At 41.5% G+C, this 288,358-nt stretch overlaps 4 protein-coding genes and 1 long non-coding RNA gene across 11 annotated transcripts in view; 1 reads left to right on the plus strand and 4 right to left on the minus strand.

Annotated features, from left to right (window-relative positions):
- Positions 1–3,048: 3,048 nt before the first annotated feature.
- Positions 3,049–140,916, minus strand: SLC23A2 (solute carrier family 23 member 2). 3 transcript variants are annotated; one of them, XM_061208764.1, is made up of 16 exons: positions 140,828–140,916; positions 87,178–87,431; positions 61,605–61,703; positions 47,853–47,969; positions 45,640–45,797; positions 34,142–34,230; positions 33,056–33,126; positions 31,955–32,136; positions 22,056–22,176; positions 21,378–21,534; positions 17,686–17,833; positions 16,450–16,555; positions 10,939–11,068; positions 10,118–10,255; positions 9,161–9,256; positions 3,049–7,582 (listed from the first exon to the last, which is right to left on the minus strand). In XM_061208764.1, exons 2-16 carry the CDS (start codon positions 87,283–87,285, stop codon positions 7,350–7,352), a joined length of 1,953 nt encoding a protein of 650 aa, XP_061064747.1. In that variant the 5' UTR covers positions 87,286–87,431; positions 140,828–140,916; the 3' UTR covers positions 3,049–7,349. The 3 variants fall into 3 exon arrangements, with proteins under 3 accessions (XP_061064747.1, XP_061064746.1, XP_061064748.1); XM_061208763.1 differs by lacking the exon at positions 140,828–140,916 and adding an exon at positions 116,897–116,946; XM_061208765.1 differs by lacking the exons at positions 61,605–61,703; positions 140,828–140,916 and adding an exon at positions 116,897–116,946.
- Positions 140,917–200,159: 59,243 nt separating this feature from the next.
- Positions 200,160–218,500, minus strand: LOC133103482 (uncharacterized). The gene is made up of 5 exons (XR_009703296.1): positions 217,235–218,500; positions 215,752–215,829; positions 214,122–214,204; positions 207,066–207,211; positions 200,160–200,901 (listed from the first exon to the last, which is right to left on the minus strand). It is a non-coding gene; the product is annotated as an uncharacterized LOC133103482 (long non-coding RNA).
- Positions 218,501–221,895: 3,395 nt separating this feature from the next.
- On the minus strand, positions 221,896–229,269 carry TMEM230 (transmembrane protein 230). 4 transcript variants are annotated; one of them, XM_061208234.1, is made up of 5 exons: positions 229,162–229,269; positions 228,653–228,750; positions 227,093–227,213; positions 225,631–225,753; positions 221,896–222,987 (listed from the first exon to the last, which is right to left on the minus strand). In XM_061208234.1, the coding sequence occupies exons 3-5, from the start codon at positions 227,189–227,191 to the stop codon at positions 222,847–222,849; spliced, it is 363 nt and encodes a 120-aa protein (XP_061064217.1). In that variant the 5' UTR covers positions 227,192–227,213; positions 228,653–228,750; positions 229,162–229,269; the 3' UTR covers positions 221,896–222,846. The 4 variants fall into 4 exon arrangements, with proteins under 4 accessions (XP_061064217.1, XP_061064218.1, XP_061064216.1 ...); XM_061208235.1 differs by lacking the exon at positions 229,162–229,269 and adding an exon at positions 228,985–229,149; XM_061208233.1 differs by lacking the exon at positions 228,653–228,750.
- Positions 229,270–229,799: 530 nt separating this feature from the next.
- On the minus strand, positions 229,800–235,575 carry PCNA (proliferating cell nuclear antigen). The gene is made up of 6 exons (XM_061208358.1): positions 235,152–235,575; positions 234,190–234,287; positions 233,960–234,027; positions 232,649–232,843; positions 231,197–231,320; positions 229,800–231,109 (listed from the first exon to the last, which is right to left on the minus strand). The coding sequence occupies exons 1-6, from the start codon at positions 235,370–235,372 to the stop codon at positions 231,030–231,032; spliced, it is 786 nt and encodes a 261-aa protein (XP_061064341.1). The 5' UTR covers positions 235,373–235,575; the 3' UTR covers positions 229,800–231,029.
- A 7,659-nt stretch (positions 235,576–243,234) lies between these two features.
- The window catches only part of CDS2 (CDP-diacylglycerol synthase 2), a 62,727-nt gene continuing 17,603 nt past the window's right edge, over positions 243,235–288,358 (plus strand). The window contains exons 1-4 of one of the 2 annotated variants that reach the window (XM_061208767.1): positions 243,235–243,586; positions 285,292–285,428; positions 286,716–286,812; positions 287,567–287,664. In XM_061208767.1, coding sequence (XP_061064750.1) covers positions 243,530–243,586; positions 285,292–285,428; positions 286,716–286,812; positions 287,567–287,664 — 389 coding nt within the window. In that variant the 5' untranslated portion in view covers positions 243,235–243,529. Of the gene's footprint in view, positions 243,587–284,698; positions 284,823–285,291; positions 285,429–286,715; positions 286,813–287,566; positions 287,665–288,358 lie in introns of those variants that run through there. The other variant, XM_061208766.1, reaches the window with a different exon arrangement.

Raw genomic sequence — 288,358 nt, forward strand, 5'->3', positions numbered from 1 at the left:
TCAAAGGGAAGTATTGGGGGCTTCCCTGGTGGCGCAGTGGTTGAGAATCTGCCTGCTAATGCAGGGCACATGGGTTCGAGCCCTGGTCTGGGAAGATCCCACATGCCGCGGAGCAACTAGGCCCGTGAGCCACAACTACTGAGCCTGCGCGTCTGGAGCCTGTGCTCTGCAGCAAGAGAGGCCACGATAGTGAGAGGCCCGCGCACCACGATGAAGAGTGGCCCCCCGCTTGCCGCAACTAGAGAAAGCCCTAGCACAGAAACGAAGACCCAACATAGCAATCAATCAATCAATCAATCAATCTTAAAAAAAAAAAAAAAAGGGAAGTATTGGAACCTCCCACTGGCAGGTGGACTTACCAATTTCTTCCTGTAGTTCTATCCATTTATACTGCATAAATTTTGAGGCTATCTGATTAGGTGCATGTGCTTAATATTGACTCCTCTTTGTAAATTGAACCTTCCTATCCTTCTTTTTTTTTCCCTTTTGGTTATGTTGTGCAGCTTGCAGGATTTTACTTCCCCAACGAGGGCTTGAACCCGGGCACACGGCAGTGAAAGCACTGAGTCCTAACCACCAGGTAACTCCCAGAACCTCCCTATCCTTAACAATTTTTTTTTTTGTCTTAGGATTTGTCTGAAAATAATATAATAGATGGTTAGTATTTGCCCCATGTGATTTTTCCCCCATTCTTTTACTTGCAATTTTGCACATCCTTATGTAAACCAGTCTCGTGTAAGCAGTGCTTCTAAACATATCTGTGGTGAAGGAGCAATTGCTTTTTGTTTTTCCCAATCCATTATAGGTTAAGACTTCTGTAAAATATACCAAAAAATAAATTTCTAGAATTAAAGACATGCAAACTACAAGCCAGATATTTTAGTATTAGATTCAACACACATAAAATGACAGTCAAATTGCTTAGAAACTTTTATAGTTTCCAAGTCACTATCAACTTCTGAACATAAGTTGCTTCAGCCTTCAACAATCACAGCCACACTTTTGAGCCCAGTGTTGTAAATAGCATATAATCAGGATTTTGTTCTGTTATCTGGACTAACAATCTATCTTTTAATTGGCAAGTTTAGTCTGTTTATAGTTGGGCTTGTTATAGTTGGTACATTTGGGCTTGTTTCTCTCATCTCTGTAAGTCTCCTCTCTTCTCCCATCACCAAGTTGATACGGTCTGGAATTATAATTTGAGCACATTATGGATATTTTGTCTTTCCTTTGGCCTTCACTACATTTTAATGACTGGGTGCTATAGACTGTGTCCACCCAAATTCATCTGTTGAAACCTAATCCCCAGTGTGTTGGTATTAGGAGGTGGGGCCTTTGGGAGGTGATTAGGTCATGAGGTTGAAGCCCTCTCGAATGGGAGTAGTGCCCTCATAAAAGAGCCTCAAAGAGCTTGATCTTTTGCCCATTCCACCACGTAAAGACACAGAGAGAAGATGGCTATCTCCGAATCAGGAAGCAGGTCCTCACCAGATAACGAATCTGCCATGCCAAGATTTCTAGCCTCCAAAACTGTGAGAAGTGTTTTTGTTTCTAAGCCACCCAGTCTATGGTTTTCTGAGAGCAGCCATAAAGGACCAAGACAGCAAGTTTACCCAGATCTTTACTGCTCACCTTTCCCTCAGTTATCTCATACAGTACTTCCTAGGTTTGCTTTTCCTCATAGTTAAGTACTTCATCCAAAGTACTTAAATGGGGGCCTTTGAGTGGCTAGACATAAAATTCTAAGTTCAAAGTTCTTTTTCTTCAGTCCTTAAAAATGTAACTCCACAAACAGCGCTGCTGTTGGAAAATCTGGTGTCCATGGGTTCCCAGCTTTAAAGGGCTTCGTTTTTGCTCATTCTCTCTGGAAGCTTTCAGCAGTATTTTTGTCTTTGTCACTCTTAAGTTTTACTATCCAGCAGCGAAGATGAATGAACTACATGTTATGTACCAACATGAAAGAATCTCACAATAATGAGTAAAATGTGACAACACATACACCTTTTACATAATGTCCAAAAACATGCAAAACTAAAACGGTAAATTGTTTAGGGATGCATATATATGGCAAAATTGTGAAGAAAAGCAAGAAAAGGATAAACCCAAATGGGGATGTACCAGGAGAGAGGCCCATGGGGTGGGGGGTGGCAGGGCCTTTAGTACTGAAATGTGTTATTGTCCCAACTGGGGGTGAGAACATGGGTATTCTTTTTTAAATACCTGACACATACTTTCTGCATGTATATAGTGTAAGGTAAGACATTATCACCTTGTAACTGGATGCCTAGCAGTGGCTCATAGGTCAGGATACTGGGAACAGGAAGCAGCAGGTTGAACACCCTATGGGTGTGGCTGTGGTGGTCACTATGGCTGAAACTGCCAGAGACAAACCAGGGATAGAGATGGGGATGGAGGAGCTCTAAGTTTGTTCTAAATTAAGAAACACACCAATAACACACTTCTGGACTTGTCTTCATACCCCACCAGGAGCCACGCCTCTGACTGAATGAGCTGTCACCAGCTGCTCTCAGGCTTGGCTCTGAGCTTTTTCTGGCACCCACACCTCAGCATTTCCTGTCCCAGCCTAAACAGTTGGCCTGAAGGGGCCAAGACTGCTCTGGGAGCCTTTCTGGTCCCTAAGAGGTCTCCAGCCTCCAGATGTCACTAACTTACTAAGAGACTCATAATTTCATGCCAAAGTCCAGCATGAGTGCATCCTCTAACCAAGGTCTCCCTTCCCCCTTGGGCATCCTCCCAAGAAGCCTACCATGGTTCTCTAGCTGTGGGGGCCAATGATACTTCAGCAACTGCTTTCCTCCTCTGAGTCTTCGATGTATCTAACAAAGGTGAACTTGTTGAACTAAAATTTTTACTAGTCGAGTTCCCTCCCCTAAGTGATGACTTTTAAATAATGACAGGTTTCTTTAAAGACCAGCCAAAGAAGGTACGTGAACAGCAGAACGGTGTCCAGGAGAGCTTTTATTTGTACGGAACAGTTTTAAAAATACAGAATAAAATAGCTTTATCTCTACTATTATTCACAACATCTGGTCCAAATATTACATATTTTTAAAATACTTAAACGTTTAATGAAGCCATGTTAGAAAAACAATATGAAAATTCTTTTTAAAAACTCCATAAAAGAATTAAGACATCTCAAAAAACAACCCCACCCCAAATACCCTCAGTATGCAAAATAAAAAACAAACAAAATCCCAGAAAGGTATATAGCCAAAGTCAGTCACAAAAACTTAAGGAAAATATAGGCATCCCCACTGTTTTAAGAACAGTCAGAAATTTATTAACATGTCAAACAAAGGTTGTTACGAACGAACAAAAAGGGTATTAACTTGACTGTCAGTAAGACGGCACCACTGGGAAGGGTGTCCTAAGTGTTGGGAAACACACACAGAGCAATTCTAAGGAGGCTGGATGTTACTAGTGTAGAGTGAAGACGAGGCACAGTCAAGAACAGACTTAAAGGACAGGAATGTGTGGAGGCTGCTGAAAAGGGATCCTCTGCGCTAACGTGCTTCACAGGTCCACGGGCAAATGCTGAACGCTGGCAAAAACGGGCAATCTTCTTGCACTACTCCAGTTGTGACTGCGGGAGGGGTGGAGGGTGGGGGAGATCCTATTCTCTGTGTCAAAATCATAAGGGGACAGAGCACAACACGCATGGCATGTGAGGCCCCAGGTGTTTCCCTAAAGCCAACAGTGGCTCCCTGGAGAAGTGGGCCCTGTGAGAGCTCAGGCTGCCACGGTGTCCAGGGGGCACAGCTGGGTGAGCACTCCAGGGGGCAGCAACAGTCACACCAGGCCTGCTGCCTGCAGCTGAGCATCCACCCCAAGCCGTGGGGGTGAGTGTGCAGGATGCTGCCTTTCTTTGTGCCAGACAGGTTCTGGGATGAGGCTTCCGCCACAGCTCCTTGTTCGTCTCCTATCTGGCCTGACCACTCTTGTGGCATCGATATTATGGAAGATTATAGTTGCCAACTTCAAGTCTAAGTTGCTAGTACCAATATTTCAGCAGAGACATGAATTAAAGAAATAACAACTTAGCTCATGGTCATAAAATATATGCATGGGTAAATAAAGTATACACACATACGAAAGATTCATCAATGGAGAAATTCTATCATCACATGACATTGTCATGAAAATTATCATTCCCTCCCTGGAAAACTGTGACTATTATCCTGGGTAGAAATGTTATTTTACTATAGGGAAATACTGTAATATTCATGCATAAACCAGGTTGTCATCATGAAAGCCAGTATTCTACAGTATGAAGCAAATCCTGTGTGTGAATTTGTTACCATGAAAACGGGAAACCATAAGGACCCATGGTTAAGCCACTTCCCTTGCCTTGATCAATCACAAGAAACTTACTACAATCTAACATTTGAAATCATCTTAAGAAAGAGTCTGTATCAATGAATCTATGTTTAATTCCCTAGTGAGAATGAGAATGAAAATTGCCTACAAAGACTGGAGCCACTTCCCATTGTGAACCATTTAGATATTTTATCAAAACCAGTGGTGGGTTCGCCCTTGCCGCCAAAGTGACATTGCAGCATCTACTGTCCTATTTATAAGTTTCTACTTTCCACATCAGGATCACCAATGTAAATGTGAAAACGGTGGGTAGGTGTTCACGTGGGAATTGGAGGGTGAATGCCCTGCCCAAGGACATTCACATCCAAAATATCCTAAAACATTCTATTGGCCAATGCATAGTGGGTATGTGGCCCCAGCAATGCAAGTGGGAGGTGCACAGGCACAGACCGTGCATGGCCACTGTGTCCCCCAAAACCTCCCCTTCAGGTGTGTGCTTAAACACAAGAAGCAGATGAATATATTTTTCTTTCAACTACAGACTCATTCTGTAGCATATCTGCTGGCCAGGGGACACTTCTTAATCTCCTGTCCCCTTCCCCCACCTTGGACAGAGAATCTAAGTTGGCCCCAATGGAACAAGAAGGGCGAAAACCCTCTTTTTCCAATAGGAGGTGTGGGCACAGGGCTTCTTTGCACATTTGAAGGCTTACGGAAAATATTCCCCCAGACCAGCAGATCTGAAACCTCTCAATAAGCCCAGCCCAGGAGAGTTTTCAGAAGGGAGAGGGTTCCTAGACCTCTGAAGCACGTGCCCTGAGTGTTACCCACTGGGAGGGAAGATACCTGGGTCAAGTTAGGCTGAAAGGAATTACCTTTGGTTCCTGAATTGTTCCTGAATTACCAATGGTTCAGAGGCTTTCATTTGGATATCTGGTCCTTCTGCTCATCTAGAGAGCTAGAACACTGCAATCTCTGGGATGCTTTACAATCTTCCCCATTGTTCAGAGGAGAGAAATTGGAGATGCTGAGCAAAATACAAATAGAAGGAACTAAGCAACTAAGGGGACAACTAGGGCTGTCAGCCTCGAGGGCTTACCAAGTCAAACAGATGAAAATCATTTAACCAGTGTGCTTCTAAAGTAAATATGCACCAAATACACTTCAAAAAAACATACCATACAAATTTAAATTTAGAATCTAAGTTCTTTACTTAATCTGCAATAAGGTCTTGGCAAAACAATGCCGTGGCTCTGAAGTGTTCTTGCCAGAATAGGCCTTAAAGCCCCAAACTTTACAGGGGTCAAGGAGGCTGTAGTGACACAATAATGCTGCCAAAGACATCCCAGTGTGGTGAGCTGAGCCAGTTGCGGGGGCAGGAAGTTCACCATGTGGACACAAGGCTGCCAAGAGCCATGTGCTCACTGCCTGGTAAACAACCAGGTAAATACTGAAGAAGCACTACCTCAAGAAACGAGGTCACTCAGGATTTTCCTTTGATTGCAAATTTCAAGCCAAATTCAATAAAAGTTATTTTTGTCAGAAACAATTTAATATTATTAATTAGAATTCAACAGAGGGGGCCTGCCAGCTGCTCTTCTTACTACCTTCAGCAATAACTTAAACAGGAAAAGCAGCATTTGGCCAGGGGATCTAATCTTCCCCTCTGCAAAATCAAAATCCAGTGGACATTCAACATGGCAACTCACAGAAAGTCTCCTTAAGCCTTAACTGCCAGATATGAATGACAACAGAACTGCAGTGATTAATTTACCAGGAGGCCGCACCATTCAATATGGCGGCTGTTTGTCACCTGCCCCAGCTTCCCTTCTTCACAAAACAAATTCACGTATAACTTAACCCATGGTTTCTGGGCTCTGGTCCAGTAGTCAGTTTTGATAAATAGATTAAGCATTATGTATTTACACTTTCATGGTATCAAGCAATACAAAACACAACCACAATAATGGTTACTGGCCTTTAAGAGCCAGGACAACAAGCTTCCCTGATGGTGTCAACAGCTTTACAAATGCTGGTTCCTTTCTCAATGGGGGATAGGAGGTGAGGGACAAGTAATAGGTATGTAAGGTAAGAGGGTCACATGGAAAAACACTGATTTCAAAAATCTATAGTCAATAACATTAAATAGGAATAAAATCTTGTAATAATAGATACACACAACAATAACTGACATCCACATGTCAGCAGAACCAAGACCCCCATAAACACCTGCTTGGTGCCCTCATGGGCACTCTATACCCGTCACACCAGCCAGGAGTGATAAATGCCAGATAGAGTGTCTCAGCTACTAGTAAAAAAAAAAAGAGGCCAATATGAGATGTGCTGGCCCAGCTTGGGCCAGGGTGGCACCAAGAAAGTGTAGTTGAGAATCAGATACTGATTTCAAGGTACCTTCCCTTCCCGACCAATCCCCCAATTTCCATTTTAATTATATCTGTACAGACTTTACCCATGCACAGATTTGGGCATAGGGTAAGCATGTCACTGTTTTCAACTGGCCAGCAGCCACCTCCTACAGTATCAGGGAACACAGAATCTCATTTGACAATGCAAGGATACTGGTGCCCCTTGACCAGAGAAGGTCTTTGCAGGTGAAGGTCCTGGTGCTTCCAAGCACAGAAAGCCCCTGGACCCTGGAGGTGGCCTGTAAGAAAGCTAGCACAGGGTGTTAGAAGGGGACTGAAAACAAGGAATCGCTGTGGGCTTCAGGCATCCCCTCCCACGGGAGGACAGGAACTTCAAATTCAGTGACCATGGCCAGCAATGGATGCTCTCAAGGGCAAAGGGTCAAGGGCTTAAATAAAAAGATAGGTGAGACACCATATTAGACAGGATCACAACCCACAACAAAAAAGCTACTTGTAATCTGTCTTAGCTCTGGGGTGGACAATGTAACTGCAGATCTACAGACATATATGTCACTGTTTGTTACTCAGCAAGGAACTACAGGTTCATGCCTCACTGCGGCTGGGCCACAGGGCGAGCTACGGCTATACTGTGGCCTGCGAGTCTTCATCTGAACTCCGGCTGTTAGCGCTCTTCCTGAGGCCTTTCCATGTGTAGCCTGCAAAGGTTGGGCTGATGGGTAAGTAGCTGAAACATCTGTATTTTTTAATAGTGTTCATGCCAAATGGCAAGTCGTAGGATTCCATGCCATCAAGAGACTTGCTCCCTTTGCCCACGCCCTTCTTCCATTTCCTGATTCCCCTTTCCTCTGGAGTACCTGTGGAACACACACACACAACAAAACAAAAACAGAACAATGGAATGTTTAGTTAAATAGTTCTACCAAGAATTGAGATTCTCCACTGCTGCTGTCTCAGATTGAAAGGAATGGGATGACAGAAAAGAACACTTGAGGAGTAGCCGATGCCCAATCCAGAAATCTAAGAATCACTAATCCCTCAAAACAACCACTTCTCTCTAAAACGCCAATCTGATCTTGCAAAATGGGGCCCAGAGTCATTATTACAACTCACAATGCCTTCACCACTTGGTCATTGCACACCCACCCACCACTCATCCAGACATATCACTTTTTATACTGTTTTGCTCCATTTCAGTGGGTGGGGGGTGTATTTGTCACATATTCCCCACTTGTTGTGCTCCTCTGAGGATGAACTGCCACTGGCATAACACTCCTGGCAATTCTGTACCCTGACAGATGAGTCAGGGACAAAGATCTGGACCGACAGGTTCAGCAACTCCTGGACTCCTTTTCAAAAATCTTTCCAGTGCAGAGAGGAGCACTGGCACCTGCTTTTAGCTACATGGGAGCCCTAACAATGTACTTCTCTGCCTGAGCCTGGGTGGTGAGCTTGACTCTATGGTGCAGGGCTTAGGAACCTCTCACATATAAGCTATGCCTCCCACGGGCATTTCATTAATAAAACTGACTTTAATTTCCATCTGCCTGACTCCTTTGTCTCTCTCTCACTTAGTGCTGACTTAGGAGAGAAAGAAGATGTTACTGGCCTCCCACAAATCTAACACCTTCCACCTATTCATGTGTGTGATTCCTTCTGCCAGATGTGTTCACCCCTCGCTCCCCTAGTAACCTCTTCTTGATTGAGGCTTTTTGGAGGTAGGTTACGGGCAAAATCTCAATAAAACCTTCAAGCTCAAGAATAAACATCATCCTTCCTTGACAGTGGATGAATCTACCAGTGCATCCATGGCAGCACTTTACAACGATACAAAGCAGCCTCCTCTAGGAAGCTGGGAAGGCCCCAAGGCAGGGCCCACATCATATCCTAGTCCATCACCCGGCACTTGGCATAGAATGCACCAGCTGTGAAACAAGGGCTATGGGTGTTGGAGAGAGAGCTGCCTCCATACATCTCTCAGGCACTGGTCCTGGCAGTGGTCTGCCTCTGGAATGACTCATTTAAAGGACAGGCTCCACAAGGAGGAGAAGTGCTGCCCACTGGTAGCAGTTGGCTCAGGAGTGTCTGAACAAGTCAACAAAAGCCAAACTGCAGAGCTCCAGGCAAGGCTGAGCAGAAGGGCAGGCAGCTGGAGCATGCTTAAGGCATCCCGCTGCCACTTCACCATATGCAAGGAATTCATCTGCTTTTTCTTAAATGTAATTCAGCAAGAAGGAAAAAAAAAACTAAGTTTATTAGCAAAAAAGTGATTCATGAAAGGTGGCTGAAAGTGTCATCTTAACCACTTTAGAAAAGACAGTTTTAACCAGTGATTGCTTTGAACTGATTCACTCTTCCTGCTTCCCATATTTATTTGGCAAAAAAAAAGTATGTAATTACATATGTAATAAGCATGTTTGATATATACCACATACCTGGGATGGTGTTATCCAAAATAAAAGCCACACAGCCTCCTACAAACATAGCAGTTGTGAGAAGAACATTCAACACTTGATCGATTCCTGTTATCCCTGAAAATGACATAGCAACTGGTCACTGCCAGTCAGAATAGGCCTGCCCTTGACTTAGAAAGGAACACTGGGGTGGACACTAATTGCCAGTCCGTCAATACAGTGCATTAAAGTGTAAATTTCTGCTATGCATGTGTAGATAAATTTTTGCCAGTAACATGTTAAACTACTATGAATGCTTTCAACAATAATCAAAAGTTATCTCCATAAGGAAAATTCCTAACAATGGTTCACAGAAGATAAATCTAATAGAGTGAAGTTCAACCTGTAATGAACTATGAAGACTTTGGGGGTGGAGGGGGGTGTTGTTTGCAGATTAAAAAAAAATCAATATAAAAGATGGCTGTTGTAAGGCTGAAAATTTTACAAAGTGAATAACAAGACAACAAAAATATTTGTGGAGTCAGCAATCAAATGAAGGGCTTCAGAATTCTGGGTTACTAATTAGTGCTTAGCTTCTTTTAATTAGGAGCAACTTTATTTCTAAAGATGTTATCACATGAATGAGATATATTAAGACAGAAGTTCACACACTTTCTATATTTAAAAATATAATGATCCCCAACAGAAAAATAACATGTGTTTGGTTTGGTGAGAATATGGAGAAATAGAAATCACTGTGTCCCACATACCTGGTGGGAATGTAAAATGGTTCACCTGCTATGGAAAACAGGTGGTTAGGAGTGCAAAGGGCTTCCAGATAAGCTTCGGCCAAGTGGGATTTAAATGAAAAACATAGATGAACATTCATCAGAATGATTCCTGAAGTTCCAAAGTCCCCTCCAACTGGTGGTGAGCTGTTTGTGACCTGCTGGCTGTGGTTCCAACTTCCCCACAAGATTCAAGGCCTGTTTTTCCTACCTGTGACGAGAGGGTTCTGTCTGAGGTAACTTGGAAGGACAAGCCCAAAGAAGATTGAAAATCCAAGCACAAAGAGGTTCCGGGAAGAATTTAAATCAATGAACTGCAGGTTAGAGAGTCCAACAGCTGTGATCATTCCTGGAGAGAAAAACATTAGACCACAAATTCCATTATCTCACCTATGGCATGGATGACAGATACACTGTCGAAGACAGACTCCCTACAATGTCCTTTCTCGGTCCCATCAGAAACAGGTTGGGAGACCTGTGTAGTGACAGGACAGGGACCAAAATGTGACAACCTGGGTCTCTGATCCAAATGACCCTCGGCCTAGGCACTATTTGGGCCTAAATAAGGGGCATAAACATCCCACTATGCTTTTTTTAGACCAGGCAGAAAACTAAGGACATTGGTTCTCCCTCAAAAACTTAATTCAAACAATTTCAATTACATTGGGAAATGCACCCAAATATCAAGTCCCTGATTACTACAGCTGAATGGCACAGAGATCGAGTCCCATCATAAAAATGGTCAGTTTTAAATGGCCCAGCGGGGAAGATATCTGAGTTTAAATAAATTAGAAATGGCAACTAGAGGGAATAAAATTTAATTTGATTTTTCCTAGCTCAATTATTCTACCTTTAACATCAATTCAACTCAGAAAGTGATATGTGTTTATATGTTTTTAAGGTATATCCTTTTGTATTTTAAAAAAGAAATTTATCGTTACCTTCAATCTCACTGAAGGAATTCCTTAGCAAATGTGAAGAAAGAAAAGGAGCCTGAGAAGGAAGCCGGCTATCAAGGAAATGGAATTTTACCAAAGAGAGTACAGAAGAGGGCGCCAAGCACAGGATCCGGGAGCGAGGCGAAGAGGGCACTGAACTTTCCAATCATGCCTAATGCGAGCATGAGTGCTGCGCCGTACTGTATCACCCGACGACTGCCAACCTGTGGGACACACAGAGGGCAGAGAAAGGCGTTCACCTCGAGGCCCTCCAGCAGCACACACAACTACTCAGGCCCCGTGGGAAAATGTGACAAAACCCACAGACAAAATCTGGATTACTCTTAAAACTTTTAGTTAAGAGGGTTCAGTCTCATTTCACAATGAGGATTGATCTCAATACTCTAAACACATAAATATTACTATAAACACAACTAGAGTAAAAAGATTACCACCACCTTTCCTTGTTTCCATCCCATCCGGTTCTTGCCAGAAGCTGACTGTTCTGCTCTCCTTGACTACGGGGATCCTGGGGCTCAGCCTTTGCATCTCCGAGCCCTGGGCAATGTCACCTCAGTGTGCACCTGCTCCTGCACTCTGGTCCTGGGTTTCTAATGCCCCCAGTCACTGGCCAGGATGATCTTCTAGTGTCTCAAATGCAAAATGCAAAAACTACACTTGGCCCCTGCTTCTCTTCTGGGTTCTGGCAAATCAGACAAAACCCCCAAACATTTCTGGAACTACTTTTCCTCCTGGTGTATTACTCATTAGAGGTGGCACAGCCTGGAGACCAAAGAGTGCAGGAGCTGCCTGGCTCCTGTCTCTGCTCCACCTCTAACTATGAGACAGGCATTAGCCTCTCTGGGTGGCAGGATCCTCATCTCTGTAACAATGAACGGTGTGCTTCTGCTTTGAGGATTAAATGAGATGCATGTAAAATAGTCTGAACAGCACCTGGGAAGCATTAGGTTGACAGCCTCCCACCTTAACTTGCTGCCTCTGGCCTTTCCTCTGCCCACATGTCCTCCCCACTACGATGGAGTGACCTCTTTAACATTGTGATTTGGGAGGTCAGTCCCCTGCCTAAGTCTTCGGGTTCTCATCCCCCTTCTGGCCAGTTCTCAGACACATCTTTCAAAATACTACCCCAATGCTACCTCTTCTGCAAAGCCTTCTTTGATTCCGAGGCTTGGCTTCCCCAACTCTGGCCTTCTGCGGCACCATGTAAAGCATTTCCCATGTGGTCCCAACTTTATTGGTTAAGCTTGATCTCTGCCTTCTAGAAGCGTCCATCTAGTCCACTGTCACCCAGGTAGTGAGAGATGGAGCTAGCACTGGGCTCAAGAATCCTGCACTGTTGGCCCCTACTCTGTGTTGCCTCTCCCAGGAAAACATCCTGAGGACATAAACTGGATAAAAGAGGTTCCAGAAATGGAATAGTGTCCACAGGGCTTTATGTATGACTTACAGTGAATAGAAGATGGCTACTTAAATTTTAAGTAACCAAAATGAAATGAAATGTAAAAGTCAGTCCGTCAGTTGTACTAGCCACATTTCAAGTGCTCAGTAGGCATGTGTGGCTGGGGGCTCCCACAGGGGATAGTGCAGGTACAGAACATTTCCACTACTGCACTGTTCTCCTGGATGATGCTGGGCTGGACCTTCCAACAGCTTCTCAATGTGCCCAAGGGTCAAGTTCAGAATAAGAATTGAATCTTTCACTGAGCTGTCCAGCTAGAATCAGTCACAGCTGACACTGGAGCCTAGCGTCCATTACTCCAACTTACAGTTCCTCCCATTATACCACCACTATGTGCAGGGGAGCAGTGAAAAGGTCATGCAAACTGGCAAACGGAGCAAAAATTACTTACGCTTGGCTGTAATACATGATTAGGAAGGCTTTCATTTACAAATAGCTTGTTTTTCAGCATTTTCAAGGACCTACTACGTGACCAGCACTTGGGAAACTGGGATGGGGGGTGGTGATGGATACAAAGATGAGTAAGTCACAAGCTTATGATCAAATAATTGTACTGTTGCAATTGTTATGTTGCGTGGGAGTCCAGTGGGAAGAGAAAACTCTGAAAAGTTGGGGAGGGTTCCCTGGAGATGGTCTTGAGGCATGAGTAAGAGAAAGAGCAACCAGACAGAGGGATCCACCTCCCAGCAGGGTCAGCCCTGTTAGGTGTGCAGGGGGGAGGGCTGAGCTGGCCCTAGGGATGCCTGAAACAATAAATCTCTTATGAAAACCATTCAAGGAAGGCTGATCTGCCTTAGATGCTGTCCAAAAAACACAGCAAGTTAGCCATTCTTCTGTTCAACAAACATTAACTGAGTGCCTATTATACATTTCTGTTCCAAACACCAGAGACACAGCCTTAAAATCCCTGCCCTGCTGGTGCTTACATGGAGCCTTCACATCTCCTTTCTCCACTCCCTGGAATCACCTCCCAGACTCCCTTCTGATCTCCTTCCTGAACTGTGGCTTTGCCTAGGGCCATTGAAAAATCGACACTGCATTTCTGACTTTCCAAAGTGTTCAACAGGGTGGTATGCTGCAGAGGAGAAATGACCTCCCTCTGGATACCATCAAAGAGACAGTTCAGCCAGGGAAGATGGTGTTTACTCTTCCTAGAAATAAACTTAGGGCTAAATATCATATAACAGTATCTCTATTTTGCTTATTTAACCCATGCTAGGTGCTTTACGTCAAGTTATTAATTCCAAAACCTTGCAAGCTATCTTTATAGACAAGGGTATAGAAACTCAGAGAGGCGACGTAACTTGCCCGTGGTCACTTTAGGAGAATGTGATGGAGCCAGGGCTGGATCCAAAGCAGCCACCTCCCTACCAGGTCATGCTGCCCTTCTCTGTGGGACAGACACTGGAACACACTCAGCAGAGAAGTCCTGCACATGGAATCCAACCCATCCAACCCTCAGAACTTCAGAAAACACAATGGGGTAGGCAGCCTCAACTCTGATCAAATAGTTAGAATGTCCATGTCTGTACATGGAACGCCATAACTGGATAAAGGATAGCAAACAGTGGAGTTGCCAGGAAATGGAGGTAGATTCTCCGCAAGAGCCACAGATGACCCTCTTTCTATTTGTTCTGGAAGTCTAAGACAATGGTCCAGACAGTGCTGTCTGGAAGAATTTCATACAGTGATGGAAACGTTCTGTATCTGTGCTTTCCTTTGGCAGCCACCAGCCACATGTGGCTACTGACTACCACATTAGACAACACAGATCTAGATCTAGAATTGTCAGATTTCAGATCTCAGTTCTAATCAGAAAAATGACTGTCCCAAGTCCTTCAGCTGGACAAGAGGCAGAATACTGCCTATAACCTTGTGCTTCCTTTTTCCTGGGCAGGAATCTTCCATCAGCCACATGGCTCAGGCCACAGAGAAGTTTCTGGTGCAAGTCCTACTTCCCCACCCCAAGGCATCTGTGTAGATGGCTCAATTATACCCCCTTGTGAGCCAGGGCAACGGAAACCAATTCCAGGGCTGATACTGCTCTCAAATGGATAAGACCTTCACCTAGGGTAAGTGGGTCCAAAGGGATTCCGAGGTAAGATCAATTGGCTCAATTACAAAATGCGGGCAGGGTGCCTTTTCAGAATAAGCTAGCACCATCCAAATTATAATAAAGATAATTATTCCTCAAACCAGCTCAGTCAAGTTTTAGAAGGAACCTTAGTGACAGCACTACTTACTCCCTACAGTGACCTTGGTTAAATTATGTGATGATGTGTTTTAAAAAGGTGCAGAAAGGGAGCTGGCTTGTTAAACTGTTTCCCCAAGAGTCCCTCCATCTATAATAATTTTACTACTCCGTTATTTTGGATTAGTTATATGTCTACAGGTTCATGGCAGCAAACTGGCTAAAGAGTGAGTGGCTTATGCCCCATTTGGTGCCCATTTGACCCTTCCCTTAGCTCTGTGTGCTCAGCATCTGCTCTCACCATGGGCAGCAATAGAACCCAGGCATCCTGGAGGAAGTGCCCATCAGGCAGCCCTCACATGTCATGTGCCAGGAGCAACAGGCAGCAGGTGGGGCCACCAGCACACCTGAGGCTGAGCTCTGTGATGGCCTGGCCAACTTACAGGAAACCAACCAGCATGTCAGGCTTGCACAATGCATGCCCTGCTCCCTCTCACTTGGATTTGCAGTTATAATTAACCAAACTAAGCATTTGGTTTCTTTTTATCTGGTTATATAATCTTGCAGAGGGCTGGAGAAGGATTTCTAATTTTAAAGAGGTCAAACAGTTCTAGAAGGCTCCAGCCCACCCCCAAGTTCTCAAGTTCAGGAGGAAGACCTCTGACCCATGCAGCCCACCCTAGACGGTGAACCAGTTCTAACGGTGTCTAGCTGCGCAACATACAATGGCCAGGGCCGAGCTGCATTCCTCAACACCCTGGGCAAACAGCAAGCTTTGGCCCAAAGCAACTGGGATATAAAATTTATTTGCTAGTAAATTTGAAAGGCCGAGAAGCAGCCTCCTTTTTACTGAAGCTGGATTGTGGTGTCTGTGTTTGGAGTGGGGTGGGGAGGAGAGACAAGTGGGGAGGACTTCAGACCCAGGCACTGCTTCAACCTGAGTGACTCGCTGTGGTTTGTTCTGCCACTAACTCCACAACAGATTTCATCTGAAAGAGAAGAATGATGCTGCTGCAGTTTGAAAACTGTGTTACTGTAAGATTGATTTATTTGTAATGAGTAACATAATTTCTCATCTAGAACTAGTGCCATCTCCTAACTGGTCTCCTGTTTCTACCCTCTCTCCCGCCCACCATGTTCTACTTTCATCATAGCAGCCATAGTGATTCTTTAAAAAAAAAAAAAAATCAGATGGAGCCACACCCTGCGGCCCCCACTTCCACTCGGCCCCTGGCAGCCTGTAGGGCTGCAGCACCTGGCCCTCAGCTACCCCAAGAACCTCACCTGCTCCTACCAGGCCGACGCCCACTCCCCTCTCTGCTTCCTGCCCCACTGGCCTCCTTGCTCATCTGCAGCGTGCCAGCCTGCTCCTGTGATAGGCTTTGCACTGGCGGTTGCCCTGCCGGAATGAATGCCCCTCCCCAGGTACCTGCACAGTTCCCTCCCTCAGCTTCGTCAGGTCTTTGCTCAAAGACATCTTCTCAACGCGGCTTAGCCTGACTACCCGATTTAACACTTACCCTCCTGATCCCCCACCCTGCCCCATATTTCTGTCATACTTATTATGCTTACTATTTATTGCTTGTCTTCCTCTGTTAGAATCTAAACTCCATAGACGATGGGGATATTTCTCTTTTTTATTCACTGATGTATCCCAAGTGCCTAGAACAGTAGCCTGGCAAAGGGTCAGTGCTTAATAAAAATTTGTGGAATGTATGAAGGAATAGCACCTGATGCCTGCCTACCCAGGTCAGTCAAGGCGAAAGAGACCTCTATCAGCATTCCAAAAACCCATCAATGAAAAAATAAGAGATGGGGAAGAAGATGATCTCGGAATTGGAGGCCATCCTTTTGGAACTCACAGTGGCCAGACCAATCAATGAAATGGATCAACATTTAGAGGCCCAACCATTTAATTAGAAAAATATTTGTACCTTAGTAATTCCCAAAACTCCAATGTTGGGACTGGATGAAGTAGAGCCATTCCCAGTACCAAATATGCCATCGAGAACACAGGAGAGACCCTCCACGAAAATCCCCCTAAAACGTAAAGGAATGGAGGAAAGAAAAACATTCATTCCATGGGAGAAATACTCTGAAATACACTCTAAATGGTTGTGGCCCAAAGGCAGGGCCCACAGACCTGTAGCCTCCACACTCCCCAGGAGGGGTTAGCAATGCAGACTCTCAGGCCCCACCCCAGATCTGAAGACCTGCATTTTAACAGGATTCTCCATGCTCATTCAACTTTGAGAAGCACATCTCTGAACCACACATCAGACACAAATGTTTAAAAATTATTCCAAATTAAAAGATTTTAGCCAGAAATATAAAGTCATTTGTTGGAATCTAAGACAAACATGGGTCATCCATTGATTTGATTCCTCTCCTATTACTATATAGTTTTATCAGAAAGGAAATGCTTTGTAATTTTGTAAACATTAGAACTTTTAAAAGAATCAGTATATAAGTAATTTACTCATATGCAATAACTCCATTAGAGAAAAACAGAAAAACCAGGACTCTAAACCCCAACAGAACCAATGCAAGAGATGCTAAGACACCAGCCCTTTGGATCTCATCACACACAATCCCTTCTGGAAGGGCGGCAGCTGGCTGGGAAAGGCGGAATGATCTGGGCTATTTTCTCTTCTCTGCAGCTTCCATAGGGCCCAATTTGCCCCCAGCATCCAGAAACTAAAGACCAGATGTGCTGAGAATATAAACTCCACAGCTCATAAACCTCTAGATTCTACAGACTTCATTTATTCCTGCTCTTGTCTCTCTCTATATGAATTGTAACTGTGAATAGAACAGCTGGGAAAACAAGAAATCAAAGGGGACAATATATCCATGACCCAAACCAAGCAAAGAACAATGGCAGTACATGGTACTTGTTTTGGTGAGTTTAAGGTCTAAGGTCTGGAGTGATCTCACAGAGAATGTCTTATACGATTGTTACCATGAGGAAGAAGGGTGGGAATTCTGTTCCATATTATGGATGAGGAAAATCAGGGCAAAATGGAGGCAGTGACTTGTCCAAAACAAACAGCCAATAAAGAGCCCTGGTGCTTGGCTACTTCATGTTGAAACTCTTGGTTATCCAAACCAAAGAGCAAAGTATGAAGTGCTGGGCCCGATGAAGAGCTCGTTTTTTCTCAGGAACGCACCTGTTTATTGCATGGATGGGGGGCGGTGGGGCACAGGACAGCCTTGCACAGGCGTAGTAGTCCCCGATAGACTCGATAATACTGGCAACGACCGCACTGAGCATGCCGATGACACCAGCCGCAGAGATGGTGGGCAGTCCCCATTGAACTAAGGAAGGAAAACAAGCATGAAAGCCTCATGAACTTTCTTAGAGAGGCAGGCAAAAGTTTTCAGGACATTGAGTCATTCAGTATGTCAGAGGACTCTACAAGATCCACTCAGGTTTTTGAAACTCATGGAAACTATTTGTTTATTTTTACACCTAAGTCATCAGTGCACTAGATGCCTGGGAATAGTTTCTGAGTTGGATGAAGACAGCCATAACCAGGATTGGTCTGCTTTATTTAAAAGAAGAAATTGTTTGGCTGGAAGAGGCGGGTGCTACTCTTCCTGCTTCAAAGCCACACTCAGTGTCTGTTAAATTACAGTTCAACACAGCCTGCTTTGTTGGCATAGGAATTTGTATGAAGAGGATTTTTAGCCCTGCTGTGCAAAGCATGACACAAAATAGTGCTCCTGCCCAGGGGGTGGCATCAAATGAAAAGTCACCAGCTAAATTTAAATCCCAAGAGTAAAGCATGGCACAAAGTATAGACAACCCTTCTCTAGTATAATTCCAGCACTTATTTTTGTTTAAGTAAACCATGTTATGGAAAATTAAAGAGTTTTCTTTAAGAAAGCAAAGTCCCAGGTAGCTTCATTTTGAGTATACTATCCAGATTTAATTTTTAGTAGCGTTTTTTTTTTCTTTAAAAGTATATCTATTTGGATACCGAAAACCATTGATCTTATTTAATAAAAATGGCATGAGGAACCTTCACTGTTAGAACAAATAGACTTCTTTGTAAAGTACCTAGACCTTCTTTCCCTGAACCGTTAGTTATAATAGAGCTACTAAATAGAAAGGACAGTGAAAAAAGAAATGTATAGAATGTTCTCTTGTGCAGGGGCCAACAGTGTACTGAGGGATCAGGACACTAAAAGATCTTGGAACCAGTGCAATGATTAGACTTCAGATGAAGGCAACCCAAACCAGGTCACAATGAGTACCAGTTAGGAAGTCAGGAAGTAGCATAGTCCCTGTCCAAGAAGGGCCTGGAGAGCAGGAGACAGGTGGAGAGGGCGTTCTGGGTAGGCAGCAGCCTGAGCATCAGTGGATGGACACAGCCGGGCAGGAATAGGCTACTGCTCAGCAGAGGGGGGTGTGCAGCATGGGGCAGGTAGGTTGGGAAGGCCTTGACCAGCCCCCTGGAGGGGCTTGGCCTCTGTCTCATAGGTAATGGGAGCAACCACAAGTTTGGGAAGAAAAAGATGACACGTAAAGTAAGATGTGCAGAATATGCCTGGAGTGTGTGTGTAGACAGAACTTTTCCTGCCTGGAGCTCACTTTACCCTGTGGGAGCTGACCAGGGGGTGCAGAGGCAGCCTGTGGTCAGGGGTTCAAGGTGCAGACCCACCAGCAACTGGCTTGGTCAACATCTCGTCTCTGCATTGGTTTGGAATGGATTCTTCTCATGCAAATGATTTCTTTATCAAGCAACATTTTGTGTTTTCTAAATAACCTTTTATATGGTTACCTTTGCTGATGTACCACTGTGGTTTCATTTTAGTATCTTGATTTTGGGGGTTGGATTCTTGTTTTATTTTGCCATTTATTATTTTTCAGAAATTGCCTTTTATTTTCTGTCTTTTTACTGCTTTCTTATTTTTTTCCCCTTTGCCTGAAATCGTTATTTTTAAAATCTTTATTCCATTTACTTCAACATTTAAAATTTGTAATCTTAATTTTTGATCCCTTTTCCTTCAGATTATTTATTTATTTAAATTTTAAACCTGTGGGCTTCCAGCCTTCTATTTAAGTCTGTTATTTCATCTTTCCTCTTATCTAGAAGCTTTAATTTATTTTGTTACTTTATAGCAGAGTTTCTCAACTCGGCACTGTTGACATTTTGGACCAGAAATCTGTATTTTAACAACCAATCCAGGTAATTCTTAGCATATTAAAGACTAAGAACCACTGCTCTAGATATATGAAAACTTGTCTCCGGATTAAGCCAAATCATTAGAGAGTACTAAGACTACATCCTCTGGCTCTGGAAGTAGCTCTTTATCTAGGGGAGCTCTGGCAATAGAGAAGCTGGTGGCAGTCAAGGGCTGTTGTCAAGAGGAGCCAGACAGCACTCTCTGCAGTCATGACATTAAGACCCTGTCCAACTCAGTTATGCCTCCTTGTGCATGGGCCCTGTGGTACCTGAGCAAAATCTCTCTGGTCTCTCAACACACGCACAGCTGCTTCTCCTGGACAGCCCACTCTGTGTTTCTATTTGTGCTCATCTTGGGAGCCGCATGCACAGGCAGCGAGGACCACCCCGAATGTGCCGTGGGGGCTTCCTCCTACCTGCCCTCCCATGCCTCCTCCTGACTCCCTCACCAATCGACTTTTAAACTCACTTTATCTCAGATTACGTGTATGTTTATGAACCATGTACTGGGGGGGAATAGGGGGAACGAACTTGTGTATACATAAATACATACTTATACCATATAATCTGATGAGAATGTTTTTTAGAAAGACTAAGCTTTTTACAGTGTTTGTAAATGTGTCAAGACCAGAAGGAACAACTGCCAGCATCCCTATCATTTAACATGCTTAGAACAGTTATCTTTTCTTTTTTTTCGGCCATGTCGCAGCATGTGGGATCTTAGTTCCCTGACCAGGAATTGAACCCGTGCCCGCTGCAGTGGAAGCACAAGAGTCCCAGCCACTGGACCGCCAGGGAAGTCCTTAGAACAGTTATCTCTAACCCAGTCTTAATATCCTTGGCTCTTCCTCCTTGTCATAAAATATGAAAATGTGACTGCTGGACAGGGGCATAAATTGGCACAACCCAACTAAGTTCAGGTTTCCATTCTAATAAAAACCTTAAATGCCAGGAACAGACTCTTCACAATACAACAACAAGCATGTAATCATCACTGGGTTCACACCAATCACTTTCGGGGCTGGGGTCTAGAAAACGCTACACATGAATCCAAGTGATACCTCACAGATGGGGATTGTACATCTCTGCCACCTGGCCAAGAGTTACCCAACACTGAAATTATAACTTAAGATCCATCATCCAACCATTTGTGAATGAATATTAGTTTACCTGACAGCTGTGACCAAATTAAAAAAAAAAAATTATAGCTACCCATTAAAAGATTATACAAACTCCATCATGTTTGAGCCGTCTGCTAATCTTCAGGCCCCTCCCACTCAAGTCTGTTCATTTCACTGGCTTGGGTACTGTGCAGCTCTGTACTTGCCTTTCTAAGCAGCTGCCCTCAAATCCTGGCCACCAGAGCTCAAATCTGGCAAGAGACCCCTTTATGTCTGGGATTTTGTCCTAGTGGAACCAAAAGAAACAACCAGTATACCTGAGAAGGGAGCTGGTTAGTCTCTGTGTGTTAACTATGGCCCTCTGGGGACAAAGCCTCCTGCCTCCCTTTTCTGCTGTCTAATCCTCTAAGGGCCAGAATGGTAAGACTTCCAGGGCATGCTCTGGGACAAAGAAGGCCTTTCGTGTTGCAGAGCCTCCTGCCAACTTCCAACTCCTCTAGGTTGGGCCCTTGTGGGCTTCTGACCCCTCTTGGCCACCAGAATACTTACATGGGTATGGGACCTTAAACCACGGGGCTACCAGAAGCACACCCTGCCTGGCATCAGTTCGAGCATAGAAGCCATACTTCGTGCTATCAGGAGGGAAGACATCTGTTACTGTGAAGATGAAGCAGAGCAGCCAGGACACAAGGATGGCCAGGATGATCTGAAGTGGTTAAAGGAAAAAGCTCTGTCAGGCCAACAGAAGTGGTGGTTGTTGGCAAAAGACGCCTTCTTGCAGTCGGAATATCATACCCCAGAGCCCATCATCATCAGTACTTTGCAGAAAAAACACATAAGGGATCTGCTTAGAACCTATTCCTTGAATGGAATCACATTTAGAGAGACTAGTTTTATGCAGTGAAGTTATTTAGCCCGAATCTGGCTAGTAAAATAAGAATAATGGACAATGGGCCTGAAAAGGCCACTTGGAGTCAGCCCTCCCTCAATTCCAAGGACAATCAATGTCCTCTCACATACTGCTAAAAGGACTCCAGAATTGGAAACTTCCACTGCTTTTAAATTTTAGGTCCGTGGTGATTTGGATGGTCATTAGTACCCTGGTATCATCACACAGACATGGTCCCCCCAGGACGACCTGCTTAAAACCCCTCTTCTCATACAAACATTTTACATATGAACCAAAGGCAATATTACCAAAAAAAAAAAAAAAAGGTGACTACTCACAGGGAACATTTTGAAAAGCTGTAACTTGTATGCAGTCCATCCTTTCTTGGATTTGTAAATTGGGAGAGGAAATTTAACATTTCTGGCATATTGAGAAAACAGTAATACTAGGAAAATTGTCCTGAGGAGAGAAAGAAAATGATCTAGGTTAAAGGCTGTTATGTCTGTGTTAAAAATAATACTCAAAGCTTCAATGGCAAAATTGACCACATGTGTTCAACTCATTTCTCTACAAAGCTGCTAGTCCTCTATTATTTGGGAAATCATATATTTTGGAAATGATTTTTGGATCTTAACATTTCTAGATATGGAAATGAAATTGCCATGTAAATGCTTTGGCTAAATATTCCTTAATAGAATAAGAAAACTCAAAGAATGTACACACTGATAGGAAAAGCTCACACTATGTAAGGGAACAAGACAAGATGCCAGATACAACATACTGCACAGTATAATTACAACTATAAATTAACTAAAAAGCAGCTACCACACAAGAGTGCATGTACACACACACATGCATGCAAACAGGTAAGAAGGACAGGATCCAAAATGCTCACAAGGATTGGCTTCAGGTGGCAATGTGATTTGTGACCTTTTTTTCCCCACTTTTCTGTATTTTCTGATTTACTTGTAAGGAACATAAATTACTTTTTAAAAGCAAAAAGTAAAACTTCAATATTTAAGAAAGTTATATACAGTAGAATTCAATATTAATAATAATATTCCTGAGAGGTTTCTGTGTCAGACATTACACATAGGTCTTCCTGCCCATCATCCTAGCCTTCTACAGCGGCTTCTATAACCATCCACTTTACAGAGAAACAAAGCCAGCAGTCCAAGATCATGCAGCTACGTGGGCCAGAGGTCTAGATCTACAGCCTGGGCTCTGAACTACTTTGCCACACTGTTTGTGAGGGCAGGGATGCCTGGGTTGACTCAAAAGTTTCTCTCTACCGAGTCCCACACTCTTGACCCAGGTACACTGAATGCTGCAGGAGGCAGGTCGGCTGGTGACCCCCCTGCAGCAGGACTCAACACAACCTCATCCACCTGGTGCCCCATGTGTGGCAGGTGTGGGATGGCTTCCCACCGCTGAAATGATGAAGGCGTACAACAATATGTCTCATCACCCATAGGGACTCATTCTTTCCCTTACAACCTGAGGTAGAGTTGGCAGGAAGAGTCGATTCTCAGTCAAAGTTAAGCTTAATTGTTCCTGGGCACAGTTCTAATTGCTGAGATGGAATTATCAGTTTCATTGAGAGCGCTGGTCAACTGCAGCTTCATGGTCACATTCCACCTGAGGTGTTGACTGCAGCCGGCCGCCACTCTACCATCTCCCCACCTATGCAGGCACTTTGCTGACCTGGTACCACCACAAAGTCATCAGACCAGTACCAGTTCGAGGATGAAAACATAAATGGTGCCCAAGTTATTCCAACTCCCCCAGGAAGGTGAAGTTTAACAAAAACCAATACGACAATGAGGGATACTAAAACAGGTGTATTTTAAACTTAGACCAACGTAAAATTTTCACGTCTTAAAAAAGTTATTGGTTTTCTTCCAAAGTATATACTAAGATCCAAAAAAGCCTGGTATCTATTACTACTGTTATCATTATTGCAGGCAACATCCCACCTGACAGTTACACCTGCATTATGGTGTTCACTTTTCAAAGCACGTTTAAAAATGGAAAGGAAACATATAACAGAATCCAAGGAAGGTCACCCAGATCTCAGGCTCAAATCTGGCAACTGAAATTGAGTAAGTGAACTGGGCAGGTTAACACTACTCTTCTATTTTTATCCTCAAATACACCTGTGGGGCAGGTAGGGCAGGCAGCCCCACTGCAGAGAGGCAGAAGCAGAGGCTCAGCGGTGGGTGACGTGTCTGAGTTCACAAGACTTGGTCTAGCACATAAGGGACAGGAGCTGAGCCCTGATCCTCAGGCCAGGGTTCGTGTTCACCACACCAGGTGTTTTCCATCTCATGTTACATTTTGCTTGCTTGTCTACCTTTGTTTTAACCTTACGTATATTATGCAAGCAATGCATACTAAGATTTAGAAAAATTACAAAAGGCAGATAAGCAAAAAGAGACAAAATCTTGAAGACTGCTCATCATCTCACATTGGGCGATAAGCATGCAGCATTCTGGTCTATCAATTCCCAGGGCTTTTCAGAGCAGCGGTCCCCAACCTTTTTGGCACCAGGGACCAGTTTTGTGGAAGACAATTTTTCCACGGACGGGGGGCGGGGGGGATGGTTCAGGTGGTAATGTGAGCAATGGGGAACGGCAGGTGAAGCTTCGCTCACTCGCCCGCCACTCACCTCCTGTTGTGCGGCCCAGTACCTAACAGACTGTGGACCAGTACCGGTCCGCGGCCTGGGGGTTGGGGACCCCTGTTTTAGAGCATGTCATTGGGTCCCAGGCACTGGGATAGAGAGGGAGACAGGACTATCTGATGTCATCCTTGCCCCTGGAGCACAAACAGGTCATCATTTGGCCCAAACTCAAATCATACTTTACATGCTGCTTCCCAACTAGCTTGCAGCCCCAGTTAACGCCCTGACCTCAAGAGATGGCAACCTGCATCAGCACCTTAGTGGCTGCTTAGCATTCCATCTAGTGGATGTACCACAACTTATTTAAACAAGTCCCCTAAGGTATGACACTGGGAGCAACGAAACAACTGCAATGAATCATCCTTCCCTGGCACCAGTCTGAATGTCTCCTTATGACAAGTTCCTAGGACTAGAACAGATCTGTCAAACAGTGAACACCTTATTAAAAAGTGTTTAATACAAACTGCTAAATACATACAGAAAGGTTGGGTGAATTTACAATCCCACCCAGAGACCAATGTCGATCTGCTGATGTGACCAACAAGGGCTTAATTTCCAAAATATACAAACAGCTCATAAAACTCAATAACAAAAAACCAAACAACCCAATCGAAAAATGGGCAGAAGACCTAAATAGACATTTCTCCAAAGAAGACACACAGATGGCCAACAGGCACATGAAAAGATGCTCAACATCACTAATTATTAGAGAAATGCAAATCAAAACTACAATGAGGTATCACCTCACACTAGTCAGAATGGCCATTATTCGCAGTGGTTAAGAATTCGCCTGCCAATGCAGGGGACACAGGTTTGAGCCCTGGTCTGGGAAGATCCCACATGCCGTGGAGCAACTAAGCCCGTGTGTCACCACTACTGAGCCCGTATGCTGCAACTACTGAAGCCTGAGCACCTAGAGCCCATGCTCCGCAACAAGAGAAGCCCCTGCTCACCACAACTAGAGAAAGCCCATGCACAGCAACGAAGACCCAATGCAGACAAAAATAAATAAATAAATAAATAAATAATTTTTTAAAAAAAGAATGGCCATCATTAAAAAGTCTATAAAAAACGAATGCTGGAGAGGGTGTGGAGAAAAGGGAGCCCTCCTGCACTGCTGGTGGGAATGCAAATTGGCACAGCCACTATGGAGGTTCCTCAAAAAACTAAAAACAGAGTTGCCATATGATCCTGCAATCCCACTCCTGGGGATATATCTGGAGAAAACTCTAATTCTAAAAGATACATGCACCCCAATGTTCACTGCAGCACTATTTACAATAGCCAAGACATGGAAATAACTTAAATGTCCATAGATAGATGAATGGATAAAGAAGATGTGGTACAGAAACTAACACGATATTGTAAATCAACTATACTTCAATTAAAAAAAAAAACCTACACTTAAAAAAAAAAAAGATGTGGTACATATATGCAATGGAATACTACTTAGCCATAAAAAAGAATGAAATAATGCCATTCGCAGCAACATGGATGGACGTAGAGATTATCATACTAAGTGAAGTAAGACAGAAGGAGAAAGACAAATACCATATGATATCACTTATATGTGGAATTTAAAATATGACACAAATGAATTTATCTATAAAATAGAAACAGACTCACAGACACAGAAAACAGACTTGTGGTTGTGAAGGGGGAGGGGGGAGGGGAGGGATGGACTGGGAGTTTGGGATTAGCAGATGCAAACTATTGTATATAGAATGGATAAACAAGAAGATCCTGGGACTTCCCTGGTGGTCCAGTGGTTAAGACTCCATGCTTCCACTGCAGGGGGCACAGGTTTGACCCCTGGTCGGGGAACTAAGATTCCGCATGCCATGTGGCGCAGCCAAAAAATAATCAAAAACAAACAAACAAACAAAAAAATAAAAAAACAAGCTCCTACTGTATAGCACAGGGAACTATATTTAATACCTTGTGATAAACCATAATGAAAAAGAATGTGTATATATATGTATAACTGAATCACCTTGCTGTACAGTAGAAATTAACATAACATTGTAAATCAACTATACTTCAATGAAATAAATTTTTTAAAAAAAGAGGGTCCATTTGCTACTCACTGCAACACAGGGTCTTATACTTTTAAATCCCTACCAATTTCATCAATTTAAAAAGCTGTATCATCATTTATTTTAATATTCATTCTTTACACATGAGAATAGGTATTTCAGCATTGTTTGCAACAGCAAATATTTTAAACAACATGCTTGAGTATCAACTGGGGAATGGTTTAATATAGACTATTTCATACTACTTAACATTGTGCAGTTGTACAAAGAATGAAACAGACCTAAACACATTGTCTTGGAAAGGTGACCCCGACAAATTATTGGGATGAAAAACAAATTATAAAATAATGGTAAAGCTGTATATGTGCACATGTTTGTATTTCTGCATCAATAATATAAAATATGGAAGGATAAATACTACATTTTTGTTAGTTATTCATGAGAAGATTTTTTAGAGGGATGGGGGTGTGTGGGAGGGACTATTATTTTACTTTAGATTTCTCTGTTTAATTAGTATTAAACCTCAAAATCCTAGAATTTCAATGAATTCGGGGGTACAGACAAAATGAGACTTTTCTTGAGCATTTGGTGATGGTACATGGCAATTTATTACACTATTCTACTTTTGAATAGGCTCTAAGTTATCCACAAGAAAAGTAAACAGAAAATAAATACTCTCAGGAAAAACATGGGACTTATGCATTGTGTTAGAAATGGCAGGTACTGGTTCACCACATTTCCTCTTCCCTGAGAGTCTGTCTCTAAATGTCACATCTATTGGCTGACTCAGGAGCCCATGTTGACCCACCACCAATACCCCCACTGCTAAAGCGTTCCATGTGAATATGCAATTTGATAACCAGGGAGGGCAACCCTTTTTAAACACTAATTGGTTTATTTGTACTTCTTTTTTTCTGTTAAGTGGTTGTTAGTACCATATCCTTCATTCATTACTCCACCAGGACTTTCTCTCCTTTAAATTAATTGCTGAAACTCTATGAATTGGGAACATTAGCCTTTCTTGTGGAGTTTGTTATAAATATTTTCCCAGATTCATTTAAAATTTAGTTTCATTGGTTTTTGATATGAGTTTTAAATTCATCAGTAGTAAAATCAATCTTTCTCTTTTCATATCTGCTTTATCTAACCTGTTTTTTATGATTAAACACTTAAGTAGGTTTCCTTGTAGCATTTTCATGGTTTTATTTTCTATATGTAAGTAATTGAAATGTATTTCTGATATAAACCAGAAATCTAGCTTTTTTCCAAATAATTATCTTTCCTACACAGTTCTCCCATTACCCACTGATTTCGAATATGACCTGCCATCATATACTAAATATTAATTTTTTTATTGGTTATGTTTCTAGCCTTCCTATTCTGCTCTCCCAATGTCTACCCTGTCTCAGGTCACAGTATTGTTATTAAATTCTGGAATGTGTTTTAATTATTATTAAGGGCAAGTCATCATTCCCTTCTCCCTGACTTTCTCTGTATTGATCCATATTATTTTATTTTCTTGTCTTATGCATTGGCTACACATCCAGAACAACTTTAAATGATACTGATAATAAACATGCTTATCGCAGTTTCTGATTTCAATAGGCAGGCCTAATTTAAGTCTTTCACCATTAATGTATGGGGCATTTAAAAATCTTATTTATCACTGCTTGCAGTAGGGACATAGGCTGAACTTGATCAATTTTAAAAAATTTGTCACCATGGTTTTTATTAATAAAACCCACCAGAGACCTACAATGAATTTTATTAATAAATTTTCTAATATTTAATCATCCTTGGGTTCCTGAAATGATAAATACATTGTCCTTTTATTATATTATCTATAGTGGCATTTTCCCAAACCATGTTCCAAGGAACATTCTTTTCAGATGTTTATAGATGTAGCACTTCAAAAATTAAGTATGTGCGGAGCTGTATACTACGGCCCTTTCCTGAAAGTTTTCTATACACTTGCATCTTAGAGATTGCACGGAGCCTTACAGTAGACAAAAATGCTGAGCTTTAGATGCTACTACCTGAATATATTTGCTCAGGGTTTTACACAACCCCAGGAAGGAAAAAGTTGGTCCAGGATCTCCCTTTTGCATTAGCTCTGTCAGGATTTGCCATTAGGATAGAACTGTGAAGTTTCCCTTCTTTCTCAAAGCTCCAGGAACAGTTTAAACAGTGCAGGAATTCTCTGTTCCTTGAAGATGTAATACACTCACTGTCTAACCAATGGAGCACATCCTTTAGGAATGAAAGTCCTTCCACAACATCTTTGACTTTTCTTCCCATGGTCAAGGGTATGCTCATACCTCCCAACCCTCCCCCTTCACTTATTCACAATGTTCTCACTGAATGCCTGCCCTGGGACAGATGGTGAACCAGGTGCTGGCGGTGCCATGGTGACTAGCATAGAGCTAAGGCCCTGCCCTCATAGAGCTGACATCCCAAGCACAAAAGAAGAGCTCCGGAAACTAAAAAACAGGAGAGCAGAAATAAAAACCTCGACGGAAGGAGTCATAAAGCTGAGGAAAATTCCTATGAATAGAGAAAAAAGATGAAGAGATGGAAGACAGGAGAGGAAAGTAAGAGGACAACTTTGGGAGGACCAACATTCTAGAAGTTCCAGAAAGAGAGAGACAAGCAGGGATGGAGGGGAGGAGGGCATCTGTGAAATAATTCAAGATCATTTCCCATGAACACCTGAGATTCCAAAGAGAAGAGGCCCAGAGTGCCAAGCCCGAGATGTAAACAGACCACCAAGGGGCGGCATGTGAGGTTTCAGACACTGTGATGACAAGACCTAAAAGCTTCTAGAATTCCAGCAAAAGGAGGAGACAGAAGAGGAGGCCTTGAAGAGATAATGGCCAAGCATTTTACAGGACTGAGAACGGACAGGAAGGGAACAAAAAACTGGAGACCAGTTTGGAAGTGATGGCTGGGGGTGGTGGTAATGACAGTCCAGAGGACAGACTGGGGATTTGTTTGTTCTGGAGGTAGGACAGAATGATGGGCTGTAGGTGGGGAATGAGAAAAAGTGAAGAAAGAAGGATGACTGCAGGGCGTCTGGCTTAAGCACCTGGGTGTGTGGCTGTGCCACTGAGAGGATGACAGAAGGAACTGGTTTGGGGGCAAGGAGGGAATGAAAAGTTTGGTGCTTTCTTCCTTTGAAGTTTGAGATGTCTTGTGTAACAGCAAATGGAGAGGACAAGTCAGGGGTTTGATCTGTAAGTCTGAGTTCAGAGGCCTGGGCTTCAGGTTCCTGTGGAAGCCACCAGCATAATGCATGTCTGTTGATGCCACGAACTGGATATGTCCCAGGGGAAGAGCATGTGGACAGGAGGCGGCCCAGGACCAAGTTCTGAGGAGCCCTAACATCCAGATGTCAGGGGGAGAAGGAGTCAATTTTGATTATTTATCAAATGAAACAGCTGGGAAACCACCTATTTTATTATTTTTTTTTTTAAGTTTCGGGGCAGGAACACAGATTCAACACATCTTCCCTGGAGCTGCAGTTTTATCCCTCTCTTTGTGTGTGCATTCCTTTCTCACCTTAATTAGCCCTGCCAGAAGCCTATCTATAGTATATGTTTGCCATTCTCCAAAGAACCACCTTTGGGATGTATCACTTCTGTTTGTTTCATGTTTTTTGTATCTTTACTAATTCTTTCCCCTGTTTTCACTGTGTTCATTTTTTATCATGTTTTTCTAGTTTCTGGAGATAAGCTCTTCATGTACTTTATTTTTATTTGACTTTTCTTGAGAACAACTGACTGCTCTGTGTGACCAGTGCTGTTATCGTCATCATTTGCTAAATTGTCAGCAATTGTGAAGTTTTGAGTTCCTCTCTGAGTTATTTACAATGGTGTTCTTTTGCTTCTAAGTCGTTTGGGGGTTTTGTTCACTCTTTTACTATTGGTTCCTAAAGTTTACTGCATGACGGTAAATACAATTTCTCCTTTTTTGGAACTTACTGCATTTCACTGAGTGAACATTCTTACATGCCTTCTACTCACCCATCCTGGTATGGAAATATTGACAACCTTTGGTGAAATGAGAAAATTAAGAGCAACACTGGATATTTTCCTATACCTTAATTTATAATGATACATGGATTACAATTATGCAAGGATTCACTTTATTTGTAAACCATGTTCTAACACAGAGAGGCAGAATTAAGTGTTATGGGTTAAGTTCTAGTCAGACTATTTGGGTTTTGAAAACCATCGTGGCCACTTACTAGCTGTGTGACCCTAGGCAGCTAACTCTGCATCTTTGTCCCTCGATTTCTTTAGCTGTTAAACAGGGATAACACTGGTACCTACCTTAATTTATAATATATACAACCAGTGGTATGTAACACTGATGCATAGGCTCAACAAGTACTGCTTGTTATTGAATAATTACAGAACATTTTACAAAGCAAAACAAAAACAATTAGAAATCCTCTTGTATTGTTATTAAATTTTTTAAGAAATTTTACTGATCGGTAAAATTCTAGAGTCTTGGAACCATTTCCCTATGATATGGTCAACTCTTACATATGCTCTACAGATACACACAGAGAATGTGGGTTCTATTTGTGATATATAGAATTCTGTGGCTCTAATAATCAATCTTATAAAGTCCTGGATGTCTTTACTGACGTTACTTAAAAGGGGTAAGTGACATCTTTAATCAACTTCAAGTACTGTGCAAAAGGACTGGCACTGACGAGCAGGACTCTGGCAGGAATAACAGCTTCCTGACAGGTGTACAGAGCTGTCTGACCTGGGAGCCACATCACCTTTGATGCCAACACACCTCCTGCAGCATCTCTGTCTCCTGTCATTCTGGAAGTATTTTTGAGTCTCATCTAAAGGATTCAGCTTCTTGGTATTCCAACTCATGTGTATGAGACTTGGCATGACCTCAAAAGTCAAGAGCTGGGCTTCCCTGGTGGCGCAGTGGTTGGGAGTCTGCCTGCCAATGCAGGGGACACGGGTTCGAGCCCTGGTCTGGGAGGATCCCACATGCCACGGAGCAACTGGGCCCGTGAGCCACAATTGCTGAGCCTACGCGTCTGGAGCCTGTGCTCCACAACGGGAGAGGCCGCGATGGTGAGAGGCCCGCGCACCGAGATGAAGAGTGGCCCCCGCTTGCCGCAGCTGGAGAAAGCCCTCGCACAGAAACGAAGACCCAACACAGCCATAAATAAAATAAATTAAAAAAAAAAAAAAAAAAAGTCAAGAGCTAATGGTGCCACCATCTTACTCCCATCCCAAAGTTTAAAACCTTACAACCCTCCCTCTACACATCACTGCCAAATCTGTCTTTGGAATACCTTGGCTGCATGTTACTTCAATAACTCCCTGGCATGAAGCAAATAAAGTTTAAACTACCAGACTAATCTTAATTTAAGTGTCTCCTAAAGTTCGTATAAATGTTCACAACATTCAAAGAGGCTGTCCCTTAGTGTTGGGAAGAGGGGAGATTTTTACTGTTCACTTTTGAGTGGTCTTGGAACACTTACAGCATGGCGATGCCCCAGTGCTTCCCTGCTCTCTCTCCTGCTGCCTGGAAACCAGAGAGGCCAATGAGGGCCACCGTGGGTGTGATGGTCAGGGGCCCGATGTATTTCAGCAGAGCCCCAGGCAGGCCTAGGAGGCCGATAACCACTTCTATCAATGAGGACATGATGATGGCTCCCTGGATCTGGAGCAAGAGAGGACACAGACATAAGAGCAAGCTGCTTATACATCACACACTCTAAATGTCACCTGCAACGACAACTGAAAATTCTGTAAGGCACCAAGTTATTATATAACAGGCATAACATAGCTGGAAAATTCCTGGCAAACCCCAAAAGAAACCAGTGGGGGTTACTGGGATCTAGTAAACTTAAGTATAACCTGACTGATGTAAGAGTATTACAGAAATGGGCACTGGACACAAAGTCAGCTTGCCTATTCCACTGAGTGAGACAGACATAATTTATAATTCTCATTTAAGACACAACATTCATAACCAGCCTCAGAGGAACAATGCAGTACAAAGATTCTTGACTTAAGATAGTGTTATTGACAAAAATTCTAAAGGAATGTTTCTATTGTGCAGAATGGCCATATCTGTGTTAATTCTGAACTAATGGTGAATGATCTTATAGGTTTTGGAAAATCTGGATAAACTGTCAGCTGTTCTTCATATCTAAGGACTCCCACGCCCTGTTCTATTCAAGTGCACTGAAGCAGACAAGTGTCTTTAATTCCTTCCACCAATACAGGCAAACACTGAGGCCAGAATAAATAGTTTTGCAATCTATCGACTCTGTGGCTCCTTCCAAAGGGAGCTGTTATGCTGGAGGGTGTAAGTGGACAGGTCTGTGGGTACATAGGAGGAGAGGAGGAGAAAGGAGGATGGAAAAGAGAGTTAAGAAACAATACTGTCTGGTCACACAAAGCATTTCTGCATGCTTTATTTTACAGTGATGCCATCTAAATTTAGTTTAACAACAGAAATGAACATGTCAGTACCTGAAACAGAAAAAGAGCAACTGCAATTTATTGGTCACAACCAACACTGAAAATGAGTAGAAACACAAAGAAGCCATAAGCAGATAATGTTTATCTTTTACCTCACGTATCCGAGGATACCAGATGTGTTCTGTATGTAACAGCTCCGTTGTTCCATTGGCAACCGAAACATCTTGAAAACAAAAACAAAGACAAAATTTTTCTTGGAGTGACACTGATGTTTCACGGGACATATTCATTTTACTCTTTTTAAGAAGAATTTCCTCGCTGTTCTAAGTATATTTGTATAAATACCCATCCCTAAAATTCAAGTTACAACACTATGGCATATCATACTGAAAGGTGGATTCCCCGTTGCTAATTTAACCAAATTTAATCATCAACAAGAGCTCCCGGCTTCTCAAAAGCTGACTGAACTAGTGATATACATTGCTAGTCCCAGCCTAATACAAAGACCAACCTTTGCAAGCAGCTCTTTGACATGCCCAATAGCAAGGTTGCCTGATTGAGGTTTTAAAAACCTAGATAAAAGAGGCCCTTTTCCTGTTCCTAAATCAAATCAGTGGTCACAAAGTAACTCCTAGGAGCAAGGAAGGAAATGAGGGCTAGAAAACTTTGCTCCTAGAACCTAAAAATTTAACAATATTTTGAGAGTACAACAGGTCTATGTGATTTCCTCAAATCCCCTATCTGATCTCTTCCTGACCTTACTGGGTTATTTAAGGATCTTTGCAATCACTACGATGAGGATGGGAGGGGGAATGAAAGTCACTTGCAGAAAACCAAAGCAGCCAGATCCTTAAAAAGCAGAGATGTTTCAGAGAAGGGATGCTATTGCAGCAAAGAGAGTGTTTACTGGTGGTTCAAAAAATCCACTGAAAGAAAGAGGCAGAAAAATAGCACAAATATTTTTCTATTCTTTCCCCATATTTATCAATTTCATTAGCACAGAGAAATGAGGTCCTTTTCTGGTCCTTACTTGCTTTGGGGTTAGGGATGAACAAGTGGATAGAGAGAGACAGAAACACGATCCACAGATTGGAGCGTTCTAAGCTGTTTGTTGGTTGTGTGTTCTGTGCCTGATTCCAGAAAGGATTTAACACTGCTGTGGGCAGCACGCCCAGGCCTCCCTTCTATCACCTGCATTAAAGGACCCCAATGACATATGTGGAAATAACTGCAATTACCTGTGGTGTTACATTTCCATTTATCTAAAGACAGGATGGCTCGAGCAGGGGCCAGAAATGCAAAAGCACTGGCCTGAAACAGGGGTAACCTAAAAGAAACGAGACCAAAACCATGATCACGGCATCAGGAACTACCGAGGTAGTTCACTATTTGACAGCTTAACAGTCTTTTCCATAGACAAACAGCACATGAGTAAATGCAGGCACACCTGGAAGAAAGAGCCCCAGTCTGCAAAGATCTCCTCGGCCACACAGCCAGGGATGCTGGCTTCTCCGTCCTCCCCTCCTGTTGCTCTCCCCAAAGACAGCCCCAGGGTGGGCCCCGGGGGAGCTCTGTGGTCAGTGCCAGCACCCCAACACCAGCCCCTGCCATCACCACCTTTCCCCTTGGGGGTGGGGGATGCGGGCATTTGGATGTCTCTGTCCTGCTGAGCTTGTGAGCTCCTTATTAAACATCAGTGTACATCTTCTATTTTACCATCCTCCTCCTCTTCTTCCTCCTCCTTTTCAAATTCTTATTGGTTATCATGGAAAAAAATCTATCTCCCCCTGTCGTTCCATTTTGTAAGTCAAAAACTGCCCTAAATCACTGAGGATAAGCATTAAAATCACGTGAGCTATCTATCTATTGAGGAAAAGGAAAACTGTAAGTTACAAATCAACAGTAGATATAATATTCTGCTTAATCATAAAAAATACTCAAAAGTGCTCGAACCCTTATTTTTAAAGGACCCAGAAAGCTTGCAGACTCTGTTAAATTTCCTGCCTCCATTGTCAAACTAAATGCAGAGATCCTCAGATGCCATCATTCAATTACATTTTAGATACTTCATATTGACTTTATGAGCACTGGTACTACTCAAATTCAAAAGATTTTGTCATTTATTATTAGAGATGTATAATGGGCTAACATGGGAACTCAATCACTATCTTTAACATTACTTTGGGGGTAAAATATGAAACTAGCTCCTTTGGTTTGCAGGGTTAGGAACTCCTAGATGTCCAGATCATTCTTAAATACTCCTAAGCAGCCTTGAATCAGTGTCCTGGCCAGCAGGATAGGAACCCAGCATGCTCTCCTCTGAGCTGACAGCATATTCTGCCCTGAGTGATACAGTAACTGGACTGAGAAACAGTGGCTCTGGCTGAAGGACACGTAGCCGCTTTACAAGTCCAGAGCTGGTACACACTATTCTGAGCTATATGAGGGTTAAGATTCTTTTGTTCTCCTGGCCATTTTAATCCTGCAATGAAATCAATTGAGAGATGCTGGCTTTAAGACACAGAGGCAGGCTGCACAGTACAAACCAGATGCAATGCTAGTGGCCACTCCCATGGGCATGCCCTCCACAACCATCCATTAATAATTACCTGTTGGAGGGGCCTGGCGCATAGTACCATCAAAAGTGGAAGTGAAGGTCCCCTGAAGTGGGAATGTATAGCAAAGGGAAAATGCTGCTTGATTTACAAAAATTCCTTAAGCACAATTTTTCAGAAATGTACTGAAAGGGTAAAGGGAGGTCAGCATCTAATCAGGAATGGATGCTACTTCAAATGGTCCAAACAGCATCTGTTTTACTATCATTTCATATTTCAAGCAATGTAATATGGATTGCATTTAGAAATCTCATCCTTAGGACCACTGCAATCAACCCTGCATTGGTGACTCACTGGATGTGGGAAAGTGAAGACTGGCTCTGGGTTCCACTCCCGGTGACATGAGCCTCAGTTTGAACCTGACTGTTGCCTGGGCACCTTTCAGGGCATGCATTTTATGACTTTCACCATGACCAAAGGCCTTGAGAGCACTGCTGCAAAGAAGCTCACTCATTTTCACACAACCAGGACCCTGGGTTCCTTTGAAAGTGGGTGCTAACAGAAAATTCTCACATGTGCTGCCCCAGACAAAGTCTCCCAAGATGACCTGGTAAAAGATGCACATGCCGGCTTATGTGTTCACTCTGCAGCTACGCACATTGCCTGCCACAAGCAGTCCTGGCTAAAGATAAGCAGCAGCCTTACAGTAAGTATCCCAGCAGTGAAGTGTGGTCTCCATAACTGGCAGCATAAATCAGTGGCTTGATTGAAATATTCTTAGGGAAAGTTGCAGCGAGAGCACACTACTTCATTAAACAAGAGCTCCCCTAAATCAAAATCAACAAAGCCAATTTTCCAAGAAAGAGATTTGAAGATGATAAAGCACTTGATATTCTCATCTGATAAAGTGGCTTTTCAGGCACTTCTCCAGCATGAAGCTGGTCAATTCCTGGGGCTCTTCACTCACACAATCACCTAAACCTCAGATCCCTGGGCTCTGCAAGCAGACACGACTGTCTGCTATTTTATTCTCTACTGATGACTGGAAAGGAAACAAATTAAACTGTGCTTTTCTTTACATAAGAAGTTAGCAAACTGGCCAGTGAAACAAATCTGGCAAACTACCGGTTTTCATTGAGTAGAGTTTCACTGGGACACAGCCACCCTCACTCATTCACGAGTTGTCTGCACCTGCTTTCATGCTTCAGTGGTAGAGCTGAATAGTCAAAACAGAGAACACAGAGCCTAAAATATTCACAGCTTATCACTCTATGGAAAAAATTTTGCCGACCTTGACTACAGGGAAAGTGTATCTTAAATATGTGAAGATACCCCAAAAATGGATTTTTGCAGATGGAAGTTTTTAAAGTTAATAGTGTTGCTGGATGTCATTAAGAAAAAATCCCTGAGCAGACAGTCACCTTTGTAGTGACACATTCCCATGTCAGGCTCTAGCCCCAGGACAGCAAAAGAACCTAACCAGCCCCAGACAAGTTCTTACTGTGTTCAAAACCCTGCTGGAGGTGCCTCATTTCCTCCTCGGTGTCCAGGTGACCTGAACCCATTCCCCAGTCTAGTCTCTCAACGGCCACTTTACATGCCTGCACTCCAGGCAAGCGGTCTACGTTCTTGCCTCTGAGCCTTTGCTCATCTCTTATGTCATCAATTCATTTCTAATGCTCCATTTCTACTCAACATTGAAGGCACAGAGAAAATACCACTTCCTCTAGGAATTATTCTCAGCTCCCTTTTTGTCCAATTTTTATCTCCCTCTTTTTTTTGAATATCACCATAGACACATGGATTCACTTTCTATTCAGTTTAATAATACACTTCCATGACTATTCCTTTTAATAATTAAATTGTCTCAAACTTGCCCAAAGCAGCACAGTTCCAGAATTATACCAATATCACTACTAACAAGACTACTAAGTTTAAGATTTCTCTGTATTTTTTTTTTCTTAGAATATATCCCATTCAGAGCGTGCAAAGTACTATGTTCTAAAGTCTGTGAATTAATTCTTTTCTCCATGTGGCCAGCAATTTGACATAAAGTTAGGTTCACTTGTTTCTGTTTGTATTCAATTTTAGGGTTTGTGTTTCTTCATCCTTTTAGATTTTATGTTTTGGATATGTTGAACATTTTACGGTTAAAAAAAAATCAAACCATATAGAGATATACCAGGAAAATGTCACTCCCATTCCTATCCCCTCCAACCCCCAAATCTGACTTATCGATCATTAACCATTTTTATTAATTTCTAACTTATTCTTGTTTCTTCAAACATATACACACTCTTTTGCAACTTGTTTTTTCAATATATCCCAGAACTTACTGTATACCAGTTCATGGAAATCTTTCTTATTCTTTCTCAGGGTTGCATAGTAATTCACTGTGTGATGTATGATAGTCTCCTACAGATGGGCATTTAAGTTGTGTTAACTATTTTCCCATTACAAATTACACAGCAATAAAAAAAAACTTTTTGCATTTATTTTGCATTTGTGGGAGTATATATCCAGGGTAAATTTCTAGAAGTAGGTTGCTGGATCAAATGATAAATGCATATGTACTCTAGATATTGTAACATTCCTCTTCACAGGGACTGAATTATTTTCACTCCTGACAGCAATGTGTAACAATGCCTGTTCTCCCACAGCTTTGCCATCAGAGTGGCTTGTCAAAATCATTTTTTGTCAATCTGACAAAGGAGACAAATGGTATCTCAGGGTAGCTTTAGTTTGTATTTCTCTTATTATAAAGTCAATTTGATCTTTTCATATGGTGAAGGGCCATTATATAGCTTTTTATATAGCTATTCATGTCTTCTGTCCTTCCTTTCTATACCATTTTTGGTAATTTTTAACTTTGATTTTTCAGAGTTCTTCCTATATTAGGGATATTAGAACTTATCTATATTATGAATATTTTCTCCAGTTTGTCATTTTTGTTTGTTTATGGTATATTTTTACAATGCAAAGCTTAAAAATTGTAAAACATTTAATGGCATCAAATTTATCATCCTTTTATTGTTTCTGGAGTTTGAGTCCTAGTTTAAAAGTCTTTTCCAACTTCTAGTTATAAAGGAATTCGCCCTCGTTTTATTCTAATGGTTATATAGTATCATATTTCTTATGTTTGGATCTCTAATCCATTTTGAGTTGATTCAAAGAAAACTCTTAACTAAAGGCAAATCTAACCTTTATCTTCAAGTCCATGATATTCTGGTCTTATATGTAAACATCAAAATTATATGAACTATCTCAGTCAACACTTCCAATTAGACACTCCTAGGGAACCTCAGTAGGAAGCAGCCGACTGGCTCCTCTCCCAGCTCCCAGCAGAAGGCTTCGTCCAGACAGAGCACAGAAATTTAGGAGGGTTGGCTGGGTACAATATTGATAACCTTTTCAAGCATGATAGTATCAACTATCTCAGGTCAAAAGTTTGTTTTATTATGTAAAGATCTAGCCAGTCACAGAAAAGCATAAGGGAATTCTTTGGGGAATTCCAAAGAATTGGAATGTGTTGGTTGTGGTGGTGATTAAGTGACTGTACACACGGGTAAAAACTCATCTAACTATGCAAGTGAAAAACGGCAAATTTTACTATATGTCAATTACCCCTCAATAGATATGACTTAAAAAAATTATGTCTATAAAGTGTCTTCCTGGGAGGAGAAATGGGGGAGGATGATAACATAGTCCTTAGAATACTAGAGTGAGGTCAAATAGTTACAAAAAACACAAAATTTAAAAAAAAAGAAAAGAGTTTCCCCTCTGGGTATTTGACAAGAAGCTCTATCCTCTGCTCCTGTGTAGTGCTGCTCTATCCCTGTACAGCTTTTGCCAGGCAGTCACCTGCCTGAAAAGGAATGATAAAAGGGAGAATCAGTGGGCCATGAGGAAGAAGATGAGCATTTTAGAACAAGTGGGAACATACGGGGCAAGTGAGATGTGACAGTCAAAGAAAAAAGATTGTGGGGAACTAAATTCATTAACCCCACATATACTAAGAGGACTTAGTCAGTCTCCTAGTCTCCTGGAGCATCAGAAACATTAGCAAACAGACAAACAGCATGTTCACTGAAGGGGGAGACCACCCAGAAAAGCTAGAGTTGAAGGAGTTCACCTATGGCCATGTGGCCAAGGAGCACACCCAACCCCTGCCATGTCATCAAGGACAAGCTGTTCCATTTGGCATACCAGCCTTGCCCACTGCACCCCCATCTGCCTCACCTACACCCACCCTTCCGGAGGGTCCACTAAAATAATGAGCACCAACAGGCAAGTGTGGGCGAGTGCCCGGCATTATCTTATTTGAGGCTCACTAACAATTTTATTATTATCATCATTTTACGGAGGAGCAAAGGGGACTTTGAGACTAGGCAACTTGCCCAAAGCCACACAGCTGGTAAACAGTAGAATGGGAGTGACGCCACCTCTGAAGCCAGAGCCCCTCAACACAGCTGGTGAGGGCAAACCTTCCTCCAAGGTCACTACCTCCAGGTTCTCACTGGCCCCCATGTTTTTAATGTATTACCTATAATTCTTTGAGTTAAATAAACAGTAATTTTTTTTTTTTACATGGGGGCAGGAAAAACCTACAACTTGCTATAAAGAGCCTGCTTAACATCACAGGCTCACTATCATCTACAAAGTAATTTTAATGTTCACCCTGAATCAACTATGCCTTTGGCCCCATCTCCCAGTTACAACAAATGGGGGGATTGTGGAACAAATCAAATACCACCACAAGGACACAATCGGACATATTCAGACCACGGGATGCTCAACGAGACAATTGGCCTGGACTCTTTAAGAAGAGGATGATGTGGAAGAAAAATGTAGGGACTGTTTATTACCAGACCAAAGAAACACAACAAACAAATGCACCACACGAACTTGATTGGATCCTGGTTCAGAGAGGTGGAGGGAATAGCCATAAAAGATATTTTAGGGACAACTAGGGAAATTAAATATAGACTGCATATTAGATGATATAACTCAGCTTTCTCAGGTGTGGTAAATGGTTACACAGGAGACCCTCATTCCTAGGAGAGTATCTGGGGGTGAGCCATCATCATGCTGCCTGAAATTCTCAAGTAATTCAAAAAACTGCACATACACCCCCACACAAACACATATACAGGAAAAGAATGTGGGGGAAAATCCCAGTCTCCCCTACCCCAATCCAAGCACTGCATCTCTCCATTCTTCTAAATTTTATCAACAGTTAAGAGTTCAAAGCCTCAGACTTGAGACCTTAAAGTATCCTGGAGCCACCCCCTATACTGTACAGGCCCCAGAACCCAAGGAGATGGAAGACAGGGTAGCTCTCTCCTCAGGGCAGACAACTCTGTTAGAGACCAGGCTGCTGCACCAGCTACAATGACTCTCTTAGCCAAAACCCTACCTTTTCTCAGCAAAGGAATGTTCTGTGTGTCTACAGCAGGCCTGTTATGGCCAGGAGAGGCTCTCAAGGGGTCACTCTACCTGCAATTTTTTCTTTTGCTGGAGAGCTGAGAGAAAGGCCTCCAAGAGGCACCTGGAACAAAAGGCTGGATGTGGTCCCCAAACACAGCACCTGCACACCTCAGGGAAAGCTGGAGGTCAGCATGGTGTGCAAGGGGGCAGGGTCCGTCCCAGAGGGCCCTCCTTCACCCCCAGCTATGCATAACACCCGAGGACAAGGGCTCTGGGAAGCTCAGAGCTGCTACCAAGGCTTGGTCTCTGATGGAAAAGACAATGGCAGCCTAGGTGATGCATGAACTGAGTCCTCCCCAAAGCCAGGGAGGCATAGCTGCTGCTGGCTGGCTAACATCCGAGTTAGGGGACTCTGAACCCTACCCCTGCTCTTGGGATTTTAAAGGCTTTTTACTAATTCCTGGAAAAAGCCCAAGGGGTAGGTTGGATTGAAATCAACCAGAATGAGGTTTGATTTCAGCAGTCTGAAACCTCACCCAAGGGCACTCGACAATAAAGACCTCGTTGAAAGCAAACTGCAGGGGATCAAAGTCAAAGTAAAGAAGGAAAAGGCTGGATGGAACAAGGGGGATGGAAGAAGCAGCTGTCACAGAAACTGCCCATCCCCGACAGGTGGAGGCCCTGGGAAGCACTAAAGCCACAGAAGTCACACAACTGGGGCAGAGACATATGACCTCCATTTCAAAACAAGTCATGATCTCTGGAGGAAAGGAAAGCATGTTCAAGCCAGGCGAGATGTGTAGTGAAGGAAGGAGGGTCTGCAGCACACGCTGCATCAGACACATTTTCTGTGTCCTTAGCCAGCCCAGCCCATGGAAAACGTGCCCCCAAAGGAGTATTTACAACACAGCACCTTAAAGCCGGCATTCTGAGCTTGTGTTCAGGTTTGCAAAGGCACACATCTGTTTCACCTTCACTTTTTCCATATCAATTTTGGTTATTTTTATGGAATGAAACAACTTTCCAGGAACAGCATGCCACTCTTCACCAGAGTGCCCATGTGAAACATGGAACAGGGATGACCTGGCCACAGCCCAGAGGATGGGAATGCTTATACTTCCTTCCTCTGTTCTAGACCTGCAATCATGGTCTTAGCTTCCTCACAATACAGGCCCCACCCTTCAGAGGCATGGACCATGGCTGGTCTCTAGGTCCCATGTACCCACTACATCCAGTGCAAGGGAGTACTGGGTACTCAACAGGTGTTAGGCAAACACACGAAGAAATGGACAGAACTTAGACACACATGGCAAACGACTCAGAGTTGGAAAAGTCTGAAAATCTGTCCTAGAAATCATGAAAGCTGAACATGATTTTCCTTCTGCAGCTCTCTGCCTAAGGAAATGAGTGTGAACTGCAAACAAACACCAACAAACACGTACAGGCCATCTGCAATCCTTACGGCTGTGATACTGGGAATAAACCCCACTCTTGGCCACATCAGCCTTTCTTTCCCACTGTCCCACCTTGATATTCCCTCTGCCCCAACTGCTTTATCTGTTTGTTTGATCCTGTTGTGATCAGGAAGTAAATGCACAAGTCTGTTAAGATGATAATTCACAGTCTACGATGAGGGTCTATGTTAGCAAGCAGCAGAATTAAAAGGCTTTTCACATTATTCATACTCTGTAACTTCCCAAATGTATTTTAGGAAGAGCTTATAATAATCTACAAAAACACAGTGATGGCAAGCGTCATCCACAGGACATCTTAGGAAGAGCCTCCTGTCATTTTCACAGAAGGAAACTGGGAGCAGGAGAGGTCTTCTGTCCAGAGTCATAACGCTGCATAGGTCCCTCTAACTTCTCATACTCACTCATTTCACTCCCCCGTGTGCGAATGGGGAAGAAACCATCATTTGCCATGTGGCATAAGCTAATGCTTTACTGGAAACTGTAGATTCTGACTGCCCATGGGATTACAGTTTATCATTACAATATTCAACAACTTGATTTTAACTAACACTGGCAATGTTCCTGCTCTGGCTTTGGTGGGTCCCCTGGAATAGGCCCAGGGATGCTCAACCCTGCCCCCGTTCTGAGTAAGTACTGGGTGTCTGAGTACCAGAGGTGGGTCCCCACTCTACTGAGGTCTGAGTGCCAACTTTGGTCTGCTGGAAATACTAGAGGAGTGGGATATTTGGCCACTCTTGAGATCTCTGCTCTTCTTTTACGAAACCCACAGGAAACCCGGGGGCAAGGGTGTGAGAGGTGATTCAGCTAGAAGGGGTAGCCCTGCCTCTTTGGGCACCATGGAAGGAAGGGAAGATGGGTAAAGAGGAGTTAAGAGTTTTAACAGAAAAGGGTGAAGGACAGGGAGATGCAGAGGATGGGGGAGATGGGACACATGAATAAACAGATACAGCAAACAAACCCCAGAGGTGGTGACCAAGCAGGCAGGGAAGGAAATGTCTCTCACCCACCTCATCATCTGGGTTCACCTTCACACAGCAGGCCCTCAAATATATGCTGGATAAAACTAAAAAGAATGTATCAACAACAGCTTGAGGCTTTGTGGAGCTGGAAACCACAGCGCTGAGTGCCTTCTCACTGTTTCCCTACTAGATGGGAGCTGGAGGCAAGGATCCCAGGCAAGAAAAAGGTGCTGCAGCACAAAGAAGGGAGTAGAGCAAAAGTTAACTGACTCCTCTTTCCCCATTTTCCCCTCCTTCCACTGTGCTCCTTCGGGGGAGGGGAGGGGGTAAACTGCACTGACCCAGGCTGCTCTGTTAAGGTCTCTTGTGCCCCAACGATGGGCAAGAGGGTCCTGAACGGGTGCCCTCCCATAACTGAAGGCACACACCAAAAGTTACCCCAAACTCTCCCTACTATGTCACCATTAGGCAACTGTGCCCAGCACAGCCAGGCTCAACTGTCAGTCAGGACCAGCCTCCCTGATATGAGACCAAGGCACAGCTGCACCTGGTACCTGCTGTACCACAGTAAACACGTCTTTCATTCCCTCTTCAAGTCAACCAACAATTCTCAACTAGAGGCACTGCCCAAATTTACAGATGGTTTGTGCTACAAGTTCCCTGATGAGCTAGCTGTTTAGAAAAAGAATATTTCCCCAGAAAACCAGTGTCTTGTGTACACTTGAGTCGGTCAATAAAAGTTTTCTAATCCTTTCTGGCTTTGAAATACAGAACCTTGAATGCTGTATCAAAAGAATGAAAGATGCTGCCAGCCAAATTTAACTACCTGGGCTCTAAGAAAATGAATCAAGTCCTCTTTGGAATGCCTGAACGCATCTCCTTCCCCTAACAGGTCAATAACACCCTGACTTTCCCTCAGGGGTCCCCTAAGAAGACCCTCCCTTCTGAGGTAAGGGATCTGCTCAGCATGGTGGCTGCAGGCAGTCCTGCAGGGGCTGGGGTTTTGGAACCCCAAGAGCTAGCCAGCCCTCACAGCCTTCCTTCCATCAGCAGAACTGCTAGGGAGCTGCCGTATCCCTCCTGAGCACATTGCTTATGCCGCCAACCAGGATGCCCTAACACTGTTCTTCCCATATTCTCCTGCCCCGCCCCCCCTCAAGTAAAGGTCACCCTGAGGATTCTGACTCACTGGAATACAGTTCATGATTCCCAAGCTGCCTTCTTTTCCCTCTGCCTTTGCTCCCACCTCCCTAGCAGGGAAGGCAGACTGTCTGTAATGGAGTGAGAGACAGAACTCGCACGTTTACTCTGCTGTCCTTCCCCTGAGGACAGTCCTGTCCCCACAGGCTCCACCCCTTGAGCAGCACCCTGGGGTAAAGGAAAAGGCTGCATGTGAAGACGGTGGAAGAAGGGGACAGGAGGGGACAAAGCAAGCCTGCAGGAGGAGGTAAGACAGGACAGTTCTTTTCCTACCTATGCCAGCTCCATACCCATTTAAGCTGGGGACTGGGGATGCAAAGTGCAGCTCTGGCATCAAGGAAGGAAACACGAATCAGCAAGAAAAGACACAAACAAAAAAGAACAAAGTGGAATAACAGCCACATTAGAAGAACATACACAAGATGCATGTGTGGGAATTCAGAGAGAAAGGAGGCTTTGGGAAGTCAGGGATGCTTCACAGAGAGGAGAGGGGCAAGCCAGGACTGGAAGGCTGCAGGGGAGCACAAGCACATGATGGCAAGACAGCAGGGTGGGCTCGGGGAGGAACTCACCCCTGGGTGAGTGCAGGGAAGGGGACTGCAGGGCGCAGGGACACGGCTGGAAGGGTGGTGGGACAGAGAACAAGGGAGAAGTCTACAGGGTGGGCACATCTGTTTTTTTAAACAGGGAGTAGGGCTGTAGCCTGGCAACACCCAGGAAGATGCAAACACTGAAAGACGGCACTGGAGTGGCACACAGAGCAGGGCAGAGGAGAGTAGCCCTGGAGGCAGGGAAACCAACTAGGAACCTAGTAGAACAGTCTAGGCGTGAACTTCAGGAATGGGGGCAGGGAGGGGGTACTGGAGAGAAAACTTGCCCTGCCAGCTGGTGGGATGGAAGGAGCTGAGAGTGAGTCTGTTTCCAGCCTGCACAACTAGGTGGGAAGCAGTGCCACCCACCTAGAGAAGAAACACAGTAGGGTTGGGGGGAGGCAGGGCAAATGCCACTAGGACACACCTCTCTATACTCCAGTCAGTCCTTCCAAGCAGCCCTAGGTGAATGGCAGTGCTTAATGCTTCATGGGTGCTTCAGCATCCCCAATTTTGCGCCCCAATCTCACCTGCATCCAAAAGTTGTCTGCAGCAAAGTTGTGATTCCCACACAGAAGAAAATGGTCCCGATGAGCTGGCTGGTGGCCCACTGGTCATATCCCACACACATGGCATCGGCCAGCAGAAAGGGCACCGCGATGGTGCCACTGAAGCACGTCAGGTAATGCTACAGGTGACAGGGAGACAGAGGGGAAAAGAATAAACCCTTCTTTGTATTTTTTCTGATTTTACCCTAACTTTGCCCACCCCCGTCGTTTTTAAAAAGTTACACACATGAAGAATTTGTTTTTTTAGGTACACACTCTTATCATATGCCAAATCATCTGTTTTTTGGCATTTCTCCTTTCCATTATTTTCTTGTCTTATCACTAACTTGTATTATTAATTATTACTTGCATGAATCCAGACCAGCACAAAGGAAGTACTCAATACAAACACTGGTAGTGTTTTATTTATATAATTCTTACTGGGAATATTTGCTTTTTTAAAATGCTTTTCAGCATCAATTGCTAAAACCATAGGTCTTTCTCCTCTAATCTGTTAACATGAATTGTGTGGCACTGAACCATTCTAGTTAGTCATGCTAGATTTTTCTTCTGGCATTTGATTTGCCAATATTTTATGTAGAATTTTACATCTATGTTCTTGAGATAATTCGTCCATTTTTTTTTTTTTAATTCTTTTAGGTCTGGGGATTAAAGTTACAAGCTTCATTGCACAAGGCATTTTCCATCTTTTTCTATGGTCCGGCATTGTTTAACAGCAATCAGGGAAGGGCTAGGGTCACACAGTAGCTGTGGGAATCCTCCAGAAAGAGCCCATCCCACTCTTCCTTTAGGGCCCCTCCCCCATTCCTTGGGGCCCTGGCAGGACATTCCAGCCCTCACTGCTCACTTCCCTTCCTCCCAGAGGCCTGCCTGTTTGGTTCCTACTTCTGTTCTTCAAACTTCCTACGTTTCTTCCCAATAGTTTCCCATCTCTGCTCATGTTTGCCAAAATGTGCTGCTTGCAGCCCATAAAGCCCAACTGTGTAACACTAACAGGTGTTTGGTGAGAGGAAGAGAACATTCTCATCCAGGACTTCCCAGAGCTGCTCACAAGTTTAAGAGTGCTGTGCACTGTCAAGAAGGGCATGATGCACACAGGGTTTCCCAAGCCTATCTGAACAGGGAAGACTACTTCTAGAAACATCTATAATATAAACATATCAAAAAATGAGTTTCTTGAATCTGATTCCAGATACTCAGCCCTAGGGAAATTATTTGCCAAGACCAGTCAGCTCCTTTGGTTATGTCTTCTTTATTAGACGCCTTTCTGTCCAGGTTACCAAATGCTTTGATACCTAAGGGAAGGGGCCTGGAAACTGGACCAAAGCATCAGCTCTCAGCAGGTACAGTTCACCTCCAAGTGAATAAACCTCTCTGGATAACGGGACTGATTTTCTCAGCATGAACTGATCATTCAAACTTAAAGAATGGAAAGTGAAACCTCAAAACCAAGGCAAACACAGTCCAGGGGTATGTGTCTGGACAAAGAGCCTTCCATGTCATCCCCTTTCTCCTAAAGCCCCACTTCAATCGTAAGTGGGAAAAGGGAGTGGTGGTGGTGGTGGTGGGGGGGGGAGTGGGTACCAAACATTCAGGAGTCCTGCATCAGCTTGTGTCACCTCTCGCCCCATCCCCCCACCCCTCCCCTGGCAGCTTCCCTGCTCTGCTCCCACTGGAAATTGCAGCAGACAAAGCAGACACCACCAAGGCGAAGTTTGCCTTCCTTTAAAAGTAAGATTGAAGCCTCCACATTTATGTCCTGACCAACATAGCACATCTCAGTGTCACCCATATTTCATGGCAGAACTGACGGTGACTGTGGTTGGTTAACTAGGAATGAGAGATGAACACTAACCCTTCTTTTCTCTATTCTTCTACCTTTCTCTTCCCTCCACTCTCCCCTTTCTACACATCTACGATCTTTTTTCCTTACTTCCATGTCATTTCTCTTGCTTATTCCCTGAACATTTTCCTTTCATTCCATGATTAACCTACTCCTCCTGTTTTCTTCCTTTCACTGTTATGAAGTTCATGTTAACAATTCCCATTCATCATTCTTAAAAGAGTAATTTATATTAAAGTTGTCAATAAATAAAAAATAAAAATTGAATTTTAAATAATCCAGACAGATTCAAGCATCTGCTGGTGGTTACATTCCAAAGGAATCATCTTACCTGCAACCCCAGAAATATGCACAGGTACCAGGGAGGAACATCTTCTATGGTGTAAATCATGTCCGATCTCTGGGGGTCAAGACTGCCCGTGCTATCCAAGGTCTCAGCGAGAGAGCTCTGTGAACGAGAGGGAGAAAACAAGTTGTTTAATGAAAGCAAGGACTAAAGTTAACTCAGCACAGGCTACTGTTACTGAAAAACAACTTTATAAAGTGTCTGTTGCTCTCCTGTAAAATTAAGCCTTGGTCATCTCTGACACAGTGTCAAGCACACTCACTCGGTGGGACAGTCTGCCCTCAGGATTTGGGGCTTCAGCATTCCTTCCATCAACTCACACCCAAGAGCACCCAACTTGCTCAGAGCTCCTCCCCAAGACTGGGCACCTACTGCGTGGAGAGGGATGCTCTCAAGGTTGAGACCACAAAGTAATACCTTGGCATGAGCTGTCCTTGGGTGGTAACCCTAATGAAGCAGTGTTACAAAACGTTAACCACTTTCAAACAGAGAGCACTAATCTGTCCCTCCTACCCCATTCCATCCCTGCAAGGAAAAAGACTTCTGTACCTAAACACCCTTCTTTTAAAACACTGCTGCTCAGACATAATGGTGAGTGAAGAGAGCAAAGGTATACAGATATGATGATTCAAATTTTGTTTAAAAAAACAGACTAAAAATGTATTTATACTTTAGGGGACTTTTTTTCTTTTCTTTTCCCCTCACGATTACTAAAGATTTTTTAAAATGTTAAGCCTTGCATCCTTTATAAGCCAGAATCTTTACAAAGACCAGACACTTTAGGTTATAGTCTAGACATTTCCAGTCAGCTTCAGCTTCAGCATCTCTTCTGAACTCATCCAGTATCTGAGCCAAACTGAAAACTCGGGGGTTCCCCCATATACCCTCAATACTGCTCTAGTTTCTAAAACCCTACAGACAATTTCTTGGAATCCAAGATGTGCATTTTTTAAAGTTTTTTAATAACATAAAGTGCTTAAGAGGAAATAAAATTAAAAGATGTGCCACAGAAAAGATAAAGATGATAACATTCTGATCCTTGGCCACACCTAGCCCAATTTGTACCCCCTTTCCAATGGATTTGATCCACAGAAAGAAGCTGACTCCTTATGTTTATCACTCCATTTTTCATGCACAGGGATTTGGGGGCCAAATACTCTTGAACGAAAGAAGTGACACAATTCAGCCTTACCTTCTAAAGCCTAAAGGTAAATATCTGATGTAAATTGACATTTTATCTAATCCAAATGTGAATTGAATATGAACTTTCGGAAAGAACTTTTTCTTCCATTCAAACAATGGATACTGGCAGATCTGCATTATTAAATGGTTTTAAACATATTATATGTGTCATTTAAAATTTGTTTGTAGAGGTGGTAGAGAAAGTACACATGGTGAGGAACTTGATATGTGGTGATGTACAGTAAAGGATTAACTCAGCAGGTCTGGGTTGTCCAAACCCTGCACATTTCAAAGAGAAGTTTGGCCCTTGCCTGCCACCTGGAAGATAACCTCTGTGCTCTTGGAATATCCTGCCTCTTAAGAGTGTATCTGTTTACCTGAATGAAGCCTTGAGCTGCCCTTCATAGATTATGCAAACAATGCAACTGATGATGGGGCCTTGGGCCACATGGTATCAGTTTGACTCCAGAGGGTCTGGCAACACTCCTTGAGTGTTGTCACACTTTGTTTCGGGGGAAATTAAGCACTGCTCACGTGACTCCACTAGGAAGAGGACAACCGAAAGCTTGTTCTGTCTCTCCTAGACCTTGCCCTACATGTTTTTTTCCATTGATCTTAATCTGAATCCTTTCTCTCAAATAAGCTGTAACCAGGAGTGTAATAGTTTTTCTGAATTCTGAGTCCTCCTAGCAAATTACTGAACCTGATTTGGGACTCCCAAATCAGTCTTGGAAATCCCTGAACTAAGTTGACCATTTGCTGACATGATGCAACTATGGATACTGGACTCACTATACAAAGGACAATTCAACACTATCATATTACCTACAGGTGGGGAATGTTACTGCTCACAAAGTAACAAAAAGAAATGTCTGAAAACAGAGTATAGTAACACTACAATTACTAGATTAGTACAATCTGTTACAATAATATTATATGCATTATTATTCTAATGATTCCGAAATGACTAGTTTTAACTATAAAACAGATGAACAGAAATGAAAAGACTGCATCTGTCCTCTTTCAGGCCTGGAAGGCTAAGATTAAGATTTGTACACAAACATATACATATACTGTACACACACAATTTTTCTTAGTAATGAGGGTGGTTCTACAACTCAGAAATGGAACTAATGTAAAATGTCCACAAATGGTATTAAGAAAAAGTAGGGAATTGTGTGGTCAAGGGGATCAGTGAACCCTGTCAGAAAAATGCTGCACCACCCTTCCCAGAGACAGAAGGAGCGTGTTTGGTCACTGTGGACCATGGTACCACATTGTGTTATCACTGCATGAACAATATGAACTCTCTTAAAACTGCAAAACAAAAAGCTCCAACAGCGAGATTTCTTTAAAAGATGACTACATTAATAATTTGATGATGTCATCTTGAATAGGCTTTTCCATATTATTCTATGGTCTAAGATAATCTAAAGAAAAAGGAAATTACCTGTTCTTCAAAGATTAGTGAACTCAGAATTCAGTTCTCCTGTTGGAGACTTCTTAAGAGATCGTTAATAACCTTTCCAATCTCTCCTATGGTTATTTATCTAGTCTAGCACTTTTAAGTCACTTGTAATCTTTTTCTCTAGGAAATAATTTCCTCTACAGCAGGAGTCAGCAAACTCTTTCTATAAAGGGCTATGTAGTAAATATTTTAGGCTTTGTGGGCCATATGGTTCTGTCACAAATACTCAACTCTGCTATTATAGTGTAAAAGAACATTAGACAGTATGTAAACAAATGAGTTATAGCTGTGTTCCAATAAAACTTTATTTACAGAAACAAGTGTTGGGCCAGATTTGGTTTGCAGGATGTAGCTTGCCAACCCTGCTATAGGGTTTCAAATTGATTATCATAAAGTTGTAGTTAATATTCTCTTATACACATTTCTTATATTTCCTTTCACATTCCTAACATGCATTAGTGCTTCCTCATCTTTTACCTTAATCAGGTCCACCAAAGATCAATGTCACTGGTCTTTTCAAATAACCAGTTTCTGAGTTCTAGTAAAACATGGTTGATTGACCACATCTGTCATTTCCCCTAACTCCTAAAAACACTGAGAAAGAATAAATATGACACAAATCTACAAGGACAAAGAAAACAGTAGAAAGAGAAATGAGAATAACATATTTTGGAATATGCAAAGCATTTGTATGAGCTGTGACCCATTTAGGAGAGGGAAGGAACCTAAAACATTGGTGCCTGGAGAGGGAAGGTATAAAGAAGCAAGTTGGTTGACCAACAGAAGCCCAGAAAGGTTCTATGCTTGGAGGCACAAGACAGAGTAGGGATGGAAAGAAGATGGGATTTAACTCTGCGAACCAATCAGACACCCTGTTTCCTACTGCTATCCTCATCCTACAAGACACAAAAATGTATTGTTTGAAGAATACAAATCAGAAACACCTCAGACTGAGGAATACTATGTGGGGTTAAATGCAAGCATGAACAGCGGGATCCTCATCTGCTTCCAAATGCCAGAAGCCAGGTTATACACCCACAGGAAGAGACTAGAGGATTTCTTTCTAGAGGAACTGATCAGCCTCAGAGACAAGACACTGCCATCTATAGACCCTACAGTGACAAGACAGCTTTCCCTATTCAGTGGAAAGGCCCACCAGTAGACAAACTTCATCCACACATAATGACCCTACAGTCATATTTTTTATTGTCTCACATTCCTCCAAAAATAAGAGCCAAATAAACAGAGGAAATAGGGTCCATGTAGTAGAGAGAAAACATATTGGGGGTGGGGGGGAAGAAACCTGTGTCTTCACAAAAATAAAAGTATTTTGAACCTGGGAGGAGAGCGTTGCCGTTTTAAAAGCTTTAATCAGCAAATAAAAACAAACAAACAAAAAAAACAGGAAAAGAGATCTTAGAAACTAAAAACAAAATAGGAAAAAACAAATTCAACAAAAGGGTTGAAAGTCAAATATATGTGCTCAAAATAACAAAAAGACAAATACGGGGACTTCCCCGGTGGTCCAGTGGTAAAGAATCTGCCTTCCAATGCAGGGAACGTGAGTTCAATCCCTGGTCGGGGAACTAAGATCCCACATGCAGCAGGGCAACCAAGCCTGCGTACCACAACTACAGAGCCCACGCACTCTGGAGCCTGCACGCCACAACTACAGAGCCCATGCACTCTGGAGCCTGTGCACCACAACTAGGGAGAGAAAACCCACACACCACAACTGGAGAGAAGCCCGCGCACTGCAATGAAGAGCCCGTGTGCCACAACGAAAGATCCTACATGCCGCAACTAAGACCTGATGCGGCCAAAAGTAAAATAAATAAATAAAAATAAATAAATATTTAGGGGAGGGGGAGGGGAAAAAAGTCATGCCAGCATGACAGAAGCAACCAGCCCCATGATGCCCCATCCCAAATCTTTGAGCATAATAAAAAGGTTGTTTAAAAAAAAAAAAAAAAAGACAAGAAATAATAACATTTTTTATGGAAGAAAACAGAATATAGGAATCAAAGAAATAAGAAAATTTCCAAGAACTAAAGGATATGCCTACAAATTAGAAAGATGCACTAAGTACTCAATAAATTAATGAAAAAGGATTCAGATATTTTGAAAACTCAATAAAACAATCAATTGTATTAAAAAATTTAAGGACAAAGGGAAATAAAACGTGAGTTGAAAGAATCTGGACAGAAGGGGGGAAAAAAAATGAAAGTGGTAGGAGCACAAGAGGGAAGAGACAACATGAAAAAAATGTAAGAGAAAAAAAGATTAGAGAGAAATGATAACGAAGGCAGACAAAGGAGAGCCAAAATATGCATAATTGGAGCCCCCAAATAAGAAAACCAAAAGAAGAGACTGGAACAAAAAATAAAGATATAATTCAAGACAACATTCCTGAAGTAACAGGAGCCTTGAAGCTACATATTGAAAGTGCCAGGAAAAACTGACCCAGGTCAGCATCAAAACTTATGATATGATTATTATCATATGATAGTCATTAAAGTTACTGATTATCAAAGATAAATAAAGAATTCATAGGACAGGCAAAAAGATCAAGATACTGACTTAAAAAAAAAAAACAGCCTGAGTTCTTCATAGCCACATTCAACACCAGAAAATGGGAAAACAGCAAACCATAAGATATGATTCAATTATTTTCTTAACTTTGTATTATAGAATTTTTCAAACATATACAAAGGTAGAAGGAATATGAAATGCCTGCCCTATATCTATCCCCAGCTCCAGCTTCAAAATTTATTAGCCCCGTGTTCTTGTTTAATCGATTCCCCATACCATTCCAACTTTACTGGGGTAAGGGGATGGATTATTTTAAACTGAATCCTCAAAATACATAAATTTGCCCATAAACACATATGTATGTCTCTTCAGCAGATAAGGACTTTTAAAAAGAACCAAAATACCATTACATACTAATCAAATTAACAATTTCTTCATATCATCTAATACCCAATGCTTTAAAAATTTTTTTCATATTGTATCAAAACTTTGTTACAGCTGATTTATTTGAGTCAGGATCCAAACAATGTCCCAAGGATTTTACATCCAGCCGAACTCTCCTTCAAGGCTAAATGCTATAGATAAATTCTCATCCAAAACTATTCCCATGATCCAGCTCTTCTCTTGGAAACTACTACTATAGTGTTACTTCTCTAATTTCAGTGAACATATCAAATCACATAGGAATTGTATGAAAATGCAAATTCTGATTCAGCAGGTCTTGGTTGGGGCAGAGATTCTACGTTTCTGACATGTAGGTAATGATGTCAACGATGCTGGTGCATGGACTACACTTTGAATATCAAGGGCCTAGAGGATGAACTTCGGTCAACCCAGAAATTATTAGGGAAACCAGCAGAAGGCTTGTCTCAAATTAACTGTAGGAATAAAACTAAAAATAGGGATTAGATGTATAAAATAGATAACTAATAAGAACCTGCTGTACAAAAAGTAAATAAAAAATAAATAAATAAAAAAAATTCAAAAATTCCAAAAAAAATAAATAAAACTAAAAATAGGGATTAGATTGCCAGAATATATAAATTTCACGTGCACCAAAAAGATACAATCGTTACAATTAACAAAATGTGAGAGTGAAAAGGAAAAAGGCAAGCAGTAGAGTAAATTAATTGTCATCTAATATAGCTGGAAGTCAAAGGATGATACTTGAAGCTAACAAATCAATTATAATGATGGGCAAAAGTAATATTTCTGACCAAAATCAGATAGTAGAAGAGAGAAAGAGCAAATGGAAGGAAGGAAAAACACTAATTTTGTTACTGTTCATGGTAGGAAACTAGAAGACAATGAAATAAAGGGTTAAGTATATAGTTCTATAGTTATGATTATATAGGTGTCCACTAGAATAAAGTACAGAAGTTTTTAAATATCACAACTACACACACAAATAAAACAAAATATACTTGTCATTATCACTAAATGTAAATAGGCTAAACTCAACTATTGAAAGAACAAGATTTTAAGACCTTCTCAAAGCAAAATTCAATTCTATGCTGTATATAAGAGATACATCTAAGAATGAGCAAAGCTAAAGAAAAATGCAAATAAAGTCTTAATTATCTTCAAACAAGGTAGTATTCTAGCTAAAGAGCAATAACCAAGACAAATATGAGTATGTTTTAAATGATAAAAGGTACAATTCACCATAAACATGTTATAAATATCTATGTACAAATAAGAGAGAGTCGATAATTATAAAGCAAAATATCTCAGAAATAATATGAGAAATCTAAAAATACCAATAATGGGAAATTAATCTCTCAATTTATGGCAGACCAAATGGCAGGCAAAAGAAAAGATGTAATAACTAATAAAATATAACCTAAATATTTAACTCTTTTCAATTATCTAGAACACAAAAATTCACAAAAAATATTTGCAAAAATTCAACCATAAGGAACACTTCAATACATTCCAAAAAATAATACAAGTAACATTTTCTGACCACAATACAATAAAACTGGAAATTAAAAAAACAGACAATCAAAAACCCTCCTCCAGGGACTTCCCTGGTGGTCCAGTGGTTAAGAATCGGCCTTGCAATGCAGGGGATGCCAGTTCAATCCCTGGTGCAGGAACTACACATGCCACATGCCACAGGGCAACTAAGCCCGCACACCACAACTACTGAGCCCATGCGCTCTGGAGCCCATGTGTCACAACTACAGAGAAGCCTGCACACTGCCATGAGGAGCCTGCATGCCACAACAAAAGATCCCACGTGCCGCAACTAAGACCCGACTCAGCCAAAAATAAAAAAGAAAAACCCTTCTCCATCTGGAAATTTTTAAATGCCTCCTTAAAGGGCAAAGGGGAAGAAATATGATCCAAAATAGCAAACTATTTAGAAAATAGAAAATTTATTAGAATTAAACATGAAAATCCACTGGATATAGCTAAAGCAGTGCTTAGTGGAAAATTCATAGTCTTTGCACTTAAAACAAAAAGACAAACTAAGCATATGCCTCAGAAAATAATAGAAAATAACAGGAAAACCAATAAAGGAATAAAAAACGGATACATTAGAAAACAGAAAAGCATTTGCACTAAGTAAATCTAAAATTTAGTTCTTTTAAATTAAAAAAAAACCAACTAGCTAATCCAGGGAAATAAAAATGGAGCAATGTGGAAGGAGAAAGGACAAGCATAAAAAATCAGAAAAAAAGTGGAAATAATCACAGAATAAAGGAATTAAAAAACATAAAAATCCATTTTGCTCAGTTCTATGTATATAACTTGAAAATTAGAATGAGTCAAATTTTTAGAAAAAAATACTTTACCAAAACTGACTCCAGCATAAAATAAGTCCCAAACTGACTGATTCCCAAAGTAGAAATAGAAATTCTCAAAGGTATGTCAAAACAAAATACTAGACTCAGATGATTTTATAGGGAATGCTAACAAACTTTTAAATACACACACACTCAACATATTACATGTAATATTTATGTTTCATACACAGACACAAATTCCCATGTTTTTTAAGGAAAAGAACACTCCCCAGAATCTTTTTTTTTTTTTTGCCAAGCCGCGTGGCATGTGGGATCTTAGTACCCCAACCAGGGATTGAACCCGCGCCCCCTGCAGTGGAAGTGCAAAGTGTTAACTGGACTGCCAGGTAAGTCCCTCACCAAAATCTTTTGTGAAGCAAATATAATACCGATATCAAAACCTCACAAAGATGACACTACCACCCCCCCAAAAAAACTTCAGATCAACCCCACTCATGAATATTAATGCTCAAATCCTAAAGAAATATTTATTAACAAAATCCAGCAACACATTAAAAAATAATAATATATTGTGATCATACACATCAAGAATGCATTGATGGTTCAACACTGACAGCCTCAGTTGTTGATCTATCTCTCAATAGATCATATTGAGAGATATTAGGAGGAAAATCAAATGATCATCTCTATAATACACAGAAAGCATGTGCTCAAAATTCAAAAGTTATACTTGATTTTGAAAGATTCAATAGATTAAGAATAAGGATATTTCCTTCACATAGTGAAATGTATCTATTTAGGCCAAAACCACTATCATAATAGAGAAACTATAACCACCAAAGTCAAGGATGTCCACTATCACCCCCATTACTTTTACTGAAGGTACTAGCCAATGCTAGATACCTCTAGTAAGGAAAGTTCGTTTTCTTATTCTAGATAAGAAAGTGAAATTACAAGAATAAAAATTAGATAAGGCAAGGTAAACTTATCACTATTTGCAAATGACATGAATGTATACTTGGAAAATCTCAGTAATCAAATGAAAACAAGATATTCAGTAAAGTAATGGAATATAAAACCAATACATAGTCATCAACAGTTACAAGGTTTGTAGATATAATGGACAAACAAGTTTGATTACCAACAGACATTAGAAAGATAAACTACCTATCAATAAACTTGTGAAATATGAAAGACATAAATGAAGAAAACTTCAAAACCCCTCCTAAAAGATACAAAAGAAGAACAGAACAAACAGAAAGACTTATCACAGTCTTAAACATGAAGACTAAGCATCATATAGATGCCAATTTTCTCTAAGTGAATTACTAAATCTATGCAATCCCAATAAAAACACCAATAGGTATTTTTGGGGTTGTTGGGGGATGATGAGGGTGATTAGACAAGCTGATTCTACAGCTCATAAATATGATTAGAAAAATTCTAAAAAAGAGCAACATGGAGAAACTAGCCCTAAAAGATATAAAACACCATTAGCCTACAATAAAAATATGGTACTGGTGCCTGAATAGACAGAACATCTAAACAGAATATAAAGCCCTGAAATAGGCCTAATTACATTGGGGATTTGGTATATGACAAAAGTATTTCGTATCAGTTGAGGAAAAGATGAGATTATTCAATAAATGGGGTCGGGGTACTGGGTAGCCATCTGGGAAACAAAGCTGGAGCCATATCTTAAGAGTAATTCCAAATAGATCAAGTATTTATTAAACATAAATAACCATGAAAGTACTAGCAGAAAACAAGAAGAGAATTCCCTTATAAATTTAGAATAAAAAATGGCCTTTCTAACCATGGCTCAAAATCCAGAATCCATAAAAGATTGACTAATTTAACTACATAATTTTTTATCAGCTCTACATGGCAAAAACCATAAGCAAAATGGTGACATCTGTAACTCCTATCAAAAAGGGCAACACTCTGCTAGAAATTAGTAAAAAGACCAAGAACCAACACTTAAAACTGCAAGAAAGATATGAAAGAAAGTACACAGAAAAGGATATACAAGTGGCTCTTAAGCATGTGAAAAAGAGATGCAACCTCACTAATGAAAAATACAAGATAAAATTATAGTATGACGACCAAATTGAGAGACATACTACAAAGTAAATTGGCCCATACTATTCAGAAATGTCAAGGTAATGAAAGACAAACAACACTATGGAACTGTTCCAGATCAAAGGAGACTAAAGATACACACTAACGGGACTTCCCTGGTGGCGCAGTGGTTAAGAATCCACCTGTCAATGCAGGGGACACGGGTTCGAGCCCTGGTCCAGGAAGATCCCACGTGCCGCGGAGCAGCTAAGCCCATGCGTCACAACTACTGAGCCCACATGCCACAACTACTGAAGCCCGCGCACCTAGAGCCCGTGCTCCGCAACAAGAGAAACCATTGCAATGAGAAGCCCGCGCACCGCAACAAAGAGTAGCCCCTGCTCGCCGCAACTAGAGAAAGACCGCGCGCAGCAACAAAGACCCAATGCAGCCAAAAATAAATTAATTAATTAATTAATAAAAAAAAGATACACATTAACAATTAGATGCATTAAGTGATACTGATTTGGATCCTGGAACTAAGCTTTATCTATTTAACTCATTATTTAGCTGTAAGAGACATTACTGGAACTGAGGAAATTCAAATGAAAATTATTAAGCTTTATTTTAAAATTGAAATTAATGAAATCAACCAATTATCAATAATAATTGTATCAATGTGAATATCCTAATGTTTTTGTTTTTAGGAAATACACACTGAAGTTATTTAGGAATAAAGGAGCATTGTGCCTGTAACTTACTTTCAAACAGTTCAGAAATAATAGGTATATATAGAGAGAATGATTTTTAAAACCATGAGATTATCTATTCAAGATATTAAAATTAATTTTAAAAATAAAAAAATTCCATATACATTTACTAACCTGGTGAGGTATACATTATGTAGGTGGGGTGGGACTAGTAGTAGCTCACTGTCCATGGTACAACACTCTCGGATATGTGTGTGGGCAGGAGTGGAAAAGAATGTGGAATATACACACCAGACTGCCAGCTGCCAGTTATGTGGGGTAGACCAAGAATGGAGGCAGCACATTTTAAACTGTTTAATACAATTTTGAACTGTTTATGTTAAACAAGTATGCTCAAGAGAACTTTGTTTTTCAAGACCAGCTAGTACCGGGATAAAAGGTAACTTAAAGAGAATCTGCAGGAATCATAAGTCAAAAAAGGTAAAAACTAAAAACAACTTAAAAAAAAAATACCCTCATTATGAAGTTCAAGTCCCTCAACATCCCTAATCTAAGAGTCCCAGTGATACTGAGGTCCATCCTATGGACTCATGATTGATGATTTGAGGCATTATCCTTCTCATCCTTTCAGGAAAAAAAATCCCTTTAATCAAATTCCAAGATGAGTATCTTATAGCTAATACCATATTAGCCAGCATTTATCATAAGAACTTCAAGAGTTTTAATGGACATCAGAAAAGTCAAGTTTTTAATAAAATAAGTGAATACATTACAATGAATTAAGAAACCCTGTGAATATGGGGAACACAAAGGACAGGCTCTCTTGCTCTCAGTTCTCTTGTCTCTTCGTGAATGGTCCATCCTTATTTCACAGTCAGGTGTTCAGAGAGCCTTTAAATGCCATCTGAAAAGCAAGTTCCCAGAGGGCAGCATCCTCTGGTGTGAAGTTTTCTTTACACAAATTTAAGACAGCAAAGGACCTAAACATTTCATTTTCTTCACCTTTAAAATAGGGATAGTGACAGCACCATTCTAACAGGGTTGCCATGAGGACTAAATGTGACAGGTTGCTTAAAGCATTCAGCCAAGGGTCTGGATTCTTAGCACTATTCAACACACGATAACTCTCACTATCCTTGTCATTTCATAAGACAAGAAAAAAACCCCAGTAAAATAGGAAGATATTCTATTTCACTAGTATTCAAGGAAATACACACCTATCAAAGTTTAGATGATGAAAAAAATGTTCACCCAAACAATAAATGTCTAGCAGAAATGTGCTAACTTTAGTGTACTAGACATTTTTCCTGCCAACAGATCAGTAAAAGGTACAGCTACATATGTTTAAAAACCTGAAGAATTAATGCTCCCTACTATTCATTTCAAAAGACAGCCATCACAGTATAAACTACATATATACAAAGGAATATTACTCAGCCATAAAAAGGAATGAAATTGGGTCATTTGTAGAGACACGGATGGACCTAGAGACTGTCATACAGAGTGAAGTAAGTCAGAAAGAGAAAAACAAATATCGTATATTAAAAGACAGCTATCAACTCCTGGATAATGAACATCCAAACTCATGACAGCCTACAGCCTGGAAATTCTGGTGACTCTCTGATTAAGGCCCAAATAACTGAGGATTGGATGCAGCCCAACAAGTCTGTAAAAACAGAAGCACTTTGCTACAAGATGTGCCTCTTGAATGTTGAGACCCAAGCCAGACAGGCAGTGGGCCCCTCCCAGATCCTGCCCTGTGGAATGAGTCTCTGCTGCAGACCACAGCCACAACCATGGCTGCTCCAATCTGTGCTCTGAGGAGCAACTTGGAAACCAACACTGCAGGAATTTCAACATCTCAGCATGAATCTAGCCTCCACAAAACTTAGAATAGCTTGACCAAATAACAGCCATATTGGTCAAGATAGCCAAAAATGAAATTTCCATCTCCCAAACTGGAAAAGAAAGAAAAAGAAAAAGGGAGAAAGAGAAAAAGAAAGAAATCACAGACACAAAAATTTGATTATTTAAGAATTTCAATATAATTTCTTTTGTTCTTTATCATTTTCATGATTACACTGTAAACTTACTGCACTAATACCCAAGTTGGGTATTATAATTGTACATATCAACTTCCTAGTGGTCTGTTACTAGAATACACAGTATACACTGTTTACAGTGCAGTACAGTGGTTCTAGAATATAATGCATCATTATATAAGTTGATGATAGTAAAAATAAAATGTTTTAAAAGTCTGTCAAGTGAAACTCAAATGAAATTGAGAAGTCTTAGGGCTGCAATGCAGTCTGGAAATGCCATGTTATCATACTTTTCATATGTGTTAGGCACAGTGGCAGATACAAAGAGAAAAAGAAATCAAGGCATGTGGACCCTCTCCAGGCAGCTCTCTCCTGGCCTCTATGAACATGGTCACACATTCTATGGTCACACAGACTGACCTGTCAAGCAGAGGGGATGAGGTGGAAAAAAAGATTCTCCCACTTCAGCATGATTTTCAAAGATCTTTGTCCAAGGCACTTTCACAGTCTACATAACCTATCTACTGGTGTCTCCTATTTACTGTACACATGGTATGTACCAGGCACAATGCTAATAACTTTATTATTTCATTTAATACTCACAACAATTTTAAGACAGATGCTAATATTTTTATACCCATTTTAGAGATGAGGCAACTAATGCCCAGAAAGCTTTCGACCCCCTCAGGGTCTGAGTCATATTAGCACCCAGACATAACACTTCCCTCTGGCACCCTGGCTGAGGTTTTAAAAATATCTAGATAAAGACCTCTACATGGTTCTCACTTTAATGTTGCCATTAAAACAATTAAAAATTAGTAACTTCTATTCCTCATCACTCCTTCTATTTCCATTGTAAAGAGAACACACACACACACACACATACACTCAGGAGGGTACAGACAAAACTCCAGATGGATATCCGCTTCCTTGTAGGGGATCTGGGACAGCAGTGGTGGGTGAGTGGCTGGGGCTGATGCAAGGGGTACCTTTTCTGCGATGCCATTTTCTGTCGTGTATATTGCCATGAGCTCGGTGTCTTCATTGTCCTGTTCACCGCTGGACGTGGCACCTCCATTGATCACCACCTGAAGGGAAACACTTCATTTAGAGGCTTTTTTCACCCTATACACTCTGTTGTATGAAAACATTTTCCCCCAAAGAAAAAAACTGCATTTTCACTTATCAGATTAGCCAAGTTTTAAGTTTTCTTAAATGAAACTCCTGACAAGTGAGCACTGCACCAGTGATCACATGTGTTTTTGATGGAGAAACGTACCATGTGTCCTACAGAGTGAGGCTGGATGAATGGGGGTCAGCTGAAGGAGACCAGAAATGGAACACCCAAAGGAACTACAAGGAGTAGGACCCCCAACAGCCTCCAGGGACAAGGGAGGCTTGGCGGAGAGGACAAAGCTGCAGTTTCTGAGCGGGTGAGAGGCATCCTGAGATGCCTTGGTTAAGATCCTTTCCCAGGTAATGCCTGATAACAACTTACTTCTATGTCCCTACAGGGAAGAAATGTGCCAGTTAGAGCAATTCATGCACTGCTGTTACCCTAACTTACTAACTTATATTTCTCACTGCAATTAAATAAACTAGCCCACTGGTGTGTGCCTTTCCTTGTGGCATTGGAGGGATGTGGATGGGGAGGGGATGTCTACACCAACAAAATTGAGTTTCTGGGCCCTAAAGGTATGGACTAGAAGTTATCCTGAGAATCAAAAGAAAACACCTGGGTACCCAGCAGGTCATGACCCCTCTTCATGCCTACCCTTGGTGAGATAAAGCACAGTCTCCTTAGGTCCTGACTGACTGCAGCAAGAAACTTAAAATATTTTTAGTCTTTAGCCTAATGATTCCATTTTTAAGAATCTATCTTGAAAAAAATAATAATGAATATAATTATATGTATGAATAACACAACTACATTTTTTAAATACAGAGGAAAAAAAGAAAAACTACACAAAAGTTTAAATTCTGGTGTTATAAAATACACTAAGGAGAAGTAAAAGATGAGTAATGGTGTAAGAGAAAACACAGTGCAACACGTAACAATGATCGGTATTAGTAATTCAAAAAGAACACCTGCAAATCCGTAATACAAATAACCCAAAGGACAGGAGTCTATGATCCACAGGGAAAAAAAATTAAAATATCCAATGAGACACAAAAAAAGCTGTTCAACCTTACGTAAAATTATAGAAGTGACAAAATATAATTTCATTTTTTAACATAAATTAGGGGAAAATTTTAAAAGATGAATCTGGTGTTGACCAGGGTGTAGGGAGATTATGTTCTTGGTGGAATGACCTTTGTGGTGGGGAACTTAGCACTGGGATTCAAAACAGGCATTTTCTTGGAGCCAGCAATCACACTCACGGAAACTTATCCTCCAGAAATATCTATGCAATATCTATGTTCAAGGTTGATGACTGCAGCATTATTTACAATGCTGAACACTTAGAAAACCTTAAATGTTTATCAAAAAGACAGACACTGTTAAATTATCATATATCCGTTTCAAGAATAATATTCAGCCATTTTTTTTTTTTAAGTTTTTAATTTTTTGGCCCTGCTACATGGCTTGCAGGTTCCCCGACCAGGGATCAAATCTGGACCCATGTCAGTGAAAGTGCCGACTTCTAACCACTGAACCACCAGGGAATTCCCAATATTCAGCCATTTAAAAGAATAAAACTGGGCTTCCCTGGTGGCGCAGTGGTTAAGAATCCTCCTGTCAATGCAGGGGACACAGGTTCAATCCCTCACATGCTGCGGAGCAACTAAGCCCGTGAGCCACAACTACTGAAGCCCGTGCGCCTACAGCCCGTGCTCCGCAACAAGAGAAGTCACCGCAATGAGAAGCCCACGCACCGCAATGAAGAGTGGCCCCCACTCTACGCAACTAGAGAAAGCTTGCGCGCAGCAACGAAGACCCAACACAGCCAAAAATAAATAAATTTTTTTTAAAAAAGGGCACTTTATGTAGATTGACCTATTTAATAAAAAAAAAACTTTTTAAAGAATAAAACTGATGTACTGACAAGGAAACAAGTCCAAGAAATACTGTTTTTTTTTTAAAAGCCACAAAACAGTAAGCCTCGAATTATCCCAATTATGCTAAATAAAATAAAATTTTAATATCCTCTCTACCTGTCCAAATGTTTGGTTAAGGATCCAGAAAAGTCACAAACTACTATGAAGATTGCCCTAGGTGCAAGGATTAGTGATGGGCAACTTTCATTTTTCATTCCCAACCCTTCTTTAGTATTTGGATCTTTTATAATCAGTATATTCGTGTGTTATTTGATACTGCTTTTTAAAATGGCTAATAAAAAGATGTACAACAGGGACTTCCATGCTGGTCCAATGGGTAAGACTCCGCGCTCCCAATGCAGAGGGCCCGTGTTCAATCCTTGGTCAGGGAACTAGATTCTGCATGCGTGCCACAACTAAGAGTTCGCATGCCACAACTAAGATCCCGAGTGCTGCAACTAAGACTTGGCGCAGATTAGATAGATAGATAGATATTTCAAAAAAAAAAAAAAAAAAGACGTACACCAGTACACCAAAATAGTAACAGTGATTGCCTTTAATCAGTGGGGCCATTTTCACCCTCTTTTTCCCTTTATATATTTTGATAATTTTCTCTAATGAGGACAATTTATTTTTATAACAGGGAAGAAATTAAAAAGACTAAAGATTCAAGCAGCATGGCTTGGACTAACTAAGGCAGTCCAGAGAGATTTCAATCCACCTATTTTTGCACTTGAGGAAATCAGGCCAGAGAACATTTTAATTTCTTATTCAAGGTCATATAGATTATATAACCCAAGTCTAAGGCTAGTTTTAAAGTATTCCAAAAATCTCAATTAACTAGTACATAATTCTTACAGGATAAAATATTTTTATTTCAAATAAAGAGTTGCTTTTAAAACTCTAAGTCATGCTATAGCTTTTTACACAGCCGACTGGGTTTGTGGCATTTGTTTGCCTATAAAACTAGCTGCCAGCAGGATACATGCTCCTAGCCAAGTTCAAATCCACAACATAAAACTCTAACTCACTATTACAACCATGCTCCAAGTCATATCACAGCAGCACTCAACCCACTTAGAAGCCAAGAGGTACACACACTCAGGATGAACTGTCTTAAAACAACAACATTTAATTACTTAGTCATCCGAAAAACCCAGGTCTGATTTAAAGTCCTATCCCAGCTAAAACTAACCATCTACATTCATCAATGGTTGCCGCAGAGAGCAAAACTGCTTCATGGGTATGGGGTTTTCTTTTGGGGTGATGAAAATGTTTTGGAACTAGGCAGAGGTGATGGTTGCACAATACTGTGACTGTGTTAAAGGTCACTGAATTGTTCCCTTTTAAATTATTAATTTTGTTGTGTGAATTTCACCTCAATATTTTTTTTTTTTAATCTGTATATGTGTCACCAAAGAGTAGATTCTGGCAGGAGTTAGCAACTCTCACTCCTCCCCTGACTTACTCCATTCTCGCACACACACAATTAAATAAATAGGTACTATAAAATGCAGATGGTCCCCAGCCTAGGAAAAGGCTCACATATTCATTCAACAAACCCTGTTTGAGAATCTACTCTGCCCAGGCAATGAGGATGCAGTCCTGACACCCCCCAGGAATGGATGTCAGGTTACAGAATTGCGACTGAACAAAGGATGCAGCAGGGAGTCACGACGTGGTGCCCAGGACAGGTGTGCCATGATCCAGTGTGCCACATCTGGCTTTGGATGACCATGCTGACTGCAGCGGGAGAGTGGAAGGGTGGGGTGAAGTAAAGGGGATGATGATGGGAACAGAGGTAGGCAGACCCTTTATGAGGCAACTGCCGGACAAGAAGGGACAGTGGCCTGAGCCAAGGTTTTTTTTTTTTTTTTGAGCCAAGGTTTTAACAGTGCTCTGGGAAAGGTAGTCTGGTTCAAGAGAGAGTTAGGACATGGCCTTAATACTGCCTGGGGACTGCCCAAACAGGAGCCTAGCACCACAGCACCGCAGCTCTGCAGGGCGAGTGCAGGGGGAGACACCACCACAGTACGACGGGCAACACCCCAGGCCTGGACTGGATTTTGGGGGCAGAGGGGTAAAGCATCTGGGCTGCTGTCCAGTTCACTCACCCAGGTGGCCGGTGGATGGAGGTGCTGGTCCCAAAAAGATTTGTGTAGGGAGAGACAGAGTGACAAACTGGTACAACAGAAGTTTGTAAGTCAATTCAAAATGTGTTTGATCCATAGAAATCATCCCATAAAGAAGCTTACTTTCCCAGGCCAGTGTGGGAAGTTTATTCAACTGAAATATTATTGACCTACGATTTCTAACATATTTCCACAGGTAAAGCCATCCCTGGGGACCTCAGAGCCCACCTTCCATCCTGGAAGTCTCATGTTCCAGAGCTGAGCCACTGCCTCTCTCCAAGCCATCCTCACCCCTAAGAGAGGAAAATGCGCCCCTTCTTCCCAGGCCCCTGCTCCATCAGCGCTCCAATTGAGAATGGGAACAAACCTAGAAGGTAGGAGGTTCTGGAGCAAATGGGAGATGAAAGAGGTTTTCACTCAAGGGAAAGTGGAATTCAGCACCAGAGGGAGGCCAAGGCTATAGAAGAAAGGGACCACTGACCTGCTGTGTCTCCTGTGTCTATGTGCAGGGAGTGACTAAACATCACTGAAAGTAAAACACTAGTTGTTTCACTAATATTTTCCCTTTGGCGTATTAAATTAGCCACTCTAATGGTCCATTTTTTTAAAAACATGAAATCTAATTTTAAAAATCAAATCAGTTCTTCAGGAAAGGCATAGAGTTTTTTTGTTTTTTTTTTAAGAGAAAAAGATTAAAATGTTGCTGATACTATGAAAGTTCCACATTTTTGAACCTCTAAATATTATTTCAACTGGGAAATAAAACATGTCTTGGAAAGCTTTTTAAACTTAATAAAAATGGATTTTCTTTTGTGTTATTAATAGCATCACAGATAACAGAGGGAAATCTTGGCATCTTTCATCTCAGGGAACTGATCATGCTTTTCTTTAAAATATATATATATCAGCAGATTATTTTAAAATTTTTTGGGAACCATGTCCTTTCTCCCCCCAGAACTATTTGAAATCAAACTTGTGGCTTTAAATTTTTTTCGCCTAGACTAATATTATACAACCACTCCATCAGTTTAGGAAAGCAGGGTCTCTCTGCCTAAATTTGTCCAGTTGGTTTTGTCTCCAACAAAAAAAGGCTATGCTGCCTTTGGTGGGGGTATGTGTCTACTGCTCAGTAAATATGTCTTTCTTGCTTATGTGTTTTATTTCCACTAAGACAGTAACGTTAAAGTATTTGTTTCTGAACAGTAATCCTGAGACGGTCAAATTGTATAGGAAGCAGGAGTGACAGGAGTGATAGCCCAGGAGTCCCACACTGAGCATCATTATGACAGCAATGCCAATTTAAACTGACAGCTGGATAAGCCTGTGTTACTCATACAGAAGGTAAAGGATGCAGGTACCAGGGAAACCCAGTACCTCTGATCAGAACATTCAGAACTCAATTTATCACCTACTGCAGATCTGGTAAAATCTACCCACCACTGACCGTCATGTGTCTGGTAGTCAAGTAAGCCATTTTCTACTAAAACAATCACTTTCAGAGTAGTAATAAAGGTCCCCAAATTAAGTGCTTTCTATTCTTTTAATAAAAAGGTGGGAATTCCCTGGCGGTGCAGTGGTTAAGACTCGACGCTCTCACTGCCCGGGGCTTGGGTTCGATCCCTGGTTGGGGAACTAAGATCCCGCAAGCAATGTGGTATGGAGGTAACACACCTTATTCTTACCCCCCTACACACACCATTATTTCCTCTGAAATGTGTATCTATACTACAATTAAAATGTGTTTTAAATAAAGATGATACCAAGACTACTGTTTCACAGCCTTAACCCAAGCCTCCTTTTAATGAACATAAAAATCTCCCACCTACCTTCAAATTATTTGAAACTTCAAGATTAACTGCCATGAAAAATAAATCAAAGTGAGTATAATACAACATATGCTAAACCTCCAGAGCTTGTCAATCTTAGGTTATGACACCCCAAAAGATCTAGCTGGTAGATCTAATTTAATGCTACTGACCCTAAAGTTGGCAGAGGCAGCAAAGCCCCTAATCTTATTTCCATTGCTTCTTCAAATACAGCAGCTCCCTGTGACACACCCAGTGGCTACGTGCAAGCAAAACCATCAGAAGCAACCAATAATACTGCAGCCAAAAGCCCAGCCAACCCTACAAAGCACAGCCTCCTTCCCTTGCACTGCCCAGCCCAGCCCAGGTCTTCTTAGGGCAGCTCTGAATTTCTTCAGCCTTCTCCAGAAAGCTCCTGGGGCCACAGCAGCCAGAGAATCCCTCAGGGTTCCAGGTGTGTCCTACCTGCCCCCCCCAGCATGATTTGTCCTTCAAGAGGAACAGAAGGTACCTCACCTCTCTCTAAAGCCGGCCCCTACCCCAAAGGGCTGGATGGGTTGATGTGCCATCACTGGCTCATACTGCAAACATTGTTTGTGCTCCTCCTGCTCCCACACATATCTCACAACCGCAGTGATGGTGAAAGCTAATGTTGCTGGGCACAGATTCATGCTGAGCACTGGGCTGGGCACTTTACCAGGTATCTTCCCTTCAAGGCAATATTTGCAAGAGCTTAACTAGGTATGTCCCTTGGACCCCCCCCCACCCCCCATCCTCAAACTGACTCCAGTAAAAATCCCAAGGGCACCCAGCAGCTTACGGCACACCACCCAAAAGGGGGCCATTGTCTTCCATTCTTTCCAGGCGCTAACACTTTATAGATAACAAAGCTAAATTCTCTGACATGCAAATATGTAAGGGCTACAAACCAGCAAGAAAAAGGTGAACATTCCAACAGGAAAATAAGGAAATATAAATGGCTCCTGAATATTTGAAAAGATGTTCAACCTCACTCATGAGATGCAAATTAAAACTAAACTTTTTCACCTATTAAACTGGCCAGGGCTTCCCTGGTGGCGCAGCGGTTGGGAATCTGCCTGCCAATGCAGGTGACACGGGTTCGGGCCCTGGTCTGGGAAGATCCCACATGCCGCGGAGCAACTAAGCCCGTGAGCCACAACTACTGAGCCTGCGTGTCTGGAGCCTGTGCTCCGCAACGGGAGAGGCTGCGACAGTGAGAGGCCCACGCCCCGCGATGAAGAGTGGCCCCGCTCGCCACAACTGGAGAAAGCCCTCGCACAGAAACGAAGACCCAACACAGCCAAAAATAAATAAATAAATAAATAAATAAATTTAAACTGGCCAAAGGCCCAGTCTGACCCACGTTCCACTGGCAAGCCTGCAGGAAAACAGGCACTCACCCTGCAAATGGAGACGAAATGACCTCAACAGAGGTCACTGAGTTGTACCCCTCAAATTACCAAGGCACACACCCTCTACCTCAACAATCCCACTCTTAGAAATTTATCCTTCTATTACATCTGAGTGAACTGTCATGTGCATGGTTATTCACTGCAGTGCAAATTGTAACAACAAAATATTAGAAACAATCTAGATGTCTATCCAGAAATAGTTAAATAAATTACGATACATCCATACCACAGAATGTTCTGGAGTTACCAAAAGAATGAGAATGTGCTTTATATTCTGACATAGGTACATACAGAACATCATCCATGATATATAAGTGGCTAAAGCAAGAGCAGAGCTATAGACAGATATTTAGATGCACACACGTGTGTAAAAGGGGATTTGCTTACATATGCACAAACTATTTCTTGAAAGGTAGTGTGTAGGGAGAATTGGTGCATGCAAGACCAAGCAAGGGGCTTTTCACTCAATACCCTTTGAACTCTTAAATTTTGAATTATATAAATATATTATCTAATGTTTAAAAAATAAATACTAATTTAAAACTAGAACTTCCTTTCAGGACCAATTAAAATTATGGTACATCTTCTAAGATAAATACCTTGTTGTTGCTAACGAGGACGAGGCAAATCCATTTGAACTTTCTGGGAAAGAGGTCCAGGGCACCTTGTTAAACACAGTAAAGCTGGTTACAGACGGTCTGCAAAAGTACCAGCCCATTTGCGCATACACACACGATGACAGGAGAATTACGCACCCTGCTTCACAACCATGTATTAATGTGGAACCTTTTCCTGACCCTCACCACCGGTTCCAACATGAGAGCAGGACTCCTTCCATCTGGACTTCTTTCTTTCCTGGTTTCTATGAATATGGCCATAAGGATGAGCCTTCAAAAGGAGATGGAATAGGGCAAAAAAGATTCTCCCCCATCTTAGTGCGACTTCCAACATTTTGGTCGAAAAACTCTGTCAAAGTATTTTGACATTTTAGCTAAACTAACCACTAGTTTCTCCTTATTCTCTTATTTATTGCACATTTCACAAATGCCAGGTACCATGTTAATAAGTTTACATATATTTTCTCATTTTATCCCTGTGACAACTCTGAGACAGATGCTATTTACATTCCCATTTTAGGAAACTGATACCTAGAGAATTTAAGTAATTCCCTCAGGGTCTGAGTCACATTTGCAATGCAGACCTTACTCCAGACCTCAAGCTCTTTCCTTCAGGATCCTGGCTGAGGCTTTAAATAATATCTAGATAATCATTCTGCAGGTGCCCACCCTCCTTTGGTCCACATACTTGTGCAGGCCTTTGAAGAAGCCTATCAGAGAAAAATTGTTTCCCAAAGCCAGTTAACATTTGTAAAAGAGTCAATGGCTTGAGTCCCCCTTCTGATCCTCCCATCTGCCTGGGCTCTGTGGTTTAAGAGGCACAGCAGAAGTGGAGAAGGGGAGTGGAACAAACATGTATTCACTGCATACTGTGTATATGATCTGATGTTGCTACGTGTAATCTCATTTACTTTTCAAACACCCCAGGTGGCTGTGGCTTCAAGGATGAGTGAACGCACAGTTTCTCATGGGTATCAAGGGGTAAACTGAGACTTACAGTTAAGGCCCCAAAGCCACATCTTTCCACACACCAAGCTGCTCCTCCATAGATGGAACCAAATGTGATCTCCCCCTCCTACCCTGGGGCTATTGGTTGATGACAGGCACAGCTCTGGCCAGCAGTGCTACAGGTTCTCCCTCAAACCGCTATGTGATCCAGGAATTTTCTCTGCAACTGTAACTTCTAATAGCCCTGTGTGCCACTCTAAGACAGCTGAGGTATTTCGGATCATCACTATAGCTCAACAGAGATAAAAGGGGAGGGGTGATGAAGAGAGACATTCACAAAAAATATAAATGGCCAGGAACATGGAGGGAAAGTTTTCCACCTCATTAAAATTCAAAACTAAAGCAATTAGATTTCACTTATCGACTTGTTGATTTTTAAATTTAACATCTAGCATTGGCCTGTGTGCACAGTGGTGGGGTAGGGGGTGGGTGGGGTTCTCTCACATAGCTGCTAAGAGTATAAACTGCTACAATAAGGTTAACATACACTAGTCTGTCATTTATAATAGCAAAGAATTAGAAACAACCCAAGGTCCCAATGAAGTTATGTTAGGTCCACGACTTGCTAACATGTCACCACTACAAATTATGTATTTCAATGACACTGATAAGCCAGTATATAATATGAAGTTAAAGGGCTTTATAAAGCAGATTGTGTCTGTGTGTGTTTCTTTGTGTGTGTGTGTGTGTGTGTGTGTGTGTGTGTGTGTGAGAGAGAGAGAGAGAGAATTTTATAGAATACCCAAATATTTGTTTCAAGTCTCTGGAAAGGAATACACCAAAATATTAGCATGTTGTTTTTCTGGCTGATGGGACTTTAACTGATTTGGTTTCTTCCTCATTACACTGTTTTATGTTTTCTAAATTTTCTGCAGTGAACGTATTTCTTTTCTAAATGAGTTAAGTTATACAAATAACAAAACTGACAGAAAATAAACATATACAAGCTAGAAAAAAGGTACAGTGAAAGAACACGTTGGTTTTCTTATTACTTCCATTTCATTGTGACAACAAGCCTGGGGAGAAATACAGATACTTTAAAACATGTAAAATGTAAAAGGGGGAGGGAGAATGACCAGGTAATTACTACCATGCAACTTCCCACAGCCTATTTTCCTCCTCAACTACTTTATTAAATCCTAACAGGAAATAAGCTTTTTCTCCAACAGAATTTTGGGCTTAGATTGTGGTAAAGAAATCAATCTGAAATATCTTACCTCTAATCATTAAAGCTCAGGAGACTGCCTACCTAGCTTGGGTAAATACAGGTAATGAAGGAATGGAGAATTCAAAGCTGGGGGGTTCAGCAGGTGTAAATGCCTAGAAGAAAAAGAACTCTTAACTAGTCTAGGAAATGCAAAAGACAGGTAGGAATGACAATGAGGGGTGGGAAAGGAAACAGACTAGGAGGCCGGGAGGCTGTCCTGGTGATCCTGGCAAGAAATAATGAGGACCCAAAGAAAGCAGTGGCAGCAGGGATGGTGCTGATGGTGGGTGGCCTTATAGGGTAGGGAAGGCAGGAAGCTTAGGCTACTATGTCTGTTGCATTCTCCTCACGTCTGGTATAGCTTGGAGCACAAAGCAAGCACTGAATAAGAGCAGATGGGACAAGATGTCCTTCAAGGCCCAAATTCTATGGATCTGGCCTCACACAACACAAGTAAGAGATAATCAGCCAAAATGCCAATCAACTTTGTAAACCTGCTCTAGGAGGTGACTGCAGCAACTCTTATTTTAAGATAGTTCATGCCAAACTGTATGTGTCCCAATTATTAGATGGGCATTTTGTATTACTAACATCTCTCATTTCATTTAAAACTACCAAAACTCCATTCAAATGAAAAGCTGCAATATAAGAAACTATCTGAAACTCAAAACCAGAGCAGAAAAATTTATTTTTAAAATATCAAAAACTCTAGAAGGAAGGAAGAGGTAAGGAAAAGAATCTCTTAACATACATAAAACCTTCATTTGCATCCTATCTTTTCAGTATTTTTATTTCAAAGCATATATTGGCATATCCCCTTTCTAAAATAAAAAAATTTCCCCACACATACATTTTTAAATAGAAAAGGCTGCTCATTTTGGCTGTTAAATTTTGACCTATCAACATTCCCTCCCCTAAATCATGGCCATTATGCAGTAGTTTCAAACTCTTATCTTACAGAAAGAGGGGAACTAAACCAATTCTCTGGGCAGGCTCCAGGAAATATACTCTCTCTTCATCCTCTTCTTAGAATGACACAATCTCAATCCCAGTTTCTAATTATAATTACAGAAAGAGAACATTTTCCAAAACAACTATTATTATCATCCAGCTAAAACTTTCAATTTTAAGATCTAACAACTCTGAACTCTCTATTTAGGAAGTGTACAAGAAGGAACTCCACAGCACCTGGTATTAAAGTCATATGAACAAGGACATGTTCCAGGCTTCCTTATTCACTCTTTTTAAAAGGACTATTTACACCAAAAAAAAATCTTGTGCCTTCTTTTCACTGCTGAGAATGAGCATGTTCAAATCTGCCATCACAGAGTCAGGGGTCCAGGGGAATCAAAGATGAGGTCATCAAGAGGACGTGACCACCAGCTGACCCTAGAACTGGACCTGGGCAACTGGAGGCTCCCCACCCCCGTCCTTGGAATGTACATTCTGCCCACTTCCCAGAGTGTGAGCTGTTCCAAGGACACAGCTTTGAGAGAGCACATCCAACAGGGGCCATCTGGATGGGATACATGACTGAACCCTGTTGAGGTCTCTGTATAAACTTTAAGATTCTGGAGGGGAGGTGTGGAGATCTACTCCTCTTGAGGCCACCCAAGACAAGCCTTGCATGTAAGTTCCCTTGCTTGTTAAACCTGCCACCTACCAATCTGGAGTGTCTGCCTCTTTCTTTGGTCTCTCCCTGTCCTGCATGTTTGTGAACTAACACCATTATATGGTTTCTTCACCCACCCCTCCCCATGTCTGCTAAAGTCACTTCTCTTACAAGAAGAAAAGACAAGAGAAGCGAAGGGAAAGAAAGGGAAGAAAGGAGAGGGAAGGAAAGGAGAGGAAGTAGAGGGACGTGACAGGAAAAAGGAAAGGAAGGAGAGGACCATCTGTCTCCCTGGCTGCATCCTTACGTGGGCACAGCTCTGAGCTGCTCACCACCCCCTATAGCACACCCATCCGGCCACTGCCCTGGGGTCTCAGATCTCTTCCAGGAAGACGTCTCACCTCTTCTTTATAAAGCTGTTGGCCACCCCTCCCCAACCTTGGTGCCACCCAAACCTCTCCCTCCTGGGTTAGTTGTTCTTCATATACTTTCTTATGCCTGGACCAGGCCTCTTTCTCTGACTTCCTTCCAATCGGGCACAAGTGTAAATTTACAGGAAGAAGAAAACCCATCTGTAGTAATACAAAATGGGGGAGGGAGGGGAACCAACTGTTTTCTGATCAATTCCATAACCATCCAATGCAAAAATAACCTTTATCTTCTAAATACTTTTCTGTATTTTCTAAATTTCCTAATGTGAGCATGGATTACTTTTATAATCAGAGAAGGGCTTTTTTGTGTATGTCTAATAAAACATATGACTTTTTGAAAAGTTTCTCAAGAGCCAAAAATGTTTTCAGCTATTCATATGCTTACATTTGTTTATAATTAAGCTGACCACATATCAGCCAAACCAGGACTCTTGTGAGCATAAAGGGGAATCATAACAACAAGTATGGACAACAGGCGTAAACCAGGACTGCCCAGCAAACCCAAATGTTATAATGCCTGTGTGTGTGTGTGTGCGTGCGTGTGTGTGTGTGTGTGTGTGTGTGTGTGTGTGTGAGAGAGAGAGAGATCTCTTTACAATCCTCTTCCTAACTGTGAATCAGAAAGCTGTTTTCTGTGCTAGAAGATGCCAATATAAATCGTGTTCAGATCTCATTTCAGATGGTCATTCTCAGCAAGAGAAGGAAGACCTGCTTCCTGGCTGCTAGAAGACAAAAGGGAAAAGACCTCAGATGCAAAGGAATCATGACTTTCCTGACTGTAAATGAACACAAAGCATCATGGAAGAATACAGAATTAAAGATTCTGTTCTATCAGTTCATTACTTCCCCAAACCAACTTAAAAACAAAGAAAAAAAGTACCCTGTGTTCTGTTTGTGTGTCTCTTTTTTCATGGACGGGTGCCATCATATACCCAGGTGCCCTACCCCAACCTCTTCAGGTCATTCCTGACTTCCTGTTGTACCCACATCCAACCCAGCACCAAATCTGGTCACATCTACCTCTTTAGCACCTCTCAAAGCTGCCTTTTCCTCATCCACCTATCTTTCCTCTTAGATGCCCCAAGGACCCCAATTCCCAGTTTCTTGACCTCAGCAGGACTGCCAAACCCTTTACCCAAATGCCTTTTCAACATCTTGAGCCCCAGAGCCCCTGCATCAGCCTTAATTCCCTCCTCACACTACCTAGGGACCATGGCACATCACTACAAGCCCTCACTGTCCTCTCTGGTGCTCACCTGGCTAAATCGAGCAATCCATCCTTACTCCTCATCCAGCTGGCTTTCACAATGCTTTCCTCACTGACTGCAAACACACGCAAGAAGGATGCCATTCTCCTGCTCAAACAATGACCTCTCTTGAGGTCTCCCTCCCACCTCAGCCACCACTCCTTACCTGTCCCTCTTGCTGGCCCTCCTCAGCCTCCATACCTCCAAACACTGCATCTCCTCAGTGCAGGGCCCTCAGACCCCCTTTCTCTCTTAGGGGCATCTACCCCCAGGAGATGCCATCTAATTCCTTGGCTTTAAATACCATCTCGACACTGCTAACCTCCAGTGAATAGCTCCAGCCCACACTGCTTCCCTTACCAGCTTTCTATCCAGTGTCTCCACGGCCAACACCAAACTCATGACGACTCCCTCCGCCTTGCTCCATGTCAGTACTTGACCAGTTCATCTCCCAGATGCTCGGGGGAAACCTGAAACCATCCTTGCCTTCTCTCTCTTGCCCCTACCCTCATCTAGTCCATCAGCATCCAGGTCAGCTCTCCTCCAGTGCCTGACCACTGGTCACCACCCCCACACGGCTGGCACCCTGGCTGGAGCCCTGTCAGCTCACCTGCTCTATGGCAGTCACCTCCTGAATGCTCTTCTGCTCCCCTCCTTCAGTTGGCTTCCCACTCAGCAGCCAGAGGGATCCTTTAAAACTAGGCAGAGCACGTCACGCCTCTGCTCAAAGGCCACCAACAGCTTTTCATCTAACTCAAGAAAAGCCAAAATCTTTACCAGGGCCAATGAGGCCTACACAGTCTGTTGACCCCGCCCTACCCTCTGTCCAGCAGCACCACCTACTCGGGGTTCCTCAGATATACCAAGTGCCTCTTGCCTCAGTGCCTTTGCACTTGGTGCTCACACTACCATGACGGGCTTCCCTCAACTCCTTCAGGCCTTTACTCAAATGCCATCTTCTAGTGCAGCCTTTCCTGGCCACCTGAAAGTTCAACACACCACCCCTAGCAGTTTCTATCCCTCTTCCTGGTTTTATTTTTTCCTTGGTACTTATCAATATCTAACACCTACACATTTGACTTATTTTTAGTGTACATTACCTGTCTCCCCTGCCAGAAGGAAAGCTCTGTGAAGTCAGGGTTTTTTGCTGTTTAATTCACTGCTGTACCCTAGACCCCTGAACCTGAGGGAAATACTGAGTGCATTTTTTTAAGGGATAAATTAATCAATAGTCTGCAAGTCCTGAATCACCCCTATCTGACTTTATGTTCTATTCCTCACTATCCCCCTTCCTTGATTTATTTTCTTCGCAGAATTTGTCACCAGCCACTACATGATGCCTCTGCTTAGTTGTTTATTTTTTGTCTCCTCTCACCACCACCAGGAGATCAATTTCACGGCAGTAGGAACCTGTGTTCCCAGAGCCTCACATGGAGCAGCTAGGAAGGAAAGAATTCCTTTCCTTCCTACTCTCCCAGATCAGGTCACGATCAGTTCCCACCTGAACTGCTCTAATACCCGAACTCTCCTTCCAATCTCCAGACCCTTCCACTCCCAGCGCCCACGGCAGGAATTCTCTACCCTAAAACTTGAGTGCAATTGATTTTGCAACAACTGTTCATGAGCACCCCCATTGCCCAACCCAACTCTGCTGTACTGTTTACACTGAACTTGTGCCCAGAGTGAACATGGTTCCACTGTTCCCCCAGCCGAAAGGCCCTCGTTCTCCCTACCCTGGACCTGCTACACCCAGACATTTTCAGGACTCTGATGTCATCTCCTCTGTGGCTGGGCAGGGGTCCCTCGTGGGCACTCTCACAGCACCCTTACTGAATTCAAACCCTAACACTATGGTTTGTTTGTCAACTTGCCATACCTCCTGCTATATTAGAAAAACCCAGTTTGGTCTACCTCCTGCATCTTTCTTTCCTGTGTATCTCCTTTACTACTCACACAGAATACTTCACTTCTGACACTCCTGCTACCAAATGTGTAGGGATTTTTCTCCATAGCAAGCAATTCTCGGTGACACCAGCTACGTGTTCTATTGGGTTGGCCAAAAAGTGCCTTTGGTTTTTAACTAAAAATAAAAGACACATTTTTCATTTTCACTAAGAACTTTATTAAACAATGTATTCAAACTTTTGTTCCACTACCTTCTGCCACTTTTCAGGCAACTTCATAATTCCATCTTCCCAAAACTTTTTATCTTTTTGAGCAAAGAACTGTTCCAGGTGCCTTTTACAGTCTTCCAGGGAATTGAAATTTTTTCCATTAAGAGAATTTTGTAAAGATCTAAATAAATGGAAATCCGAAGGTGCAATGTCTGGTGAATATGGTGGATGAATCAGAACTTTCCAGCCAAGCTGTAATAGTTTTTGCCTGGTTGTCAAAGAAACATGCAGTCTTGCGTTATCCTGATGGAAGATTATGCATTTTCTGTTGACTAATTCTGGACGCTTTTCGTCGAGTGCTGCTTTCAGTTGGTCTAATTGGGAACAGCACTTGTTGGAATTAATTGTTTGGTTTTCCGGAAGGAGCTCATAATAGAGGACTCCCTTCCAATCCCACCATATACACAACATCACCTTCTTTGGATGAAGACTGGCCTCTGGTGTGGTTGGTGGTGGTTCATTTCGCTTGTCCCACGATCTCTTCCATTCCACATTATTGTCCTGGCTGTGCTTCCCCGGCCAGTGTCCTTAGGGTATGGCAGTTCTTCAAGACTCTTTTTGTTTTTCTGGTTCTAATTTCTTGCCAGGCTGCATTCACCCCTTACACATTTCCTAGCTGCCTTTAAAAGCACACAAACTTGCCTAACAAGATTCCCATGGGATAAGGAGAAGATCTTTTGCTATTCTTCTATTTAATATCAACACTGATCATATGATCTAATTTCTATCAACCTTGGGGCTTTGCATGTCTCTTGTTCTTAATGTGATCTATTCATTATTCTTCCTCTATGTATGAACTTATACTTTTTCTCTTTATTTTCATGGGTCTTTCTTTTATTTTGTTTAAAGACATTGTGATTTCCTCCCATAGGAGTTTTTTAAAAATCAGCACTTGTAACATTTGAGGAAGCAGTTATCTAACACAGGATGCCCAAGTGAGACCCTGAACACACACCCCACCAGCAACCCACTCCAGAGACCTTCCCCAAACCTAGTTCTGAGGAATAGCCAGCTTTGGTTCCCACTGCCCCACCTCCCTGCACTCCAGCACACCAGTCTCTAAATATCAATAATAATATTGTCCATTTCAGCTGCCCCTGCGTACAGGGCCCAACACAGCCAGGGTCCTCTCCCCACCTCAACACCTCCTGCCTCTTACCCACACCTCTCTTTGTCTAACACAATCATATTTTCCATGAGAGATGTGTTTTAAAGTCAGCCAAAAAATCACCTATATTTGAAACTACCCTAGAGATTCTCTTAGGAGGACTAACCCTATAATCCAAAATACCATTTCTCAAATGCACTGAGGGGCCACATTATAGGGAAAAGAAAACAAAAACACAACCAGAACCATGAAGTCAGTCAGATGCTCACACGGACAGGTAGCTGGAAGAAACAAGACTAAGCCTCATTTTTCACCACTGCTCCCACTGGAGCATCAACTACAGCAGTTAAATCACCACCACTCCCAACTCTTTATTTACAAGACCGTCCCCAAGAACATCTGTGAAACTCAGAAGATCAATGCACTGTACCTGTTGTTAGTGTTGCTAATGTGCAGCTCCTGCCTTGCTCACTGGCTGTGAACTCCTTGGGGACAAGAGCCTATGTGATCCAACTGATATAAACTTTACTTAATTAACACATCATGTGAGCTAGATGCTTTGGGCAAACCCCTACATTTCACCTTCCTAAAGAACCACTTGGAAAGTTCTAAAGCTACTTTCACCTCTAAGGCTATCAGAGTCTATGAAATTAGTGTGTAGACCTGTGGTCCCTGAATGAGGAACAGGGAGAGACAGACACACTTCCTAAGAGCAGAGAGGCAGCGACCAAAATAATCCTACCAGTTGGGCAGCAAAAAGGGACCAGCTCTAACCTAGCCTCCTACCTCTGTCCTATCAACAAGCAAATCATTCAAAATGGTCTTCTATCTTATGTTCTAAGTTTTCTTCGGGTAGCAATTTCACTAGTGATTAAATATGGGCACTACTGTTCCTCTTTTTATTGTATTAGAAAATATTTTCTAACAAAACTTTCTACAACCCCAAATTCCAACAAATGAACTATTGCTTTATAAAAATTTTTGGATAGGCTTTTGTTTTCATCTGTTTTCCTTCTTTTATTTCACCTTCCATTTTCTCATAAGCTTGAGTGAGCCCATGTTAACACACTTCTTGGCATCCCTGTTCTAAGTCATCCTGATGGTTCATGTGCTGACCTTAACAGGTTCTCCCCTTGATATTTCGCTCTCCTCCCAGTAGCTCAATCCCATGATTCCAACTCTATTACTCCTCTTTTTCTTCTCCCTTTTTAATGCCTACTTTTATAGCCCAAGACTAGAGTAAAAATTCCATAACATCCCTATATGAAACTGCTCTAGTGTTAAATTAACTTTATATTCACATTATATTTATGTCTAACTACATATTATATCCACATTCCCAGCTCCCATGTACTTGTAATCCTGGTGAAGATGGATCTGGAAATTAATGCTTTGAGGAATACTCCTTCCCAACCCCACCCCTAAATAACAATGGAGTTGGGAAAGCCCCAAAATAGGCAAGGCTAAAAACAGACAAGCCTTTTAGAATACAACAAACATAAAGCAATGAATGGGCGGACACTGGGACCCACGAGGCTCTGAGCCTGGAAGACCTCAGTCAGGAAGCTCCCATGGGAAAACAGGGACTTAAGAGTCCCCACACAAGGGGAGGACCAGAACCAGGTTCAGTGCTCAGGGGCCAGCAGGTCTCCTCACTCCTTCATGTTATGGTCTGCACCACTGGGGGAAGACAGGAAGGCCTCCACTGTAACACCAGGTTCTGGACTGGATCCAGGAAAGGAAAAGGCAAAACTATAGAGAAAAAAGTGGGGAGTGGCAGAGAGAGAGAAGAAAATCTCAAAAGAAACAAGGATTTCACACCAGATGAAAGTAGAACAATTGGAAAAATACTTTAGTACTTTAGGGTCCTCAATAATTTAAATGTATAAACATTTTAAAACAAATACATACATACAAGAAATTAAGAACCAAAAATAGGTGGATATAAACCAAATAGTAATTTTAGAAATAAGAAAATAGTCACTATTTTCTTATAGTAATAAAACTAGCAAAAAATAAATAAAACTAGCAAAAAATAGCAATAAAACTTCAACATAAACACACGACTGTACACAAAGAATTAATAAATTATAAAATAATCCAGCCAAAAGGAAGCACTAGAAAAAGATATACAAACCATGAGAAAGCAGTTAAAGAGAAATGGAGACAGAACGGGAGGCTCTAGTGTATAATTAATAGAAGTTCATTCAAGAATTGAGAGCAAAACACAGTTATTTTCAGATGTGCAAAGACAAAGGCAGTGACCATTCACAGTCCCTTGGTGTAGTTTAAAAGAAAAGTGAACAAAGAGAGAAGGAGAGTGCTACAAGAAACAACAGTGAACATGAAAACTGATAACATATGTTGGTGAATTTAACTGCTAACTGTGCAATATCACAATGTGAATGCTAAAATAAGCCTAAAACTCTAGGCCATAATGACAAGGCAAGTGGGTGGCTAAGGTGTACTCAAGTTTTTGTCTCTCAAGTGGAGAAGGGTGAGGGTGAATGGTCTGCTGGGCAAATGCCGCAGGAGAGACAAGTCAATACCCAAGCATGAACTTTCCTCTTCACTTTTCAAAGATGCTCTAATTTAAACTTGGAAACCTGACTTATCTTTTCCTCTAGATAATCTGTGTCGACCTTAAGTCTTCAGTATAACAGAAAATCTAGTTTCAAAATTTCACGTTACACAAAGAAGGAAAACAAGTAACACCAGTTGTAAAATCAGTGGAACATCTCTCTGAATTCACAGAGTAAAAATCAAAATATAACTGTAAATCAGGGCAACCAATGTACTTAAAGATGCTGTGTTCACGTCTTTCTTACTGGGTAATGCTTCAGTGAGGCAAATTCTAGGACCATGTTTTAAGGAATCCTAGAATGGTATTCTTGACATTAACCTCATTTCCTATATTAAGCGAAAGACACCTGAAGCAAGTTCCCTCTAAAGAGCTTTTTTCTTTCTTAAACCAACACTTTAGGTAACTTTACACACATCAAGTCATAATCCTACATCTGAAAAAATATTAGCATTGAATATAATGAATGTGTGTAAATCAACCTTATCTGACTGGCATAGCTTGTCCAGGTAAAGTACCTCTATCTTGGACGCTACTGCCATAATACAAGTCATGGACATTTGGGTTCCAAACAATGAATGTCATTCATTCATTCTCCCACCTTGAAATACAAGTCTGAAGGTGGGTCACAGGTTATTTCACAAAAACACATTTCTGGAGATAAAATTAAGCCTTCAACATCCTCCAGTACACAGTAAGCACTGGGCCAGTTTTACAATATTCACAACAAGGCATGCTTCCTTCTTGGAGTTAATCACATCAGGTGACTCTAGGCAGAGCCAAAACCACTGTCAGCCAACAGGGTTCCCAAAGCCTATCTCGCATGAAAAGCATTTGGTTTTCAAATGCCTTAACCTTCGCTGAAAACAGGAGTATTAAAGCTAATCCTAGACTGAGCTCTGCCCACCAGAGCAACAGTCAGCTCTACCCACCACCAGTCCCTCCCATCAGGAAACTTACACAAGCCTCTTAGATAGCCTCATCCACCAGAGGACAGACAGCAGAAGTAAGAAGAACTACAATCCTGCAGCCTGTGGAACAAAAACCTCATTCACAGAAAGACAGACAAGATGAAAAGGCAGAGGGCTATGTACCAGATAAAAGAACAAGATTAAATCCCAGAAAAACAACTAAATGAAGTGGAGATAAGCAACCTTCCAGAAAAAGAATTCAGAATAATGATAGTGAAGATGATCCAGAACCTCGGAAAAAGAATGGAGGTAAAGCTCGAGAAGATGCAAGAAATGTTTAACAAAAACCTAGAAGAATGAAAGAACAAACAAACAGAGATGAACAATACAATAACTGAAATGAAAACTACACTAGAAGGAATCAATAGCAGAATAACTGAGGCAGAAGAACGGATAAGTGACCTGGAAGACAGAATGGTGGAATTCACTGCTGCAGAACAGAATAAAGAAAAAAGAATGAAAAGAAATGAAGACAGCCTAAGAGACCTCTGGGACAACATTAAACGCAACAACATTCGCATTATAGGGGTCCCAGAAGGAGAAGAGAGAGAGAAAGGACCAGAGAAAATATCTGAAGAGATTACAGTCGAAAACGTCCCTAACATGGGAAAGGAAATAGCCACCCAAGTCCAGGAAGCGCAGAGAGTCCCATACAGGATAAACCCAAGGAGAAACACGCCGAGACACATAGTAATCAAATTGGCAAAAATTAAAGACAAAGAAAAATTATTAAAAGCAGCAAGGGAAAAACGACAAATAACATACAAGGGAACTCCCATAAGGTTAACAGCTGATTTCTCAGCAGAAACTCTACAAGCCAGAAGGGAGTGGCATGATATACTTAAAGCGATGAAAGGGAAGAACCTACAACCAAGATTACTCTACCCAGCAAGGATCTCATTCAGATTCAATGGAGAAATCAAAAGCTTTACAAACAAGCAAAACCTAAGAGAATTCAGCACCACCAAGCCAGCTCTACAACAAATGCTAAAGGAACTTCTCTAAGTGGGAAACACAAGAGAAGAAAAGGACATACAAAAACAAACCCAAAACAATTAAGAAAATGGTCATAGGAACATACATATCGATAATTACCTTAAACATGAATGGATTAAATGCTCTAACCAAAAGACACAGGCTTGCTGAATGGATACAAAAACAACACTCATCTATATGCTGTCTACAAGAGACCCACTTCAGACCTAGGGACACATACAGACTGAAAGTGAGGGGATGAAAAAAGATATTCCATGCAAATGGAAATCAAAAGAAAGCTGGAGTAGCTATACTCATATCAGATAAAATAGACTTTAAAATAAAGAATGTTACAAGAGACAAGGAAGGACACTACATAATGATCAAGGGATCAATCCAAGAAGAAGATATAACAATTATAAATATATATGCACCCAACATAGGAGCACCTCAATACATAAGGCAACTGTTAACAGCTATAAGAGGAAATCGACAGTAACACAATAATAGTGCGGGACTTTAACACCTCACTTACACCAATGGACAGATCATCCAAAATGAAAATAAATAAGGAAACAGAAGCTTTAAATGACACAATAGACCACATAGATTTAATTGATATTTATAGGACATTCCATCCCAAAACAGCAGATTACACTTTCTTCTCAAGTGCGCACGGAACATTCTCCAGGATAGATCACATCTTGGGTCACAAATCAAGCCTCAGTAAATTTAAGAAAATTGAAATCATATCAAGTATCTTTTCTGACCACAATGCTATGAGATTAGAAATGAATTACAGGGAAAAAAACATAAAAAACACAAACACATGGAGGCTAAACAATACGTTACTAAATAACCAAGAGATCACGGAAGAAATCAAAGAGGAAATTAAAAAAATACCTAGAGACAAATGACAAGGAAAACACAACAATCCAAAACCTATGGGATGCAGCAAAAGCAGTTCTAAGAGGGAAGTTTATAGCTATACAAGCCTACCTCAAGAAACAAGAAAAATCTCAAATAAACAATCTAACCTTACACCTAAAGGAACTAGAGAAAGAAGAACAAACAAAACCCAAAGTTAGCAGAAAAAAAGAAATCATAAAGATCATAGCAGAAATTAATGAAATAGAAACAAAGAAAACAATAGCGAAGGTCAATAAAACTAAAAGCTGGTTCTTTGAGAAGATAAACAAAATTGATAAACCATTAGCCAGACTCATCAAGAAAAAGAGGGAGAGGACTCAAATCAATAAAATTAGAAATGAAAAACAAGAAGTTACAACAGACACCGCAGAAATACAAAGCATCCTAAGAGACGACTACAAGCAACTCTATGCCAATAAAATGGACAACCTGGAAGAAATAGACAAATTCCTAGAAAGGTATAACCTTCCAAGACTGAACCAGGAAGAAATAGAAAATATGAACAGACCAATCACAAGTAATGAAATTGAAACTGTAATTAAAAATATTCCAACAAACAAAAGTCCAGGTCCAGATGGCTTCACAGGTGAATTCTATCAAACATTTAGAGAAGAGCTAACACCCATCTTTCTCAAACTCTTCCAAAGAATTGCGGAGGAAGGAACACTCCCAAACTCATTCTATGAGGCCACCATCACCCTGATACCAAAACCAGACAAAGATACTACAAAGAAAGAAAATTACAGACCAATATCACTGATGAATACAGATGCAAAAATCCTCCACAAAATACTAGCAAACAGACTCCAACAACACATTAAAAGGATCATACACCATGATCAAGTGGGATTTATCCCAGGAATGCAAGGATTCTTCAATATACGCAAATCTATTAATGTGATACACTATATTAACAAATTAAAGGATAAAAACCATATGATCATCTCAATAGAGGCAGAAAAATCTTTTGACAAAATTCAACACCCATTTATGATTAAAACTCTCCAGAAAGTGGGCATGGAGGGAACCTACCTCAACATAATAAAGGCCATATATGACAAACCCACAGCAAGCATCATACTCAGTGGTGAAAAACTGAAAGCATTTCCACTAAGATCAGGAAGAAGACAGGATGCCCACTCTCACCACTATTATTCAACATAGTTTTGGAAGTCCTAGCCACAGCAATCAGAGAAGAAAAAGAAAAAGGAATACAAATCGGAAAAGAAGAAGTAAAACTGTCACTGTTTGCAGATGACATGATACTATACATAGAGAATCCTAAAATGCCACCAGAAAACTACTAGAGCTAATCAATGAATTTGGTAAAGTTGCAAGATACAAAATTAATGCACAGAAATCTCTTGCATTCCTATACACTAATGATGAAAAATCTGAAAGAGAACTTAAGGAAACACTCCCGTTTACCACTGCAACAAAAAGAATAAAATACCTAGGAATAAACCTACCTAGGGAGACAAAAGACCTGTATACAGAAAACTATAAGACACTGATGAAAGAAATTAAAGATGATAAAAACAGATGGAGAGATATACTATGTTCTTGGATTGGAATCAATATTGTGAAAATGACTATACTATCCAAAGCAATCTACAGATTCAATGCAATCCTTATCAAATTACCAATGGCATTTTTTACAGAACTAGAACAAATCATCTTAAATTTGTATGGCGACACAAAAGACCCCAAATAGCCAAAGCAGTCTTGAGGGCAAAAAACGGAGCTGGAGGAATCAGACTCCCTGACTTCAGACTATACTACAAAGCTACAGTAATCAAGACAATATGGTACTGGCACAAAAACAGAAACATAGATCAATGGAACAAGATAGAAAGCCCAGAGATAAACGCACGCACCTATGGTCAACTAATCTATGACAAAGGAGGCAAAGATATACAATGGAGAAAAGACAGTCTCTTCAATAAGTGGTGCTGGGAAAACTGGACAGCTACATGTAAAAGAATGAAATTAGAACACTCCCTAACACCATACACAAAAATAAACTCAAAATGGATTCGAGACCTAAATGTAAGACCGGACACTATAAAACTCTTAGAGGAAAACATAGGAAGAACACTCTTTGACATAAATCACAGCAAGATCTTTTTTGATCCACCTCCTAGAGTAATGGAAATAAAAAGAAAAATAAACATATGGGACCTAATGAAACTTCAAAGCTTTTGTACAGGAAAGGAAACCATAAACAAGACAAAAAGACAACCCTCAGAATGGGAGAAAATATTTGCAAACGAATCAACAGACAAAGGATTAATCTCCAAAATATATAAACAGCTCATTCAGCTCAATATTAAAGAAACAAACAACCCAATCCAAAAATGGGCAGAAGACCTAAATAGACATTTCTCCAAAGAAGACATACAGATGGCCAAGAAGCACATGAAAAACTGCTCAACATCACTAATTATTAGAGAAATGCAAATCAAAACTACAATGAGGTATCACCTCACACCAGTTAGAATGGGCATCATCAGAAAATCTACAAACAACAAATGCTGGAGAGGGTGTGGAGAAAAGGGAACCCTCTTGCACTGTTGGTGGGAATGTAAATTGATACAGCCACTATGGAGAACAGTATGGAGGTTCCTTAAAACACTAAAAATAGAATTACCATATGATCCAGCAATCCCACTACTGGGCATATACCCAGAGAAAACCGTAAGTCAAAAAGACACATGCACCCCAATGTTCATTGCAGCACTATTTACAATAGCCAGATCATGGAAGCAACCTAAATGCCCATCAACAGACGAATGGATAAAGAAATTGTGGTACATATATACAATGGAATATTCCTCAGCCATAAAGAGGAATGAAATTGAGTCATTTGTTGAGACGTGGATGGATCTAGAGACTGTCATACAGAGGGAAGTAAGTCAGAAAGAGAAAAACAAATATCGTATATTAACGCATGTATGTGGCACCTAGAAAAATGGTACAGATGAGCCGGTTTGCAGGGCAGAAGTGGAGACACAGATGTAGAGAACAAACGTATGGACACCAAGGGGGGAAAACCGCAGGGGGGTGGGGATGGTGGTGTGCTGAATTGGGCGAGTGGGATTGACATGTATACACTGATGTGAATAAAACTGATGACTAATAAGAACCTGCTGTATAAAACAAAACAAAACAAAAAAGAAAACTAATACTAAACTTTCTTTGGGTTAAAAAAAAAAAAAAAAGCTAATCCTAGTCAATGCAGAAACTACTTTAGAGTGACTTAAGAAGAAAGGAAGACAGGAAATGCTGTTACCGGAAGAGTAAAGAAAGCCGGGTGCTTCGCTTCATCTTCATATTTGCCTTCAGTTGAACTTCCAGCCTCCATGGATTTGGATGTAGTGTTCTTACCAATACCCATCATTAAGAGAAAACGAGTAGCTTGGCCTTTGGACTGAAGTGGCTGGAACTTAAGGCTTGTTCACGCAAGGAGCCCAGGATCAGAGTCAGCTCTTCCAGTGCCGATTCTCAGGCAGAGATGAGCCCCACAAGTGCCATCTCTCAGCAAACCTAGAAAAAGAGAAAGCAGCCAAATCACATCAAGCACACAAACAGCACAGGACACACAGACACTGTGTTTCCTGCATGGGAAAGTTGAAGTACAGATTATATCCAAACACCAAAAAAACTTATTACACTTTTCAAGTCCCCATCCACCTTCATTTATAGTTACTCAGATTATGAATCACCTTTTGGAGGCGGGGGGGGGGGGACCACCAAACTGAACCACCAAAAATATTAGAATTCTAGGGAGAAAAAAATAGCAGAGGGATTTCTTTGACATGCATTATGGTATCTATCTTATAGCCCAGCACTATCCAATAGAACTTTCTGCAATGATGGAAATGTTCTACATCTGCCTTGTCCCATACAGTCATCACTAGTCACTGGCTACTGAGCACTTGAAATGTGACTAGTGCAATAGAGAAACTGAACCTTTAAACTGTATCAAATTTAAGTTTAAATAGCCACTTGTGGCTGGTGGCAATCATACTAGACAGTTCAGTTATAGCCAATTTACTACGATTGTACGGATATTAAAATAATTCTGAATTCCCTACAGGTGTCCAATTAAAGGCTGGGAAGACACTGAAAAGCACAAAAAAGAGGAGACAAAACCAACCTAGGATTAAATGGCCACACAGAATTCCAGGAAGGTGGCAAGGTGAGCTTAAATGGGCTAGAATGCCATACAAAAAATAGAACCGAAACATTCAATATCAAATCAAATGACAACATAAACCTAAAAAAGTAATCCAACCCCCAAAAAGGGGGTTGGGGAAGTAAAGTGGCAAGAGATAAGAAAGGGGGAGGAGAATCAAGACCCAAGGTGGATCTGACATGCTCGGAGAATCTTAGAGAATCTGGACAATGCTCCAAACTAACAGAATATCCAAGTAAAAGTCAAAGGCAGGAAGCTACTGAAACAATCCCATGCAGCTAAGTTTCACTGAGGCAGAAAATATTAAAAACTCAATTTCAAACAACAGAAGTATGACTTGAACAATAAAAGAGTTCCACCAAAAGATTAAAAGGCATTTGGAGAATTTGGCTTAAAAAATGAGAGAGCACAGGGACTTCCCTGGTGGTGCAGTGGTTGGGAGTCCGCCTGCCAATGCAGGGGACACAGGTTCAAGCCCTGGTCCGGGAAGATCCCACATGCCACGGAGCAACTAAACCCATGCACCACAGCTACTGAGCCTGCGCTCTGGAGCCCATGAGCCACAACTACTGAAGCCCGCGTGCCACAGCTGCTGAGGCCCATGCACCTAGAGCCCGTGCTCCCAATGGGAGAGGCCACCACAATGAGATGCCCGCGCACCACAGCGAGGAGTAGCCCCCACTCGCCGCAGCTGGAGAGAGCCCGCACGCAGCAACAAAGACCCAACACAGCCAAAAATAAATAAATTTATTTATTTTAAAAAAAGAGAGAGGGCACAAAGGATCCCTTCCAGGATTGGCACACATACAATCAAACATGCCTAGGTGTTTCTACTTTTTTTTTGGGGGGGGGGGCGGGCACGCAGCACAGCTTGCAGGATCTTAGTTCCCTGACCAGGGATTTAACCTGCACCCTTGGCAGTGAAAGTGCAGAGTCTTAGCCACGGGACTGCCAGGGAATTCCCTAAGATAAAGAAAAAAATACCACAAGCATGTAGGGGTGAGAAGGGACAGAAAACATTCACTGGCACTCAGATTAGAACAATGTTAGACCTTAGCACCAACTAATTTCCCACAGGGAATGAATAACCCAGACAAGCTGTCCTGCAAATGTGAAGGCAAACCTACAAGAAGTTTGGAACGACAAGTAGGAAAACTTCTGTTCAAGGAATTCTCTTATGGACACTTCATTCAACAAATACTTTAGATGAGCCAGGGGAAAAACTGAAATATAAACAAATAAGAAAAGAGAAAGAATTAACAAAATCTGAAAATTCAATAGTTAGAGGGCAAAAAGAAAAAAATAAAAGAAATAGTTGCCAGAATATCAAGTTGCCTTTATAGAATAGAGCTAGGTGCACACACCAAAATTTTTTGAGGTAGCTCTTTTGGTTTAAATGTTCATGCACATTTTGCATTCTTGTTCACATTATATACATGTCTCTTTAAAGCAGCAGCTCTCAACGAGGAGTGATTTTTTTCCTCCAGGGGACATTTGGCAATGTCTGGAGGCATTTTTGGTCGTCACAACTAGGCGGAGAGCTACTAGTACCTAATAAGTGGAGGCCAGGAGTGCTGCTAAACATGCACAGGACAGACAGTAATTTTTTGTTATATTTGATGCAAATATCTTATCCCAGCTTTTTGTTTGCTCATGAATTTTGTGAATGATCTTTTAGAACTGTTTTTATTTTTATGTAATCAAATCCATCAATCTTCTACACTGTGATTTAGCCACTGCAATCCATCAGCTTCCCAAGATCTGAAAAAAAAAAAAGATACAGTGTGACAGCAAACATACCTAAATATAAAATCTGCCTGAAGTAGCCCTGACATTTTTACCTTGACCAAGAGCTTATGTTTTCCAGAAGACAGGACAAGCAAAGAGGACGGTGAAATTGTTAGATTTTTACAAGACCACTTGCCTTACAGTCACATTCAGAGGGACCAATAAGTTCTTTGCTCTACATCCAGCCCCACTGCCATTAGGATGCCAGCAGACCCACATTAACTTTAGGGAAAATGACAGGACTTTAATGTAGAATACATTTATTCTACTAGGTTAATTTTATCTTCATGTTTGTTTCAGATGTGTACATCCATTGCAGTAGCCAACCCTCCCCACTGCTCCCCATCACCAGGAACTGAGGGGGACCAATTCCATCCTGACAAGACCACTTTTCGTCAAGTACTCTGTACTCCATTTCCCTACCAAATGTTTAACTGACCCTCACAAGCTATACTGAGGGGACCCATCCACTCCCTTTGTCTGTCTCTTACCGAACAGCAGCCTTCAGAGAGTCCTGAAGATATAGACCCAAATGAGCATGAAAGGTTTTGGGGCCAAAGAAAGTACAGGGCAGGAAGCTTTGAGAAAGGCTTTGGGGCAGAGGGCTGCAAAGCCTGGGAAGGGTGGACAAATGGAGGGAAGAAGAAGAGGAAGAAAGGGAGAAGACAGTGAACACTGAAAACAAAAACGTATCCTTTTAAGTTCCAAAATGACAGAGTACTCAACAGCCAAGTACTCAAGACTGATGAAGACAGCCTGAAGGCCAGAAACCACGCATCAACCTGAGATCACAGTGTTTTATGCACAGACCCGAACTTTTGTGTGGGGAAATGCCAAGGCCCAAAGGCAAATGCAGCAAAAGATTTAAAAAGGTGGAGTTTAGGGTCTGTGTTAGAATTTGTGGTAAAACAGAAGGCAAAATCTCCCAGGGAACCTGACACCAGGGAAAGTTTGTCCTCCCACAGTGCCCAGTGACGCGACTTCCTACTCCTTGCAAAAGAAAGAGAATAAGCAAAGCCACTGCTATCTTGCCCCTGACCACATGACAAGGGGAAAGGAGGTGCTGGGGGATAAAAGATCAGATTCACAAATAACGAAAACGATAATAATGACAGCAGTTTTCCAGCTAAGCACCTATGTGTGCCAGACACATCTCTTACATCTCATTATATAAATGGCAATTATTTCTCCCTAGTAAGCATAGTATTACTTGATAGGCACACTAACTCCACAGAAGTGGAAACTGAGCTTCAGAGAAGTTAAGTAACTTGCCAAAGGAGCCACAGCTACAAGCAGTGCAGCAGCAGGATTCAAACTTTAATCAGTATTCCTGTCCTAACAATGTTTGTACAAACAAGACATAAAACTATCCTCAGTTCACAGCCAACCTCCCTGAGCGAATAGGGTCCAGGCCAGCTGGCCTTAAACATTGTCTTCAGGATACTTTCTGTCCTCCTTGTGATTTTTGAGGGAGGTCCGAGGGGCAGAAATGGCCGAGCTCCCTCTCCAGGGCTAAAGCCTGTTCCCCTTAGACCAGGAACCCCCAAATCTGCGCACTTCTGGCCACTCCGTGGCACGAGCCATCATCTCAACAGCACAACAGCCTCTTGTCTCATTTTCTTGTCCCATCTTGATAGCTCTACTGCAGCGGGCACAGCCATGCTACAGAAACTACCATACCCTTTGATGGCGTCCTAATTAGCCAGCGAATGACACCCAAATTCCTTAACAAGGCTGCAGGTCCACTGTGAAGCCTATGGTGAAATTTGCCGTCGCTGTGCTGTAGTTTCCATCTTTCAGTTCCTTGAAGGTGTTGGGTTCTCCTCTAGCCCTCAGGCCCTTGCACATGCTGTCCCTCCAAAATAGGCACCCTTCATCTCGCCCCTTTCCCTTGGGGTAACTCCCATCAGTGCTGCCTCTGATCACCACACCTCATCATGGCGTCTGGGAACCATAAAGATGGTTACGATGCAACAAGATATGTCTACCTGCTCAGCCAGACAGGTGCAGGACAAGAGGCATTATCCCCAGTGCCTAACTTCGCACCTGTATTAAAGGCTCCCCAAAATATGTAGAACGAATAAATGATGCTTAAAAATATAATTATAAAGGTACTTCATATAATGTAACAGTCATTCTTGCTTAATACTCTTTCTTAATCTTGGAAAAGGAAAGTAACAGCCAATATCAAACTTATCTGTGATACAACAGATACATTAATGTCAAGGACAAGCCAGGTTGTCGACATCACTGCTATCATTCAACTGACAGAGAAAGATGAGGGGAAATATTTGAAAGGAAAAGAGTGAATTATAGCCATATTAAGAGATATGAAAATTGTAGAGAATCTTTGCATAGATGGCTAGATACAAACACATGAGCAAAGCTCCTTCAGTGCTGACTGATTCTAACATTTCCCAGTTGCCAGCAATAAGCATCTAGATCAGAAGCTAGCAAACCATTGCCTGGCCTGGTTTGGTGCGGTCCCCAGCTATGAATGATTTTTACATTTTTAAAAGGTTGTAAACAACCTCAAGGAAGAAGAACATATGACAGAGGCCATCTGGCCCACGAAACCTAAGATATTTACAGAAAAGTCAGCTGACTCCTAAAGGTAAGAGGATGAAGGAATCCTGTTTAGAATGGCAATAACAGCATTAAATACTTAATAAATTTAACAAAAAATGAGCATGACCTTTACAAATAAAGCTATAAACTATTATTAAGGGCCATAAAATAACCAGAAAAACAGATAATATTCTTGGATAAGAGAGCTACTATAAGGGTATACATTCTCCTACAAACATAAAGTATATAAATTTAATAAAAATCAATTAATACCTTAAAGGGGGAGAAAAGGGGGCTTGCTAAAATTCCTGTGGAAGAATAAGCAAAAGTAGCCACAAATATTTGAAAAAAGAATAGGAAGAACATGTTCTATCAGAAAGGGACCCTAAAGTTGTAGTAAACAGAGGAGTTCAACTTAGGTACAAAAAGAGACAAATAGGTCACACAACAGAAAACCCACAAACTGACAAATATATGATGTGGGAAGCATTTAAATCTTAAAACAAAGTATGGATTTTTCAATACAACATGACAAGACAACTGGTTCACTATTAATAAAATCCAGAAAAGTAATAAAGCCACTAAATGACTATATAATGTTAGGGTAGGGGACTCCTTTCTTAGTATATCGTTAAAGATGAAAAAGAGATGGAGGCTGATAGATTTTTACAACAGAAATTTTTTTAGATTTCTATATGGACAAAAATCCAACAAAATCAAAAGGCAAAATATAATATAGGTAAGATAATGTGTTGATATCTTTACTATCTGAAGAGCTCTTGCAAACCAATAAACAGAAAACAAAAATCCTTACTATAAAAATGGGCAAGACATATGAGCTTCTAATCCTCAGTCTTCCACAAAAACAAATAGCAAAATAAATATTTGATCCTTGTTTAAAATCAGAAGTACAGGGGCTTCCCTGGTGGCGCAGTGGTTGAGAATCTGCCTGCTAATGCAGGGGACATGGGTTCGAGCCCTGGTCTGGGAAGATCCCACATGCCGCAGAGCAACTGGGCCCATGAGCCACAATTACTGAGCCTGCGCGTCTGGAGCCTGTGCTCCGTAACAAGAGAGGCCGCGATAGTGAGAGGCCCGCGCACCGCGATGAAGAGTGGCCCCCGCTTGCCACAACTGGAGAAAGCCCTCGCACAGAAACGAAGACCCAACACAGCCATAAATAAAATAAATAAATAAAATTTAAAAAAAAAAATCAAAAGTACATTGAAATGAGGTATACTTTTTTTTTAACCTACATCAGTTATTTATAATACCCTTATGGTACAGTGGTAGAGAAACAGATGAACACTCCTAATGAAAAATAAATTTGCTAATAAGAAAGTAATTTGGTTATATGTATCAAGAATTATAAATATTCATATTCACTTCTAATATGTCCTGAGGAAATGCTACTTCTAGGAATGTATTTTAAGGTAATAATTAGGACATATAAAGATTTAGCTACAAAATTGTGCATGTTAACATTGTTAATAGGACCAAAAGCCAAGAAAAATCTAATATCCAACACTAGGGAATTGAATGGTAAAACTACGGTATGTGCATACAAAGGAATGCCATTGCAGCCATTCAAAAGATGGCACACGGACTTCCCTGGTGGTGCAGTGATTAAGAATCCACCTGCCAATGCAGGGGATATGGGTTTGAGCCCCGGTCCGGGAAGATCCCACATGCCGTGGAGCAACTAAGCCCGTGAGCCACAACTACTGAGCTGGTGCACCCTAGAGCCCGTGCTCCACAACAAGAGAAGCCACCAGAAGAAGCCGGGGCACCGTAACAAAGAGTAGCCCCCACTCGCAGCAACGAGAAAGCCCACGCACAGCAACAAAGACCCGGTACAGCCAAAAATAAATAAATAATTAATTAATTAATTTAAAAAAAAAAGATGGCACAGAAATATTTATTGACGTGGGAAAATGTTTGCCCTATGTTATATAAGGAAACAGGTTTTTTTTTTCTAAAGTATAATATTATACTAAAGGAAATAAGCCAGTCACAGAAGGACAAACACGACATGATTCCACTTATGTGAGGTATCTGAAACAGTCACTCATAGAAGCAGAGAGTAGAATGGTGTTTGCCAGGGGCTGGCGGGGAGGGGGAAGTGGGGAGTTGCTTTTCAGCAGGTATAAAGTTTATTAAGCAAGATAAATAAGTTCTAGAGATCTGCTGTACAACATCATGCCTATAGTTAACAACACTGTATTGTTCACTTAAAAGTTTGTTAAGAGGGTAGATCTCAGTAATAATAAATAATAATAACAAAAGATATCAATTTTCTAAAATAATGCAGTGAAAAGAATTAAAGGAAATTTACACAATGAAAAAAGCAGTATGTACAGCAATAACCCACTGTGTATGGATAAGTGTGCCACACGCATATACACACCAAAATGTTAACCAAAATGTTGACTGGTGGGACAGCAAAGGACTTACCTTTTTCCTTGTATTCCTCTATTTTTCCTGAAGTTATTTACTCAACAATGAAAGCTATGCTCTCTTTCTCCCCCAAGAGCCACATCAGCACCCAGATCAAATCCAGAGAAGTGATCAGTTCCCCTTAACAAGGGGATACAAAGCCATTCAGTCCTTTCTGTTGAGAGATCAGGACACAACTCTATATAACTGCAAAGTGGTGTGGAGTAAAGTTCTCATGTTTAAAGTTGTAAAGTAATTTTTGTTGTCAGAGAATGGAGAAAAGTCAAGGCTTTGTAAATTATACTTAGCAAAGAGGGAAATGACAATGAAACAGGTGTATCAATAGCCAAGGCTGCCCCAAGAAGTGGTCCTCAACTTTGACTCTGTGTTGGAACCACCTAAGAACTTTAAAAATACTCTCCACCCACCCAGAAAGTCTACTGAATAGGGCTGTATAGCCTGAGCATTTAGATTTTATAAAACTCTCCTGAAGCCAGAGTTAAAAATCCCTACCTTAGAGCAACCAAGAAATCACTGCAGACTCAAAAAATAATAAATCAACCTCAATAAATGTAAGCCTCACAGGGTGGGAAAATAGCAATTTGGGAAATTCTGCTATGAGCAAATAGAAAAGGAAAATATTCAGATCTTTAACAAATCTTTCAATTCCCTAAAGATTGAGCCACCAGCTCTCTAGCCACCAATAATCATGCACAAATGCAGAATAACAATTCTTAATCAGTGTTTATTTCATCAGCTATTCAGCCAGAGATCATTTCTTTATTCATTTATTTAATTTTTGGCTGCATTGGGTCTTCGCTGTTGCACGCGGGTTTTCTCTAGCTGCTGAGAGCAGGGGCTACTCTTTGTTGTGGTGCGCGGGCCTCCCATTGTGGTGGCCTCTCCCATTGCACAGCACAGGCTCCAGGCACACGGGCCTCAGCAGTTGTGGCACACAGGCTTCAGTAGTTGCGGCTCGCGGGCTCCAGAGCGCAGGCTCAGTAGTTGTGGCACACGGGCTTAGTTGCTCTGCAGCATATGGGATCTTCCTGGACCAGGGCTCGAACCTGTGTCCCCTGCATTGGCAGGCGGATTCTTAACCACTGCACCACTAGGGAAGCCCCAGTGATCATTTCTCTTGCACTGAATTTTTTTATCTGACCATTTCTTCCCTGTCAGTGTCAACTCTTTCAACTGTGGCTTACCATGGCCACCTGACTTGAAAGTATGATGGTACTACCCAAACAGCGGATTTAAGGGCCAAACTGCTCCTGGAATATAATACCAACATCTTTTGTGTTTCTTGGAAGCACAACCAAATGCTAAGAAAACGTGTCTTCCCAGCATCAGCACCTAGTAGTCCCTAGTACACAACATACAAAACACTCTATGGCTGAATGAATTAATCACTAAGAGTCCTCTGAAGGATAGAATCCCCCCGTGTACACTTCATCTTTATATTCCAGTTCATAAAACAGAACTCAACAAATGTTGATGAGATCCACATTTACCCCAAATAGACTGCACTGAATGAATACTACATCGAAAACATAACTGCACAGCAAATCCATCATTTGATCTGGATACAAAAACCTACACTTCTCCAAAATGATAAAGAGTAAGAAAAAAAAGAATAGAGAAGGACTTCCCTGGTGGCACAGTGGTTAGGACTCCGTGCTCCCAATGCAGGGGGCCTGGGTTCAATCCCTGGTCAGGGAACTAGATCCCACATGCATGCCACAACTAAGGAGCCCGTGAGCCGCAACTAAGACCCAGCACAACCAAGTAAATAAAAAAATTTAAAAGGAATAGAGAGAATAAGAATCAATGGTTCATGTACCTAAGACTTAATTGGGAATCTTATTCAACATGCAGATTTCTTCCATACATATAGTGGCAGAAAAATATTCAAAGCTGTTTTTATTATAACAGTCCCAAACTCAAGACACAGAAACGTCCATCAACAGGCAAACAGATAAACAAAACATGGTGGGTCCATACAAAGGGATACTAAGCAATTAAAAGGAAGCAACTACTGATGCACCTAAAAACATGGAGAAATCGCACAGACACAACGTTGAGTGAAAGAAGCCAGGCACAAGACATGCTGCCTGAATCCCTATAGACAAAACTAACCTTCGGTGGCAGGAAACAGTTAGTGGTGACCTACAGCAGCAAAGATGGGAAGGAGGGACTCCAGAGGCAGAGGAAGGAACCTATGGAGTGACAGAAATGTTCCATAACTTAGCTATGATTCTGGTGGCTCCATTTGTATGTATATCCATTTACTGTATATAAACTATGTCTCAGTAAAGTTGATTTTAGAAGAAAAAAAAATTTTTAACTCCCATAATCCCACCAACTTTAAAAAATGTCCCCTCCCCCAAATTCTGATTCCACAGACCTGCATCAAAACCTGGGACTTACATTTTTAACAAATGCACAAATGTTCTGATGCTAGTGGTCCTCAGATCAACACCTCTGGATGGGCAACCTGGGGTGGGATAAAGCTATTTTCTCCACTTGCAGAAATCTATCTAGACAGGTGAGAGTATATGACCACGAAAGAAAACTCTGGGATAAGGAAACTCAAAACCTCAACTTGCCAAGTGGTAGTCTGGTCCTTCCCAAGATACAAACAAGAACTTTCAGAGCTGGCCAGGTTCAATGATAAAGCACATTTTAAAAGTCAATTTGTAGCTCTCTGCTTAAATCCGATCACTAGGGGATTATAGTTGAACTGTGGCTGCTCCATTAAATTCTGTTAAATGCTAAGATTTGACCTAAATGCTTTTAATGCAAGCCAAAAGAAAGATTACTGGAACAAATATCCTCAACTTGTACATGATTAAACTTCCTTTAAATATGATGACTTAAATCGTTGCCTAACATACAGTCTTGCTTTAGGGGGTTTAGAATTCTGACACTGACCCTGGCTAGCTATCATTATTCCATTTAAACAGTAATGAAATGAACCTGTGAGAAGTGGTTATCATTTGACCTTGTGATTACAGTTATGGTGTAACTAGGGGAAAAAAAAAAATCATCCTACAGCCTTTTCCAAAACACTCTAAGAACCCTTGCTCTTATTCTTCACACTGCAAGTCACCACCCACTAGTGGGCCATGAAACCAACTGGATCTCAACCAGAATTTGCAGAACAATGAAATTTAACAGAATAAAGAAAATTCAGAGCACATCTCACAAGATAAGGGTAACCCAAAGTTTCAAGGCAAAAACTGTGGGTCAGTCAAAAAGAGCCTAAAAGTCACTGATATAAACTAAAGTTCTGCCCAGTGACACAAAAGGCATATTTCAAGCGCCCAATTTAAATCAGGTTATTTGCTGAGCTTTAACATACTCACAGAAATAATTTGCCAAAGTGGTACAAGATGATGACACTGATTAACAAAATATCATAACATCCCCTTGCCACAAGGATGGAGAGAGCACCCAGAATCATGGCCTCAGAGTGGCCTTTCTTTAAAATCTATCAGAGCCCTAAACCAAACCACCTCAGTGACTGCAATCAAGACAGGCTCTGTTGCACCCCAATGAGCTGTGTAAGCTTCTGTCACTGTCTTGGTTTGTCAATTTGTTCCCTTAAGAAGAAGGGACTTTTGTATATGACAAACCCACAGCCAACATTGTCCTCAATGGTGAAAAACTGAAACCATTTCCACTAAGATCAGGAACAAGACAAGGTTGCCCACTCTCACCACTATTATTCAACATAGTTTTGGAAGTGTTAGCCACAGCAATCAGAGAAGAAAAAGAAATAAAAGGAATCCAAATCGGAAAAGAAGAAGTAAAGCTGTCACTGTGTGCAGATGACATGATACTATACATAGAGAATCCAAAAGATGCTACCAGAAAACTACTAGAGCTAATCAATGAATTTGGTAAAGTAGCAGGATACAAAATTAATGCACAGAAATCTCTTGCATTCCTGTATACTAATGATGAAAAATCTGAAAGTGAAATTAATAAAACACTCCCGTTTACCACTGCAACAAAAAGAATAAAATATTTAGGAATAAACCTACCTAAGGAGACAAAAGACCTGTATGCAGAAAATTATAGGACACTGATGAAAGAAATTAAAGATGATACAAATAGATGGAGAGATATACCATGTTCTTGGATTGGAAGAATCAACATTGTGAAAATGACTCTGCTACCCAAAGCAATCTACAGATTCAATGCAATCCCTATCAAACTACCACTGGCATTTTTCACAGAACTAGAACAAAAAATTTCACAATTTGTATGGAAACACAAAAGACCCCGAATAGCCAAAGCAATCTTGAGAACGAAAAATGGAGCTGGAGGAATCAGGCTCCCTGACTTCAGACTATATTACAAAGCTACAGTAATCAAGACAGTTTGGTACTGGCACAAAAACAGAAATATAGATCAATGGAACAGGATAGAAAGCCCAGAGATAAGCCCACGCACATATGGTCACCTTATCTTTGATAAAGGAGGCAAGCATATACAGTGGAGAAAAGACAGCCTCTTCAATAAGTGGTGCTGGGAAAATTGGACAGGTACATGTAAAAGTATGAAATTAGAACACTCCCTGACACCATACACAAAAATAAACTCAAAATGGATTAAAGACCTAAGTGTAAGGCCAGACACTATCAAACTCTTAGAGGAAAACATAGGCAGAACACTCTGTGACATAAATCTCAGCAAGATCCTTTTTGACCCAGCTCCTAGAGAAATGGAAATAAAAACACAAATAAACAAATGGGACCTAATGAAACTTAAAAGCTTTTGCACAGCAAAGGAAACCATAAACAAGACCAAAAGACAACCCTCAGAATGGGAGAAAATATTTGCAAATGAAGCAACTGACAAAGGATTAATCTCCAAGATTTACAAGCAGCTCATGCAGCTCAATATCAAAAAAACAAACAACCCAATCCAAAAATGGGCAGAAGACCTAAATAGACATTTCTCCAAAGAAGATATACAGATTGCCAACAGACACATGAAAGAATGCTCAACATCATTAATCATTAGAGAAATGCAAGTCAAAACTACAATGAGGTATCATCTCACACCGGTCAGAATGGCCATCATCAAAAAATCTAGAAACAATAAATGCTGGAGAGGGTGTGGAGAAAAGGGAACACTCTTGCACTGTTGGTGGGAATGTAAATTGATACAGCCACTATGGAGAACAGTATGGAGGTTCCTTAAAAAACTAAAAATAGAACTACCATACGACCCAGCAATCCCACTACTGGGCATATACCCTGAGAAAACCATAATTCAGAAAGAGTCATGTACCAAAATATTCATTGCAGCTCTGTTTACAATAGCCAGGACATGGAATCAACCTAGGTGTCCATCATCGGATGAATGGATAAAGAAGATGTGGCACATATATACAATGGAATATTACTCAGCCATAAAAAGAAATGAAATGGAGGTGTTTGTAATGAGGTGGATGGAGTTAGAGTCTGTCATACAGAGTGAAGTAAGTCAGAAAGAGAAAAAGAAATACAGTATGCTAACACATATATATGGAATCTAAGGAAAAAAAAAAAAAGGTCATGAAGAACCTAGTTGCAAGATGGGAATAAAGACACAGACCTACTAGAGAATGGACTTGAGGATATGGGGAGGGGGAGGGGTGAGATGTGACAGGGTGAGAGAGTGTCATGGACATATATACACTACCAAATGTAAAATAGATAGCTAGTGGGAAGCAGCCGCATAGCACAGGGAGATCAGCTCGGTGCTTTGTGACCACCTAGAGGGGTGGGATAGGGAGGGTGGGAGGGAAGGAGATGCAAGAGGGAAGAGATATGGGAACATATGTATATGTATAACTGATTCACTTTGTTATAAAGCAGAAGCTAACACACCATTGTAAAGCAATTATACTTCAATAAAGATGTTTAAAAAAAAAAAAAAAAAGAAGGGACTTTTAAAAAGTTAGATAAAACTGGATTTCTGAAGGGGAATCAGGGTTGGTTGTCAGGTTTCATCTCAGAAACCACCTGCTGAGAACCTCAGGAGCCCCTGGGCCTATGAGGCGCCCATGGCACAATCCTACAGGCAAAGTGGAAGGGAAAGGGCCCCAGGATGAATGCTGCTCAAATACTTAGGAATCACCTAAAAATATAGTCAGGGTCCTCAACAGTGGGCCAGAGAGGATGCAAAGCCACTGGATAGACATGGCAAATATTCCTGGAACATCCATGGGGTGAGGTGCACAGGGAAGATCATTCCTAATTGAAAGCAAATATTTTTGGAGCATAAGATGACATGCCTAACTGATAAAATGATGGAAGATGTTAAAGAATATGTTCTGCCTGCAGAAGACACCTTCAGTCTCTTCCAGGGACTTGGCCTGGGAAGCCCTTGGTACAGAATAAGCTCTAGTCCCAAACTAGACTCTAAATCCTAAAGAAGCTTAGATCTAGCCCAAGACAGGTTGTTTTGCTGATGTCAATTTACACACAGCCTGAGCCATGAAAATTGGTGGTCGTGCTATCTAGAGGAGAAAACAATGCCTCATTGACTGCTCAGTCAGGGGAAAGATGGAGTCAAGTTTACAGTAAAAGGTCAAAGCAGCTGATGTTTTGTTAGTTTGGTGGCTTTAAAATACAAAGTCATCAGTGATCTCTGTTTTTCTGACCTAATGTTGTAGGTCGTAGGTATCAGATGCTGTGGCTAGTACCATCCAACAGAAATCTCTTCCCCAAACTTTATTCAAAATTATGACAAGACCTTAACACTCATCATCCTCACTGTGCCTCTCCTGCCCCAGGTACTATCCATATGAACCATGTTGACCTGCTGAGTTCCCAGGTCTTAGCTCAAAAAGTCTCCTCCTATAGAAAGCATTCTTGGGTTAGCTGTCCCTCTACTTCCATGTTTCAGTGGCACACAGCTTCTTAGTCCAGCTTCCCAACCAGGCAGGGATAGGGCAGGGACACAGTGTTCATCACATAAAAGGCATTCAAATATATGAAGAAAAGAGAATTTTTCCATGGGCCAGTTAGCCATACAACCAAAACAAAACCTAATCCCTGCCCTCCAGATTCGCTCAAGGAAATCATGTGGCTGGGATAAGAGAGAGGGTGAGGGAGAGGTAGTGGAGCAAAAGGTATAGTCTGTGGGCCAGAATTAAAATATAAATGGATATTTGAGAAAACTCAAGCAGAATCAAGATGGATTTTATTGCATTTATTTCCACTGTGTGATTTAACATATCACTTTTTGTACAAATGATGTATTTTTATGGAAACACTATTTTTAGTGTATTAATACTATTTTTAATGTACAGGGGCCACTGAAAAGCTAATTTTATATGGAATTTTAATGACAAGATAAAACATGTGCAAAATTGACTATCTATTATATCCAAGATACAAACATGATATCACTTAAACGTATAAAAATTCTAGGAGGGGTTGTTATTATCCCCACAGTTTAAAACTGAGGCACAGAGAGGGTGATATACCCTTGGACAAAAGCCAAGGGCAAGTGACAAACAAAGCAATCACTGAGAGCATGAAAACTGCTCCTATTCCCTTACAGACTGACTAATAGAACAAGGCTCTAAAGATGAACAGCCAGAAAAGGCCTGAGATGTTATGTCTGAAGGTCATTTTGGAGGAAGCTGAGGAAAGCCCCCAGTTACTGTCAGGGAATAAAAAGAAAGACACTTTCTCCTCTTCCACATCTCCAAGTAACCTTTGTCATTTGATGTCTCCCCCCACCTTTCCAGTACAACAACAGACTTGGGTGCTCAAGTAACCTCCAGGGGATGGCTCTGCCCTGCTAACCCTGTGCCCCCTCAGTACCACCCCAGCTCCTGCTTCATCATCCCTTTCTAGCACACAGATGACTCATCTGTCACCTCTAGCTACTGTTGCCACTGCTACCCCCGCTGGAGAAGAGAAGGCACTGCCCATGTGCTGGGAGAAGCATTTCCATGCCTCAAGCTCAAATGGACTAATCAGCTCTCTCCCTGAATTACCCTTCAGATGACACCATTCCTCTTTGGAATGTTCTCACCTTTCCTCTGCCCCAACTGCCAAAACCAAATTTCCTTCTCTCACCTGCAGAGAGAGGTCAAGGCCCACCTTTCCTTAATTTCCTGACTACCCATTACACCTGCTCTGTTTTGCTGGACTTTGGCACAGTTACTTAGTTCTCTCAACCACCTGCTCTCTTCCTACAGTCTGGAAGAAATCCTATTTGCAAATCTCTTCTGCAATATTTTTTTTCTCCCCTCCAAGCCCTCCTGCCCCCTATTCCAGTTTACTAAGAGTTCTGTCTCCTCCTCCCCACAGACTCTCCCAAGATAAGGAAAGGGGCACTCTGAAATCTCACCTACCCTGATGGATTAACTGATGGCTGAATAGTGGGTTTGACTACACTGCACTGCAATTACCTGGGGCTGGGACACTGTAATTCTTCTCTAGACTAAAAGCAAGTACACAGTGATTGAAATAAATTTTCCCTGACCTTCATTAAATGGGAGCCTTTCTCCTGACCTTTAATAAACATCCCATGCCTGTGAGTATGTTATATATATTTTTTTTTCTGCAGAGGAGCATGTTCCTCCTAACCCATTAAAAAAAAAAAAAAAACCCACATCCATTCAATACAGAGACTACAATTACTTAGAATCCTATGGCACAGATGTATTGCTTTTTTTGGTGTCAAAACTTGACATTTTTACAACCCCAAAACCTTAAAAGAAGTAAAAATAGATGTATTCAGCTATAAAAGAGGCTCCAGCTCTCCCTGAGGTTTGTTTAATCTATGTTCCTTGTTGCCTGTGTACTTACTTTTCCTCAAACCCCTAAAATTCTGTATAAAAGAAAACATAAAAGAGCACAGAGGGCCTTGGAAGTCCCAGCACTGGACCTCACTCAGAAAATAAGGTAAATGAGCACCTGAAAAACACTGAATCTAACATTTTAATTGCTGCAGATCAGGTTTTTATTGTCACTCTCACATATTTAATGAAGGGCATTGCCTTCTAAGAGTTGCATAAATCTTAATGTTATTAATATTCAAATAATGTCTGACAGCACCAAGAAAGACTGTGGAGACTTTCTGGTAACCCAGCTCAGGAAACTTGAGCCATAGGCTCCTCACCCACCTACACAGACATACACACACATAGCCATATATTCGCAGGAAAAAAAAAAAAAAAAAAACAGACACACAGTCTCATAGACAGGAGCACACATAGTTACAGATGCATGTGCATGGAAACAGACACCCATGAACCCAGATGCACAGACATAGGCACATATAGATGCAGACACTAATTCCCCAAAGCAAAGCTTTTGTACCAAGAAATGGTCTTACCTGCAGAGCGAAATCTTACCGTATCCCCCCACAATATTTTGTATTCCGTGCCCTACCCACCAATTCTGTGCTGGGATCTGTGTGAGGCTGGGATCCTTCTGATGCTCAGCATGAGACGCTTCAGGTGCTGAAGGAATTTTGGCTTTTATAACCCACACAGGCTCACCAAAATTGTATAACAACACCACCTAGTCAGAAATGCTATCTACTTTGTATTACACAATAGCCACCCCCGGGTTACAAACGGTTACTGCATGCCTCTAGTATGGTCTGTTTACCATCAATCTGTAGCAGGTTTCTATGTGGCAGGCTGGATATTCTATTGTGGAAACCAAGCAGCTGCTGGGATTACATTTCTCAAACCCACACAAATAAGGAAAATTAAAACCTATCTTTCCAAACCCTTCCGTTCAGATGAACAAGTCCACCCACACTGCTTTCAGCTCAGTGAAAAGGGAGATTAATTTTACTCCCTGGTAATTTTTCATTTCCCCAATCAGGGGCCCAAAGACAACTATTTTCAAAGCTCAAAGACTTTCAGAGATTAAAAATAGATCTGAAGGTATGATTTCTTCATTAGATTACAGGCAAAGCCAACAATAACCATAACATTGAGAGCTAACTGCTGGAGCCCCGCTGGATGTGGCACCTGGTGTACACTCCCAGCTGCAGAGGCCCCACTGGACAGTGAAAGTGCCCATGAAGACATAGAAAAAGGCAGACATGCACTGACAATCTGGTACCAGTGAGAAGGAAGAAGCCACACCTGCAGTCAGACTTTGTCCCTTCCAGTCCTGACTCCAGGCAAGGGCCTACCAAAACCTGGGCAATGGTCACCTCACCTCTGCTGTGAGAGGGCAAATACTTGCCCCCATCTCCCCAACACCACTGCACTTCCCAAATCCAGACAGAAAACCATGAAACTCAGATGAGAAACAGCCAGGCAGAAGATGCATCTTGGAAGATGGGATCCCTGAGATAAAGGCAGAAGAAGAACCAGGACAACTCCTGGAGAGAAAAGTAGCTCTAAGTGTTACTTATTCATGAATAATCTTAAGGAAATCAGCAGTGAGCATAAGAGGAAGATGCTACTTGACTAGGGGAGAAGCTATAGCAGAAGCTGGGGAGATGGTTGAAAGGCAAGCACTTCAACTGTTCAGGGGCAAGATTCATAACCACAAGTGCCCAGAACACAGGTCACACGTGACACACCCAACCCATCAGGTCAACATGCCCAGGTAGTCCCTTGCTCCAAGGTGAGCTAACCGAGTGTGTGGCCTATGGGAAAAATACTCCAGTTTCTGTATCCTGAATACAAGAACTATAATCAGGATGTTCTGTGAAGACTCAAACTTCAAAAAGGTTCTACTGTAGGAATCAAAAGAAAATTTAAATTTGGAAAAAAGGAGAAAAGAATAAAAAACAAAGACAGTTGTGTATCAACAAAGGAAACAGGATCGGACGATTATATGAAGAAAATGGACTAAGAACAAAAGACAACAGCTGGGGTGGGGAAGAATTGAGAGGAAACAAAAAGCACAAAATTAGCTTAGAAGCATTAAAGAGAAGTGAAACTGCAGAAAACAGCAGAAAACTGAAAGGTGGAGGACAAGCTTGAGAAACTCCTAGACAAGGAAAAGTCCAGAAAGGCAACAACAGTTCAGAGATGAGTACCATGGAGGGAAAAAATCAAAGAGCAAAGCCAAGACATGAATAATCCAGTGCTTATTAAATGGACTTAAAAAACAAAGAAGCCAGTCATGCTGTAGGATTCCATTTTATATGAAATGTCCAGAATAGGCAAATCTATAGAGACAGAAAGATTAGTGGTTGCCTGGGGCTGGGGTAGAAATGGGGGGACAGGAATGGAGAGTGACTGTTAATAGGTTTGGGATTTCTTTATGGGATGAAGAAAATTTCTAAAATTTGATTGTGGTGATGGTGGCACAAGTATGATTTACTAGAAGCCATTGAACTGTACATTTTAAACGTGAGAACTTTAACGTATGTGATTTACATCTCAATAAAACTTTTTAAAAAAATAACAATGAAACAGACTTAAAGATACAACAGATATAGAAAAAACCACAACTAATTCTCAGATTAAGAAAAATCTGAGTATAGAAATGGGCACACCAGAGTCATTCAAAATTAGAGAAGAAACTTAACTTGAACAATATCCTGGCAAAATATTTTAACTACAGGATGAAAAAGTCATAGAAACACCCAGGGAGATGGAGAAAATGTTTGGTTTACTTGAACAGTAGCAATAATTAAGATTAGCCCCAGGATTTTCCAAGGCAGTATTAAACACCAGAAGTCAACAGAAAATATAGATCTATAGAGAACTGGAGAAAAGGGTTTCCCAAAGAATTTTATAATCAAACAAGTTGCCCTTCATGTGTTATAGCCAAAAACTGCAATTTCAGATATGCATAGGCTGAGAAAGAAAAAAAGCAAAGCCTGAGGCTATACTCCAGCCACATAAGAGGCAAAATTCAGAATGGTCACTAATAAACAGGGTTGCTAACAATGTATACCAGCCAAAACCATCAAGATCAGGACATAAACCCAGTTATAAAATTGACTGCATATATCAAATTATTCTCTAAGTATATGCTACGTAATATTAAAAACAAAGCAGATTGAACAAGAGTACATTAAAGACTGAACGCAGGAAATGAGAAGATGCTGAAAGCCCTTCTCCCAAACAGACAGGAATGGGAAAATACCATTAGATTTTAGCTATGACAACTGAAGAAAGTTGTTTTGTTTTTTTTTAGAGAAACTACTATTAGAATTTGAAACAGACTACAGACTAAAACTAAACCTGTAAATTAGTTAAATTCATTCCATTAAAAATATTCCCAGGTTTGTCAAAAACTAAATGTCTGGATTTCCTTGGTAGCGCGGTGGTTAAGAATCCACCTGCCAATGCCGGGGACACAGGTTCGAGCCCTCGTCCAGGAAGATCCCACATGCCGCAGAGCAACTAAGCCCGTGTGCCACAACTACGGAGCCTGCACTCTAGAGCCTGCGAGGCACAACTACTGAGCCTGTGTGCCACAACTACGGAAGCCTGTACACCTAGAGCCTGTGCTCCGCAACAAGAGAAGCCACCGCAATGAGAAGCCCGCGCACCGCAACGAAGAGTAGCCCCCCACTCGCTGCAACTAGAGAAAGCCCAGCATGGTAACAAAGACCCAACACAGCCAAAAATAAATAAATAAATTTATTAATAAATAAATAAATGCCTAAGATAGACCTTAAAAATGAAACAAAAATAAAGCAACATTAATGCTGCTTTATTGTTATTTCTAAATGTCAGACACAATGGAATTCATGCCAGAAAGTATTAAAAGGGGAAAAAGAGGGTCATTTTACATTGCTATATTATAAAATTCATATGTTAATTTTTATGTTCTGAACATTATTTCACTGAAATAAGATCCATAATGGTTAGCAATACAGAAGAATGACCAACACTATAAACATACCTATCTGTCTCCAAGAAGATAGGCGGCAAGAGGGTGGAGGGGTAATGAGCACAGGCTTGATCTCCATGTTAATTTTATTTTGCATCAATTAGAGAATCTGACTAATATAATGAATAAGGCTAACATAATAAGTATCAAACTTTCCATGCCATAGAAAGTAGAGCTTTATTTTCAACAGCTAAAGAGCATTAGTGGAAACTGACCACCATGCCAAATGAAAATTTCAGCCCCCACAAAAAAGGAACACTTCTCAGTGCCCGATCATAATGTCAAAACACATAAAAAATAATTATCAACTAAGAAAGTTTAACAACTTCAAAATTTTTAGCCTTTCTCCCAAATAACCGTTAGGTCAAAGGTGAAATTGAGACTGTTAAAAATACCCTTACAAAAAAAAATAAGCAACAAAATACTCTAAAGAAACTTAAAAAAAAAAATTAAAGCGAGGAAGAGAAAAAATTAGCTAGGAAATAAGCAACAGAACTGATAAATCTGATAAATACATCCAAGAGGGCTCTTAAGCCTCTTAAGGCCAAGGCAGATAGAGACTTTCCATTCAAAAACACACTGGGCCCAAGTGGTTTCCCAGGCAAACGTCTCCAAGCATTAAGGAAGTTACTCCTTAATGCTACTTAGACAGCTCCAAAGCACTGGAAAAGGATGAAAAGCATGTCAATCATTTTAGAAACCTAAGCATAACCCTGATTCCAAACTTGACAAAGCACAAGAAAAGGAAAAAAGCTAGTATTACAACTCACATCAACAGGCAGAAGGAAGAAAAACCATTAAGATCCAAAAAGAAAACCAGAAACCAAAAAGGCATTTGATAAAACTCAAAATCAATTTTTGAATGAAATTCTTCATGCATTCCAATACAGAAGAAAAATGTCCTCAAAAAGAATCCCTATCTCATGCCAAAAGCCAATGAGATACTTACTCTGAAAAACCCAGAAAGGGCATATTAAAGCCAAAAACAGAAGGGAGTGTGATGGCCTCCATTACAGAAGACTGTTCTGGAAGTTCTAAATAATACAGTAAGAAAAAGATTTTTAAAGTTCAAATAATAGAAAAGGGAAGACAAAAGAATTATTCATAGGTAATGGATCTGTCTACAAAGAAAATGAGTTGGTGGGGTGGGGGGGGCACTAGAATAAGATACTTCAGAACGGTAGCCATTTACAAATGAACATAGAAAAAAAACCATCCTATGCACTAGCATTAACTCATATGATGACCCTCTTTTAAAGTACTGTATACATGCACGTGCAAGTGTGCTAAGAAAGCAAAAGGTGATGCACCAAGCTGCTTACACCAGTTACCTCTGTAAAGTGGGATTATAATTGTTTTTACTTTGTGGAAAAGTTTTAAGTCTTAATTTTGTCCCTCCCAATGTATTAGGAGGCAAAATTAGCAGTAGCTCAATTCTTGGCACCTATATAAGGTTAGTAAATTTAGGACCAAAAATTAGGCAAAACAATCAAAAGGCTAAACTTGGCCAAATACTGAAAAAAATGTTCAATTCTTCAGAAATAATTATGTATTTGAAAATATCTAATTTGATTAATGTAATCTCTGATTTATCTTTTCCCTTTAAGGACAAATTTAAACTATTTTTTTAAAACCTTACACATTTGGTGATTATCTATTTCTGCCTTTCCAAATAAATGTTACATACTGACATTTCAGTGTCCCTACTGTTGTAAAACAGAGTAAAACAACAAAGGAGATTTAGAGTTAGTAACTGGACAAAACTACTCTGATCCTGTAATAAGATAACCTGGGGGAGGGGGGGAAGGAATTCTGTAAACACTAAAAGCAAATATATTAACAGCACCCTCTAGTGTTACAATATTTAAATGGCACTTCATTAAGACAAGAAATTATAAAATATAAAATTTTTTTAATATTTTGTAAAATTTCACACAGAAAAGTAGACAGAACTAAAATACATTTTAACTTCATATCCAACTTATTTCTATGTATTGTTTTCATTCACGTGGCAAATTCTCTACTTAATTGTCAGAGACCACCAGGTGTGAGTCCTCTGTCATTCAATTAATAACTAAACTAATAAAAAGCCTTGATTTTAAGTTGAGCACACAACCAACTAAATTCAGGCAACATTTCCCAGCCTCCCTTGCAGCTAGATGTGGCCGTATGACTATGTTTTGGCCAATGGGATGTGAGTTGGAGTAAACATGCTCTCTCCTTTCCCTCTTCCCACTGGCTGCAGGAAACATCCTGAGCCATGTAAATGGATCAATACTCTAGGAATGGTGAAACTATAAGAAAAAAAAGGAGCCATATTTGGGTATAATAGAACAGCCAAAACTATTACCCTCCTCCAAAAAAAAAAAAACCCACACACGTAGAAAGAATATCTGGCAAGACAACACATTTGGAATAAACCCAGTTACTAAATTTTCAACAGGAAATAAATCAGTACATATTTCAAACCTGGCTAAATTTTATTTTCCTTCAGAGGAACCAAATGGAAGGATCACAATAAAGGATACACATTTGTGTGAGGTGAATAAATTCACTGTTCCCCTTGACTATCAAAGACTTATTAAGTTGGCTTCTCCAGCAGACACTTAAAGGCTGGCCTTTCATTCATAATCTCAAAGCACAACTCGGAATATGTGCTGACAGCACATGCCAGAATTCAGCAATAAAAGTAAAAGTAAGTGTATTCAATTCTGAAAGTAAATCCACTGTGAAGACTACATCCTTCAAACTAAAGATTCACATTACAGTGTGTTCTGGTCAGTACCTTGAAGTAGAATACAAGGGGTAGTGGGAAAATGGAACTCACTGAGAATCCAGAAGCCCATGGTTGTGCAGACCATGCATGATGGTGTAAGTGCAGGAAAGTCATTATCCAGTGGGCCTCAGATGTCTTGCTCTGTAAAATAAGGGTGTTGGCCCATATCTGTGGTTTTTGCATGTTTGCTTTCAGTAATGAAACAAGCATCCTCAAATTGAATCTTATTCAAAGCTGGGAGGGAGGCAGTTTACATAAGTAGGTGGATGATGTCATTAAAATGGGGACTCAATACTCTTCACTATAAAGTTTTAATACACATTTTCCAGAAATAAAACCAAATTTTAAAAAACCCCAACCAGTAAATCAAAGATTCCATAACCATATGAACATTGCTGAGAGCAGCAAAAAAAATACATTTACCAAGCTCTCTAGCAGCAACCTGCAAATGTTAGGCTGCACTATACCATCTCTTTATCATCATTTGGTTACCCTAACACAATGCTGATTTTGAATGAAAGGGGGAAAAAAGAACATGCAAGACCAAGAAAGGCAAATATCAATTATTTTAAATCATTTAAAAATAGAATCCATTTTAAAATTTAATTCTTTGGGTTAAAAAAAACCACATTCCTATTAGAATGGCTAAAACAAACAGAAACTGCTAAGATAATACCAAATGCTAATAAGGACACAGAGCAAATGGAACTCTCATACACTCGTGATGGGTTTGTTAAAATGGCAAACCACTTTAGAAAACAGTTTGGCCATTTCTTATAAAGTTAAAACATACACTTACTCTAAGACCCAGCAATACACTCCTGGGTATCTACCCAGAGAAATGACAACTTTTGCTCAAACTAAAATCTGTACATAAATGTTTACAGAGGTTTACAATAGCCCAAACCTGGAAACAACATTCACCTTTAACTAGTGAATGGATAAACAAACCATGGAATATGCCTATTAAAATGTGGTATCATTTCACACCTATCAGATAATGCAGGAATAAAAGAGTTTAATAATACCAAGTGTTGGAAAGGCTGTGGATAAACAGGAATTTTACCACTGCTGCCAGAAACATAAATTGGTTCAAATACTTGGGAGAACAATTTGGTAACATCCAGCGGGTTGAAAATGTGTGTGACCTATGATTCAGCAATGCCACTTCTCAGCATACTCCACCCCATTTTAACAGTATACAACCAACACATCAATAGGAGAATATAAAAATAAGTTCTGGTATGTTTAAACAGTGGAATAAAACAGAGCAGTTAAAACAAGTGAACTCTAGCCACTTGGATCAACATGGCTTGAAAACATACCTGAATGAGCAAGTAGGCTGCAGAACACATACCACATGAAATCTTGTATTATGGGTTTTAAATCAGTCAATATTGTATGTGGGCTTACGGATATGGAAACATGTAATACAAAAGTAAACATGTGGACTGCAAAGTTACCTCTAGGAGAGAGAGGGAGGGAGATGATATTAGCAAAGGATACAAAAAGGATATTTAAAATGTTTTATTTTCTTATTTAAAAAAAAAAACAACCCTAAAGCAAAGACAATGTGTTTAGACTTATTAGATCTGGGTATCTGACATATGAGGGTTCATTCTTTCAATTTCTTTATATTTGAAATTTCCCAATTAAAAACAAAATTCTAACAAAGAAACTCCAGAAGTACACACAAAACACATGCAAAAACTGGTAAAAGCAGTTGCCTCCAGAGAGGGAAACTGGGAGCAGACAGAAGGGAGACTTACTTTCCGTATCTGTCTTCATGTACTTTCTGAATTTTGTTCCATGTATATCCACTACCTTTTTTATTTTTAATTACAAATAAATCTGATGTACTCTTCACCTCCAATCCGACCCCCCTCCAAGGGGGGAAAAAAACCTAAAGTATTTTTATTTTGGATAAGGAAAGGCTACTAATGGAGATTCCAGCCCAGACTGTGCCACGAATGAGCTCTGTCATCTTGGGAAGTGATTTAATCCACCCCTCTCCAAGGGCTGTGTCACTTCTAAAATCCTATTTTCTGCGAAAACACAAACATCTCTCCATAAACTAAAGATCAGAAGTTCTAAGTATACCAACAAGGAGCAATAAGCAGTTTTCCTGTAATCCTGGGTGGAAAACTTTCAGAATCTGTAACAACAGGTCCACACAGACTGTCTATAGTGATTGCCTCATGTCCTCTGTGGAATAAAGTGGGTAGAGATGTATAGAGATAGTCACTATTACTCAACACTCAATGAGACAGGAAGTTGAGGGAGCACTTATCTGATGACTTATTTTCTTAATGAACTAAAAAGTGGAGGTCATGGTGGAGAGGAAGGAGGCCAAGGATGAGATATGGGAAAGGAATGAGTAAAATTACTGACAAAGGAAAAAAAAAGTCAAGGATCTAGCTGAGCCCAAAACTTATAAATACGTAAAGGAGAAAGTCACCTTGTTATCCGATTTCTCTCCAGCAGAGTGCAACTAACAAAAAAAGACAGAAAAATTAAACAAGTAGGACTGCGCCACTGACGAAAGTTGGCAAGTTATGGGGCCAGTTCAGAGAATGAGAAAATCAAGGTGTTGGTGAGATGACAGTCACGAGACTCCCTGGAGTCCACAGCAGGTAAGAAGGGTTGGGAAGGCAAGAGGAAGCCAGAGAACACCGAAGTGCCCAAGGAACAAGGACCGCTGGAGGAGAACAAATGAGAGCTAGGAAGGACAGGATGTGTGCAGAGGGGAGATTCTCCAAGCTCAAGGTTCCCAAAGTATCATCTGGGAGATAACAAGGCCCAAGAAAGCTGAAGTGAACTGGATGTAAAACTCCCTGGAAAAGATAATGTAAAGGGAGGGTGAGGTTTGAAGGCTGGATAAGCCAACAACTTAGAGACGATGTTAGAAGACACAGTGAAAAGAAACATAGCAAGCCAGGAGCCAACATCCAAGGCACGTAATGGCCAAGAAGTTGGTAGATGATGGCAAAAAGTAAAGAGAGGATGGTATCACAGACTGATGTGAACTTCAAAACTGATAGGCATCAAGGCTGGAGAACACAGCCTGCTATTCTCACTACCTGGAATGCTATAACATCTGGAGAATTCCTATTCATACTTCAGATCTCTGTTTAAATGATCAATTCCTCAGCAAATCCTTTCCAGACCTCTCAAAATCCAAGTCAAACTGCTCACCTTCCTTCACTGTTCCCTCCAAAGCAATGACACAATTCATACCAAGTATCCTTCTTTATCCAAATCTATACTCTTCTTGAGTTCATGCAGTGAGGAATCCACATTTTCCTGAATCTATCTGGTTCCTAAGTTTGGACTAGCAAAATAAAAGATCTCAGAGAGAGAAGGATATACCCCAAAATTTATCCAGAGCCACCAGGTCAGGAAGGCAGGTTCTCTGATGAATTGGATTTAGGACACCTTAGCCACACACACTTAAAAGCAGTCCACTTGGCTGTAAGAATTCCTAACACATCAAGATTCCTTTTTTATTTTAATGTGATTCTCACTATATTGCAGATGGGAATATAATCATGTGTAAGCTTTCTTGTGAAAAATGTGAGAAATCCAAAAGAGCATAAATAAAATGTATTACTTATAATTCACTCAGCAAATCATAAAATTACTAAATAATTTTTAATGTCCCTTAAGCAGGAAAGCACTTTGGATATACTGCTAGTGGGAGTAATTATTGGCTTTAACATTTCTAGATGGCCATTTAACAACATTAATCAAAAGCTCTAAAAATACACCTAACCTTTGACCCAACAATTCTATTCTTAAAGAATTTATCATAACAAAATAATTAAAATAGGCTCAAATTTTTCAAAATGAGAATGTTCACTAAATAGTGCTTAGAATAATCCAAAACTGGAAGGTAAATTATTAATGTCTAAAAATAGAAAACTGGTTGGTTAAATTGTGGATTAATTCTTATAATAAAATATTATGGGGATTAAAAATTGGTAATAACATTTCACTGACATGGAAATGTGTTGAGTGTGTCACTGAGTAGAGGAAAAGGCAGGTTACAAAACATACATGACAATCCTATTAAAGTTGTAGCCACACACATTTAAGCACGCACGCGCACGCGCACACGCACACACACACACACACACAGAAGGAAAAACACATTCTCCGGATGACAGGATTAAAACTGATTTTTTTCCTCTTATTTTTCTAGCATGTATATGTATCACTTTCAAATTTTTTAAACCTTAAATCACTGCATAAGGTCAATACTGAAATAAATATGAAGGCAACACAAACTAGAAAAAAGAAGCTAAGGCACTCAAAACCAGTGCTGAAGAAACACACCCAACTGATGTAGTCAATGTGCTCGCTCCCCGAACAGCAGGGGACAGACGGGTCTCCCTGTAACGAAATGCCTAAGTTCCTCATTTCTGTGATTTGCTGAGAGCACCTGAGTAACTAAGGGAACCAAAGGTATGGTTAAGAAGGCAGGCGTTCTTAATGTGCTGCAAACCTACTGGGTTCAGGGATTCCTGATTTTCCTGTATTTCCTCATATCCTTTTATTCTCTGATTTCAACTCTTCCAAAAGCCATTTTTATCTAACAATAGTACTGTACTTCTTACTTTAAAAAAATTACATATATATATATAAATTTTAAATGCTATGTTAAGAATTTTTTTTTCTACTTCTCAAGCGAGGGAATAAATGGATTAACATCTAGAAATACTGCCTATCAATCGATCTAATTGTGAAATTGGTTCAGAAACATTTTTCAGGCAATGGGAAACCTCTCCATTTGACAGGAAAAAAATGAGAAAGGGGTGATAGAAACATCACTCAACTATGAGTATATTTTATTAGGCAGTCCTTAAATTGAAGTGGCTTACATTATGAAATACCCCAGAATCCAAAAGCTTACAACTTGACAACTCAGTAGATAAAGCAATGTGGTCTTGAGCTGTGCCACCCAATGTCACCAGCCCCATATGACTACTGAGCACTTGAAATGTGGTCAGTCCAATTAAGATATGTAAAATACACACCAGACTTCAAAGAGTTACCATGAAAAAAAAAGTAAAAATCTCATTAATTTTTATATTGATTACATGAAGTAATAATGTTTTTTATACATTAGGTTATAAAATGTATTACTAAAATAAATTTTACCTGTTTTTAACTTTATTCACCATAGCTACTAGAAAATTACATATGTGACTCCCACTGTAATTGTATTGGACAGCACCAGTCTAAGAAAATGGGTATCAGGAAAAAAAGTAAATGCTATTTCATAGTAGATAACCATGGTAATCAGATTCCATTCAAAGAGTATGTTCTGACACCTTTTTACAAATACACATATACACAACAAAGGCATGGCCATATATCTTAGTCCAAATAGCAAAGCAAACCCTATATCATATCCTACGTAATCAACTTTGCAGCCTGCACTATGATGGAGGGGAACAAGTGCCATAACCTAATTTCTCACTCACAGCACTGGGAGGAGGGAGGGAGTCAGATGTGAAAAAGGTCAAAGCAGAAATCCACATGGTAACAAGTACAAGCTGAAAGGCCAAAAGGGGAGTCAGAGGCTCTTTTTGAGAAGCTCAGAACCAGCATAAGAAATCTAAATAAAACACAGGGTCCATCCAAGGGTAAACACTACTCAAATCCAAAAGGGCTTTATAATTACTAAATTGCAGGTTCTGGTTTTACATGGCAAACCTAAAACAAAATACCTGTATTTAAAAGGAATTATCATCAGAGGGAATGGGACAAATTTAGTGATGAGGTTTTTCCATACCAAACAGAAAGTCAGTAAACAACTTAGACAATTTATAGACAGTTGGTCTTAATCCAACACTAACATGTTGATTTTAAAATATATCCAACTGAAAAGGCCAGAGTTGTTCTAATATGCTTCGAATCTCTTTCATATAACCATTACAATCTTCCTTCCTTACCTTCTTATGCAAGCTCTGTAATCATCATCAGTGCTTATATAGTTTTGCAAAACTACCCAATTTCTCTGGTAAATTTCCTCTTGTTGCTACTGATCAAACTATAAACAACACAGCATTTTTATATAACATGTTTAGTAACGAGAAAGTAGGACACTGACGTCAACGGCATGAAGAATCTGTAAACCAGAAACACCAGAACTACCAGACACAGTGAGGCCTCTCAGAAATCAGCCTCCAATAAAATAGAAATTTCCCTTCCCTGCTCAGTTTTTGATCCAGTTTATATCCAAGTCCCTCCACATCTGTGGCAGTTCAATCAACTTCTAAAATGCGCCTGAATCAGCACCCAGTCTGTAGGCTCCATGGATTGGGCAGAGCTGTTGCTCTCAGCTATGAACACCCAGGCAGTGAACTCTCACCTGTATGCTTTTTTTTTTTTAATATTTATTTACTTATTTATTTGGCTGCGCAGGGTCTTAGTAGCAGCACACAGGATCTTTGTTGTCACGTGTGGCCTCTTCGTTGTCGCGTGTGGGCTCTTTTAGTTGCAGCATACGGGCTCTTGTTGCAGCATACGGGATCTAGTTCCCTGACCACAGATCGAACTCGGGCCCCCTGCACTGGGAGCACGGAGTCTTATCCACTGGACCACCAGGGAAGTCCCTATATGCTCCTGTTAACAATGATGAAAGGTACTATCAAGACTTCTCTTTTTCTCAGTTTAGTAAGAGGTCAATATTTTAGCATCTGTACTGATAGTCTCAAAGAAAATGGAATAAACCAACTGTTTGGCTAGCTTCCTGAACTGCCACAACTGTGTAAGCACTGAAATGGAAATGGGAGTACATGTAAAGCAATATACCTGGACAAACTGGAACAACTAGTGAATTAAAGAAACACTGCCTAATTATCAAACAGTGCACGAGAGCTCAGAAAAGCAGGAATTCAACAGGGCTTGAAACTGTCAGAAATGACTTTTGGGAACTGGGACTTGGCACCAGCCTTGAAAGATGGAGAGTCCTGAGCAGGTGGCCACCATGGAGTCAGTCCAGAGGTAGGCATGAAAACAGGCTAACCAGGGCACACTGCAGGAGACGGAGGAAGAAAACCCCTCACAGGGTCTTCGGAGTCTCCAAAGTCCAATGTGAATGCAACACAGCTTTATGACACATGAGCTTCTGGACAGGTGATAAGAGTAGCAAGACTCCACCGCTGGATACTCAAGATCGGAGATCAAGAAGCTACTGCGTTAATCCAACTATACGGATCTTGGCAAGTGGGACGATGGAAACAACAAGGAGAAAAAGGGATGGATAGTGGGAGCGATTTCTAAAAAAAAGAAAAATCTAAGACTTGGTGTCAAAGATGACCTCTGGGAGAACAAAAATGTTCCCCCTTCAGAAACAAGTAAGCAAATGGATTTGACAGGCAAGTAATGAATGAAGTTTGGACGTGTTGAATTTAAGCTGGTGGTGGCATGTACATCTGACAAGTGTCCACCAAAGACCACCAGAAATTGAGAGAAGCTCTATGAAAGAACAGAGCAGAGAAAGAGATTTGTGAATTGAAATATAAAAATGGTAACTGAAACTCTGGGATTGGGAGACTATTTATTTTGCAGATATCCCCAAACACAGCTGCCTTCCCCTCACCTCCCTTATCTTTAGCAATTATTACTTTTAAGAATGCAAAACATACAATTTAATGATGATGGCTTAAGGAAAAAAACTACACACAGAAAACAAAAAGAATGAAAGAAATACACAAAAATATTCACAGTGATGTCATTAAGTAGAGAATCAAGGATATTTTCTTCTTCCTAATTTTTGTAATTTCCCAAGTTTTATTTATTTTTCAAAATAGCAAGCATAGTTTCTATTAGAAAATAAAAAATATGTTTTAAAAAGGAATGATTCCCTCTAAGCATTTTTGAAAGTTCTTATAACTGTACACCTAGTGAATTTATTTCACTGTATGTAAAATTAAAATTAAATAGACAAAAATACCATTGATGTAGTATTTGACATTCACCATACTGAATAAATTTCGTTTTGACAAGACACAATGAGAGAATGTTTATCAGTAGGAGTATAAATTCTTGCAGCTTCTCAATCCTCAATTTGCCAATATCTATCAAAATTTTAAAAACTGGAAAATCTTATCACTGTGCCCAACAATTTTACTGCTAGAAATTTACTTATGGGTAGTCTCTCCAAAGTATGTACAAGAAATTTCACTACAGTATTATTTATAATAGCAAAATTTTTTAAATAACCAAAAGGCCCATCAAGCTTTGGGATGAGGGAGATGGTAGAAGGAAAGGAGAGAAAAAAAAGAATGTTCCTTAGTAATGTTATTTGTGCTTAGTCTCACTACTTAAATTGCTGAATACCTGAATAAGAGCGAGGGAATAGGTCTTCAATTTCTTTACCCCCAGGCTTCACACCTGTGACCCTGACCAAGAACCCCAACAGCAACAGCCACTCAAATGTTAGTGGATTAAAAAAAAGTCAAAAGCATGTAAATGAAAATGAAAATATTTACCTCCTACCTTGTAATTAGTATAAGTGGCAAGACCGTGCCTGTTTGTTTTCTAGTTTAATCTACTTATGTGGAATTTAGCCTTAAAGAAGTATTACCTTATCATTAGCATTAACCTAACAATTATTCTCAGGATTGCATTTAGACCTTTGCTGACATGTGGAAAGGGCAAAGTCAAGCACAAAAGGACCGTCAGCACAACTTTGTCACAAAATGCAGAACAAGAAAGATCGTGTTTCAGATGCAGACCTGTCCTTATGCTTTCCATTACAAGCTGCTGAGCTACATTTCCTTGTGCTGCTGAAGCCCAAGCTCAAAACAGCATGAGGAGTCCCGGTTAGTGGAGTTAAGACCTAGCCAGAGAAAAACAAATGGTAAATCAAAATAAAAAGTAATAATAAACCTGGCAGGAGGTTTATGCAGTCTGCTTTTCAATGGGCCATGCTCAATCCTGGAACTTGCTCTATTATTCTTCCCTCTAAAGGAGTATCTCCAAGGCCCTAATGCATCCCTGGGCAGGATTACAAATTTTTCAGTCCCTTAAAAATTAACTCTCCATCTGCACAAAATATTTTGAAAGACAGTATTTTAGAGCACCAGAAGAAGTCAATTTTGTTACCCAGTGGGCTTCCTTGATCATTGTTTTAACTCCATATTCCCTAGCACAGGGCCTCAATTTTTAAAAACTTTTTAAAGATTTTAGTTCTCACTATGTGCCAGACATTGTACTATATATCGTATGTGTGAAATTCCATCTTCACAACAACCCTGGGAAAAACTGGGCCCACACTTTATAGGTAAGAAAACCCAGAAGGGGTGAGGCCTCCTGGTCAAGGTCCTGGAGCTTATAGGAGACATGACAAGACAGGGGACAGAGCCCATCAGGACTGTGACAGCAGAACCCTCACCTTTCATTATGACTCTACATTGCCTTCAATGTCACCACTAGAATAAACTGCAGGTACTGTATTTGTGGGAAAACAGAAGACTTAATTACTCAAAAATCACTTTCTTTTAAAGCCTCTTAAAAATGTATCAGTACGTTGTGGGGTGGGGTTTTCTGTTTTTTTAAGATTGGTAGACAGATATTCATCTTATCGTTTATTAAATGAATGTGTTTTATACATGCTTGTACCTATGCATGCATTTCACAATAAAAACCCAGAGCCTGACTCAGGCAGCGTCTCTGGAACAGAATGCAACACCAGTTATGAGCCTGACCCTCCATTATAAAGAAAAACGCATGAGATAACTATAGTTTAGCCAGATACCAACAAGTTCTTCACTGGAAAATATTTAGGCTGTGAATCTTTCAACTTCACTGTTTGTTCTAGGGCAACTTAGCATTGCCACTCACAGATGACTCTAGGTAAATAAGCACACAAATGCCATCAGAGTTATACCCGTCCAGGCTTCAACGAGCCTCCAGTGACCCTGTATTTTTTTTTTTTTTTTAATTTCAGAAACTAAACATTGGTCTTTTGCTGTTTGGGACAAAAAATACTAGTCATTTTAAATGATTAGAATATGAATAGAGAAATTATGGTTTTCTCCTTCTAAAACATACTTTGCATGCAAGGCCAAAAAAAAAGGGGGTAATTTACTTCCCAAAATAAAATCTTCATAACCATAAATCTATTTTAAGTTATTAAAAATTTACAGAGTCAAAAGGGAGGTATCCAACAGTGAAGATTAGTCAAGAAGAGGAATAGTGGAAAGAACATGGAAAAAAGTAACAAGAAAAGCCTTAAAAGAATATCTTATTTTTAGTGAAACAAATTATATACTTTGTACTTTGAAAAATGCAAGTTGCACAACATGTATAGTATAATCTGACTTTTATTAAAAGTATAATTACATAGAACATATTTGTGGACACAAGAATGGGTTGGGATGGCTAAACATCAAACTTCCTTGAGTGTAGGGGGCATAAGAGTCTATATGACTTTCAAAATTTGCTTTATCCAATTCTGACAAGTTAGAATTATTTTCCAACATGCATATGCTTCTTTTATAAATCCTTTAAAAAGCTAAAAAATATTGTTTTAAAAAAAGGTTCCATGATAGCAAAGTTGCAAATTAACAAAATATCATTTAGACAAATCACAGAAAAATTTTGAAAGTGAAAGTACTATGACTCTGAATACTTATTTTTGGAAAGTATTTTTTTAAGCTGATTGGTAAGACGAGTGTTTGGAAGAACTCACTTTCTACGCTATTGAACAACTATCATAGATCAAAACACAGAATTGGGTCAGAGGTTCTATCAGTAATATTGGGGAAATGCAAACATATTTTTAAGAAAGGAATCTTGAGAAAGGAATTAAGCAGGAGGAGCCACTCAACAAAAACAAGACTGAGTTATCAAGTGAGCATCCTTGAACTTCTGTCAAGTGGCCCTGTAACACCCCTCCCCTTCGTAGGTTCCACTGTACTCTGGAAACATGAAAACCTGCCCTTTGCACACAAGGCTACCCGGCTGACGTCATAGCCCAGGCCCTTGAGAGCATTTCAAAGGAAACATCACGTGGAGGGAGAACAATGACGTGCCACCCGACTTTCCCCCAACAAAGGCCACTCCGCACTCACAGGAAACTGTTCACAGTGCTTCTCTTCTTTTTTTTTTTTTTTTTTAATAAATTAATTAATTTATTTATTTTTTGGCTGCATTGGGTCTTCGTTGCTGCAAGTGGCCTATTCTCTAGTTGCGGTGAGCGGGGGTTACTCTTCGTTGCGGTGCACGGGCTTCTCATTGCGGTGGCTTCTCTTGTTGCAGAGCACGGGCTCTAGGCGCATGGGCTTCAGTAGTTGTGGAACGTGGGCTCAGTAGTTGTGGCTCACAGGCTCTAGAGCGCAGGCTCAGTAGTTGTGGCACACAGGCTTAGTTGCTCCACCGCAATGTGGGATCTTCCCAGACCAGGGCTCGAACCCGTGTCCCCTGCATTGGCAGGCAGATTCTTAACCACTGAGCCACCAGGGAAGTCCTCTCTTGTTTCTTAATAGGGGTGTGCAAAAGTGCTACATGCTGGGGTTTCCAGACTTTGATTTCCTAGAGAAAAAACAGTCACCAAAAAAATGTGGTAGGAATAATACAGAATTGTCATTTTTGCATTTTATTTATTTATTTAATTTATAAATGCAAATGCATTTGCATTTATTTTTGCATTTATTGTCATTTTGCATTTTGCATTTTTGCATTTTACCATTTCCTTAAAAAGGGATGTTAACACTTCAGAATCAGGAAAGAGATAACCAATGGCCAATACCATTCACAGGCCAGAAACTTTGAGTAGCCAAATCATTATATCAATTCAGTAGATGCCAAACAGGCTGACAAAACACCTACTCCTGATTTAACAAACAAAAACAAAACCTCTTCAATTAAAATTATGATACTTGCTGAATATAACAAAGAATATCTTCTGAAAACAAGGGCAAACACAAAAATACTGTATACTCTTCATGCTTTTACATTTAGTTTGTATATTTTAAAGGACTTATAAAAGAAGCACATGTGTATGTACCTGAAAATCTAGATGAAATGAGCAATTTTTTTAGGAAAACTGTTTTTTGAGATCCTGAATAAGTAACAATAAACAAATAGAGAAAAGTACAAAAGCAAAGAATTATTCACAAGAAAGGGACTTCCCTGGTGGCGCAGTGGTTGGGAATCCACCTGTCAATTCAGGGGACACGGGTTCGAGCCCTGGTCCGGAAAGATCCCACATGCCGCGGAGCAACTGAGACCGTGTGCCACAACTACTGGGCCTGCGCTCTAGAGCCCGCGTGCCACAACTACTGAGCCCACATGCCATAACTACTGCAGCCCGCGTGACTAAAGCCTGTGCTCGGCAACAAAGCGAAGCCACCACAATGAGAAGCCCGCACACCGCTACAAAGAGTAGCCCCCACTCGCCGCAACTAGAGAAAGCCCGTGCACAGCAACAAAGACCCAATGCAGCCAATAAATAAATAAATAAATAAATAAATGTATTTTAAAAAAAACAAAGAAAGGTGCCAGACTCAGACAAATTCACAGGCCAGTTATTTCCTAATCTTCCTGGTAATAAATGGGAAATTGGTAACCTTCCCAATTTCTTCTGGAAAAACTGACAAGCTAACAAAGAAAGCACAAGAGAAGAAAACTGTATGTTAACTTCACTTGTCATTCCTAGATTTTTTTTTTAACTTTTGCAAATATGACATGCAAGGAATGACATCTGGTTTTAATCCTGATTTCTTTGATCCATATGTCTACAGTTCTCTTATGAACTGTAAGTGCCTTTTGCCCATTTTCTTCAATAGGTTTGTTTTCTTTCTTATTCATCTGTAAGAGCTCCTTATAAATTAAGCACATTAACTCTTTATTGGGTTGCAAAATTATCCCCAGAAAGAGCAAAAGACTGCTTTTTCCATTTTGTTTATACCACCTGAAATGAAGGATTTTTTAAATTAATTTCTCTTAAGTCAAATCTAGTATCTTTTTGCAATTTCTTCTATCACTTTCATGCTTAGAAAGTCCCTCTCCATTCCAAGATCAGAGAAACAGTCACCATTATTTTCAGCCAGATGTTTTTGCACAAAATCATTTTAATATATGTAACATCCATCTCTAAAAAATGCATATCTAATAAAATCACTGTGCTAGAAAATAACTAGATAAGTATAATTATATTAACTTTAGTTGTAGAACAAGTCTAAGTAAATTATGACAGTAAAGTACTTTATGATAAAATACTACAAAGCCATTCTATAGTACACTATCTGATGACATGGGGAAATAGTCATGATCTGCTACTAAGTGGGGGGAAAATAGGCAGAACATCATTTTTATATAAAAACTACACTTATTTGAAAAGCCAGGCAGTATAGACACTTACGTAAACATTAACAGTGATCCTCCCTGGGTGTCAGATTCCAGGTGATGTCATTTCTTTATGCTTTTTTGTTTTATACATTACTTATGAATGTGTATTATATTTGTGATTAGAAAAAAAGTTTAAAATTCATAAATACATATGCAAAAAGAGTCACTAAAAATTTTTGCCCACATGCTTAAGTTGCAACTGTATTTCAAAAAAAATAAGACGCCTTTCCTTCACTTATTTAATCCCAGATTACAAATGGGATAATAAAAACTTAGTTCAAGAAAAATGGGGGTCTTGCCAATCTACCTAATTACCTAAATCAGGCACTAATGCCTGATTTATATTCTTGGCAAAATGACCCAGTTAATATCACAAGCCAATGGCAGTGATCAGTGGTGATAGTAACTCAAACTCGGCTAACACAAATGGTTCCATTTTCCCTAGTAGACTGTGCCTCAGTGTGTGAATGAGCACTGCCCAGCTCAATCAAGCTGAAAAGCCTGTTTTATGTACACTAACCCAAAACCTCCTTGGATGCAACTAGAGATTATCATACTAAGTGAAGTAAGTCAGAAAGAGAAAGACAAATACCATATGATATCACTTATATGTGGAATCTAAAATATGGCACAAATGAACCTACCTACAAAACAGAAACAGACTCACAGACATAGAGATCAGACTTGTGGTTGTCAAGGGGGAGAGGGAGAGGGATAGACTGGGAATTTGGGGTTGGTAGATGCAAACTATTACATTTAGAATGGATAATCAACAAGGTTCCCTGTATGGCACAGAGAACTATATCCAATCTCCTGGGATAAACCATAATGGAAAATAATATAAAAAAAAAAGAATGTCTATATGTGTAAAACTGAGTCACTTTGCTGTACAGCGGAGATTGGCACAACACTGTAAATCAACTATACCTCAATTTAAAAAAAAAACACAACCTCTTAAAACTTTCCAAAATGTCTAGGAGTGATCACAATTAGATAATGATCAGATTAAAATCCCGGGAGTCAAAATTTTGAACTCAAAACCAGAGAAGACTTGGAGATGGTCATGCCAGAGAAGACCTGGAGATGGTCATGCCAGAGTCCCAGACAGGCTGCTTCTCCCGAACTGTGCCCCAGTGCCTGACCCAGCACTCTGCCCAAAGATGGTGCTCAACAAAGGAGGGTGGGAGAATGAACACAAAGGGTTTAGAAATCCCGAAGCAGAGACTTACACCCAGTAGAGGCAGCAAGATAACCAGAACCCAGACCAGACTCATTTCTCATGAGAAGCTACGGAGAGGAAAACAGTGCCAGGATGGCAGAGGGCTCTTAGTGCCTACTCCATGCCGCTGCTACACTAAGTTCCCCGCCCACAACCTCGAGGAGTTAGCCCTAAAATGTAGTTAGGATGAGTGTTTCTAGAGACCTGGAATACAAGGGGAAGCCCGTTTTTTGAAAAAAGCCTAAAGGATATCATCAGAGTCACATAAGGCTATTATCAAAGTATGATGCAGAAGTCTCAAATTTTATTTTTTAATAGTACTGGAGCAAAAGTAAGGAATTAAGGCACAAGAGCTCCATCAACCCAAAATAGACATCATATGTGCCCAAAGGGACAAGCACTAAACACCAAAAGTACTGAAATTTAAAACTTGAGTGGAAAGTTTATAAATGACACCTAGCCTCACTTTCTGGCTGCTTAGAATAAGAGCACCCAACTTTCAGACCACACCACTTAAAGTTCCCATTTATTGGGACCAAGATGTTGAAAAATCTTCAAGTTCAAATTTTATTTTTTAATTCAGCTGATTATCCCAAGCATATTTTAACAGACAAGCAAATTTGAAATCTAAAAAATATTTTAAACAAAATCATGTTCTGATTATTCATCTTTAAGAAAAATATTTCCTTTGAAAAAAGATTAGATTTTTATTTTGAAAACCCCAAGAAAAATGAACTACAAATAAAAAAATGTATGTCTTGAATACATCATAAAATAAAATTATAAGGTAAAATGGGCAAAATATCTGTAACATTTATTAAAGTGCTAATATCCTGGATATAAAAAGAACTGCTGGGCTTCCCTGGTGGCTCAGTGGTTAAGAATCCGCCTGCCAATGCAGGGGACACGGGTTCAAGCCCTCGTCCAGGAAGATCCCACATGCCGCGGAGCAACTAAGCTCGTGTGCCACAGCTACTGAGCCTGCACTCTAGAGCTCATGAGCCACAACTACTGAGCCCACAAGCCACAACTACTGAAGCTCATGTGCCTAGAGCCCGTGCTCCGCAACAAGAGAAGCCACCGCAATGAGAAGCCTGCGCACCGCAACAAAGAGTAGCCCCCACTCGCTGCAACTAGAGAAAGCCCACACGCAGCAACGAAGACCCAACGCAGCCAAAAATAAATAAAGTAAATAAACTTAAAAAAAAGAGAGAACTGCTATAAATCACCAGGAAAAAGATGAACACAAGACTAGAAAAATCGGTGAAAGAAATGAGTAAGCCAAACAAAATACAAATGGCAAAAAAACCTCATTAAAAAGTGTTCAAACTCACTAGTTACCAAAGAAAAGCAAAAGAAACATGGTTCTATCCTTCACCCAAATTGTTTAAAAAAATTTTTTTAAGTTTAAATAATAACAGTAATTCCCTAACCTGGATGCAGAAGTATCTGGTATATATGTTACATATGTATCAAAGCCTTAAAAATGCAAATGATATCCCCTCCAAAAATGTAGTCTGAAGAAAAAAAATCAGAAAGATGCATATAGATTTCCGTACAAGGCTGTTCACCATTGTATTATGTTCACCACAGCAAAAAAAAAAAAAGGCCCTGTATGATCTCTATTTTGAAACACACACAAATAAACATATATGTATGCATGCATATACACACAGACATTTTACTTTCAAATAAATCAGAAAAAAAAGGATCATCAATGAGTAAACGAAACTATTTTGTGTATGAGTTTTCACCACAATCCTAATATTCCTTAATATCTCTAAGACAGGACACCAGTCCCACTTCCAGATCTTTTTCCAGTAATTCTTATCTTAATTCTGACCAATTGCTTCATATACTTCAAGAGCGATTCTAACCAACAGCTTCTGTGTTCTCCATATCATAATCCCTAAAATCACTGTGAATTTCCTGCATATTCTTCTCAAATCACCCCATTTCCTAGAGTGAAAAGAAAAAGAACACTAATAAAATTCCTGAGAAATAACAGACACTCTCCAGGGACTCCGCTCTATCCTTGCTCTCTGTACAGACTAGGGACAACTACACATACCCGGGAGGAAGTCAAAAGCAAAATCATTTCTTGGGAGAATAACATCAGTGATCATATTAAATTAAGAGAAAGTGCACAGACCTCTCTAATACATTCTTCACCAAAGTGACCTAATGCTTCACACATGAGGATCTCACAGTATGTTTAGTCAACTATGCAAAGTCTTTAAAAGCAAATATCTGCATTTTAGTTCATTTAAAGCAAGGGTTCTCAAAACCTGGCAGCACACTGGAATCACCTGGGAGATTTTTTAAAACCTCTATGCTTTTGCTGTATTCTGATCAACTGCACCCTAGTTGATTCCAATTTGCTGTCAAGGTTAAGGACCACTGACTTGAAGCATGTTTTTCGAACATCAGATAATGACTCACCAGAGTGAGTAGAGAAATCAATGCAGTGGGCTGGGGCCAGCAACTTTTTTAATTAAAAAATAAATAAAAGAATGGAACAGACTAGAAGAAAATATCAGAATGTATTGCTCCTAGTGCAGATTCATATATTCTCAAGAAATTTTTCAATTAAAAATATATAATTCTTGCTAACACATATATATGGAATCTAAAAAAAAAAAAAAAAAATGGTCATGAAGAACCTAGGGGCAAGATGGGAATAGAGACGCAGACCTACTACAGAATGGACTTGAGGATATGGGGAGGGGGAAGTGTAAGCTGGGACAAAGTGAGAGAGTGGCATGGACATATATACACTACCAAATGTAAAATACATAGCTAGTGGGAAGCAGCCACATAGCACAGGGAGATCAGCTCGGTGCTTTGTGACCACCTAGAGGGGTGGGATAGGGAGGGGTGGGATAGGGAGGGTGGGAGGGAGGGAGACGCAAGAGGGAAGAGATATGGGGATATATGTATATGTATAACTGATTCACTTTGTTATAAAGCAGAAACTAACACACCATTGTAAAGCAATTATACTCCAATAAAGATGTTTAAAAATATATATATAATTCTTGACAATACTACCCAGATTGATCTACAGATTCAGTGTAATCACTATCAAAAATTCCATCTGCCTTTTTGGTAAAAATTGACAAACTGATTCTAAAATTCAAATGGAAATGCAAAGGACATAGAATAGCCAAAACAATCTTGAAAAAGAACAAACTGGAGGACTCACGTTTTCCAATTTCAAAACTTAATACAAAGCTGTGGTAATTAAGACAGTATAGTACCGGTATACAGATAAACATATAAATCAACAGAATAAAATTGAGAATTCAGAAATAAATCGTAACATTTGTCAGGTGATTTTTGACAAGGGTGCCAGGACAATTCAATGGGGGAAAGAATAGCCATAGCCTTTTCAAAAAATGTTGCTGAGATGATTGGAAATCCACACATAAAGGAATGAAGTTGGACCCCTACCTCACGCCATATACAAAAAGGATCAAAGACCCAAATCTATGAGATAAACTATAAAACTCTTCAAAGAAAACATAGGGGTAAATCTTCTTAGATATGACAACAAAAATACAAGCAACAAAAAAAGAGAAATGGGACTTTAACAAAATTAAAAACCAGAAGTTTTTAATTAAAATTTCAGAAAGTTTAATTTAAAACTCAAAGTTTCAAAGGACACCAGCAAGAAAGTAAACACAACACATAAAATGGTAAAAGTTATTTGTAAAGTATATATCAGATAAGGGACTCATATGTCAAATATATTAAGAAAGCTTACAACTCAACAATAAAAAGACAATTCAATTTACAAATGAGCAAAGGATTTGATAGACATTTCTCCAAAGAAGACATACAATTGGCCAAAAAGCACATGAAAAGATGCTCCACACCATTAGGAAAATGCAAATAAAAACCACAAGACACACTTCACACCCACTTAGATGGCTATACTCAAAGACAGACAATAATGCATGTGGAGAAATTGGAACCATCATAAATTGCTGATGCACCCACTTTGCAAAAGTTTGGCAGTTCCTCAAAATTTTAAACACAGAATTACCATATAATCCAGTAATTCCACTCCTTGATATTTACCAAAGAAAATTAAAAACATGATCACACAAAAACATGTACATGAATGTACACAGCAGCATTATTCATAACAGCTGAAATCTAGAAACAACCCAAATGTCCATCAACTCATTAATGGATAAACAAAATGTGGCACTGATTCTTGCGACAAGGTGGATGAACCATAAAAGCATTATGCTAAGTAAAAAGCCAATCACAAAAGACCACATATTGCATGATTCCATTTATATGAAATGTCCAGATAAGGCAAAATCACAGAAATAGAGTACAGATTAGTGGTTGCCAAGGCCTGGTAGGGGGAGGGAAGAAAGGGGAATGACTGCTAATAGGTATGGGGTTTCTCTTTGGGGTGAAAAAAAATGTTCTGAAATTAGATAGTGGTGATGGTTACACAAATCTAAAAACAACTGAAGCGCACCTTTCAAAGGGTAGACTTTATGGTGTGTGAATTATATCTCAATAATGCTTTTTTTTAAGGCTATTCGTCAAGTGCCCCTTCCCTATCATTCCCACAGAACCTCATATGGTTCCTTTACCATACAATAAAAAGGTTATTTATTCGTACTAACTCAAAGGCCTTACTTCCGAGCCTTATATTTCATGACCAGATCACAAGATCGCTTTGGGTATCACAACTAATTTTTTTAGTTAGTGAAATAGAAATAGAAAATTATCAGAATACACAGCATATAATGTTTTTATGACACTTGTTTTTGAGATACACACACACAGACACACGGACATATATATGTTGATGAAAAATGAGTCAGTCAAAACAAAGTCTGGAAAATATATTTTAGGAGTTGATTGACACCTATTCAAGAAACAAAACAAGGGACTTCCTTAGCGGTCCAGTGGTTAAGACTCTGCGCTTCAAATGCAGGCGGGCTCAGGTTCGATGCCTGGTCGGCGAACAAGGATCCCGCAAGCCGCTTGGTGTGGCCCCCAAAAAAAAAAAAAAGAAACAAAACAATAAGTACAAGATCTCAGAGTCAAAAACAAATTGAAAGAAAATTGAAATCACTTTGTAGCATCACCCTAGGCAATGAACTAAACATGAGAAAAAGTGAACTGGGGACTTCCCTGGTGGCACAGTGGTTAAGAATCCACCTGTCAATGCAGGGGACACGGGTTCAATCCCTGGTCCGGGAAGATCCCACATGCTGTGAAGCAACTAAGCCCGTGTGCCACAACTACTGAGCCTGCACTCTAGAGCCCAAGAGCCACAACTACCAAGCCCGCGTGCCACAACTACTGAAGCCCACACACCTAGAGCCCAGGCTCTGCAACAAGAGAAGCCACCACAATGAGAAGCCCACGCACCGCAACGAAGAGTAGCCCCTGCTCGCCACAACTAGAGAAAGCCTGCACGCAGCAGCAAAGACCTAACGCAGCCAAAATATAAATTAATTTAAAAAAAAAAAAAAAAAGAAAAAGTGAATTGGACCCCATGTCTGTTTTTATTGATCAAGTGAAATAATAAAAGATTCCCTACCCCATTTACCTCCCAGGACTTCTGCGTGGGTTCAGAGGAGCCTCCTGCTCCTAGGATGTTCAGGATCCCTGCTGGAAATGCAGGGCCCCAACTTACACTGGGTGTCAAAAAGCAGGTACAAAAAGGAGAACAGAAAGGGGAAAATCGATATTGCTAGTATATTGTTTATCTTCACAGGGATGAAAAAATAACGAGAAACAAGAACCCACAAAACTTCTCTGAGGGAGAGAACATTTTCAAAGACTGAGGGTCAGAATCCTTGACACAAAAGATGCAAACAGCACAGAATATCTGAACCTGAAGGAAAGATATAACTTGTATAATTCCTTCCAGCAAGAAATTTGAGGTCATCCTTAAATCAGCATAGAAACTGAATTTGGAGAATTACCACAAAAACAGGGACAGACTCTACCAAGAATTTTTTTTATGGTACATAAAATTCCAGGGTCAATGTCAAGGTGACAAACTTTGTTTATTCAAAACACTATGTATATTGTAATTTAGTGAAAAAGACATTGAAAATAGGATACTTTACTATCATTAAAGATTATATACAATAATGCATTCCAATAAATATTGAAAATAAGAAGGACCACTACCACTTAAACTACCATTTAAACCTGTTCTGTAAGTACTCTGCAGTTTATATTAAGAAAAAGAAGTATTTAAGAAGAAAAAAAAACAAATGATGGTTTGCAGCTATTATGACTGCCTATTTAAGAAACTAAAGAGAATCAACTGAAAAGTAAGAATAACAGAGTTTGGTTAGGTAGTACACCAGGCACGGTGCTATTTCATTTTCCTTGTTGACACACAAAATGACTCTGTTTCCCAGCTCCCTTGCATCTAGGATAGGGCCAAGAGACTGTGGAAGAAAATACTACTAACTCCAAGCTTGACCCATAAAAAAAATCTTCCATACACAAAATTTGCCAAAGTCTGGCAAACTTAGAGGCCAGATTTTGAAGTCAATTGTGTTATAAGGTGGAAGGAGTCTAAATCCCCAACTCACCAGTTAGGGGAGAACCACCTAGAAAAATGTGAGCAAGAAATAACTTTTTATTTTGTTAAGTGTACAGATTTTGGCTAGCGTTAACTAAGCTGAACAACATAGGAGGTCAGTTACAAGAGATACAGACTGCATGCAGTATACTTGCTTTACACCAATTAGGAAATAGTGTATATGTAAAGGAGAAGGAGGAAAATCACCTCATTCTAAATAGCAAGTATTTTAAAATAAAGAGCAATCAATAAGTGATCTGTAGACCATACATTAGGAAGAATCTAAAAAATGAGAGCTACTAAAGATCTGTATGAATCAAAAGGTTTGTTTATGGACAGAACAATTCAATATTATAAAGATGAAAAGTCTCCCCAAATTAACAAACGTTCAATGAAACTGCCCATTAAAAGTTATTTTGAAACCCTAAACTGAAACATACTGGGAAAAAAATTGAGCATAGGCACTATTACATAGTAAAGCTTACTATAAAGTGATTATTATGATGAAAATAGCAAGGTCATGGCTAAGGAATACACAGATAAATGGAATAACACAATAAGTCCCATGACAGATATAAGGATTCAGCATACGATTATGGTTATTAAGTTAATAAGAAAAGAATGAATTAATGAATAAATGGTGTTGGAATTAATGTAGAGAAAAAAAATCCTTACTTCATACCATACTCTAATACAAATACTAATTATAGCTGAATATTAAAAAAAGAACTAAGAGAAAATATACACGCATATTTATAAAATCTTGGGATAGAGAAGGCATGGGAAGGATAAACAACTGACAGATTTGAATTCAAAGCATACAGCATATATTCGCAACTTATGACCAAAAAATGCAAATTTTTTTAAATTTATTTTTTTATTGAAGTATAGTTGATTTACAATGTTGTGTTAATTTCTGCTGTACAGCAAAGTGACTCAGTTATACACATATACACATTTTTTATATTCTTTTCCATTACGGTTTATCCCAGGATATTGAATATAGTTCCCTGTGCTATACAGTAGAACCTTGTTTTTTATCCATTCTATATGTAATAGTTTGCATTTACTAACCCCAAACTCCCACTCCATTCCTCCTCTATCCCCTCCTCCCCCTTGGCAACCACAAGTCTGTTCTCTATGTCTGTGAGACTGTTTCTGTTTCACAGATAAGTTCATTTGTGCCATATTTTAGATTCCACATATAAGTGATATCATATGATATTTGTCTTTCTCTTTCTGACTTACTTCATTTAGCATGATAATCTCTAGGTGCATCCATGTTGATGCAAATGGCATTATTTTGTTCTTTTTTATGGCTGAGTAGTATTCCATAGTATGTATGTACCACATCTTCTTTATCCATTCATCTGTCGATGGACATTTAGGTTGCTTCCATGTCTTCGCTACTGTGAACAGTGCTGCTATGAACATAGGAGTACATGTATCTTTTTTTTAATTTTTAAAATTATTTATTTACTTATTTATTTATCCGTTTTGGGTCTTAGTTGCAGCACACGGGATCTTCACTGCAGCATGTGGGGTCTTTTGTTGCAGTGCACAGGCTTCTTTATAGTTGTGGCGCAGGGGCTCCAGAATATGCAGGCTCAGTAGTTGCGGCACACGGGCTCTCTAGTTGCAGCACACAGGTTCTCTAGTTGTGGCGTGTGGGCTCTCTAGTTGTGGCACACGGGCTCCAGAGCACGTGGGCTCAGTAGTTGCGGAGCGCGGGCATAGCTGTGGAGCACGGGCATAGCTGTCCCGCAGCATGTGGATCTTAGTTCCCTGACCAGGGATTGAACCCATGTCTCCTGCATTGGAAGGCAGATTCTTAACCACTGGACCACCAGGGAAGTCCCCGTATCTTTTTTTTAATAAATTTATTTATTTGTTTATTTTTGGCTGTGTTGGGTCTTCGCTTCTGTGCGAGGGCTTTCTCCAGTTGCGGCGAGCGGGGGCCACTCTTCATCGCGGTGCGCGGGCCTATCACTGTCGCGGCCTCTCCCATTGCAGAGCACAGGCTCCAGATGCACAGGCTCAGTAGTTGTGGCGCACAGGCTTAGTTGCTCCGTGGCATGTGGGATCTTCCCAGACCAGGGCTCGAACCCATGTCCCCTGCATTGGCAGGCGGATTCTTAACCACTGCGCCACCAGGGAAGCCCCCCTGTATCTTTTTGAATTATAGTTTTGTCAAGATATATGCCCAGGAGTGGGATTGCTGGATCGTATAGTAATTCTATTTTTAGTTTTCTGAGGAACCTCCATACTGTTTTCCACAGTGGCTGCACCAACTTACATTCCCACCAACAGTGTAGGAGGGTTCCCTTTTCTCCACACCCTCTCTAGCATTTGTTTAAAAGATGCAAATCTTAATAGCATATTTCTCAAACAAAGTGAAAGCAGGATCAAATGTAACACGTCTAGCAGCATCAACTTTACTCAAAGATTAAGGAGGAAAAGTGTTTCATGTTAAACCAAGCACTGATGTTTCTGGAATAGAATATAAACTTTACATTAATTTCAGATAAAAAGACTTAAAAGTGTCATGCTTTTTATAGTCCCTAACACTTCAAAATATGCATATATTCCCCCGTATCATACTTCTATGGAATAATTTGTGAAGCAATGTCTTAATATAGAAAGAGCTCCTGAGGGACTTCCCTGGTGGTCCAGTGGGTAAGACTCTGCACTCCCAATGCAAGGGGCCGGGGTTCGATCCCTGGTCGGGGAACTAGATCCTGCATGCATGCAGCAACTAAGAGTTCGTGTGTCACAACTAAGGAATCTGCATGCCGCAACTAAGAGTCCACGTGCCTCAAGAGCTCACGCAACCAAAATAAATAAATAAATATTAAAAAAAAAAAAAGGAAGAGCTCTTGATAATAAAATATGAACTCAAACTTTTTTTGTCTTTTGGCTGTACCACACGGCATGTGGGATCTTAGTTCCCCGACCAGGGATGGAACCCACGCCCCCTGCATTGGCAGTGTAGAGTCTTAACCACTAGACCACCAGGGAAGTCCTGAACTCAAACTTTTCAGCACTGACCACATAAGTATTACTATGAAGCAGGGATAAGCAAACTTTCTACAAGAGCCAGATACCAAATATTTTAGGCTTGCAGGTCATATGGTCTCTTGAATGGGCATGACTATGTCCCAGTGAAACCTGATTTACAAAAACAGGTGCTGGTGGTTCCCCAATCAGCAGCATCCTCATCATCTGGGAACTGGTTAGAAATGCAGACCAGGCCCCATCCCAGACCTTCTGAATGAGAAACTCTCAAGTTTAAGATCTATCATGTTAGACAAGGAAGAGGCTGTACCCCCAACCAGGTGATATGCCTTTGGAGACAGCAAAGAATTTAAGCCAGCACTGCAGAGGGGACAAGAAAGCCACACCGAATTGGAGACTGAAATCCCAACTACAGCGGAATTGTGAGAAACAGCGTTTCAAGCAGTGCTTTTCATCAGAAGCGGGGGAGAAGACCATCCACAGAGTCATTATACCAAGAACTCTGTAATGAAGCCTTGGTCCAGAATGGAAAAGTTAATGCAGGTTTAATTAACGCTGGGGCATGTATGTCTTCACTTGAACAAAGGGAAGCCACCTCAAAGGAAGCCTGTATAAAAGAAATGTGCATGTGTTGGGGTAGGGGGTTGTGGGAGGATCCTACAGGAATAAATGACGGAAAGGAAGGAACAAAGGACCCAAGCTGGGGTGCAGAGAAAAAAACACTGAGCCTGGAATGAACAACAGGATGGATAAGAGGAGGCAGGAGAAAGCGAGGAGGATCTGTTCTCCTTCAGCCTCAGCATGTACCCTCCACACTGCCCCAGAGTTTCCTACAATGTACATCTCTACAAGTCACTCCCCTTCTGGGAATTTCTTGGTGGTCTTCCAGACAAAATTCAAGCCCCATAATATAGCATCAAAAGGACCTTTAAGCTCTGTACACCCTTTCCACCTACCTCATCCTCAGCCTCCCTCCAACCATCCTGACACATTCAACCCCTCTCACAAGCCCCTCCACCTTTACTCATGCCACTCCCACCTCCCCCTCCCCCACACCCACCCAAGGGGCATGGCAATCAGACCAGCCCTGCGTCAAATTCTGACTCAGCTACTATGACCTTGCGCAAGGAGCTGCCCACCACCAACTTCAGCATCCTCAGATGTAACATGGGAATAGTAATACCTATTTCCATAGGGCTGCTGTGATTAAATGCCATTAATAAACACAGGAAGTGCTAGGCAAAGCACCTGTTGACCAACTGACACTAGTTTCTCTGCCGTCTTCTATGCCAACAGGAGCTAAGAAACACAGACCTTCAGGCAAGACTTGGGAATAGCATTCTATCATTGAGGGTCCCAAGGTTTACTGGAGCATTAAGAGCAGAATTCAAGACCCAAGAGTTAAACTAGAAAAGTTTATCAAGCTCCAGTTCCTTCACTGATAAGATGCAGACCAGAACCACGTTGGCTGCCAGCTGTTGAAACCAACAATAGTGACCTCAAGTGTTCAGCACATAGTCAATACCCATTGGCACCATCATTATTGCACTGGTCCTATCACATGGGGCTCACTGTCTAGTCTTTCTTGGGTCCCCTCTACTGCTTAGAGAGGTTCCTGGAGAGAAGAGTTTTAAACTGCTCTTGAGTTCAACTTAGAAGATGGGAAGATTCAACTCTGTAAGAGTCACATGCACATAAATGAGAGAGAGGTGGCCACCCAGACGGGTGAACCTCCACCAGGCACTCATTGAGATGCCCCAGGGCAAGTGACACAAAGAGACTGAAGGATCAGCTGCTTTGGGAAAAACCTGTGGAAAGAACCCGTGAGTAAAGAAGGCTTTCTGGACCACAGACCATAAAAAGCCATGGTTTGTGGCAACCAGGCAACATGAGGCCCAGTGCAACCCTGACCCCCTCACTGAAGGAGGAAACTGAAGAACTCATCAAGGGTACAGAGAAACAATGATGAAGGAAGAACTGGAGTCAAGACCATGGCTAACAGGAAGAGGCTGCGAGCTGCACTCTTAAGTTGCTGAAAAGTTCACAGGCAGTGAGACTACTTGATTGAAGTCCTAAGTATGATCCTCCATGAGCCTATGCAGTATCCACTACTGTACCCATTACACTTGAATACTTAGATATTTCTGTATATAGTGTATATGCAAATCATGTCTATCACACTTCCCAAGATGTAGGGACTTGTCAGAGGCCATTTTTGATGAATCCAAATTTTTGCTTTTTGTGTTACCTTTAGATTTTAGGCCTGCATAACAACAACAACAAAAAAAATATGAAGTAATGCAAGAGATGGTTATGAAAAAACAAGTAGATGGAACTTTCCTTTATGGGGTAAATTTTCAAGGAGGGTCTTAGAGGCCACCTAGACTTGAGGTGAGGGACTTACCTGCCTGAGGTCAGAAGAGAGAATTAAGACAAAGGACAATGAGAAGTTCCCAAGAAGAGTTACATTTCCATGGAAGAAGACCTCCCCCAAAACATCCACCCTCTCCTTACCACTGCATTTAGTTGCATCAGGTTGGCATGGCAACTTAACATATCATGTGGCATGTGGCTCCTGGGGCAGCCACTTTCCTTCTAGGTGCTTAGGCCAGAAACCCTGCCGTTGCCCTCAACTCCCTCTCTCACCCCCCACAGACGGTCCATCAGCAATCTCCTCAGCCCCACCTCACAATCCGACACTTCTCACCACCACCCCACCAGCACCCACCTCCACTCAATCACCATCTTCAGCCCTGTACTAGCTGCCTGTCCTGCAGCCCTACCCTGCTCACCCTGACTTCATTCTATTCTCACACATCAACAACCAGCATGTCTCTATCCCTCCTCTATTCAAAATTCTCCAATGGCTCCTACCCCACCTCAAAGTAAAATCTACAGGCCTTCCTAGGTGCCACGCAGCCTTAAATGATTCAACTCCCATTGTCTTTCAGATCTCAGTCATTCTCTCTTTCTCCTGCCTCAGGGCCTTTGCATCTGCAGTTTCCTCCACGGGAATGCTCTTCCCCCAGATATCCATATGACTCACTTCCTTCACATCTTCACTCAAAGATGACTCAGAGCTTCCCGTTCTACATTTCCTACAATTTCAGCTCCCACGGCAACACTTAATACCCCCAATCCTGCCAGATTCTTCTTCAGAGCACAAAGTCTCATTGTCTGCCTCCACACTAGAGTGTGAGCTCTGTGTGGTGAAGAAATCTCCATGCAGCATCTGGAGCACCAAGGTAGTTACCTGGTACACAGTCGGCAGTCAATACATGTATTAAATGTGGGGAGGCCTGTGAAAAGCATAAGCTGCAAGCAGACCTCAATTCTTACAGAGACAACAATCTAGAACCGGTGACAAAACAACAGGCCAGAAATAGCAAAGCCAAGGAGAAAATGAAGAGAGTGCCATAAGGAGCACAAAGGACCAGTTTAAACCGCTTAGTAGTAGCTCACAGCTTAACCTGAAGCAGGAATGCTCCCCAGCAAAAGAAAGAAAGCAAGCCCAGACTCAGGCCCTCTAGGGAGAGAATAACTGGAAAAAGAGCAGGGAATGAAAATGAATTAATGAGGTTACCTGGCACTGGGAACAGACTAGCATGTTGGGAGTTTTTTAGGCAAGGCCTGGAAACAGGTCAGGGAAGGACTGCAAAATGTTTAAGTTAAAATAGCATGAGGGACTTCCCTGGTGGCGCAATGGTTAAGAATCTGCCTGCTAATGCAGGGGACACGGGTTCGAGCCCTGGTCCGGGAAGATCCTACATGCCGCAGAGCAACTAAGCCCGTGCACCACAACTACTGAGCCTGTGCTCAAGAGCCTGTGAGCCCCAAGTACTGAGCCCACGTTCCACAACTACTGAAGCCCGCGCGCCTAGAGCCTGTGCTCCACAACAAGAGAAGCCACCCCAATGAGAAGCACGAGCACGGCGACAAAGAGTAGCCCCCGCTCGCCACAACTAGAGAAAGCCCGCGCGCAGCAACTAAGACCCAACACAGCCAATAAATAAATAAATAAATAAATAAATAAAACAGCATAAGAGGATTAAATAAAAATAAGTTTTTAAAAAGCTTTCATTTACAAGTACAAAGCACTATATAATTGCAAATTATGACTGATGATTTTTAATTCCCTTAACCACAATGGGAAAAAACCTTAAGTCACCAGTGATGCCAGAAATGAGTACCCAAATGGATCCCAGGTTTGTCTCTGGAGACACTGAAGATGGTGGCAATAACCAACTCAGGATTTCCAGTATCCAACACACTAGACCTTAGGCTACTTGAAGGCAAAAGATTGGGTTTTAGTCAATAATATTTGGATTAACAGCACTTGTCACCAAATTAGCTGATGTACATCTAACTCATTTCTGCAATGCTATTATAAATCCACTAGCCTTTGCTACACAAACCAGATAGGCAGTGTGGCATGAAACCTAGCAAAACCCTATCCAATATTCTAGACAGGTACTTTCATAAGCATTTTTGAAACATCCTAACAGACATTAAAATTCGGCTTGACTGTGCCACATTCAGAAAACACAACTGCCACAAAACCATCTTTGGGAGTGGGGGGGAACTACTATGAAAAGTTATTGAAATACCTAGTTTCTTTAAAAAAAAAAAAAAAAAATCACTCCCCACTCCAAGCAAAGAAACCAAAAGAGAAATGCCCTGGTATTCAAAGAAAGAAGCTGGTCACCATTTTGGCAACGATATAGTCTAGAAAGCAGATAGCTCATGTTCAGGCTATCAGGTGAAACAGATTGTCAGCTGGACACACCTACTCACCCCCTTTTAACTAACAGGTGTGTCATGAGGGCTTACACTGTGCACACCCACTGCTGGGCTTCTAAAAGGCAGGTGCCCAAAAGCTATTAAATTTTGGATGAGTGAAAAGAGACCAGTAGTGATAGGTTCACAAGTGACCCTGATAGAGTCAACCATGACCCTGTACAGAATTCAGAATTTCTGAGCCAAAAGGCCCTTTTTATAAATCTCACCAGACTCACCTTCAGGGGCCAAGTGGGCCAAGTCATATGCAAAGGTGAAAAGGCAGGTCTAGATAGCTTGGAAGGGCGAGGCCCCAGTCCAACAGCATTCAAATGCAAAAATATAACAATTAAAATGTTCCAACCATCCGTGATTCTAACCTCTGGCTTCAGAGAGGAAGAAACTGGGTGAGGGAGATCACATGCCAATTAATGACAGCTCAAACCAGACTGTGCACGTCCTCACACTGCCCAGCCTTCTCTGCACACAGACGTCCAAATATCAGCAGGGACAGCATCTTCCCCCTCCTCTCTCCCATCACTGCACGACTAAAAGTAGTCAGCAACTGCTAATGTCTCAGACCCAGAAATCCCTTATAAGTGACTTTCTTCCACCTACAGTTGCCTTCACTTACCCTTTGGGTTGACAATCAAGAATTTCCCATCAGTCATGCTTAAAACCCCCAGCCTGTAGGCCGAATCCCTATCAGCTGCCCATCAAAGGGACATCTAGAGTCATAGGAAGGAGAAAATTCTGCGCCCATAAACTAGTCACACTCGAAAATGACAATTTCTCTTTCCAGCAAGGTGGCAACAAGGGGTACCGCGACCCCCGGGGAACTGGCCAGACAGAAAGGCCCTGGGGTCGGAGCGAGAGCTCCTAAATACTCGGCGCAGCCATTGTAGGGGAGAAAGAAGACAAAAATGTAAAAGGCACCCCCCTCCGCTGCCCCTCTTGATGGCCCTGCATTCCTGGGGGCACGGGGATGCCCGCGCGCACCGCCTGCGGAGGGCCGACCGGAGAGCGACCCCAGGCCGCGCGGGCCGAGGGCCGGGGAGGAGGCGGCGGGGACCGGGTCCCCGGGGGACCCCACTCGCCTCCCCGCGGCGCGGCCTCAGGGCCCGAGCGCGCGGCGGCTCCGGCCGCAGGCAGGGGTGAGCGCCCGGGGGCCCGGCGGGGCTGCGGGTCGCCGGGCATCCCTGGGCCCCGCGGTCAGGGTGGTCGGGGGACCCCGGAGACGGGCCGGGGTATGGGGGCGCAGGCCGCGCCGCTGACAGCGCGCGGGGGCCGTGCCTGGTCGGCCTCGTGGGCGCGGCGGGCCCCTCGCAGCCAGGCCCGGCAGGTGCGGTCCGCGGGACGGGCGGGGGGCGCGGCGGCCCGGCTCTCACCTGGCTGCAGACCGCCGGGATCCCGTCCTGCCGCCACGCCTCGGCTCCGCAGTAACCGCCGCAGCCTATGGTCCCAGCAACAGCCGCCTGCAAAATGGCGCCGCGGAGGGGCGGGCCAGGGGCGGGGAGCCGCAGAGCCGCCCGCCCCCGCGCCGGCCCGGACCCACCTCCCTCTCCGCGCCAGACCCCCGCCCTCTGGCCTCCCCCGAGGGAGGGGCTCCCCCTCAGCGCCTGCTAAGCTAGGCGAGCCGCTTGGCACCCCAGGCGCCCCCCCTCGTCGTCCTCTCCGCCCGCCACGTTCATTTTATTTCCCGCCCCCATGCGTGGAAATCGCCACCCTTCTCGTGCCTTCCAGTCACACCTGCTTCTGGGGACCCACCTGGAATACGGAGTGCTCGCCCGGAGTCTCCCCCTCCTCGTACCCCCTTTTTACCCAGCCTGACACCGAGCCCTGTCATTTCTCGGTGAAGATAAGCAATCTGCGGCGCCTTGGGCTCAGTGGTTTGGATGTCAAGGCACTTTCACCGTTTCTCCAGTTAGGCTGTCAGGTTTTTTAACTTACTGGGGAAGAGATCCTCATTACATTATACAAACACAGTAATATAGACCGAGGCTTCTCAGACTCCCCTGAGGGTCTTGTTTAAATGCGGGTTTTGATTCCGTGGGTCAGGGTGCAGCCCGAAATTCTGCATTTCTAAAAAGCCCCCTGGTGATGCCGCTGGGTAAGGGCGGCTGAGCGGAAAGGCCTCAGGTAAATCCGTGGCCCTCAATCTTTAGCGCGTCGCAACTTCACCTTAACTGCCTCAAGATGCACGTGGCTGGGCCCCACCCCCAGGGCTTCTGAAGCCAGAGGTGTGGAGTGAGGCTCCAGATTTTGCATTTCTGGCAAGTTCCCAGGTGATGATAATGCTGTTCTCTGGGGTTCACCCTTTGAGAGCCACTACTGAAGACTATCTGAACACATGGCCAAACAAACGAACAAACAAAAACCTAATAATTAGCACTCTCATAGCATTTTCCATCTTGAGGCCACAGTCTAGTTGCTATTACAACTGAGTAATAACCGACTAGTGCCCCAAGCAACTTGAGAGAGCTAAAGAACCGTGGACGGTGTCTAACCTTACATGGGGAGGAGCAGATTTTATCATCAGAGTTTTCTGCCTGTTTTACACAGTTTGGGGGACTCGATGTTATAGATATCACAGATATCGATGGGGGGGGGAGTGACCATCAACTGTGGGAATTTTATAAAATAGAGAGATGTGGTCCAAGTCTTTGAGAATCAATAATGTCATCCTATTTACCTCTCTAATAACTTGTATTTTTAAAATACAAGAGTTGGCTTGTAAAATTCAGTACACCCTGGAACACCAGGTGTTTTGATTCACATTGAAGATGGAGAAAATAAGGGACAAAACTTCTGTGACCAGCACCTAGAGAAAAATTCACACTGCCCTGTCCATCTAACATCTCTACCATCCTCCTATACCAGAGAGAGCCTTTTCCAGCCGAACTTTTTTTTCGGCGGGGGGTGGGGGGTGCTCGGGGGAAGGGGGGTGTCGGTGTGGAGCCGCAAAGGAGGTACTAAGTGTTTTATTCAGCCAGGGATGAGAGATCTCAGATAAAAGAAGGGGAGTTAACGAGACTTCCCTGGTGGTGCAGTGGTTAAGAATCCACCTGCCAATGCAGGGGACACGGGTTGGAGCCCTGGTCCGGGAAGATCCCACATGCCAGGGAGCAGCCAAGCCCGTGAGCCACAACTACTGAGTCTGAGCTCTAAAGCCCGCGAGCCGCAACTACAGAAGCCTGCGCGCCTAGAGCCTGTGCTCTGCAAAAAGAGAAGCCACTGCAGTGAGAAACCTGAGCACCGCAAGGAAGAGTAGACCCTGCTCGCCGCAACTAGAGAAAGCCCGAGCACAGAAACAGGAGAGCTAACTGTTGCATCCTCAGGGTCTCCCTCTCCCTCACTTACAGATTTTCTCCATCCTAAGAAAAACTTCCTCTGTCCTGGCCTCTCCCACCTTCCTGCCTGTCTTCCTTCCTGTCCCCCCCATCACTCCTCAGGTGCTGTCACTCTCTGCTTTCTTCAATGTCACCAGTGACCTTCTAGTTGCCAAATCCAGTTACCTGTTTGCAGTCCTTTTCTTCCTTGATGGCTCTGTAACATTCCATTGACTTCTCCCTCTTTCTCAAAACTCTTCTCTAGTAATAATACCACTGGGTCTTGCAATTTTTCCTACACCCCCCCCTTCCCTCTCAGTGATGTAAGAGTTACCTATGCTCACCTCTAAAAATGTTTGTTTTCCTTAGTATCTCCTTTCTCTCCATCTTTTCCCCTGCCCTGTCCTTCTCCAAAGATCAGCCATCTCCTCATGACTCCCAAATCTCTCTCCAGACCAGACAGACATCTTTCTGAACTTCTAGGCACACATTTCCAATTGTCCTCCAGATAACTTCTCCTGGATATTATCCAGGAATTTTTTTTTTCTAGAATTTTTCTTTTTAATATTTATTTATTTATTTAGGCTGCGCCAGGTCTTCGTTGAGGCATCTTCATTGTGGCATGCGGACTTCTTAGTAGCAGCATGCAAACTCTTAGTTGCGGCCTGCAGGATCTAGTTCCCCGACCAAGGATCTAACCCGGGTCCCCTGCATTGGGAACATGGAGTTTTCTCACCAGGGAAGTCCCCAGGAATTTTAACTATGGCACCTCCACCGCTGAACTCATTATTCTCTTCTCACAAACTTGCTTCTATCTGGGGTTTCTCATTTTGCCACCAGAAACTTTGAAATCAGCTTTGACTGCTTGACTTTGACTGTCACCTATGGTCAACTGGAGTGGGGAAGTGTGTCTGGAATTCTCTTCTCTGTGTCCACCATCCCAAACCCTCACTTGTTCTTCCTCAGACTGTTGAAAAAGCTTCTCTCTGGCCTCTTGGCCTCAAGAGTTATCTCCCAAAGCCATCCTTATAATCATGTCAAAGCACAGAACTGACCACCTGACACCCCTCCTAGAAATTCTTCAGGGCCTCCTGGTCTACAGAACAACTGGGTAAAAAGAAACAGAATATAGACTGTTTCCCAGGACAGCATTCAAGATCCATCTCTGTCGTCTCCACCTGCTTTTCTTTTTTTTCTGTACAAAGTACTACTTTTTACTGCTGGCAGACTGGAGTTGATGTCAGAGGCTGACCCTGACTTCAACATTGCCAGGGTTTTTGTGAGGATTAAAATGCTTATTTAGAGCTTGAATACATCCGTATTTATATATAATTATTTTTATCATCAATTAACTATTAATTCAAAAAATACATGAATATTTTCCTATTCATTTCCTTTTTCTTTTATTTCCTATTCATTTTCCTTTCCTATTAGAGCTGGTACAAGCAGGGTTTTTTCCTCCCCCCCACCCCCATTCTCTAAACTAAATCAGCAGAATTTATCAAGAACATTTTGTGACCTGGATAATTTGATTGAAATTTCTGTCATTTCCAGGCAGTTTTATTTTTGAGAGGTAATTGTAGCTCGAGGCTATCTTTACAATATTTATTTCCAATATCTCTCTGGAGTCTGGAACTGAGGTCGGCAAACCGAGAATACCAACATCCAGGTGGTGAGCAGGCAGGAAAGAGCTAGCCTGAGGCCTGGAGGGACGTGTGCTTAGTGGTTGATCACTACAGAACACGACCCAGTCCTTCTGTGAGGACTGGGGCCTCTATTCCCCAAAAAGGAACAAAAATTTAGTCATCATTGCATCATTTTCCACCTATCAGATTGGCAAAGATTAATAACATCCAAGGTTGGTTATGGCAAAGGGAAATGAATACTCTCAAAATCTGTGGGAGGAAGCCTAAATTGGTCTGCCCTTTCTGGAATAGGATTTAGAGATATCTGTCTGTTTAGATGCACATATATCTGTTAAAATATCTGTTTAAATGCATGCACCCTTAACCCAGAATACAAGTTCAGGGAATTTACCTGACACAAACACACACTGGAGAGCACAGGGATTTATGGCTGAGGATGCTCAAGGAGACATGTCCCCTGCCCCTTCAGCCTCCTCCATGTCCCCCTTTGCTCAGTAGCCCCTCCTGACCTCAGATCCCTCCCTCCTCAGCCCCTCTCACCCCCACACCCAGCGCAACTGAAGCCCAGCCCTGTCAGCCACAAAGACGCTGGTATTCTCTCCACCAAGCCCAGCCCTCCTGCCAAGGCAGCCTTAGCCTCTTATCTGCTGACTCCTTGCAGATTTCTCATCTGCACTCCCAGCCTCTCCTTGTACCTTGAGGACACTGTTACCTGACTGCTGGTACCCACAACTGTCTCTCTTGGTGGTCAGCCTAGTGGTGAAGATGTCATCTTATGGTGTACCTATACATAGAATATTTTTTGACCTTAAAAAGGAATGAAATTCTGATATGTGCTACAACCAGGGTGATTCTTGAAGACATTAGGCTAAGTGAAAGAAGTCAGATACAAAAGGACAAAGACCACCCTTTATAAGTCCCTCACAGGTGAACTTTCTTACCCATCCCTACCCCCATCAACCTCAAATTCCCTATCTATCTGTCCATAGCCCCTACTTGCTTCCTGCTCCCAGGAGACCATTCATGAGCAGTGTGTTCCCTCTTCTTATCCACAACCCGATGTGCCCTGGGGGGACCCCTCTTCCCAGCCTCTGGACTAAATAGCCCTCTGAGGCCTCCCTCCCTCAGCTGTCCTCCTGCCCTGCATTCCGGCGCTGACCACTCCTTTCTAAAACCTGCCTCCTTCCCAGTTCATGTACCTCTCTCCCCTTCTCAGCTCAGCTTCTGGAAAGAGCTGCCTCCACTGCCTGTCTCCTCATCCTGACATCCCTCCTCTCTTCACCTTCTGGCAATCTGGTTCTGTCCCTATTTTCCTCTGAAACTGCCCAGGTAGATTAGCCATTTCCTCCAAACTGCACAATCCAAGGGATCTTTTCTGTACGCATGTTACTAGAACTTTCTGGAGGCATTTGGCATAGCTAGTGCTATGTTCCCTCAGGAAAAGCTCTCTTTCCTTGGATTTGTGGCTGCATTTCCTACTGGTTCTTCTACCTCTCTGACCGTTTTTTTTCTGTCTCCTTCTCAGATTCCTTTTCCTCCTGCCTGCTTCAAACACTAGGGGTGGGGGTGGGGGGAGTGTGGTTGTGTCTGTTTCTGTTTTCCCCTCAAAAGCCCTTCAGGGGCTTAGCTGTTCCTTCTGCTTGGACATCTTACTTTTTCTTCTGAATCATTCTTGCTCATCCTTTAAGTCTCACCTTAGCCTCTCCTAGAAACCTCTCTTGAGCCCCTCAGCTGGTGTAAGTGTAGCCTGGGGTACTTCCTAGTATTTAGACTGGACTTATATTGAAATGATTTGTTTTTCTGTCTCACTCCCCTGCCTCACTAACTGTCAGCTCCTCCAGGACAGAGATCTTGATCTATATAACTCTGCATGCAGCTAAAATAGTGCCTGCCACACAGTAGATGCTCAGTAAGTACTTAATGATCTCAGCTGTTGGACTGAACCAATGGAGTCTGGCCACTGATGGAAGGTGAGATGTGAAGGGAGAGAAAGACTCAGGATTAACTCCCAGGTTCCTGGAGAACTGGAAGCTAAGAGAGAAACACAAATTAGAGGTAAAACACAAAAAGCCTCAAATGCTGGGTAAAAATAAAATAGAACTTTATTCAATAAGGGAGTCATTTGAACCTAGACCCTCATGGAGACACTTAGTCTTTGGGGAAAAAATGGAAAAAGAATAAAAATCCATCAGTAATTATATAAAGTAGAAAAGAAGCAAAACTAACCCAAGCTGTTGGAATTCAGGATGCTGTCGCCCTGTCGGGGGATAATGATTAAAGAGAAGACCATAGGGTCTTCCGAGGAGCTGGCCACGTTCTTTGCTTTGATCTGGGTGCTAGACACACGAGCATATTCACTTTGTGAGATTTCATTAAGCTGCACACTTGTGATACGTGCATTTTTCTGTATGTACACTACAAAAAGTCTTTATTAAGTAAATGCAACAACTAGACTTAGAAAAAAATCCAGTTAACAGATTTATATCCAATAAATTGGGTATTCCCCATTTTAAATAACATGGTCCATCTCCAAAAGAGAGTGGCAATGAAGCCCCAGTCTAGAGTGGGTTCTGGGGCAAAAGGTCAGGCCCAAGAAGGTGAACTGATACAAGTTATTGTCTCCAGGAATGTGCACTTTAGGAAACAGGGATGTGTATATATATACTGTAGGATGTGAAGGTTTAATTTGGAATATTCTTTAGTCCTAGGATAAATGTGACATACTATTCCTGCAGCCTTAGAGAAAAGGCACAGGGTCCCTGCCCCATCTCTGCCTTGCTGAATGACCTTGGGGAAACCATTTAACCAAGCTACACGTGGGTGTCCTATTATGCAAACTCAAGACAATTCTGTCTACTCTATCTACCACCTAGGTGGGTATAAGGATTAAATGATATAATTACTGGGAACATGTTTTCTGCAAATGTTTTTCATAGCCCTTTACAAATACAAAATACCTATTAGTATAAGAGGCCTAGTCTAGCTGTAGAACTGAGCCCACAATTTGTTTTGAGCCGTAATATCACACACTCATTCTTTCCATGGACTATGTTTACACTCCGTCCATATTAAATTTCATTCTCTTTGTTTTCGATAAGGTCTCCAGTTATATAAGGTCACTTGGAATTCAGGTCCTTTGTGCCCAGATTGTTGGCTGCACCACTTACATCTGATATAAGTTAGTATAGCCACTCTTCACTGGTCACATGTTACCTGGCAGGCACTGGGCTAGACATCATTGACAAAACTCACCTCATCTGCCCCAGTGAGCCTACATACTGGTAAGTATGGGAGGTCAGAAGAGAAATAATTGTATACCCAATGTCTGGCTGGGCTCCTGGTACCCAGTAGACTTGTGTTCTAAGACATGAAATGGCAACCAGCAAGTAAATAATATGTGTGTCTGTGGTAAGTGCTAAAAAAGGAACAATAAAAGGGGCTGACTATAATCCAGGTTGGGGGGCCATCTTAGGTAAAGTGGTAAAGAAGGACTAAAGAGGGGACGTTATTGCCGAGACTCAAAGAAGCCAGTTATGCAGAGCTGGGAAAAGACCATTCTAGAAAGAGGAATAGCAAGTATAAATGTCCTGAGACAGGAAAGAGCATGTCATGTTTGAGAAATTGAAAAGCAGTTGGTGTGACTGGGATGTGGAATGTAGGAGGGAGAATGTGATGAAATGAGATTGAGGAAGAGGTCATGAGGGGCCCAGATGGAACAGGGTTTCTTAGTATAATAGGAAGTCATTAGAGGGTACGAGCAGGGAAATAACATGATCTCATTTCTGTTTTAAGATGATCACTCTGTTGCCATGTGGATAATGTATTGGAGGAGTCAAGGGTAAAGCAAACAGAACAGGGAGGAGTTACAGTAGTTCAGATGGAAGATGGTGGCTTGGCCTGGGGTGAGAGCAGTAGAATTGGAGATAAGGAGGCCAATTAAAAATATCCTTGGAAGATAAAATGACAGGGATTGCTAACAGGCTGTATATGGAGCATAAAGGAAAGGGAGAAATCAAGGAAGGCTTTTGGGTTTGGAGCTTGGAAAGCCAGGTAAGTGAGGGGCCACTCCATAGATGGGAAGAATGGAGGAGGGTTGGGATGGAGGACAGTCTGGGAGACTTCTATCTGTGACATCTCAAGAGGGAACAATTGGATAGCTTCATCCAGATTCATTTACATGGGCTCAGGGAGGAGGACTGGGCTGGAGTTACACTCTTGGGAGTCATCAGTGCTATGTAATATTTAAAGCCAATGGAGGGACTTCGCTGGTGGTGCAGTGGTTAAGACTCTGCGCTCCCAATGGAGGGGGCCTGGGTTCGATCCCTGGTCAGGGAACTAGATCCCACCTGCATGCCGCAAGTAAGAGATCACATGCCACAGCTAAGGAGCCAGCAAACCGCAACTAAGGAGCCCGCCTGCCACAACTAAGAGCATGCCAGCCGCAACTAAGACCCGGTGCAACCAAATAAAATAAATAAATAAAATAAATATTTTAAAAAATAAATAAAGCCAATGGATCCAATAGGATCATCTAGGAGGAGAGAGTGCAGTTGGAGAGGAGTGAAGCCCCAGAGATGAGCCTGAGGGGGCTCCTCCAGCACAGGAGACTGTATAATACCCAGTGTTGGTGAAGCTATGAGGAAATGAAAACTTTCCCACACTCTTGGTGGGAGTTAAATTGGCACAACCTTTCTGGAAACCTTAGTAATATATATTGTAAGACTTTAGAAAGTGCTTACCTTTTAATCTTACAAGTCTATCCATAGGAGTTTATCCTATGGAAATAATTACGAATGTGTGCAAAGACTTACGGACATGGATGTCTATCATAGCATGATTTGTAATAATAAAAAATGGGAAATCTAAATATCTAATAAGAGGGATTTTTTTTCTTTTTTTTTTTTGCTGAGCCGCACAGCATGAGGGATCTTAGTTCCCCTACCAGGGATCAAACCCGTGCCCCCTGCAGTGGAAAAGTGGAGTCCTAACCACTGGACCACCAGAGAATTCTCAAGAGGGATTGTTAAATACATTTCAACACAAGTGTTATGCAACCATTTTGTTTGATGATGTAGAAAAATATCAAATGACAGGAAAAAGTGTTCATGAAATCTAAGCCAAAAGCAGTTTGAAATGCATATAAATTAGATTACCTTTGGCTGAAAATAGCAAAGAATGCTGAGTCCTATTTATTTGTAAGGAATAAAGAATATAAGTGCGTAAGGAAAATGTATTCTCTCTGCTAACAAGAAGCCCAGAGGTAAGGATGGGTTTAGTAGCTTAATGACATCTTCAAAGACCCAAATTCTTTCCATCTTTCCATCCCATCTCTTTAACATATCAGCTTAACTCTCCTCATGGTTGCAACATGGTTCCAGGTGTAGCATGCATTCACAGTAATGCCCAGCTGAAGAAGAGGGACTATTTTGCCTATGCAGCTTTTTAAGAGCAAGGAACTCTTTACCAGTGGCCATCATTAGAACTTCACGTCTCAGCTCAGCTGATCAGAAAGGTGTCTATGTGCCCACCCTGAAGCAATCACTGACAAGGTATGCTTGTGCTTTGAGTGGTTTACACGTAGGTCAAGATATTGGTCCCCAAAGCCCTCAGATAGGTTGAGTGGACCTGAAGCCTGTCACCTCCTGAGCAGTAACATTAGTTTATCTAGATGGGGCAGGGTGTGAAAAAGGTTAGGAAACAGTGGCTTAGAGATGGTTCTCAAAGGGTGATACTAAGCCACCAGCATCAACTGGGAATTTTTTTAAAAGACAATTCCTTGGGTTCCATCCCAGACTTTCTAACTCATAAACTCTGGAGGTGCGGCCCAGCAATCCACGTTTTAACAAACCCTCCATGTAATTATAATGTTTGAAAACCACTGACTTAGATAGACTATTCAGAATTTACCTTTGAATTGGGAATACCTGAAAATGTGACTTTGGCAAATGACTAGGGAGAGGCTGATGGACAGTCATGGTTGATACTGGGATTGGTTTTCCAGCATATTTTCCTGTACTGAGAAGGCTAAAACTCCTACCCATCAAAACTTCCACCCATCAAAATGCTCATGTGAGCTTATGGATGAAAGCTGAATCATATGAAGGAGAGGCAACACTCAGAGAAGACTGACTTGCTGGTGTGAACATGGCACAGGGGTTAGGATTCTGGATGTGGCAGCAGATTCCTCACTTGCAACATCCTGACTGTGGCATGGGCAGTAGGGCCTTTGGCATTCCAGTTCTCAGTGTGGTTTGGGGAGTCATTCTGTGACTACTTTTTTTAATTGTGGTAAAAAATAATACCATCTTTATCATTTTTAAGTGTACAGTTCAGCAGTGTTAAGTATATTTACATATACAATAGATCTCTAGGACCTGTTCTTCTTGCAAAACTGAAACTCTACCCATTAAACACGAATTCCCGCCCCCATCCCCCAGCCCTCGGCAGCCAACTTTTTACCTGTTTCTATGACTTTTATAATTTAGAAACTTCATATTAGTGGAATCATACAGTATTTGTCCTTTTGTAGCTGGCTTAGTTCATTTAAAATAATGTCCTCAAGGTTCATTGCCGTTGTAGCATGTGACAGGATTTCCTTCTTTTTTAAGGCTGTGTGATATTCCATTGTATGTATGTACCACATTTTCTTGGGTTTTTTGTTTCTTTGTTTTTGTTTTTTTAGGTTTTTTTGGCCACGCCACGTGGCATGTGGGATCTTAGTTCCCCAACCAGGGATCACCCCCTGCATTGGAAGCGTGGAGTCTTAACCACTAGACTGCCTGGGAAGTCCCATTTTCTTGATCCATTTATATGTCAGTGGGCATTTAGGTTGCCTCCATCTCTTGGCTATTGTTAGTAGTGCTGCAATGAACATGGGTGTGCAAATATTTCTTTGAGATCCTGCCTTGAATTCTTTTGGATATATATACCCACAAGTGGTATTGCTGAATCATATGGTATTTCTATTTTTAATTTTTTGAGGAACCTCCATACTATTTTCTATAATAGCTCTACCATTCTGACTTTTTCTTAAAAGGCCAAGTAGTAAATATTTTAAGCTTTGTGGGTTATATGGTCTCTGTCACAACTACTCAACTCTGCATTGTAGTGTGAAAGCAACTAGAGACAATATGTAAACAAATGAGTGTGACTGTGTTCTAGTAAAACTTTATTTATAAAAATTGGCAGCAAGCCTGCTGGCCATAATTTACCTACCTCTAACATAGACCATGTTTCTTCAGCCCTGCCAATGATTCTTTGAGCAACACATATCACTTTCTGCTAGAGAAGATTATGTTGTCTGCTACTAAGAATCCTGAAAAATAAAACCTTATGAGTTGGTGCTCCGTTAACAAGAAAGAAAAAGGGAATGGCAGTTGGGTGAGCAACCAGTATTATTTCCTACAAAAGATAGTGTGTACAGTAAAAAAGAGATAAATAGAAGATTGGAGAGAAGAGTGGAGGGGGATCGTGATAGCCAGCCTCCAAAATGGCCCCCCAATGATCCTTGCCCCCTATTATTCACACACTTGTGAATGGTTTATGGGTAGGTGAATGGTTTACAAGGTAGTTCCCTCCAACAATGAATAGGGCTGACCTGTGTAATCAAAGAATATTTCAGAAAGAGCAGTGTGCGACTTCTGAGGCTAGATTATAAAAAATCTTGTGTCTTTCATCTTGCTCTCTCTTGGATCACTTGCTTTAGGGGAAGCTAGCAGCCATGTCATGAGGATGCTCAAGCAGCCCTTGGGAGAGGTTCATGTGACAAGAAACTGAGGCCCCCTGCCAAAGGCCTTGTGAGCACGTCATCTTGGAAGAGGATTCTCCAGTCTCAGTCAGACCTTCAGCTGACTGCAGGCCCAGCTGATATCTTAAACTGCAACCTCCCAAGACCCTAAGCCTGAACCCCAGCTAAGCTGGTCTTGAATTCCTGACCACAGAAGAGAGATAATAAATGTCTACTTTTGTTTTAGGCCTCTACATCTGAGGATAATTTATTGTACAGCAATAGGTAACTAACAGGGATACAACAAAATATCAATATCAATAGTAATTATCCATGGGTGGTAGGATTACAAGGGACTCTCAGGGGATTTCCCTGGTGGTACAGTGGTTAAGACTCCACACTTCCAATGCAGGGGGCCCGGGTTCGATCTCTGGTCAGGGAACTAGATCCCACATGCATCTCGCAACTAAGAGTTCACATGCCACAACTAAGGAGCTGGCAAGCCTCAACTAAGGAGCCAGCGAGCCGCAACTAAGGATCCTGCCTGCTGCAACTAAGACCCAGCGCAACCAAATAAATAAATAAAATATTTTAAAAAACAAAATAAAACAAAACAAAAACAAGTGACTCTCAGTTTCTTTGTTGTATTTGAAGTTCTGAAGTTTCTGCAATGAATGTGTACTAGAATCTGCATATTACCTTTCTCTCTCTAGTCACTGATTCTTCCCACCTGCTTTTCCACAGTACTCAGGTTAGTCTCCTACACCATGCCATGAGTTTCTTGGCTGCCCTACACTGTGATGCCTCACCTAAGAGTCAAATTCTCTCTTCTCCAGGTGATCCACAAGACTAATACTACATAGCTCATTCACAGAGGTCAAGCACTACAAAACTAAAGACAGAGGCCAGGCCAAATTTCTGAGAACCTTGTATATCATCCTAAGACCCAATGTCTTTTATCAGATTTCCCAGAAGCAGACTTCAGATAAGGGTTTGTTTGCAAGTGATTTATGAAGAAAAGGCTGCCAGGAGAAATTGGTAAGACAGTGGGGAAAACAGAATAGGAGAAGAGCAGAAGCTAAGACAGGCAATTTTAGGTAAGGTCTCAGCCTCATCCTGATCTCATAGGGTAGTTCTGGAGCACAAATTATATCTCAAGGCAAGGGAGCTGGCTGCTCATACCCCAGCACTTTTCAGTCAGCACTTTTCAGTCATAAGCTCCTGTCCTCTCTGTGCTTTTAGGCAGAGCAGTTCCAGTAACCCAGTACAGATATAGGACAGTCCTCTAAAGAGAATATAGATGTAGGCCACTGGAAGCAAAAGCACAGAGAAACCAGGTGAGTGACATAAGGAAATTGTCAATGGAACCCTGGGTGGGTTGAGCATCTGGGTGGAGCACTGAAAGCATATAGACATTTGAGATGTTTCTTAAACTCTCTGCACTAAGTGTGGAAAATGGAGAGTGGGCAAAGAGATGGCTGGAGAGAAGACTACTTAAAAGGTGATGAAAAAGTCTAGATGAGAAGTGATAATTAATGCTATGGCAGTAGGGACAGACATGAAGAACCAGACTGGAAAAACCCAGCTATGTGAGCTTGGAAGAGTTACTTAACCTACCTGGGCATCACCTGCGAAATGGGTCAATTATAATAATAGTGAAAAAATAATATTAGTGGCAATAATGTTTATTGAGCACTTTGCTACGATCAAGATACTGATTGTTCCAAAGACTTTACCATTGTTATCCGTAGTGTAACCCTCACAACCACCCTATGAGGTACACAATTCTTGTCTCCACACAACAAAGACACTGAGGCTCAGAGAGGTTAACTTGCCTAAGGTCCCATGGCTAGTACCTTTCTCAAAATATTGTTGAAACAATTAAATGGCAGCCATAAATAATAATTGTCATTATTTTAATTGTTATTGTTGTTATTAGGAATGACAGGATTTGAAAGACAGAGGATTTGGAGAGAAAGACCAAAGATGAAAATCATCTAAGATCCCAATTTTGTGGATGATTAGATGTCAACTTCACAGATGACACTGTGTTATTGGGAACACGGGAGTGTGAGTGGAGAGTCGAGAGGCTGGAAACCAGAGGGGAAAAAGGACTTTGTGTTTGGGGCTTGTTAAGGTTTGCATGTTTGTGGGACACCAAACTAGGGACGTCTGATGATATTTAGAAACATGAGTCAGGAGCTTGGGAGACAGCTTAGTGCTAGAGATAAAGACTTGGCCCTCATCTCCACGAATCTACCCAGTGGAAATTGGGGGGCCACAGAGCAGCAGGGATACCTCATCCTGGAGAGACAGAAGAGGGGAGAGTCAGCCAAGGCCTGGCCTGGGCTTATGGGCCTCAAAACTTTCTGATTCTTGTTTCTGTTGGAACGAAACTATTTTCCCTGAGTTTTGATATCTTCCATCAGCCCCCATCTCCATCATCACCAGCCAATCTCCAATTTCACTTACTTTTTTGTCATTCTTACCAACCTTGGACTTCCCCACTATTTGCCACCCCTCAGCCTCTTCTAAGCTCTTTCTCAAAACCACCTTCTTCCTCTTTGATTCAACAACAGTGAAATCAATAATAACCCCAGCTTCATAACAGCTACTATTCACTGATGCCATAAATATCTGTAGAGGACTTACTGTGAGTGGGGCACTGCACTAAGCCTGCAGTTATTGCAGCACACAGGGCAGACGCGGTCTTTGCTCTTTTGGAGTTTACAACTAAAATGGAGTCAAGGACAAATCAACAGATACCAGGGGATCATTCCAGATCACGACTTATGATTCAAATGGAGCAAGATGAGAGTGAGTAAGGGGTGGGTGCCATGTTGATACAGCATCCAGGACGGCCTCTCTGAAGAGGCATGTTGGCCCTGGGGCCAAAAAGAGGAGGCAGGTGTGCAAATACCTCAAAAAGGAGCAGAAGGAAGCATGAGGCCAAAAGTACAAGGTCCCTAGCCCAGTGCCAGGTGCTTCACATACAACTTTTCATTCTAGCAAATCCCTTCCTTTCTGAGTCAAAACTCCCTAAAAATATTGACTCCCTTTTTCCCCCTGGTAAGGCACTGCTGAGTAGCTGCCCTGAGCCACCCACCACCACTGCCAGCCCCACCCCCAAGCCAGGGCCAGCCCTAGCCCTGCACAAAAGGCAGAATACCCATCTTCTTTTAGTGTTGCTATGACTAAAGGTACAGCACGAATGGAGGGGGTGTGGGGGGTGTTGTCAGGGTGCAGAACCAAACAAGAATAAGTTCCCTGCCGGTCAAAGCCAAGGAACAACCTTTAATATTTTTACCTGAGGTATAATTTATATGGAGTAACATGTGCAGACCTTAAGTGGACATCTGGATGACTATCTACCCTTGTATACGTCCATGTAACCACCATCCACTTCAAGATTCAGAATGTCTCCATCACTCTAGGAATTCCCCCCATGCCTTTTCCCAGTTAGTAACGTCCCAAGAGGTAACCATTTTCTGACTTTTTTCACCATCAATTAGTTTTGCCAATAAATGAAATCACACATTATATATACTTTTTTGTGTCTGGATTCTTTCACTCAGCATGATGCTTTTGAGGTTTATCCTTCTTGTTGCATGTAGCAATCATTCATTCCTTCTTATTGCTGAGAGGTGTTCCATTCCATTGTATTGAAACCATGCACCCCAGATTGGGACTTGAACCCACGTGGATGGGACTCCAACCTGGCCAAAACTCAGACTGGGACTCGAACCCCTGCAGCCAGGATTCAAACCCGGCCAAAATCCTGATTGGGACTCAAACCCACGCAGCCGGGACTTGAACCCAGCCAAAATCAACAGTCTTCCAAATGAGATCACACACCTGGTTTCAGGAATTAATGAAGCTCAGGTTCTTGATATCTCATTGCAGAAAGAATTCAGTGAGAAACAAAGTCATAGGTAAGAAGTGGATTTATTTAGAGAGAAACACATTCCATAGACAGAGCGTGGACCATCTCAGAAGGCAAGAGCGGCCCCAGGGTATGGGGTTGTCAGTTTTTATAGGGGTGGGTAATTTCACAGGCTATTGAGTGGGAGGAGTATTCCAACTATTTCGAGAAGGGGCGGGGATTTCCAGGAATTGGGCCACCGCCCACTTTTTGATCCTTATGGTTGGCCTTAAAACTGTCATGGCACCTGTGGGTGTGTCATTTAGCTTGCTGATGTGTTACGATAAGCGTATACTGAGGCTCAAGGTCTAGTGGAAGTCGACTTGTCTGCCAACTTGGACCTATTTTGTTCTACTCAGTCTATGTCATGTCCTTGGGCTATGTCATTCTTTCAAAGGTTGTGCCCTGCCCCCTTCCCTCCTGTTTCAGTATGAAGATACTGTTAATGAATATTTGGAATTATTTTTCTAATTTTTGGCTCTTATGACTAAGACTACTATGAACACTCATTTACAAGCCATTTTACAGATAAATATATTTTCCATTCTTGTGGATAAATACCAAAAGTGGAATTGCTGGTTATGGGGTAGATGTATGTTTTACTATATTAGAAACTGCCAGTCAGATTTCTAAAGTGATTGCACCATTTTACACTCCTGCCAGCAGCGTATGAGGGTTTCAGTTGCTGCACGTACCCTCTAATACTAGGTATTGTCAATTTTAAAAATTTTAACCATTCTGGTATGTGTAAAAAGATATCTTGAGGTAATTTTAAGTTATGTTTTCTTGATGACAGTGATGAACAGCATATTGTCATGTGCTTATTGGCCATTGTAATATATTCTTTTGGGAAATGTTCAAGACTTTTGCCCTTTTTTAAAAATTATTTGTCTCTTATTACTAATTTCTGAGTTCTTCCACAATATCAAGGAATGTTGTAAATTTGCTAAGTGAAAAAAGCAAGTCACAAAAGACCACATATTGTTTGACTCCATTTATACAAAATGTCCAAAATAAGCAAATCCATAAAGACAGAAGTAGATTAGTGGTAGCCTAGGGCTGGGGCAATTGGAGTGAAATGGAGAATGATTGCTAATGGGAGTGATGAAAATGATCAAAACTTGATTGTGCTCATGAATGCACACACTCTGTAAAATACACTCAATTTTAAATTGCACACTCAATAAAGGTATTTTTTTAAATATAAAATGACCAACAGGAGGGGGGGACCTTCAAGATGGCGGAGGAGTAAGACGTGGAGAGGAGATCACCTTCCTCTCCACAAATACATCAAAAATACATCTACTTGTGGAACAATTCCTACAGAACACCTACTGAACGCTGGCGGAAGACCTCAGACTTCCCAAAAGGCAAGAAAATCCTCACGTACTTGGGTAGGGCAAAAGAACAAAGAAAAAACAGAGGCAAAAGAATAGGGACAGGACATGCACCTCTGGGAGGGAGCTGTGAAGAAGGAAAAGTTTCCACGCACTAGGAAGCCCCTTCACTGGTGGAGACGGGGGCTGGGCGGGGGGTGGGGGGGTGCGGGGGGGGAAGCTTTGGAGCCACAGAAGAGAGCGCAGCAACAGGGCTGCAGAGGGCACAGAGGAGAGATTCCCGCACAGAGGATCAGTGCTGACCAGCACCCACCAACCTGAGAGGCTTGTCTGCTCACCCACCGGGGCGGGCAGGCGCTGGGAGCTGAGGCTCCGGCTTCGGAGGTCAGGTCCCAGGGAGAGGACTGGGGTTGGCTGCGTGAACACAACCTGAAGGGGGCTAGAGCACCGCAGCTAGCTGGGAGGGAGTCCGGGGAAAAGTCTGGAACTGCATAAGAGGCAAGAGACCATTCTTTCAGGGTGCACGAGGAGAGGGGATTCCTTCCCTGTCTGCCTACAGAAGGCAGAGCACCGCCTAAACGAGCTCCAGAGATGGGCATGAGCCACGGCTATCAGCTCAGACACTAGAGGAGGGCAAGAAATGCTAAGGCTGCTACTGCAGCCACCAAGAAGCCTGTGTGCAAGCACAGGTCAGTATCCACACCTCCCCTCCTGGGAACCTGTGCAGCCCCCCACTGCCAGGGTCCCATGATCCAGGAACAACTTCCCCAGGAGAACACACGGTGCACCTCAGGCTGTTGCAATGTCATGCTAGCCTCTGCCACCGCAGGCTCGCCCTGCATTCTGTACCCCTCCCTCCCCCTGGCCTGAGTGAGCCAGAGCCCCCTAATCAGCCACTGCATTAACCCTGTCCTGTCTGGGCTAGAACAGAAGCCTGAGGGCAATCTACACACAGAGGTGGGGCCAAAACCAAAGCTGAACCCCAGGAGCTGTGCAAACAAAGAAGAGAAAGGGAAATTTCTCCCAGCAGCCTCACAATCAACTTGAGGTACCCTGCATCTCTGGAATAACTGAGTAGACAATGAATCAACCCTGCCCACCAGAAAGACAAGATACTATCCCACCCACCAGAACACAGGCACCAGTCCCCTCCACCAGGAAGCCTACACAACCCACTGAGCCAACCTTACCCACTGGGGGCAGACACTAAAAGCAACGGGAACTATGAACCTGCAGCCTGTGAAAAGCAGACCCCAAACACAGTAAGTTAAGCAAACTGAGTACACAGAAATATGCAGCTGATGAAGGAGCCAGATAGAAACCCACCAGACCAAACAAATGAAGAGGAAATAGGCAGTCTACCTGAAAAAGAATTCAGAGTAATGATAGTAAAGTTGATCCAAAAGCTCAGAAATAGAATGGAGAAAATACAAGAAACGTTTAACAAGGACCTAGAAGAACTAAAGAGCAAACAAACAATGATGACAACACAATAAATGAAATGAAAAATTCTCTAGAAGGGATCAATAGCAGAATAACTGAGGCAGAAGACCGGATAAGTGACCTGGAAGATAAAATAGTGGCAATAACTACCACAGAACAGAATAAAGAATAAAGAATGAAAAGAATTGAGGACAGTCTCAGGGACCTCTGGGACAACATTAAACACACCAACATTCAAATTATAGGGGTCCCAGAAGAAGAAGAGAAAAAGAAAGGGACTGAGAAAATATATGAAGAGATTATAGTTGAAAACTTCCCTAACATGGGAAAGGAAATAATCAAGTCCAGGAAGTGCAGAGAGTCCCATACAGGATAAATCCAAGGAGAAACACCAAGACACATATTAATCAAACTATCAAAAATTAAATACAAAGAAAAAATATTAAAAGCAGCAAGGGAAAAGCAACAAATAACATACAAGGGAATCCCCATAAGGTTAATAGTGATCTTTCAGCAGAAACTCTGCAAGCCAGAAGGGAGTGGCAGGACATATTTAAAGTGATGAAAAGGAAAAGCCTACAACCAAGATTACTCTACCCAGCAAGGATCTCATTCAGATTTGACAGAGAAATTAAAACCTTTACAGACAAGCAAAGGCACCACCAAACCAGCTTTACAACAAATGCTAAAGGAACTTCTCAAGGCAGGAAACACAAGAGAAGGAAAAGACCTACAAAAACAAACCCAAAACAGTTAAGAAAATGGTAATAGGAACATACATATTGATAATTACCTTAAATGTAAATGGATTAAATGCTCCAACCAAAAGACATAGACTGGCTGAATGGATACAAAAACACGACCTGTATATATGCTGTTTACAAAAGACCCACTACAGACTGAAAGTGAGGGGATGGAAAAAGATATTCCATGCAAATGGAAATCAAAAGAAAGCTGGAGGAGCAATTCTCATATCAGACAAAATAGACTTTAAAATAAAGATCATTACAAGAGACAAAGAAGGATGCTACATAATGATCAAGGGATCAATCCAAGAAGAAGATATAACAATTGTAAATATTTATACACCCAACATAGGAGAACCTCAATACATAAGGCAAATGCTAACAGCCATAAAAGGGGAAATTGACAGTAACACAGTAATAGTAGGAGGGGACTTCCCTGGTGACGCCGTCGTTAAGAATCAGCTTGCCAATGCAGGGGACATGGGTTCGAGCCCTGGTCTGTGAAGATCCCACATACCGTGGAGCAACTAAGCCCATGTACCACAACTACTGAGCCTGCGCTCTAGAGCCCACGAGCCACAACTACTGAGCCCAAGTGTCACACTACTGAAACCCACGTGCCTAGAACCCATGCTCTACAACAAAGAAAAGCCACAATGAGAAGCTCGTACACCGCAACAAAGAGTAGCCCCCGCTCGCAGCAACTAGGGAAAGCCCGCATGCAGCAACGAAGACCCGATGCAGACAAAAATAAATAAATTAACTAATATTTTTTTTTAGTTAAAAAAAATAATAGTAGGGGACTTTAACACCCCACTTTCACGAATGGACAGATCATCCAAAATGAAAATAAATAAGGAAACACAAGCTTTAAATGGCACAATAGACCACATAGATTTAATTGATATTTATACGACATTCCATCCAAAACAACAAAATACAATTTGTCTCAAGTGCTCATGGAACATTCTCCAGGATAGATCATATCTTGGGTCACAAATCAAGCCTTGATAAATTTAAGAAAATTGAAATCATATCAGTATCTTTTCCAACCACAACACTATGAGACTAGATATCAATTACAGGAAAAATACTGTAAAAAATACAAACACATGGAGGGTCAACAATACAATACTAAATAACCAAGAGATCACTGAGGAAATCAAAGAGGAAATTAAAAAATACCTAGAAACAAATAAAAATGAAAACATGAGGACCCAAAACCTATGGGATGCAGAAAAAGCACTTCTAAGAGGGAAGTTTACAGCAATAAAATCCTACCTCAAAAAACCAGAAAAATCTCAAAAAAACAACCTAACTTTACATCTAAAGCAATTAGAAAAAGAAGAACAAAAAAAGCCCCAAAGTTAGCAGAAGGAAAGAAATCATAAAGACCAGATCAGAAATGAATGAAAAAGAAATGAAAGAAACAATAGCAATGATCAATAAAACTAAAAGCTGGTTCTTTGAGAAGATAAACAAAATCAATAAACCACTAGCCAGACTCATCAAGAAAGAAAGAGAGAAGACTCAACTCAACAGAATTAGAAATGAAAAAGGAGAAGTAACAAACAACTGACCCTGCAGAAATGCAAAGAATCATGAGGAATTACTGCAAGCAACTATATGCCGATAAAATGGACAACCTGGAAGAAATGGACAAATTCTTAGAAAAATACAACCTTCCGAGACTGAACCAGGAAGAAATAGAAAATATAAGCAGACCAATCACAAGCACTGAAATTGAAACTGCGATTAAAAAATCTTCCAACAGGGACTTCCCTGGTAGTGCAGTGGTTAAGAATCTGCCTGCCAATGCAGGGAACACAGGTTCAATCCCTGGTCTGGGAGGATCCCATATGCCGTGGAGCAACTAAGCCCATGTGTCACAACTACTGAGCCTGTGCTCTAGAGCCTGCGAGCCACAACTAGAGAGCCCGTGAGCCACAACTGCTGAAGCCTGTGCACCTACAGCCTGTGCTCTGCAACAAGTGAACCCACCGCAATGAGAAGCCCATGCACTGCAATGAACAGTAGCCCCCGCTCGCCGCAACTAGAGAAAGCCCACGAAGAGCAAGAAGGCACAACACAGCCAAAAAAAAAAAGGAACAAAAAATTTCCAACAAACAAAAGCCCAGGACCAGATGGCTTCACAGGCGAATTCTATCAAACATTTAGAGAAGAGCTAACACATATCCTTCTCAAACTCTTCCAAAATATTGCAGAGGGAGGAACACTCCCAAACTCATTCTATGAGGCCACCATCACCCTGATACCAAAACCAGACAGAGATGTCACAAAAAAAGAAAATTACAAACCAACATCACTGATGAACATAGATGCAAAAATCCTCAACAAAATACTAGCAAACAGAATCCAACAGCACATTAAAAGGATCATACACCATGACCAAGTGGGGTTTATCCCAGGAATGCAAGGATTCTTCAACATACGCAAATCAATCAATGTGATACACCATATTAACAAATTGAAGGATAAAAAATGTATGATCATCTCAATAGATGCAGAAAAGGCTTTCAACAAAATTCAACACCCAATTATGATAAAAACTCTCCAGAAAGTAGGCATAGAGGGAACTTATCTCAACATAATAAAGGCCATATATGACAAACCCACAGTCAACATTGTTCTCAATGGTGAAAAATTGAAACCATTTCCTCTAAAATCAGGAACAAGACAAGGATGCCCACTCTCACTACTATTATTCAACATAGTTTTGGAAGTGTTAGCCACAGCAATCAGAGAAGAAAAAGAAATAAAGGGAATACAAATCAGAAAAGAAGAGGTAAAGCGGTCACTGTATGCAGATGACACAATACTATTCATAGAGAATCCTAAGGAGGCTACCAGGAAACTACTAGAGCTAATCAATGAATTTGGTAAAGTAGCAGGATACAAAATTAATGCACAGAAATCTCTAGCATTCCTATACACTAATGATGAAAAATCTGAAAGAGAAATTGAAGGAACACTCACATTTACCATTGCAACAAAAAGAATAAAATACCTAGCAATAAACCTACCTAAGCAGACAAAAGACCTGTATGCAGAAAACTATAAGACAATGATGAAAGAAATTAAAGATGATACAAACAGATGGAGAGATATACCATGTTCTTGGACTGGAAGAATCAACATTGTGAAAATGACTATACTACACAAAGCAATCTACTGATTCAGTGCAATCCCTATCAAACTACCAATGGCATTTTTCACAGAACTAGAATGAAAAATCACACAATTTGTATGGAAACACAAAAGACCCCAAATAGTCAAAGCAGTCTTGAGAACGAAAAATGGAGCTGGAAGGATCAGGCTCCCTGACTTCGGACTATACTACAAAGCTACAGTAATCAAGACAGTATGATACTGGCACAAAAACAGAAATATAGATCAATGGAACAGGATAGAAAGCCCAGAGATAAACGCACACACACATGGTAACCTTACCTTAGATAAAGGAGGCAAGAATATTCAATGGAGAAAAGACAGCCTCTTCAATAAGTGGTGCTGGGAAAACTGGACAGATACATGTAAAAGAATGAAATTAGAACACTTCCTGACACCATACACAAAAATAAACTCAAAATGCATTAAAGACCTAAATGTAAGGCCAGACACTGTAAAACTCTTAGAGGAAAACATAGGAAGAACACTCTTTGACATAAATCACAGTAAGATCCTTTTTGACCCACCTCTTAGAGAAATGGAAATAAAAACAAAAATAAACAAATGGGACCTAATGAAACTTAAAAGCTTTTGCAAAGCAAAGGAAACTACAAACAAGATGAAAATACAACACAGCATGGGAGAAAATATTTGCAAATGAATCAACGGACAAAGATTAATCTCCAAAATATGTAGACAGCTCATACAGCTCAATATTAAATAAACAAACAGGGACTTCCCTGATGGCTCAATGGTTAAGAATCTGCCTGCCAATGTAGGGGACATGGGTTCTAGCCCTGTTCCAGGAAGATCCCACATGCCGCGGAGCAACTAAGACCGTGGGCCACAACTACTGAGCCCGCGTGCTGCAACTACTGAAGCCCATGCACCTAGAGACCATGCTCCACAACAAGAGAAGTCACCACAATGAGAAGCCTGCAACCGCAACGAAGAGTAGCCCCTGCTCGCCATAACTAGAGAAAGCCTGCGTGCAGCAACAAAGACCCAAAGCAGCCAAAAATAAATAAATAAATAAATAAAATAAAAATTAAAAAATAAATAAACAAACAACCCAATCCATAAATAGGCAGAAGATCTAAATAGACATTTCTCCAAAGAAGATATACAGATTGCCAACAAATACATGAAAGGATGCTCAACATCACTAATCATTAGAGAAATGCAAATCAAAACTACAATGAGGTATCACCTCACACCAGCCAGAAGGGCCATCATCAAAAATCTACAAACAATAGATGCTGGAGAGGGTGTGGAGAAAAGGGAACCCTCTTGCACTGTTGGTGGGAATGTAAATTGATACAGCCATTATGGAGAACAGTATGGAAGTTCCTTAAAAAACTAAAATTAGAACTACCATATGACCAGCAATCCCACTGCTGGGCATATACCCTGAGAAAACCATAATTCAAAAAGAGTCATGCACCACAATATTCATTGCAGCACTATTTACCATAGCCAGGACATGGAAGCAACCTAAATGTCCATCGACAGACGAATGGATAAAGAAGATGTGGTACATATATACAATGGAATATTACTCAGGCATAAAAAGAAATGAAATTGAGTTATTTGTAGTGAGGTGGATGGACCTAGAGTCTGTCATACAGAGTGAAGTAAGTCAGAAAGAAAAAAACAAATACTGTGTGCTAACACATATATATGGAATCTAAAAAATAAAAGAAATGGTACTGATGAACCTAATGGCAGGGCAGGAATAAAGACGTAGATATAGAGAATGGACTTGAGGACATGGCAGGCAGGGGTAAGCTGGGACGAAGTGAGAGAGTAGCATTGACATATATACACTACCAAAATAGATAGCTAGTGGGAAGCAGCTGCATAGCACAGGGAGGTCAGCTAGGTGCTTTGTGACCACCTAGAGGGGTGGGATAGGGAAGGTGAGAGGGAGACACAAGAGGGAGGGGATATAGGGATATATGTATTCATATAGCTGATTCACTTTGTTACACAGCAGAAACTAACACAACATTGTAAAGCAATTATACTCCAATAAAGATGTTAAATAAATAAATAAAATGACCAGCTGGTAACTTAAGATATGGAAATTTGTGCTATGTGCCTATAGACAATTAGTAAGAGGTTTTAAATGGTAATAAATAGCATTTCATCATGGTTTAAAAAAAAGAGTTCTTCATATATTCTGGACACTGGTTATCTGAGTTTTTCACATACATGTACATGTATTGCAAGAGCTGGCCTCAGGCAAAATTGTGAAACTGAAGTTCACATTGACATTTTTTTTCTTCCAACAAAAGGTCTTACATATTTATTACCAAGCCAAAGCACTAGTGCAGAAACACTGACACAAAGAGAAAAATCATTTTCCCAATAAAATACATCCAGCTGTTCAGATAGTGATGTTCTCATGGTGATATGGTAAGAGGTAAGTGACTTTGACACAGCATAAATATGTTTGCCTCCTCATGTGTGGGGCTGTGTATAGACCCAGCTTGGTTCTGCTCCAATGTCTTCTCTCCGAATTTTAGCTGTTCTATTATCAGTTTTCATTCTAATATGTTGGGGAATGGGACAATACTGCTTTTGTTTCTTGGCCAGGAATCACTTGATCCTGAAAGTCTTGTTAGAAGACATGGCGAGGAGCAAATTCAACCACACATAAGATGGTGGGGAAGAGAAGAGAGTGCCACATTAATATTTATGTGTATCTACCAGGTACCAGGTGCTCCTTGCACCATATTTTTCTCACCCTCACGCTGCAGGGAGGCATTATTTTCTCTATTTTCACTCTGAGATACCAGAGCCCAGAAAGGTTCAGTAACTTGCTCAATGCTGCACAGTGTTTAAGGTGAACAGCTAGGATTCAAAGAAATCTGTCTGAATTCTGTCCCTTGAAGAAAGCACACTTAAATTGATGCCTCCCACTTCTCTTTCTCTTCATTTTTTAAAATAATTAATTAATTAATTAATTTTTGGCTGTGTTGTGTCTTTGTTACTGCGTGCAGGCTTTCTCTAGCTGCGGTGAGTGAGGACTACTCTTTGTTGCGGTGCGCAGGCTTCTCATTGCGTGCCTTCTTCTGTTGCAGAGCACGGGCTCTAGGCACGCGGGCCCAGTAGTTGTGGCACATGGACTCAGTAGTTGTGGCTCACAGGCTCTAGAACGCAGGCTCTGTAGTTGTGGCGCACAGGCTTAGTTGCTCCTCGACATGTGGGATCTTCCTGGACCAGGGCTCAAACCTGTGTCTCCTGCACTGGCAGGTGGATTCTTAACCATTGTGCCACCAGAGAAGCCCTCTCTTCATTTTTAACACCCTCATCTCCTGTACCCTCAGCTAGTTTGTCTTACTCCCCAACTTGCCAGTTACTTTCCCCTGGGGAGCCTTTTCCGCTGCCCAGCTCACCAGCTCAGGTTATGGGGCCTTTCTAAATCACTTGTCACACCATTTCCCCATCTGTCCTCAAGACTGGACTCTGGGCTCTGTGAGGCAGAGGGACCACATCAGTCTTGTCCGTTTTTATACCCCAGTAGTAGATGCTCAGCACCTACTTGTTTAATGCATTAATATGAGTTTATTGGGAGAGCAAAGTAATGTCTCTCTTGTTAGGCACTGCAATAGGGGTGGCAGAGATGTTTTTGAGCAGGGAAGCCCAGCCAAGCATCAGGACTGGAAATCATACATTTGTACCTCTTTTCTTGACTCTACATCCTTGCCCATCGCTCCACGGGCACAGCCCATCTCAGTGCCCCATCTTTGGCTTCTGGCTCACTACCTGCTGACTCCACCGCAGCATCAGATGAATCTGGCCTTTCTGCTCACCTCTGCTAGAAAACCCAGAGGTGAGGTGCCTGCCCTCCTTGAGCCCACATCTGGGCACATTTGTAAATCCACAGTAGTTTGCACCTATGGGCACAGTTCCTTTTTAACCCCAAATTTTGTTTTTATTTTGTTTTTAATCTACGAATTTGTATTTTTAAAATTTCAAACCCTCAGGAAAAGTCACAAGATAGATATAATAAACACTCATAAATCCTTCACCTAGATTCTCCAATTGTACCTACTCTCTCTCATTCTCTCTCATTTTTTCCCCTGGCTGAAACATTTGGGAGTTACTGCAGACATCATGGCATTTCACCTCTAAACACTTCACCATAAATTTCCTACAAACAAAAACATTCTACACAACCATGATATCACTCTCACGAAATTTAACATTGTTATTGTACTGATCTCTAATATTCAGTCTATACTAAAATTTCCCTAATTATCCCAATAATGTCCTTTGTATATATTTTTCTTTTTGATCCTAAATCCAATTAAGGATCACTTTGTTATAAAGCAGAAACTAACACACCATTGTAAAGCAATTATACTCCAATAAAGATGTTAAAAAAAAAAAAAAGGATCCCATGTTGCATTTACCTGTCATGCCTCTTTAATCTTTTAATCTGCAGGAGTTTCTTTGTTTTTATTTATTTATTTGTTTGTTTGTTTATTTTTTTGGCTGCGCTGGGTCTTCGTTGCTGTGTGTGGGCTTTCTCTAGTTGCGGCGAGCAGGGGCTACTCTTCATTGCGGTGCGTGGGCTTCTCATTGCAGTGGCTTCTCTTCTTGTGGAGCACAGGTTCTAGGTGCATGGGCTTCAGTAGTTGCAGCACTTGGGCTCAGTAGTTGCATCACGCAGGCTTAGTTGCTCTGCGGCATGTGGGATCTTCCAGACCAGGGATCAAACCTGTGTCCCTGCATTGGTAGGCAGATTCTTAAACACTGGAGCACCAGGGAAGTTCCTCTTTTCTTTTTTTTCTTTTTTTTTTTTTGTCTTTCATGATGTAGATGTGTTTGAAGAGTCTGGGCCACTTATCTTGCAGAATGTTCCTTAATTTGGATTTGCTGATGTTCCCTCATGATTAGATTTGGGTTAAACATTTTTGGCAAGAATCACAAATATGATGTTGTATCCTTCTCAGTGCATGACATCTGGAAGCATTGTTGTTTTGTCCCATTATTGATGATGTAGGGAAATTTTTTTTTTTTTTGATAAAACATCATTTTGTCCATGATGTCCATCAACGGACACCTTGGGTTACTTCCATTTTTTGGCTATGGTGAATAACGCTGCTATAAACACCAATTTCATAAAGATTTTCCTTGTGTTTTCTTCTAAGTGTTTTATAGTTTTAGCTCCTATAATTTAGGTCTTTGAGCTATCCTGAGTAATTTTTTTGTATATGGTTGTAAGGTAGGGGTCCAACTTTTATGCTTTTGCATGTGGAAATCCAGTTTTCTCAACACCATTTGTTCAAAACACTGTCCTTTCTCCATTAAGTTGTCTTGGCATCCGTAACAAAAATCAATTGACCATAGACTCGAGGATTTATTTCTGGGGTTTCTATTCTACTCTGTTGATCTATATATCTATCTTTATGCCAGTATCACACTGTTTTGATTACTGTAGCTTTGTAGTAATTTTTGAAATCAGGAAGTATAAGTCCTTCAACTTTGTTCTTTTTCAACATTGTGTTGGCTATTCATGGAGGGCAGTTACTTTTTAAACAGGACTCCTGGAGACTCCATGTGATATTAAGGAAGAGATGATTGGGATTTTCCTGGCAGTCCATTGGTAAGAACTCAGCTCTTTCACTGCTGGGCCCAGGTTCAATCCCTAGTCAGGGAACTAAGATCCCGCAAGCCACACTGTGTGGCTAAAAAAAAATAGGAAGAGATGATCCATAACAGTCAACACTTACACACTTTAAGAAGAATGTTGGTGACTGTGTTTGGCTGCCTTCAAAGCCCATCTCATGGTTTGGTGACCCTAATGTTTGTACCAAGAAATAGAATGCATGGCCTGGTAAAGATAAAAGTATTAAATCCTATTTAGTTAAGTGCTATACAAAATTTAACATACTAAAATATATAAAGTAGCATGGAATCAGAAATCTGAGCTGCCTAGTCACTGTACACACCCATCACTTCAGCCCATCTGAACACCTGTCTTTCCTTTAAGTGTGCTCTACTTCTCCTCACCCACCACCTACCTCCTTTTTCCTGAATTCAGATGCCACATGTAAGTCATTTTGTAATCTATTTTTATTCTTTTCTCTTCTTGCAGGACACTTTTAAAGCTCTATGCTTTAATTGCACTGATTAAAAATAAGTAATACATTCACCAGGTTCAAAATTCAAAAAGTAAAATGATCCATGATGAAAGTCTCCCTGACATCCCTGTCCCTTCTCTCCAATTATCTTCCCCAGCAGCAACCATTCTTATTGCTTTCTGGTATTTTCATATCCATACACATTTGGGCCACAGATAAGTAAAAAGAACTTCCTCACGCAAACAGCCGCATAGCAGATGCTGTCAGTACTCTGCTGCATCCCTTGGACCTTCTCATTTCAGTGTGCTCCTACAGACTCACTTACCAAGAGTGTAGTTCTGTGCCTGAAGGCTTGACGGAAGCTGGGAAGACTATTTTAAGCACTAACAGCAGGCCGTGTGTAGGGGGGAATTACTCCCACCCAGGAACAGCTCCACCCAAGAAGCTCAGGAAGTGGTATCTTAACATGCCAACTCACCACCTATCCTTCTGGTGGGATAACTGGGGGTGCAAGTTCTACGCTGGTTCCAAGAGCTTCTCAGCAACATTGGGCTCCAGTTTCCCATAGCAGTAATTTGTTGAATAAGCCACTCATTATAGGCTGCTTTCCTTCCTTGTTTCACTTCTTCACTCCCCTCAAGCTCACTTCCCAAATGAACTACTTGCACTCAAATCCTGGTCTCAGAGTTTACCTTGGGGGAAACCCAAACCAAGACACGTAGTATACCATATACACTGTTTCATACCCTGCTTGGTTTGCCACCCCTCAACCCTGGGTTAAAAGAAAACAAGTTTGTTTTATTATTCTCTTTTCAGTTTATTTTTCTCAAAATTAGGCACAATTTAAAAAATTGGTTGTCAAGATTAAAAAGTCAGGAGATTAAACATTGGAATCTGGATTTCATGCTTCTCTTGAAAAATCAAAATTCCTAGCAATACCTCTGTTCTGGTATGACCACCGTCTTCGAGGCTGGATCTGAGGGTCCTTCCCCCCTGGGGGTGAGGAGTGGGGTCTCTCTGCCATTCATGAGTCTCACACAGTGGGCTCCTCATTCATTTATTGGACCTCCCTGGTCCTGAAACAGAGGGAAGGGGGCAGGACACAACCTTTAAAAGAATGACATAGCCCAAGGACATGACATAAACTGAGTAGAACCAAATAAGTCCAAGATGGCAGACAAGTTGACTTCCACTACACCTGGAGGCTCAGTGTATGCTCATTGTAACACATCACCAAGCTAAATGATATACCCACAGGTGCCATGACAGTTCCAAGGCCAACCATAAAGGTCAAAAAGTGGGTGTTGCCTCAATTCCTGGAAATCCTCGCCCCTTCCCGAAGTAGCTGGAATACCGCTGCCACTCATTAGCCTATGAAATTACCCACCCCTATAAAAACTGATAACCCCATACCTTGGGACCGCTCTTGCCTTCTCAGATGGCCCACACTTTTTCTGTGGAGTGTGTTTCTCCCAAGACCTTTCACCTTCAGAGATGGCCCACACTCTGTGGGATGTGTTTCTCTCTAAATAAATCCACTTCTTACCTATCACTTTATCTCTCACTGAATTCTTTCTGTGACATCAAGAATCTGAGCTTCATTAAGTCCTGAAAGCAGGTGTGTGATCTCAGTTAAAAGGCCGTGGGTTCAAGTCCCAATGTGGGTTTTGGCTGGGTTCGAGTCCCAGCATGTGGGTTCAAGTCCCAATCTGAGATACACAGTTTCAGTCCTAGCAGGTCACTAAATCTGAAGTCCCTGGTTTGGGCCCTCATTAACAGAGGCTTGAAGTATTTCTAAATCATCTAAAGTCAATGTAAATTCTGATTCAGTTGTTCTGAGTCAGGGCTCAAGATCCTGCCTTTCTTACAAGCTTTCAGGTGATACTGATGTTCCTGGTCCACAGACCACTCCTTGAGAACCAAGGTTCTAATTTCTCCCGTGTCTAATCCATTTTGCATATCATTGTGCATTTATTTTTCTAGAACGCTATGTTTCATCATTTAAAAAATCCCAGTGGTTGTTGAATATCCATGGCAGTTCCTCTTTACTATTTTAATTTTTAAACCACAGAATCTTTTGGTTTCCCAAACAACACTATTGCTCTGATCCCCGGTGCACAAATGAGATAGAATATGGGTGCTACTAAGGTTGAAGATGGGGCCTTGGGAAATATGCCCTGAAGTTTCCACCCACCCCACTGATCCTCAGATTCCTGTGGCAAAGCCACATGAATTTAAAATTGCATGGAACTCAGTTGAAAGTCAGAGACCTTATTCTGGTATTCCAAGGCTTTGGGAGTTAAGTAACTTGCCCGAGGTCACACAGCTGCAAAGCACTGGATTTCCCAAACCCCATGTACATTCTTGTCCCAAGGCTACGTTCGCACCCTTTCCTCCCAACACCCAGGTCAAATTCTCCCACTTGATTACAGGCTTTTCCCACCCTGGTCACACCTAAGACTTAGCTGCTCCGGGGGGTGGGGGGTGGGGCGCTACCTCTACTGATCCAGCCTCTCCCATATCTCTTTATCCTTATCTCCCTTTCACCACCAAGTTATGTTAAAATAGGGCTTAAAAGTACTAAGAAGGACTTCTTGACTGCAACTCTACAGAAACACATATGTAGGGCTTCCCTGGTGGCGCAGTGGTTAAGAATCCACCTGCTAATGCAAGGGACATGGGTTCGATCCCTGGTCCGGGAAGATCCCACATGCCACGGAGCAACTGGGCCCATGCACCACAACTACTGAGCCTGAGCTCTGGAGCCCGTGTGCCGCAACTGCTAAAGCCCGCATGCCTGGAGCCTGTGCTCTGCAACAGGAGAGGCCACCGCAATCAGAGGCCCGTGCACCACAACAAAGAGTAACCCCTGCTTGCCACAACTAGAGAAAGCCCATGTGCAGCAACGAAGACCCAATGCAGCCACAAAAAAAAAAGTACTAAGAAAAAGTCTGTGTCTTTCACCCCTCTCTTACCCTGTAGTTCTCTCCAAAATGGTGCATTTGGCAAAAGGTGGGAGACCAGGTAACTATGGGATAAAGTTCTACCTCCTTGATTTGGCCTCTAGGTCTCCATCATGTGGCTGTGGCCTCTGTGCCAAGTAAGCATCTTGCCTTATCATCCTGCCAAGAAAACCTCCTCTCTGCCCAGTTGGTGCTCACCTTCACCTAAAGTCACCTTTGGTACCTCTGCCTAGCCTATGGGCCCTTGTTCACCCTATCCCCTACACACTCAGAATGTGTTAGTGAGTTTTTTAAAAATTACAATGAAAAGTCTTTAACGAATATAACTAGGAGTATCTGAGAAATTAACAGCTCCTCCTCCATGTCTTTTTGAGGCTCATCTCAGAGATGAACAAAAATATCTGTTTTCTTTGCCACCTTTCTGTGTCTGCCCAGCCCTGCGAGGGAGGAGAGATGAGCAGCTCTCCTAAAACTCTGAGCTCTGTATGTTAAACTATGCATTTGAAAAATGAGTTGTAGTGGACAATTACCTGGAAAAATATCACTTACCAAAAATTATTCAAGAAATAGAAAACTTGAATAGATTTATACATTAAAGAAATTGAATCCAAATAAAAAATTCTAGGCACAAAAATACTTCACCAAGCCTAGATGTCCTCATAGGCACTTTTGTCACCTTCAAGGAACAGAAAACCTCCATCTTAGCCAAACTCAGAAACAAGATTCAACAATTTGTATGAGGCTAGTCACTGACCACTGCTAGTGTAACCCTGACACCAAATCAGAAAGGACAGTGAAACTGATAGTTCAGTTTCACTTTACAGATATAACAATTATAAATAAACCACTAGCTATCCAAATGCAGCAATGTGGGAAATATCCCAGGAAGAAAAGGATGTCATTTAGCCAGTAGAGAATAGCAATATAATTTACCCAGCTACAGATCAAGAAACAAAAATCATCTCAATAGATTCAGAAAAAAAAACCCAGATGATAAATTCAACAACCATTTTATGAAAACAGTCTTCTTTTGGGTTCCCCAGAAGCAGACCCTCACAATGATCCCACCAGAGGGGTGAGGGAGCTAGGGGATTTGAAGTCCACTTCCTAAGAGAAAGTCATTCATTGCTTGAGTACTGCTCCTGGAGCTGTGATTCCACAGCAAGTCTAGGCTTCTCTTCACTGGGGCAGAGCAGCCTTCCTAAGTTTTGTGGGGGATCAGCGGAGGCCTCAGGTTGAGAGAGGCTGATTCTGGTATTTGAATGTGGGCCTAGGCACCCTGAAGCTCTAAGATATGGAAGGGGCCATACTCAGCACACTAGAAACAGAAGAGAATTACTTAATTACTTTAACCTGTCTTTTGTTGTTAAGACTTTTACTGAAGAAAACGAAAACAAAAACAAAACAAACAAAAAAAACTAAAACAAAAACCTCATTCTCAGTGGTGAAATGTTAGAAGTATTACCTTTAAAGATAGAAACAAGGATGGCCTCTGTCAGTACATTTGTTTACAATAAAGAAAGATTGAAAAAGAAAAAGATGAAAAGTGAAAGTATTGGAAAGAAAACAAATAACAAACAAAAAAAAAACCCTGTCATTATCTGCAGATAATATAATTGTCTTTAGGGAAAATCCTGAAGAATTTCACATATATGGAATTGGTATGTGTATCAGTTAGGTAATACGGTATAACAAGTTATCCCATATTTTAGCAGCTTAAAACAACAAACATTTATTATCACACACTTTCTGAGGATTAGGAGTCCAGGAGTGGCACAGTAGTTCTGGCTCAGGGTCTCTCATGTGGTTGTAGGCAAGTTTTTGGCCAGAGTTGCCGTTTTATGAAGGGAAGAAAATCCACTTCCAAGCTCATTAACACAAGAGGCTCCTCTTCTTCACTATATGGGTCAATCCATAGAGAGAGCTTCTCACACAACATGGCAGTTGGCTTCCCCCAGAATGAGTAGAGAAAGAAAACTCAAGATGGAAGCCACACCTTATAATAATCTAATCTCAAAAGTGACATACCCTCACTGATGTGTATTCCATTTTTTCAAAGTGAGTCACTATGTCCAGCTCACACACAAGGGGAGAGGACTACATAAGAACCTGAGTACTGAGAGGCAGGACCATTGGGGATCATATTAGGGTTTACCCACCATAGTACATAAGAGTGGTGTAGTTACAAATGTGCAGGAAAAGGAGTGGACTTTGCAATAAATGTGACTGGGACAATTGGTTATGCAGATAGAAAAAAGCACCAACCTGATCCCTAGCTTATTCCACACTCAAAATAAATTCCAAGTGGGTTAAAGGCTTAAATATTAAAATTAATTATTTAATTAATTAAAATTAAATATTAAAAGTAAAACTTTCAGAAGAATATATTGGAAGAGTATGTTTATGCCTTCTGGATAGGGAAGAATTCTTTTTTTAAAAATTTATTTTTATTTTTGGCTGCATTGGGTCTTCGTTGCTGCGCACAGGCTTTCTCTACTTGTGGCGAGTGGGGGCTACTCTTCGTTGCGGTGCGCGGGCTTCTCATTGCAGTGGCTTCTCTTGTTGTGGAGCATGGGCTCTAGATGTGCGGGCTTCAATAGTTGTGGCACGCGGGTTCAGTAGTTGTGGTGCCGGGGCTTAGTTGCTCTGCGGCACGTGGGATCTTCCCAGACCAGAGCTCGAACCCGTGTCCCCTGCACTGGCAGGTGGATTCTTAACCACTGTGTCACTGGGGAAGTCCTTTTTTTTAATCTATTTATTTATTTGTCTGAGCCAGGTCTGAGCTGCAGTGTGCAGGGTCTTCATTGCAGCCTGTGAGGTTGTGGCATACAGGATCTTTAGTTGCAGCATGCAGGATCTTTTAGTTGCGGCATGTGGGATCTAGTTCCCTGAGCAGGGATTGAACCTGGGCCCCCTACATTGGGAGCACGGAGTCTTAGCCACTGGACCACCAGGGAAGTCCCAAGAATTCTTAGCAAGATTCAATACTGTCAAATTACACTACGTTGAAATTTAAGACTTTTTTACAGACACATGTCATTGAAAGCCATAAACAAAGTGAAAAAGAAAAGCTACAATGATGGATGCTAGCTGAGCCTATTGTGAGAATCATTTCACAATATATGTAAATCAAGCCATCATGCTATACCCTTTAAACTTATACAGTGATGAATGTCAATTATTTCTCAATAAAACTGGGGGAAATAAAAGAAAAGCTACAGATTGGAAGATGATATTTGTAATGCTTATAATTGAGAAAGGATTGGTATCCAAAATATTTTTTTAAACCTACAATTAATGAGGAAAGGACAAACAACCCAAAAGGAAAATGGGCAAAGGATGATTTCTATGACCAATAAACACGTGAAACATATAGAAAGAAGCTCAACTTCTTCTATACGCAGGGAAATGCATCTTAAAACATGATGAGATGCTATTTACATCCTTCAGACTGGCAAAAATTAGCAAGCCTGGCTATATTTATCAGGAATGCATTAGGCTACAAATAAAAGAAGACCTAAGGACACTTGGCTGCAGATGGAATGGTTGGTTGAATCTGCGAATGCAGAACCAGCTGATGCAGAGGGCCGTGAGCACCACACCACTATATACAAGGGACTTGAAATCCGCAGATTTTGTTATCCAAGGGGATCTTGGAACCAATTCCTCCTGCAGAAATGGAAGGAGACTGTAGCAGTGACTGACAAATGGGAGATTCTTTTTCTCACATAACAAGAAGTCTGGAGGTAAGCAACTGTGGACATCAGTTCAGTAGCTCAGCTACCTGATTTCAAGGTAGCTGGTGTACCTTCAGGGATTTCACCCAGTTTTAAAGACAGAATCGGGGAAGAGAGAGCAAAGCTAATGAACCCATCCTCTTTGTCAGAAAAAGAAAAACTTTAAAATTCTTCTAGTCAACTTTTGCTTCAAACATCAGAAAAAAACAGGGAATGATATAACTCAAGACTTATGTACCTATAATCAATTCTTAACAAATGTTGATATTTTGCCAATTTTACTTCTAATTTTTTTCTTTAATAAAACATGAGAGATACAGTGTCCAGAGCTATGTTTCATGGCCTCCCCAGAGGAAAGGGAGAAGGGAATATATTTAGTTTTCCAATATCTATAACAGAGGTATGCCAGGCAAAAAGGATTAGACCAGGGTATTTGGTTAGCCAGCCCACAGTGTCTAAAACACCAACGCAATCAAGTGAGGGTGAGGGTTTGAATGTAGAAAAACTTGCACTTGGTTGGCCGGAGTAAGTTGGCTCAATCACTTTGGAAAGCAACTTGGCAATATCCAGTAAATATAAAGATATAAATACGGGGCAACCCAGAAAACCCTCTTCTAGGTGTTTGCGTTTGTGAAACTCTCACGTGTGCACATAGATATGCAAATGTTCATTTCAGCATTTCTTTTCTGGGTTTTTTTTGTAATAGCAAAAAATTGGAAACAGCCTAACTGTTACTCAAGAGAAGAACTAATGAATACATTTCACAATATTAAACCAAAGGAATACTATACAGCTATTAAAATGAGTGAACTCAGCCTCTATATGTTAACACAAACAAACATTTAAGATTCAATGCTGGACTTCCCTGGTGGTCCAGTGGTTAAGACTCTGTGCTTCCGCAGTAGGGGGTATGGGTAAAAACACAAAAAGACTCAGTGCTGAGTTAAAGAGGCAAGTGGCAGAAACGTACATAGGGTATGATAATATTTATGTAAAATGAAATGCACACAAAATAATTCTGTGTTTATTCTATCATTTACAATAAAGGTGTAAATAAACTTCAGGAAAGGAAACATACCAACTTCATATTAGCAGCTATCTCAAGGGAAAGAAAGAGAACTGAGGGGAGAGAGGGAGTGGATGTGGGAAGAAACTATACCTCTAATTTTTTAAAAATAATTTTTATTGTGGTAAAAGTCACATAATATAAAACATACTATTTTAACTATATTTAACTGTACAGTTCAATGGCACGAAGTACATTCACATTGTTGTGCAACTCTCACCATCATCCATCTCCCAAATTTTTCACCATCCTAAGCTGAAACTCTGTCCCCTTTAAACACTAACTCCCTGTTCCACCTCCCCACTCCCCCCACCGCCCCCTTTTGGCCCCTGGCATCTACCAATGTACTTTCTGACTCTATGAATTTGACTATTCTAGGTACCTCCTATAAGTGGAATCAAACAGTATTTGTCTGCACCTAATGTATTGATATATTGGAATGCATTTTTAAGGTTAACTTAAGTCCTGCAAACAGACTGTACCCTCTTTTTTTTTTTTTCCCTGTGCTATACAGTTGGCACTCACCAGCCATCTACTTCATACATAGTAGTATACATATGTCAATCCCAATCTCCCAATCCACCCCATACCCCCTTGGTGTCCATACATTTGTTCTCTACGTCTGTGTCTCTATTTCTGCTTTGCCAACCCTCTGAGTGGGAGAAAATATTTGCAAATGAAACAACTGACAAGGGATTAATCTCCAAAATATACAAACAGCTCACACAGCTCAATATCAAAAAAACAAACAACCCAATCCAAAAATGGACAGAAGACTGAAATAGACTTTTCTCCAAAGAAGACATACAAATGGCCAAGAGGTACACGAAAAGATGCTCAACATCACTAATTAGAGAAATGCAAATCAAAACTACAGTGAGGTACCACCTCACACTGGTCAAAATGGCCATCATCAAAAAATCTACAAACAATAAATACTGGAGAGGGTGTAGAGAAAAGGAAACCTTCTTACACTGTTGGTGGGAATGTAAATTGATACAGCCACTATGGAGAACAGTATGGAGGTTCCTTAAAAAACTAAAAATAGAACTACCATATGACCCAGCAATCCCAATCCTGGGCATATACCCAGAGAAAACCATAATTCCAAAAGATACATGCGCCCCAATGTTCATTGCAGCACTATATACAATAGCCAGGACATAGAAGCAACCTAAATGTCCATCAACAGAGGAATGGATATCTCTAATATTTTATTAAGGAAAAAAGGTAGCTCTGAAGCAAATTTGTTAAAATGTTAACTTTTACTGTATCTCAGTTGTAAGTTGCTGAATCAGTGGGCATAAGACTCTGCATTCCAATCAAGCTCTGGTGATGAGATATTGCTAGTTCAAAGACCCCACTTTGAGAAGTAGTGTTCCAGAAAACTCTGCCCTAATCCTCCTGAGGTGTAAGTGAGGGGCCCAGCCTAGTGGACTGCGAGCCACCGAGAGGGAGGCTGCAGATGCCGAGGGTGCCTGAGGCTTTCCTGTCTGTTTTCGGACAGGGGAGGAGCTTCAAGTGTCCTAAAAACCCTCTTCCAGTCTCTCAGCTGCCTCAAGCAAGATTTTCCTACCCTCTACTATATCCTTTTTAACCTTCTCACTGATTATCTTTTTATGCATGGGTTTTGTTTCAGTTTGTTTGATATCTTTGTAAACCTTCTTTCCATATGTTTCAGCTTTGTGCTTCTCCCTTGATTTTTCTTTCCAAAACTCTTAATCTTCCTTTGCAGAATTTTAAGCTATAGTCTTATTCTGTTTTTTCTTCTTGCCTTCTATAGCTTCCATTTTGAACCATCACCATTTTACTGATCTACTTTCTCCCTTTCTTTTCACTGGTTTTCTCTCCCCAGCCCCTGCTTTCCCCCCCCGCCCCCCGCTCTATTTTTGTTTCCCTTATCTTCTTTCTCACGCTTTTGATTTAATCCTCATTGTTTTACTGCTCACCAATTCAGTGCCCACTGAGGTAGTGGTGTATCCTGTGTGACAGGAATACTCTGGCACCAGGTCATCTGAGTTCAAGTTCTGCCTCCATCCCTGCTAGCTGTGGAGTCTTGGGCCATTAACTGAACTTCTCTGTGCCTCAGTTTTCTCATATGTAAAATAACAATATTTATCTAATAGGGCTATAGGGAGAATTAAATGTATTAATGCGTTAGGACAGTGCCTTGCTCAAAATAAGCACTATAGTCATGTTAGCTCATATTTTTATCTATGTGGTATGGTATTCAGTCTCCAAGGTGGTCCCCAGTGATCCCCGCCTCCAGCCCCTGTGCAATCCCCTCCCGCCTTGAACGGGGTTGTGGGGCTGCAGTGGTGACCTGTGTAATGAATAAGACATTGCAGAAATGATGGCGGATGGCTTCTACAGCTTGGCTATGTCACCTTGGATCATTCACCCTGGAGGAAGTCAGCTGCAATGTCTGAGGAAACTGAGGTCTTGTGCGAATAGCCACCCATATATGGTCAAATGATTTTTGACAAGGGTGCCAAGACTGTTCAATGGGGGAAATGGCAGTCTTTTCAGTAAGTGGTTGTTGGGAAACCTGGATATCCAAATGCAAAAAAAAAAAAAAAATGAAGTTGGACCCTTACCTAACTCCTGAAAAATGGAATATTTCCTGATGTATCAGTAAACAAAGGATGTCACGGTCATCAGTAATTGCAGCCCTCCAACGTGAGCCCTGAGGAAACTCAGGATGTGAAAACTCAGGATACTGGTCCCAGATAGCTGAGGTGCATATCAAAAGAATGAGTTCAGTGAGCCCAGACTCTTGTATATTCCCATACATAGAAAAGAGCTAAATTCCTTAACTTGGGATATCTGGTTTTCTTTAATTAACAATAATCTTTTGATGTTCCTGACTACCTGCCCTTTGTTGCAAAACGTCTATATAACCTGTCTCCCTCCCAGCCTTCTCAGAGTATTTTTCTCAGGGTTACTTGAGATGCTGCCTCCCAGGCTTGAAGTCCTAAAAATTCCCACTGAATTAAACAAAACTCTCAACTTTTAGGTTGTGAATAATTTTTTAAGTCCACACACCATATACAAAAATCAGCACAAAATGGATGAAAGAAAAAAAAATGGATGAAAGACCTAAATGTAAGAGCTAAAACTATAAAACTCTTCATAGAGAACATAGGGGAAAAGCTTCATGAAATTGGATTCAGCAATGATTTCTTGGATATGACACCAAAGGCACAGGCAACACAACAAAAAATAGAAAAATTTGGACTCCATCAAAGTTAAAAATTTTTGTGCATTAAAGGACACAATCAACAGAAGGAAAAGACAACCCACAGAATGGGAAAAACGTTTGCAAATCACATATCTGATAAGGATTAATATCCAGAATATATAGGGAACTCATACAACTCAACAACAAAAAATCCTGTTTGAAAATGGGCAAAGGACTTGAATAGACATTTCTCCAAACAGCTATTAAAGCACATGAAAAGATGCTTAACATCACTAGTCATTAGGGAAATGCAAATCAAAACATGATGAGGTACTACTTCACATCTGTTAGGATGGCTATAATTTAAACAAAAACAAAAACAGATAATAACAAGTGTTGGTGAGGATGTGGAGAAATTTGAACCCTTGTGCATTGCTGGTGGAAATGTAAAATGGTGCAGCCACAATGAAAAATAGTATGGCAGTTCCCCTCAAAATTTAAAAAAAGAATTATCATGGGATCCAGCGATTCCACTTCTGGGTATATAACCAAAAGAATTGAAAGCAGGATCTTGAAGAGATATTACACCCATGTTCAAGGCAGCATTATTTGTTTTGTTTGGGTTTTTTGTTTTTTGGGGTATTTTTGGCTGTGCTGAGTGGCTTGTAGGATCTTAGTTCGCCAACCAGCGATAGAACCGAGGCCCACAGCAGTGAAAGCATGGAGTCCTAACCACTGGACTGCCAGGGAATTCCCATGGCAGCATTGTTTGTAATCGCCAAAATGTAGAAGCAACTCAAGTATCCATGGATGGATGAATGAATAAGGAAAATATGTTATATACATACAATGGAATATTATTCAACCTTAAAAGGCAAGATAATTCTGGCCCATGCTACACCATACATAAATCTTGAGGATATTATGCTAAGTGAAGTAATCCAATCACAAAAGGGCAGGTACCGTATATTTACACTTATTTGAGGTACCTACAGTCATCAAACTCATCAAGAGAAAAAGTAGAATGCTGGTTGCCGGGGGTGGAGGGGAGGAGGGAATGGGGACATGTTGTTAAATGAGTATAGGTTTTCCAAAATGAAAGAGTCTTGGAGATTAGATACACAAAAATGTGAATGTATTTAGTACTAATAAACTATACACTTTAAAATGGTAAAGATGGTTAATTTTATATTATGTGTGTTTTTCCACAATTAAAAATTTTCAATAAAAAGCTGAAAAAATCAGCCCTAGAGAAAGCATATAATATACTGTAAATTGATTTTTGGTGAATTATGTGAAAGAAGAAATTAAGTATCTTCCTCCCCAATTACTAATCAGTTATCCTAATATGATTTATTGAATGATCCCTCCCTGTTTTTTTGTGTGATTTGTTGAACATGCTATTCCCATCAAACTTTTCTTAATTCTTCTCTCAATCTGTGAATTCTTTTCTAATTTCCCAAAGTTCTTTAAACCCTTTAATCCCTAAAATCTTGGATATGATCACTCCTAATGATACACTTGCTAGACACTTGTCCATTGTATCAATCTTTCCAAATAATTTGTTTTTTAAGTTTGTTGGACTTCCCAGGTGGCACAGTGGTTAAGAATCTGCCTGCCAATGCAGGGGACATGGGTTCAATCCCTGGTCCAGGAAGATCCCTCATGCCGTGGAGCAACTAAGCCCATGTGCCACAACTACTGAGCCCACGTGCCACAACTACTGAAGCCCACGTGCCTAGAGCCCATGCCCCACAAGAGAAGCCACAGCAATGAGAAGCCAGAGCACCACATTGAAGAGTAGCCCTCGCTCGCCGCAGCTAGAGAAAGCCTGCGTGCAACAATGAAGACCCAATACAGCCCAAAATAAATAATAGATAAATTTTTAAAAAGTTTGCTTAATAAATGTTCATGATTTATTTATTTTTTTTAATAAAAAGTTTCTATGGCTTCAACAAAGTCACAAGTATGATAATCAGATAATCTAGGTGAGCTTGTGTTGTATCACTCCTGACAGAATCCCTGAAAAGTTATGATACTGTCATGATAAATATTATTCAATAGTGGCAAAGTTTGATCTTTCTTTAAAAATTAATATAAATACAAATAAAAAGTATATTTAGTATCCTAATTTATTAGTTGATACCTTTAACTGATTGATTGATTTCTTTTATTTGTGTTCCCTAGTTTTACCTCATTGCTATTTTCTCAACTTCTTGAGTTATATTAGTTAATGTATTTTCATTATGTCTTACTAACTTTGAAAACTTTAAAAGACATGAATTTTCCTCTGAATACAGTTTTGGCCCTATTGCACAAATTTTGATGTATATTTTTATTTTCTAAACAGTTGTGGTTTGATTTTTCTTTCTTCTTTCTCTTAAATGTTATTTAGGAGGGTGATTTAAAATTTTTTTCCAAGTAGTTAATTTTTATTTTTTTAATTTAAACTGTTAATTTTCGTCTACAGCTTTTACTGCAATATGCTCAGAGAAAGTGGCCTGGATGTTTTCTGCTTCTGCAAACATACTGTGGTTTTGTTTTTTTTTTTTAATTTATTTATGTTACTTTATTTTATTTTATTTTATTTTATTTTATTTTTTGGCTGTGCTGGGTCTTCGTTGATGCACGCGGGCTTTCTCTAGTTGTGGCGAGCGGGGGGCTGCTCTTCGTTGTGGTGCACAGGCTTCTCATTGTGGTGGCTTCTCTTGTTGCAGAGCACAGGCTCTAGATGCGCAGGCTTCAGTATTTGTGGCACACGGGCTCAGTAGTTGTGGCGCACAGGCTTACTTCTCCGCGGCATGAGGGATCTTCCTGGACCAGGGCTCGAACCCATGTTCCCTGCATTGGCAGATGGATTCTTAACCACTGAGCCACCAGGGAAGCCCCATACTGTGGTTTTTTTTGGTTTTGATTTTGTTTTTTAGTCTAGTAAATAGTGCATGTTTCCAGTATCCATTGGATGCTGATTATAATGGCATATTCTATGCTTCTAGAGGATAGGTTTTGATTTTTAATTCATAAATCATTTTTATTAAGTATGTTATTCAGATCCTCTACAGTGTTATTTATTGCTAGTCCTCCTTGATAGGTTAATACTGACAGTGAGTTAAATCTCTATAATGATTATCTTTTATTTACTTCCTCTTAAGATTGCAAACAATTTTTATTTCAAATATTTTAATGCATAAAAGTAAAATTGTGAATTTTATCAATGTAACAAGACCACATTGAATCTTACCTGTTGATGTCAATTTACTACCTTGCTTTCCTTTTTGGTATTTCCCTGATAGAATTTTTTTTTTTTAATTTTTGAATTTTATTTAATTATTTTTTTTATACAGCAGGTTCTTATTAGTTATCCATTTTATACATATTAGTGTATATATGTCAATCCCAATCTCCCAATTCATCACACACTCCCCCCACCCCTGCCGCTTTCCCCCCTTGGTGTCCATACGTTTGTTCTCTACAGCTGTGTCTCAATTTCTGCCCTGCAAACTGGTTCATCTGTACCATTTTTCTAGGCTCCACATATATGCATTAATATACGATATTTGTTTTTCTCTTTCTGACATACTTCACTCTGTATAACAGTCTCTAGATTCATCCACGTCTCTACAAATGACCCAATTTCGTTCCTTTTTAAGGCTGAGTAATATTCCATTGAACATATGTACCACATCTTCTTTATCTATTCATCTATCGATGGGTATTTAGGTTGCATCCATGACCTAGCTATTGTAAATAGTGCTGCAATGAACATTGGGGTGCATGTGTCTTTTTGAATTACGGTTTTCTCTGGGTATATGCCCAGTAGTGGGATTGCTGGGTCATATGGTAGTTCTATTTTTAGTTTTTTAAGGAACCTCCATATTGTTCTCCATAGTGGCTGTATCAATTTACATTCCCACCAACAGTGCAAGAGGGTTCCCTTTTTTCCACACTCTTTCCAGTATTTGTTGTTTGTAGATTTTCTGATGATGCCCATTCTAACTGGTGTGAGGTGATACCTCATTGTAGTTTTGATTTGCATTTCTCTAAAAATTAGTGATGTTGAGCAGCTTTTCATGTGCTTCTTGGCCATCTGTATGTCTTCTTTGGAGAAATGTCTATTTAGGTCTTCTGCCCATTTTTTCATTGGCTTCTTTGTTTTTTTAATATTGAGCTGCATGAGCTGTTTATATATTTTGGAGTTTAATCCTTTGTTGATTCATTTGCAAATATATTCTCCCATTCTGAGGGTTGTCTTTTCGTCTTCTGTGTAGTTTCCTTTGCTTTGCAAAAGCTTTTAAGTTTCATTAGATCCCATTTGTTTACTTTTGTTTTTATTTCCATTACTCTAGGAAGTGGATCAAAAAAGATCTTTCTGTGATTTATGTCAAAGAGTGTTCTTCCTATGTTTTCCTCTAAGAGTTTTATAGTGTCTGGCCTTACATTTAGGTCTCGAATCCATTTTGAGTTTATTTTTGTGTATTTAGGGAGTGTTCTAATTTCATTCTTTTACATGTAGCTGTCCAGTTTTCCCAGAATCACTTATTGAAGAGGCTGTCTTTTCTCCATTGAATATTCTTGCCTCCTTTATCAAAAATAAGGTGACCATAGGTGTGAGGGTTTATCTCTCGGCTTTCTATCCTGTTCCATTGATCTATATTTCTGTTTTTGTGCCAGTACCATACTGTCTTGATTACTGTAGCTTTGTAGTACAGTCTGAAGTTAGGGAGTCTGATTCCTCCAGCTCCGTTTTTTTTCCCTCAAGACTGCTTTGGCTATTCGGGGTCTTTTCTGTCTCCATGCAACTTTTAAGATTTTTTTGTTCTAGTTCTGTAAAAAATGCCATTGGTAATTTGATAGGGAAAGCAATCCGTAGATTGCTTTGGGGAGTATGGTCATTTTCACAATATTGATTCTTCCAATCCAAGAAATGGTATATCTCTCCATCTCTTGGTATCATCTTTAATTTCTTTCATCAGTCTTACAGTTTTCTGCATACAGGTCTTTTGTCTCCCTAGGTAGGTTTATTCCTAGGTATTTTATTCTTTATGTTGCAGTAGTAAATGGGAGTGTTTCCTTAATTTCTCTTTCAGATTTTTCTTCATTAGTGTATAGGAATGCAAGAGAGTTCTGTGCATTAATTTTGTATCCTGCAACTTTACCAAATTCATTGATTAGCTCTAGTAGTTTTCTGGTGGCATCTTTAGGATTCTCTGTGTATAGTGTCATGTCATCTGCAAACAGTGACAGTTTTACTTCTTCTTTTCCAATTTGTATTCCTTTTATTTCTTTTTCTTCTCTGATTGCCATGGCTAGGACTTCCAAATCTATGTTGAATAATAGTGGTGAGAGTGTACATACTTGTCTTGTTCCTGATCTTAGAGGAAATGCTTTCAAGTTTTTCACCATTGAGAATGATGTTTGCTGTGGGTTTGTTGTATATGGTCTTTATTATTTTGAGGTAAGTTCCCTCTATGCCCACTTTCTGTAGAGTTTTTATCATAAATGGGTGTTGAATTTTGTCAAAAGCTTTTTCTGCATCTATTGAGATGATTGTATAGTTTTTCTTCTTCAGTTTGTTAATATGGTGTATCACATTGATTGATTTGTGTATATTGAAGAATCCTTGCATTCCTGGGATAAATCCCACTTGATCATGGTGTATGATCCTTTTAATGTGTTGTTGGATTCTGTTTGCTAGTATTTTGTGGAGGATTTTTGCATCTATATTCATCAGTGATATTGGTCTGTAATTTTCTTTTTTTGTAGTCTCTTTGTCTGCTTTTGGTATCAGAGTGGTGGTGGCCTTGTAGAATGAATTTGGGAGTATTCCTTGCTCTGCAAGTTTTTGGAAGAGTTTGAGAAGGATGGATGTTAGCTATTCTCTAAATGTTTGGTAGAATTCACCTGTGAAGCCATCTGGTCCTGGACTTTTATTTGTTGGAAGATTTTTAATCACAGTTTCAATTTCATTACTCATGATTAGTCTGTTCATATTTTCTATTTCTTCCTGGTTCAGTCTTGGAAGGTTATACCTTTCTAAGAATTTGTCCATTTCTTCCAGGTTGTCCATTATATTGGCATAGAGTTGCTTGTAGTAGTCTCTTAGGATACTTTGCATTTCTGTGGTGTCTGTCGTAACTTCTCCTTTTTCATTTCTAATTTTATTAATTTGAGTCCTCTCTTTTTCTTGATGAGTCTGCTTAATGGTTTATCAATTTCGCTTATCTTCTCAAAGAACCAGCTTTAGTTTTATTGATCTTTGCTATTGTTTTCTTTGTTTCTATTTCATTTATTTCTGCTCTGATCTTTATGATTTCTTTCCTTCTACTAACTTTCGGTTGTGTTTGTTCTTCTTTCTCTAGTTTCTTTAGGTGTAAGGTTAGATTGTTTATTTGAGATTTTTCTTGTTTCTTGAGGTAGGCTTGTATTGCTATAAACTTCCCTCTTAGAACTGCTTTTGATTCATCCCATAGGTTTTGGATCGTCGTGTTTTTGTTGTAATTTCTCTCTAGGTATTTTTTTGTTTCCTCTTTGATTTCTTCAATGATCTCTTGGTTATTTAGTAACGTATTTTTAGCATCCATGTGTTTGTGTTTTTTACGTTATTTTCCCTGTAATTGATTTCTAATCTCATAGCACTGTGGTCAGAAAAGATGATTAATATGATTTCAATTTTCTTAAATTTACTGAGGCTTGATTTGTGACACATCTGATCTATCCTGGAGAATGTTCTGTGTGCACTTGAGAAGAAAGTGTAATCTGCTGTTTTGGGATGGAATGTCCTGTAAATATCAATTAAATCTATCTGGTCTATTGTGTCACTTAAAGCTTGTGTGTCCTTATAATTTTCTGTTTGGATGATCTGTCCATTGGTGTAAATGAGGTGTTAAAGTCCCACACTATTATTGTGTTGCTGTTGATTTCCCCTTTTATAGCTGTTAGCAGTTGCCTTAGGTATTGAGGTGCTCCTATGTTGGGTGCATATATATTTATAATTGTTATATCTTCTTCTTGGATTGATCCCTTGATCATTATGTAGTGTCCTTCCTTGTTTCTTGTAACATTATTTTAAAGTCTATTTTATCTCATATGAGTATTGCTACTCCAGCTTCATTTTGATTTCCATTTGCATGGAATATCTTTTTCCATCCCCTCGCTTTCAGTCTCTATGTGTCCCCAGGTCTGAAGTGGGTCTCTTGTAGACAGCATATATATTGGTCTTGTTTTTGTATCTATTCAGTGAGCCTGTGTCTTTTGGTTGGAGCATTTAATCCATTCACGTTTAAGGTAATTATCGATATGTATTTTACTATTACCATTTTCTTAATTGTTATGGGTTTTTTTTTTGTAGGTCCTTTTCTTCTCTTGCGTTTCCCACTTAGAAAAGTTCCTTTAGCATTTGTTGTGGAGTTGGTTTGGTGGTGCTGAATTCTCTTAGCTTTTGCTTGTCTGTAAAGCTTTTGATTTCTCCATCGAATCTGAATGAGATCCTTGCTGGGTAGAGTAATCTTGGTTATAGGTTCTTCCCTTTCATCACTTTAAATATATGTTGCCACTCCCTTCTGGCTTGTAGAGTTTCTGCTGAGAAATCAGCTGTTAATCTTATGGGGGTTCCCTTGTATGTTATTTTTTGTTTTTCCCTTGTTGCTTTCAATAGTTTTTCTTTGCCTTTAATTTTTGTCAGTGTGATTACTGTGTGTCTCGGCGTGTTTCTCCTTGGATTTATCTTGCCTGGGACTCTCTGTGCTTCCTGGACTTGGATGGTTATTTCCTTTCCCATGTTGGGGAATTTTTCGACTATAGTCTCTCAAATATTTCCTTGAGTCCTTTCTCTCTCTCTTCTCCTTCTGGGACCCCTATAATGCAAATGTTGTTGCATTTACTGTTGTCCCAGAGGTCTCTTAGGCTGTCTTCATTTCTTTTCACTCTTTTTTCTTTATTCTGTTCCACAGCAGTGAATTCCACCATTCTGTCTTCCAGGTCACTTATCCGTTCTTTTGCCTCAGTTATTCTGCTATTGATTCCTTCTAGTGTATTTTTCATTTCAGTTATTTTATTGTTTATCTCTCTTTGTTTGTTCTTTAATTTTTCTAGGTGTTTGTTCTTTAACTCTTCTAAGTCTTTGTTAAAAATTTCTTGCAACCTCTCTATCTTTGCTTCCATTCTTTTCCCAAGGTCCTGGATCATCTTCACTATCATTATTCTGAATTCTTTGTCTGGAAGATTGCCTATCTCCACTTCATTTAGTTGTTTTTCTGGGGTTTTATCTTGTTCCTTTATCTGGTGCAAAGTCCTCTGCCTTTTCATTTTGTGTATCTTTCTGTGAATGTGGTTTTCCTTCCATGGCTGCAGAATTGTAGTTCTTCTTGCCTCTGCTGTCTGCCCTCTGGTGGATGAAGCTATCTAAGAGGTTTGTGCAAGTTTCCTGATGGGAGGGACTGGTGGTGGGTAGAGCTGTGTGCTGCCCTGGTGGGTAGAGCTGTGTGCTGCCCTGGTGGGCAGAGCTCAATAAAACTTTAATCAGCTTGTCTGCTGATGGTTGTTTGGCCTGAGGTGACCCAACACTGGAGCCTACCCAGCTCTTTGGTGGGGCTAATGGTGGACTCTGGGAGGGCTCATGCCAAGGAGTACTTCCCAGAACTTCTGCTTCCACTGTCCTTGTCCCCATGGTGAGCCACATTCACCCCCTGCCTCTGCAGGAGACCCTCCAACACTAGCACGTAGTTCTGGTTCAGTCTCCAATAGGGTCATTGCTCCTTCCCCTGGGTTCTCATGCGCACACTGCTTTGTGTGTGCCCTCCAAGAGTGGAGTCTCTGTTTCCCCCAGTCCTGTCAAAGTCCTACAATCAAATCCCGCTAGCCTTCAAAGTCTGATTCTCTAGGAATTCCTCCTCCCATTGCTGGACCCACAGGTTGGGAAGCCTGACATGGGGCTCAGAACCTTCACTCCAGTGGGTAGACTTCTGTGGTATAAGTGTTCTCCAGTGTGTGAGTCACCCACCCAGCAGTTATGGGATTTGATTTTTTTGTGATTGCACCCCTTGTACCATCTCATCGTGGCTTCTCCTTTGTCTTTGGATATGCGGTATCTTTTTTGGTGAGTTCCTGTGTCTTCCTGTCAATGATTGTTCAGCAGTTAGTTGTGATTCCAGTGCTCTCGCAAGAGGGAGTGAATGCACGTCCTTCTACTCTGCCATCTTCCCCCGTCCCTGATAGAATTTTTACTTGTCTTCCGTTTTATGCTTTTTTGGTTACTTCATTATAGATGTGGCTTGTAAACCAGCATATGGTTATGGTTTTGTGTCCCAATCTGCAAATCATTGTTCTTAATAACATAACTTGGGACTCCCCTGGTGGCACAGTGGTTAAGAATCTGCCTGCCAATGCAGGAGACATGGGTTTGAGTCCTGGTCTGGGAAGATTACACATGCTGAGGAGCAACAAAGCCCCTGTGCCACAACTACTGCACCTGCGCTCTAGAGCCCACGAGCCACAACTACTGAAGCCCGCATGCCTAGAGCCCGTGCTCTGCAACAAGGGAAGCCACCACAAGGAGAAGCCCTTGCACCACAACAAAGAGTAGCCCCGCTCGCCACAACTAGAGAAAGCCTGTGCACAGCAAAGAAGAGCCAACACAACCAAAAAATAATAATAATAAAATAAAATAAAGGATGTATGGCTTAAAATTTATAGATGATAAAATATACAATGCTGTTTATTGCAAATTCCACTTAGCCAATTGATTCTAACAGAAAACTTTCATTGATTTTTGCTGAACCCTTGTATTTGTAGCAAAATTATAGTTGCAATTGATGAGTGAGTATAGCTCCAACATGAATGTTTATGAACATGAATTTTCATTTATGTTACCAAGGAAGGCAAAAGTAAAACAACAAAAACATATTTCAAAACTTTACAAAAAAATCTTTACGTATTTATCAGTGATATGAGGACTTCTTTGCTGAAAAATATAATGGTTTTTGAACACTGGAAGAATATTTCCTCGAATTTTTGTGCTATTCCCAATGCAAAGGCTATGTATATAAAATATGTAAATTGTATACTATTTTGGAGTTCAAAATACACTATTTGAAGTTTAATTTTTTTTTAAATATTTATTTATTTATTTTTTGGCTGCATCAGGTCTTAGTTGCAGCATGCAGGATCTTTCATTGCAGCACACAGGCTCTTTGTTGTGGTGTGTGGGCTTCTCTCTAGTTGTGGCACGCAGGTTCCAGAGCACATGGGCTCAGTAGTTGCAGTGTATGGGCTTAGTTGCCCCGCGGCATGTGGGATCTTAGTTCCCCGACCAGGGATCAAACCTCCATCCCTTGCATTGCAAGACAGATGGACCACTGGACCACCACGGAAGTCCCATTAAGTTTAATTTTTGAATGGGTAATGCTTTCACATGGTCTACTCTGCATTATTAACATTTTACTATTACTTTCTTAAGTTTTGACAATCAACAAAACAATGAATCAAGTCTTGATTATAATTTTTGCCAGTTTCTGTGGTGTAAATATTCCTATCATGGCCAATTTCAAGCTACAGACATGAAGATAAACCAAATGCAGACTTAGAAATAGATGCACAATGCTATACCATTGTACCATATTTCCAACATACAGATAAAATAGACACAAATAGCCTCCAGAACATAGACAATAGAAAATGTAGTAAAATACATAATTAGGAATTGATGGTTTTCAAGTATTTATTACTTTCAGTTTTAATAAAATGTATGTATTTTTAATTTGTATAATTTAATTTTTTAAATTTATTTATTTTGGTTGCATTGGGTCTTTGTTGCTGTGTGTGGGCTTTCTCTAGTTGCAGTGAGTGGGGGCTTCTCTTCGTTGCGTTGCACGGGCTTCTCACTGTGGTGGCTTCTCTGGCTGGGGAGCACAGGCTCTAGCTGCACAGGCCTCAGTAGTTGTGGTACAGGGTCTCAGTAGTTGTGGCTTGCAGACTCTAGAGCGCAGGCTCAGTAGTTCTGGTGCATGGGCTTAGTTGCTCTGCAGCATGTGGGATCTTCCTGGACCAGGGCTCGAACCATGTCCCCTGCATTGGCAGGCGGATTCTTTTTTTTTTTTTTTTAACATCTTTATTGGAGTATAATTGCTTTACAATGGTGTGTTAGTTTCTGCTTTATAACAGTGAATGAGCTATACATATACATATATCCCCATATCTCTTCCCTCTTGCGTCTCCCTCCCTCCCACCCTCCCTATCCCACCCCTCTAGGTGGTCACAAAGAACGGAGCTGATCTCCCTGTGCTAAGTGGCTGCTTCCCACTAGCTATATATTTTACATTTGATAGTATATATAAGTCCATATATATATACTCTCATGGAGAGAGTCCATGCCACTCTCTCACTTTGTCCCAGCTTACTCTTCACCCTCCCTGTGTCCTCAAGTCCATTCTCTACATCTGTGTCTTTATTCCTGTCCTGCCCCTAGGTTCTTCATAACCGTTTTGTTTGTTTGTTTGTTTGTTTGTTTTTAGATTCCATATATGTTAGCAAACAGTATTTGTTTTTCTCTTTCTGACTTACTTCACTCTGTGTGACAGACTTTATGTCCACAAATAACTCAATTTCGTTTCTTTTTATGGCAGAGTAATAGTCCATTGTATATATGTGCCACATCTTCTTTATCCGTTCATCTGATGATGGACACTTAGGTTGCTTCCATGTCCTGGCTATTGTAAATACAGCTGCAATGAACATTGTGGTTCATGACTCTTTTTGAATTATGGTTTTCTCAGGGTATATGTCCAGTAGTGGGATTGCTGGGTCGTATGGTAGTTCTACTTTTAGTTTTTTAAGGAACCTCCATACTGTTCTCCAGAGTGGCTGTATCAATTTACATTCCCACCAACAGTGCAAGAGGGTTCCCTTTTCTCCACACCCTCTCCAACATTTATTGTTTGTAGATTTTTTGATGATGGCCATTCTGACTGGTGTGAGGTGATACCTCATTGTAGTTTTCATTTGCATTTCTCTAATAATTAGTGATGTCGAGCATTCTTTCTTGTGTTTATTGGCAATCTGTATATCTTCTTTGGAGAATGTCTATTTAGGTCTTCTGCCCATTTTTGGATTGGGTTGTTTTTTTTTTTGATATTGAGCTACATGAGCTGCTTGTACATTTTGGAGATTAATCCTTTCTCAGTTGCTTCATTTGCAAATATTTTCTCCCATTCTGAGGGTTGTCTTTTCTTCTTGTTTATGGTTTCCTTTGCTGTGAAAAAGCTTTGAAGTTTCCTTAGGTCCCATTTGTTTATTTTTGTTTTTATTTCCATTTCTCTAGGAGGTGGGTCAAAAAGGATCTTGCTGTGATTTATATCATAGAGTGTTCTGCCTATGTTTTCCTCTAAGAGTTTTATAGTGTCTGGCCTTAAATTTAGGTCTTTAATCCATTTTGAGTTTATTTTTGTGTATGGTGTTAGGGAGTGTTCTAATTTCATTCTTTTACATGTAGCTGTCCAGTTTTCCCAGCACCACTTATTGAAGAGGCTGTCTTTTCTCCATTGAATATTCTTGCCTCCTTTATCAAAAATAAGGTGACCATATGTGTGTGGGTTTATCTCTGGGCTTTCTATCCTGTTCCATTAATCTATATTTCTGTTTTTTTCCAGTATCATATTGTCTTGATTACTGTAGCTTTACAGTATAGTCTGAAGTCAGGGAGCCTGATTACTCCAGCTCTGTATTTCTTTCTCAATATTGCTTTGGCTATTCAGGGTCTTTTTTGTTTCCATACAAATTGTGAAATTTTTCATTCTAGTTCTGTGAGAAATGCCATTGGTAATTTGATAGGGATTGCATTGAATCTGTAGATTGCTTTGGGTAGTATAGTCATTTTCACAATATTGATTCTTCCAATCCAAGAACGTGGTATATCTCTCCATCTGTTTGTATCATCTTTAATTTCTTTCATCAGTGTCTTATAGCTTTCTGCATATAGGTCTTTTATCTCCTTAGGTAGGTTTATTCCTAGGTATTTTATTCTTTTTATTGCAATGGTAAATGGGAGTGTTTCCTTAATTTCTCTTTGAGATTTTTCATCATTAGTGTATAAGAATGCTAGAGATTTCTGTGCATTAATTTTGTGTCCTGCTACTTTACCAAATTCATTGATTAGCTCTAGTAGTTTTCTAGTAGTGTCTTTAGGATTATCTATGTCACATGCAAAGAGTGACAGCTTTACTTCTTCTTTTCTGATTTGGATTCCTGTTATTTCTTTTTCTTCTCTGATTGCTGTGGCTAAAACTTCCAAAACTATGTTGAATAATAGTGGTGAGAGTGGGCAACCTTGTCTTGTTCCTGATCTTAGTGGAAATGGTTTCAGTTTTTCACCATAGAGAATGATGTTGGCTGTGGGTTTGTCATATATGGCCTTTATTATGTTGAGGTAAGTTCCCTCTATGCCTACTTTCTGGAGAGTTTTTTTCATAAATGGGTGTTGAATTTTGTCAAAAGCTTTTTCTGCATCTATTGAGATGATTGTATGGTTTTTCTTCTTCAGTTTGTTAATATGGTGTATCACATTGATTGATTTGTGTATATTGAAGAATCCTTGGCTGGTGGATTTTTAACCACTGCACCACCAGGGTAGTCCCTATATAATTTATTTTTTTTAATACACATTTAGTTTATTTATTTATTTTTGGCTGCGGTGGGTCTTCGTTGCTGCGCGTGGGTTTTTCTCTAGTTGTGGAGAGCGGGCGTTACTCTTCATTGTGGTGCACGGGCTTTTCATTGTGGTGGCTTCTCTTGTTGCGGAACATGGGCTCTAAGCACACGGGCTTCAGTAGTTGTGGCACATGGGCTTCAGTAGTTGTGGTTTTTGGGCTCTAGAGCACAGGCTCAGTAGTTGTGGCGCAGGGGCTTTGTTGCTCCGCAGGATGTGGGATCTTCCCACACCAGGGCTCGAACCCGTGTCCCCTGCATTGGCAGGTGGATTCTTATCCACTGCATCACCAGGGAAGCCCTATAATTTAATTTTTAATAATGGGTGTGTTTAAGGGCTAGACTACAAAATTCCTGAAAATAACAATCTTCTTTCAAGAGTCTGTAAGACCTAGTTCCAGCACACCACTGCAGCCATCAGCAGTAAGGCCCAAGAAGCAGAGAAAGCCAATCTGCAGAGATGAGAAAGAGAGAAGGAAGATGGGGAGGAGGAGGAAGAGAAGGAAGACAAAGTAAAAGAGAATGAGAAGAACAAGAATGCAAAGAAAGGCAAAGATGAGAGAGGTTAGAGGAACTATGGCCTGGATTCCTGACTTGTTCATCCTCTTAGTTCCAGTCCCTTCCTGCAGCCTAGTGCATTTCTGTATTATAAAGATGTACCTCATATCCTTATAATAAATGCATCCTTTAAAAAAAAATTTACACTTTACTAGGAACAATTTGCTGAACCCAAACCAGCTTAAGATTAATAATTAATACTTGGTGTTCATGCACTCAATTGTATGTCACATTTTTATTAGAATGCAGTGACAAAGATAATATATTTATATCATTAATATATAGAGTTATAGCCACTGAAGGTGCAAATATTCCTAAATATGTTTGACCCAAAGTGCTATACAGTATGTGTAGCGCTTGTTTATAACAGCAAAGTTTACTGTTCATATGTCTTGTTGATATTAATCTATAAATTTTTAAACTTAGCTTTTGAATAAATTTTTCTGTTTATTAATTCTTCTTTTTTAAAATTAATTAATTAATCTTATTTTTGGCTGCGTTGGGTCTTCATTGCTGCTCAAGTGCTTTCTCTAGTTGTGGCGAGCGGGGGCTACTCTTCATTGCAGTGCATGGGCTTCTCATTGCAGTGGCTTCTCTTGTTGTGGAGCATGGGCTCTAGGTGTGCAGGATTCAGTAGTTGTGGCACGTGGACTCAGTAGTTGTGCCTCCGGGCTCTAGAGTGCAGGCTCAGTAGTTGTGGTGCATGGGCTTAGTTCCTCCGCAGCATGTGGGATTTTCCTGGACCAGGGCTTGTACCTGTGTCCCCTGCTTTGGCAGGGGGATTCTTAACCATTGAGCCACCAGGGGAGTCCCTATTAATTCTTCTTGGCTTCAACTAAAGTACAGAAGCGTATGGTGCTTTTTTGTAAAACTATTAGGATTAACTTTGGTCCAGCTTGAAACCTTTTAATACCCACCCAGGTTGCTCCTAATACCATCCTGAATCACTTACCCTTCTTTGCTTACAGGAGGCAGTCCATATTCCTTAGCATGGCCTTCAAGGCCCTTCCCAGACTGGCTCCACCTCAACTTTCCAGTCCCCTAGATTCATCAGATGGTTGTTAATTCATGTTGCCTGCCCTCTCTGCCTAGAATGAATGCTTGTTTTCTGCCCTTGCATTCCCACTTCATCTGGGAAGAGGTTGCTTTTTCTTAAGGCCTCACCACCTGTGTGCCCCCGTTCTGGTCCAAGCCCTCCAGCCCCATTATCACAGCATGGCAGGAACTGCTGTTTCACTACCCACTTATTAGTTGTATGTGAGGCTGCCTTTCCAGCTAAAATGTGGGCTTTTGGAGGAAAAGCAGTATGACTTGTCCTTGGACCCCCAGAATCTCACACAGGACCTGCCACATAGCAGGTGTTTACTAAATTTCTCATGAATTGAACTAAACATGTTTTAGGGGCAGAAAGAGCCTGATTTCCCCCATGCATATGGTAGGAAGTCCTGGGATTTAGCCAGAAAAGCTTCTGGGAGAATTTTTTTGGTAAGTCTGGTAAGCAGGGCTTGTCCCTAACTTAACTTTCCGTCTGTTTGCTACACTATCCCCTGCCAAATCTTCAATCTTAAGGATATTGATTAATGCCATGAGCTCAAGGACTTGTACATTAGTTACTATCACTGTGTAACAAATACTCTAAATTTAGTGGCTGAAGTGATGAACTTCATCTCCCATGGTTTCTGCCATGCAGGGATTTGGGAGTTGTTTGGCTTGGTGTTCCTGACCCAGGATCTCTCTTGAGGTCACAGATGTCAGCCAGGACTGCAGTGACCTGGAGGCTTGGCCAGGGCTCTCTCATGGCTGGCAAGTTGGTTCCTCTCCTTATGGGTTTCTCCATGAAGTTGCTGAATGGTCTTGTGGCATGGAGGCTGGCTTCTCCCAGAGCAAGCAATGTAAGAGGCCAAGGCAGAAGCTGTGTTGCCTTTTCTGATCTGGCTTTGGAAGACACCCACCATCACTTCTGCCATAGTCTATTGATCACACAAGCCAGCCTTGCTTCAAGATGGGAGGAGACTACACAAGGGCAAGAATACCATGAGGTAATTATCATGAGGACCCTCTTGAAGGCTGATGACTACAACTAGACTGAAAGATAAGATGTATCTTTTTATATAACTACATGATAAAAGAAATAAAAGAACACAATGAACCAAGTGATTAGTAGACCTTATGTGATACATTCCAAAGGTTGTTCCTAAAATCCTGAGGGCTGGAAAAAATTGTATGCATGCCCAGAAGGAAGAGAGAATTTCAGACACATCACCAGCAGTAATTATAGCTTAATCAATATTATCATTTATTTAACAATATTTCAAGATGCTCATGGATCTCAAAGATAAAAGCCCATAGCCTTACATAGTATTCCCTGCTACAAGCCAAATCCCAATACTTCCCTATACTTTTGTATGGTAATAAGCTATCTGAATTTGAGATACCTTTGTGCACATAATCAAGAAATTGTGTGGATCCTTTGTTAAAGGAGTCTTACTTTCGTACTCTTTAAAAGTGCCCCACGGAAGCCTGTACTGTCCTTGTCTGTTTAGCGTATTAATCAGTGGTTTGGAATGAAAAAATGTTTATCAAATTGTAAATGACTCAAGCTTGAAGGAATAGTTACTACATGAGATGATAATACCACGTTTTAGGGCAATTCCCATGGGCTAGAATGATGGACTGAACAAGTAAAAGCAAACTTAATAGGGATATATGAAGAGGCCGATATTCAGATCCACTTAGTTATTCAAGTCTTCTAAGTCCTCAACTCACATGTCCCTTCCATTAGAGAGTATGCATGGCCCAGTCACTCTTGGGAAATGCCCCCTCTTCCCTATTTCTGATACCCCATTCTGACAGGTAGACCCTCCTCCAGGTTCTGCATCCTCTCTCCAGGGCCAGACTAGGAGGGTCTTCAGGGTTATGGGGAAATAAATGCAGAGGAACTGGGTTAGAAAAATCCCTTCATGACTGAGTAGGCCTCATCAGCATCCTTTGTCCCTCTTCTAACCTCCATTCTTTTCCTCCCCACAAGGAACCATACTATCCCTCACCTGAGTCTACCTATGTGGAAATGTGTAAGACAGTCCTTTCCATAGATGACCATCCATTTGGATTTTTCTTTAAACTTCACAGGATCTGACTTTCATCTTTTGGACACCTAAAGAAACCACCATGATCACGCACGGTCATTAATCTTTTCCTAGAGGGAATAGGTTAAAAGATGGATGTGTGAGTATGGTCATCAAAGGGGAAATAAGTACTTAGAGCTCAAACCTTCATGAAACTGTGTGCTTGGAAAAATGAGGGCTCTGTTTTAGTCAGTATAGGTTAGGTAAAGCTGCAGTATCAAACAACAGTCTAAGTGGCTCAAAACTAGAGTTTATTTTTCACTCACATTACATGTACATTGCAATTCAGGAAACAAGTTAACAGGGCTGCCCCATCTGAAACACCACTGGTCACCACCACAGGGAGAAAGGAAGTTGGAGGACATGTACTGATTGTTAGTTGCTTCTTCCTAGATGTGGCACATGTCACTTTTGTCCTTATTTCATTAGCAAGAGCAAGTTGATGGTCATACCTAACTTTAAGGGGACAGGGAATTGGAATCCTCCCCTATGTCCAGATATGAGGGAGATTAGAGATTGGCAAATGGAATAATGTCAGTCACAGGCTCTATGTATAAGTAGAATGGTGCTATTTTCTAATTTGTGGAGCTGGGGGAGAGGTAGGTAGTGGGAGATACTGGTTTCTAATTAACTATTTTTAATAGAAAGAACCCCTCAATCTGAACTAAAGAAATAAAATGAGGGGCTTCCCTGGTGGCGCAGTGGTTGACAATCTGCCTGCCAATGCAGGGGACACGGGTTCGAGCCCTGGTCTGGGAAGATCCCACATGCCGCGGAGCAGCTGGGCCCGTGAGCCACAATTACTGAGTATGCGCGTCTGGAGCCTGTGCTCCGCAACAAGAGAGGCCGCGATAGTGAGAGGCCCGCGCACCGCGATGAAGAGTGGCCCCCGCTTGCCACAACTAGAGAAAGCCCTTGCACAGAAACGAAGACCCAACACAGCCATAAAAATAAATTAATTAATTTTTAAAAAAAAAGAAATAAAATGAAAAGTCAACCTGTCATTTGGATACTCCAACCCCCAGTTCTCCTCTATAGGACAATCATGATTACCAGTTTTCTGTGTCTCCTTCCCTCCAAATTCTCTACAAATAATCACACATGTTTATAAAAATATGAGTTTGTTATATATAGCATGTGTTGTATATAGCATAGAGAAAAATGCAAAACAAGAAACAAAAATACTTGCATGTAGAGTTTAACTAAAAAAAAAACTCATCAACACCCAGGTGAAGGAATAGAAATGAGAAGTTCCCTTCCCAAAGCTCCCTGTGTGCCCCTCCCTGGTCATAACTGTCTCATCCCTTTAGATGCCCATGATTCTGACTTCTGTGATAGTTATTTCCTTGCCTTAAAAACAAAACAAAACTTTAGCATCTTCATATATATCCCTAAGTGATATAATTTAGTTTTTCCTGTTTTCAAAATTTACAGAATGGAGTCTGTATAATCCTTTGAGTCTTGTATTGTCTTTTGAGTCTTGTTTCTTTCAATCAACATTTTGTTTGTGATATTCATCCGCACATAGCTGTAGTTTTGTCATTTTTATTATCATGTAGTATTTCGTTAGAAATTTACCACAAAACAAAACAATAAAACAACAAAAAAGAAACTTACTACAATTTCTCCACTTAAAAATTTTCTGATTTTTCCATCTTAATGTCCTCTTGATAGACATTTGAGTTGTCTGCAGTTGAGGGCTGTTAAATGCAATGCTGCTGTGAACATTCTTGTCCATGGGTCTTGGTGCATAGGTGCATGAATTTCTCTCATGTGTGTACCCAGAAGGGAAATTACCGGGTTATAGAGTACAAATGCCTTCAACTTTAATAATAATGCCAGCTAGTTCTCCAAAGTGGTTATACCTGCTTATATTCTCACTAGCAGTATAAGAAATTTCTATAGCTTTATCAACTCTTGGTATTGTCAGAGTATATTATTGTTTTACACAAATAGGAAAGTAGTGTAAAGTTCATTCTCCAACCTTGCCTTTTTTTTTTTTTTGGTAACATAGCAGCATCATTTTATTTTGAATTCTTTGATTGGATAACAACAGTTGATAAAAATCCCTATGATAAAACCTAATGACCCACTTCAGAAAAGATGGAGTTGGGCCTTCCTAGCAAATATGGCAGAGAAAAGTCCAACTTTGCCTTTTTAAAAATATAAAAATACATCTTGGAATGTATGCCATCTAGAACATATAGACATCGATTTTCATGCTTGCTTAACGTTCTTAGTTATGACTTATTTTCTCTACTATCTTGAATAATAAATCATTTTCAACATAGAGAGAGAGCTGTAGGACAAAGATGGCATGTATTCACAACTCATTCCTCTGTTCATGGCAAACATTACTAATTGATCATGGCACTCTTTCCCAATGAGCACAAATGTAGCCTTAGAATCCTTCTCAACTCAGTGCTCTAATACCTTACTACTCAAAATGTAGTCCCAGGGCTTGCAGCATTAGCATCACCTGGGAGCTTGTTGGAAATGCAGAATCTCAGACCCTACTCCAAACTTACTGAATCAGAGTCTGCATTTAAGAAATATTCCCAGGTAATTCACCTGCACAAGGAAGTATAAGAAGTGCTGGCTTAGGCAGCATCTACCAAATACCAATGAAATGTGTGTGTCCTCCCTATTCCAGAGGCACACTGCAAGCCTCTGTCCTTGGTCCTGTTCTTCCAAAGGGTTTATCTGTGCACTTCATGAGAACATAGGTGGCAGGCTGATCTGATGTGCCTACAGTAAGAATTCTAGAGGGGTAGCAGAAACACTGGATTGCAGAATCACGATACAAGCACACCAAGAGGGTGGAGCGAAGGACAGGCTCTAACCATTGAGCTAAATAAAATTTGACCAAGACAAACAAAAGACTTCATAGGAGCATATCTGAAAATAGCAGTGGCATATAAACATATATGTATGTATAATAATCATTTTGCTGTACACTTGAAACTAACACAACACTGTGTTAACTGTGCTTAAATTTTAAAAAGTAAAAATAAACATCTAATAACAACAACAAAAAAGAGAATAGCAGTGGCATGCAGTGTCTGTTATGAAACATTACTCTTGATGTCACACAGAAAGGCTGCATTCCAGATTAGTTTGAGACACAAAACCATGCTCTCCCCTCCTCTTATTAAGTCAATTAATGCACTAGAAAATACAGAGGCTCTGAGGGTACCCGTTGTAGTCAGTTCTCTTTGTTTAATTCAGCAGTCCCCAAACAGAACCATTTCTGTATATCACATATTAATATCTACAGGACTGATGTTATGGAACACAGTGTGGGAAACACTGGCTTGGGGTTTTAGTTTATGGTCTGGGCCATGAAAAAGACAAAGCTATCTTTGAAACACATTAAGAGAAGTACAGTTTTCAAGGAAAAAGAGAGGAGGCGCCTGCAGTCTGATGAGCACCATGTTGATTTCCTAGATTTACTAAAGAGGGATTCAAACATCTCCAGAGACGAACCCCAGGACAGTGGAGGCAAGCCACACATGTCCTACTGTGAATGTCTAAATTAGAGCAGATTTTCCTTTCCTGTGTCAACACATGACAGTGATGGGATGGGGGGCAGAAAGGTGGGGCAGTTGAATAGCTTAAGATGGAGGAAGCTCCAGGGGAGAACCACACCCTTCTCTCTCCACAGGAACTGCTCAGTAATGCTGGCATATGTTCACTGGAGCATCCTGTGAAAAAGGAACAAAAATTGGGGGATCAGAGAACAGACTTGAGACAGGTAGATGAGAGTTACAGAAAAGTGAAAAGTCACACAGGCCATATTCTCTGGCCACCATGCAATAGAATTAAAAAGTAAGAAAAATTTAGCCAAAATTTTGTTAACTTGGAAATTTTGGAAAAGCTTTCTAAATGATTCTTGTTTCCAAAAGGAAAATTTTTTTATTTATAAACTATTCAGAAATAAACAATAATTAAAGAGCTACATGTCAGCATCTTGGAGTGCAGTCAAAGCAGTAGTCAGGAAAATGAATACCCAAGGGTGCATTGATGACAAAACAAGAAAGACTGGCATTAGATGAATTACGTTTTCTTTTTTTTAATATAAATTTATTTATTTATTTATTTATTTTTGGCTACGTTGGGTCTTTGTTGCTGCCTGCGGGCTTCCTCTAATTGCGGCAAGTGGGGGTTACTCTTCGTTGTGGTGCTCAGGCTTCTCATTGCGGTGGCTTCTCTTGTTGCAGAGGGGCTCTAAGGTGCGTGGGCTTCAGTAGTTGTGGCACATGGGCTCAGTAGTTGTGGCTCACGGGCTCTAAAGCGCAGGCTCATTAGCTGTGGCGCACGGGCTTAGTTGCTCCATGGCATGTGGGATCTCCCTGGACCAGGGCTCAAACCTGTGTCTCCTGCATTGGCAGGCGGATTCCTAACCACTGCGCCACCAGGGAAGCCCATGAATTACGTTTTCAACCTAAGAAGTTAGCAAGTGAATAGTGAAATAAATCCAAAGGGAGTATAAGCAGAAATCACTAAAGATAAAAGTAGAAATGGGGCTTCCCTGGTGGTGCAGTGGTTAAGAATCTGCCTGCCAATGCAGGGGACACGGGTTCGATCCCTGGTCCAGGAAGATCCCACATGCCGCAGAGCAGCTAAGCCCGTGCGCCACAACTACTGAGCCTGCGCTTTAGAGCCCCTGAGCCACAACTACTGAGCCTGCACGCCACAACTACTGAAGCCAGTGCACCTACAGCCTGTGCTCCACAACAAGAGAAGCCACCGCAATGAGATGCCTGCGCATCACAATGAAGAGTAGCCCCCACTCACCGCAACTAGAGAAATCCCGCACACAGCAAAAAAGACCCAACACAGCCAAAAATTAAAAAAAAATTAAAAAAAAAAAACAGTAAACACAACAGGAAAAAAAAGATATTTATAAAAAGCAGAAATGAATACAATGAAGACAAATAAAACCCCTAAATAAAACTAAATACTAATTATTTGGAGGAAAAACAATAAAATAGACATGTTTGAAAAGTATTATCAAAGAAAAAAAGGAAAAAACAAAAATAACATTTGAAAAATGTTAATTAAGAACAAATTATTGGGACTTCCCTGGCAGTCCAGTGGTTAAGACTTTGTGCTGTGCTTCCTCTGCAGGGGGCGTGGGTTCAATCCCTGGTCGGGGATGAATAGATAAAAATAAAAATAAAAAAAAATTGGCACAACTTTATAGCAATAACTTTAAAAATTTGAACAAAAGTTACGATATTTTGTGAATGAAATACAAATATACAATAAACATATGAAATGATGGGAAATATAGGAAAGCAGGTTTGGTTTCATTGTAAGGAATAACTTCCTAACAAAGTGGAATGATTCATGAATGCCATGACCTATGTTGCTAAAGAAGGGAACATCTCAGGCTCAGATGCCTGAGAGGTGGACCAGAGACATGTCTGAGAGGTGGACCAGACATTGCTCCTGACAAGGAGCAATGAGGCTGATGCTTTGTGTTGGTGGGGACTGGAACAGAGAATTCTCTGTTTCTTTGATGTCCCTGATCCACCTCCCTTAGCAGTGTGTTGTCTTTACCAACAGCCCTTATTGTTATGGGCAGCAAAGTTGCTCTGATGATCTCCTAGAGACTAGCAGGCTGGGGACAGGCAGTTGGTATGGCCTGTTTGCCTGGGCCTAGAGGAGGCCAGGCAGCCAGAGCAGAGGCCCCTTACTGCCACCAGCTTCTCAGGCTCCCTGGACTCACACGGGGATACTTCTGGAATAATTGGGTTAAAACCAGGGCCTGTCTAATGACTGAGCTCTGGGGCAGGGCTCCAGCATGAAGGACAGGAAGTGACCAGCCCACAGACTGGACCACATAGGCTGTGACTCACTGGTTGTTCGGGTGCAGGTCATGCCCCTGTCGTGCCGATACTACAACTGTAGGTCAGCTTGGAGTTGCACTGGGGATAGGCGGTACCATGATGGGGGCTGGGCTGCACTGGAAACCCCATGCCTGTGAGGATCAGAGAAGCAAGAGCCAAACTGAGTAAGGGTAGCAAGAGGCCGCCATGTAGTAGCCCAAAAAATTTCCCAGGTTTGGCATTCTGCCCAGGCCTCTGCCCTCACCCCCTGCTCTATTCTGCCCACACACCCACACTGGCCCAGACTGGGAAACTTCACAGCTTTGCTAAGTTATGGTCAGGCTAGTTATGGCCAATAAACCAAGTAGGTGACACATCATTGCCAACGTGGCAGGCCTCCTTATGGACTGGGCTGGGACTGCCCTTGGGTCACTATGCTGGCCAGTCAGGGTGGAGTCATTCTTCCTTGGAGGACGCTGCCTTCCCTGATGGAGGATGTGAAATGCTGCTCTGTCCTCCTAGAGTTCTGGAGCATTCCAGAAAAGGCAAGACTGGGAAGCAGAGGAAAAGAGCATGTGTTTAAAAACAAATATGTCAAAACCCCAAACATAACCAAAGAACCTCCTTCCAGAGTTACACACACCTGTGATTCATGAAATTTACACCTTGAATGTTTCTGGGATCAGACAGAACATCACTGACTTGGGTTGGCTTTCATCACCCCTCTCGGACATGAGTGTCTTCATCTCCTGACTGACCTCTTTGTTTACCATCTCCTGACCACTAGGGTCCCCAGCTGCCAACTCACACACATCTGAGCCCCTGTTTAAAGCTTCTAGGTGCTCCCATTGACCTCCAGCCAGTCTTAGTTTGAGTTCCTACAAAAGTAGGTTCTGGATATGTGGTTTGTCTGGAAGTGATTCCAGGAAGAAGTGGGGAAGTGATACAGGGAAAGAAGGAAACCTAAGGAAGAGAACCCTGAAGAAGTTGTCTTGATTACCCAGGCATCTCACTGGCGAGAAAGCACAGCCCAGCACCTACTCTGCCATACCCCTGTTCCAGGTGCACTAGCGCTAAGGGCTGTGGCAGGTGACAGGTGGTACTCTTCCACCACACTGGCTCCATTCATCCAGGTAGAAGTCGAAAGCAGTATTTAATTATTGAGTGGGAGAAGACTTAACAAATATTTGCATAAAAGGATTTTGTTCCTCTTGGGCAAATAGCTGGCAGGTTTTGTTTGTTTGTTACTGTTTTTGTTGGTTGCTCTGGAGCAAGTGTGGCAGAGGAAAAGAAATAGACTTCTCAGAAGATGTATGGGATTTTTTGTTTGTTTTTTTGTTCTTTCTTATTTGTTAGGAGCTGACAATGTCTTGTTTCCAGGTGAACGGCAATGGAGTGGTTGTCAGGAAGTACTCAAAAATCAGAAGATCACATCCTTAGATGCCTGGTAAAACTTGGATGGTAAAATTTGAAAGTGGGAATATATTTGACTCCAGTCATTAGGGAATGTCTCAGCCCAGGAAGTATGGATCACTAGACCATGTGTGGCTTAATGCAGGGCAGGAGCAAGTCAAGAACACACAAATACACAGACAGATGCAGAAACGGGTGTGGAGATGGGGAGCTGGAGAAAGACTGGGACCTGAATATACATATAAGAATGTATAGATTCATAATTATAGCAATTATATATATGTATATCAAGATGAATATAGATACCAATATGTGCATATAGAGAGAGAGATACACAGAAAAGTATTAAGAAGTGTTATATATATGAGAGTTTATTTCCCTACATATGGTGAAATTGCAGGTAAATGTTTTTCCCTTTTGCTCATCTAATATATTCTGCTTTTCGTAAAATGAACTTGCATCATTTATCCAAAAAGAAAGTTGTGTTTTTTTTTAAGAAAAGGCTAAAGATACAGAAAAAGTATAAAACACTTTGTAGGAAAGGCTTCCGACTAGCAGACACATTTAGTTATCTCCCATCTAGTTAGGGTGTCGAGGCAAATAGAGGGCTTCCAGCGTCAGGAAAAAGGGGAAATTTTTAAAGCTATGTCCATGGTCCCATACAGCTAATAATGTACCTAGTTATGTTTTATTTCTGTGAAATTTCTGTGAAATTTTTCTACTGAAAAATGACTGTCTATGATAAATATCCAGTTTTCAACCAAGCTGTTTCAGGAGTATAGTAGTGATTCTTTGTGGGTATTCCTGATCCAAAAAGGCTTTTTTTACATGCACATTGCTTTCAGAATCTGTGGCACATCCTTTAATTAATGATAACACACAAATAGGTCCATAATAAAATGGATTCACCTTATTGTAAACAACTCTTATCCTTTGCAGAAGGATTTGAAATATGAAGCATCAAAAGTTATTACTAACCATATATGAGAACTAAGATGGTTGAGAAGAGGCATTGTATTAGTTGCCTGCTGCTGCGTAAAAATTACCATAAACTTATCAGCTTAAAACAACACCTCTTTATTATCTTACACTTCTCTATAGATCAGGCATCTGGGCAGATTTGGCTGGTTCCTCTGCTCAGGGTCTCACAAGGTTGAAATTGAAGTGTGGGCAGGTCTACATTCCTCTCTGGAGGTTCTACTCGGGCAGAATCTACTTCCAAGCTCCTTCGGGTGTGGGCAGAATTCAATTTCTTGTTGTGAGAGGGCTGAGGGCTTGTTCCTCACTGGCCGCTGACTCTCAGTTCTTTAATGCCACTCACATTTTTCTCATGTGGTCCCCACAGTCTTCAAACCAGGAATGACATGTAAAGTCATTCTTACGTGAAGAATCTTTTTTTCTTCTGCCTTCTTCTGCTGCTTTTTAAAGGGCCTGTGGGATTTGATCAGGCCTACCCTGATAACCTCTGTATTTTAACGGTTCTCCAGATTGGGAACTTTAATTAATAATTGCAAAATTGGACTTCCCTGCTGGCTCAGTGGTTAAGAATCCACCTGCCAATGCAGGAGACATAGATTCGAGCTCTGGTCGGGAAGATCCCACATGCCGTGGTGCAACTAAGTTCGTGCGCCACACTACTGAGCCTGTGCTCTAGAGCCCGCGAGCCACAACTACTGAAGCCTGTGTGCCTAGAGCCCGTGCTCCGTAACAAGAGGGGTCACCAAAATAAGAAGCCCGCACACCACAATGAAGAGTAGCCCCCGCTCGCCACAGCTAGAGAAAGCCCATGCGCAGCAATGAAGACCCAACGCAGCCAAAAATAAATAAATTAAATAAATAAATTAAAAAAAAAAAGAAATACATGTGTATAGGAAAGGCAAAGAAAAGGAACTCAGATTTGTTGAAAGTTTACCATGACCAAGCATGTGCCAGATAGTTCATGTACATTATCTTACTTACTCTTCCCTACAACCATAATTTTATGCCAATTTTACATCTGATGTCAAGTAATTTCTATAATTTCACACAAAACGTTCAACAGCAGACCCAGAAGTTGAGCCTCAAATTAATGGACTCCAGAACATAAATTCTTGACCCTGCTGAAACAAGACTGGGATAGAAGGTTAAGAGGGCTGGTAATTTTAAAAGTATTTCTAAAAGATTTTTTTACTGTTGTTAGGTTATCTTTTCAATAAAAACTATGGTTATACTTTCAAGCAACCTGGAAATTAATTAATGCCAAGTTTAAAAATTGGTACAGAATAGCATGTGTGCTATGAATACAATTATGTACAAAAATATGTTCCAGTGACAAAAACTGGAATCAAATATGAAACATGTGGGATTGTGTTAACGGAAAGGGCTGAGGGTAATTTTTCTTTTTTTTTCGGCCGCACTGCGTGGCTTGCAGAATCTTAGTTCCCCAACCAGAGATTGAACCTGGGTCCTCGGCAGTGAAAGCACTGAGTCCTAATCACTGGACTGCCAGGGAATTCCCTGAGGGTAATTATTTTTATGCATAATTTTTTAATGTTGCATTATTCTTCAATAACAACAATATAAAAGCAAAAGGGAAAAAGAAGAAAGAAAATTAAACATTGAAATTTAAAAATCTGGCTCACCCAAGCAGGAGCAGTGGCCTGCCTTGATGCTGCCTCTTATGTGTCTCAAGACGCAGGATTCACTAAGTTTGGCCTCTAAGTTCACTGGAGCAACTTTAGCATGGTGATGGGCAGATGCTGGCCACGTGCGGGTTTTCGGAGTCCTTCTGTAGGAAACCATGCCAAAAAGTAAACACAAGAAAGCTTTGACTCATTCATGCTCTTGTTCCCCCATTTTAGGGGGCTTGACAGGCCTACATTTGGGCTGTACAAAGCCAGCAGACCTTGGCCTTCTGTGGTCTGTGTTGGGACCACCTACATGCCCAGAATAGCCCTTGGACCACCCATCCTTGTGGACCTTTGTGATACTCTCAAGGGCAACTTAACCTCTCCCAAGGTCCAGGAATCAGGGTCAGGGATGTCAATAATAGGGATGCCCACAGAGACAGGGCTGTGAATGGAGCTGAGGCTAAGAAACAGCGGGAGAAACAGTACCGAGACGTGCCGAACTGCAGACCTGGGGTCACCTTAATTCCAGAAGATAGAAGCTTATCGTCTGAGGACATTCTTAAGGGGCTGCGGCTCTACCCGCTGAATTGCACTGCCCTGTCTTCAAGGTCCCTCCTAACCTGCCAAATCTGCTAGAGGGTACAGAGAAACATTTGGGCCTGGTACCATGTGAACTTTGTTGGCTACAAAAGTGACTTGTACATCCTCTTCCCATCTCCAGTTTGTTACACCTACTACCATGAAATAATCTTGCTAAAATACAAATATACTTATATCACTTCCCTGATCAAAAACCTTCAAGGACTCCTCAGTGTCTGCTGGATAGTCAAATTATTTTCCTAGTCTGTCATCATCTGACACTAACCAACTCTGCATGTACTTGGCTTCAGTCACATCAATCTAGTCAGCACCCCATTGAGGTAGATGCTGTTTCCTTCCTACCTTTGGGACTGTGCACAAGTCTCTCCACCTCTCCAAAGCTGACCCAGTTTGGGGCCTACACAAAAGTTTTAGTAGAAACAAACTGGAAAATGACCATACGTATGGTAGTTATCTTTGTTAATGTAGGAGTTACAATGGAAAAATGCCAATTAGAGAGCTGGAGAAAAAGATGACCCTTTTTGAAGATAATATTTTCCAACTGGTTTCCTGAAAACACTCCTCCTGGAGATGTCAGTAAGTGTGAATGCAATCTGTGTCCTCCCGGGTGTGTCATGGTGTTCATGAGGGCATCACAGAAGTCATGTGATTAAAACAACAACAACAACAACAAAAACCCCTAGCATTTAGCCCAGCATTTCCCAAATGAATTTGATCATGGAACTCTGATTTCCTGTCACACCTATTAGCATGCCTTAGAAGAAGCATTTTGTAAGATGTGACTGAGAAATATTACTTTAAGTTGGTCCTTTTTCACTGTGGCCTGTAAACCAATTTTTTTGAATCCCAGTAGTCTTTTTCCTAAATGCCCATAAATATAATATTTGGAAAGAGTCTTGGAGACGAGTTGTCTCCCAATATTTCTTCCCCCTTTCTTCCAGAATAACAATTTTTAGTTGGGCACATGGCTGCCAAGAATAAAGTCAGCTCTGCCCAGCTTCCTTTGCAGCTAGATGTGGCCATGGGACTCAGTGCTGGATTGTGCTCATAAAGAGAAGGAGTATACTCTCCCCCTCTTCTTTCCCCCTTCCTCCACTACAGTGATGGAATGCAGAGGGCTGGGGAGCCATATTGAATCATGTGGTCAAAAGCAACACAGAGCAGGAAGGGCAGAGCAAGAAGTGAGAAGGAGCCAGAGCTTCTGGCAACATGATAGAGCTGAGATGTTATACCATCTTGGACCTTTTTATGAGAGAAAAAAACTATTTCTATCTGTTTAAGGTGGTATTATTTTTGGACTCTGTCACTTGCAGCCAAGCCTATATTCTCACAAGTGCAGTTACCGTTTATTGTTTTGTCTGGCCAGAACAGAGCCACTATCATTTAGGAAATGCTTCCCTACTTTCTAACCATGTAGTTCTTGGGGAGTTTGCAAAACCCCATTTTCCTGTCCATGGTGATGGTTGCAGGGATGGAGACATGATCCACACTGGCCAAGCAGAACACTCTCTGGGATTTTTCTACCTGAAGCTGGCAGGGAAGAGCCTTTTTCTTTACTGGTCATGAGGCTGTAAGAGCATGAGCTGGAGCTTCCTAAAGATCTAGTTCTGAAATAGGAGCGAAGGGGGCAGGGCACAACCTTTAAAAGAATGACATAGCCTTGGGACATGACATAAATGGTTAGAACCAACTAGGTCCAAGATGGCGGACGAGACTTCCACTAGACCTTAAGCCTCAGTAAACACTCCTTGTAACACATCAGCATGCTAAATGACACACCCACAGGCGCCATGACTGTTCCAAGGCCGACCATAAAATGTCAACAAATGGGCGGTGGTCCAATTTCTGGAAATCCCCATCCCTTCCCCAAAATAGCTGGAAGACTCCTCCCACTCACTAGCCTATGAAATTACCCACCCTTATAAAAACTGACAACTCCGTACCCTGGTGCCTCTCTCGCTTTCTGAGATGGCCCACACTCTATGGAGTGTGTTTCTCTCTAAATAAATTCACTTCTTTTTTTTTTTTTTTTTTTTAAAGAGATTGGAGTTTATTTATTTATTTATTTATTTTTGGCTGTGTTGGGTCTTCGTTTCTGTGCGAGGGCTCTCTCCAGTTGCGGCGAGCGGGGGCCACTCTTCATCGCGGTGCGCGGGCCTCTCACTATCGCGGCCTCTCTTGTTGGGAGCACAGGCTCCAGATGCGCAGGCTCAGTAGTTGTGGCTCACAGGCCTAGTTGCTCCGCGGCATGTGGGATCTTCCCAGACCAGGGCTCGAACCCGTGTCCCCCGCATTGGCAGGCAGATTCTCAACCACTGCGCCACCAGGGAAGCCCATAAATTCACTTCTTACCTATCATTTTGTCTCTCACTGAATTCTTTCTGCAACGAGACATCAAGAACCTGAGCTTCATTAAGTCCTGAGACCAGATGTGTGATCTCAATCAAAAGACCATGGGTTCGGGGCTTCCCTGGTGGCGCAGTGGTCGAGAATCTGCCTGCTAATGCAGGGGACACGGGTTCGAGCCCTGGTCTGGGAAGATCCCACATGCCGCGGAGCAGCTGGGCCCGTGAGCCACAATTACTGAGTCTGCGCGTCTGTAGCCTGTGCTCCGCAACAAGAGAGGCCGCGATAGTGAGAGGCCCGCGCACCGCAATGAAGAGTGGCCCCCGCTTGCCGCAATTAGAGAAAGCCCTCGCACAGAAACGAAGACCCAACACAGCCAAAAATAAATAAATAAGTTAATTAATTAATTAATTAAAAAAAAAAGAAATTATTAAAAAAAAAAAAGACCATGGGTTCAAGCCCCAATCTGAGTTGCACGGTTCCAGCCTCCTTGTGGGGTTGATGCGCCAAGGTGAGGGAAACTGGAAAAGGGCTCCCTCGTCCCCCTTACTCTTGACTGTCCCTCTCGACACCACATTTCGCTCTTCTCCGTTCCACAACTACATTCTTTTTTTTAAAATAAATTTATTTATTTATTTATTTTTGGCTGAGTTGGGTCTTCCTTGCTGCGCGGCTTTCTCTAGTTGTGGTGAGCAGGGGCTGCCCTTCGTTGCAGTGTGTGGGCTTCTCATTGCGGTGGCTTCTCTTGTTGCAGAGCGTGGGCTCTAGGCGCACGGGCTTCAGTAGTTGTGGAACGTGGGCTCAGTAGTTGTGGCTCACGGGCTCTAGAGTGCAGGCTCAGTAGTTGTGGTGCACAGGCTTAGTTGCTCCACAGCATGTGGGATCTTCCCAGATCAGGGATCAAACCCATGTCCCCTGCATTGGCAGGCGGATTCTTAAACATTGTGCCACCAGGGAAGTCTCCAAGTCCTTGGAATTTTTAATTTCAAATGTCTACCAGATTTAGAAAAGCATATGTGGAGGTGACCAAGCCTTTGTATCAAGTTACTCAATGTGGCCTCTGGACCATGGCTGGTCCATGAGTTGCTTGTCACTGGCCCATGATGAGTTAAGTACAGATATTGACAGCAAGCATCTATAACCCTTTACAGCAATTTGTTGTTGCCACAACATCCAAATGCATGATTGGCAGACTCATCTCACTGAACAGTGGTATAAACCAAAATTATTAACTCATGACAATTGGAAGTTAAACTAAAGGTTATTCACTACAAATTATTTGATGTTTAGATTAATGTGCTTTAGTTTAGTGTTTCTTTAGATTAAATAAAAGGCTCTGGATTCAGAGAACAGAGAAGAGTTAGAGGGAAGCAACTGGGTTCAAAACTTCAATGTGTCCCTGCATCCATCCTGTCCCCCTCCCCCAGAAGCCCAAGCATTGACATAAATGGAGGGTGGGGGGTGGAAGGGGAGAGCTGCCAGCAGGAGAACAAGAGGTATCCTTGATAGACTAGGAAATTGGAATCAGAAGGCACCCATGCCCCTTCTCTAAGTAGAGCCTGGGAAGCAGCATATTTGTATCATTTCTTTGAGAAATGAAAAGGCTATGGGCAGAGCTGGACAGCTGGACTGGAGAAAGCCCACACAATTCCCACGCACCCCAGCATGGGGGTGGGAACAGCAGAATAATTTGACGTGTGTCCAGAAGGAGCCCAAAGGCAGTGACGAACCTGGGACACTCCCACTATGTAGGCACAAGCGTCACCTAACGTTCTCAGGTGCCCAAATGGGGTGCAGAAGGAGCTGAGAGACAGAGAACTTAAGAAACTGTGCAGCTGAGAACAAGCAACAACCCCACAGCTACATGTATGGACCAACATCTGAGGTTTAGACAAGACAAAGTACATCACAGCAAATGCCACTGTGGATACACATGGGCCAGCTAATTCCCTTCCCTGGTATTGGATACCTCCCCACTCCAACTGAGATGGCAAATCTGGCAGGAAGGGGAACTCTCATAATGACCAAGAGTAAATTTCGATCATCTGGTATATATAACAGTGACTCATGATTGAAATTCAATGAAATTATTTAAAAAGCAGGAAAAAAAAACCTGGAACACCTAACTTCTTGCAAACTTGAGTCTATGAGCTGAGATTCATGCCTGCTTTTGCTTTAACCAGAATAACAGGTGTTAGTGAGCACCTTGACCTTATTTCTGATTTTAATTAGAATGCATCTGGTATTTTACTCTATAGCATTTGCTGTTGATTCTTCATATTCTTTATTATGCTAAGGTCTATCTATTTGAAGCTGACCAGAGAGTTTTAATTTCTTTTGTTATTAAATCAGGAATACATGTTGAATTTTATCTAATGCCTTTTTGGCATCTATCAAGAGGGTCATATGATTTTTCTCCTTTAACGTAATGAAGTACATCATAGATTTTCTTAATATACCTTTGACTTTGCTTATTTGTTTTAATCCACAGCTGGATTTGATCTTATAATTTATTTACAATTTAAAAATCAATATTCATAAGTGAGATTGATGTGTACTTTTTAAAAATATTCATTTGGACAAGCTTTGATATTGGGGTTATACTAGGCTTATAAAATGAATACTGATGCTTCTAAATTTTTCTCATGCTGTAGACTCTAGAACGTAAAAATTATCTTTCTTGAGTGGATAGAGAAGATGCAGTACATATATACAATGGAATACTACTCAGCCATAAAAAAGAATGAAATAACGCCATTTGTAGCGATGTGGGTGGACCTAGAGATTATCATACTAAGTGAAGTCAGAAAGAGAGACAAATACCATATGATATCACTTATATGTGGAATCTAAAATATGACACAAGTGAACCTATCCATGAAACAGAAACAGACTCATAGAGAACAGACTTGTGGTTGCCAAGGGGGAGTGGGGTGGGGGAAGGGACGGAGTGGGAGTTTGGGGTTTGCAGATGCAAACTAGTACATATAGAATGAATAAACAATAAGGTCATACAGATTAGCACAGGGAACTATATTCAGTACCGTGTGATAAACCATAATGAAAAAGAATATGAAAAAGAATGTATATATGTGTATAACTGAATCACTTTGCTGTACAGCAGAAATTAACACAACATTGTAAATCAACTATATTGCAATAAAATAAATTTTAAAAAAAGAATGAGGGGGACTTCCCTGGTGGTCCAGTGATTAGAACTCTGTGCTTCCACTGCAGGGGGCATGGGTTCAATCCCTGGTTGGGGAACTAAGATCCTTCATGCCACATGGGGTGGCCAAAAAAAAAGAATGAACAAGAAATCACTTTCATTACAAAAATTGTAACTAAAAGGGAAAAAATAATAAAATATGCCTGGGGAAAAATTTTTTTTAATTACCTTTCTTGAAGATTTTGCCAAAAATTTTCCATACTATTGTCCAACCTGAAAATTTGGGCAACTAAAACCTTTGAGGACCCTTTTCCTATCCTCCAGAGTTAGTGGGTCTATTCAGATTTTCTATTTCTTCCTGAGTCAATTTTAGTAATTTATATTTTTAATAATACATTTCATTTCCATTTATAAACTCTCACATAAAATCGTACCTAATATTCTCTTCTCTGAGTGTCTACCTCTGAATCCTGAGTTTCACTTGAAAGTACAATTATGAATCTTCCTTTTGTACAAGTTTCCCCTGTTACTGGAAGCCTCTCTCTTCCACTTCTGATCCATTTTCTTTTGTGTTCCTGAATCTTTTCATGAGCCAAGTGCCTCTTCTCATCTTTTACCCAAAGGAGTCTGTTTTTGTCCAGTGTCAGAGGAGTTTGATGAGCTTGATCAAAAAATGAGGTTTCCTGTTCTAATCTTCTAGTCTCAGACACAGAAGAAAAGTCATACTTTCTCTAGGTTTATTTACCAGATTTAGAGGATGACCTGAGAGTGAAGAGAAGGGCTGGACCCCCAGCTGGGATAGGGAACAGTAGGCTAGACTCTCTCCCATGGCACAGAGAGCTGTCCAAGATCTCACCTGCCTGCATCCTCTCCCAAGGCCTCTCCTATTACAACCTACCAGCCATAAAGAAGCCTGGCAGTTCTCAGGCCACGACTGCTTTGTTGCCTCTTACCATGCTGCCTGTGCTGCTCCATCTGTCTGGGATGCCCATGTCGTGCTTCTTGACCTGGGAGGTACTTCCTCGAGTTTTCATTTCTATGATAAAAATTTAAGCCATACATTTATGTTTTGTGCACTTTTCTTTTTTTAAATTTTATTATTATTATTTTTTAACATCTTTATTGGAGTATAATTGCTTTACAATGGTGTGTTAGTTTCTGCTGTATAACAAAGTTAATCAGCTATACATATACATACATCCCCATATGGCCTCCCTCTTGCATCTCCCTCCCACCCCACTTTTCTGTATATGTATTATATTTCACAATGAAAAGAGTTTAAAAAGTATCTGTATATATTTTTATATTTGAAATTTTTTTGGAAGAATACAAGGGCACACTGTTTATAAAGGAGGTCTTTACTCTTTTATTTAATATAATTCCACATTTAAATAAATTATTAATTTTCAAAGCCTGAAAATTGGCCAGGTAGTAGGAAAACCCTGGGCTGAACCCTGGTGACCAGAGATACTACCACAGTCTTGGCTGTGTCCAGAGAGATTTTAACATGGAGCTGGTTCCTTCAAGATTTTGCTCAAATTGCATATTCTCAGTAAGACCTTCCCTGCCCTCTCTGTTTAATACTGCAGCCTACTCACATTTCCATCACATCCATCCCTAGCATCAGCATTCCTTGTCTCCCTTCTGCTCAACTCTTCTTCCATAGCAATTGTCACTTTCTAACTCACTGTTACTTTTTTCTGCATTCTAGGCAGAAGGAACAGCTAAAGCCAAGGCTCTAAGTTGGGAGCAGGCTCAGAGAAGTCAAGGAGCACTGAGAAGGCTGGTGTGACTGAAGCAGAGTGAACAAGAGGTAGAGCAGCCAATGACAGGGAGGTGAGGGGGAGACCGTGTTGGGCCCCATCGCACTGCAGGGATGCAGGCTTTTCCTGTGAGTCAGATGTGGAGCTGCTGTGGGATTTTAAGAGAAATGACAGGATATGACATATTTTAAAAGGGTCACTCTGACTACTGTGCTGATAAGTGAAGATTTTATGTTGATAGGAGAACATATCGAGATAAGAAAAGATGTTACAGCCACAAAATAAAAATTGCTTGCTACAAAAATAACACCCAGAATGTAAAACAGAGTCCTTAGACCTCAAAACCATGATAGCAAAAAAACAAAAAGTATAGCAGAAGAGCTGGAACATAAAGCTGAGGAAATCTTCCATAAAGGAGATCAAAAAGATAAAATATGGAAAAAAGACAAAAATATGGAAAATAGGAGAGAAAAAATAAAGACTAACATTTAAGGAAACAATTCCAGAAATAGGAAACAGAGACATCTGAGTGAGTGAAATTATAGGATGAATTGATTTCAGAAAATTCCTTTACACTGAAAGACAGGAGTTCCTAGACTGAAAGGATCTGGAACACCTGGTGTAATGGATAATGGGTGCTGGATAAAAATGGACCAACAATAAGACACATCATCGTGAGATTTCAGTACAGTGAAAACAATCCTACAAGCATCTAGAAAGAAAAATAATACCAAAATAAAGAACCTAGGATCAGAGTGGCACCAGACATCTCCACATATGTCACACAGGACGCCCAAAGGAACTACAGTCACATTCTCACCTGTGAAGTAGCATGAGCAGGTGGAGAACAGGGCAGCAGACTTTGGACAGAGCTCTTCAAGACGAAATGGACGAAATACTAGGAGATATATACAAATGGCAACAATTTGAATTAGTGATAGATACACAGAAAATTATGTAAACAAACAAACAAAGCAAGATTGTTAATTCCAGGAAAAACTAAAAGTTGTGTCAGAAAGGAGAAGTAAGTCATAAGTATCTGTCCTGGCTTAGCTGCAAATAAGGTCTATATATTCTTGGTAATGTCAACATTTAATATTGATCCAACCAAAATGACACAATTATATGGAGAAAATGGAGGGCCTGGAAGTATGTGAGTATCATGGGAGACGATGAGGGAACAGAGCAAAATCTCCACCTCCCACTGGATAAAATCAATTGATTAGGCCTAATACTGAAATATTGTTAAGTGGTAATATATTTCATGTGGAGATAGCAAAGTCAATACAAAAAGTTTCAGCTGGAAGAATTGAAGGTGATTGTTTCTTGGGGAGCAAGGGAAGAGGGGTTGCAGAGGACTACTGATTTTCATGACAAGCCTGGTGGAACCATTTGACTTTTTAAGGTATGTGCATTGATAATTTTGAGAAAAATAAAACGAAATTTAAAAAGAAAGCTATCAAAGTTCCTCATTCCTTAGCTGGTCACAACTTAGTTCTGTATCACTCTGGCAACCTTAATCCCCAGCTCTCCCAATGCCCAGCCTGGGCACCCAGACCACAGTACCCATTACCAGTTTGGGACCAGCCCAAGTTTCCCTCCCACCTGCCTGTGGTCTAGCTTGAGTCTTATCTCAGCCAGATGCTTTTCAGGGCCTGCTAAGCCTCCTTTCCTCTCCAATCCACTTAGCAGAGCAAAAACTTTCTAAACTACTCATTTATTAACATTACTTATTGCATTTGTTTAGCTAGTTCAGGTATAGATCTCTTTCTCTCTAAGTATGTTGCAAACTTCTGGAGGAAGTGGACATTCCCTTTTGAGGCCTAGCAAATGTTCATAGTGGGTGCCCCCAAATATTTCATGGACAAACTTAAAAGTAGAATTCAAGGTGAATTAATAGGCAAATTTAAATCAAAGTCTGGAGATAAAACAAAGGTTAAAGCTGTGACCAATAAGACACATGGAAGATCTAACTGTATCAAGATAGACTTGGGAATACCCTGGCGGTCCAGTGGTTAGGACTCGGCACTTTCACTGCTGTGGCCCAGGTTCAATCCCTGGTCGGGGAACTAAGATCCTACAAGCCGCATGGTGCAGCCAAAACAAACAAACAAACAAAAAGATAGACTTGTTTTCAAAGCTTGTTGTCTACTTTTCTGGTTAATGTTTGAGATGTTTTAATAAAGAGATATTTTGCCCCCGAAGTCCTCTCAAGTTTCAAGTTTTGGTGACCTGAGGCTTGGTAAGTAAATGTGGATCCACTCTGCCAACACTGCATGTGACTTCATGGACTTTGTGCCTACCTTGCTTTTCTAGACTGCAAAATCTGAATCTCTGCAACTTGAGAAGTTAACTTCTTTTACTGCCATTAATATGAGATGAGACTGGAGGAGAGAGAAGACTCCCTGGCTCCTTGCTGGAGGCAGGATGCAAACACCTGGGAGAGCAACACAATGGAATACCACCTTGAGTCAATGCTCAGAATGAGCAGGAGTCCTTGATCTGGGGCCAGCATCATTCCATGGCTCTTTTGGTCTCACTGTGGTTTCAGACTCCATTAAATGGGGAAAATACTTGGCATTTTCTGACATCCCCAAGAAGCAGACACTTAGAGCTCTCAGCAAGTCTCCTGTCAGTAACCTCTTAAGTTAAAGTGTTCAGATCACAGTCCAGGGGCAGGAGCCGGGAGCTATGTCCACAGAGATCTGACTTTCCCCCAGCTCCGCAAGGTCATTCGTCCCACCTGGGACGAGTCATCTTCTCAACTCTGCCAGGCCACAGACCCTCCGACGCTGTGTTGGTGATTCTGCTGCTGCCATCTTTTCAGTTGTAGGGGGATAGTGGTCCTGTGGGTGGTGATCTCAGAGCAAACTCGGCGGCCATCAATCCGAGAGAAAACCCTTTCGAAGGATTAGCATCTTGGCCAAGAACCTTTATCTCCCAGACTGGAGCATTTTCTAGTCGGCTCTTCCCAAGTTAGTGAGAGGAATGAAATACTGGAGGCATTAGAGACCCACGGAGACAGGGAGGAAAGCCAGCATCTCAGTGTTCAGGGTAAATTCCTGAGCCACCAGGTCTGCCTCCCCCAGAAACCGAGACAAAACATCCTGTCTCTCATTGGGTCATAAAGTACACTTTGTCCCTTCCCCTGGCCTTCAGAGCACCAAAGCATGCTTCCACTCCTGCCACAGACCTTCCCCACCTGTGGGACTTCTCTTTCGATTTCTCACTGCTCACAAAAATGGATCTTCACAAAGCTTTCCTGCATTGTTTCTGTGCCATTTCTATGAAGCTTCCCCAGGACACTGGGGGTTACTGTTTTAGCTGGAGAATAATGGTGGATGGAGGAGGAGGGGCTAACCTTCTGGGTGCCCCTACTCCTAGCCATTGGCGCTACCAGAGGAGGTCCAGTCCTAAAGGGAGGGGATGGACTGAGGCACGGGATACCCCAGATCAGTGCTTCTCAGACACTGACAGGCAATGGTCCCCCAGAGGTCTTGTTGGAATGCAGGTTCTGGTTTAGCAGTCTGGGGCAGGCCCAAGATTCTGCCTACCCAACGAGCTCCAGGATGCTGTTGATGTTGCTGGTCCGCAGACCACACTTTGAATAGCAAGGGGCAAGACTGAGAAGGGAAAGTGCAGGAAGAGAAGAGGTGCAAACAGGGTCCATGGGAGAAAGGGGAGGGAAGAACAAGCTCCAGGGAGAGGTGGTCTGACCATACTCCAGCTGCATCATCTCATCTGCACAGCCTTCCCTGCAGGGCCTCCGGTGGCCCACGTGTTGGCTACAGTGGGATGCTTTGGTCCTCCCCTTCCTCTCTTGTTCAACCAGAGGACTGGAGCAGCTGCATGCTGGAGAAGGGCAGGGTCTGGAGACCTCCTCACCCCCTCCCACAGGCAGCTGTCAGGGAAGGGAGCCCTGCCTTGGTGGGGCTGACTGCTGTGCTGGCTCTGGCCCCTGGCTCCGGGGTCGCTCCGCCATGGAACAGCAGGTTCTTCAGGTTGGCATCAGGGATAACAGATGAGCTCTCTCCTCTCCTCCTCAGCTTCACCCCAGGCACTACTCCCTGAAGCCAAAGGAGTGAACTTCTTCACTCTCAAACAGCAGCTTCCACTTACTGAGTGCTAGGCTCTGTGTGAAGCACCTTCCCACGTTGTTTTATTTACTCCTCACAGTTACTCTACAGGGTAGGAACTGGTTTATCCCTACATTACAAGGTAACTGAGGCTCCAGAAGTAATTTGTGCAATACCTTGTGGCAAATAAGACTCAGTCTATGCCCTTCCCACCCTGGCACTAAGCCATAACTGACCACACATGTGAGGCCAGGAGCCTCGGGATGGGAAATTAGATGACAGAGCAAGGCAAATAAGGTGAGTTGATTTGGTTTATGGCCCTTTGAAGCTCAGCAGAAAATCAAGGCTGTTCTTGTCCCTTTACCAGCTTCCCTCACTGCACCAGTAACGGACGCTCCTCTGTGCCAGCCAGCAGGGACACTGCATAACCCTGGAGGAGGGGACTTGCAGGTGGTTGTGAACTGGGCTCAATGGCCTGAGCAGAGGGTGCCACGAAGAGAGTTGACTCACCAGGGAGCACCAAATCTGTCTACAGAGTAGCTGGCCTCCCAGGCAGCTGACAGAGAGTCATTTAGGAAAGTCTGAATCAAATGGTACCAGCCCATCTGTCTGTACCTCAAAGGAACACCGTGTCCTGGGACAGAAACACACTCTTGACCTTGATTCTTCATTCAATAAACCTAAATCCCCACAAGCACTGTGCTAGACTTTGTGGGACTGTAAGACACACTCTTTGCCCTTAATGAAGAAAACTAGAAGGTTTGGTACAAAAGTAACCAAGCAGTGGTGGGGACTGCAGTGAACTGGAGAACTCTGCTCAAAGCTGCTTCACTACTACTTTGCTCCAGTTGGTTGCCTCTCAGCAAGAAAAATCTACTGATTTTCCAGGAAAAGCCCCAAATCAAGATCAGGTGAACTTTACCATTTTTAAAACAATTCTGGCCAACATCTGTGGCCACTAGTTTGCAACCTCTGCTCCTCACAGACCAAGTCTTATCCTTTCCTATTGTACCCTCAGCACCTAAAATTCTGGGCAGAAAGGAAGCAATCAATATGCTTCTGGCACATTGACCAGGTGAAGCTTATCCAGAAGAAATGGGTCTGAAACTGCCATCACATGTAGAATAGCTGATGCAACTGGGGAGGATTTAGCTTTGGAAATGACTGAGAGACATAATTATTGTTGCAAATAAGAAAATCCTTATATTGGACTTCCCTGGTGGCACAGTGGTTAAGAATCAATGCAGGGGACACGGGTTTGAGCCTTGGTCCAGGAAGATCCCACATGCTGCAGAGCAACTGAACCCGTGTGCCACAACTACTGAGTCTGTGCTCTAGAGCCCGTGAGCCACAACTACTGAGCCCCCGTGCCACAACTACTGAAGCCCGTGTGCCTAGAGCCCGTGCTCCGCAATGAAGAGAAGCCGCTGCAATGAGAAGCCCATGCACCGCAACGAAGAGTAGCCCCTGCTCGATGCAACTAAAGAAAGCCCGCGCACAGCAACGAAGACCCAGTGCAGCCAATAAATAAATAAATAAATAGAAAATCTTTATAAAGCTAGGGCACATGGTTTGGCCAACACTTCAGAAGGAGCGGGGAGGCTGCTTTTAGATAAAATATACATTTGACAATTGACCTTGGTTCCCGTTAATCCTATCCATCCCTCTGCCCTCCATTCTTTTACTTGTCCAGCCCCTAAAGGCATTTGGCTTTCATACTTGGTAAGGGAAATTGAGGCTTTGCTTAAATGTGAGTCCCAAATATCAACTTATTACCTAAGAATCTTACCCAACTCAGGGTTTTTCCAAGTATTAAAATGAAATAGAGGGACATCCCTGGTGGTCCAGTGGGTAAGACTCCACATTCCCAAGGCAGGGGGCCCGGGTTCAATCCCTGGTCGGGGAACTAAGATCCCACAAGCCACATGATGCAGCCAAAAAAAAAAAAAGGATGTGGCTGATCTCTGTGGATACGGCAAGATAGATACACAAAATAGAGTAAGTGGGAAACAAATTATGGAGCTATACAATGGGAGTCCGAGTTTTCGTTTTTGTTTTTTGAAAAAAGGATAGATATGTGCTTAGAACATTTCTAGAAGGGTATACAAGAAACTTAATTAGACAACCTTGGGAATGGACTGTTTACTCTCCCCACCATTCCATTTTGATTTTTTTCCCCCCTTACTAGCAGCATCATTACCCTTATAAAAAGGACCAAATAATTTAGTTTGGCCAAAACCTTCTGGTCTTAGCTTTGCTTTGCAAACAAACACTGCCCAGGATAAAGCTTTATATACTTCCTCACATCTTCACTGTCAAGGCCCAAGAACTTTAATTAGACTACCGGACTCCCCAGCCTACCCTCCCATTACCAAATGCACCTAACCTTGAAGGCTACTTCCGATTACCCTCTCTTTGTCTCTCACTTCCTGAATCCTAGCCTAGCTTTTTTTCCCATTTGTACTCACTCCGTGGGTGATCTCATCCAGCCCCATGGCCCTTAGATATTGCCCCAACACTGACTCCCAAATTTCTAACTATAGCATAGACTCCCTTCCTGAACTTCAAACTGCACATTGCAATTGCCTACTCAACATCTCCACTTGGATGTCAAGTAGACATCTAAATTTAATACATCCAAAGTTGAAGTCATCTTCCCTAATAACCTTGCTCTACCCACAGCCCTCCAAATCTCAGCTAATGGCACTTGCAGGCTTCTAATCATCCAAGTCCATAACTTCAGAGTAAAAGAATGACTGGAAAACAGTCTAATGCACAATGCCAGTTATCTAAAAATGAAGGTAGTCCTAGGTATTGGGATCAAAGATATCATATAATCACTAAAACGTTTTCTAAAATCGGTTTAAAGTTATCTTTTAAGCCTAGGATTTAGATTTTGACATTTTAATTTCTTTTGAATACAAGCCATTTTTTGCAAGCTAGGAAACAGAATCAAACTAAGGCAGTCTTGTCCTCTAGAGATCCAGGCCAGTTCTTACAATCTTCAGCAGAATGACATCATAATATGAGGTGCTAACAACAGGGTTAAAAACTATAAATAATAACCACTTATCTACATTTTTTCCTTAGGAAACAGCCAAAAGTCTCATCCTTAAAGGTATGATATACAGAACATCTAGATTTACAAAGGACAGAATGATCCAAATTATACGCTGGCCAACCTGTCAGTGAACCAGATCAGAGCTGGCCAAGGACTGGTGAACAGAGAATGTGTTTACAGTTTGAAAATTTGCTCTGAGGTTTAAAAAATTCCTAGTTGTTGTTAATAAGAAAGCAAGTAAAAAATATTATAGATGCACCCCACTGATATTTGATTTTGCCACGGTTTTCCACTAGAACACAAAGTTAGAATATGGGGATAAGACACTTACATATTTTCAAAATAAATTACTTAGTAATAAGAAATCTGACATACTGCGTTCTTCCATTTGCCACAAGAACATACTGACAATGAGGACTATTTAAAAGAATGTTCAACTCTAAAAAGGGTGGTGGCAGCAACACATTACACTACAGAATAACCTCCCACTTTCCCATACAATTAACATTGCTACTTTTCATGATACACATTCACGTGGAAAAACTTGTCAGGAGCTTTTGCCAGGGCCAGGAGATGAAAAATAGAGACTGTCCTGATGACATGGATAGTTGTAAGCTCAGTTAACATCTTTAGGATGGACCCATAAAATCTGGCCACTGTTTTGTTAAACATCTGCAAATCGCAGAACTCCTTAGCCCTTAGCCATAGTATCTGCTCAATGTCTTAAAGGTGGGCTCAGTCCCATCTGTGACTCTTTTCTTCAGGGCTGAGGTGTGTGCTAGTCATCAAAGTCTGGAATGTCATCATAGGAGTATCCCCGGTAGCCTTTGGATGCATAGTAGGCGATGCGCAGGTGGTAAAATCCTGGCAGGAACACCAGGATGCCAATGATCAGGACGGGAACGGCCCGGTCTGCCCCCTGGTGGCAGAAGGAGGCAAACACATCAGTACCACGCAAGTTATAAATTTTAAAATAAAATAAAGCCATGGGTCCAATCCATAGATCAGTTATCACATACTTTTCAGAGCACTTTCTTTTGGTAATACACTACCAAGACAAAAGGTTTACATCTCTTTGCCTCCCTATCAATTGCAGAAAAACTACAAAGTACTAAAAATTATAAAGAAATTATCCATGTTCAACCATAGGTATCTACTTCCCATAAAGAAACCAGAGCTCCTTAGAGAAATGGCTGTCTAGGAGTTGAGGGGGCAGGGAATGTACAGATGGGCCTGGGATAATCTGCTGGGCCAGAAAACAAGAAAGCTATCAAAGGTTAACCTGGGTCAGCTTTAAAAGACAGGAGTAGGGGACTTCCCTGGTGGCACAGTGGTTAACACTCCACACTCCCAATGCAGGGGGCTTGGGTTTGATCCCTGGTCAGGGAACTAGATCCCACATGCATGATGCAACGAACTGCCACAACTAAGGAGCCCACCTGCCACAACTAAGACCCAGCACAACCAAATGAAGAAAGAAAGAAATATTTAAAAAAAAAAAGACAGGAGTAACCTGAAGAGGCTCCTACTGACCAAATATGGGACAATTTATATGCTAAAAAGAATATAGACAGTTGACTGAAGCACAAATATGTAAAAAGATGATAAGCTTACAGTGATACTAACAATTCTTTGGTTACCTTTTGAGGTTGCTAGGTGTATTTTTATAAAAATTTGATAATTAAAGAGAAATAATCAAACATTTTTCCTACCTTCACTATACACATTGTATTTCAGGGTAACCAAATAATGGTTTTGATAAAGTTCCAGAAGAATTTTCGCTGACAAACGTGGAAAATGATAGAACTGGATTCATTAGTGAAAAGGGTAATTCATTTTATGATAAATCAATTAGGCTGAAGACACTTGAACCCAGTAATCAATCTTAATATCAACTAAAAATTAGGACAACCATTTTGCGCCTCCTAATGTAATGCTATAGCAATGGTTCTCAAAATGTGGTCCATGGAACACCAGCATCACCTGGGAACTTGTTAGAAATGCAAATTCTCACGCCTCACCCTAGACCTACAAAACTGGAATCTCTGGGAGCAGGGTCAAGGAACCTGTGTGTTAACAAGTCTGCCAAGTGATTCTGATAGACGCTGAAGTTTGAGAACCCATGTGCAATAGCAAATACACAGCACCCCCTATGAAATATTCTTTCTAAAACAAAACTAAAGTAGAACTAAATCTAAGCAAGTCCCTAAATCTAACAGTATGCAAGAAATATGAGGAATAGAAAAACAGGTAAATGCTATCAAGACAACACCCCTAGATTAATGTAAAAACTGTTAGAGATGCACACTTACAGATTTACCAGCAAATGTAAATCTGATATTTGCTTTAGTATACAGGAAAAAAAGTTGGGGATAGATGAAACAAAACATTCATAATTGTTGATGCCTAGTTGTAGATACACGGTGGGGGTTCATATTATTCCATCTACTTCTGTTTTGTTTGAAATGTCTGCAATAATAGTGAAAAGAACTCCAAACTAAAAACCAAAACAATCTATTAGGTGATTTTCTTAATTAACACCTTTATCCTTATTTATAAAGTAGTCTTTTATAAAGCACACAAGGTGAAGTGATATTTGTTGCATGTGGATCTCACCTCCACTCTCAATTTTTACATCATTAATAGAATCTTGACTATACCCCTGGGATTAACAATGCATGTTGCAATGAAAGTTAACTGAAGGCACAGTCCTGAAGTTAGATGTTCAAATTTAGACAGCACCAAGCATGCCTCTGGTGGCCACATAATAGTTTAGGACCTAAGGCAAATTGGGTACAGGTCTCAAAAGCCAAATGTAGCCATTTTATTGTGACAGTGTTAATATTCCCAGTTTCAAGGATAATGCCCACAGTTTTAGCTCTTGGCTTTGTTCCTTCTGCAGACCAATGTGACCATCATCCCCTGGCCTGGTGTGTGTTGAAGAACAGATGTGAACTATGGTCAGTATTACTTTAGAACAATTTAGATGCTGTATATAAGCATCTGTATACAATCCAAAAGAAAGAACCACCAAAAACTACTTTAGGTTTCTAAGGTATCATACTGAAGCTCAATAGGAACTCCAACCAAATCCAATTTAAGAAAGATCTGATCTATGAGCCAAAAGTCCTGGCTGGGTCAGTGGCCCCAGACCTATATAAGCCTCACTGCTTCTCCCCAAACACTAACTACAGTAGTATAACTGCAAAGTTATAATAACAGCATTCTACTCCAGTTATAGCCTTTATCAGTCAGGAATGCTCAAAGCTAGGCTCAGTTTTGCTGTTCCAAACTAAGATGGTGGGAAAATTGCCCAACATCTCAGAGGGAAAATTTGCCTACCTGCCACACCCACCTCATAGGAACAGTGGGAGAAGTTTGTTGAAGCTCAAAGGAAGAAATATGTCTTGTTATCTGAGAACAAAATCTAAAAAAAAAACCCTTTTCTCCTTTCTGCTGGCATATGCTGTACTCAATATGAATATAAAACTGAATATAAAAATGTGAGTCCTGGCTCACATTTTAAACATCTCATGGCAATCCCACAAGCCCCTCAGCTTACCCCTTTGCTGATATAGCCTGCCAGCAGGAGGGAGCCTATGATAATGAGGAAGGCACCAATCAAAAACAGCACCGTAGCAAGCGCAATGGCCTTATATGGAATCTTAGGAGGGCTTTTCTTAAACTGAAAGAGAAACAAAAAAAGACAAGGAAGAGCATTATGAATATACCAGGGCTCAGACACTTTAAAGCAGAGAGGATAAGAGGAACCAATCTTGGTGTGTCTTGAAGTAAGTCCTACTACCCAATGCAGCTCTGGGAGAGAAAGGAAAAGGACTGGCAGGAGATGAAGCTCTAGTTATTGCTCTAACAATAACTTGAGGGAGGGAGTCCCAGAATGTTATTCTTTCTCGTTTTAGTCTCATTCCACAGACCATTCATTGTACCGTAAAAAAAATTATTTTCTTACAAAAACAAAAGACACTTTATGGTCATTCATTGATTAGACATGTTTTTCATAAACGTGTCTTGGCACACGGAAGGCTGTACTAATCTACAAGGATTAAGAGTGTACATCATGCTCTGGAAAATAAGAAAGAAAATAAGTGATTTCTGGCATTCAGAGTTAACCTGGCATATAGTCAAAGGTTTTAAAAAAAACTTTTTCTAAAGCATTAGTTGCCTGCCCCACAAGGCAAATAATCTGCCTTATTAACAAGTTCAATTCAAGGTTAAGACTCAGAGACAAATTCCTAAGGTTTGGCTCATGGTTGTGTCTGACCTAACTGACTGGAAGCTTCCCAGATGCACTTAAAAAACAACAACAACAAAAAAAAAACCCCAAAACTCTCTCCTTCAAGTGTGGGTCCAAAAAGTACAAAGAATAATTGATTTGTTTATATTTAAAAGGATGGGTTCCTGACACTTCCTCTTCGGTCCTGGTTCCACCTAAAATATTCTATTCTAAAGGGAAGTGGGCAAAAGGAGATGCTACACCATTAACTATTTTATAAACAATGATCAGGGTAGGACACAAACTTAATAAATATTCTCTGTTTTACTTACTGTTTGCCACAAAGAATACCTTTAATAAATTGGATCTCATGACATCAGCAAAGAAGGAAGATTCCCACAATCTGCTGGCTTTAGCAGTTAGTTTCTCCTTTAAAAGATGAACTGGTGGTTTTGACTGAAGTGTAAACAAACTGATGACACAGTCTTTAAAAAATTCTACTTAACAAAAGACAATCTGATTATTTCCAGATAAACTACACAGAATTTGCAACTACTGAACTCTGGCATTACAACTAAAATTTCTTAGACAATATTTATATTGGTTCGAAACTGCTCTGCCAAGGTCCTTCCTTCTGCAGGCTATGGCTGAAAATCTCAGAGCAGAGTTTCTTTCCTGCTGCTCCCTCTAATATCTAGGGACAGTGAGCAAAACCTCTACCTGGAAGGTTTCCCTGCTAACTCAGCAGAAACAGAGCCAGCCAATCTCATCAGGTCCCTTCTGCATTTACCTGAAGGTCAATGTAGCCATCGTCTGTACTGGAGAGCCTTGAGTATTTCACTTTACTACTGGGGATTCCAGTAGCCAGGTTGGTACGAGACGGCATCATAACACGCTGACACAGTTACAGTCTGAAAACAAAGAAAAGTATTATTGTCTGCAGGCTACAACAATGTGTTTGTTATACGTACTGGAGTTCTGGGCTGCAATGTCATACTAGCAACTGGCAATTTAGGGTCCATTGCTCTTAGAACCTGATATTCATTTGACAAGTGAAAGCATTCTCATTATGCATCTACTCTGATTTGTCCTGGTAGAATAAGAATCAAGACATTTGCCAAGAACCAGACCTCATGTTTATGTTGCCACCAATGTTTCTCTGCCTCCTAATTTTTCCAAAGTCACATGGTGAGTAGATGAAAGGGTGGTGACTTAAATCCAAGTCCATCTGGCATTTCAACCATTCTGCTATAGTATAGTATTGCTTGTCCCCCGTCCCTGCTTCCAGAAAAAGCAAGAGGAGCGTATACTCAAGTGATTCTCTTATTTGTCAGGGAGAGAGGAGAGAGGGTGGGAAATGGAATACATTCACATCAGCATTTTGCCTATTTCCCTCTGATAGATATCATCCTTTTAATACAAAAGATCTGTAAAACTTCTTGTTGTAAATTTGGATAAGCTACTGGCTACCAGTGTTGTACCAGGGTCCTCTGATTTGCCTGCCTCTCTGCTCCACCCCAAGCACTGAAAGCAGCGATTGCACTTTCCAGGTTACTTCTACAGCTACATTAAAAACAAACAAATAAACAAAAAACCCTGAATAAATACCTGGTTTTTGTTCAAAATAGTCAAAGCTGACTCCAGTAATGAAATCACGGTTATTATGTCACCAGTTTAAACACAGTAGATAAGATTAAAAAACAATGACATTTAAATTGAAAAACATTTGTAATTTGTGTACTTTTCCTCCATAAAATCACAAAGTTATGTGAATGAAACAAGTAAATTTTGATCATGAAGCTATTTGATTTCTAAAAGTGAAACATATCTTTAAAAAAAGAAAATTAAGTATTTCAATAAGGGCAACATAAAAAAAAAACATAAAACATAAAGACCGGCCTTCCTCTGGTATGACATTTTGCAAATAATCATCATCATTATAATGGCAGTTAACAATTACCTAGTATTAAGTGACGGGTACTGTTTTAAGTGCTTTATATATACTTAAAACTGAATGTTAATGAGCTGTTTCAACTGGCCCGCAGTCAACCTAAATTAACTAGCATTATAAAGGAATTGGTGCTAAATGCTCATGTCCCTTTTTAGTAATTATATACTGGAGCAGAAATCAAGTATTGAAAAAATAAGAGTATGCTTACTTACATGCTTTTCTAAAAGGGTTAGATCAAATTCCATCAAATACTATGTTTTTAGGTGTTGCGATCCCGACTACACGATAATCTAAATTTAATTCTATAAAACTTAAAGTCCAAACTACCAATAAGTGGGGGGTTTGAGAGCATTTAATCACCTCTGATTTGTATTAGTCTTAAAAAAATAGTTTACATACTCTGACATTAACTTCATACACCGCATCAAAACATAAAAAAGCGCAGGGCGTGAAGGAGAGGGGAGACGAATGCTTATTGGTAGCAAAGAGTAATAATCCTAAAAGAGGGGAAAGGAAAAAAGTAAATCAATGTTTTCCGGTACCAGCCCAAGTTCCCAACAGGCTTTTTTACCAGCCTCAACGCAACCCCAAAATTTCCTCAGCACTTGAATGCTGCAAGAATTTTGAAAGCATCAGCAAAGCACTTAGCACAGTGCCTCGCACTACGCGCCTCTACACACTACTTCCCTGCCCGCCTCCAGACCGAGCCAACAAGAGAAATAAGGACCAACATGATTTTAGAAGGAAAACAAAATCCAGTTTCTGGAAAAAGGCCAGCCGTGCCCCGGGAAGGCGAACGCTCCACACCGAGGACGCGGGGCTTGATTTCGGCAGGGAGCGCAGTCTGGGCCACGCCGCGAACCTGAGTCGAGCTCTTCCGCCCACGCCCCGCCGCACGCACGCCTTACCGGAGCCCGGGCCAGGCCGCCCGCGCGCAGACAGCTAGCTCACGGTTCGCAGCAGGCGAGCCGGAGACCTCACAGTACGCCTCCCCCACTGCCTCCCCGCCCCAGACCAGCTGGGAGCCGGAAATGGCGTGTCGGAAGGCAGCACGCCGGACGTGGCGTCACCGGGAGCGACACCTCCTCGTTCCACTCCCCGTCCGGTTTCGGGCGTGTGCTCGGATTGTTAGGGCTACGCAGAGGGAGCGCGCCCCGTGGGGTTTCGGGAGGCGCAGTGGGGTGGGCTGGCTGCCGACCACCTCCGCCGCGGCGGGCGAGTGCCTAGGTAACCGGGCCGCTTGGGTCACAGGTCCAGGGCTAGCCGGCTATGTGTTTCTTTCTGGCCCCTAGGGTAGTGTAGGGAGCTCAGTGGCGCCTCGAGCGGCGGAAGCCGAGCCGGCCAAGCTCCCTGAAGGCCGGAGCTGTCAGGTCTCCCTATGCCCAGAGAAGGCCGCCTTCCCGGGCCGCGCCGCAGTCTCTGCCGCCCTATACCCCACCCGCTACTCTCGAGTAGCCCCACATTCTTGCGCTTCAGTTTCCCGCTCCTCGTCTTCAGGCCTTATCCCGGTAAGGTCTGGCCACAAGGGACATTTTGCAACACGTGAAACTTTTTAAAATGTCGAGCTTTATTAAAGTATAATTTACATATGATAAAGTACAATTGGATTAGTTTTGACAGATGCATATAGTCTTGGAGCCATCATCACAACGTAGATAAAATATTTTCATCACTCCAAAAATTTCCATCAGGCCCCTTTGCAGCCAATATCCTTCTCCAACCCCAGGCACACAGAGGTAATGAATAGTTACCTACTGGATACAGTGAGTTCTACCGTCACTGCAAGTACGACAGAAATCTGTCATTTAATCCACCAAACACAAAATACACCAGAAAAAAGGACTACAATAAAGGAATTCTCAATATGCAGCATGCCAACTTGTGACCTTGTAGCACAATTACTGCTGGGCCTTTTTCACTTTCTTGGTTGAATCCAACATCCATGGAATTTAAGCCACCTTCATCCTTTAAGGGAATAAGTCCCCACAAAAGGCTACTTACACTAGAGAAATTATTTTTGCACAGACATACTCCTTGGGACCTATCAGATCTACTAAAACTTCCAAGACTCCTGTACAAGGCTCCCTAGGCTAATGAAACACTGCCCTGTAACAATGCTAGTCTTATAAAGCTGACAGAACTTTGGGTACATTAAGCTTCTGTAAAGTGTTAGTTTCTGCTAGCAAAAATGACAAAATATTATATATTTGTTCTACTCTCCCCTTTTCATTTCTTGAGCTCAAGTCAGAATACCAAAATAAGTTTGGCAAATGAATCCCCCAAAATACTTTGTCACCTGCTGTATTTGGAATACTTTTTATCACTGTATCTGATGTCATATCAACCTGCTCTAGACTGAAAAAATAAGCTCATTTACGTGAGCTGCTTGAATTGTGAATTCTCTAGGATACTTGCAACCATCGTGGTCCAAATGAAGGCACTGTCCTGTGATGCTTGAAATTCAAATGACTTTTATTTAAATTGAAAACAATACTTAAAACTGCATTTAGAGTCAAAACCCTTTTGTTTATAAAAATTATAAGGAGTATTCCTAGGTAAGGCGAAGTTATTACTAGGTTAACAAGACCAGATTTGACTTTGGACTTTACTCTTTGAACAAACTGTAGAGAATGGAGAAAAAAAACAGTTATTTACAGAAAACAATATCTACATATGTACTCAGAGGTACAAAGACAAAAGAGACTTAAGTATGTGCTGGCATCTCAGAAGCAGTTCTCAAAGAGCTTAGTTTTATTTCCTTGAATTTTAAGAATGTCTAAGATCCTTCTTCATCCTCGATCTTGGGAGCCAAATAGTACTTTAAATGTCCCATATCAGCAATTTTATACTCTACGACTGAAAGAAAACAGGAATATAATTAATTACTGAGAAGTACCACATACACTACCTACAAAACAAGATTCAACAAGTTTATTATCTTACCAAGGGGTACATCTGCAGACATACTGAGTGTTACGGTAGGAGAGAGTGGAGTGGCTTTTGTAAAGAAGTTCAGGTACCTCAGTGCAAAAGTTAGCTGAACTGGTTCATTCATCTCTATGGTAACCTTAGGGGGAAAACAAAAGATTCATCATACTGAAAAACATCAAGAAAGCTACAACCCATTCATTTCTAATATACATTGACAAATGACTTAGTTTCTTCAACATATAAAATTGTAATAGAGGGAAAATGAAATTGAAGCGAGAACCAATGGACTAAAAGAAATTTAAGAAGCGTATCTCAATGAACTGTAATGTACGGACCTTATTAAAATCTTGATTCAAACAAACTGAAATAACCAAGTAAGTAGGAACAGTGAAAAATTCCTTAATATAATTTTCTTAGATGTCATAAAATGTTTACACTACGAATAAATTAAAATATTTATGAGTGAATTTTTTCCTTTTTTAAAAATTTCTAGCTGCGCGGCTTTCGGGATGTTAGTTCCCGACAAGGGATCGAACCCACACCCTCGTCAGTGAAAGTGCGGAGTCCTAAGCACTGGACCGCCAGAGAATTCCCTATGGGTTAAGTAACATTTGAGAGAAGAACAAAAATCAAGATTGGCAGGGGAGTGAAATGTAATTTAGGAGAAAAGAATCAGCCCCTGGAGTTTTGTTACTAATATATGTATTTTTAAACTCTATTTAAAAGTTAATATAAGGATTACATAAGAACTCACAACAGCTAGATTTTCCCCTCAACTAGATCCTATTAGGTTGCTCAATTATTTGGTAAAAACATAGTACGTACCTCCAGAAAGCTAAAGCTAGCCTTGCAATCCTATCCTTAAGAGTAAGTGTGGGTTTGATACACAAACCCATTGTTCTACAGTTTATAAAGGTTGCACTAAATTTGCATTCCCTTCTCACAAATTTAAGTTAGATGGCATCTATAAGATCACTTGCAGATTTCAAAAGTTTCAATTCTCACATATTATTTACTTGGAAATGCAAATTCTGTTTTTCTTTAGAGCTTTCTTTAATTTTAGCAATTACCTTGCTAAAGACTGAATGTTTGTGGCCCCCACCACCACCCCAACTCACGTTAAAATCAAATTCCCAATATGGTGGTATTGGAGGTGGGTCCTTTGGGAGGTGCTTAGCGTTAGGAAGGCAGAGCCCTCATGAATGGGATTAATGCCCTTATAAAGAGACCCCAGAGAACTCCCTTGCCCCTTCCACCATGTAAGAAGGCTGCTGTCTGTGAACCAAGAAGCAGGCCCTCGTTAGACACCAAATCTGCCAGCTTCCGAATCTCCAAAACTGTGAATAAACTTCCGTTGTTTATAAGCCACTCAGTCTATGGTATTTTGTTACAGAAGCCTTAGCAGACTAAGACATAACCTAATATTCTTCTTCAAAATATTTTGTTTACTTAAAAACTACTTACAGCCTCCTCTTCTTTATCAACATTACTCGTTTGTGACAACTTAATATTTCCATTTCCAAGTTCTCCACTTGCAGAAAATTTCACTCCATCTTTTGCACAGGAAATTACAACAGCATCTCCAATATGACTGAGATCTCGGCATATACGTGCAAATTCACCAGAAGGCATCTTTACTACACAGCTGTACTCTTGTTCCTATAAAACAAATTTAAATGTCATGGAAATGAAAGATTTGGCACCCTCACTTTCTGAAGACTCAGCATCTAAACAAGAACTCAGAATTCAAGATTTTCTGATTACTTTGAAATATCACTCATTGTGTAATTTCTTAACACTCTAACCACTCAAAAAATAAATGCAGATATAAAACAAGTATGCTGTAAGAATAACCATACTAAGAAAACAAATTAGAGCTTAAACTTTTAACAGTAAATGCACTATCCCGGGAACAAGAGCCTCCACCTTATCACCCTACAGTAGGGCTAAATCAAGAGGCCATTAGGGTATGGCATACAGTGATGATGGCGCAAACAGGTCTGCTTTCCAAAACAAGAGAATATGATGTTAGGCATTTTAAACATCCGAACACCTCTTCTCACTTTTGATGTTGATAAACCTAACCATAATGAATTTCTGCTAAAATAGCTTTAAAATCTTCTCTCAATAAAAATCAAGCACTTGGGTTTCCCTGGTGGCACAGTGGTTAAGAATCTGCCTGCCAATGCAGGGGACACAGGTTCAAGCCCTGGTCCGGGAAGATCCCACATGCCGTGGAACAACTAAGCCCGTGCGCCACAACTACTGAGCCTGTGCTCTAGAGCCCGCAAGCCACAACTACTGAACCCAAGTACCACAACTACTGAAGCCTGCACACCTAAAGCCCATGCTCCACAACAAGAGAAGCCACCTCAGCGAGAAGCCTGCACACCGCAATGAAGAATAGCCCCCCTCTCCCCAGCTAGAGAAAAGCCCACACGCAGCAATGAAGACCAAACGCAGCCAAAAATAAAGATCTACAAAAAAACAAAAAAAAAATCAAGCACTCTAGGAATAATAATTTTAAAAAAGATGCAGAGGTTAATGTAAATATTCACTTGGCAGAAATAAATTCAAACTAATGAGCCACTGTAGAACACCATAACTTAATAAAATGACAAATACGTCAGTCTTAAATACCCCACTCTGGAACATGCATGAGCAGTTATACAGAAAAAGTTCTGTTAGGAAGTAGAGTTTAAATTATTATATTAATATATCTTCTGTAACTATCATGACTGCACAGTATGCTCAATCAGAAATTTTGATACTCACTGGAATTCCAAGTTGTTCAACATCTAAATCCATTAACTTCATTTCATAGTCTGAAACCTTTTCTTGATCTACCAAAAGAAACCAAATGTTGAAGAACATGTAAGTTTACAACTATCAGGTATATTTTACAGTCATCACAAACATTATCTTAAATTTCTCTCAGCCTTGGGAAATACTGACACTACACTTTAATTTCTTCTAGCATAAGTCAGTAGAAGGGTGCGACTTACTTGGAGCTTCAAATACTAGTGCCAAGGTGTCCGCGTTATCTTCAGCCCTTAGTGTAATGATGTCTTCATTGCCAGCACATTTCAGTATTTTGGACATGCTAGAACACAGAAGAACAAAGGGTTTAAAATCAACAAATTAAAACCAGGAGGTACCACTTTTAACCATTAGACCATCTGCCGAATTGGTGAGTTAGAGAAACGTACTCCAGGGGCATGTGTAAGCCGGTCCAGCCATTTGGAATGCAATCTGGTAGTATTTATACTTAAACTAAACAGCCCCCCCACCAAGAGCAATTTCACTTCTGTATATAAATAAAACAGCAGTATTTTATGAACTGCAAATCCCTTTGGTTGGTGAAGTAAATTATTGGGCCAATGATCTTTAAAAACGATTTAATAAACCTGTTAAAACACACTGCATGTAGTACGGGTAAATATTTCTCACAAGTTTTAAGATTTAAACATGTGTATGTACTAGACAAGTAGTGGTCAAAAGTTGAAAGCACTGCCCTGGAGAAAATTTTCCTCAAACCGGGATCTTGGGGTGCTCACCGCAACTCAGTAGTAAAAGAAATACTCTTGGCCCTAGTTAGGGCGAAAGAACTAGGACACACTATAAAGCAGTTAAAGTCAACCAGGACCAAGGTTTCTCATCCGAGGCCGCCTGCACTTAATGACCAAAGAGCTCTGCAACAGTCTTTTCCTGGCATCGTAAAGAAGTCCGTCATTTTCCCGCCACCACCCGCTTTGTGACTTTGGCGCGGAAAGAGCCGGTTCGCGCTGCAGCCAGCGCGGGCTTTCCGAACCGCGCGTTCTGCTGGGTCCCGCCCCACCGGTGCCGCAGGCCAATGAGAAGGCGCAGATGGCCCACTCCAGCCAATGAGGGCCCGGCTCGCAGGCGCTCCCGCCAAGAGCCAGAGAGGGTGGATTAGGGCCCGGCTATCCGCTGCTTAGGGGCTCACCTGGTGAGGTTCACGCCCATGGCCAAGTTGCGGTCGCAGCGGTACGTGTCGAAGCCCTCGGAGCGCAGGGTGAGCTGCACCAAGGAGACATGGGACGAGTCCATGCTCTGCAGGTTCACGCCGCTCGAGCTGATGTCCCAGCAGGCCTCGTTGATGAGGTCCTTAAGCGCCTCAAGCACCTTCTTCAAGATGGAGCCCTGGACCAGGCGCGCCTCGAACATGGTGGCGGAGTCGCAACGACACGGCTGCTGGCGGAAGGAAGGTGGAAGGTGTAGCCGGCTCAGGCTTCAGAAGATGAGAGCGAGCTGGAGAACTGACTCACGAATGCTTGACACGGAGAAAGCCCACAACCAGCCCGCCGCGCCTGCAGCAGTTTAATACTGCCGCGTCTGCGAGCGCGCGCTACGACCCCGCGCCCCTCGTGGAGACGTCACCACGCTGCCCCGCCTGCTGCCTGGGCGGAGAGACTGCAGAGCCAATCGTGTCCCTGCTCCGCGCGAAGCCCGACCCGCCCCTAACATCTATTGGAGGGTGCGGACGTGGGGGCGGGGCATGAGCGTTGCGCCTTCTGAGGGCCGGCTGATAGGCGACCGGCGGGAATCCCCGCCTTTTTGTCACGTTCCGGAACCGGACGTTAGAAAAGTCCGGGCGAGCGTGAAGGTCAAGCCTAGAGTGGGGGGTTGTTGAACTGCGTCTTCGTGGTGCTTAATCTCCCTCTTGAGGGGTAGGGAATTTCCGGCCTCGAAAGTGAAACGCAAAGCCAGCCTGCTAGGAGGAAGAGCCACCTTGTAGCCTAAAGAGTGCTGCTTTAAGAGGTGTACAGTTATGATACAAAAAAAAAAGTTGTCTTGACCACCAGCTCTTAAACCTCCGCCGCATACACACCAAACTCGTATTATTTACCGTATGCAACTTTCTAAGCTTTTTTATATTCTCAACAAATATACTTCTTTTAAAAAAACAAATGAATTTATACCGTAGACACTTCTGCAAAGTACTTAATAAAGCATGTGTAATTTTATGCCAGGTACATGTTTCCTATATCAGCACCTCTTAAAAAGATGGCATAATATCCTACGTATGTAACCAATTTACAAAGTGCTTGTAATTTGGGCAACTCCTTGAAGTATTGCTGGATCGAAGAGCATACACATTAAAATTTTGATAAATGTTACTAAATTGACTTCTAAAAGATTGCAATTTACATTTCAGCCAAGACTACCAGCATGCTCATTTCGCCTAATTTTTCTTTCTATAGATATTAGCAAGCTCGTTTTTAAATCTGTGCTTGTGTGGAAATTTCAGTTTGCGTATTAAAAGATTGGTGCAAGTTGGGTATCGTTCATATAGTTCTTGACCACTGTCTTATTCTTATTGATTAAAAGGAGCACTTCATATATTAATAATCTTATTATTATAAATATCCCCCCTTTGTTTCTTTTTTGCTTTGTTTACAGCATTTCTCTTTAGTTGCTTCTAATATTTTACCTTGGTCTGTAGAATTCTTTAGTTTTTCTACCGTGTATCTTGGTGTGGATTTAGTTTTATTTTTCCTGTTCAGGGAATTTTGTATTCCTCAATCAGAAGATTCATGTATTTCATCAAGTCTAGAATATTGTCAACCATTATGCCTTCAAAGATTGCCTTTCCCTACTCTATTCTCTCCCTCTAGCATTTTTATTAGGTGTATCTATTTCACTGAATTTAAGGTACCTTAAATTGTAAGATGCTCCATTATTTTATGTAGCACAAGAAAATAAAATATCAAACTATCATATGATTTATCATTTAGAATGTCGATTTTGTAATTATCAAAAGAACTTTTAGACTTTTAAAAACATTTGTATATGGGCTTCCCTGGTGGCGCAGTGGTTGAGAATCTGCCTGCCAATGCAGGGGACACGGGTTCGAGCCCTGGTCTGGGAAGATCCCACATGCCACGGAGCAGCTGAGCCTGCGCGTCTGGAGCTTGTGCTCCGCAACGTGAGAGGTCCGCGCACCGCGATGAAGAGTGGCCCCCAATTGCCGTAACTAGAGAAAGCCCTCGCACAGAAACGAAGACACAACACAGCCATAAATAAATAAATAAATGGATCATCACATTAAAAAAAAAAAAAAAATTTGTATCATATATCACTCACGTGCATAATATGTACACACTATATATATATTGGTTAGAGCACTTGTAATATATCTTCACATGCAGTTTCTCACTCAGTTACTGATACTGCTGTTTTTCCATATATCATACTCTGCCGTCAAGGGTGTGGATGATGCAGCATTCTTAAGAGTGCTCCTCTATTGTCTCTGGAATTTCTTCCAAGTCTCTGCCACCCATTCGTAAATTTTGATACTAGCACTAACATCCTCTATGTAGGATCAATTATCCTTTTGCATACATCTTTATATCAAAACACAACGGTTTCATCTATTTGTAGGTATTTTCCTTTCCAGGTCCTTTTATTTTTTATTTATTTATTTTAAAAAATATTTATTTATTCATTTATTTATGGCTGCGTTGGGTCTTCGTTGCTGCGCATGGGCTTTCTCTAGTTGTGGTGAGCTGGGCTACTCTTCATTGCGGTGCTCAGGCTTCTCATTGCAGTGGCTTCTCTTGTTGCAGAGCATGGGCTCTAGGCGTGCGGGCTTCAGTAGTTGTGACGCACAGGCTCAGTAGTTGTGGCACATGGGCTTAGTTGCTCTGCGGCATGTGGGATCTTCCCAGACCAGGGCTCGAACCTATGTCCCCTGCATTGGCAGATTCTTAACCACTGCACCACCAGGGAAGTCCCTCCAGGTCCTTTTAGTGTATCAGTTCCTTTGCAAAATGTGGAATGTATTCATTCCTCCAGTGAGAAACATTTGCTTCACTAATAACGAATGTATACTCTACTACTCTGTTTCTGTGCTTTCTGCTTACATAATAACATTTTGGTTTAATGCCAAATCGAAGTGTGATTTGAAGGTATTTTAAATGGCAATTAAACTCCACCCATGACTTAAGAATGGCTATGACCTGTGGTCAGGGAAGGCCTTCTGTGGAGGTAGCAGTTTACCAGGGAAACTAGCTGTTTGGAGAGTGGGAGAAAGTATTCTACGCTTAAAGAATAACATGTTTAAAAAGGACAGCATGCTTAGAAAGTGTTCAGGTAGTAGTTTGTTTTAAAATTCAAAGCTTTTTTTATAAGTATTTTTCCCCAGTTTTATTGAGATGTAATTGACGTACAATAGGACTCAAAGATTGATGTGTCCGGAACACACTGAACAATGGGGAGAGTGGTGCAAGGTGAGGTTGCAAAGAGAGGCAGGGCTGAGGTCTTATAGCCCTTTACAAGCCCTCTATAAGTGAAAAGGAAAGTTTTCAAAAGAAGGTCTTTGGCATGAGACAATTTCTGGTTTTTTTAAAATTAATTAATTAATTAATTAATTAATGGCTGTATTGGGTCTTTGTTGCTGCTCACGGGCTTTCTCTAGTTGCGGACAGTGGGGGCTACTCTTCATTGCAGTGCGCGGGCTTCTCATCGCAGTGGCTTCTCTTGTTGTGGAGCACAGGCTCTAGGCGCGCAGGCTGCAGTAGTTGTGGCATGCAGGCTCAGTCGTTGTGGCACGCGGACTTAGTTGCTCCGCGGCATGTGGGATCTTCCCGGGCCAGGGATCGAACCCGTGTCCCCTGCATTGGCAGGTGGAGTCTTAACCACTGGGCCACCAGGGAAGTCCCCAATTTCTGTTTTAAGAGGATTACTTTAACAACTAGTAAAGGAGCTATTTCAATCAGTGAGAGAAAGAATGAATTAAATTATGACCAAACAATTCGTTAAACTTCTAGGAAAAAGTAAAGCTATAGACTCTTCCTAATAACTGTTTACTGAAATAATTTCCCGATAGATTAAATAATTAAAATTCAAATAAATGTAAACCCAATAAGAAATGGAAAAATATTTTGGTAAATATTTAAGAGATCTTGCTGTGGGCTTCTAAACATAAAAGGAAAAACACCCATAAAACATAAGGAATGACTACATAAGTTTTAAAACTTCAGTGTGCCTAAAAACTTGTGTTGGTTAATATACTTTGTTTCCACAACAGAGAACCCAATTCAAACTGAATAAAAAGGCACTTTATGTATCTAAACAAAATCCAGAGGTCCCTGGCTTCTAGTGCCTAAGGTCCAGTCTTAGTAAATGTATGAAAAATGGTTAGCATATTAATAAGCAAAGAAACATAAATTAAAGTGAGATAAAATTTTAATCTACTAAATTAATAAAACTTGTGTTAACACCCATTTCTTAGGAAGGATATAAGGAAGTGGGCACTGTCATGACTTGAAGATGAGAGTATAAATTGGTATAATTTTTCCAGTGGGAATTTGGAAATGTGTATGAAAATCCTTGGAATTTTTTATTTAGTCTTTGACACAGAAATTCAATCTATAGGATTTTTTTTTTTCCCAAAGAAGTAATCAGAGTTACTTACCAAGATGAGGGATGTTTAAGAATGTTTCTTATAGAATTATTAACAATTCCCCTGAAATTGGAAATAATCTTGAGGTCTAACAATATGGTCTTTGTTAAGTAAATTATGGTAAATCTGTAAGATGGAATACTATAAAGCCTTTCAAGTACCATTCTCAAATGGCATTTGATGTTAAAAAGTCGGGTTATGAAACAGTATAAACAATAGTATCCCAATTTTCTAAAATTATTATATCTGAGTGTAAGTGCACAGAAAATAGAATAAAAAGGCAATAATATGGATATTAACAGTAATTATCTATGGCTGATGCTACCACAAATGATCTTAATACTTTTCGTTATGCTTTTCTGCATTTCCCACAATTTCTTCATCAAACATGTATTGTTGGTCAGAAAATGTTAATGCATGCTGGGAGAGAAAAATGCTGTGAACTATTTAATATAATTTCTGGCAAATTTCTTTACAAGATGATATTACGTATTAAACTGAGTCTCATTCCTGGCTGCACATTAGACTCATCTGGGGAGCTTAACAAACCGAAAGAAACAAGCCTATTTCCTCTGGGTTCCATCTCTAGAGATTCTTATTTAGTTGGTCTAGGATAGGCCCTCCATTGGCATTTTTAGAAGCTCCCCAGGTAATTCTAATAAATAATTAGGACTGAAAAGTACTGTTTCAGCATGTGTGATCAATTGATGAATATTTATGCTTAAAGCCACCTGCACCTCCATATAGACTATTGGTTTGAAAAAGTAAGACCTATGCTTTGTCAGAGAAAAGACTGAAATTATAGTTTAGATGGACTGTCTAATAATCTAATAGGTCCACAAGTTTGTGGGAATGCAGGATTTGCATTTTTGAAACTTTAAGATGTTAGGCAGTTCTGCCTAGCCCATTCTCAATTCCATTTTGCATGTCATCTCATTAAACTGAATAAGAAGTTTTAGCTTTCTGAGAACACTTGTCAAGATAAGATCTAGAAAGGCAATATGAAGGACAAGAAAAAGAGCAGATCAAGTCTGTTTTTGTTTATGGACAATTTTTTTTTTTAATGTATTGTTTAAATAATTCATTGATTGACAGTTCTTCCCCTCTAAGAGAGGAAAAACACTATTCAGGGAACTGAAGAATTTTCTTGTCACTTGTCCCAATGCAGTTTTCAAATTATCAAGATGGTGGGAGGTGTTTTTATTATAGAATGATAATAATTATAGCAATACCTGCCCACTTATGCTGAGCCTGCAGTCAGCCTGCACACTCTGGGGGACTAAAAATCTCATGCTAGTTACCTATACTAATCTAAAAATAATGGTAGGAGTGCAATAGAAGGAGTGCAATGAAAAGAATCACCATATACAAGATATGTCACAAGCCTGGAAGAAATGACCCTAGAGGAAAGAGCTATTATGAAGTATTCTATTATTATGAGGTATTTCTATTGAAGGGAAAAATCAGGGGTAGAGGAGGAGGTGTAACGTAATGTAAAGGAACAAAATTCTTCTTTGGGCTGGAGGTGAGGGAATTTTTTTACTTTTAATTTCTTCCTACAGTTGAGGGAAAGGCTCTAAAGCTTGCCTAAAGACCTGTTAACGTGACTTCCAGAGGTCTGAATACCTGATCCCTGTTTACCACAGTACTGACTTCAGAATTGTACCTGGTCTGAGCTCCATTAGCTTGGGAGGGCTGAGTATGACAGATAAGAAGTTTGTTCGGGCCAAACTGTAGGGAGTTATCTACCTTAGTAATTATACTGTGCGTTCTGAAACTCTGATCTACGTGCACTGGTTCTCCAGTTAGGCTGTGTTTCAAAGCAAACAGCTGAGGTTCTAGGAGGACTGATGTGATGCTTACTCGGATGTGACCTTTCACAATTATGTTCCGTAAAGGTGAGAATCTGGTTACTAACACTTCCACCTGTCTTAAAGGATGACCTTGTGACTGTCTTTGTGTTGACATCCTTCTAGATCCTTTAGATAATAAACCTTGCTTAATTTACCCAAGAAGTGTCTGGTCTTTAGTTCAAGAGGTGATCACTGATATTAGTCAAAATGGTGGTCACACAGTCTCCAACAGATTAAGAGTTTTAAAATTACCATCAGCATGTTATTTACTTTTTAAAAATAATTTATTTTTTACTTTTTAAAGAATATTTATTTATTTATTTTGGCTGCGCCGGGTCTTAGTTGCAGGCATGCGGGATCTTCATTGCGGCATGCAGGCTCATAGTTGCGGCGTGCGGACTTCTTAGTTGCGGCATGCACGCGGGACCTAGTTCCCCACCAGGGATCGAACCCAGGTCCCCTGCATTGGGAGCTGGAGTCTTACCCACTGGACTACCAGGGAAGTCCCATGTTATTTACTTTTATAAATAAGATTAAAACAAAAGACAAAATAAAACAAAAGAGCACAGATTTCTCTAAATAAATTATGGCCTGAAGGGAGTGGTCTGTTTCTCTAAAAAAACCAAGTATTTGTGCGTTAATAGGGAACAAAGCATACCCTGAGTTAAGTGTTCCTCCATACCTATTTTACTGTCACTTTGAAGCAGTGTTATAGGCACTTGGGAATATACTTTTATAGAAATCAAGAAAATATAACACCCTTTTCAGAATTCTCACTACTTTCCCCAAATCTCACAGTTCAGGTCAAAATTGCTAACACAAAATTGCAACTCCTATGTGTGCAAATTTCTCTCCTTGTTAAATTACAATATGCTTAGGGAAGGGGCCCCATTTTATACTTGTCTTACATCACTTAAAGGCAGCGAACAGGAACTGCTGAAGGCAATGCTGAGCAACACAGATATTAACAATGAATTTAGGAAGGCCAGGAGTATGTTAAAGAGGGCGTTGGTAACAGATCTGTGTTCGTATTCTCAGTGGGCACTTTCTAGCCGTGAGACCTTGGTTAAATCATTTTCTTTCAGGAGAAACTTTAAATCTATTAAATAGGTACTTGGGATGCGTCAGGTACATAGGAGATCCGGCTGTGAACAAAGCAGGCAGCATTCCCGTCCAAAAAATATCCTTCAATAGTCCAGAAGAGAGAAAAGAAAGCTGAATAACCGTGGAAGACCCTAGCTGCAAAATGAAAATCATATCCACTTCCAAGCGTTGTACAGATAAAATGACATACATTAAAGAGATTACATAGTTCAGTGCCCAGCACATAATTAACGCTCACTAAATAGAAGATAACTTGGCAAAGCAACGCAGACTTAAGTTTGGCTTTCACTTCCTTATCACGTAATCTCCTCCTTTTACACAGGTGGGTTCCCCAGGCCTTTCCGCTCAGGGCCTAACAAGCGTCTGCTTATCAGTGAGAGGGAAGATCCCTGGCTATTGAAGACAAGAAGCCGAAGGCAGCAAGCAGTAGGCCGGCTGGAGCCTCGGGGCTGCAGCCCATGGCCCCCAGCAATCTGTTATCTCTAAGACCCGGGGCTCCAGTTCCCGAGCTCCCATTGACTAGTCTCCCTCAGAAACGCACGCCTTTTCCAGCCCTCTCATTCTGCTATCCAATGCACGCCTCTCCACTCCTCTCCGCTTGCCCCGCCCCCCGCCCCGCCTCCCTGACGGATTCGCGCCATTGGTGTATCTCCGGGGCTGTGATGGCCGCGGTGCGCGTGCGCGCTCGCTCGGGGCACTCCCGAGAGAAGGAGCTGGTGGGCCTGGGCTGGAGGAGGCTGGTCGCGCTCTGCCCGGGTGAAAGGGCGGTGGCTGCACCGGGCGGGGCCAAGTTCCAGGGCTGGCGGCCGGGCTGCGGTGGGGCCAGGAGCCGCTGCGAAGCTGCGCGCTGCTTAGGCGACGCGGGGCTGGCCGAGCAGAGTCCGCGCGCGCCCGCGCTGAGCTGCCGGCCCCGGCGGCTGCGCCACTCGGCCGCAGCGACGAAGCGCTGGTGTTTCCAGTATGACGGAGCTAAGGCAGAGGATGGCCCGCGAGCTGGACGCACCGCCCGAGGACAAGGTAGCGGCAGCATCGGGTGGGCGAGGCCGGGGCAGCGGAGTCCCCCGGAGGTCCGTGCGGGGGCGCGCGCAGAGGGGTCGTCTTGCCATCTGACTCTTCTGCGCGGCCGTCGGCGGCCCCGGGCCTGGTCGGCGGGAAGGGTCCTCGGGTGCTGGGCCCCGCGGAGCTCGCGGCAGGGTTCAGCTGGTCGGGGTCCCGGGGACATGGCTCTGGGGTCCAGTTGGGGGTGGTATCTCCGGGGCGCAGGAAGGAGAGCGCGGGGGGTTGCGCACGTCCGCAGCCCTCGCAGGGCTGGTTGCGGGGTCCTACGCCAATCCATCTCCCCGAGGCCTTCCTGGGTGTGAAGACGTCGAGACCCCGGAAAGACTCCTCTGAGCGTGACTTAGCCTCTCTGATCTTCTTTAAAATGTTATCTGGGGGTGGAGGTGTAACAAGACAAGGCCATGTGATTTGCCTGTTAGGAGATTTAAACCCCTTCTCGAAAGTTAAATCTGTTGGCTTTAAGCAGAGAAGTCTCTTAATTCATGCAGTCAGCAGGTGTTGGAAGGTATACTCCCCAAAGATGGGCTTGTTTCCTGCTTCAGATGTGGGCGTTGATGGGGTAGAGGAGGAGGGTAGAACAGAGGCCATCTTGGCAGGGACGTAGCTGGTTGGGGTTGAGGGATGAGGGCAGTAGACTTACTTGGTTGAAGTGAAAGGTTTGTGTAAGGGAGTTGAGGAAGGTGAGGAGTCATTATGTTACTGTGGACGTTGAATGACAGCATAAACTTAGTGGTAGTATTTCGAGCCTGGAGTTAGCAGTGGTCAGGAGCAGTGTTATTTGGTAAATTGATCTGACAGTGATGTGTAGACTGTATTGAGGGAACATGGACCAGAATGAAACAGACTGGTTGACTCGCGGGTTGCCAACAGGTGACCTGCAGTTGTTTTCTTTGGTCCCTGTGTTGCTTTAAAAACCAGAATATTTCTCCCAACAATCTGAATTTATTGCCTATTTTGGATCATTGGAAGATCTGCCATCACATTCCCACCTGATTAACATTTGGCTGGAACTGAAGAACAGCTGTTCCCACCAATCCCTGTTGCTCTACACTAGGCCCACAGCACCCATTTATGTAGCTTTCCGTTTTTGGTAACTGGAGGAAAGGAACATTAGGGAGATATCAGAAAGGAAGAAAGCACAAGATTAGGTGGCAGGGTGTCAACAGCAGTTATACTGGAAGGAATGTTTTGGGTGAAAGATAATGGGATTTTAAACAATTTTGTTGGTTATGATAGTGGATCACCCAAGGAGAACTCTCCATACTGATTTTTACAGTATGTTTTGGAGAAAATTTAGGGCTTGGGTGCAAGTTTAGGAGTCGCTTACAGAGACAAGGTACTTTGAAGTTTCTAATCTTCCCATTAAATACCCTAGCTGGGCCTGGAAGAGCTCTGTTGCCACACTGCATATGCCTGTTGGGGAGTTTACAGATATTTGGAGGCTGTGTAGCCCTGTTTAAGGGTGAGAGATCAGACTTGATGTTAATGGGACTTTGTGGTTTTAGAAGGTGTGAGAAGAGGTAGAAAAAAAGAAGGCATGATACCTAGTGGGTTGTACTTTTGAAAAGCTATTTGTAATAATTAGACTTACTTAGTGGTAAAAACAAGCAAAGCCACATACCCAAAAACCATGAGGTTACGAGGTGAAACAAAGTTTCTACCCTCCCCACCTAACTACTTGGATCCATCTCCCAGACAAAAGTGCCAGTTGATTCTTAAGTACTTTCCCATCCCCTGCTGTAGGTAGGGAGGATATGAGGAACTATCCAGCTAAAGGTACCTTAACTTTTTACAACTGCACTTAAACTGCTTATATGATGACAGAATGCCTGGGGCTTTGAGGTTCACTAAGTGCTTGTTGCTCCACAAACACAGCACCTACTTGCCTCCTGTTAAAAGCCTAATGTAGTCCATTAGCCCAGAACAAGACAGTTGCTCCATTGCTCAATATTTCTGATTACCATGCATGGGATTTCAAACTTCCATGATTCTGGCTTTGCTGATATTCTTGGGTTAAAATTTAAGAAAATTAGAAATAATAAAACAAGGATATCTTTTTAGGGAAATAAATGGTGAAATGGGAACTTTCTTATTTCATAGTAGAAGAATTCAGAAAACAGTATTAGGTCAATTCATTAAAAGAACTGGAACAAATTTGAAAGATTTAAAAAAATGTTTCAGTTGCTTAACTTGTGGCAAAGTGTCTTATAAATAAGCAGACAGTCGTTTCAAAATAATCTGGGGAATGTGTTTATTATAAAAGTCAGAAGGTATTTTGTTATATTTAGCATCCTAGAATGGAATTGTCAAAGCCAATTGCTAATAAAGGAAACGTTTTCCTCTGGGAACCGTGCGTATAATTTTAAATTCCCAAAGCACAGTATTGTTACCAAACTAAGAAACTTGGAATTTAAGCTTTGGAAGTGGTCTTCCTCTCACTGATCCATGTTTTTCCAGTGGAGCTTAGGAAAGACAAGAATGAAATGTGGGCCCAAAGATTGGCATCTTAAAATTTATGATGGGGTTGGCATTTCAGGAGACTTTGTTTTGGAGGTTAGAATGAAGGTTCTGGGGTTTTCTGCTGTACTTAGATGCTGGAGTGCTATTTAAACTAGAGCTTTACTCATTTCAAGGCTTCTTTTCTAGGTCAATGAAAGCAGTATAGAGAGGAAATAGAGACATCATTTAGAAAGGTGAGTTTAAATTTTAACTGAAGACTGATGGTTTTAAGAGCAGGGATTTAAGAGTCAGCTAGATCTATCTTGAGCCTGTACTCTGCCACTTACCAGCTGTGTAACTTTGAGCAAATCACTTGTATGAAAGCCTCAGCTTGTCCATCTCTAAAACGAGGGTGATAAAAAGTAGCATATGCTTCAGAGGATATTCATGTGGATTAAATGAGTATGCACGTTACATATGTGGAACAGGAATTGTCGCATTGTGATAATGTGTTAGCTATTGTTGTTTCTCGTTGAAATATAGTTTTATAGGAAAAAGCCCTGTAATATTCACCTTCTACTCTTGGAAGATTATTAAATCTTCAAGTTATAAGTGTTTAGAGTAGTCTTTTCCTATTTATCACCTTTTAAAGAAAGTTTTATAGACAAAGCTTGGCCTTCTATGACCCGTCTTTTCAGTTCATTTTCTTACTGAATTTTTCAGTGCTCAATCACAGTCAGACTTTAGCTGTAGAAGGAACATTGCTGCATGCAATTGTCTTCCCTTCATAGCATATTTTAGAACTGTGATGAATAATTAAACGTGGTTTTCTGATAGACTTTAAGAGTGAACTACTGAAATAATAAAATCTTATTTTCAGAGCTGTGACTACTTCAGATGTAGGAGAAATGCTTTATGCTTTAAAGCTTTTTTTACACTGAGAAATAATTTGGGTATTGAAAAATCAGTAAACCTTGACTATGGCTCCCAGACTTAAATAGGAAGAGAAGAGGAAAGATTGATTTGTCCTATAACCCAGTATTTTAAGTTGCTTATTTATGTTGATCAAACAGTATAATTTTATTTTAAAAACTCACTTTCCAAAAAAAAAAAAAAAAAAAACTCACTTTCCAATTTATGACTACTTAAAATTAGTTTTTTCAAAAAGCTAATTTTGTTTAAAATGTTTTATGTTTGCGTAAATTTATATTTCATTAGCATTTAACATTTTAAAAAAATATTAAATTGCTCTCATCAGATGTTAGAACTAGAAGGGATTTTAGGGGTTGCAGAGGATGCCCGAAGCCCAGAGTGTTTGTTACTTGCTCAAGGTCACACAGCTCTTTAGGTGCAGAGTGGTTAATAGTATGAAGGTCTACTGATTCCTTTTTACTCATTATGTTGCATAATGTTGCCTTGTAGGATACAAACTTAATTTACAGACTTTAAACGCTTCTGCATTGATTGACTTTGATTAAAAAAAAAAGAAACCCAAATATCACCTATCTTTCTTATGTGGCTACAAAATCAGAAAAATAGCAAAATCTTTCAAAATGTCAAATATATATGTATATACACACACACGTGTGTGTGAGTGTGCATATATATATATATATATATATATATATATATATATATATATATGTGAATGTTGACAATCTGAGAAAACTTTTTTTTGGTAGAAAAAGTTGACTAGGTCTGGTTTTCCTGGTCATTGGAAAAGTGGTGATTTATATATTTTAAATCCATCCGTGGGAGCAGCCACTCAGGTATCCTTGAAAGAAACTCCCAGCAAGGTGTCGGTTCCTCACTCTGAGATGCATGTGAGGCTGCTCGGAATAAATGCTTTCTGGTTGATGGCTCTAAGTATTAGAACTGTTTGTTCTAGCGATGATCAGTCATTCAGTATTTAACACATTTTCTCTTTAGAACATTCACTGAATCCAAGGTCTGCTGTATACAGTCTCAGTAGCTCTGAGGGAGGGCTGGTGTCTGCGCTCATGAGGAAAGGGTCCAGGATTTTATATCAATTTTGGCTCCAAATAATCCATTCTTTCTCCACTGATTTCAAGAAATCATATAATTTTGAATGCATCGGGGAAACTTTTGAAATGACTCTCCTAACTAATTTCACAGTGCAAATAATCACCCTTTAAACTGTTTGAAAAAAATGTGCATCACTATTTCTGATTTGTGCACTCTGCTGTCTTTCCTGGGATCCACACAGGTGAAGAGTATTGAATTCGTTAGTTTTGCAGAGAGCTTGCTGAGTAACTCTCTTGCACACAGCTTCTTAACCTGCTCCCTGTGCTGTGACAGCCTCCCCAGCCTTCCTGACTGGTGCTGGAGGCTGCTGGGGGTGACAGAGCACAGCTTTCACTTACAGACTGCCTCTGGTTTGGAAAAGAGACTCTTGACTGTTAATTTTGCCAGGCTTTCCTTGGAAGAACACAGATTTGTTCCTGGGGTTGGGCTAAGTTCCTGCCTTCCAGGCCTTGCCACGCAGTGGTTGCTTGGTTGCGGCAGTGGTGTGGCGCCAACCAGGGCCGGCCTGGTCCCCATTAGGCAGCTCGCCCTGCCAGTCCATGATCTTTGTTCTTGGGCTGTTTGCCTCATCAGTGGGGATGGCATAGGGCCCGCTCAGTTGAGTGACCTTTTAAAGAAAGTTAAACTTTATGTTATTTTGACTAGACAGTGCGTGCGTGGTTCAGAATTTGAAAGGTGCAGAGTGTGCACTGTGAACGCCTCCTTGCTGCCTCCCTGGTTCTCCTCCCCAGCAGCAGCACACCCCTGCCAGGGTGCTCACGAGCACCTGCTGCTGGTGCGAAAGGACCTGAACTGTCCTTTGGATTTGTTGCCCTTTGGCAGCAACTCTTTTATATTAGAGTCACCACAGGGCCAGCCTGGGGCTTCTCTGTGAAGACTTTGCTGCGTTTTTGAAAGAGCCCTTGAGACCTGGGATTTACTGGCAACATTCTCTGCTCTTGGGTGAGATGTTGAGAGGATATCTGTCACTGACCTGGATCCCTCAGTGGACGACTCTCAGAGCCTTGTCCCCACACTCTGTGTCCTGCTAGTCCTGTGGTTTCGGTGATCTGCAGGAAGTTCCTAGGTATACGTCCCTCAGTCAACACAAACTTAGTTTGTCTCAAACTTGACTTTTCTCGTTTTAGACGTTGACCTTCCTCCTCCCATGTGCTCTGCTCCAGCTTGAAGTCCATTAGTCCCTGTGTCTCTGCTCCCTCATCCAGTCCAGGTCACAGGTTCTCATCAGATAGCACCTGGATTCCTTATCTATTGCTCTGGCGTATTTCAGATAGTTCAGGACTTGATGCCTGAACTGTTGTAAATCCTTCTAATTGAGCTCCCTCCCTTCAGGATTTGTTCTCAGCCCCTTCTCGTCCACCTGACTTTTCTTTGTACAGTTCTGAAACTACCCTATAAGTTACAGAAGGGAAAAAAATTTTTATGGCCCCTGTTTCAGATCTCTTAAATTTGGTCCTTTATGGCCTTGTTTCTTAACCAGCCCCTTTTCCTGCTTGGAGCCTCTGTGACATGGATCTTGGCTCTTGCTATTTCCAACCCTAGGAAATGTGCTCATTTTCTGTCACCCCTCTTTCCACCTCTACCTATTTAAGTCCTATTTTCTCAAAATCCATTTTAGATCTTCCCCATTTCAATACTTCATCAGGCATGTATGTATTGTAGAAATCACAGGAATGTGTGCAAATGAGAATGAAATCCACCTACAATCCCATCATTCAGAGAAACAACCATTGTTCAAATGCATATCCCTCCTGTGCATATTGCTATGTGGCTGTAATGCTACCATGCATGGTCTGATAGCTTGCCTTTTTTTTTTTTTTAATTGAAATATAGTTGATTTGCAATGTTCTGTTAGTTTCAGGTATACAGCAAAGTGATTCATATATCTATACTGTTTTCTTTTTTTTAAATTAATTTATTTATTATTTGGCTACGTTGGGTCTTTGTTGCTGCATGCAGGCTTTCTCTAGTTGTGACGAGCAGGGGCTACTCTTTGTTGCGGTGCGTGGGCTTCCAATTGCGGTGGCTTCTCTTTTTGTGGAGCACGGGCTCTAGGTACACGGGCTTCAGTAGCTGTAGCGCACGGGCTCAGTAGTAGTGGCTTGTGGGCTCTAGAGCGGAGGCTCAGTAGTTGTGGCACACGGGCTTAGTTGCTCCGCGGCATGTGGGATCTTCCCGGACCAGGGCTCGAACCCGTGTCCCCTGCATTGGCAGGCGGATTCTTAACCACTGCGCCACCAGGGAAGTCCCTATGTATTGTTTTTTACATTCTTTTCCATTATAGGTTATTAGAAAATATGAAATAGAGTTCCCTGTGCTATACAGTAGGTCCTTGTTGTTTATTTTATATATGGTATTGTGTATCTGTTAATCCCAAACTCCTAATTTATCCCTCCTCTCCTCCCTTCCCCTTTGGTAACCATAAGTTTGTTTTCTGTGTCTGTGAGTCAGTTTCTGCTTTGTAAATAAGTTCATTTATATTATTTATATTATTTTTTTAGATTCCACATATAAGTGATATCATACGATATTTGTCTTTCTTTTTCTGACTTATTTCACTTAGTATGATAATCTCTCGGTCCATCCATGTTGTTGAAAATGGCATTACTTCATTCTTTTTTATGGCTGATTAATATTCCATTGTATATACATACCACATCTTCTTTATCCATTCATCTGTCAACGGACATTTAGGTTGCTTCCACGTCTTGGCTATTGTAAATAGTGCTGCAGTGAACATTGGGGTGCATGTATCTTTTCGAGTTAGAGTGTTTGTCTTTTACAGATATATGCCCAGGAGTGGGATTGCTGGATAATATGGTAACTGTGTTTTTAGTTTTTTAAGGAACCTCTATACTGTTTTCCATAGTGGCTGCACCAGTTTACATTCCCACCAACAGTGTAGGAGGGTTCCCTTTTCTCCATACCCTCTCCAGCATTTATTATTTTTAGACTTTTTGATGATGGCCATTCTGACTGGTGTGAGGTGATACCTCATTGTAGTTTTGATTTGCGTTTCTCTAATAATTAGCGATGCTGAGCATCTTTTCATGTGCCTGTTGGCCATCTGTATGTGTTCTTTGGAGAGATGTCTATTTAGGTCTTCTGCCCATTTTTTGATTGGGTTGTTTATTTAATATTGAGCTGTATGAGCTGTTTATATATTTCAGAGATTAATCCTTTGTCCGTTGATTCATTTGCAAATATTTTCTCCCATTCTGAGGGTTGTATTTTCATCTTGTTTGTAGTTTCCTTTGCTTTGCCAAAGCTTTTCAGTTTCATTAGGTCCCATTTGTTTATTTTCGTTTTTATTTCCATTACTCTAGGAAGTGGATCAAAAAAGATCTTGCTGTGATTTATGTCAAAGAGTGTTCTTCCTATGTTTTCCTCCAAGAGTTTTATAGTGTCCAGTCTTACATTTAGGTCTTTAAACCATTTTGAGTTTATTTTTGTGTATGGTGTTAGGGAGTGTTCTAATTTCATTCTTTTACATGTAGCTGTCCAGTTTTCCCAGCACCACTTATTGAAGAGACTGTCTTTTCTCCATTGTATATCCTTGCCTCCTTTGTCATAGATTAGTTGACCATAGGTGCGTGGGTTTATCTCTGGGCTTTCTATCCTGTTCCATTGATCTATGTTTCTGTTTTTGTGCCAGTACCATATTGTCTTGATTACTGTAGCTTTGTAGTATAGTTTGAAGTCAGGGAGTCTGATTTCTCCAACTCCGTATTTTTTTCCTCAAGACCGCTTTGGCTATTTGGGGTCTTTTGTGTCTCCATACAACTTTTAAGATTTTTTGTTCTACTTCTGTAAAAAAATGCCACTGGTAATTTGATAGGGATTGCATTGAATCTGTAGGTTGCTTTGGGTAGTATAGTCATTTTCACCATATTGATTCTTCCAATCCAAGAACATGGTATATCTCTCCATCGGTTTGTGTCATCTTTGATTTCTTTCATCAGCGTCTTACAGTTTTCTGAGAACTGGTCTTTTAACTCCTTAGGTAGGTTTTTTCCTAGGTATTTTATTCTTTTGGTTGAAATGGTGACTGGGATTGTTTCCTTAATTTCTATTTCTGATCTTTCGTTGTTAGTGTATAGGAATGCAAGAGATTTCTGTGCATTAATTTTGTATCCTGCAACTTTACCAGATTCATTGATTAACTCTAGTAGTCTTCTGGTAGCATCTTTGGGATTCTCTATGTATAGTATCATGTCATCTGCAAACAGTGACAGTTTTACTTCTTCTTTTCCAATTTGTATTCCTTTTTTTCCTTTTTCTTCTCTGATTGCTGTGGCTAGGACTTCCAAAATTATGTTGAATAATAGTGGTGAGAGTGGACATCCTTGTCTTGTTCCTGATCTTAGAGGAAATGCTTTCAGTTTTTCACCATTGAGAATGATGTTTGCTGTGGGTATGTTGTATATGGCCTATGTTGAGGTAGGTTCCCTCTATGCCCACTTTCTGGAGAGTTTTTATCATAAATGGGTGTTGAATTTTGTCAAAAGCTTTTTCTGCATGTATTGAGATGACCATATCGTTTTTTTTCAATTTGTTAATATGGTGTATCGCATTGATTTGTGTATATTGAAGAATCCTTGCATCCCTGGGATAAATCCCTCTTGATCATGATGTATGATCCTTTTAATGTGTTGTTGGATTCTGTTTGCTAGTAGTTTGTTGAGGATTTTTGCATCTGGATTCATCAGTGATATTGGTCTGTAATTTCCTTTTTCTGTAGTATATTTGTCTGGTTTTGGTATCAGGGTGATAGTGGCTTCATAGAATGAGTTTGGGAGTGTTCCTTCCTCTGCAATTTTTTGGAAGAGTTTGAGAAGGATGGGTGTTAGCTCTTCTCTGAATGTGTGGTAGAATTCACCTGTGAAGCCATCTGGTCCTGGACTTCTGTTTGTTGGAAGATTTTTAATCACAGTTTCAATTTCATTACTTGTGATTGGTCTGTTCACATTTTCTGTTTCTTCCTGGTTGAGTCTTGGCAGGTTATACCTTTCTAAGAATTTGTCCATTTCTTCCAGGTTGTCCATTCTATTGGCATAGAGTTGCTTGTAGTAGTCTCTTAGGATGCTTTTATTTCTGTGGTGTCTGTTGTAACTTTTCCTTTTTCATTTCTAATTTTATTGATTTGAGTCCTCTCCCTCTTTTTCTTGATGAGTCTGGCTAAAGGTTTATCAATTTTGTTTATCTACTCAAAGAACCAGCTTTTAGTTTTATTGATCTTTCCTATTGTTTTCTCTGTTTCTATTTCATTTATTTCTGCTGTGATCTTTATGATTTCTTTCCTTCTACTAACTTTGGGTTTTGTTTGTTCTTCTTTCTCTAGTTCCTTTAGGTGTAAGGTTAGATTGTTTATTTGAGATTTTTTTTATTTCTTGAGGTAGGCTTGTTTTGCTATAAACTTCCCTCTTAGAACTGCTTTTGCTGCATCCCATAGGTTATGGATCATCGTGTTTTCATTGTAATTTGTCTGTAGGTATTTTTTGATTTGCTCTTTGATTTCTTCGGTGATTTCTTGGTTATTTAGTAACGTATTGTTTAGCCTCCATGTGTTTGTGTTTTTTACGTTGTTTTCCCTGTAATTGGTTTCTAATCTCATAGCGTTGTGGTCAGAAAAGATGCTTGATATGATTTCAGTTTTCTTAAATGTACCGAGGCTTGATTTGTGACCCTAGATGTGATCTATCCTGGAGAATGTTCTGTGTGCACTTGAGAAGAAAGTGTAATCTGCTGTTTTTGGATGGAATGTCCTATAAATATCAAATAAATTTATCTGGTCTATTGTGTAATTAATTTTATTTATTTTTATTTTATTTTATTTATTTTTGGCTGCATTGGGTCTTTGTTGCTGCGTGCGAGCTTTCTCTAGTTGTGGCGAGGGGGGCTACTCTTCGTTGTGGTGCGTGGGCTTCTCATTGTGGTGGCTTCTCTTGTTGCAGAGCATGGGCTCTAGGTGTGTGGGCTTCAGTAATTGTGGCACGTGGCTCAGTAGTTGTGGCTCTCAGGCTCTAGAGCACAGGCTCAGTATTTGTGGCACACGGGCTTAGTTGCTCCGTGGCATGTGGGATCTTCCTGGAAAAGGCCTTGAACCCGTGTTGCCTGCATTGGCAGGTGGATTCTTAACCACTGCACCACCAGGGAAGCCCTATTGTGTCATTTAAAGCTTGTGTTTTCTTATTATTTTTCTGTCTGTATGACCTGTCCATTGGTGTAAGTGAGGTGTTAAAGTCCCCCACTATTACTGTGTTACTGTTGATTTCCTCTTTTATAGCTGTTAGCAGTTGCCTTATTTATTGAGGTGCTCCTATGTTGGGTGCATATATATTTATAATTGTTATATCTTCTTTTTGGATTGATCCCTTGATCATTATGTAGTGTGTTTCCTTGTCTCTTGTAACATTCTTTATTTTAAAGTCTATTTTATCTCATATGAGTATTGCTACTCTAGCTTCCTTTTGATTTCCATTTGCATGGAATATCTTTTTCCATTCCCTCACTTTCAGTCTGTATGTGTCCCTAGGTCTGAAGTGGGTCTCTTGTAGATAACATATATATGGGTCTTGTTTTTGTATCCATTCAGCAATCCTGTGTCTTTTGGTTAGAGCATTTAATCCATTCACGTTTAAGGTAATTATCGATATGTATTTTCCTATGACCATTTTCTTAATTGTTTTGGGTTTGTATTTGTAGGTCCTTTTCTTCTGTTGTGTTTCCCACTTAGAGAAGTTCCTTTAGCATTTGTTGTAGAGCTGGTTTGGTGGTGCTGACTTCTCTTAGCTTTTGCTTCTCTGTAAAGCTTTTTTTTTTTTTTTTTAACTTTTGGGTTTATTTATTTATTTATGGCTGTGTTGGGTCTTCGCTTCTGTGCGAGGGCTTTCTCCAGTTGCGGCAAGTGGGGGCCACTCTTCATCGCGGTGCACGGGCCTCTCACTATCGCGGCCTCTCTTGTTGCGGAGCACAGGCTCCAGACGCGCAGGCTCAGTAGTTGTGGCTCACGGGCCTAGTCACTCCGCGGCATGTGGGATCTTCCCAGACCAGGGCTCAAACCCGTGTCCCCTGCATTGGCAGGCAGATTCTCAACCACTGCGCCACCAGTGAAGCCCTCTGTAAAGCTTTTGATTTCTCTGTCAAATCTGAATGAGATCCTTGCTGGGTAGAGTAATCTTGGTTGTAGGTTCTTCCCTTTCATCACTTTAAGTATATCATGCCACTCCCTTGTGGCTTGTAGAGTTTCTGCTGAGAAATCAGCTGTTAACTTTATGGGAGTTCCCTTGTATGTTATTTGTCGTTTTTCGCTTGCTGCTTTTAACAATTTTTCTGTGTCTTTAATTTTTGCCAATTTGATTACTATGTGTCTTGGCGTGTTTCTCCTTGGGTTTATCCTGTATGGGACTCGCTGCACTTCCTGGACTTGGGTGGCTGTGTCCTTTCCCATGTTAGGGAAGTTTTCGACTATAATCTCTTCAAATATTTTCTCCGGTCCTTTCTCTCTCTCCTCTCCTTCTGGGACCCCTATAATGCGAATGTTGTTGCGTTTAATGTTGTCCCAGAGGTCTCTTAGGCTGTCTTCATTTCTTTTCATTCTTTTTTTCTTTATTCTGTTCCGCAGCAGTGAGTTCCACCATTTTGTCTTCCAGGTCACTTATCTGTTCTTCTGCCTCAGTTATTCTGCTATTGATTCCTTCTAGTGTAGCTTTCATTTCAGTTATTGTATTGTTCATCTCTGTTTGTTTGTTCTTTAATTCTTCTAGGTCTTTGTTAAACATTTCTTGCATCTTCTCGATCTTTGCCTCCATTCTTATTCCGAGGTCCTGGATCATCTTCACTATCATTATTCTGAATTCTTTTTCTGGAAGGTTGCCTATCTCCACTTCATTTAGTTGTTTTTCTGGGGTTTTATCTTGTTCTTTAATCTGGTACATAGCCCTCTGCCTTTTCATCTTGTCTATCTTTCTGTGAATGTGGTTTTTGTTTCACAGTCTGCAGGATTGTAGTTCTTCTTGCTTCTGCTGTCTCTGTGTTTGTTCTTTAATTCTTCTAGGTCTTTGTTAAACATTTCTTGCATCTTCTCAATCTTTGCTTCCATTCTTTTTCCAAGGTCCTGGATCATCTTCACTGTCATTATTCCGAATTCTTTTTCTGGAAGGTTGCCTATCTCCGCTTCATTTAGTTGTTTTTCTGGGGGTTTATCTTGTTCCTTCATCTGGTACAAAGTCCTCTGCATTTTCATTTTGTCTGTCTTTCTGTGACTATGGTTTTCCTTCCACAGGCTGCAGAATTGTAGTTCTTCTTGCTTCTGTTGTCTGCTCTCTGGTGGATGAGGCTAACTAAGAGGATTGTGCAGGCTTCCTGATGGGAGGGACTGGTGGTGAGTAGAGCTGGGTGTTGCTCTGGTGGGCAGAGCTCAGTAAAACTTTAATCTGCTTGTCTGCTGATGGTTGTTTGGCCTGAGGTGATCCAACAGTGGAGCCTACCTGGCTCTTTGGTGGGGCTACTGGGAGGGCCCCCGTGAAGGAGTACTTCGCAGAACTTCTTCCAGTGTCCTTGTCCCCATGGTGAGCCACAGCCACCCCCCGCCTCTGCAGGAGACCCTCCAATACTAGGAGGCAGGTCTGGTTCTGTCTCCTATGGGGTCACTGCTCCTTCCCCTGGGTTCCAGTGCACACACTACTTTGTGTGTGCCCTCCAAGAGTGGAGTCTCTGTTTACCCCAGTCCTGTTGAAGTCCTGCAGTCAAATCCCACTAGCTTTCAAAGTCTGATTCTCTAGGAATTCCTCCTCCTGTTGCCGGACCCCCAGGTTGGGTAGCCTGACGTGGGGCTCAGAACCTTCACTCCAGTGGGTGGACTTCTGTGGTATAAGTGTTCTCCAGTTTGTGAATCACCCACCCAGCAGTTATAGGATTTGATTTTATTGTGATTGCACCCCTCCTACCATCTCATTGTGACTTCTTCTTTGTCTTTGGATGTGGGGTATCTTTTATGGTGAGTTCCAGTGTCTTCTTGTCATTGATTGTTCAGCAGTTAGTTGTGATTCCGGTGCTCTCTCAAGAGGGAGTGATCCCATGATGTTTTCACAGAAGTAGAACAGAATAATCCTAAAATTTGTATGGAACCGTAAAGGACCCAGAATTGCCAAAGCAATCCTGGAAAAAAAGAACAAAGTTGTAGGCATAACCCTCCCAGACTTCAGACAATACTACAAAGCTACCATAACCAAAACAGTGTGGTATTGGCACAAAAACATATATAGATCAGTGAAACATAATAGAGAGCCCACAAATAAACCCACGCACCTACAGTCAATTAATCTTCAACAAAAGAGGCAAGAATATACAATGGAGAAAAGACAGTCTCTTCAAGTAGTGTTGGGAAACCTGGACAGCTACATGTAAATCAGTGAAATTAGAACACTCCCTCGCACCATACACACGAATAAACTCAAAATGGCTTAAAGACTTAAATATAGGGACTTCCCTGGTGGCGCAGTGGTTAGGAATCTGCCTGCCAATGCAGGGGACGTGGCTTCGAGCCCTGGTCCGGGAAGATCCCACATGCTGTGGAGTACCTAAGCCCGTGAGCCACAACTACTGAGCCTGCATGCCACAACTACTGAAGCCCGTGTGCCTAGAGCCCATGCTCCACAACAAGAGAAGCCATCACAATGAGAAGCCCATGCACCGCAACGAAGAGTAGCTCCCACTTGCCGCAACTAGAGAAAGTCTGCACACAGCAACGAAGACCCAACGCAGCCAAAAAATAAATAAATAAAAAATTAAAAAAAAAAATCTGTTGGGGGAAAAAAAAAAGACTTAAATATAAGATATGACATCATAGAGCTCCTAGATGATAGCTTGCCTTTTTATGCTGTCAGGAACTTTTTCCCACATCATTAAGGTTCATAAAGGTTCTTTTCAAACAGTATTTCAAACTTTTTTTTTTAATTTTGAAAGGCATAGGTGAAAAGAAAAGATTATTATTGTAAAAGCACGAAAAAGAAATCACCGTAATCCTGCTACTCAGAGATAACCACTGTTAATATTTGTTTTTATACACACTGCACATTCCTGTACTATGTGTACTATTGTAACTCACTTTTAACAGAATATGCCCTAAATATAGTTCAGGTCTTTAAACATTTTGACCCGTTATCATTTTTAGTGGCTTTGTGTCATTTTGTTGAGGCTGTACCTTAACTTATTGAACCAATCAGGCATTTAAGTTGTTTTAAGTTTTTTGCTGTTGTAAGCAAACTATAGGAAATACCTTCGATTTAACACACACACACACAGACACACACACACACACAACTTTCTGCACATGCATATCCTTAGATAAGTTCTATGTTTAGAACTACCAACTCAAAAAGGATGTACATTATTTAAGCTTTTGTTACAAATAACATATTTTCTTCTGCAGTAAATTTGTAGTCACCGTAACTGCATGAGAGTATTTGACCTTGTGGTCTCTCCCCAGAAAGGAATACTGAGTATTCACTCGTTTCTTGATTTTAGGAGAGGCATTTTGGCCTAGTGGTTACAAGCACAAATTCTCAAGTTGGACTGCTTGGTTTATAACTTGACTCTACCACTAATGTGCTTAAGTTTTCTCATCTGAACAATAGGGCTTAGAGTGGGGTTGTTCTGAGGCATTATGCCTTTCTTGTATGAACTGTACCTTCGAGTAACCAAATAGTTGATTAGAAGTTTCTCTTTATAGAATAATTGGAAAAGGAGTGATAGAATATTAATATTTTCACACTCTATTGGATTAATTGAAAAGAGACAATAACCATCAATGTTACTACTATCACAGGCAACCAGTTATTGTGTATTTCCTGATGGAAGTATATGTACAATACTACTGATGGAGGAATCTTGTCAAAAAAATCATACCCCAAACTCTTCAAGACTCTAGTTCTAACTGCTAGTTTACAGGAGATTCGAGGAACGATGAGAAACAGCACTGGACAAATGACCTGGTTGCTTTAGAAAATAAATGGCAAGGAGACCCACCTCCCCCACTTAAAAAAAAAAAAAAAAAAAAGAGAGAAGGGGGAAGCAATAGATATAGATATATGGAGGATAAAACCTACAAATTAGAAGACTTAAGACAGATTAATGATTTCTGGACCTTATTTGGATCCTGATTCAATGAAACTGCTGTAAAGAGAAAAATGAAATTATTGGGTAAATTCAAATATTGGATATTTAATATAAAGGAATTGTTAACTTTTCAGATGTGACATAATGGTATAGTGATGTTAAGTCCCTATGAAAAAGCACTAACTATAAAGGAAACAATTGACAATTCGAGCTACATTAAAATTAAGAAATTCTATTTACTGTGCTATTAAGAGAGTGAAAAGGAAGGCCACAAATAATGAGAAGATATTTATAAAAAATATATCTGACAGAGGACTCATATGCAGAATCTATAAATAATTCCTACAAAATGAATTTAAAAAAGGAAACTCAGTAGAAAAATGGGTACTTCAGATGGTCAGTAAATATATCCAATGTCATTAGTCATCAGGAAAATCAAAGCAAAACTCACAATAAGATACCACTACACACCCACCAGAATGGCTAAAATTAAGAAGACTGAAAATACTAAGGTTTGACAAGTGTGTGGGGCAAAGGGAACTTTTATATACTGTTTGTGGGAGTATAAATTGGTATAATCACTCTGGAAAATTGGCAATATTTTCTTTACTTTCTTTTTTTTAAAACTATTTTTTAAAATTAATTAATTAAGTTTTGGCTGCATTGGGTCTTCGTTGCTGTGTGTGGGCTTTCTCTAGTTGTGTCGAGTGGGGGCTACTCTTCATTGCGGTGCATGGACTTCTCATTGCGGTGGCTTCTCTTGTTGCAGAGCACAGGCTCTAGGCACACAGGCTTCAGTAGTTGTGGCACATGGGCTCAGTAGTTGTGGCGCACGGGCTTAGTTGCTACACGGCATGTGGGATCTTCCCAGACCAGGGCTCAAACCTGTGTCCCCTGCATTGGCAGGCGAATTCTTAACCAGTGCGCCACCAGGGAAGTCCCGGCAATATTTTCTAAAGCTAAATATATACAAACCTTACAATCTGGTAGTTCCACTCCTAGATGATTACCCAATAGAAATCTGTACATATGTTCACTAAAAGACAAGTTCTAGAAGATTAAAAGCAGTGTTCTTTGTAGTAGCCCCAAACTGCAAACAACCCAAATTGTGAATATGCTGCTATAAACATGGGTCTACAAATATCTGTTGGAGTCTCTGCTTTCAATTCTTGGGCAATATATCCTGAAGTGGAATTGCTGGGTCATAAGTACTTCAATGTTTAATTTTTTGAGGAACTGCCATATTTATGTATTCTTGTATTTTAGAAACCTCAGTTTTAATTTCTAATATTGGCAAGTATTGATAGATATAAACTACATAAACAGCTATTGAAGTTCTCAATAATTAAGTGTAAAGAAGTCCTAAGATGAAAAAATTCAAGAACTGCTGCTTTAATGAACTGTATTACTCACCAACGAAGGGAAGGGTTGAGACAGTCATTATTGATGGGTGTGGATGAGTTGGGCAATGAATAGGGTGACACACTTGAGGGAAAAAGAGATGCCCTTTTGCCCTCAAGTGTCTCAGTTCGGAGGATACGTTATAGGTCACCCTAATGATGGTTCACATGAGGTGAATTGTCAGACTCGGCAATCAAGTTATCTTTGTTTTGGTGCTGCTGTAGATCTTCCTGAGCTGGCAGGCTTTCATCTTCCTATGGACCATGGTGGACCATGCTTTAGGATGGAAAAACTGCAGAATGAAGCTTTGTTATACTCTTGGTGGTTACATTAAATTTTTCTTTGTATGGTGCTATATGATATATGTCAGGACATTTTTTCAAAAGGAAGCTTCTCGGGAATTCCCTGGCAGTCCAGTGGTTAGGACTTCACGTTCTCACTGCTGAGGGCCGAGGTTCAATCCCTGGTCAGGGAACTAAGATCCCGCAAGCTGTGCAGCACGGCCAGAAAAAGTAAAATAAAAGGAAGCTTCTCATCGGATCTTCACAAGGCATGTATTGTCAATATGACTCTCAAAATATCAGTACCTTTGGAGATCACACATCTCTTTTGAAATTTAATGTACTATTCAAAATGTGTAATGATTCTGATGTTCTCCCAGTGTTGTTTGAAATGTAACTAAAAAATTTCCCCAATGCATTTTTCTGTTAAAATGCTGACTGGATCTTCGGGACGTTAAAACACATTTTTTTCTCTCTATAAACACTGACTGAAAACGTCATGTTGAGGATCATGTGCAGTCTATGAAGTGTATATTAATCCATGTATGTCTTCCCAGGAAAACATTAACTGGGGAGGGTTTGCAGGGTGTGCTTGCTTGATCCAGTCTTCTCTTCTGGCTTGCAGAACTCAATCATTTCCTCCCAAAGCAGGCAGCACAAAGCTCCGTTCAGTCACTAGTCATTGTGTGTGGCTCATGGTTTGCATGCAGTTTGATATCCAGCAGTCTCCTCATTGGGTCTGGCGACTATACATGAAAGGGTTAGTATCTGTCTGTCATCTCTTGCCCCTTCAAGTACAGTTGTGGAAGAGAGACAGGATGAAGGTGGGTAGGACAACCCCATTCAGACATGGAGAGAATGGGAGAGACACACAGCAGTGTCTTGGCCCACCTGTGTCCTGAATGGGAATTGGCCTGACCTCTGTGTGCTTAGATGGGGTCTGTTGCCTGATAGGCTTCATTTTAGGTTGAGTGGGTGGGGAGCAGAGCCCCCTAAATCTCATCCACCATCTTATATGTCAGACCTCAGTCCAGAGCTCCAGGGTTTCAGAGGGCAGAGGGCTCCTACTTTGCCTGGAGCCTTTCTTCTATATAATCTCTTGGCTGCATTTTTTTTTTTTCTTCTGTTTTATTCCATCCATCTTAGCTCTTCAGTCTACTTTGTCATCCAGAAATTTGTTGAAATCTCATCCACTGATGATCTCTGTCCCCTAATATTTCGTCTAAGGCCATGGTTTTATTACGTACTGTACCCATTGACATTGATTTCAGTGGGATATTGAGGTCAAAGGGCATGGGCTCTGTCTGCCCTCTTCAACAGGGAGTTTTGAGTTTTGAGAGACCAAGTTCATCTTACAACATTAGAAGCAGGTGGTTGCAACACTGTTTTTGTTGTTGTGTTATGTGTGTGGCAAAAATAAAATTGGTTCCTCTTGATTGGTGAACACTGAATTCTGGGCTTCTGCTTCTGACAAGCAAGAAAGGCAAAGAGCTGACGACTGACCCTGGGAAGTGCCTGCGTTTGGTTGGAGTTATCTGATGGAGGAGAGGAGACAGGGTAGGAGGCCAATGAAGGAGAGTGCGGTGTGCTACCAAAGTCTGAGAGAACAAGTGCCATGGAGATGTCAAGTAGAATAAGGAGTAAATGTGGTTTATCCTCTGCCCCTATATTTTCTCTCAGTGACCCAAAAATCATTTTATGGAAGATGGTATCTCAGAAGGTGATGGGACCTAAGTTTTTTGAACAGTAAATCTTTATACATACATTTGCCATTTTATGGATTTTGCTAAGCTCTTTTTTATGATATTTTTTAGTCTCTATGTAGCTTTTCGAAATGACTAGCACTGTGTGTTTATAACCTATTTCTTTAAACATTCTAGCAAAATCTCAGGCTTCTTGCCCTGTTTAACTCCAAGTGACTGAAAACCAAAAATGATAGAGGATTAAACAAGATGGAAGTGTATTTCTCTCGCAAAAAAAAGAAGTCTAGAGGTCAGCATTCCAGCAGCTTCATAGTGTCAAGGATTCAGGTTCCTTCTTTTGCTGTTCCACCACCCTGAGTATGTGACTTTTGCCTCAGTACAGTATGGCTGCTGCAGTTCTAGCCATCACATCCATGTTTCAGAAAGCAGGAAGAAAGGCAGGAGAAGAAGAGGCCTGCTCCTTTCCTGTAAGGATATTTCCTAGAAAATGCACTCACTGTTTCTGCTTACAGCTTATTGGCCACACTCTGTCACTTGTCCTCGCCTGGTTGCAAGGGAAGCTGGGAAATGGTCATGTACTTGGCTAAGCATTGGGGTTCTATTACAATGGGAAAAAAGGGAGAATGGATGTTGGGGCAACCAGTGACCTCTGAGCACTTCCAAAGGCCTGAAGATGCCTATCAAAAATTGGCAGCAGATCTGCTAAGCAATGAAAAAGAAAAGCTGGGGGAAAATGAGGGCAGAGAGTAGAGGAGACCAGTGGTGGCTGAGGGTCTCCTCCAGTGGTGGCAGGCAGCTGATTCATGGGAAGTGAGGAAACAAGAAAAGGGGGACTGTTTTGCAGGTTTGGGGATAGGAAGGAAGGGGCTGAGGGTCAAGCGCAGGCAGCTGCCTGCTCCTCAGCGGGAGAACCCTGGAGGCATAGGCATCTTTTGGACGGTGTAGTACATAAATGTTTGGCAAACAGAGGAGTAATATGTAGAAAAGTCACTGCATACTAGTATCTCCCAAGATGGATGTCCAGTACCACTTTTCTAAAACTAGAGGAAGAACCAGGCCCTCAGTTTCCTGTCTATCATCATCTAATTTATATCTTTTGATCTCTCTGTAGGATGGAGCAGTAATTGTTGTTTAAAATGATGATCTTGAATTCTTACAAAATTGTGTGGGAATAGCCAGAAATGGTGTGGCTTTAACAAGATGCCTTTGGATAAAAGTTATCATTGCCCATGCACCCCCTTCCCGCTATTGCAGCAGAAATGTATGTTTCCTGTGTGTTGGAGCAGTAACTTGCTGGAGGTGGCAGGGCTGGCATTGAAACCTGAAAGAGCCTAAGGAGGATGTGCAATGCGGCAGTTATCTTTGGAGAAACAAATCAGTTACTAATAAATGCAGTCTTCAAAATAATAATAGACAGTCTTCAAAATAAGTGGTCCTTGGTGGAAAAATAACTAAAGGATAAGATTGAGAAATAGTCTTATTATGTTACAGGTGGAGACTGGCTGGCTGGAGTTCTCATTGTCTCTGGCCATTTTTTTTTGCCATGGGCTTAACTCCAAAAGTATAAATCTTCTTTATTCCCTTCCATTGTGGTTTATAGTGTCTCATCCTGCATTGAGTGTGAAGGTGTTTGTAGAAGCCCCTTCATTGCTGATCTTTGGCTACTTTGAATAGAATCTCCCACTAGGTTCCTGTCTGTGCTATGTTTGGGCTGATGTCTTTCCCCTCCTGTAGTTTTGGGAGACCAAGGGCCACATGAGCTTTGTTTTCTTACAGGAATGTCAGCCAAACACCCAGTCTTCTCTTGAACAGTTGCCATTTCTGTCTCCTGTCTATTCCACAGAATTCTCTGTACAGACACTTTTCACTTCGCACATAGTGGTCTATCGAAAAGGTGCCCCTGGGGAGTAGTTTTTTTGAGAACTTATGACAAAGAAACCATTTCTTCTGTAGATATAGCCTCTCCTAGGGACTTTCCATCAGACAGGTGACATCTCATCATTCTGTAGGGTCCTGCTTGAGTCCTGGGAGATTTGGTTAGACATCTTGTTTCCTAGATCTCAGGGAAGAGTTATTCTGATTATTCAGTTTGGTGTTCTAACATGACTCTTACATTTCTCATTGGTCTTAAGATATCCAAAACACTAGAATGAACCATCATTTGAATTGAAGAAACAAAGATTTTTAGTGTCCTGGGGATCAAAAAGGGGATAGAATGGTTTGAGATTGGATGGTTTGGGATTTTTCAGAGTCCTTCCTTTTCAGGGAAATTGGCTCAGGATTTCCAGACTTTGTTGTCCACTAATCTCTCTTGGCTTTGATGAGTTCGGCACAGGTAATGTGGTTGTGGAAGCTGATCTTAGGGCTGATTTTTCTGATTGCTTCGAAGAATCTCATATTGCCTCGTGTGTTCATCTGTGTGTGACGCCAGGGCTCACTCACTCATCATTCTGAGGTGTTTAGCACCGTCTGGGCAGGGGGAGAGGAAAAGGCTTGGTGCAAGGGTGGTGACATTTGAGTTGCAGGAGCAGGAATCTGCTGGGAAGGATGGACACAGAATGAGTCAAGGGTCCCAAAGTACAATGGGGAAGCCTTGAGTGCCCTGCCACAGAGTTTAGGGGAAGCCAGTAAAGGTGTCAGCACAGAGGAGTGAGAGGCTTAGATACATCCATTTTGTACTTTTTAAATTATGGAAGCAATACTCATTTTGTGGAAAATGTGGAGGTGACAGGAAAGTATAAATGAATGTAAACTACATTAACTTCACTACCCAGAATATAACTGCTGTTAACATTTTCATCATGTCCTGCTAATCTTTTTCCTGTTGTTTTAAAATGGCTGCTTGGCATTCCTCCCTATCTTTGTTGAATAGATCATGGCAGAATCTTCTATTGTTGGACATATAGCTTGTTTCTTCCTATAAATAATGCTGTGATGAACATCCTCATAAATTGTGTTTCTCTAGACATTCACTTAGGGTAGTGTCTCAGTATGGAATGACTAGATCAGAGGAGATGTGAACCATTTAAAGGCTCTTTGTATCTATTTCCAAATTGCCTTTCAGAAAGGTGGTCCTAATTTACATTTCCGTGAGTACTGCATAAGTGCACTGGTTTTTGCCCCCCCTGGTCCACAGTGAATATTCTTTTTATCTATTCTTTGAATCTGATGTGAGGAAAATGGTTTCTCGTGGCCATTTTTTTTTTTTACATCATTTACAAATATTTGTAAATATTTATTTGTATTTGGCAAATTGTCTTTCTCTTTTGCTTATTTTTCTATTGGTATGTTCACATTTTTCTTACTAATTATAAGGGATTTTTTTTTAATAAAGAAGTTGAAAGATCTAAACTGGTATTGTTCTTAAAGGATTTTTGGAAATGATTATCCATTTTTCACAGACATGCCACTGTGATAGCCTAGCAGGAATTTGGGCAGCGGGGTGCTCAGTAGGCCTGTGATATTATTACAAGGCCTGACCATGCAGTGACCAGCCGGCCACTTGTATACATGTCTAGAAGTGGGCTTGCTGGGTTATCAGAAGCTTTGGCTCCTATTTTATAGGGATGAGCAAAAAGGCTTGAAATTCAAGCTATAATCTGAACCCAGGTGGGCTGAATCTGAGTTCTATGCTCTTTGCCTTAGCCTTCTGCCTCCTTGGCCTCCTCGTTTCCTCAGTCATTTTTCTTCCACGGTGTGGCCAGAGAGTTCCTAACACAGGAGGACCTATGAATGTCTCAGGGTTATCCAACAGGGCCGTGGGAGGGCTGTGGGAGGGCAGTGGGGAAGCCTTTACCTCACTCTGCACCAGTCTGTGAGAAAGGAGCTGGTGACAGTGGCCACTGAGTTCCTTGGGGCCTGCAAACTGGAAGCAGGGACATCTCAGCCAGCGCAGGCCCTGCAGGCTGCAAGCAGGCTGGAAGCTACACTGGTATGAGGCCTGTGTGGCATGGATCCCTTGTCCCCTGAGGCCCGGCTCAGCCCCAGCTTCCTCTGTGGAGCCCTCTTGACTCCTGCACCCCATTTCTTCATCCTCCTCCCTTCTCCATGCTTCTGTGGAAATTGACTGTTCAAATCCTGGTTAGGTGCTATCTCCTCAGCAGATGAAGTCCCTGGAGTTGGGCTCCTTGTCTTGGATTTCTGTAGTTCCCATGAGCTGCAGTAAAGGCAGGTTGATCCGTCATGGGGGTTCCTGGCAGGCTGGCAAAACTGGGGTAACAAAGCAAGCAGAGCCCAAAGGCACAGCTTTCCTTTATGATTACTTGGTCATAAACTCCCAGGTGCTGTCAGACTTGGCTGTTCCTAGACGTAAAGTGGTCAGGAGGTTGAGTGGTGTTAAGTCAGCTGTGAAGATTAGCAACTGGCTGGGTGGTCTGAACCAGGCCTCTGGTTTCAGGAGGAATTTGTTGAGCTTAGTGACTAGAGTAGTGGAGCAACAAGAAAACATTGGCAGGTCAGTGTTTATTTTTAGTATTGAAGTACCATGCTGCATTAATACATGATGTGCTTAGTATCAATCCCAACATTTGTTGAAAAGTGTTTAGAATTTATGAAAATAAAAAGACAGTAAAACTAAATGGTTCAGATGCACAAAATTTGGACATGCTACAGAATATCAAGTAAAGTTTAAATGCATAAAAAGGCTAAACTAAAAATTACTGTTGTCGGGGAGGAGGAAATTTCCCCCTCTACCCCTCTTAAGTTCTGTGGCTGGACTAATAATAAAATTGACACAAGACAGATTAACAGGAGAAAAAGAAATTTTAATTCATGCGCATGGAGGTCCCATAGGAATGGGACCTAAGAAGTGGCCACAGCAGGCAGCTTTTATACTTTTTAGACAGTTTGTGAAGAATTGACAGGATGAAGAAGCTTAGGTTTTCGCTGCCCAATTAGTGAAGAATGTAAACAGCGTTTGGGCTTGGGGTAGTAAATTAAAGAAGTTAACAAGGTTTGTTTATATAGGCTTCTTGGCTGAATTCCCTATCACTTGGCTATAAGGGTGTCCTCCTAAAGCTCCAGATGCAGGGAGTGCACATTACACGTGAGAGATTTATTTCCTGCTTTCAGGGGACAGCAAGGAGGGTCAGAGTGTCCTTCTTGCATTGGCCGTTTCTTAAATAACTAATTCAAAATAATCAATATACCACTGTGGCATATTTTGGGGTGGCCTGCCCTGAGTCTCAATGATGGCATGCAGGTGTGACAAGCAACTTGGACTGCATGAACACAGCTTCCACTCTCACCGTGCAGCAGAGCACTGTGGTGACTTGGATTTCCCTCCCTGCCTGTGGAAGCCTATGGGTAGATTTCTTCCTGCCCTATGTCTTTCTCAGGTTCACCTACCTGTAAGGCCTAAGTACTGAGCTGTCCTCAAGCCTTTCTGGTTAAGAGATTGTTGCTCCCAGCCAGGACCTCTCGGAGTAAATGCTCTGAGAACAGCTGGGGCTGATATCCACAGTCTATGCCCAGAAGTCCTTGATTGGGCACTGAGCCTGAGCACTCTCTCAGGCTGTGAACAGTTCACTGGATCTGTCCATTCTTAGCTCAGGCCTAGTTCTCAGAGCCTTGGATAGAGGCTCTACCCCTGATAGAGTTCTCTGGGAGAGAGGCAGCTTGGAAATGCTCTCAAGGCAAGTATGTCAGTAGCCTGATAGTGAGGGAGGATAAACTCTAGGATTCAGACCTGAGCACTAAAGCACAGGTTCTGTATTATTGGGGAAGACAGCCTCTTCATTCATTATCTCCTGAGATCTGCACAGGTGGAAGAGCAATGGGGATTCAAGGTGTTAAAAACAAGACAGTAGGCCCAAAATGGAGTCACTTATGCTAAGCTCCACATCACCAAACGAGACCTAGTTACTGTTTTGGCTGTCCCAGAAATGGAATCTTAGACCAGTCACTCAGGAGTTACCTAATCAGCACTATTTAGGGTAATCTCCTGATAGACCCCTGCCATTCCCTGAAGGAAAGTAATATTGCAGTAACCAATCTACCTTTTTTTTTTTTGGCCTCACTGCGCACAGCATTCGGGATCTTATTTCCCTGACCAGGGATTGAACCCCTCCCCCTGCAGTGGAATCGCAGAGTCCTAACCCCTGGACTGCCAGGGAATTCCCCCAATCTACTTTTTTGCTAGTATAGTTTCCTTGTTCCCACTCCCTTCTTCCTATAAAAGCCTTTCATTTTGTGCAGCTCCTGGGAGCTTATTTCTTTCTGCTGGGTTGGATGCTGCCTGATCATGATTGAATACAGCCAAAAAGATCTTTAAAATATACTTTGTTGAATTTTATTTTTTAACAAAGGAAACGTAGACTAATAGGTTAAGCATCCTTGTTGCAGAGGTGCGTAATCATTTTTGGGTAGAAGATTTGCTTTTAAATAGCTTTAAAAGAAAACCATTTTTTATTGATGAAGCAGGTACGTTTTGGTTATCTAGAAATTTCACTATGGATTAGCAGGTTTTTCCTTAATACCAGATAACAGAGATGTTAGAGTTTATTCTGTTCATCAAACCTCAACCCTCAGCTGAGATAGAGTTGGGTAGAGGTGACAGCCTGCCTGTTCAGTGTGAAGAATGAGTGGCCGCCAGTCACTGTTGCCTGTGTTATTAAGGTGGCAAGTAATTTCTTTTTTGGTTGATGCATCTGTCTGTCTGTGCTTGGAGCAGAAACTAGCTTGGTGGAGAACTCAGCTTCTGGAAGCCCAAGCTGCAGGAGGCAGGTATTTCTTTTTTGCACGAATGCATGGAGGGGAAGGCAGTCAGCAGCTGCTTGAGATTGTCTTCTAGTTCTGCTACCCACCTCTGTTCTCCTGTTTGATGGCTCATCCTTATGACATTCTTAAGACTTTCACATTCCTTCCACATAGAACCTGCAGACATGAGATGGGGACATTTTGTGCAAAGTGGTTGGCTATTGTGGTGTGATATTTATGCCTGCCATTTTAACCTACAGACTCAGAAGTGGATAACTCCTTAGTCATTCCTTAAGCTGTCTTCTTTCTTCCCTTCCTCCCTTTGTACAGAGACATTTATTGAGGACCTTCTATGTACCAGGCAGTGTCGTAGGCCATGGGGATATAGCAGTAAATAAAAGTCCCTTCCACATGGAGTTTATGTTCTAGTGGAGGAGACAGAAAAATGTGTAATAATTTCAGGTAGTAATGATCTTACAAAGAAGAATAAAGCAGGTGTTTCTTAATATGAAGGTAGCATTTCAAAGTGTGAGCATTGGAAGAGACCTTGCAGCATGCAGTCCAGTTGGCTTAAAGGGCAGATGTGTTCTGATTCTGCCTGGAGTATTTCCCATTATTCAAGGGAAATGAGTGTACCTATACGTTCTTGCAGCATTGAACCATTTTGGGCTTAAAAGGTTTCACTCTGCCAACTTATTCTTTATTCCTGACAACACATTAGTTGCTGTCCAGAAATATAGCTCATTATCACCTGGGTTTTATGGGTGTCCCTCCCCAAATAATTTTAATCTTTGGGAAAGGCTGAAAATGTAGTCCTTTTAGTCATGAGTTGTAATTGTGTAACTGTAGCTCTAAAGTTGTCTTTCCTACCCAAATGGTGGCAGCCATTATTCTAGGTTTTGTAGGTAAAGGTTGATGAATTTGATTAAAATTCAGTGAGTTTAAAAAAAACACTCATTGAGCTTTTACCAGCTTCTAGGCAAGGAGCACTCAAGGTAAAGAAAGATGAATAGGGCAGTCCTTACTTTTGATGAGCTTGAAATCTAGATTAGATTATGTTAAGATTATGCCCTCTTAACATGACTACAAAGTGCAAAAATTAGTGGGAGGAAGGACACATAATATGCTGTGGGAACTTTATTGGAAGAGGAAACTGGTGAGCAGTGTGGGGTATTAGTTTCCTGGAGCTGTTCTAACAAATTGCCACAAACCCGGTGGCTTAAAACAACAGGAAATTATTCTCTCACAATTTTTGGAGGCTGGAAGCCTGAAATCAAAGTATTGGCAGGACCATACTCCTTTCAGAGGCTCTAGGGGCGAATCCATGCCAGGCCCCTTTCCAGCTTCTGGTGACATCTTGGCATCCCTTGGCTTGTGGCCACATCTCTCTCTCTCTATCTCTCTCTCTATCTCTCTCTCTCTCTCTCTCTCTCTCTTTCTCTCTCTCACTCTCACTCTCACTCTCACTCTCACTCTCACTCTCACTCTCTCTTTCTGGTCTTTCTTCACGTTGTCTTCTCCTCTGTTTCTGCATCAGATCTCCCTCTGCCTCTCTCTTATAAGGATACACGTGATTCCATTTAGGGCCCAACTGGATAATCAGGATAAACACCTCTGTTCAAGATCCTTAATTTAATTAACACACCTTTTGCCATATAAGGTAATATTTACTCTTTTGCCATGTAATATTCGCAGATTTCTAGGAAGTCAATTTATTTTGGGGAAGGGTGTTTTTTTTTTTCCCTGTTTAATGTAGGTGGGAATCAGGGAAGATGTTCTTTGAGGAGTCTTAGTGCTCCTAAGATGGGACCTGAAGGATGAGCAGGGAGGAAAAAAGGCTGGGAACAAAGCTGGAGAAGAGAGCAGGGTGGGAGGTAATCAGGGCCAATGAGTAGCTGTGCTTGGTTGGAGCATGTGGTTTGTGCTGGGTGTAGTGGACGGATCTTGGGGGACCTGAGGTGAGAGGCCATTTGTCATTAATTCACTAGGCAAAAATGAGTGGAGGAGGGGTGTAATCAGAGCTGTGCTTTATGAAGATTAATTTGGGAGTGTGTGGGGAATAAGTTAGAGAAGGGAGGAATTAGTGGAGAAATCAATTGGGAGGCCAGTGTAGTAGAGAAGGGTTGACATGCAAACTTTAGCAAGCATACTAGGGGTGAGAGTGGGAATAAAGAGAAACCCTGGAGTGTTAGGATCACACAGTTTGAGGACTGATGAGGTGTAGGGAGGGGGATTTGGAGGTGGTGATGAGGTCACTGTTCCCTATGGAGCACATCTCAGGTAGATTAGGTTCTGATAGAAACAGGAGGAAGAGCTAGTGTGGGTGGTAAAGGAGGTGGTTCGTTTTGGACCTGTTGAGTTTTGAGGTGCTGGTTGGACATAGAGGTGTCTTGCTGACGGGTTGAAATGTCGTGCTGTAGCTTGGGAGAGAGGATATATCTAGTGTTATGGAAGGTAGGTCCATAGAAGAGAGACTGATGGTACTAAGGGTGCAGTACACTGCACTACAGAAATACGAGCTTGGGGAACACTGGCATTTAGGAAGTGTGGGGAAGAAGAACAGATGTGTGAGGAGAGGAAGAAAGTAAGACTGTTTCAGTTATAAATGCAAGAAGCTTCTCAAACTTGATTAAAAGGGAAAAAGGGCTCTATTAGCTCATGTAATTTAAAGACCAAGGAGGTTCTAGCTCAGGCCTAGTTTAATCTAGTGCCTGAATGTCATCAAGCCCCGGTCTCCCTCCATCTCTTGGCTCTCCTTCACGTTGGCTTCATTTCTAGGTTTCACATGGTTACAGGATTTTCCAGCAGGTGGAAGGTCCCGTTGACAAGGTTATGCCTTCTTCTTGGGGGCTCCAGAAGAAGTACAAGGAATTGCTATGATTGGGTCATGTGTTTACCTCTGACCCAGTGGTTGTGGTCTAGGTAGCACAGTGCTCTAATTAGTTATAAATTACCTGCTTACACCGGGTGGGGGTGGAGAGAGGATTACCCCAAAACAAAATTAAAGAATTGTTATCACAAAAGGGAGAACCAAAGCTGGGTATTAAAACACTACATGTGCAGTATACCAGGATTGATCCAAGCCCAGCAGTATCACCAAAGATCCAGTCCGAGAGGCAATAGATTGATAACTGATACATATGTCAACTGTTTTCAAGCTTTATGTAGTTAAAACCCCATATAGACATAATTTTGCATTCTGCCTTTTTCGTGTTGCTGCATGGTGTTTATAGTTGTCTTGTTAATAGCTGCACAGAAAGTTGGTTTACCATAATTTACCTGCTAATTTTCCTTGGTTAGGGACATAAAACCTGTTTCTGCTTTATCAGTGCAGTGATGCATGTTCATTTCTCAGTGGTCCCCAGGCTCAGCCTCTCTGGTTTCTTCATCTATTTCTATTACAGTCTTGTTCCTTTTGTATCTCCTTACTGTTTTAACCTCTGTACTGGACATATTTGCCCCTAGGTAAGGTCTGACCAACGCTAAGTAGAGCAGGACCATGCCTGTGTTAATACAACCTAAGGTTTTTTTTTTGTTTTTTTTTTTAAATTCAACTGAGTAAAATTTGAAGATCTTATTGGCTTTACTCAATGATCATGAATCAGGCAGCATCCAGTGTAGCAGACAGAAATGAGCTCCCAGAACAGTACAGAATGAAAGACTTTTATAGGCAGGAGAGAGTGGGAACAAGGGACTTAACACTAGGCAAAAAAGTAGATTAGTTACTGCAAAGTTACTTTTCTTTAGGAGATGGCAGGTATCTGTCAGGCACATTACCCAAAATAGTGCTGATTAGGTAACTCCTGATTGACTGGTTTAAGATTCCAGTTCTAGGAGAGCCAAAGCTGTAGGTTAAGTCTCGGTTTGGTGATGGGAACTTAGCATAAGTGACTGCATTTTGGGCCTGTTGTCTTGTTTTGAACCGATTGGATCAGTTTTTGCTTTTGTTTGTTTTTGTTATTCAAACTAATCTGTGATTGCCAACCAAAGTCCTTAAGTCTTCGGGTGTATATGTTACTGTTAAGCTATATCTCCCTCAATTCGTGCTTCTGAACTGGTGGTTGACGTCTTCTGTTAATTGCTGTCTAATTTTATATTTGTATAATTGGCCCATCTTTCTAGCACATTGATATTTTTAAGTGTTTGTCTATCTTTCTGAGCTTTGTGTCGCCTGCATGTTTTATCAGTCTGCCATCAGTGGTTTCACCTAAGTCATTGATGACAGAGGTGACTAGGAAGCAAAACAGGACTTGGGTGTGCAGTGTGATTACAGCTATTATCCCCCCAAAAACATGTATACGTAGAAAAACACTAGCATGAAATACATCAGAACGTTAATTATTCTGGATAATTTGGAGGTTCTAAAGATGCATATCCCAGTTATCTTTAAGGAATATGTATTACTTTAGGAAAAATGTTTATCAAGACCAGATACGGGTTGAAGCGGTATGCATTCCCTAGTGCCTTCAAATTTATTGATAATAAATTTCAGGCATTGGTAAGTGCTATAAAGAAAAGAAAGCATTCTAAGGAGATAGAGAATGATGGAGGTGGAGTTGGGCCATTCTTTTAAGTAGGGTGGTCAGAAAAGCCCTCTTTGAGGAGGGACTATCTGAATGGAGACTGAGTGAGGTGGCTAGTTGAGCAGTGAGAACATTCCAGAGTCAGGGTGAAGGCTCTGAGTCAGGAGTTAGCTCAGTGTATTGAGAGACAGCAGAAAGGCCACTGTGACTGTGGGTCCATCGTCCCTGGAGATCACTGGTGCAGGGAAGGGCTAGGAGAGGTAGGTTGGGATCTGGTAAGTTAAGCTAAGGTAGTGAGCGGTCATTAAAGGGGTTTTAAATGGGGGAGATGCATGCACTGGTAGGTATTTTAGGAAGATCATTGGCTATTTGTGAGGAGAGTGGAGGGTGGAAGGAGCAATTAGGAGACTGTTGCAGGTGAGAGATAATGGGGGCTGGGATGAGCCTAGTGACCGAGGAGATGGAAAGGATATGTTCGATATATATTTTGGCTGTAGAACCAACAGAACTTGAATTGTTTTTCAGTTGCAGATAATAAATCATGCAGATCATGCAATTCATTGGCTTAAGCCATTCTTGGTCCTCACTCCACTGTGGCTTTCAGGTGTTGGCATCATCCGAAGACTCCCATGAAGATGCAGGCTAGTGCCGGTAGCACCTGGGGCTCTGCCTCTCCACCTGTTCCCCTTTTCCTCAGGCTGGTGGGGGAAAGAGAGCGCAAGTGCCTCTCCCCACAGTCATCTAACTGATTCTAGAGTTCTAATTTGATTATACTAATCTTAGGCCAAGTGCCTACTCCAGGACCGTCATGGTCCCCATTGGGTTATGCTGGGGTTAAATGCCTGTTCATGAACCTGTCGCTGTGGAAAAGAGCATGGGATTAAAATGATTGTTTTGCACAGGCTACTACACACCATGCAAGGGGAGTAGAATGGATTTTAGGAGGGAGTCAGCTGCAGTGTCCAGTACCTGGGGAAAGATGAGGAGAGAGGAATTAAGCATGACTCCTGGGTTTCTGGCTTAGGCAGGATATAGATTATGGTGCCATCAACTGGCTAGCTAGGCACTTGAGGATCAACAGTTTCATGGGTAATGTCAGTAGTTCTGTTCAGATACGTTTGAGATGCCTGTGAGAACTTTTTAGTGGAGATGTCAGTAAGTAGTTGGAAATATAGCAGTTGGGTCTGGCGCTGGAGGAGAGGTTGGGGTTGGTGATAACAATCATCAGAGTTGTTGGCGTGGTATTGGTAATTAAAGCCAAGGGGCTGGATGGTAATACTTAAGGGAGAGAGTGTAGTGGGTCCAGAATTGAGCCCAGGGCCAGATCAACATTTAGAGGACAGGTAGAGGGAAAATAGCACAGGAGACTGAGAGCAGCCAGTCAGGTAGAATGAGAACCTGGAAAGTATGTATCGTGGAAGCTGAGAGAAGAATATTGAAGTGGTCAACTAGATCTAATATTGCCAAGAGGTGAAGAAGACCTGCATAAGATGAAGACTGGAACGTCCATTCGATTTGGCATCTTTGAGGTTGTTTTATTTACTTCATGTGTTAGAAATTTTAGATTCATTTTAGTCCCCAGAGCCTGGGACATCACACTTGAGGGCACATTGGTTTTTCTCTGCTGAGGTACTGGATATCTGAAAGTCATATGCAGTTGAGCTGACCAGGAACTCTTTTTTTTAACCTTTGTATTAAAGGAACTTTTCAAAGACAAAAGACAATAGTTTAATCAATTTCTTTGTACCCATTGTACAGAAGGGGCGCGATAAACACACTTTTCCTGTTAATGATTGGTTTTCGAAAGATGATCTGGTGTCCCAGCAACCTTCAAAGGTGGTCTCTGTGGCTTTGCACAGTTATCATTATGAACTCAGATTTTCATATTTTTGTGTTTAAATCACTTTTGGTTTATTATTTATTTTAATGCTCAAATTGTCCCATCTTTGATCATTAGGAGTATTATATTTCTTTTTTTTTTTTTAACACACACACACTGTATTTTATTTTTACAAGAGATAAATAGACTGACACCAAGCATTGTAAATGGATGACCACAACAAAAGCAACAATGATTGCAATTACCAAACATGAAACACACTCATGCTATGTCATAATATTGACATTCAGTCCAGTAATCCTCCACTGTAACAGCTCCTTTACTTTGCAGTGAAAATTGATTTGTATATTCTTTGCCTCTGAGTCCTTGTGGGATTTTTTTTTTTTAATTCAAACAGAAAATCACAAAAATTATAATCACCCTCATCAGTTCACTCAGTCCCATGTAATTAATTTTTTTTTATCTTGATCTTTTTTTTTATCTTGATCTTTTGTTAGCACTTTTATGAGTTCATCAGTTTTTCATTAGAGTTCTGAAAATGCTTATTCATTCAGTTCAGCAGTACAGTTAGTTACCAGAAACCTGTACTTGTCAGAGTCTTTTCCATGAATTCCTTGAAGATGAAACCCTTTTATAGGAACATATTTGCAAAAGCATCACAGTACACCCAGAACTGTCTGTAAATGACAAAAGGAGTATTATATTTCTAAAACGGCTTTCTCATTTTCCTATTTCATCTTTTCCCAGGGATCTTAGTGGTTTATCAAAAACTATTTTGCATTGTTGCTCTCATAATTTCTTCTACAACTAATATGGAAATTTTGGGTTGAGAACACTGTTAATTTCTTGTTCCTCAATATATTTGATTGGCACTTGTTTCTATGACTGTTGGCTGTGAATCAGGAATAGTGACACTAAAAAAAAGTGACACTATACTATTCCAATACTGTAAACAGCTCAGGGTGCTTGCCCACCCACAGGGGCAGGGGAGCTTGAGGCATGAGCTACTGGGGACATTAGCTCTCATGTCCACTTACCTTGTCTAGTAATCTTTGTAGTAAGAACTGTTGGAGATGCATGACACTGAGGCAGGTACTGGATGTCGGTTTATGGTTTAGGGGTTCATCAGATGTGGAATCCAGCAGTTGGTCCTGGTTTCATTTTCTGGCTGAGGCCTAGGGAGTACACTTGAGCCCAATTTTGAGATTGCAAATATATTTTTCTTTCCCATTGTATTAGATCTTTTGGTAATATCTGATAAACTTTCTTCTTTGCAAGAGCCTTATTCTAATAAAGAGGAAACTTTAAAAAAATTACTTTCTCCCCCAGGATGGACTCATTTTTTCTTAAATACTAATAGAGATGCCTGACTAGGTAACTGATGATAAGAGGACCTATTGGACTCCAGCAGGGCTTCTAATTTTTGGTGTCTTGCTTTGACTCTGGAGGACAGTGGAAAACAAGTGGTATCATTAGAACAGAACTGTGGGCAGAGCCTCCCAGGAGACAGAGGTGATTTTTCCAGCTCTGGTAGTCTCTATCCTGAATTAAGTAATGTCTTTTGATGATGATTGGTACTAGGTTAGAGTTGTATGCTTGTTCTTTTAGTAAACAAATACATTTACTCCAGAGGGAGGCTTTAATGGGGGGAGGTAGGAGAGTGTTGGGAGAAAGAACAAACAGGAATTATCCTATGTCATCCAAACTCTTGGTTTAATGTATGAGAGAGCAGTTTTGAGGAGGTTGGGACCTAATCCAGCAGTGTCTGTCTGAATTAGAAAACCTTGTATTCAAGCAGCCTGCTTCTTCCTTTTCTGAACTCCTTCTCAGACATACCTCTATCACAAATCCTGTGTTTCTTTGAGTCCCCTCTATCACTTATGTATTTGGCCACAAATGACAGAAAACCCAGAATATCAGTGGCTTACCAAGATAGAAGTGCCCTTCTTTCTCATGTAATAAGCAGTCCAGGACCCATACCACTTTTGTCGTGCTACATAGTTGTCCTTGATGGTCTCCTCCTTTTATCTTGTTGCTTAGTCATTGGTAATAGGTGGCTTTCACATCATGGGCCAAGATGGTTGCCGGAGCTCCAACTAGCCTTTCCACGTTCCAGTCAGCATGAAGGAAAAATGGTAGAATTGCACATAGCGCTTCTGCTAACATCTCATTGACCAGAATTGGAAAATGCAGTCTTGGTTCTAAGCCCAGCTAAAAATCAGGGCTTCTGTTCTAAGAAAGAAGAGGAGATGAACAGTGGGACAGTGGGTTGCAACCCTATAATGCCTCATATAGTGCTTTTAGGAGCGTGGAAAATGTTGAATTGCTGTATGTCGCTCGGCTGTCTGCCAATCTAGTAAACCCTGGGTCCTGTCCGAATGATTGGCTGTGGCTGCTTAGGCAGATGTGGTGAGACTTACTGTCTTCTCTGTAGGCACCATGCCAGATGTAGGGGGTACTGTGGTGAGGAAGTCAACATTTCCCCCTTGCCCCCACCCAGGTTGTGGTATACAGGAGGAGACCATACAGTGTGGGGTGCATTCTTGAGGGAGGATGGGGGCCACTGGGACACATGGCAGCTGGGGAAGGTTTGGAGAGAAAGGGATCTCTTAGCAGAGATGTGAAGTAAATTATAATTGGCCAGAAGAGAGATGAGTTTCTGAAGAGGGTGATTTGCAGAGACTGTTCTAGGTAGGAACAGAATGAGCAAAAGGCCTAAGGTAAGAAAGTACAGCCTGTTCTAGGAACTGACTGTAGTTCAGAATGGCTGAGAGAGACGAGGCTGGAAGGGTATACAAGACCATGATCCCAAAGGGGCTTGTAGACCATTAAAAAAAAGTTTAGATCTGTCCTGTAGTTTAGTCTATCCTTTAGACTGCTAGAGGTGGAAAAATCACCTCAGTTTAGCCCAGAGAGCTCCAGGAGGAGTATTGCACAGGGAGTTGACGTGGTCAAATTTTCCTTCTGGAAGGTCCTTCTTGGTGCAGTGTGAAGAGTAGAGTGGAGGTAGGAATAGACTAAGGCCGGAGATGAGGTGGCTGGTTGGGCTGTCACAGTTATCCAGGGGGGACAATGTTGGCTTGAGTTAAGGGAGGTCTAGAGGCAAGGGGAATGAGTAGATGGAGCTAAAAGCTGTTTTGGAGATTGTGATCCCAGACCTGGTGATAGGAGCCAAGGCAGGAAACACCAAGGATGATGGCCACCTTTCTCACTTGCCAATTCAGGGGAAAGGGAATGAATTTGGTTTTGAACACACAGAAAATTTTAGGTGTCTGTGGGACATCCAAGGTGGGGACATCCAGTATGTTTGGATGTGTGGGTCTGAAGCTCAAGAAGAGGCAGTTAGAGGCATCAGAGTGAATGAGATTCCTCAGGGAGAGTGGGCAGTAGATTCGGAGGAGTGCCCAGCACAGAACCTCGTGGAGTCCCTCAATTAAGGGACAGGCTGAAGAAGAGGGAGCTGCCAAGGAGGAGCTGGCTAAAGAAGGCCTGGCTAGAGAGGCAGGTGGGAAACCAGGAGGATGTGCTGCTTGGAAGCCCAAGGAAGAGTGTTTCTCGATAATAGCATCAAAAGCCGCTGCAAGGCTGTGCCGGTGGTGGAGGACTGCGAATGCCCGGGGATGAAGGTGGCTTGGTGTGGCTTGAGGAATGAAGGTCAGTTGAGGGAGGAATGAAAGCCAGTCAAGGGTGAAGGTCTGTCAAGGGAGGGGGATGGGGTGTTCAAAGCTCTTCCCAAAGGTTCATCTGTGAAGTGGGGAAGAGGGTGCTTTCCTTGGATGAGCCTGTCTAAATGATGTAAATGAGGGCCAGGGGTGAGGGGGAGGCGGGAGGACAGAGGGGAGGGAGGGGAGATCAGTGGAGCAAGGTCTCCGAGGAGGGGGAGGAAGGGGGATGGCAGCACGTGGGAGGCTCCCAGTGCTGGTGTCCTGGGGACAGTTGTCCTCCCACAGGAGCCCTATCTGGGCCCAAGACTGGCAGTGGTGTGTTCTCTGCAAAGACCCCTGTGGCTCATTGTAAATAGTATTGTCTGTGGGTGAAACGGTTCAGAGCCAGTTAGGTTTTAACAAGCTGAACCTCCCGCATGTGTGTCTTTCCTTGTCCTCTGGAGAGCTCTTTGGTGTGGAGGTACTTTAAGGAAGCAGTCCATCTGGAGTAGTTGAATGCATTTTCTGTGGATCCACATTACTGATATGAGGCTTTTGAAGGCAGGATATGGCCATGCCAGGGATGATTCTAAACTTTCAGAGCCAGGCTCTTCCCCTTTGATCCTTTGTTCAGACAATTGAACTTGTCAAATGAGGTTAGCATTAGAAAAAGCTAGAAATATTTTCTTTGCTGTTCCAAACACTAAACACACACACACACACACACACACACACACTTTTCTTTTCCCCCAATAGGAACTCAGATGAAAGCCTACTTGGCTTTTTCAGTAAGAAGGACACATAGGTCCCTTACACTTATATTAAGGATAAACCTGTCTCTGGTAATTTCTTTCCTTACAAGTGGGGGAGTCAATTTTCCTGGCAACTGGCCACAGGGCTTGTTTAAGAAGATGACAGGCATGATACTTTGTGGAAAGGATAGGCTCAGCCTGATGATTTTCCTCCAGGACAAGGTTTGTAATTTGCATCTAAAGCAGTACAAAAAATAGTTTATGTAAGCTGTGAAGTCACTCAGTAAATGAAACTTAGGAGTTTTAATGCAGCTTAGTATTCTCTAAACTGCTTGGGTTCTCTTTAGGGTTTTCTAAGTAGATTATAACTGAAAATGAGTCCTACGGATGCTGTTCCGGACCAAGCCAGGTCCCTTCTCAGGCCAGGAAGCCAGACCTTGACCACAGGGACCTCCCCTCTCCCCACCATTACTGCTCCTTCTGGCCCTCCCTCGCTGCCTTCTCTTGCTTGTGTTGAAGGAAGCCTTCTGTGCTGTTTTGAGCCCTAGTTCATTGGTGTCTGGGCAGCTGTAGGAGGTTGAGGGACCCTGGAAGGCTGGTAGGGGAAGTCTTTCAGGCATGAGTTTCTCTAAGAATGTTGACAGGTCTTACCTGAGCCCTTGGTACCCAAGACTCTCCATGTGTCCCTCACCTGAAGTGCTTCTGCCTTTCCCTGTAGAGTCTTAGTGAACCAGAAGGAAGGAGGCCTCAGAGAGAACTTTTTTTTTTCCTTTTAAAGCAATGCTCTTGTTTCCTGTTTACACCAGCACCACAACCCCCTTGAGAAATGGCCGCTGGACTGTGGGAGGATGGGTGGTGATTGAGAGAGAATCTGAGAGACAGGGTCTGCCCCACTCAGCCTCTGATCTGGGCCCTTAGGTTGAAAAGAAAGAAAGGAAGGAGGAGGGGATGCCTGGGAGCCGTGCTGATACAGTTTGAAGCAGCAAGGCAGCCTTTCCCCGCCACTGTGTTCTGGCCCCAGAGCTACTGAGCTGAGTCCTCAGACCCACACCAGTCAGCAGGGAGAGGGGATGAGAGTGGGCACTAGTCTGGCCCTGCTGCAAGTGCCACACGAACTGGAAATCCAAGTGGGTTCTGTCATATGCTCAGTGCAAACAGACACTTTGGTCCATGGTAGGTTAAGTAGAATTAATTAGCTCATTAGTCCAACAAATCTTCGGGTGCCTGCTATGTTCCAGGCACTGCCCAGTGCAGTGGGAATCAAGAAGACCACAGTCACTGACACACCACCGTGTCCAACATGTATGTGATGCTTTTACCATGTGCCCCAGCTTGCACAGACTCACTCAGTTATATACCTGTGCTGATAGGTCCCTTATAAAGCATGCACAGGAAAGGAAAGCTGAATGAGCTAAATAGAAATAAGTCCTAATATTCCCTCCCACACCTCAGTGGACTGTGCTATACACATCCCACGTCAGGGAGCACAGCCGTGTACTGCTGCCTGTGTCTCAGACCTCCACCTTTCATGGGAGCTTTGAGAAGTGGATCATTTTTGAGTTGGGGCCGCCTGTTGGATGAATGGAAAACAGGAAAGAGGAAGCAAAGCAGGCAGATGCTGAGCTCACAGAATTGATTAGCCCAGGGCCCCAGCAAAGCCTGATAACCACCATTCTTTCACCACTCTACCCTCCTTGGGAAGGGTGCCCAGGTTGCCTGGGGTAGGTGTTTAGGGTTCTTGGGCTCCTGTCCTGTGTGCCATGGTCAGCCTACTGCGGGGGGGGGTGGGTGTGAGTATGGGTGCAGCAGGTGCCTGTTGCTATTCAGTCCCTTTATAGTTTTAATAGACTTTCACTGATGTTGCATTTGATCATCCCAACAGCCGTCTGAGGTAGGGGGTCCTTTCCCCAGTGGTAAGACCAGAGACTGGAGACCTGTGCTGAGTGTCATGAGCACCAGGGCTGGGATTTGACTGGCTGCCGCCACCGCCTCCTGCAGAAAGTCTTCCTTGGCGTCTGCCTGTCTCACCATCCCCTGGTGGAGCAAACCAGTGAAGCGCTTGACATCTCTGACTCTTGGTCCTTCGTGTGCCACTTTCTCCTGGGTGAAAACTTGGGCTCCAGGTTTCTGCCTCCTTCTGGGCCCACTATGGAAGCTGCCGCCAGCATTCGCCTCCTCACTCGGGCATGAGCGGCCCGAGTGGAAGGCCCTGCCCGTGCATGGGGAGGAGCCAGAACACCGCAGGATTCCAGGTTCTCCAAGGTTTCTGTTCCTTGCCCCGCTTTCTCGACATCCACACCTGGAGCCCGGAGAGCTGGCCGACTTGCCCCACCCTGATCCATGTCTTCCCAGGCTGTGCTCTTCCCTCCCGCACAGGAATTTGCCCTTCTGCCTTTTTTGGCTCTGTTTCAGCTTGTGGGAGAGTGGCTGTCTGTGTAGGTGTTTGTCTCCTGCTCTGAGGAGACCTCCAGGTAAGGGCTCTGAGGATGCTTATCCAGGACCCTGGAGTGAGTTACTTGCTTACAGGCAGGTGACACCTGGAAAGTTAATCTCCTTCAGGCTTGTTTCTTTAGGGCGTTTACTTCATTTCTTAGTTGTTCATCCCAGGCCCCCTGATGTCTTGACAGTAACAACAGTCACAGCATCTTTGTAACATTTCTCTCTGTCCTTTTACTACTTTCTGCTTCAGGATACCTCTCTTCACTGCACTTCCTCCTAGCAAGGAAGGAGAGGAGTCGGATATGGCGATATCTGGGCTAATGTTCATAAAAGGGCCTGCAAAGTCCAGAGACTTAGTACCGAGCCGGAGCTCCCTGCCCCTCCCCTGCAGGGGCTCTGCCTGGCTTCCTTCCGGCCCTTCCTAGCCTGGGGAACCAGCAGCCTTTGTGAGTTTCCTTGACAACAGGATGGATAAGTTAAAAATAAACTGTGCTAGGGCTTGTGTGTGTGCACGCATGCATGCCTGTGTCCTCTCGCCTGCTGTGCTCACCTCAGTCCCTGTGGCTTCTAGATACTCCTGGATGACATCTGTGGGAAGCCTTGGTGGGGCTCTGGTACTTGCATTTTGAAGCCCCTTGGTTTAGGGGTCAGATCTAGATAATCCCATAGCATCGTTACCTCATATTCCTGATGGTAGCTGATGGGGAGAGGATGATAATGTTAACGTGAAGAATGAAAAGCTATTCCAAATGCCTCAGTCTTCACGCAGTCTCATCAGAGAGGGATAATCCCACATTATCCATGCATTTCAGAACCTTGTGGGGCAGTGGAATAGGACACAGCTCTGGGTGGGGGTTTGGTTAAATCTTTCTAGGGAACCCCTACCAGATAAGGAGGGTCCTTTCTGGGCTCCTTTTATTAGGTGAGGAAGCAGAGTACAACACTTGGGTGACTGTCCAGAGCCACTGGCTAAGCGTAGCGGAGGAAGGAGCACTGACCCCATCATCGGAAGTTGTGGCTTTTCCCCTCAGATCCTACGGATGAGGCCACCTCCATAAGTTCTTTTTTTTTTTAATTGAAGTATAGTTGATTTACAATGTAGTGTTAATTTCTGCTGTACAACAAAGTGCCTCCATAAGTTCTTTACCAAAGCCTGCTGTCTCTGTATCAGCAGTTCTGCAGTAGTTAAAGCCTCTGTTTTGTGGTGTTATCACAGTTGTAAGTTAATTTAGAAACAGCTGTCTCTATGAGGGCAGGGGCAGCTTTACCACACCTGGAATTAATTCCTCTCTTCCTCCCACCATCCTTCCATATATTTGTAAGTATTTTATGTAAGTATCTGTGTGCCAGGCATGAGGATATCCTGAGAAAAAGGTGTTATAATCCTTGTCTTTAGGGACCTTATGGTCAGTTGGGGCAGAAGACAATTATAAAATCTCCCACCAAGTCCCCGTTGTGGCCAGTGCTGAGTGGGAGGGAGAAGGTCTGATTGTAGGAGAGGGAAGGACTGAGGTAGAGCGTGGGGGGTTAGAGAAGGCTGGAGGAACAGGTTAGTGACACAAAGTACTTAAATCTGGAACATATTTAAAAAAACTCCTACAAATCAATAAAAAGGAAAGCAAGAAAACTCAATAGAAAACTGGCCAATGACTTGACAGACACTTCACAGAAGACGATATCCAAATGGCCGAGAAACATGTGAAAGGATCCTCAGTTTCATATATTTATTAGTCATCAGGGAAATTCAAATTGTCCAATTTGAAGAAAGATATAACTTTTTTTGTTTGCACATGTATGTAATGAAATCTTTGACACTTTGGTGAAACATCCTTTTGCCATTTTCAGTTTACTTTATTCTGAATCTCTTACTGAAGAATAAAATGGATTCCGAGATGCTTAAATAAAAGGAACTCTAGTGGGATGAACACACTGAAGTCAGAGACCTGGTTAGTAGGAGATTTGGGGCCAGCCATCGAATTTCTCAGAGCCCCTGTTTCTTCATTTGTAAACAGGGATCTTTCTGTCTTCCTTCCCTTCCTCCCAGAGCTGCTCAGATGTTCACAGGTGTGGGAGATGCTCTCAAAACTGTGGAGGGCTATTCAAATACTATGTAGTATTGTTACTCTGATTCCAAGTGATTTGATTTCTCCTGCCCCTCTTCTCACAGCAGCTATTCTAAATTCTCCTAAGAAATAAAAGCTCTGAGTAGAAGGATGGTCCCTAGGATGCAGAGCAGCCTGCTCCATGGTACTTTGGATGGAGAACCTGTTGTTGGCATGGCTCTGGTCCCTCCACACAGGCTGGGGAGCAGGGTGAGTTCCTGCGAGCATTTCCTTATGTGGCTGGGGCCTGGTGGCAACTCTGTGAGTGACATCGAAGTGTCTGCTGATGCCCAGGCCTGGTGGCAGGGAGAGGGCAGTGGTGCACACCAGTCCTGGTGAAGCAGTGACTTGAGTTAGTGGTCCCATAGGGCTTCCACACTGAGTGGGGCTAGCCTCCTTATGGGGTGTTCTTGTGAAGTCTGGAAGTAACACCATGGACTTTGGGGAGCCCTGTTGCGGGGGGCAATAGCCTGAATACCCAGCTTTCCCTGAGAGAGCCCAGCCTGTCTTGGTGGTTCTGAGAGTCCATAGCTTGTGGCAGAGCAGGGGCGGCTCCCTGTGTGACTTAGGTGTTGATGGAGAGGGGTTTTCAAAGGTGGATGGGTCTTTTTGGATGTGTACACCCAGTATCCTACTCAGCTCTTGTGACCTTTTCCTCTTCTGTTTTTCTGCTATGTAGGAGTCGGAGGCAGAAGCAAAGGCAGATGGAGAGACTGCATCGGACAGTGAGAGCCGAGTGGAAGCTGTCACCCTACCAACCTCTGTAGACGATACCCCAGAGGTCCTCAACAGGGCCCTTTCCAACTTGTCTTCAAGGTAGCTTGGCTTAATGATGCAACTGCTTGCTGGGGGCTTGCACTGTCTCCAAGTGCCATGGAAGACCCAAAGCCCTTAGAGAGCCCACAGTCTTGTAGCAGGAGCCCACATCTTATTAGAGTGTGAGGTGCAGGCCTGCGCACTTTGATTGGCCACAGTCTCCCCTGCCTTTGCCTAGGGCTGCATTGAGTGTCATCTAGTGCTTAACAGTGACTACGAGCGCCGCCTGGGTGGATCTGGCCTTGAAGGGTGCTCTAGGCTGTCTGGGAGGTGCTGTCCAAGGAGGAGGAACGTGTGGATATGGGGGTGGTCACTGACACAGCACATGAGGATGAATGATCCTTGGGGTTTGTGACTAATGGGCAGCTTGCTTTACACTGAGGAGCCCAAGTTTCTAGTTAAGAGTTCAGTTTTCCCTCTCTCACACACATACATTGTGGACATTCCTTGAATTTTCCTATAAGAATTGAGAAACATCTCAATTTGGGTGAATTCAGGGTTAAAATTTTGTTCCCTTGAGATTCTGGTCCTTCCGATACCAGCTGCGTGGGCAGATTAAAAAGGCAAACTATAAGACCCCAGAACATTATCTGAGAGTGTTCTTGGGCATGCCTCCCACACATTTGTCCCTTTGAAAGGCTGTATTGTGCAGTGGTTAAGGGCATGGGTTCTGGAGCCAGACAGACTCCCAGGATTCAAATCTCAGCTTAAGCACTTCACAGGTGTATGAACTGTGCGTCCCTTTCTTCATCTGTTGTAAAAGCTAGTAGTGTTGAGGGTTGAATCAATTAATACATGTAAAGTCCTTATAGAAGTGCCAGGTACATACGTATGATAGCTATTATTACCACTGTGTTTGATACTGTTATCACCATAGCGATGCAGGGTCAGAGCAATGTAGGATTCTGCTGCAGGAAAAATGTTCATAGTTTTTTCCTCAGATAGAGAAGCCGATAGAAGCCACCCAAGTAGATACAGAAGTAGAGGGCATTGTTCCCTTGGGTCTTTTGTCTGATTCCTTCGTTAAGGCACAAGCTGGGTGTGTTTTCCTGTGGACCTTGGAGCCCTTGCTGAGTTTAGCGTGGATGATGTGATGGCTCTGGCAGCCCTGCTCCTCCCAGCATGTGGCTACTGGGCTACTGCCTCTGTCAAGGTGAAGGACATACTCCTGGAAAGGATTGACCTCAGGGCCCTCTCAACCCAGGAAGAACCATCCCCCTTGGGTTTGTGCCTTAGTTCTTTCTGGGCTCCTGACATGTTTTCTCCTTCCCCTCCTCTCTAACTTAGATGGAAGAACTGGTGGGTGAGAGGCATCTTGACTTTGGCCATGATTGCATTTTTCTTCATCATCATTTACCTGGGACCAATGGTTTTAATGATGATTGTAAGTGCCATTTATATGCTGTTTTATAGTTTTGCCTTCACTTTTCCCTGCAGGACTGATCATTTTACGTGCCAGGTGTTGGGTTGGTTCTGGGAATCACTTGGGGTCCAGGCTCTTCAGACCACATCTGCCTTAGAATAGCTGTGATTTCTCACCTTCCAGCAGCCAACTGGAGGGCCATTTGTGTGTGAATTAAAGATCACTTTAAAATTTGATTTTATTACTTCAGCTCTTTGATCAAACTGGGACCCTGGCTACGATTCTGTGTGACTCTTGGTTTTGTTTCTTGTTTTCCTGGAGTCTCCCGCCTAGGTTTAGGACTTTTTTGTTAAGAAATCCCAGTCCACAGTACTTTGCTGTTAGTCTTCCCACTGTTATGGACAGGGTCAAATGACTAACAGATGAGTGCTGAGCAGAGCAGTTGGGACTTTTCAAGTATGTATTTCTATTCAAAGTCAAGAATGGAAGATATTGAGTCCCGAGGAGGGGAGTGTTCTACAATAAAAAGTTAATTGAAGTTTCAGAAGCATATATTTATTGTGAGAAATTGCATCTACTCTGTGTGACTTAAAGGGCCTCACTGCCCTGTGGGGTGGTGTGAGAGAGAAAGGAGGAGAGCAGAATCACTGAAGGACTGACATTGTTCTTAAATATAGTGGTTTTTCTTGAAGGCCCTTGACCTGTTGGTTTCTGTTTCCAAAGATCATAAGAATTGGGGAGTTGACAAGTGTTCTAATTATTTTGTGTCCTGCAGGTGATGTGTGTTCAGATTAAGTGTTTCCATGAGATTATCACTATTGGCTACAATGTCTACCACTCCTATGACCTGCCCTGGTTCAGAACCCTCAGCTGGTAAGCTCTTTAGCCCCACAGAAACCCTTAACAGATTTGGACGAGTGTTTTGTGGTAGGTATTTACAGTCATGGTGGGAGGGAGGCCGTGATGGCCATGGACCTTCACAGCGCCTTTGAGACCCAAGTATTGCATAGGCCGGACTGTATGGTTGGCCTGTGAGGAGCGTTTGAGTAGCTACCCGGAGTCTGGACTGTTCCTCAGAAGAAACCAGACCAGCTGCATCTGTGACCGTGTTTGCATCAGTATTTGGATTCCTTAGACTCTGCACAATGGCCCCCCCTTTTCTAGATCAGTACATTTTTCATGCTCTAGTATCTCAGCATCCCACAAGAGTCATCTGGGAGTTGTCAGTGCTGGTGTTGCTGTCTCTGGAACTTGACTTCCTCATCCTTAAAACAGATGGTTGAGACCTAGTTAGTGCTTTTCAAACTGTGGTTTTGGAGCCCTAGTTCCTCGGAGACTCCTTGGGCGCCAATGGACAGGAGTGAGACTGAGTGCAGGGGATCTGGGCTCCTTAGAGGAACTCTGCTTTCTCCTCCTAGGAAGGGGCTTGGCTTTTTTTTTTTTTTTTTTTTTTTTTGGCCACGCCACGCTGCATGCAAGATCTTAGTTCCCTGACCAGGGATTGAACCTGGGCCCTCGGCAGTGAGAGCACAGAGTCCTAACCGCTGGACCACCAGGGAATTCCGGG

This window comes from Eubalaena glacialis, chromosome 13, assembly GCF_028564815.1.
Source record: "Eubalaena glacialis isolate mEubGla1 chromosome 13, mEubGla1.1.hap2.+ XY, whole genome shotgun sequence".
NCBI classification, from domain to species: Eukaryota; Metazoa; Chordata; class Mammalia; order Artiodactyla; family Balaenidae; genus Eubalaena; species Eubalaena glacialis.

Bases quoted from the DNA above. Each gene is read 5' to 3' on its own strand.
- TMEM230 (XM_061208233.1), bottom strand. From the start codon at position 227,191: ATGATGCCGTCTCGTACCAACCTGGCTACTGGAATCCCCAGTAGTAAA. The intron at 225,754-227,092 runs GTAAATGCAGAA...TTTCTCTTTCAG, and splicing joins ATGGCTACATTGACCTTCAG to TTTAAGAAAAGCCCTCCTAA. The intron at 222,988-225,630 runs GTAAGCTGAGGG...TTCTGCCACCAG, and splicing joins CAGGCTATATCAGCAAAGGG to GGGGCAGACCGGGCCGTTCC.
- PCNA (XM_061208358.1), bottom strand. From the start codon at position 235,372: ATGTTCGAGGCGCGCCTGGTCCAGGGCTCCATCTTGAAGAAGGTGCTT. The intron at 234,028-234,189 runs GTAAGTCGCACC...TTCTTTTGGTAG, and splicing joins ACTAGTATTTGAAGCTCCAA to ATCAAGAAAAGGTTTCAGAC. The intron at 232,844-233,959 runs GTGAGTATCAAA...TTTGTTTTATAG, and splicing joins TTGAACAACTTGGAATTCCA to GAACAAGAGTACAGCTGTGT.
- SLC23A2 (XM_061208764.1), bottom strand. From the start codon at position 87,285: ATGATGGGTATTGGTAAGAACACTACATCCAAATCCATGGAGGCTGGA. The intron at 34,231-45,639 runs GTGAGATTGGGG...CGTTTCTTTTAG, and splicing joins CAGACAACTTTTGGATGCAG to GTTACCCCTGTTTCAGGCCA. The intron at 33,127-34,141 runs GTAATTGCAGTT...TTTGTTTTCAAG, and splicing joins ATGGAAATGTAACACCACAG to ATGTTTCGGTTGCCAATGGA.